A 267,223-nucleotide genomic window follows, 5' to 3' on the forward strand; every position below is an offset into this window, starting at 1 on the left:
AAGCTGTTCCGAGGATAACAAGCAGCAGGCCTGCATTGGCAACTGCGATGGCCACGATAAAATACCACGGCATGCCGCCGATCATAAGAGGCTCCTTCGTCGTCGTCGTATTTCTCGTGAAGACTTGTGTAGTGCGAAGCGTCGACCTCGTTGACCACGCGGTTGTTGAAGGTGCGCGCGTAGAGGAAATCCCTCCCGTGAACCACATTTCGCAAGCTGGGTCACAAAAACGCATCTCAAATCGCTCCTTGGGACACGGCTTGCCATCTAGTGCTGCATGCATGATAATGTGTGTGTAGCGAAGCTGCCTGCAATTCACGCACGCTGACCACACGCTTTGGTGGGTCTTGCAGTCTCGTCGCTTGGATTTCTTGAGAATATCAGGCGCTATGTAGTGTTCGCCGTTCGGCAGATGGTGGCTTGAATCGCAAAATGGTCGGCCTGACAGTGCAAAAAAAAACGCCGTGGTGACGATGTCAGTAGCGAATCTGGGCAAAAACCAGCCGACTGGCACCACCATCTGTACACACTGAGCAAGTCGTAAATAGTTTACTAGTCCACGCTGTTTGGCGAACCAATTTCTGTCTGTTTGCCTTGTGCCTGCAGAAAGCATATCACTCTAAATCGGAAATCCCCACCTTGAATGCCCGTGTTCCCGTCTTGAAGGTAAAAAAACACCCCGTACAGAATGTATTTGGAAAGTTATCTTTAAACCTGAAATAAGGAGGTAAGCGTTTATATACGAGTTACCTGTGAGTGCTTCATAGGGAAACGAAGTACCAGTCTCAGAATACGTTAGGATGGATTCGAGTCCATTTTGTAGCTGATTTCCGCTTTCCATCCAGGGAACTGATGCTACACGATAAGCTCGTACTGCTGTGCAAGAGAAGTTTCTATTTCGGCCTGTACCACCAACACACGTACCATCACAAGGATTTTTCTCAAACAGCAAACACGGCTTCCCGCCTGCTCTTGGATGCCTCTTTATGTTGAAGAACCTCGTCCTCCTGCATTGGTTGTCACACATCGACCACTCTCCCCACTCTCCCTCACAATCCAACTCGGTCACGGTGTTCGGACGGATTTCGACAATCGGGCAAGAAGAGTCCGCGAAGAAACCATGTGGCGGGCACTTCTGTGGCTTGCCCTTGACTTGAATTTCCTTCAGAGTTGCGGGGAAGTCTCCTTTTGTTTTGTAGCGGATAGAGATCGCCCTCACTCCGCGGATATCCATTTCACTCCACTTGTACACTGCTCCTTGTTCTGCTTCGTATATGCCTTTCTGGTGGGGTGCTGGCAGCGGTACAGGAAGATCACCTCCAATGCCCCCTTTTAGTCTGGCTGCTTCGGCTGTCTCTGTGTGGTGGAAAATGAAGTAGAGGTCATCCCTTTGCTTGCTCACTTTTCTCTCAAAGATTGCCACAAATTCCCAAACATCAGACAGTTCATCAAAAAAGAATGTAGCGCCAGTAGACGCTTTGCCGGGGAACGTAGGTCCAGCGGTGAGAATGTTTCTGTCAACGGCACCTGTCAAGGCCGTCGAGCTGAATATATCTGAACTGGGCTGAGGAAGTTTGAATGGTATGTAAGAGCAGCTTCCTCCAGAACACGGGAAGAGCACTAACTGACCGCTGGGTCCAAAGGGTTCGCAGCCGGGATCTGCGTCAGAGCCGTCCAGCAAGGTGAAAGTCAAGCCCTTGTGACAGGTGTCTACACAGGGGGCGCTCTCGAAAGAAGGATGAAGTCTGAGAAGTCCACAGAAGGGGGATCAAATTTGGGAAAAAAACTTAAGTCGCTAGTTTTGGAGAAAAGGTTAGGGAGGTCACAGAGCTCCAGTCTGGCCATTTGTTGGCGACGCGTTCGGTGCTACCTAGCATATTCACCCTCTACCGTACGGACCCATTCAGCCGGCACACCGACATCGTCGTTTTTCGGATAGTACTCTGTACAATACCAACAATCAGTGCTGTTAACATAGCGCAGCCTACAGTTACCTCTACACTCCCCTCTCAATAGTTGTTGGATATTGGATCTATCACCCGATGGCATCTAATTTGTATCTTGTGGTGCTTGTGACCTCTGCGAGTGGGTCATCGGTGGACTGGCAGTCATTACTGCATGAGCTTCTAAACGAATGACATCGCCCAGTGTACGTATCGTTTGTTTCCTGGGCAGCAGTGGGCTTCCAGTAATTGTCATGTGCTGTGCGGAAGCGGCAGGTGAGGCTTGCATGTGTGCTTTGATCACACCAGTGGTTCGGACGATACCACACTTCCGCCCCCACGTTCAAAACAACAATCAGAGCCAAAGGTAGCTACATACGGTACGATCACCGACATTTCCTGCCGTGGCTTGCATGTACGCCTACTTATTGTTTTGTTACGTTGGCAGTGTGCAACTACAGGATGACGTAGATATTTCCTAGCAAAGCCCGTGGTCGAAGTGACTGCCACAACTTGGAAGGCTTGACAGGCAGTTGGCCTCCGGTACACAGCTAATGTTGGCATCGTCGCCCACAGAGGCCAACCTTTCTCCTAAGTTCTTTTTCTGGTGAAACTACCGTTCTATAGGACCGCATACCAGCAACTGCATTCGTTTCTTTTGTGTGGCCTAAAAACTATGCTCATCCATCGAACTATCCCTGCTCCCACATCGCACAAGAAGTACCACAGCGCAAGACAACGAAGCGGATAGTCGCGCAACGCCAAGAAAACGGCCGGTTTTATTGTGCGTAGTCGGTGAAACAAAAGTGAGTGAACTACGTAGCCGTTTTTTCTACAGTGTTGCATGCGAGAAAAAAGCCGCTTCCTCAAGATAAGCACCTGTCTCTAAATAGAGGAAGAGAGACAGGTGTAAATCCTCGCACCTGCATGTGACTCTGTTTGGAGGTAATCTTACTTGCTGTTTGGGCAGGCTTCGGTGACCTGAGCTGTCATGGCGACTGCGTCACGGAGTAGCTTTGTCTGCTCGTCAGTGAACCTAGGAGTAGCCCAGGTTTCTCCGCCAGTAACTTCGTTGTCGAGAGGGACCATCTGGCCAAGCCGTACTGCGGCTGCTGGACCAGACACTTTGCTTCTCCCGCTGTTAGCATTCACCCACCTATTTCCATACGATCGGCTCCCCGTCGCAAGGGCTCCAATAGGGCCGATCAATGTATCGAATGAAGACGTAATTCCAAGCTTATCTTGACTATAGATGGTGAACGAAGCGTGTTGCTCGATTGCGTTTTCGGAAACGATGACTACGTCAGAAGCCTCCCTGAAGGCCTGGACATTCAAAAATTCCGGAGCCCAGACTCGGCGCAACGTATCGTGGTTCAGGAGGGTGAAGCTGACGTTCATGTCTTCTTGCTTCTGCTGGCATCGTGCCACGCGCAGCTCAGACATGGCCACTGGGCCCCATCGCATGTGCTCTGACGGAGTCACAAAATCGATGACGTAGAAGATGTCGAACATAAGCGAGGTGAAACTATTGCCGCTCGGAGGTTCAACTGGGAACACTTGTGCTACTCTGAGATTTGCGTAGCGATAATTACCGAGCTGTCTTGCGGTGTACCCGGCTAGGTCCCAGGTACTGAGGAACATGGTACCCACTTGACTGAACTTCCCGTTCAGGTATATGCCTGGAGCGTGGGAAGCCCCGTAAGATGAAACGCACCAGGAAGTGAATCCGGTACACCGAGTGTCTGTAACCACTCCCCACGACTCGCAACCCGCACAGGCGCCCTCTCCTGCGAGGAGTTCTTGAGGTATGATGGGACTGGCGTCATTGTATTCCCGTAGATAACAGCTCCGGACAACTCGCGCCGTACTCGGTATGTCCGGATTCTCAAACGTTGCACCTACATCAACCTGAAAAATTCCACGATATGCCTTATCTCCTCCAGAGCATTTGAACATATGAGCGCGGTTGAAGTACGGGTTATCCGGATATAATATGATCGAGCTCTGCCAGCGCTGCTTGACCCCCTGGAACTCGGTGGCAAGATCTCGCGGCTTCTCGGTGGGCTCCAGACGAACAACACCAACTGCCGCACGCCCCCCCAGAGTTCCTGCGAATGCTGGTGCCTCCCAGCATTCAGAGTCCTCTGAACCGCGACTGCAGGACCACGAAGAGCTGTTGGGAACTGCGATATGGTTGCAGTCTTTAACGCAGAGAAAAAGGTCGCATTCGTCATGTTGTCGGTGACAGAAACCAATCCAACTGCTCCAAACATACACGTCGTTCTTTGCCAAGTTATATTGATTTCGATGACAAACTGCAGACCACGGCTTCAAAATACACCCGGCTTTGTCTTTGCACCGACATACCTGACGATCTGCAGAATAGCGGTCCCACGAAAGCATAGTCAAATGGTATTGTTGCAGGTTGTTTGTCCCTTTTGGGTTGTGCAGAGAAAAGCCTATGATACGACTGTCGTGCCCTGGAAGATTGTAGTTATATTTAGAAAGAAGCTTGTGGCCTTTATTGTCGAAGACTCGCAATTCTATAGAACAGGTGTAGTTTCGAGGAAACATAGGGTCAAGAGTCGGTTTGTTCTCCAGGTTATCTTCTTCGAGACGATCTTGCATTGGACAATGATGCGCAATGACACCGGTAAACAAGCCATCTGGCGATACGGCAGTCAGAACTGGCTCATACGCTTGCAGCTGCTGTTGGTGAACTCGGGAGTCGTCGACCTCGTGTTCGTTGACATACCTTCGGTGGAATGACACATTCTCTCCGAAGGGATCGACAATATGTTGTCGACTGAGCCCATTTTGAAAGGTGTACTTTGCCCACTCCACTGTAACATACTGCAGCGCGTGTGCCATCTCAACAGTGAACCATCGAGCAACATTGTTCCGTTCACTTTTCTCCAAGAGCGGTGCTGGCAGTGCTGGCATTCCTGGTTTACTGTTCTTCCGATTCCGGTGCCGGCCAGGCAAGTCACGTGAAAATAGATTGGCAGCTATCCAAACAAGAACAAGAGTACCCGCAATTGCAGTTTTTCGCATGACACTCTTTTGCCTCTTCAGCCGGTCTTTTCTGTTGACGGGCGAGTTCCTAGCCTGTTTCATCATTTCTGTCGTGTGGGCGTGCTGAACTTCTCCATGACCTAGAGTCTTAGCAATAAGTATGCTGCTCCCCCGGCGCCCTGGAAGGGGTAGACAGGCGGGCATTGTGGAATGATCCGAAGTCGTTCTTGACGACATCATGTAGAATTCTGTAAAAACCAACTTCTGTCAGCTGGAGCACAGAAGTTTCTACAGACGGTATGGCTCTCTGAGCTGCGGAGCTGCTAAAACACGTGCGGTCGTCATTACCTATTCAAGACATCTCGCCCCTCTGATGGCAGTCCTCTCTGTCCTGCTTCTCCCCAATGCAGCAGATAGAGCTCAACCACGTTTGGCGTGGTTGCTATGCTCAGTCAGCTGTCTTTTACCAAACTATGCGCCATCTCGTGCGCAACAGCTATCTACATGAGAGCGAATAAACGTTTGGGAGAGGAGGGGGACAGGAAGTAAGAAGCACCCGGTATCGGTGACCACCCACAATTTCTGCGGAGAAGACGGACACAGCGATTACTCAGACAGGTGACTTATTCCGACGTCGAGAATCTTGAACAGGTATATGCGCGAATAGCGTGAGCTCCATCGATGACGGTCTTGAATCGTAATGAGTTCAGCACCACATCCTCGGCAGGGCAATACGATTATGGAATTCCGTAAAAAACAGGGGGATGTCCTGAAGCACTTTTCGCCTGTTCGAAAGTCCAGTTATCTGTATGCATTCTAGCTGACGTAGCTGACACAATCCGCGTCTCGGGACAAGGTGTAGCCCCAAGACCAAGCTCGTTATCTGTATCAAGACGGTGAAACTGGCTGGCAGAACCATCCAAGAGAAAGTCCGGCAGTCCCCTAGATTCTTCTGCTTTTCTCGATAAGCGGATTATTGTACCTCAGGATCGTGGCTGTTTCTTTCCAACTGCTTGCTCTTTTGGACGGACTTAAAGTCCGCGACCAGGGTGGCTGAAACTGAGGAGCAGTGACACACAAAGGCAAAAACACTTTGGTGGCAACATCTGCCAATCAATAAAATGGTTGGTCATTCCGAGGAATACAACCCTAGAACCAAAATGCGCCGTCAGACCGCAGTCTTTGTACTTATATTCCTCGTCGAGGTGTTTCAACAAAGCGAAGTTGTAAGCCGCCAAGCGGGTACCACTTCCGGTGCGCTTTATGCGCACCTCGGCTTCGCCAAACAACAAAGCGATTGCACGTTCCCGCCATTACCCCAGTGGAATCGTGACTTAAGTCCTAGAGTCTAGCCCGTAGACAGGAGAATCTTTTAATGAACACATGGTCGTTATAAAGCATGTCATATGGACACACTTCAACTACATATTTACCAGCACTCCACCGTCATGCCTTTAAGGTGCACTTAAGGCCCCACAAGCCCTCAAAACGTCGATGTTGCTCAGTTTCACTTTCTTCTTCTACAGCTATGAACTGACAATAGATGGTCGGTTTTGTATTGCATCGGTGTCTACAACAAAGAGTCTTCACTGCTTCTCGACATGGGCGGTACGAGGAACACAGGAGGCGGGTGGTAAAAGGACCAACGTGAAGTGGATCACGTGATTCGTTGGAGAATACGGATTTGCCCGAGCAGCAAGTCGTCTCCACTCACGAAAATAGAAGTGGCCGTCCGTGCACGTCAAAGCAGCTGTCGAGGCGGAACTTCCACCAAATTGCACCAGTCCCCCGTGTGCGACGGCTTTTAAAAAGCACTCCTCCGTAGCCTTCGGAGATGTAACGTCTTCACAGAAAGAAGCCGCGCAGAGTTGGCTCAAAAACACTTTTTTGGGGTGGCAGCTTTGTTAGACGTAATTGTGTGCAAGGAGAACAGACAGGAGCCAATGCCCTCCTGTGTTCCGATAAGATGGTGGCGGTGGATGCGCGAACTTTCGACCACAAATGCAGGATGCTATGCACGCAAGACCTAAAACATTACACCGTGTAACCAGAAAGTTTTACCTTACCCAAATCTCACGACTAGCCGGTAATTCCGCCTTACGAACCCCTGTTGTATACTATCTCACTCCTGCACAAATTCCCGTGGTTGTTATTTCTGCGGGAGCGTCACGGAACCTGGTATTCAAAATTTCTCAAAACACACCGGTAGAAACTAAAGGAATTACTCTTACGGTATCTGCTCTTGAATGAAAAAGACGTTGCTCCCGTCGCCATTATTCGGCACTGACGTGACTGCGTCTGTTCATTCCTCAGCGGCAGCAACATATATTCTGCTACAAGTGGCAACAAAAGTCACTTCACAAATGCATGCGTGAAACCTTTAAAGCCTCTGGTGAGGCAACACGGCTGAGTAAAGTGGCAGGTGAACATGGTTCGTCAGCCTAGTGAGTATTTAGAGGTAGAATTGATTTTTCATGGAGTTGCGAAAAGGCGTAATGAGTAGTCCTGATGCAGTTTCAGAACTGCAAAGATTGCAGGAGAGTCTCTGAATCTCGCGCAACACCGTTGCCCCGTAGCGGGCCGCAAAATGTTCATGGTACATGGCATGCATTCAGCATGTATCTTACAGAAAAAAAAATCCCGTTTACCAAGCTCTGAACACTGCAGTTACCTGTCGCAAACTTGTGCGAAAGTATAGCTGCTGAAAGCGACGAAAAGGCGCCGCCAAAATCTGGTAGTCACAAGGAACAGCCCGGCATTTTAGTCTAACAGCGATGCAAGAGACGACCTTCACGTCGGCCCCATAAAACGTCCGACGCCTTCCCTGGTTCCTCAGCAGCCACAAGTGAACCCACCGGCAAAATCAATACACCTGGTCGCTAGTAAGAAAGGTGACCACGGACCAACCAGTTCGCCGTGGTCACGTCATCAGTCGCCTCTGCTCACGTAGTCGTAAACAGGTGGTATGCATGTATGTGCATACATATATGTATGTAAATGTATTCTGCACCAGCACAAAATGAAAGCTACATGCACCCAGCCGTATGCGTATGTGTGCATATTACGCAGACATAGAGACGGATATGCAGAGAGATCGATACGGGCGCAAATACCTACACAATCCCATGCGTATGAAAACAGATATATACATATATATGAATTCCTACATAAATGTAGCTTTAATAAATCAAAGTATGGGCGCTGCGATTTTAGGCGTGCTCACATCTTTTAGGGCGCTCTGCACCAGAATAGAAGATCGTGAAGAGGCAGATAAGCTACACGCGGGATGATTGGCGCTGACAGCTCTCCTATTTGGCCCAAGAATACGACCACGCACCACATGCCATAAAAAAATCCACCACAGCCGTGCTGCTTCGCCCTTTACAAAATAGCTCTTCTCTCACGAGGAACCGGCCACAGTGGCAGGCTTCGACGAACTCCTAGAACACCCCATTATACGCAAAATTCCCCGACAAGCTCACTCGCAACCCCCCCTCCGCACAAGAAGCAGCAAAACACTCGAAAACTCCGTTTGATACTTCTACACATGATCCGTCTTTTTCATTTTATCCTTGGTCTCCCCCGTCAAGACCCACCTAAATCCTAGAAAGCCTCTCCATCCCAGGGCGAACTGCCCATGTCCTGCATTCGGAGTCGAGGATCTCGGTATTGCCATACTGTCAGAAGGGGGGTTTCTTTCGGTTACGGAAAACCTGTTTTCGCGACACACATGCGCAGTGTCATTCGTTTGTGTCACGCCCCACCAACTACTGGGCAGGTGCAGCGGATGCGGCTTGCTCCTGCTCGCCTGCACTTCTATCCATAGTGGAAGATCCAGACACTTGGGTTGTCTTCTGCTTCTTTTGGTAGTCCAAAATAGCGTGGCGGACTGCGTCTTCCGCCAATAGACTGCAGTGGACCTTAACAGGAGGCAAGTTGAGATACTCTGCACGCACGCAGAGGCACAGAAACGCAGGATGTTATGGACAACCGCCCTTGCGAACTGGCATCTAAGACTTCAGCACTGTTTAGGACGAAACAGCTCATACGCGCTTCGACACTGCACACGGTAAAACGTGTAAACGCGCAGGGTCGTGTGCCTCTTTCCATGAGAAGGTGTCGATACCCATTTCGACATGCACTTACACAAACAGATAGGCGTAGAAGAATACGGAGAGTGGAACTAACTGATCCACCACACATACATCCCCAGCGGCATAAAAACACGAACCAACAGCCTAAGAAAGAATCCGGAACGGACACCCATCCCCACGCGAACTCGAAAACGAAGAATGCTACGCCTTCTCTCCAACCAAAATGTCCCATGGCGAGTTTGTTTAACGATAGCTGATACTCTGCTTTTCAAGTGCTTAAAGATCGATTCGCGTCCTCAAACCAGACATGCACTTTCAACATACCGGCAATGTCCGTGTTTTTCAGCTTAAGGGCGTCATCGCATGTCTTGCCCTTGATGAGTTCCGTGGCGTAGGATGAAGAGGCAATCGCACTCCCGCAACCGAATGTCTTGAAACGCGCATCTCTGATCTTGCCATCTTCGACTAGCACCTAATGCAGGACAAAACCCAGAGCATGTCACTATAGGCTTTTCTGTTTGTCCCGTCCGCGAATTTTTATCTGCACCTTTTGACAAAGCAGTCATACTACGATTCTCAACTCGGTGCATCCAAACTTACCTGTCTGTTCATCCCTACATGTACGTTTGTAGGCACACGCATACTTTCCAACATTATATATATATATATATATATTATACACACGTATATGAGCAAACATGAAACAACACAGCACACCCTACGCAGATGATGTGTAATTAGCTTCATTGTGGTAGAGTTTCGGGACCACTCCAGTTGAGGACCTCAAAAGCTAGAGGTACACGACGGATAGACAATCGAAACAATCTGCCTGATCTACGGTAACAACCACATCGCTGCATCTTTCCGCCACCCGCGCCCTTAACGCCATCGAAAGAAAACGCAGACAGCCGAAGCGTCAATTATAGACAAGGAGTTCTCTTATTTAGACGACGAAGAGGCGCACGGTAAGGCGCACCTGAAGCTTGATAACGTCGCCGCAAGCCGCCTTGCCAACAACCGCCGTCCCGACCTTGGACCTAGTCTCAGGGTCGGAAAGGTCAAAAGCGCCTGGTGAAAACAATAGACACCACAAAACCAACGAATCTAGTTCTAAGAACAAACCCGAAAATGATTCAGCCTCCAGATTCTCATGGTGCTAACTGCAGCTGGACATTTCTTCGAACCCCGTCGGACGTGGGGAGGGAAAGCAGTCAGCCTCACAGTCAGACTCCCAGGGATGAAGTCACAGGCATGACGAGGTGAATATACAGAACTACGCAGATGTACCAAAACATGTAAAACGTGCGTTGTCTCGGAAACTTCTTTACAGGTAGACACGAACCCATGGCGGCAAAATTCGTTTCGGCGCGTCTTCAGGGAGTCGTGCTGCCCACCGGTGTCGCCGCTATCATTGCGGCACTGAATGCACAAAAGATGCTTGCATACCTATACATTTCGTAATATTGGTGTACTTTCCATAAATACACGAACAACAGGCAAACGTAACACGAGCATGCATATCTGGGATTTTCCATACCTGCATTTTTGGGGTTGAAGAAATGCTCGTGGACTTTTTTGCTGTACCGTCGCAGTTGCTGCTGGCCACCCAATCGAGGAAAGCCTTGCAACTGCGATGTTTTTGCGAATGCGCTCACACCTGCGCCATAAGCGGTAGAGAGGAAGCAGGGGCTGGCAAGAGCAACGAAGCGCCTCTGACTCTGATGAAAAGTCCATTTTTCTGCTGTGCAAAAGAGCGGTCGAACGCGTGCCAGCGCCATGGGTGATTGATTGCCCGCAGTTCTGAGACAAGTGGATCTAGAGACGACAGACGCCAAAAGAATGCCGAAAACGGAAGTTTCGCACGGGAAATTTGCGAGAGAAACGATTGAAGATTGAGGTTAGAAAATGTTTGCACTGGGTAAAGAAGAAAAACACATGCTCGACGTACGAAAAGGGTCCCTCAAAGCGACACTGCCGGTGCGACGACAAGGAATCAAAGTGAGTTGAGAAACTCCTCTTTTTGCCTGAACAACATATAATGGAGTGAAGCGTGTCAACGTTAGTTAAACTCTTTCAACAGCTGATAGGCTTCCCTGTTGGAATTCGGAAAAGAACTTTACGCATCCATTTGCGCTACGGTGCGCTGACACGGACCGCGGTGTGAGAGTCAGGTCTCCCACAAGGTATTGCCCTTGTTATTTTTTGTTGAGAAGACATCGGGTTTTGATTACTTTTTTGTCAACTCGTATCAATCTTTGGTTAAGAATAACTTTCGCCTCGGTAAGTATCTAAAAGTGGGGTTAACCCCATTTGCTTTCGAAAGGAGCTACTTCGTCAGCCTCCGACAGCTCCGCAGAAAATCTGCCAACTATAAACGCATTTACGCTTGCTTGACTGAGCAGAACAGATAGGATACGGACATCTAAACTGCTTTAGTCTATTTACAGTGTCACGTACTAGGAGACGTATCCAGTTCCGCTGTTTACAAACGCACTTTTCACAGACATTGCAGCCAGGGGCAGGACAGTGCGGGGGGCACTTGTTTTACAGAATGGAAATTTCCAAGAGACTTACCAACAGACTATGAAGGCAGACAAAGACATTTCAGACTCGCGTTTCTCACGAGTGCTTGCACTTCTGGATCCTCCCCACATGTTCGAAAACATCTCAAGAATCCAAGCTTGTAAGAGAGTACGCAGTTGTCTGCTAGTGCCAGAGATAGGCTTCCACGTCACGAATGAGGGCTTTCTGGGGAGCTCGTTGTGAACGAATTTTTGCGCAGACATTTTTTGGCCAATGCTGTATCAAGAAGAAAGCCCTAGATGTCATTTCTGTGTTTCACGCAGATTCCCAGACTTTTAGCACAGGCAATACCCGAAATACCGGAGCACATGTTTCTTTATGGCTGGATGCTAGACATTTGTTAATTTTGTTTGCTAACGTCGAACACTCGGGCTGAAAGCTCGAGTGAGGCTTATTCGAATCAGTGACTGCAGCTTATCCTGGGTTTTGCAACATGCCAGTGAAAGAGCATAGACATGCGCTATTGCTTCTTACAACTTTTTACCATATACATCTATATGTATGTAGACAGACGTGTGTGTATAAACAGGAGGATACAACATATCTAAGTGTATGGGAACCCTCCTAGGTGTCTCGTTGGCACTTCCTTTATGGTTTTGAAATGTACTAGGAAGTCGCAAATTTTGAGCGTGTGCTGTTGGTGTGTGGCTGGTCACTTCGGAATCGAATTGATTTCTGAATAACACCGAAAAGACCCAGGGACTCTGAATCTCCAGAAGGACGCAAACGTCCCGCTAGTAGGCTCGCACTGCTGCTAGGGACCACATAACGTATTCTAAGGTGTTGTGGCCTTCTGTGCGACGTGGCGCACCAACGCGCGGTTGACACAAAAGCGCGGCTTCCAAGGAGTCGGAGGAAAGAATCTCAATTCACAGAAACAGAGGACTCCAATCAGTTAGCCGTGGCCATCTGCAGTCAGTAGCTCGAAAACCCCTCCGTACACACTTGGCATCTCATGAACGAGACAGAATATAAGACATCACACCAAATGAAATGCACTCTTCCCTTCATCTGGCCCATGAGGTGCCACGAGGACAAACAATTTGAGTGTGGAACCAAGTGGACTTCTTAATTCATGCCTTCGTAGATCTGCTTCAGGCGCGGCAGGGTCATCTTCTCGTTGCCATTTCGTCCATGTTCACACTGCACGCAGAAACAAAGAGACGAAAGTTATTTCATCGTTGCCACATCCCTGTCTTCAGCAAACCTACAGGCGTCACCAGGCCAAGGCGAGCTCGGTCTGTCTCCATTGCACGTTTTCTTTCGTTGGCTTCTTCTCTCCAGAACGCCTTTCAGCAAAATCTCAAGACCAGTAAAGTCTGAACTCGACGAACTCTTCACAACTGTCGATTCTTCCTCTATTCCCGTACCATTCTGCCTGCCCCGGCCTTCTGCCTCCGACGCAGCCATCGCCGGTCAAACGCCCAAAACTGCCTTCCTGCTGCAGAACACCAGGTCTGACATGCATGCAAAAAACGCTAACGTTGTGCCGTCTCGACAGCACAAAGATGCCCTTCTAACACTTACACGGTAAACACTCCCCCTTTGAGAACTCTGCCCCACTGCGTTCTTCGCCTACCTGCACAGGGTCACTGACAGCGACCGCAATCGAGTAGTGAGCCTGAATCAGTCGCCATTCCTCCAGTTCATCAAACAGTTCCAGCCGCTGAAAGGATGGAGCACACGCGGTGGAAAAATCCAAAACGGGAGAAGAGAAATACGAGGAAAAGCCAAAACGAGGGACATGAAACGAGCAAAATTTCTCCACGCATCGGTTCACACAAGCAGTTGTTTCTTCTAAGCAAGCGCCGCAGCGATCCTTGTGCAAGTACGACTCAACATCTTTAGCCTGTGACTATGAAATTCCACTTTCGCGACGAAGAACTTTTGACTTAAACGCCTCGTATTCTTTGTTAGATAAATGGGGCTCCCATAATCACGAAAATAGTCACCGCTTTTTGTGGTTCTGCGCGAAAGGAGAAACAAAAGTTCTCCCGGCTGAAACCGATGATCGATTGCATCTCGTAGCTGTCTCCACCCGAGGAAGTGCTAAGGCAATTATATACCGAGGTAAAGTCAAGAAGCCCTCAAGCTGCGTCTGAAGTACTTTCGAAACGATAAGAAAAACTGGACGAACGCATGCATGAGGCCTTTGCTCCCCACTTGTCTGAACCTACCTGGACGCGTTGCGTCTCCTCCCGGGGCAAAAACTTGTCGTACACCGTGTTCATATCAGCCACGGACGAGGCGGACCAGCCGAGGTTGATATATCTGAAAGACAGCGATGGACAGCAAGCGACCATAAGACTGAAAGAGAAAATAAATGCAACTGCTCAATCGTTCACACGAAGACGGCAACGAAAAAATCGACTTCTGTCTCTTCTACTCGCCTGCGCCTTCCCGTCGGCATCTAGCTGCTGAGACAGTCTCAACACCGACACATATTGTTCGAGTTATAGAAACGTTTACGTCTCCGAGCACACAAGCACGCCCTAGCAACGCTGAGTCGATATCTTCAAGAGGAAGATAACCACGGTATGCAAAGACCCTACAAGTTGCCGTCTTTATCCCCGCGAACAGCCGAAACCCGACATTGTGTGATCGGAACCCCGGATCCTACCTCTGCTTCTGTGCCTGGAGAGTTGGGTAGTCGAAGATGGTCATGAGGGGACAACCGCGCGTCTGTAGGCCCACCAATACCGTTGACAAGGTTCCTCTTACGAAAACATCCAAGTGAACACTCACGTCGAAACGGATTCATCTGCATGGCTGTACAGTGACCAGTGACAACTTAAACCCAATGCTCACAATGGCATCCACAGGTGTCTACGCGAATATACACGAAATTCCCCTACACACGTATTTCACCACACAGACGGACACCTGGAATGTAAAATGCCAGTCACACTCCGCACTCGACATCGGCAGCAGGTGGGGATGTGGGTGTCTCCTACTATACACTTGTGTGTTTCTACACACAAAAGAATAGACTGACACCATGCTCTTTCTGCCCCGTTCTATCGAGACTAACCTGCAGGTTTTTCACCATGGTTCGGCCAAACGCGTCATCCGGGTTCAACTGAAAAACACACGAGTCGCAGAGAGTGTGACGGTATTGCATGCCTGTTGTCTGCTCATTCAAACACCCCATGGTTGCATGAACACGGATCCGCGGAAGCAAACTCAGTTCCGTCCTCCAAACACGCTTGTGGCAGCTAGCGCACAGACCTAGGAGCTACCTATCTCTCTCGCATATCTATGAAAGCTGCGACAATGAAAATGATGTGTAGTCCCTAGAATTTCACTGGTGTGAGTGGAAAGAAGGATTGCCAAGTTCTCTGTACATCCTTCCCCTTCTCCCCCCCTCCCCCCACCGACGGACAGGCTAGGCGGGGCTTAGCATCCCAGAGTCACGCGGAACACCCCTGCTTTGTACAGTAGTTAAAAACTAGTATTGGACAAAGAGACACGATTCCTTCCGACAAAAAGAATATGCTTTCTGGAGGAAATCCATATTCAGTGTGCCTCCGCAGGGGCATTTTCCACAGAGACACACAGCCATTCGCGCCCCTGTCCACTGTTTTCTCTGTTACCTGTTCGTACACCGCCACGACACTGGGAGCGGATTTCACGGCTTTGGCAGCCCAGCGGAGGACCTGTCAGCAGAGAAGAAAAACGCAACAATGTAAATGCGAGGAAACGCGCCACGGGCGAACCCCGCCACCGACTCGTACGACAGTGCAGTTTTCTACATAATTTCCAGGGTTCCTCCGAAGGCCCAGAAACGCTCTCTACATTGTTGATACCGGCTTTGTACGCAGGATACGGAACGCTACAAACCTTGACAGGTACTTTTTTCACACTGTATTGACGGGTACATTTCATCGGTGGCTGAGAGGTTTAGAGCACCCATCTGCTAGTTTGACAAGCCCGTGAGAAATAGATCCACGATCGCAACCCCAGGTGTTGCAAGTGTAGAGAAAGAGGTTCACTTCTCGAAGCCAGTGACAGAGATGCTCCCACGAAGCCTTACCGCGTCGGCTTCAGGAGTGTTCATGTAGACGAGAACGCATTCGCTGAGGAAGAACGTTGGCAGGCTGCAAGCCAGAAAACCAAGCAGGACGGTCAGCGAGAAAGCGGCACTCGAGCAACGCAGAATTCAACCAGACACAGGCTGCGTTAGAATTTCTCCCTGATTGAAAACTGTCTGGCCACAACACGCACGGAATCGGTGGCGAGCTGCCGGCTAGCACGGAAAGAACTCGGTGAAATCCAAAACCTCCCCTTCCCCATCCCGCCCTCCCCTCTTGTTTCTTAAAAAAACAACCCGTGCACCGCGTGTCTTACTCGTCGCGAAATCCCTTCTTCTTCAGGGCTGACTCGACACTCTGTACATCTCGCAGGTCAGCTCCGATCTGAACAAAGAAGATGAAAAACAGTTTCTCGTTCGTGTTCCACATGTGTCTGACCCTCTGCAGTGTCCCCTTGGTCCACTGGGATCCACGGCGAAACCATAAATGCGCGTGCTCGTCCACGTTTTTGAGGGTTTGTCTGAAAACCAGCGTGCGGACGCACCACGCTAAATAAGCTTGGACAGAAGACAAGGACGCAACGGGAAGTCCACCCAACTCACACCAACAGGTCTCTTGAACTGTGTCATGATACGCAGCTGCGCAAAGGTAAGTCCACCGCGTGTCTGGCCCTCCAAAAAACAACAGCACGCCACCTCTGGATATCTCTGTGTCGGAAGGCTCGTCGGGCTTTCCTGACCGCCGCACGGGGAAAGAAGCGGATGCTTCCCCGAAGCTCGACCTTCCTCCTCGACAGATTGGCACAGATGTCCAGGGCCACAGTGCGACACAGACAACAATGGGGGGACGGAGCAGCGCTTCCGTCTCTGGCTTCCACAGTGTCTCGACACAGGAAAAACAGTCTCCGGAGTGCATCTTCTAGTTGCACATTTTCTTCTGTGACTCGTTCGCCCCTCAGAGAGAACAGACACGTCGCGACCGGCGGGTTCTCACCAAAGCATATTTTCCCGTGTTGAGGCCGACACCCTCTCCCGCATGGCTCTCTGCAGCGACACCTGCAGAGAGAGAAGCAGGGAAACGAACGCAGAGGAAGCGAAACCTTAGGAGCTCTTGAGTGATGGTTATCCCCCAGAACAGGCGTGTCTCGACTTCGTTGCCTCGGTGTACATACACCGAGCCACGAATGAACGGTGGAGACGTTACATCTTACGAAGACGTTGCACATCTCGGGAACTGGTGCATACGCGAGGTAGTAGGAAGTCGGCATGCATACGAGGTCAAAACAGGACGTACGGACGAGGTCTGGTCAGTGGACAGTCCACAGTTTTCAGGACCGCTAAACACGCACGCGCTCCTTGCCATAACAATTCTCCTAAGCATTCACAAGTCGAGTGCTGAGACACACTTCAGTCTTTGTTGCTGTTTCCAACCACACAACACGCAGTGTCTCGCTTTCTGTGTCTCGACGAAATCAGTGTCGCGACATGCCTGTGTTCGTCCAGGAGCACGTCAGCACACCCTCGGGCGCCAGGTGACGCCTCGACGCAAGAAGCACTACACAGACAGCAACTTTTCTACGGCGCTGGGAAATAGAGAATAAATTGCAGTGGGTTCTCTGCCAGAGACGCTGCTGAGGCAACGGGTCTTACTATGAAAGTCGGCGGGCGAGGAAGGCGCGATCTTCTTCCAGAGATCGGGGTTGCTGAACGAGACACAAAGAGACAGAAGCGACAGCACAGAGTGCAGCTGCCTCTCTGCGATCTGAGTGTCCTCTTGAGACCGCTGGAGACGAAGGTAGGTCTCGGCACTTTAGACACATCGGCAAACGTTTCAACTAGAAAGACCGGATCCCCTACGAAAAAAAGCACGTTCTTCTGTCTCCTGTGTGCGGCAAAGCGACTACGAAGACTGAAACAAGCCACTCCACGCCTCGCACGCCAGGCGAGGTGTCTAGACTCTGCTCCTGCTTTCTGCGTTTCTCTTACTGGCGCAGGATGCATTCTTTGACTGCAGCCACCTCGCTGAAGTCCACTTCGAACACCTTTATGTTTTTATACCGTTCCTACAGAACAGATTCAGCCCCGCACATGTCCACCAATAAAGTCAACGTCCTTCAGCTCTATCCAACACTCTCGCTCGCGGATGAACTCGACACGACAGACCGTCCAAAAGGCCCGCGCTACAGACACACGCATCTCCACGGTTTTCTGTCTGGAGACACAAAGCCGATTGCCTTCGCCTGTGCTCTTCGGCCCTATACCCAAAGCGATGCACAGATCTGTAGCCGACGGCGGCCAGGTGGACTTACAGCCAGCCAGAAGTACAAGGTGTCCATGCCGGCGCCGAAATTTACGAATTGAACGGGTGGATTGTCAATGGGCCACTCAGTCGGAAGAGGACCTTTTTCGTATCCAGCAGCGCGTCTTTCTATCTCCACAGCAGACAAAAAGACTGAAGAACTCGGCGGCTGGCTTTGACTGCGGTAGAGACTGGACATATCTCTGTACTGGGAGCACACATCGTCGACGAAAATGGCGAGGAGCTGGCGAATCGCCGCGACGCGGGAAAAGTAGCCTAAATAGGGAAACGGAGAAGGCGGCAACTAAACGCGACCACTACAAGAGTCATGAAAAGCCGATAATGTGACACCGCTTTCTGTGCACTTGCCTCAATGCCCGTAACATTGCGAGGATTGCCGCACGACCCTCTGGCATCCTTTCCTGAGACCTATGGAGGAACAGCCTCTCTTCTTTGACTGGCACTGGAACTCGTGACCCCAAAAACGTTGCAGATTCCGTTAAGCACACAAGTGCGTGACCTCCTCACCGGATACAGGCAGCTGAGACAGCAACTCCCGTTCGTTTGGGATTTGCAGGTCGGGAATAGAGGAATTTTTCTCTTTAGTGTGGACCCCTTCCTCTTGGGGCAGAAAGACTGCCTGGTTCCCCTTCGTCCTGATACGTGTATATATATATATATATAGATATGATACGGATATATATATATATATTCATATATATGTATAGTTATATATGTATAATGATGTATTCCTATATCTACATAAATACGCTAACAGATGAAAGTGTAAGCGGTTTCAAAGGGCGTTTTCTGAACACGAACAGGGAGGTTATCGTAAAGGCGTTTGAACGATGAGCTCTCGAGGCATGCAGGCATCTGGCATTTTAAAAGCAGATCGCTGAAGATGTGTGTTTGGTGTCTTAGTAAGCCTACGAAGGCTGACCTCGATTGATGAGTGGTGCGCGTCGCGTTCGCTTTTTGACGAAGAAGGGGAGCGAATCGTCCCGGTAATAGTTCAGAAGAACAGCACTCAGCTTGCTGCTTGCAGCGTCATCTGTAGTGGCCTGAAGTGCTGAGTCTTCGCTGCTGTACAGACACAAGGGAGGGAGTTGCCTTTCAGGCTGTTGGTTGCCCTGGACAGGCGTAGCATACGGGTCAGGGCCTCTGGCTGGTGAGTTTTCCTGCTGAAGGAAGAAGGCCGCATTGAAGGGACGAGCAGATGGCGGTTGTCTTGGTCTCCCCTGCGAAGGGGGAGACGATAAATAAGACGACATAATTATCTCGTGTGCTCGGGCGTGACTGATCACTGAGACACGCGACTCATTCACGCCCACGATAAAGACACTGCAGGCCTTCTTCCAAAATAACGTGCACCACCCGAAGGAGAGGGAGGACGAATTGACGAAGAAGCAGACCGCAGCTCTCGGGGAAATGAACACGGCCGCGAAACGGTATGCAGCTGAAGCAGAGTGGAGGCCGGACAGAGCAGTTCATCAGCGAGAGTCTCGCTCGACACACCGGTGTTGTCCAGCAGAAACGCCTTCAAACCGTCCAGAATGTCTGCAGAGAACTCCGCACATAGGAAGATGACAAGAATGACAACTTTGTAGGGAGAGAAAAAGGGCCGCCACCTACGAGCGATGTGAGACGGGACAAGGGAGACAGGGCATATTACAGTGCAGCTATGGGAAATGGACGAAAAGTCCCCACCCAAAACGTGAGGTAATTGCTACCTGCAGACGCTATTCTGGAGTTAGGATGTTAACGGGGGTATATTCTGTTCAATCCGGGAATTCGACGCGCTTCCGTGGGTCAGAAGCCGGATCAGCTGGAGGCCACTCGTGCCGGGACCGCAGACACACGGTGGAGTGTACCCTCCGGGAGATGTGTGTTCCCGAGGCTACATTGAGGATGATTCTCTGATCTCTCGGGATGGACGAGGGAGTGGAGGGTAAGTGAAACGCCACAACGAAATCCTGAGCAGAACATTACCCTGCTAGGAGGTTCGGAGCACGAAGGAAAAGGGCACTTGACTTGGCGTTACCACCCTTTCAGAATCTCTCAGTGCTCCGTAAAAACAGCAGACTAAGGTACCATCCGAAAGCTTGTTGGGAAACACAAAACAACGCGCGAATCTCAGCAGAACGCGTTAAACCAAGAACGGAAAAACGGAGCATCGAACTCCCAGCAGAGTCAGCGAACATGCATGCTCCCGTTGCATGCCGCCACTGGCAGGCACTCGCAAGGACGGCTCAACACGCGTCGCAGGACGGCAGCACAGAGCATTTTGTTTTCGCTAACAGACAGGGGGAAACCAGTGCATTCTCTGGTGGTCTCCGCTAGTGCGAGGAAAAGATTCGGTGATGAATGCGAAGTGCGGTCTCGACAGGCCAGATGGCGCTGTTTTGAGTTGTCGAAGACAGGCGTTGCTCGGTCGCTGTGCCCGCACAACCAATGCAGTTCCAACTGGTAGCAGGTGCCACCCTCGACTGGGCAAGAGCAGTACGCGAATCAAGCAGTATCCAAGAGGCGAAAAAGATGCATACAAAGTTCATTGCTGGCCATGAAGTCCATCAACACGGAGTTCAGTGAATAGTCAAGATCTGATGGCCGCTAGATAACGCGTGCGGCTTTACCCTGTTACGACGGTCGACAGGCCGCAAGTTGTCGCAGCTGGTCTCTTGAGAGCAGCTGCAGAAAACATGCGAAAGCCGAATTTACCTGCAGACTCGTATATCTGCAGACCTACCCATGGATAACTGCAAGCTCTTGATCGCGATGCACCGAAGTACAATACCAGGTTGAAGCCAGCATATCGTCTAGACGGGTACCGCAGGAAGGTGCCATTCTCGCTACATACAGGGTTTTAGAGTCTGGAGGCGAACTCTAGTGAAACAGCCGTACTCATGACAGGAAAACAAACGAAGTAGTACCCAGGCGAAAGCGTCACAACGAAATCATGGTTGCTTCAGTGCTCGAGCATGGCGATGCCTGGCCGCCCTTCAATCCTTCAGTCCTGAAAATCCCCTCCCTCTTATTCGTGGCCAGAGCAGAACCAGGAGAACAATGTTCATTCTCATGCAGCTAATAGAGCAGAAACACCGCTTTGGTGGTGCCACAAACCAGAGCCACTGCGCGTATTCGTGTCATTTCGAAAATCGGCACTACACACATCTTCGTTCCTTCGCACGGCAGACTCTTCACACATATTGAACGTATTACTACCAGGCTTACTTTCATTAACAAAGGACAACCTCGAGAAATGGACAGAAACGCTTTCTCAAAAAAGCTCAGAGACCTGGAGAGTGTATCCGCAGCTGTTCGGAGCGTTCGGAGTCCTCGCACTGTGCATGGTGTCCCGCCACACAAGGTGAGAAGACTCACAGTTCAGCCATTCTTCCTCTCCTCGTTTCATCGATCCGCATCTATCCGAAACAAGGCTGTATGTGCTGAAACACTCTTAACTCACTCCGCGGACACGCACTTCACGCACATGTTCCTGGTTGTTTACAGGTTGTTTTTGAGAGACCTGTTTACTTCGGCTTTTTTGTATAGCTGACCACACGTCCCAGTTTCACCGTTTGTCATACATGGGATGGAAATATGTTGCGATCTGAAATATTACACCGACGCTGTCACGCATTAATTCCCTCACACTGGCTTGTCATGACCAGGAACTCCCAAGGTCAGGGGTATTTAGGTCTTCCAAAGTCAGGCCTAACGAGTACTTTCTACTGCCGCGGGTGGCTGCCCTAGCACTGGATCTGTTTCGTATTCGCCAGTGTCTAGGTCTGATTTCGGAAAGAGTGTTCTTCTACCTCGAGGACAAGACAGCTGGTCAGCTTTCTTTGTTTTTCTCTCCGCCACGGTAATGCCGGGACGTTTCATCTCCTGTGGCAAAGGCTCCTCTTTCGCTGGCAAAGACTTCTCTTCTTCTGGCAGAGGGTTCCCTTTGAGTGGAAGGCCGTGGGTCTCTTTGCTGTGGGATGCCGTTGCTTCTGCGGCCGCGATAAGAGCAGCAGACGTTTTCGCATGGTAGATGTCCTTCTTTAGCTGAATCATGTTACGGCGTGCTTCGAGGCTTCTCTGAAATCTTCTCGACTTCCGCACGAGGCAGCAGACACCGGCTCCGAGCACGAGGACAAAGAACAAGGCGTTAGCTGCCATGATGCCCGTCGCAATGTACTCACTGAGGCTCTCGGTGTTTGACGACGTGGTTCCCGTCACTGTCTTCGGTTGGGTATGGCGGGTCGACGTCACGGATGAAGAAGAGCTTGAAGTGGTGCTTGTGCTGGTGCTACTGGACGTCGATGAACTGGAACCCTCTGCGAACAGTTTTTCGCACTGTGAATTGCAAAAGCGTGTCTCTATTAGCTCCGCTGGACACGGATCGCCTCGCCGTGCTGCCTGGGTGAGAATGTGCGTGTATCTCAGCTCGCGACAGTTCACGCAGTCCGACCACTCGCCTACTTCGTACTCGCAACTTCGGTCTTTGAAATTATCCAGGACGGAGGCGAACTTCTCATCGTTCACGTTACAGTAACGCCCTTCTGGGGTTCGGCAAAACCACATGCACAACCCTCAACACGAATGACGTCACAGGATGCTTCTGTGCAGCAGCTGGTGTAAGAACGAACGTATTTTGCGGCGTCTTCGTTTGGTTCTTGGCTGAATAACACCAACAAGAGGGGCTTCGGTCTCACAGGTGTGTATGGCAAGGGTTGTAGCGGAGGATACAATAAGCGCGTGAACAGTGTAAGAAGCGATGGGGCTCTGCTGCACACGCCCTACACTTGTGATACGTGTAAAAGGGACATGCATTCCTCATGTCCATCAGCAACGTAACTATGCTGGGACCGGATCGGTCCCCGTATAGAGCTAAGGATTGTAGCAAAAGTGAGGCATAGTTGTTAGCGCTGATTTTATGAGGCTGAAGAGAATCTTTCTTGGGAGAAAGTGTGTGCCAGTTAAGGACAGACACCTGACTCATCTGTACTCAGGCCTTTCCCAGTACTAAAATGTGTCAAGTCAAGAAGGGGAGGTTGGGCTTCACTGCATTTGCTCTCCTCTGCCCGAATTGTCATAGCGCACACTGGTAGACTGCTATAAACCTAGTGGAATAGTAGCCGCCCACCAAAGTGTCTCCTCTCGAATTACGTGTATATAAGAAACAGGGAACAGGATGACTCGAGTCTAATGTCTCCCGGAAAAAGTTATTTTCTCATTAAAGACTAGGCGACCTCTCTAGAACGCGGGTGATCTAGTTGACTGAAGAAATGCACTTGGGAACCAACAACTGGATTTGCGCCAACTCTCGCATATTCACTTCTCCTCCACAACCACTGGTTCTCCCTTTAGGAGTGTGCCTCTTCAACGTGCATGGAGTTCTTCCGATGGCGTGCAGCGTGTTGTTCCTCACCATTGCATGCCATGTGCTCAACAAAAGGGCAGGGCTTGCCTCCTGGTAATGGATCTCGAGAGCGGGAGAAGAACCTCAATTTTCGACAGAAGTGGTCGCATGTAGTCCATTCTGTCCAAAATCCTTGGCAGTCTAAATCCTCCAGCTCAGCAGGAATCAGGATATTCGATGGGGGTGGACATCTGCCCTGGTTGGAAAAGAAGCCGTGGCCAGGGCATTCAAGCAACTCTTGACGACCCTTCACACTTATTTCTAGCAATTCCACCTGATGGTCACCCCCGTGGTAAACAATGCCAATGCCTTGTACCCCATACACCTGCATGTTCGAAGCCTTTACAACACTTCCGGTGTTCGTGTGCCGGAACTTCTGCGCGCAGGGTTCGTTCCAGGAGCAATTCCTAACGTATGTTCGGTCGAACGGGAAGTCAACAGGAAACTGGTTGCCACCAGTTGCAATCCGTGTCACGCTGAACTCCTGCCCAAGGCCATTCAAAAAGGAGATCTCAACGTCAAACTGAGGGCCGATTATTGTTTCATTGAAGACAAGGAGCACCTCTGTGATGTCAGAAATCCGTTTAAGATCGAATGTAACAGGGGAGAGGCTACCCGGGAAGAACGTAGCTCCTGCCGTTCGGACATTCCGGTCGACTGAAGCTTCCAGACCTGGATCCGTTACAGCAAATTCGGCCCAGCTGCAACCAGAGGAGGAACACGGAACTGCACGAAGAGTGCCGTCTTTCCAAGGACAGTTTGCGTTAACGGAAGTTTCGATTTTGGTCCGGAAAGTCTGGAATTTGTAACAGGCAGGTGTACATGACGCATCCCGAAGAGGAGGAAGCCAACTGAGAAAAAACAAACGCAAACAGAAACCAATACTGGTCTCCAGGCACCTGCTGCTGCTCCTTTTGTCTGGTTCGGTGGGTTGTCTGCGATGCGCTGAGCAGGCACGCCTCGTTATCTTTCTCATCGTTCGATCTCAAAATCATGATGCACACCATTTCCCCAATCATCTCGAGTGCAAACACCCAGATACTGAGTAGGGCAATTCTATGCGGTTCTTGCATTCTAGTGAATGGATCGCTTTCTGAGGGAGACCCGTACACGGGGTTGCAGATAACCATCAGACTGGAACGAGGGATGCCTGGTGTGCCTGTAATTTACCCATCCTTTTGTTTATCTACTGTGGTGGGGTTCCTTTAACATTCGCGTCCCCACTGCTAGAAAGCGAAGGATGCCAATGACGGACACTTGTGGTACTATATACATCCACCCTGAAAAGACTAAACCTCTTCTGCGTCTGTTGTTCCTCGTCCGATGGTGTCGCGCTCACCTCCCGTCACAGGCAGCCTCAAATATTGACGCCCGGATCCTATGGAAATGGGAAAACGACTTCGCCGATGCATCTGGCAGCGGGGGAGCCTTGAGTGTTCGTGCGTGAAAACTGCCAGCGCTCTCGGGGGAAAGCTGGATTTTGTATGCAACATTATCGAAACTGGATTCGAAACGAGTTCCGTAAGCCGCGCTGTCGTACGCTTGCGGCGCGCTGTCAGGCAGCAGTAGGTCAGCACCTTCGAGAATTTCTCCACCGTTTTTGGCGGTAAAGAGAATTCCGTTGAAAACCTGGTCAATCGCGTTTTCAAAGAGAAGCATGAACAACTCTTCGGCTGGGTCAACAAGGACGACAGATAGGCTGTTCAGCTCCGGCGAAAAGACTTCGCTGATAATGGGACGTCCCCGTGCTGGCGTCTGGTTCACGGACGTTGCGGTGTTCTTGAACGTGCCCCACAAAATAGAAGAGCTCGCAACAGGCCCAAACCGGAAATCCTCAAGATTCGGGTACATGTCGCAGATGTAGAAAGCATAGATAGTATCTGATCCGGGCCGGGAAATCACGTTTACGTCGCGGTACCAATTATACAAGCTGTTGGTTTTGTAGGGCTGGGAAGCAGGCAACTTCGCATCGTGATGCAGAAGAAACGTGACAGAACGCTTGTCAACAGTTATTTCGTTGAGTACAAGGCCAGGACCGAGATCCGCCGACGAAGTGAGAGAGTCAATGCACCAGAAAACGAGTAAACCGGAAGAGCGATTAGTGTAGCTGTATCCGAAATCTTCGCATCTGGCGCATGAAAGGGGATGATGGGCGATCCGCAATGGCCGAATCATAACCTCACTAACGGCGCAAGATTTCCAAGGATAGTTAGTTTTCTCGTCAGCCACCATATGGTAATAAGCCATGAAGTAGTTGTAGCCGTCAACGACATGCTCCTTACGAATCACCTTGGAACGGAATCTGCTCCTCGGCAGCACAACGCGCGTGCCTCGATATATAGCTTTGGCATTCACGTTGAACGTCGACCAATCGCGGCTCGGCTGGTACAAATTTGGGTTTGTCGTGTCGAAAGGTAAGCTTGTGAGAATGATTCGTCCCAGGGGAACAGCGGGATCAAACGGCACTTCTTCGCAGGAGACAGACATCAAAGGGAGCATCGCTGTATTAGCCAGCGCAATGCAGTCTGAGGAAATGAACTCAAGGTCCATTGCTCGAACATTCCTTTCTGGGTCGGGACGAGTACCCCAGTCTTTTTCTTTCGTTTTCTGCCTGCACAGCTTAACACCTTGAGGAAGGTGGTAAGCAGTTGTGAGGTGTGCATTTCGCCGCACTTCATCGTCGGTCCCACCGAATGCGAGACGGTAGCTCCGTCCATCAATCAGGTCTTCTTCTGCGCCACTAGGGCCGTTTGTACGAAAATACGACTTCTCTTGAGCTGTGCATATTGACATGCTCTTTGAAACCCACTGACCCCAATACCACAGCAAAACCGTGTTGCTGGCTTCGGGACAGTGTTCATTTTTGGGCTCATTGACGTAGAAGCCCATCACAGTTCCCCTGCCTCCCCCGTCAAAGACAGACCTAAATGTAGCAACATGGTTCCCTGTGCGTGCGTCATACTTGTAAAGGAAAATTTCACAGTGCAGAGCCAAAGGCTTTGCCCCAACGCCCCTGTCGTCTCCAAACTTCGCAGTGGATTCATCAATATCCTGGCGGTTGTGTAGTTCAAGCTGTGTCAGAGCTGGACAAGACTGAATTCCCACTACCAATTCCTTCGAAGCCTCCATATACTGCGTTCCTATCGGCAAAATTACCGGCAGGGAGGTACCAGAGTGCTTAGGAATAAAGTATTGCTGGCCACGGAGGACCCCCTTTCCCCATCCAACTGTATGGTTGCCCACAGGGAGCTTGTAGAAATCCCAGGACAAGCGGGGCATATACGTTCTACCTCCTACACGAGCGGTCTGTACGCCCACTCCGTGTTTGACTAAAATTGCGCCAAAGACTCCAATAATAAAGAATTGTTGGAGGGAAAAAACGGATTTACATCGCTGTTTTCCTGACGGTAGCCGGAGCTGCCCCATTGTTCTGTGGTTGATACTCTACACCAGTCTGTACCGTCGGTATTTGCTAACTATCTAAATTATAACTGCTACTCTCACCACGTTCTACCATTGTTATTACCTGGGAAGACATGGTATGCACAAAATAATCTGTACAGGCAGGCGTTTGTGCCGTTCGCAAACTGCGGAAAGGCTTCACGCAACACGTCTAACGGAAGTTTCACCGCCAATACAGGCTTAACGGATGCGGCACTGCATTCGAGCTGAAACTCTCAGCCGATCTTGAAATTCTCCCGCTACATCGAAAAACGTGGGTGTCAAAAGACCCAAACATAAGCGGCCCACTGAGGAAGAGGAAGCAGAATTGGAGCCATTCAGATGAGCAGTGTTGACGCGGCCAGTCTAACATCGCGATGGACTCAACAGAAACGCTATTCCAGTGCCCGTGGAACAACCATTCAGAGACATGTGTACATTCCCGGATAATCATACGCTGTTTCACGTTCGCTCGTGGCGGTCTTCTCGGTTTCATCTCGAGTGCTTCTGTGCGCCTGGTTGCGCTTTCGTAGCGTCGTCGACAGAAGTGCGTTCCCGAGAAAAGACGGCCCACGTGCTAGTTCGCACGAAACGGGGAGAAAATGTGCCTCACCCTCTCTGCGACAGACAATAGGCACCCAGATAACAGTGATATGCTTTCGATGAGCACATTTTCCAAAAAGGAGGCAACCCGCAGAGGCAGAGCCCTGCAACCCAGAACACCCCAATTTTAGTTGTGCCAAGCGCAGCTACGCCACTCAGTGGCACCTAGACACGCGCCTAGTTCGTTACGCAAACGCCGCACCTTGGCTTCGCGGATTTGTTTGCTCCAGAGCATTGGGCAAGTGTGAACATGCCACAAAAGACTTGCAGTAGAAGAAACTACTACGGAAAACACTATGCACTCGTATGACCACGCATTGCTCATTGTGGCAGGGGCAAGCGGGACCAGTGCTGAACCTAACAACGTGGAAATAAGAAAAACTAAAAACAGAAACACGCAGTGTTCTGGATTAAAAGGCCATTCATTTGTGCATCAACAGCGTTTTGCTTTTCCGGCATACGTTGGAAATCCCTCCGGCGGGGGATGACACCATCCAGGAAAGGGCGGTTTCGGTTTCCGGGAGTTGATTCCCTAAAAACACCACTACTTCAGGACTGGCGCCTTTGTCATCCTGCTATTACCCTTCGTAGATTGGAGCGCAAAACTCCCAAACAATTCGGTGTCAGGACGGCACTCTTCAGGATACTTGATCTAACTGGTAGCGTAACAGTCGCGCCACGACACCTCGTTGTCCCGTGTGCGAACTCGACGTAAATACACGAGAAATCCCCAAGATTCTGCAGATACCTATACTCTCCTTATAGACAGGTCAAGAAGATGTCAACATGAATCGACGCCGCAGTTCATTTAGATAGTCAGCCCTACAGGTCTTTGAGTTCCACAATGTGACAAGAGAGCACCATTTTGTAGAAGACCCCGTCCCACTGGTAGCCGAGTAGGGCTACCATCCGCCTGGTTAGTGCCACATCTGGATCCGGCAGGAAGGCTGAGTCAGCGAATTCGGGAATGCGCTTTGATGTGCTCACCGAATGTGAGGCTGTATAATAACTTCTCCCTTTGGTATGCAGAAGCGACGTACTTGAAGAGTTGTTTTGCACGTGATAGGAGACTCACTAAGCAGCTGAAAGGCAACGTAGGAACACTCCGCAATAAACAAATATGAGTCGAAGTGATAGCCGCTAGAAATCCTACACTGATGCGAACCACGGCACTCCATAATCCCAGTATCCACCATGTCCTCTTGCATCCGCCGTTCTCACCCCTAGCCTCGTCCCCAGATGGGCACGGAGGCTCGATTCCGAATGCATGCAGCAGCGACACCGGTTCGACAGAATTGTGTCGCGGCGCGTATTTGCTTTTCCTGTTTTACCCTCATTTTCCTTGCTCTTCTTCCAACGCCCTAGCTGTAAGCAGTTACACATTAAAGCGGAAACTCAACAGGTTTCCCAACTGACCCAGGCTCCTAAGAGGCACTTAACATGCCACACACAGTTCTAGAGGTCGCGGGCTATCTTGTCGGCCCCGTGTACCACCTGTGGTGTGCATGTCTTACCAAACTGTGCCGAGCGCCATCGTCGCTGCTGTACTCCAAACTTACATTAAACCGACTTTCCTTGTCTATATGCGACGAATTGGTCACGTTTTACCTGGCTTGATTAGAGGGGGATCCTTTAAACTCCAGGCTTGGACTTTCTGCGGTGAAGCGGCCGCTCCTTCCCCGGTGCCTCGGTCCGTCCCTGGGCGGCGCCGGTACCGAGAGAAACCCATGTCAATCGTCCACGGTGATGTGAACCCCTACCATTTAACAACAATGCAGGAACATTCATATCTCAATGCTTACCCTTTTGTCTCTTTTCATACGCCAGCTGCACCGGATGTCCATCTATTGTAACACCCCAGCGCTGCACTTCAACTCCCTGATCCGATCCGTCCGTCGCCCGTATGCGCTAGTTCCCGTCAGATCCTCTCATGCAGGAAAGATAAACCAAGAGTTCCAACGGATTTCGCCTCCAGAGCCGTTCCGACAACTGCTTGAACACCAGGTGGGCGGTGATTGACCGTTTCGTGTATGATACTCTCTTGAGTTCTTGGCAATGAGCGAGAGAAACAGGGATCTCCTGACACGTGGTAGCGGTGGCCTTCGACCCTTCAAGTGAAGGTCGAGCTATCACCCGCCGAAGCCGCGAATGGAGATATAAGGCGTGTAACTTTCGCGTGCATGTTTTGCTGGCTTCTCCGAGAAATGTCATCCTCTTTGCTCAGCACCTTGTTCCCGAGAAATACCCAGTAGGCTCCGGAGACAGGGTACACATTTTACCGCCGCGGCAGACCGGACTGGCAGAGCCACTCCGGACGGCGGAATCCATCTGTTTCTCTCGGTGCACCTTCGAGTTTTTTTCCAGAACCATGGAGTCGAATCAGGCTCCTTGGGAGCCGTCCACAGGATTCTGCCACATGCAGAAACGCCGCAGCGTCTTTTGTGGGGCCAATCGCTCAACCGACGCGGTCGTCGAGGAAGAGCTCCAGGAGCTCACTCGTTTCTTCCGTCAGAAGCTCGCAATCGACTGCCCTGCTTCATGCCCTTCAAGTTCGCTGTCTACAGACGCTTCAGCATCAGACCTCCCGGCAGCGTTAGCATCTCCCGAAGACTGGGGCCGCCTGCTCCACTTCATGCAATCTCTACTGAGTCGTTCTTTGAATTCTCCCAGTCCACTGTTTCTGCCTGTCCCCATTCGAAATCAGAACTCTGACCAGTGTAGCGCTACCTGTGACGAGATACCGTCATCGCTTCATGTGATCGACGCCCACGAATCTTCTGGGGGTGCAACCCCACATCAGTGGCCTTGCATTGAGAGGGAAAACGAAGAGCTCCTTCTTCAGTGCACAAGGTCCATTCGTGTCGTCCTCTCTGCGGCAGGGAAAATACCTGTTCAACTGTGTGTTCAGCAAGGCGCCTTGCCTTTGCTCGTGCAGGCTCTCTGCTGCCGCAACAGAGAAATAGTGGTGAGGACAACTTCCATCCTATCGCCTCAGGGGACACAGTAGATTAGCACTGCACACTGTGGTGTCCACATCGCAATGTTGCCCATCTCTTTCGGAAGAACCATACTTCGTTCCCACCAACCGTGAAAAACATCGCTACCATGTAAGCCACCTCGAGTTTTTCATTCACTTTCCGGACCAGTAGAGCCTACTGTTTTTTATGTGTTTCTGCAGTTTGAGGCAGCCTGGTGCGTGACTAACATCGCGAGCGGGTCCTCGGAAGACGTCGCTGCCCTTGTGGCGAATGGCTGCCTTGTTCTCCTCTTCGCCCTCGTCTTTTCCTTCCATCCTTTTCATTTGTCTTCTGGTGGTTCACATCCTTCGGGAGTGTCGAGGCCTAGCGCTCCGGAGCGCCAAGAGGAAGAAGTGCTGGAGCAGATTCTGTGGGCGCTCGGGAACATTGCCGGAGACAGCCCGCACTTTCGAGATCTCCTTCTGTGCCCAGAGGCCTTGCTCCAACATGCTCAGCAACTCCAGTGTTACCCGTCGCTGCAGCAACACTCCCAGCTGCTTCGCCTTCTCCAGCACTACACAGAAAGTCTCATGCATCTGCAGGAACTCCGCCGCACACAATTCAGCTGCGGAAGAGAGGAGGAGAGACCTCAGTTCCCTGCTCTCCAGGGGCAACTTCTTGCCCTCATTTCCCAGTGCCGAAACGTTCAGACCTGGCGCACGTGCGTCTGGCTTCTCTCCAATCTCTGCAGAGGACAACCCAGGCCTCAGGTGAGAGAGAGGGAGAGACACAAGGAGACGGGATGGTGGATTCTTAAGAGGCAGTCCCTCCGAATATAGGCACGTGGAGGACTTGGCTGCTGCACGCAGCGAAGCCGCGACACCGGCACCAACGCTGACACGGATGGCGTCGTCCAGTCGCATTTTGCCATCTTCCGACTAACCGACAAACACCGCGGACCACGATACTGTAAACCCGCGCCATAGCTGACGTACCTTCACCGAATCCACCTTTTACAAATGAGAATTCAAATGCGCATGCTGCTGTACACTGTGTCAGACTTCAGAGCGCCGGTAGGCGCATAATTCCTCTGCTTCGAAACTTTCAGCCCTCCCCCCCCTCCCCCCACTCAAGGTGACATGCCGTTCCATAGTGAACGTCCGCGTCGGAACGGGTGAAGTCGAGTTGTAGAGATGCTCTTGTCGACTCGTTCGATCCCTTCTGTGTCGATGCGTTTCTTTCTGTCGCGCTTTGCAGTTCCAATACGTCCTGCCAGTCATGCCCCTGCTGCAGCACGTGCTACTGAACTTCCAGGACGATGAGGCGCTTTCAGATGCCCTTTGGGCACTAGATGGTGTCGCTGGACACCCCCGGGGCGCCACGCTGTTTGCGGAGCGACGCGAACTTCTAACAGCTGTGATTCACGTTCTGGCTCACTGCAGCAGCGTGTGTTGTTGCGGCTGTCCGAAACTCGCGACCTCTGTTTCGGCTGACGATACCAAGTCTTTCGCGGGCCTTCGCGGCTCGGCACCTGAGCGAGAGGGGCCGCACGCAAGGAATTTGTGTTGTCGGGTTTGCTCAGGTGTCTCTGAAAAGGTTTCACCGGAAGCGGATGCAGAACAACTTCAGATGTGCGTGCGACCGGCACTACGCATTGTTGGTCAAGTGGCAACGGGCAGCGTTCGCCAGACGCAGGTTCTTTTGGACTGCTGTGTCACTGATCAAAAGGGTCTGTACGGAAACTCGGACGCTTCCCACGCTTCCTCAGCTCCCAACACAGGCGTGAGTGGCCAGCCTTCCATCTTGCTGTTGCACATTTTGCGGATTTTGCTCCACCACGAGCGGAAAACAGTTAGAAAGGACTGTGGCTGGTGCATCAGCAACATCGCCGTTGGGTCGCTTCACCAGCTGCAGCAACTTTTAGGCCTGGGCGTTCTGGAGGCAGTGCTGATGCAGCTCTCCCCTCGCGGAGAGGAAGAAGAGGAAGTCCGCCGCGAACTTCTCTGGGTGGTCGTAAACGCATGCACCACAGCCGACCGAGCGGTCTTGAGTCGTCTCCTCGAGCTCGGTGCCATTCGCCCCGTATGTGAAATGCTGCGCGTCGCGGCTCGCACTGCTGATCCGAAGGCCGCGGCCGCTGCAGCTGATGCCGTCATGTCCATTCTTGAGAAGTCTGCGCCTGTGGCGGAGCCGCGCACGCTCGACAGAGATTGCTCAGAGCGCTCTGAGGCTGGCTGGCTGGCAAAAGGCGCCGGCTTCCAGAAGTTCACGGGAAACCTCGTTTGCTGGGATGGAAAGGGCGGGAAAACTTTAGATTCTACCGGCCTCACCACCGCCAGCTGCGGCTGCTGCAGTGGAGAGAACAGCGGCATTAGACACGTGTGTGTGTGCACGTGCCACCACCTTTTGCTCCTGTCTAGTGCACTGCTTCTCGAAGAGGACTGTCCTCTGCTGCTGCAGCTGCTGGTCCAGCAACTCCAGCAGCAGCCGGCGGATTTGTGTCCAGACTTGGTTGCTCGCATCGGGCGAACTGGCGAGGCGCTTGTTGAGGTCGCCTCCGTCGTCTCTCGACACCAGGTAATTGTTCGGCAGTTGATCCAACACTACCAGCAGAGCCATGAACAGGCTGCTATGAACTACTTGGTTAGGAAAAGCCTGGCGAAGGAAAGTCGCTGCGGATCTCGTCTGATCCCGCGAGAAAACGGACTTGACGGGGACCTGCCATGGCAAGGGGGCGCCGCATTTCCGCCTCAGTCTTTGCCTGCCACTCTTGAGTGCTCGATGGAAAGTCACCATTCCGTGCAGGTGTCGACTGAAGAAAAACGGCTTTTCAGACGGTAGCCACCAGCAGTTTCTTTCTCCATGTGAATCTGCCTCAACCCCCTTAGAATTTGTGTATCATCTTGGCAAGTGGAGAGTGTTTTCCGCTGACCCGAGGGAAGTGTCAAACCCAGGTGCTTTCTTGTCTTTCCGCTCTTCGATATCTTGGGACAAAACGTTCAGCGGAGCAACACAGTGAACGGCACCTCGACTGACAAGCCACGTGGACACGATAACAGGCGGAAAACGGCTGCGTTGCATTTTAGCCAAAGATCGGGAACCACTTCAGGAGTCAACGTCTATATATGGATTCAGAAAAGACGTTTTATACCAAAACAAAATGGTCGTATAAGTGTTTATATGCAGCTTTTATAGCTGCGGTCTGTCCGTGCACCACGAGGGAACAGGAGGAACAGGAGCGCAAGGAGCCGATCTCAGTATGTTCCTGCCTCCACTCTGGAGTGCGTCCTTGCTTCATTTCTGTGAAATGGTAACAAAGAAGTCAGAGTGCCCTTGTAAATGAGAGAAATCTCACTTTTTTGCCACTACTGGGACGCAATTCCCCCTGAGACGGCACATCCACCTGACGTGTGCGGGCGACATCAGGCTGTGCTCTATGGATATGAGATAACATGCGGGAGCGACAGATGACCTAGGATACAGGATTGTTTCCAGAAGTGGAGCAACATAAAAAATCTTCCTTGCAGTTTGCACAACCTCCCCCTCACTGCAGACCTGCCATTTAAGGAAAGCATCGCAGCTGCCCGCTCTATTTAGACCCACAATATGCAGCACCTCCAGATAAGCTGCCGCCATCCACAGTTTCAAAAACGAAAAATGGATAAAAAGGGGACCATCTTATTCAAACTGACACTTTTCAGTCTTCGTCGCAGCCCAGGAGACGTCAGAAAAAATCGTGGCCCAAGGAACCAGCTTTCCTGCACGATGCTGAAAAGAAGCTGTGAAGACGAGTTGCCGCACCTAAAACGTCGATACAATCACGCCTCTCAACTTTTCTGAATGTGTTTTGACTCCGAGGAGGCTCATGGATCGAGGCAAAAAGAGAGCGAAGAAAGTGTAAAAAACACGGTATCTCTGGGAGATTGGGGATTCGTCAAATGCCAGTTTGTGGGTTGTCTATTCATCCCACGGGGTCCCGCCATAGTTTTGGTGCCATTACATCCGGAAACAATATTGTTAGGCTCAAATTTCGTTAGGCAGTGCCTATGGAATTATTTCTCGGAAAAAAATATGAGAACCAAAAACAAACCTGTCTCCAATACCATTTTTTGTATCTTAGCTACTTACAGGGTACTTCGTACAAGGCTTGAATATGTCTCTGCGTCCATCTAGTCTGGTGCTCGGTTACACATATGTTAGAAGCGAACTCTCCGCCTCAATTTTTCTTTTCTTTGGACTTCGGTGGTCGGCACTGACGCTTTGCTAGCCCTCGCCTTTGGCGACATTCAGCACCCTTGTCTGGACCAAGCCCTTTCCCCACGAGCACAGCCGACTGGCACCAGACGAGTGTATGGTATCTCTACGAAACACAGCACGCCGTTACTCCTCGAGGAAAGAGACACTTTTAAAGAACAGAGAAAACGTCTCGAGAAGATTCTGCGGGCGGCTTCACCGCTGCTGCCTTTCTGCGCCATTTAGAACAAGGTGTTCGCCACCTCGTTTATGGCTTATCCGGCCTTCTGCTTCAAAAGGAAAGGCGACCCCTGCTAGCGACCAGTCTTGTTTCTTTGCCAAGAGGCACCTGCACGTCAAAACCCAAACATCATTTGCTCGGGGTAAAATCTGTCGCGGACTGTCTACAGCAAATACGCTGCTTTCTCTGAAACACCAGCGACCTTGACAAGCCACACGCGGGTCGCCCTAGACCGGCTGTCTGCGAGTCTGCAAACGGCAGTTAGCCGAAGCGAAAAACCAATCAGGCACAGCGCTGGACTCGGGGCACCGGTTTCGGTCAGGGCCCCGAAAGAACCCGTTTCGTGGCCTGTGTCTTTTCTCTGCTCGAAGACGCTAGCTGTGCTTGTGTCTTGCGCTACCTGCGGCCCCTCTAAATGTCTGCCCGCAACTGCTAGCTGCTGGTCTCGTTGACCGTTGCCGACAAGATCCACGAGAGCGGCGACAACGAGCATACCAGACCCGAAGGCAGGAGCGGAATCCGAGCAAAGACACCTGTCAAAAAATAATCCTTTTTTATCTTGGACTCGGCCGGATCTGTGTGTCTTGCAACCACTGCTTCGCATAGCGCTGTCCCGACATCCCGCAGCGCCAACCGTACCACAGTGTTACTTCTGCCAGCTAGTTATTGCGCAGTCTCGGCCAGGAGCCGCAAACAGCGCGCTGGCGGATTCGCATTTCTATTTCCGGGAATTCCAAGTCAAGACGCATGTCAAGTGACCAAGGCGTCGACGCGTCGAACTCTGTGAAAGCCTTCCACTTGTAACCGGTCAACATGGCGCAATACAAGTCACGCCCTTTGGCAGCTGTTCTGCTGCTCATTACCGTCGGATCGCTGCTGACCGCTTCCGAATCGGTCCAGCTTTCTGAAGGCATGAAGAGGCTCAGCATGAGAGGAAGAAGTCCCAGCCCGAAAACGGGAAGATTTGAGAGTGGAGACGAAGGGACATCTACAATGTCGCCCTCCGTCGCAGCACGCCAACAGGAACTAGGGCTGCTCCGTCCGGAAGAGAGGCTCATTGCGGGTCAAGCCAAAGCAGCGGCGCTACAGACTGTCCATCAATTAGGAGCAGTTGTTCTTACCCCAGAGCAAGCTAAAGCCGCATTGCTAGACGAAATTCTCAGAGCCACGCAAAATTTGGACCTCAAGAAGTACGAGAATCTCAACACGGAGCAACAAAAGGCCTATGAACAAGTCCAGAAGGATCTTTCGCTACTGAGTCCGGAAACGAAGGCTTTGCTCATTGAAAATCATAGGAAGGAGAAATCCCTACTTGAACAGGCGAAAAGGCTGTTCCGAAAACGCCACTACCACGTTACCAGGCAGGCGGCTTTGGCTGGACAAATCCTCAACGAGCAGAGGGATGCGAGTGGAGCATTACAATCAGGTGCTGTGAAGGCTGCGATCCGAAAAGCCAACGAGCAGTACAACGTCGCTGAAGAAGACAAGAACTTTAACGAGGAACAGCATGCAGCACAACTGAAAAAGGTAGGCGCTATGCCCTAGTCGTAAAAACGACGACGAACCCGCGTCGGAAATCCCGAATCTGTTTGGGATGGCTTTGACCGGTATGAAGAGGTCAAACACAGCTTCTTGTCAGACCAACATTGGTCAATTCTGATTTTTTCCGTTTATTCGTTTTCCATGATGAACAATCACTTTGAATATGGTCTGCCGCTCAGCACGAAAACGGCACAGACGCATTCCCTCAAACTAGTTACTCTGCTTGAACTAAAACTAATGCTGTTTGCTGGTGAGCTGAAACACCAGAGGTTCAAACATGTCCGATATACGCATCGCAGGGGTACGCCAGCAACATTACGTTGATTCTGTTCGATTCTTTGATATGTTTCGTGCTCGAATCTGCCGGCCAAAGTGTGGCCACGGGACGTTCTCCATTGCGAGGGGCCCGATGACCTAATAGGGATTGAGACAACACCCGCTGATCTAACCGATTTCAGAAGTACGCCACACGTAGAAGCAGTGGACATCGTCCAACCCATAGAACTATTAGACAGGATCACTCAGAGGCGTGGGTGCGCTTGTAGATTCAGCCCGAAAATGACGGCAAGCCATCGACCTGAGTTTGGCGTGTCTTGTGTAGATAGTCTGTAGCGGCAACACTGTAGTTTTCGAGAAGATTCAGAAATCTAAGTACTTCGGCTTGACTTCCATTTTCGCTTTGGTTTAGATCCATGAGACACGTACGGATTAAGAGCTTCTTCGACAGACAGTCGGATGCGCTGTCGAACACCCTATGCCAGAGATATTGGTTGGTCGATGCGGGTTTTGGGAGTGGCGCTGGCGGGTCCTTTTTGATAAACGACTGAGATGCTAAATGAATCTAAGAAGGATGTTGAACCAGAACTCAGGAAGATGTTGGGCTTGTCGACTGACGTCGCAAGGAGCGTCGTGATCCACGTTATAGGTTTCACTGGAGAGGTGGCCGTATGGCTTTCCTCGATGGACTGAGGAGAATTGTTGGGGGTAGTGCTCTCATTCGTGGTCCCGAGGGAAAGGAAAAACCGTGTGTGTCAAACCGCAGGACAGTGGAACCCTACAACGGGATGCGCCTGAAAGGGGAACAGGCAGTGGACCGTATATGAACAATGGTGGGGGCGGTTAGAGACGCTTACACGTTTACCTCGTCTCAAGTACTTGAATCGCCGCTTGTGTAACGAGTGGCTGCAGATGTAAGCCACAAGGGGGTTGGCATGCAGTATTTCCCCTACTGTGTGGGGGCACAGTGTAGGAAGGGGTTTTCTTTCGACGCGGGCCACCAGTTCCGTGCACTCCATTGTTCAGTTAAGACGAAGGAAACAAATAATGGTACCAGCAGACGATACTGCGCTGGGGAGACGCTGTGCGCCGTTCGACTTTCTTCTCCTACATCGCAATCGGTACGGAGGAACGCGGAATGCAAGCCTCAACGGTGCGTGACCATCGCTTCTTTGCTCCCTTTCTCCGAACGCAGTAATTAAGGGGGTTTCTGTTTCAGGGGAGTTGTGCATGCCTGAGATCGGGTGAGAATAACATGACACGATTTTCCGGGAAACCTACACAGTTTTCTCGTCTCAGGAATTAAGGGAGCACGTTGGTAGAGTGTTGGTCATGCGAGTCCCTGCAGCACTTGCTCTGCGGTATGCACAACCGCGCGAAGTCTGTCTTACGAAACAGGCACTTGCATTTCTCAGCAGTGAAGGGATTGGATGATGACCCTTGCCAGCAGCATTCTAGACTGAGACACACATCTAACGGTGGACATGCGAAGACTCGGTGATCACTTAGTGCGCATGCGCGACTAATCTTCCAGCCTTTCTACAGAAACTGCCTCCCTTTCTTAATCGTCTCAAACCGCCAAAGAACACAGTTTCTTCTGAGCAGCACGGCCCCCACCTGACAGCGTGGACTCGCGAGTTGCTGGCTAGACGGAAATTGACTACGCTCAAAGCGCGTGGTATCACCGTGGATCCAATGACAAACACGTTCGCTTTGTCCATTGCCCGGAAATGAAGCCGTTGCCGACATTCGTTGTTCCTCGAACAGAATCAGCTACACACCTCTACGCAACTCACAATATGTGTATACGGGAACGGAGGCGGGCGTGTGCATAGTTCCACATCCACGAAATGTAGTGCGGAAGCCTGAACCCACTTCGTGTCTGGAGAGGACGATGCGTGGGTTTTGCGGACAATGCTGCGGGTAATGCACGGGCGAAAGCTTCGTCTCTCCTCTTTCTTTGTTGTTTCCCTGGAAGAGAGCTGCGTCGTTGCCCTCTCTCCAGTTTTCAGATCACTGGCTCAGACAGCTCTTTGGCGGAACGGCTAGCGACGCCACCTTCCCGTGATCGGGTTCAAAACGAGGTGTTTTCCCGCACGAATGTGCAAAAAACAACAAGCACGAATCTAGCAACCCTAATAGGTCGCCTTCCCGTCGTCTAACGTTTACCACCGTGTTTCTGCCTGGTGGCGACCAGCAATTTCGTGTTTTTTTATCTCAGTTTTTCAGTCACCGTAGGTTGCAGACCGCATGTGCTATCAGCGTTCCTGACTGCGTCACCGTTCCGGTTCCGGGGAGGCAACAATCTCCGACGGCGTGTGAGTCACTCCTGCGCTATTCTGAGCTCAGTCCCTCCTCTAGTGTTTGCGGGGACTGGAAATTTCCCTTACGAATCCCCGTTGCTTTTCCCGCGCCTGTTTCTTAAGAGGCTGACGTGTCTGTGCAAGTTTTCCTTGCTGCAAACAGTCTCCGCGGCAGCTTTCGTCACGTCACTCACACGCGTGTCTGTCGGGATTGAAACGGCAGAATCGCTGTTCCGCTCCTCCGTCTCTTTTTGTTGCGGGTTTTCCCCACTTTGTTTTCGGAACGCCGTGTGAGACGGGAAAAGGCACGGAGCACTTCGTTTCTCGCCCGAAAGGCGACCTTGCTGCGCCGGCAACTGCTCGTCTCGTCAACCTGCGTTTTACCACTGTGTGCGTGGCAATCGTTGTCCGTTCCGCTTCTTTTGTGTCTGCCTAGAAGCGTGTCCGGCGTTTTGTTCGTGCTGGTCTCCGCGTGGACTTGGGATTATCGCCCTTACCCCTTCTCCGTATCTTTTTCGGCTCGTTTTCTTCGCGACTCCTCGCGCGCAGTTCCTGACTGCTTTTGGGACGTGCACCCCCCTGGCTCTACGTACACCTCGTCACGTATTTATGCCGGTTCTGTCTGCTGCGCTGCGTTCTGGTGGAGCGCTGCATTCGCTGCGCCCGTGCGTCCGCCGTTCCCTGCGTTTCTTCTTGTCTGCTGCGCGAGAATGGCACCGACGAAGCAGCGCGTAGGCGCACTGGACGTCCGGGCTCTCGTGGCTTCTGTCCGTCCGTCAATTGTCGGCTTGCGTGTCACGAACGTATACGATTTTTCTGCGGGTGGCAGCCGGGGCGGCACAAGCAGCAGCTACATCTTGAAGTTCGCGGGAAAAGAGTCGAAGGTCTTTCTCTTCATCCACGCCGGCTTTCGCTTGTACACCACCGAGTGGAAAAAAGACAAGGGCGCGCTGCCGTCGCCCTTTTGCGTGCGACTTCGCAAAGGTCTCCGAGGCAAGAAACTCGAAGACATTCACCAACATGGAGCGGACCGCGTCGTCATCCTCACCTTCGGCAAGAGCGAAAACGCGCTCCACCTGGTCGTCGAGTTGTACGTGTCGGGGAACATTATCTTGACAGACCACACAAACCTGATTCAGGCCGTCCTCAGACGCCACACCCTCTCCGCTCCGGCTGGCGCAGCTCCGGCAGAAGGAGGCCGCGAAGCGCGTCAAGAGACAGAGCAGCGCATCGCCGTCAACGAATACTATCGCCTGGACCCACCGGAAATGTCGCTGCTCCGAGACGCCATTCGCCCGATTGACTTCTCTGCGGACGTCGTCAAACGCCAGCTGACAGCCATACAAGAGGCTGCCTGCGGCAAGGACACAAAGTCCAAAACTCAAGTCACCTGGGCACAGGCTCTTGGCCGCCTCGCCCCCTTCGTCAGCCCCGCGCTTGCCGTCCACGCGCTCCTGGCGACCACCGGGGATGAGAGTGCGAAGAAAAGAGTCGTGACGCAGGATGGACTCGACGAAGCTGTCGAGAGTTTGCGGCGCGCTGTCATGGAGTGCCTCAGAATGGTGAGCGGAACAACTTTTACAGACAGACAGACCCGTGGTAACCACAATCGCATGCAACGCCCGAAAAAGGACGACCGGACACCCATGCACACACCGGCTCCAACTCGAGACGAGTGGTGCCATGATCTCGGCCAGGGGGGACTCACCGAAGGGAGAGAGACAGGGAGGGGAATGAGACAAGCCGGTGGAGAGGAGAGAAGACAATGCAGACGGAGAGCACGAGAGACACGCAGGGGAAAAGGGTGACAAAGAGGGAGGAAAGGAGGAACAAAGGCGACAAGGATGGCGTGATGGGGGCAAGGGAGACAGCGAGAAGTGGAGCAGGATGACACGAAGCGAAGAGAGAGAAGGGACAAACAACCGAGAAATTTAGGTGACGAATAGAGAGTGAGAAAGGATGGAGGGGGCGAACGAACGGGTCAAGAGAAGGATATGTCACGCAGGTCGAAACCAAGAATGGCAAGGAGGGCGAAGAAGAAAATCATGAAGCAAACCATTACGAGTAGGGAGAGAAACAAGGGGAATTATTGCCGCCGGTGTCAATTTTTCTTCTCCCATTTTCCGTGATCTTCCTGTCGTGTCTTTTTCTGTAGCATTCCCTCGTCCAGCGTTGTCCTGTCCGTTTCTCGTCACGGTGTTTGCGCGTCTCGTGCGTTTATTGTTTCCCTCTTCCTTTTCGCGCGTTCTTTGTTTTCAGCTTCGCGCCGTGAGCTCCGCGGAGGATTTCCTTGGCGCCGGACCTTTGCCGGCCGAGTTGGAGTCCCAGGCTTCGGCGACGCCGCCCGTGGAAGGCTATATTGTGGCTACGCGCCGCTCCGCCTCGTCTGCAGAGGAGAAGAGTCTTTCCTTCTCTCTGCTTTACGACTACGAAGAGTTCTCTCCAGTCGTTCTCCGCCAGTTCGCGGACTTGCAGGTGCTGCCCTCCCCTCAGGACATCCAGCGCGAGAGAGAAGAACGCGCAGCCGTCGCTGTCCAACGCCTCCAAGTAGACAGAAACACAAACTCCCAAAAGGAAGCGGACGAGAAGGAAGAGGAAGAAGAGCAGGGAGAGAAAGGAGAGAAGGAAAAAAAGGGAGAGAAGGATAACGATGAGGGAGGAGACGATGAGGTAGGGAACGCAGAGACGAGAGCTACCGGGGATGTGGAATCGGCGGTGGCTGCAGTGCATGCAAACGTGGCGCCGGGGACGCGTGTGTTGCTTCACTTCCGGGATATCAACATGTGCGTGGACGAGTATTTCAGTAGCGTCGATGTGCAAAAGAGTGAGCGGGCAGAGGCGCAGGCGCGACAGGAGGCGCTGAGTCGCGTAGAAAAGATCAAAAGCGACCAGGAGCAACGCATGCAGCTCCTCGAGGAGGAGGCCGCGAATCTGCTCCAGCAAGCCCAGGCCGTGGAGGCGAACGTGGTGCTGGTCGAGCAGATCATCCAGCTGCTGCGAGCGGCGCTGGCGACAGGCGTGGACTGGGACGAGCTCGGGCGTCAGATGAAGCTGCAGGCGAAGGAGGGGCACCCTCTCGCAGTCCACGTACACGAACTGAAGCTCGAGAAGCAGCGTGCGATGCTTCTACTGGAGGCGCCTCGCCGCGAGGAGGCGGAAGAGCCTGGCGAGGCCTCCGAGACGATTCTGGTCCCGGTCGATGTGGCGCTCTCTGCCCATGGGAATGCGCAACTCCTTCACTCGCAGGTGAAGCAGCTGAAGGCGAAGACCCAGAAGACTTCTGCGGCGACTGCGGCGGCCCTGGCGGCTGCAGATCGAAAGGCACAGCGCACACTGAAACAGAAGGACCAGCAGGTGCTGCAGGCTCAGCAGCAGCTCCAGAAAGTCCGCAAGGCCTTCTGGTTTGAAAAGTTTCACTGGTTCATCTCCAGCGACCACTACCTCGTGCTCGCCGGCAGAGACGCGCAACAGAACGAAATCCTCTTCCGCCGCTATCTGCGCTCAAACGACGTGTACGTACACGCCGACGTCCACGGTGCAGCCACCTGCATCATCAAGAATTCGAGAGAAACGGAGCCAGGAAAGTGTGACGATCCACCCGTCCCCCTCACCACTCTCCAACAGTGTGGAGAATTCGCTGTCTGCAGAAGCAGCGCGTGGACCACCAAGAGCCCCTCTGCAGCCTGGTGGGTGTATGGACGCCAGGTCTCGAAGTCCGCCCCCAGCGGCCTGTACCTCAGGTGAGAATGCGACTTCTGCTTGACCCTAGACACAAGACAGCCGACTCCTGAGGGTGTGAAGGCGTCAGGGGACGCTGGACGAAGTGCAGTGCACAGTTCTGTTGTAGAGAGGTCGACGGTTGTCTCACGAACAGATCGAGGGGAGAAGATGTGGAGACGTTCTGCGTTGTTAACGCGAGACGAAGGCCCCCGCGTCCCCCCAGAGGATCGAGGTTGTCTTACACTTTTTTCTCGCAGTCTTTCGCTCTTCTTCATTTATCCCCTTCTCGTAGTCCTTCCTTTCGTTCTTCTCTTGCTTTGCTCACCCTGTCTGTCGTCCTTCTTTTCTGTCTTTCACCGCGTCGGAGACTGGGTCGCGGGCGATTTTCAGCGTTTGGATTCCTGCAGGTCTCCCGGCTTCCTCTGTGACGCCGTTCTTGTGTCGTTCATTTATTCGTGGCACACCTCCGCGGCGTCTCCGCCCCTGCTCGTTCTTTTCTCTCCTGTTTCGCTCTTCCCGTGTCTCCACGGTGCCCGTCTTGTGCCAGACTCTTCATATGTTTGTCGTCTGTCTCCGCACAGACGAGTAAGCGTTTCTCGCGTTTTTCTTCTGTCCTGTCGTTGCTATCTCTGATCGTATTTTCTGTGTCCCTCGTCTTCACTGCCTTCCTCTCCGTTTCTTCGCTGCTCCGACCTTCGTAGGTTGCTTGATCATGCGTCTCTCTGTCTCTCTCCTCAGCACCGGTTCCTTCATGATTCGCGGCCGACGCAACTTCATTCAAGTCCACCGCCTTGAGATGGGATTTGGGCTCCTCTTTCGCTTGGCTGACGAGGCATCCGTTGCCCGCCATGTCGCTGCGCGAACGCGACTGGCACTCGAAGAAGCTGGAAGCGAAGGTCCCCAAGGCTCCCCTCCCTCTTCCTCTTCGTCGTCGTCTGCTGTGCTTGCTGAGGGAGAGAGTGGAGCAGAGGGGAGTCGGAGAGGAGTGAAGGCGTCCGTGGGTGGCGAGGACGAGTCGGAAGAGGAGAAATCTGTGAAATTTGGGTTTTTGGAGGCCGCACAGTCTGCGTGCAGCTCAACGCAAGTAGAACTCTCCGAGAGAAGACGGCAAACGCACACGGAGTTCCTCAGAGACACAGCCATCGAGCATCGCGCGGTGAGAAGAGATGCTTCTACGAATGCATATCTGTATATATATATATATCTGTATATCTGTATATATATATATATATATATATATATATGTTCTCATGCGTGCCCGTAAATATATATATATATCTTTGTATATATATGTATATATATATATGTATGTATGTATATGTATATGTGTATTTACAGACACATATGTACATATGCATGCATGTATGTACGTATGCTAATATGGATGCAAATACATGTAGACATGCGTATGCACGCACATGGAGCCTGTGGCGAATCCGTCAAGCGGACCGTGGCGCTCGCTGCAGATCTGAAAGTTGCTGAACGAGATCCGGTAAACGGCGGTTTGGACAAGTACGGGTGTCGGGATCAATGGCACGTCCGGCGAGAGATCCCTTTATTTTCGTAAACTCTCGAATTGCTGTTCAGTTGGTTATACTCCTACAATCCTTTTCGTGTCTACGTGACGCCTCTTGCTGGGATGTAGAGGCCAGGGTGGCGTCCAAGATGTACACCGGAGACGAACGGAGGTCGATCACTTGGATCAGAGTGGAGGCGCGGCGCCGTCGTCTTCGGAGTGCTCCTCGGAGAAAAGACGCGTTTTCGGAAAGTATCGACTACGCGTTGGACGCTTGATTTTGACCTCGAAAATGCCTTTGTTTACTAGATCCAAGGTCGCCTGTGCTCACTCTCGGCAGCGACTTAGATCGCGTTGGAGCCTAGCAGTGCATTCGCTCGACCCTGCTCAATCGTGCCACACAGATTCGTGTTGTGGTCCGAGGCCTGTCGATTCTCGGGATCTCCGTTTCTGGCTGGACTTTTTCAGGCGACGGAGGCTCCGCAGGAAGTTGTTGAATCTCGTCGCGCGTCGGGTGCCGAGGCTACAGGGGCCTCAGATGACGGAGACCCAGTTCTCGCCCAACTGGAGAAGCAGGAAGAGCGACAGAGACAGCTGCAGGAGCAGCTGAATCAAGTGAAAAGCCAGCTGGAGGAACAACTGAGAATGGCGACCAGAAGCCCGTCGGTTGGAGTAAGTTGGTGCACCGGAAAAGGCTGGGAGAAAGAGACGACAAAGCAACGGACGGCAAAGAAACAGAACAGAAGAGAACTTGTCAATAGAAATTCGTGTCGACGAAGCCGCGGGCAAGGAGGGACATGATTTTTTCGACGGCAAGGTTCTCTATCACAGAGATGTCGGCTGTACACACATACACACAGCCTCCGTGAGGGTGTGTGTGTCCAGAACAGGTTCGTGGTCTCTGTCTCGAATGAGTTCCACCGAATCCAGGGTGTCTCGCCTACGCGTTTCTAGATTCTTTTATTTGCACTGCATATCGAGTGGCGCAGAGCTGTGTGTGCTCGCCCATCATGGAGGGATGGCTGAGGAGGTCGGATTTCGTCTAACGTCTTCTGGGGCGTGTAGACACGGTGGAGGCTTGGTATCAACCTGGGATGTCGGTGGGAGACAAAAATGAGGGTGACATGCTTCACGAGCTTCCTTCTCCATTGCACGAGCGTGTGAGAAAGCAGAGGAGAGCATCGGGCTGTCAACTTCGAGTGAATGAAGCCGCACAGTGTGCATCCTCCGACTTTTCCTAGACCCAGCATGCGCTTCGCGGTGGCCGACTTTCGAGGTGCAGCGTCGAGTTCTCCCCGGCAACGCTGCAGGACGAGGCGAATCAAGCTGGCAGAGACAGTTCTGTGGGGCAACGCATTCGCCGGAGACATCCGACAGGACACCTGAGTGTGCAGGACATTGCGGAACTGCGAGGTAGTGACAGACAGGGGGCCAAGCGTGAAAGACCCTCTCTGGGGAACGGGAGAGGTCCAGAGATAGAGAGGAATTCGAGCAACCGCTTGTCGACTTCTCTCAAATTCCTCGTCGAGTTCGTGCGTTGCGTTAAGATACGCGCCTGTTTTGTGCTTGTGGACTAGGCGAGAATACGGAACTCCTCAGTTAAGGATCTGAGTGCTCGAAGGAGTGTGGATCGGAGTCGTCATGCCGAAAAAATGCTCAGGGGGATCAAGTTCGTGACGCAGCGTTGCGACACGAGAAACGCGCAGAAATTAAGCTATTTCATCCAGGAATTTACTTCTCTCTTGTTTGTTCTCCATTCTTCTCTCCTCGCTCTTCTTCTTCGCCGTTTCCCTCATGCCGTTCTTTCCTGTCGTCTCCCGCTCCTTCTTCTTCTGCCTCTTTTCTTCGCTTCTTCGCGCGCTCTGCTTCTTCACATATTCTCTCTCTTCTTTTTTAATCCTCTTTCTTCTTCTCCGTCTTCTTTTCCTCCGTTCCTCCTCCGTTTTCTTCATTCTTACCTTTCGTCGTGTTCTTCTTCCCTCTCTTTTTTTCCTGCCCTCTCTTTTTTTCCTTCCCTCTTTTCTTTGTATTCTGTCTTCGTGTCAGTCTTTCTCGTCTTCGCTCCCGTTCCTCAGTCCTGGGGTCCACCTCGTATGTTACAGAGTGGCGGCGCTGAGTGTGTGTGTGGATTCTCAGGCGCAGCTGCGGCGGCAGAGGTCGTCGAGGTGCAGGAGTTCGTTCGTGGGGAGCAGAGCCGGTTGGAGGAAGAGGCGAGGAGCCGCCGTGCTGCCGCTTCCGACAGAGTGAGTCGAGCGCCTTCGGATTGCCCTTCTTCTTCCTGCTTTGGAGGGGACATGGCGGAGGAGTTGCGGCCGCTGCAGCAGGAGTTGCTTCAGCGGCAGTACAGCGCAGAGACGCACCAGCTGTTGATGGCGGAGAAGCTGCGGGAGGTCGCGCTGCAGCGGGGGACGGAGGAGATGATGGCCCGCGCTGAGAGCGCGCGCAGCCGGCGCCCCTCGAAGCTGGGGAAGAGCGAGGGTGACGACTGTCATGTCACCTTCTCTCCAGATCCACCCAAGGTGGCGGAGAAAACGATCAGTGCGCTGCATGTGGACTTCGACGGCTTGCCTCCAGAAGTCATTCCGCGACGCGCGGAACCTGCGAGTCTCCTGCTGGTGCAGATAGAGGAGGAACTGCGCGAAGCTCGTGGAGAAGAAGACGCAACTGGAGACGAAGACCGAGTGCCGTGGGCGCTCCGCAGGAGAGCTACGGGGTGGGCGGCCTGGCAACCACCCGAAGCGGAGGAAGAGGGAACGCAGGCTGAGTCCGACGGAGACACCCGCTCTCGATTCCGCGCAGATGAAGAAATAGGCGGTGAGCGCTCGCGAAAAGGTGAAGAAGGGTGCCGAGGGAGAAAAAGCCAAAAAAAGGTGGAGACGCAACAGCAGCAGCAGCGCGGACCGAAACGAAGCTCGGGCGACGGCTCGAGATGTGGAGACAGAAAAAAAGGCCGTCGTGGAGCTACGACGGTTGATTCACCTGCGTTTCTCTGGAGCGCTTCTGTCTTCCTCGCCCGACCTCTCTTCTCCTTTTCATCTTTCGCCGTCTTCCATTCGACGGCTCTCTCTCTCTGTGTGTCTCCTGTCTGTGTTCTCCCGGACGCTCTCGTTCTCTCTTCCCCTCTCCTTATCTCTCTGTCCTCCTCTGTCTCTTTCTCATTCTCTTTCTGGTGATTCGTTCTCTGTCTGTGTGTCATTCTCTGTCGCGTTTCCATGGACAGCTTTATTTGTCGTTGAGTGTTTTTCCCTCCAGGTGGTACGCGCGGTGCGTCAAGGCGCCTATCCCCGCAAGCGCATGGGGGAGACCGGGCGCCGTCTGTGCTTGTGGGGGGCGAGGAAGCAAAGACAGAGCTTGCTTCTTCGAGCTCTTCAGGGTCTGCAGAGAAAGGGCAGACGCAGTCGCCGTCTGGTGGCGCACCCGGCGGGGAGAGGGACTTTCTTGCTGTCGAAAACTTGAGCAGAACGGGTGCAGACAAGGCAGCAGGTGGAAAGCGAGGCGCGGGGAAGCTCGAGAACGCGAGACGCAGTCCTTCGGTGTGCAGCGAAAGGTCGGCGACCTCAACTCATAGCCTCACGCCTGCAGGCAGTCGGATCAGCAGACGGATGAGCGTTGATGAAGGCCCACCGCCAGACGGTGAGAGCGAGAGGAGAGACAGCAGAGGGGGAGATGCAGGCTGAAAGGAAGAGAGAGATACGAGGGGGGAAGGAGAGGAGGGAGTGACAAGCAGAAGAAAGACGCGACCGATAGAGCAGGTGCGAGAAGAGAGGGAGAGGAACAGAAAAGAAAGAGAGAAGTGAGACGAAGTGAAGAAGAGGAAAGGGAAACGCGTGGGCGACCCGATAGGAGAGCGGGAGAAGAGATGAGGGAGGACGAGACGAAAAAGAACGGAGCTGGGCTTGGTGAGGTCGATCACCAGTTTTTTCGCAGTGAACTGTGTCTTGGAGGTGACCGAGCAGACGCTGGAGGGAGAGGAAGAGACATATGTCACTTCGCTCCTTGTTACGCTTTCCTCTCCAGGCTTCACCGAAGAGACTCTCCCCACCCCACGGGAACTTCTGTCGCACAGCAGCATCGACTTTCAACACAGTGGAGGCGACGAGGCAGAAGAGTCAGTTGACGACCAGGAAATCCACATCATTGTAAGTTCGGAGTTCACAAAAAGGAGAACAAGCTGTGTGCTCTGTAGGTCCACAAGCCGACAGGCATATGCATGCGTCTTCAACGCCGACCACGGACCGCAGATCACTTCAAAAGTTTCTCGTATGATGCATGTCAATGCATACATACATATACATATGTATGCATATGCATACATTCATACGTATACATATATGTCTATATGTGTGAATATGTATATATATATATATGCATGTCTCCATATGTGTGTGTGCGTTTCCGTTCACGGATTCATGTACAGTTGAGTATGTTTGTATTAGAGAGGCGCATTTTTGTGTCCAAGCAGTTGTGAAGGTGGGTGGAGAAGCGCATCTGTATCTGTGGAGTCGCGCGCTGTGTGGAGGTTTCGTCTCGTTGCGCACATGAGAGGAAGCGCCGCATCTCGGTTTCTCTGGTGAACGAACAAGTGATTTCAAGAGACATTTTCCCTGGTTGTTGCATGCAAGCAGGTGCGAAGGTTGTCGATAAAAGAGGAGAAGGAACTGTTTCGGTGCCGGAGCGCAGATCACGGCCCGACCCCAAAAGGATTCTGTTCTGGGGATGTGCCATCTGCCAAGGATCTCCTCACTCTGCAACAGTACCTGTCCGATAAACTCGGCTCTCCAGGTATAAACGTTTTCTCGCTCTTTCCACCCATACCCATCTACATGCATGCATATATATATATATATATATATATATTATATATGTATATATATATATATATACATATAATATATATGTATATATATATATATACATAAAATATATATATATATATATATACATATAATATATATATATATATACATATATAATATATATATACATATATATATATATATTTATATACATGCAGAGGGTAGTATGTTCGCATGTAAACATATGTTTTTTGGTGTGTTTCTGGGCATGCGTTTGTGCATGTTAGTGCAAGTAAGGAAGCGGGCGTGTGTGGAGACGCAGTTTCCTCAGGTTCGACAAAAGCTGTGCGGGGGCCAGAGAGAGAGAGAGATGGTCCTCTTGCGTCTCGGACATCAGCTGTTTTTCGCTTGCGGGAGTCTTTGGAGAGTTCTCGGTTGACCGAGTTAGCCAGGAACAGTTTAGAGGGCCGTCCCCCGCAGGCCGACGCGTGGAAGCTGTGCAGCGAGGCTCGCGCGTTGAGTCACGATGTCGACGAACTGTCTGTTGCGCGCGCCTGGATGTATGTGCACAGCGCGTTCGGAGGAAGACGACGGAACGACGTCGGCGGGGACGAGAAGAAGCCGGCGAGCCGTCAGCGAGGGCAGCGCCTCTGCGTGCTTCGAGAGAGGCCTTTCGGGCAGGGTGGGGAGATCAAAGGAAGACTTTTTCCTGGATGTATGCGCGAGGGAACTTGCGAGCGCTGGAGAAGGGGGCGAGACGGAAAGGAACAGGAAAAAGGAGCCGGAGGAAGAAGAGGGAGAGGAAGAGGAGACGGAGAAGAGCGCGGAGGAGCTGCAGAAAGCAGCGTCTTCTGGCGAAGAGGAGGACACCACGGAAGACGAGGAAGACACGGACGATGCAGTGAAAGAAGAAACGATCAACGCTGAGATCCCTTCAAGGAAGCGGATGTCTGCGGCGGAGAGACGGCGGCAGAAGAAGGGGAACAGAGAGGCGAAGGACGACCCAGCAGGCACGGCAGAAGAAAAGGAAGACATGGGAGGAAAGGAGAAAGCGAAAGGCCCTCGCCTGCAGCCTGTCCCCAGGGGCAAGCGGGGGAAACTTGCCAAGATGAAGAAAAAGTACGGAGACCAGGACGAGGAAGAAAAGCAATTCAAGATGTCGCTCATCGGTGCCGAAGAGGTAATTTCCCCTCCCCCTCCCCCTGGTTGCTCCTCAGTTCCAGAAAAAGCCAGCATTTCCTCGTCGTCCGCACCCACATTTTCCTGGGTTGCACGTCTCCCACAGAGTCCTCAGATTCGTGGATATCTGGAAACAGTCTGTGAATGCGAATGAGCAGGAGTCGTCGCACATTTGCAGGAAGGAAGGTCGCCCGCGCGTTGTTGGTTCCATGCGTGCATCTGTACACTTGCATGCATTCATACACATACGCATGAATGCTTGTGTCTGTGTGTATGCGAAACGTATTCGTCGTGGTGTCTGCGTGTATGACCTCTTTCTTCTCTAAGCTCGGATGCATGCGCCGACTGCAGCCTCGTTTTCTTGCTTCTTTGCTCCGTTTTCCGTGTGAGCGTGGAAGCCGGTGTTTCTCCAATGCACGTTTCGCCTTCCTTCAGATCAAACGGGGCGGACCGACAGCGACAGCAAACGCGGCAGCACCTGCATGCGCGGCGAAGAAACTCCCGGGTCGCAAGGCTGCTCAGCAGCGGGAGGAAAGGCGGGAGTTGAAGGAGGTTCTTGAGGAAGAAGGAGATGAGAGACTCACGGTGAGACTCAGCTCTCGACACCATTTTGGTCTGCAGAGATGGACTCCGCAACGATCAGTATGTACAGTGCGTCCACTGACTGGAGACCCGCAAACTCACGCACTGCCTGCCTCTGCGCAGATTGGTCGCCGCGCTGTCCCTGGATTGGCACCCGCTTCCGTCATCACAGCCTCCAGGCACAGTGCAGCTCGGCTACAAGCCCGTTCACCCTGTCCTCTCTCTCTCGGTCGCTGGCAAGGCGCAGGAGAAGCCAGTCCTGTTTCTCAAATAGGACAGCGAAGAATCACGAGAAACACTCGGGACTGAACGGCTGAGAAGTCTTCCAGGCCCCACACACCGCTGTCAGCTTTCATCCGTCTTCTGCAGAACTGCGCTTCCATGGACCCCTCTCCTTGCAGTCTCTACATATCTACAAATGTGTGTATACGCGGAGTTGTCGGGAGAATGTATTTGCGTAGACAGTTATGACGTAGAGAAGCCTGCAGATGCCGCATGCACGCATGAAGGGAGAACAGCGATGTGTCATGTTTTCGAGTTTTGCCTGCGTTCTGGGTTTCAGGAACAATGCAGCCAAATCGACCTTTTGACAGCTTCCCCGCTTCCCGAAGATGCTCTGCTCTGCGTTGTGCCTGTCACAGCGCCCTACTCGGCTATGAGCGTGAGTTTTTTGAGACTTTACCTCGACTTTGAAGCGTCGCAGCAAACGGTCGGTGGCGTAGCTGCAGTGGTGATCCCATGCGTCAACCGTGGCATCCGCATGACACAAAAAGTCGATTTCTACCGTGAATGTGGAGAGGCTTGCAAGGTGGACGCACCCCTGCTTGTTTCGTCTCTAGTCTTTTACAGTGCATGTCGCTACGCATGCACACTCGCAGATATGCTTTCGCAGCGCTGAACCTACACACCCGCGGATATGTACCGTGCTAGAGAGAGATGCACGCATGTATTTTAAGCCAGAGCAGGTGAGAAACAGTTCGTCTCTTGGCGTTTCTTCTTTCCGCAGAAATACAAATTCAAGGCGAAACTGGTGCCAGGTTCAATGAAGAAGGGGAACGCAGGCCAGGCAGCCCTCAGGCACTTTCTTCAACAGGCTGACGACGACCGCCAGAAGCAACTGATCAAATCCATCACGGTAGGCGCTCTTTCATTGAGAAAAAGAGAGGAGGAAACCGTTAACTGTTGACTTTGGGAGACAGAGGATCTCGCTTTTTCTCCCAAGTACTTCTTCCTTCTTTCATCCACAACACAGGTATACTCTTTGGATGCGGGGGAGAGTGTGGAGTATCGTATTTGCATGCATTTTTATTCGAGAACGCGCAAGTCTGCAGGACACCCTTGGTTCCAGGCCGGCTCGAAGCATGCAGGTACGAGTGAGTGTGAAAGTAGTTCTCGCTAATTCTCCCTGACTCACTTCGTTTTCCTCCTCTTCAGCTCGCAGAAGTCGCTCTCTCCATGATCAGCGACGTGAGACTCAGTGTGCCGGGCATCCAGAACCAGCTGACGGCGGCGAGACGCCAGAAGAAGGAGCAGAAGAAAAAGACCGTCACAGCTGAGGAGTAAACATGCAGCAAAGTGTCTCAGCCCCTGCGCCCGGATGTACAGACAGCGGGTGACGAGAGGCGCGAAGTCACGCATCGCTTGTGTAGGCGATGGCCTGTCTCCACGAAGGCTGGACGCGACGCATTTGTGTCCGAGTCCAGAGTTGGCATGCAAATCTAGAGAAACTGACGCGGAGAGAAGCCAAGAGAGACAGGGAGACAGAGACAAAAAGTAGAGGGGGCACCGGAGCATGGGGCTGAAAGAGGGAATCATATCTCTTCCTCTATATATATATATGTAAATATGTGTGAATGTATATATATATATATATGTATATATGTATGTATATACATATGTATATTTGTGTATACCTGTATATATTTACGTGGTTGATTCGAGTGTAGGGGTAGGGATGAGTGCAGCGAGGCGAAGACGTCCAGAGTCAATCTCTTCCCGCAGAGGAAACGGTGGAGAGGAAGGCGTCGACGCCTGGTTTCCGACGCCTGGTTTGTCGCATCGAAAACGCAGGTCGTGACCAGACGGGGCTTTCAGAGGATCTGAGTGTCGATTTGGAAAGAAGAACGAGTGGGCATCTTCTGACAGTTCGTCGGCGGCTGTCGGCCCTCTGCAGCAGGGCAAGCACAAACTGGAGCAACTGTGTTGCGTCGGAATGTTCTGCGTGTCTATGCTGTTCTTCTTTGCGAGTGAAGTTCGCGCGCTTCCGTGGACATTTGAATTGCACCGAGAAGGCAAGGCGTTTCTTGCGTGTGTCGAGACGGGGGGGGGGTCGCACTTCTGCCTTTCAGAAGCGGGGCGGTGTGCCTTTCAGTTCACTCGCATTTGCGTTTTCAAAAGACTGCATGCGTGGGCAAACTCCATTTTCCACTGCACCCTTCCACAGCCTTTGACTGCGGCAACGAGGTCGCTGTGTCCCGGTGCGTCGCCGCGGCTGATTCCGGCGTTTGCGCGTTTTTTTTCGCGCTCTCTTTGTCTCGAATACCGGCGCCTCGTCGCCTTCTTTCCCCGTGTGTCGAGAGGCGTCAACGCCTTCGTTACTCGCAGTGTCTCCGTTCCTGTCGCTCTAAGAAGAGACAGGAAATCGGTGGTGAGTCGTCGGTGCTCTCTGGCTTTCTCCGAGGACAGAAAGTCTGGACTGTGTTGCCGGCGGCGAGTCTTTTGATTCCGGAGCCGCATGTTCTCAGTTTCGCTGTCGTACTGGGTGGCGGCAACTGTCTGCTCTGAGGGGAAGTGCGAGTGTCTGTGCGTTTCAATCGTAAAAGTTGTACCAGACGAATTGCGGAGCCGTCGCATGTTTTTCTGTGGCCAAGTTGCGTTGAAAGTTGAACCAACGCAGTGGAGAACTGCCCGCGCCTGCCCGAAAGAGAGCCGCGAGTGCGAGCCCCGGTGTGAAGAGGCCGCCTTGCATGTGTGGGAGTGTGGCAGCGGCGGGAAGTCACTTTTGTCGCTGCGTTTCTGTCTTTCGTCGAACACAGCTCGATTTCTCGTATTTCGGAGCTCGAGCTCCACGCGCATGCATTCGTGTACATCCGTGTTTAACCGCCTGTGGAGATCCGCGCTACTTCTCATCGGAACGGATGGGGTCGGAAAGAGGGGGGAGCGCCCACAGTCTTCTGGCGTCGAAACAGAACGGGCGAGAGGTGAGGGAACTGGAGTGTGAACAGAGCGAGTGGCGTACGAAACGCACGCGCCGACAGCGTAAGATGTTGGAGAACGAGGGTTCTTTTTCGCGTCTGCTCCGCGGATCTCTCCCCCCGTGTCACTCGCGATACCGGCAAACCAAGTGCCGAGCACCCCGGTGTGAGTCGATGACGAATACCCTTTTGGATCGGTCTTCGCTGAAGTGGCGCTACCAGCTCTGTGCGGGTGTGCGTCTCGTCCGTGTCGTTTTCCCGCAAGCTGAAATGCAAAGATGCAAATGACAAGTGTTTCTTTCATAGGGGCCTTGGGCGGCTGGCGAACAAGACGGTGTGCTGGACATGCAGGGTTTTCCCCAGGTTTTGCGTCACGTTCGATTTTGAGCCTGACTGGCTTTCGGGGTGCGCTTCTGTTTCTGTTTGAGTGGAAAGGCGATCACGCAATGAGGGGGGGAGTGCGCGGGCGTCCATCTGGAGAGAGTCTAAAAGTGCCTCAGTGCAAAGTCCACTGTTTGCCGCCTGGGGAAAAATTTCCTCTTTGGGGTCTTCAAAAGTCCGTTATCGGTGGCGGTTTCGCGTGCGTCGGGGGTCCACAGTCTTGCGCCACGCGAGTCCGTACCTCTGGAAATGTTCGTGTATTTCCCGGGGAAAACTAGACAAAAGACTGCCGATGGAGGGCAACTTTTTTGATAGGCGGATCCCGTCAAAGAAGTTACAAAGGAAAGAACCACGTTTCGAAAAGCACCCTAGTTCCGGCGCAGAAGTCGAATGCCGGCTGATCACTTTCCCATGCTACCCGGAAAGAATTCGATGCCAAGCCACTCAAGGTCCTCGGACTGTATCAGCACCTACATGTCGGCTCACTGATCCCTTGTTACTGTACAAGATTCCGTTTCGAACGGTAGTTCAGCGTCAGATGCAATTTGTGAGAGCATCGGTACGGTCCCGTTTTTACAGACACGCGGTGCACTCGCTCGTGACGACACTTTCCAAACAGCCACAGCAATTTCTGCTGCTTCTTTCAAACGGAAAACAGCCGGGACATGTTCGCAGCTCCGAGGCGGTAAGCGACGCTTCTTCCCATTCCCCCTGCTCTCGTGAGTGAGGCGTCAACTTCACTTCTGGCAAATGAACTAGGAAAGCTGTGTAAGGCTCCGGACTTCAGAACGATTTACCTCGTGCTCGAAAGGAACTTCCACGCTGACCTGTAGCTGCCCCATCAGCAGGAAAGGGGGCGTCATTTGACTTTATAGAGTTCCCAGGCAAAAACCCCCGAGGGCGGTTCACAGCCGAGGTGGACGAAGCAAACTTGAGCACTTTGTTTCTCAGAAACCATGCAATAGGCTTGTGATCTTTGAGGTTCTCCATTTGTTGAGACGAAAAACAGTCTGCATATCCCCCGGGAAGTATTATCGTCTACGGGCACTCTCTTCCTGCCGAGTGAACACAGGTTTTGAGGCAGCAAACCAGAAGAACTTCTCAGTGTCTCCGATTGTGACGCGTTGTTCTAGCTAAAAATGGCGCCACAAAGTTCACCGCCACAACATTGTTGCGCTGAGGGGAACTGTATCCGCCTCGATGGCCACCTTCTGATCCAAATTCATCCGGAGCTGTGGTGTTAGGTTTCGTGTGACTTTTTGGACCAGCGAAGCGCCACAGGCCATTCGCTGGTCCCAGCCTCTCTCCGTTCGCGCCTTCTGCTCTGCGTCTATGCTAGGCTCAGATGGTGCCCATTCTTCTGCCTGCACGGAACGTGGTTGTCTGCCCGTTTTCCCAGAAGTGGTGGCGTGCTTTTTGTGAAGCCGAGAATCAACGTAAATGCACAGTCTCACGCTCCTTATTCGTGTTCGTGTGCCAAGTTCCGACGCCGCCTGGCAAAGTAGGAAAGGGCGCCTAGAAAAAGGCACCGGTGAAACTCTCCGTGCACATTTCCAGTTTGACCCTCACACTCGCTTCTTCGGCATCACCTATCAAAAACATGAAGTTCATCGCCAGGCCATGTCCTGGTGCTGCCATATTACGAGTAGGTGGTGTCTCGGCACCAATGATCGGCGATCCAGAACTGGAAAACTCACGTCCAATAGATTGTTCTCAAATCGTCCACTGCCGACTTTGTACTCCGGGCTCCCGACAGGACTAAAGTCGATCTATTGGAAAGTTCCCTCTTGGGTGTGTCTCGGTGTCTCTGCTGGAAAACTGGACTCTGGAAGTTCGGGAGGGAGAGAGGTAGCTCTTTTGTGAAGGCACCTCTGAGGGACTGAGTAGCAGCAGAGAGGGAGGAGGGTAGTAGGCCAAGAAACTGACATCAGAATGGAGGAAATGTGTCTTTCTGACGACGGGGAGCCGGCACTTTCGCCTGGATAGAACGAAAGAACGAACTCGACCCAATAAACACACCAGAAAGAAGAAAAATGCAAGAAAAAGAGGCGAAGGCAGCCTCTAGGAGTGGGTGCCGAGAGACTGCGCGCTGGCACTAGAGAGATGGGTGGAATTCCGAGTCTCCCTAACGGCACCTACTGCCTTTTTACCTCAGGTTCGCTCTGCAATCTTTTGCATGCTCTCTTCTGCTCGTTTGTCGCGTTTGTTTTCCCCTCCCGAGTTCGTCTTACCTCCGTGTTTCTTCTCCTCTTTGTCGACGAAGAACGGTTGCAAAAGTCGCCCTCCTCCCTCGTTTTCTTGCCGGACTGGACAGGCTCCTCGCACGCGCGAGGTCACTTTTTAGGGGAAACTTTTCCTGTCAACCGGAATCGCGCACGACGGTTCTGAAGAGGGAGATTGCAGTGAAACACAGAGATCTACAGAGCCTTCCTCTTCATGTTTCCGGTCCGTTCTCTGTCTTTCCCGGACATCAAATATCGCCCCCCATGTTGCGGGTCTCCCTTTTGTGTCTTGCAGCGCAAGCGTTTTCTTTTGTTCGCGAGAGCATCTCCACAGTTGCGTCTTTGCTTCCTTTCCATTCTTGCCCGCGTCGGTTTGCATTTCGAGAAGCTTCACTGTTCCCGGTTTCTCTCCAGGTTTCCCCAAGGCGTCTGTCCCTTCTCTCCGCCGCGACGGCACGCGCGGCATGTGAGAAAGCCTTCGCATCCGGTGTCTGTCCGCCTTTTCCCCTGATATTCTTTGTCCGTTTCATTCTCAAAAAAGAGCGCTTTCTCCTTTTCAGCGGCTCTTTATTCCATCTGAACGGGGACGTTGCACCGCGAGACCCAAGCCGCAAACGCTCGAAAACGAACGCGAGCGGGAGCGCGCTCAAGCCTTCTCGTTTTTCCCCGTTTCTGCCGTCTCGTTCCCTCCCTGTCGTCTAAAGAGCCCTCTGCGTTTTCTCCCGTCTGCGTTAAGCCACGTATCTCCTTCTTTTTTTTGCTCATCACACTTCCCCTTGTGCCCGCCATATTTGCCGGGTGTTTCCGCCTTTTCTCCAGACTCTGTTTGCTGCTGTTCTCGCGGCTCGTTGCTTCCACTTCTTGCTTCCACTTCTCGCTTCCTTTCTCTCCTCTCCCGTCATCATGGATCCGCCTGCTGCGTGGAAGAGAACTTCTGGCGATCTCTCGGTCAACGCGTCACTTGCTCGCCAGGGGAACATGCAGCCTTCACACCCTTCTGTCACCCCAGGAAGTTCGGCTGTCTCGACACCGCCGCAAGCGGTGCACAGGAACGGTGTGATTCCTTCCACTCCGGCGAATCCAGGACCGAATCCGTCCTATGTTTCCCCTTTTCAAGGCTCTCAAGATAAAGGCGCGTCCAGCGACCAGCCCTGGACTGCTAGGCCGACAGCAAGCCAGTTTTCCTCCGTGCAACACCCCCCTTCGTCCTATCCTTCTTCTGCTTCTTATCCTCCTTCTGCTTCTTATCCTCCTTCTGCTTCCTATCCTCCTTCTGCTTCCTATCCACCTTCTGCGCCGTATCCTGCTTCGCATCCTTCTACCTCGTCTTACTCGACTGCGTACCCTAGTTCCTCGTATCCTCCGGCCTCTTGCGCTTCTTCGGCGCACAGAGGTCCGCCGGGGCAAGGTCCAGAGGCGACGCTGAGAACAGCAGAGGACGCGCATGCAGAGCGAGGAAAAAGCATGAAGGAGCACCAGGAGTTCCTTCTTCAGAAGCAGCTGGAGAGACAGAGAGAGACAGAGGAGAAAGAGCGAGAGCAGCCCAGCGGGGATCGGGGACTCAGCTTCTACACGCAAGCTGTTCAGGGACAGGTGAGGGAGACAGTATGGAGAGCGAGGGGGCAGAGAGACAGTTGTCTCTAAAATGTGGAGAAAACGGAGGAGACGCCGTGGGGGGAGAGACCACTGAGGAAGAAGGACGGTAAGAAAGGATGGAGAAAGAACGGGGAACTCGGATGAGATCTTCAACTCTTCTGTTCCTCCATGTGTGCAGAAAAGCGTCTCTCGACCTGCGCCTCGATTCAAATCTATCGGAGAGGCGTGGAAAAAAACCTGGTGTGTATACGTGACTCTCTGCATGTGCATGCGCTTTGGAGATCGACGATCAGGGGGAGAGTGGCGTCGGTTCGTAGGTAGAAACATCCAGTGTTTCCCCAGGACGGACAGCTCTCTTCGCTTCTCCAGACGGTCCAAACTGCTTGAACGAATGCTGACTGCATATATGCAGCGCGCAGAGAGAGAAGCCGTTTGTGTCTCTGTACGCTCAGCATGCTACTCAGCAGGCAGGTCGGCACCCAGGTGCGTATACAACCGAGGCGACTGCGGTCGAAGGCCCGGTGTTTGTCTCGTCGCGCGACTCTGCTCCTGCTCTCTCTTCGCTCTCTTCTCTCGGCTTGAGTGGAAGCATGACTGCAGGGGGTCTGGACACCCGAGAGGCGACAGGCAGCGGCTTTCTCGGTCGCCTCTTTTCCTTCGGGACAAACGAGACGAAGGAGCAGAATATTCACGAGTCGCATCTCGGCTTTTCCGCGAGTGTGGACAGAAACGGAGAGGACGAAATCGGCGAGGAACCGCCGCTCTTGGAAGGTGAGTCAACACGAAGGTGCACAACTCCTAGCGGATACGAGAAGAAGGAGAGCGAGAAGAAAAAGAAGAAAAAAAAGAAAAAGTGAAGACCAGGGACGGATGCACTTGGTCTCTGGAGGGTGAAGGATCAGTTGACTCTGGGAGTGCTGGGGTCCTCTTTGTCTCTCGAGGTATCTGACGTCATTCGTTTTTGGTGACGGATTCGCGTCTTGCCTCCCATCGCGATTTCAGCGTCTCTGTCTCTTCGTTTCCCCTTTTGCGTCTCGCTGTGTCTTGCAGAGCTTGGAATCCACCCCGAGGAGGTTGTTCAGCGATTCAAGTCTGTCGTCCTCTTCTACAAGTGAGGACACAAACGTTCTGGCTGCATCTTCTTTGTCTTTCTCCCCCCTCTTCTCTCGGCATCTCCTTCCACTGATCGAGTCCCATCGTTGTCAGGAACAACCGCGCTCTTCGTAGCTGTCCTCTCTGTCTCTTTAGTGGCATCTCTTTGATGGCATCTCTTTGTTGGCATCAGTTGCTCTTTGCTGCCTCTCTTTCGCCTCCGATTCGTTCGCTCTCTTTTCTACTTGCTTTCTTGTTCCCTTGCTTCTTCGTGTCTCCTCCTCGCCTTTCCTTCTCTCTCGTCGTTGTGTCCTCCTAGCGTTGCTGTGGCTCTGTTCTCGTTCCTATCCTCTTTGGCCTGGACTGTCTCGGTGCCGTCAGAGTCGAGCACGACCTTCTCGTTCACTCCGACATGTGCGGTCCTCTGGTCGTCGCCGTCACACTCGCGTTTCTTCTTCTCATGGTGAGGAAGCAAGACGCAACGTTCTTCGAATGAGATCCGCTGCAACCACGGAGGCAAGGCGGCTGCTCTTCTGGGCCGGTCCACTGGCAAGCAGTTCTGCGCTTTTCGTTCTCCTTGAACACACGAAGGGCGTGAGAGAGGAAGAGAGAGAAAAGACAGAGAAAAAGCGAATGAAGAAAAGGCCGCGAACGCAGGAAAATTGTGCGAAAGCAAGGGAGACCAAGTGTGCAAAGGAATGAAAGTGGAAGGGAGAGAGACAGAGACAGAGAGAAGGAACGGAGAGACAGAGCGAGAAGGAAAAAGAGATAGAAGGAGAAAGATCGAGAAAAGACTGAGAAGCAGGTGGATTCGATTCTGACTCCGGAGTGAGGATCATGATGGGAACATGGAGTGTTCACTCTGCATTTTTTTCGAATTTGCTAGTCAGGAAAAGCCTCCTTCAGCCATATTTATGGTCTCTCAATCGTCGGCAGTTTGTGCACATATGTGCTCCTCAACCTCATGAGCCCGGTAAGACAGACACAGGAAACGCGTGGAAAAGGATAAGCGAGAAATGCTTTCTTCCCCGCCTTCCCTCCCCCTCTTTTTTTGTTACTCTCTGGGATCTCTGCTGCCGCTCGCCTGCGTCACCTCTCTGTTTTTCTTTGATTCAAGTCGTACTCATCCCTCGTCGCTTTCTTCGTTCCACTTCCTGCTCCCTCCAGTTCCTCCGTTCTTTCTGTGCATCTCCGTCGCGCGCTTCCTTCTTCCTCTTCTCCGTTTTCAGAAGGAAGGCATCGACCTCTACAGCACGATCAGTATTCTCGGCTACAGCCTTCTGCCTGTTGTCTTGATTGCCTTCGCCTCGATTTTCATTTCCCTCAAAACTTCTCTCGGAGTCATCTTCTCCGTCGCGTGCGTCCTCTGGTGTACAGCCACTGCCTCCAGATTCTTCGAATCCGTAAGGCCCGCAACTTTTTTTTTCTCACAAAACATGCGCCTCTCTGTACATATGAATGCATATGTGTCTCGACCTGCTTCTGTATAAATGCACATGTGTGAGATACATCTAGTTTTATTTAATGAATTTATTTGATACGCAGGTAGACCTGCACATATAGATAGATATAGGGAGACGTAGAGAGATACACGTACTTGCACAGACATGTACAAAGGCCGAACTTCTTGTCTTTGCATATCTCTCATTAAATATATATATATATATCTATGCATATGTAGATCTCCGTGTACATATGGAAATGTGTTTAAATGCAGAAATGGGTCCGAGACCCCGTTTCTTTTGTGCTTTCAGGCTCTTCGCATGCACGACCAAAGATTTTTGGTGGCATATCCTATATCTCTCTTCTACGCTTCCTTTGTTGTCATCACTGTGCTCTGAGTTTCCTTCGGCTTATATGCGAGAGCTTTTGCGTGAGAACGAGACAGAAGAGAGAAGTCAGAAAGTGCCAGGAAGCAGAAGGCCTCCCATTCTGAGACCAGGGAAGCGGGGACTGAAAACGCGAGTGAGAGAGCATGCACACTTGCATGCTCTCTCCAAGATTTCTGTTTGCTTGTGTCTGCTTGAGGGATGCACTAGATTCTGCTTTGCTTTTCTTCCTCTTGTTCTCTGTCTTTTCTCATTTTTTCTCTTTTCTCTCATTCGTTTTTTTGTCGCTTTCGTCTCTCTCTCGTATCTCTTCCGCCTCTCTTGTTAGTTCTGCCCGCTGTGCTTCCCGTCTTCTTCAGCCTCTTTGCGTCTCCACTTCCTTTCCAGTTTCTTGGATTGTCTGAATGTTTCTGTCTCGCTTTCCTCGGGCTCTCCGGCCCTCATCGCTTCAGTCGCGACACAAAGCTTTCGTCGCCTTCTGTGTTTCCGCCGCTGTTCAAATTCGCGGTTCGTCGTGATTTCTGTACACCTCCGTTTTCGCTGGAAACACATTCTCAACTAAGATATCTTCGGGAAGGGGAGGATGTCTGGTGACAGAAGGATGAGTTTTAGCCGCGTCCGATCTGCAGGAGAGGCAGGGCGGCTCTGCCTCGCCTTTGTGGGTGTCAGCGTGAAGTCGACGAAGGAATTGCCGCGCACATTCCTGGCGGTTTGCCTCCGCTTTCGCAGGTCGTCTTCTCTGCGTTCGTTTCTCTCCAACTTTCTTTTCTCTTTATAAACACCGTTTTCGGCACACAGAGGACCGACGCCGCGCCTGCGGACGCGCCCACGCTGTCGCGGTGCACCGGGCGGCTCTTCGGTGGCGTCGTTCTTTGCTTCTGGAGAGCTCCAGTGTCGTCGGAAAATGTCGAACGAAGACAGAGAGCCATGCGTTCCCCAGGAGACCGCCTGCGTCTTCCTCAGAGACTGGAAGTTGCAGGGAAAGAAGGAAGTGAAACACTCACAGAAAGCGTCCAGAGGAGCGTGACTGTAGTCCAAGCAGAAACACACTCATAGAGACACAGATAACGTTCGCATGCGTCTCCAGAGAAAAGCGCGCTTCCGCGGCAAACGAAGAAGAAAGAGCGTCAGAGAGAAAAGGAAAAGGGTGCTGGAGAGAAGAGATAAGTTGCATGTTGCACTGGAGAGAACGGTGCAAAGCCACTCGGGAGAGCAAACACGACTGCTAGCGGGAACGCAGCAGGAGCGCAAGAGAGGAGAGGAGAGGAGAGAGGAGGAGAGAGGAGGAGAAAAGGAAAGTGAATATCATAAGAGAGGAGGCGTGAGTTCGTACGAGGGCGCGAGGATAGCAGAAGAGGGTGGAGAAGAAGAAGCCGACAGGGGGGAAGATGAGAACTGAGATCAGCCAAGATCTGACCTTTGGGTGTCGAGAAGATCTTCAAGGTCTGCGTCTGTTCTCTTGAGTGCAAGCATCACTCCACACTGTTCTTCAGGTCTGCAGACTTACCTGAGAATCGTTTCTCGAGTTCCTTCTTCATTCAAGTACTTGTATAACCTTTCAACTTTGGAGGGGCGTTTCCCCTTTCACGACAGAAGATGCTGATTCTCGCTTTAAGTCTGCAGTTGCAGAGCTTCGCTGAAAATGACTTGCGACCTCTGGCAAAATCCTTCTCCCACAAAGAAAAGAAGAGACTTCGGCGCCTGTGCCGCATGCTGCTTTGTGCTCGTCGTCTGAGAGGAGAATGTAGACGTCGAGGTCTTCTCGCGCCTCTCAGATCTTGAACGTCTCAACGCCAAGGCAACACTCTGTTGTCCTGGCATTCTCAGCCGAAGAGCTCGTGAACGGATGTCGGCTAACCGAACGGAATTCGGAAACAAGAGATAACTTTCTCTTCTCGCTTGTCCGCCAGTGATCCTTCTCCTCCTGTCCTTCCCCCGACTTTCCACTCTCCCTCTGCTTCTCTCTCGAGCAAATCTCATATCAGTGCTCAGCGAAATGTCCATAAAGACGTACAGATATACATCCTCAATAAGACATATGTAGTACATATATACCTATATTATATTATATACATATATATATATATGTATACGTATATCAGCTATCCGGTATCGTCGACATCTGCTCATAGGAAGTCTTTGCGTAGAGGGAATAAAGAACTGTTGTGTGTTTTGAAGTCCTTTTGCCTCCACGATGCGCTCCACTTCATCTCAGGCTTGCCATGACTCCGGCGCGGCCCGGAACATCTGCATGCTGTCCTCTCGCTCCTGGAGGGCACCGTGACAGCGCTTTTCACACGTTGGAGCGAGCCAAGGGAGGCGACTGCAGGCAAAGGGAGAGGTCTAAAACAAAGGAAAAATGAGAAGAAGGCTTCGAGGGCCGGAGGAAGAAGCGTCAAAGAAACAAGAGACCGACGAGGACCGCGAAAAGAGCGTCGCTAGAAGGCAGCCGACAGAGCGTGCAGCTTTTCTCCACCGCGCGTGTCTGGTCTCGCGCTTTTTCTGTTTTGTCTGTTCTCCTCTGGCTTTCTTTTTCTTCCTACGAAAACGCCTCTCGTTTCCTCGTGCTCTCCGGACCTCTGTCGGCCTCGCACTCTGTTTCGCCTTTCCGCCGACGCCTGCACCCTCCCTTTTTTCACCGTTTCGCCCTCCGCGGGTCCCGCTGCTTCTCTTGCGCTCCTTTTTCCTCTTCTTTTTCGGACAAGAAATATGCATGCATCGACTCCACTCTCCGCTCTCCGAAGGCAACAGACACCTCCCTTCTTCGCTACGCAGAGTCCACGCCGACAGCGGCTGGCCTCGCAGGTGAAGAGCCGAGGGAACTCTTCTGTCTCTTTCCGGGAACCCCCAGGTATCTCTCGAACCTTCTCTCTTAATTCGCTGTTCTTCACTTCTTCTCCTACCTCTTCTCTTTCCTCTTTCTCTCTTTTCTCCTCTTCTCCTACATCTCCTTTTCTTTTCTCCTCTTCTCCTCCATCTCCTTTTCCATTCTCCTTTTCTCCTACATCTTCTTCTCTCTTCTCCTCTTCTCTTCTCTCTTCCCCGCTTATCTCTTCTTCTCTTACTTCCCCTCGTTTCTCTCTGCTCTCCTTTTGTTTTCTTCACTTCTCCCTTGCCGTCTTTCTCTTCTGATGTCTCAGCTGCTTTCGACTCTTCGATCTTTCTTCTGCGCGAGGGCGCTGTTTCCGGCTTCTGGTCGTCTCCGTCCCTGCTGCCACAGACCTCGATTCCCTGTCTCCGTCTCTCCTGGTCGGGCGTCTTCTTCGTTCTTCTCTTCACTCTTTGCTTGTTTCGCGTAGTCTCTTCTTTGGGCGGACGCAGCGATGTAGACAGGAGAGACACCTGGTTGCGTGCTCCATCGGGAGCGAGACAAACTCTCTCCTCCAGCTGTCGTCTCGCGCAGGTGTACAGCTGACCCGCTTCTTCCATCAGTTGCATGCGTGGAAATGTTGTTCTGCATGCAGTCAGGAGACGCGTTTCGGTGACTAGCGAGAATGGCGTCTGTTAGCGCGTTTCATTCCGAGGAGGATGGTGCAGACGCATCTGACGACAGCTCTGCCTCCGTGTGGACCGCAGACTTTTCCTCTTCTGTCTCTTCTCTTTCTGTTTCTTCCTCCCTTTCTTCTCTCTCTCCCTCTTCGTCGCCTTCTTCTCTTTCTCCTTCTTCTCCTTCCTCTCCGATATCTTCTCCTCGACAGGCAGCTGAAGAGTCCTGTTCTCCTCGACCCTCTTCCTCTACTGTCCCCGCTCCAGGCCGTCGCCTTCGCTTTGTTCGCTGCCTGTCTCTTCTTCGTCTCCCCCTCGAACCGCCTAGTTCCTCCGATCCCTCGTCTTCATGCTCACCTCATCTGTCCTCTTGTTTCTCTTGTTCTCTTCCCGTGTCTGCCTCTCGCACTTCCTCGTCTTCGGCTCTTTCGCAGCGAGCATGCTCTGGACTGTCGAGTGAGGAAGAGAAGCGTCGGCATCTCTCAGGGAAGCGTCTTCCTTGTTCGTTTTCGAGGACTGCTTGCGTGGAGTCCGAGCGCGGAGAGCCCGGCGGAGCTCCAGCGTTTTTCCTGACGCTGCGTCCGGTGCTGCCGTGGTGGCTGCATGCGCCGAAATGCGTTCGCAGCCCCTGTGCAGGCCGCCGCGAGAAGACAGCTCGCGCGGCAGCAGACGCAGAAACGACGGACGCAAACGCAGGCTTGTCAGAGGGACGCTGCACACCGCAAGGAGACAAGTGTCTCCGCTGTGCGTCGCCTGTCTCCTCTGCTCGAGGGGCATTCCACCCCACGAAGGAGACAGAAAACCTCGAGAGTGACGACGCCGGCCAGCAGCGCGAAGAGACCAAGCCGCGCAGGATCAAGACGCCTTTCTCCACTTCTTCTTCTACTCCATCTAATCCCTCCTCTTCCCCACCGCCTGTCGAACCTGAAAGAAGCTTCGGCTCCTCTGTTTGCGACCCCTTTTTGTCTGAGCATTCTCTTTCTGAGTGCTCTTCTCCAAATTCTCTGGCTCTCTCGTCTCCTGTCTGTTCTGTTCTTCCTTGCGAGGCTGTGGGTGATGCGGGAGAAGGAAAGTCAGAACTGCGTTGCTTGCCGGCGATTCGCAGCGGCTTGTTCTTCACGCAACAGCCCTCCTGGAACCTCTCTGGCGCTGATGATCTCGATGCTCTCTCCGCGCTCTGTCACTCTTTTTGGCTTTCTCTGACGCCTGTCTCTCCACATCCAAAACGACAGTCTCCTGCTTCCTCTTCTTCATCGACCTCCTCCTCTTCTTCGGGCTCTCCTGCCTCTCCTCCGGCGCTTGTTTCTTCTCGTCCTTCACACGTTTGCAGAGGTCGCTTGGAAGCGCTGCAGTTTTCTGGAGATGACGACGCTCAGGGCGCCGAGGTTCCTCTGTGCTGGGTGAATCTGCGGGAGCTCCGGCCTCTCCACCCTGGGGAAACGCTTTGGACTTCCCCATCTGCTCCGCATGCATGCGCAGTGGTCGTGACCCTGGTGGATGGCCAGCGCCTGACGAATCTGTCTCCGTCCTTTCCCTGCACTGTCTCTCCCTGTCCACGTGTGTCTCCGCCTTCGCGTTCGCTCTCCCTCTCGTTTCTTCGGAGATCAAAGACGCTCGACAGCAGGCCTTCGGCGTCCTCTCCTCTTGACTCCTCTGCCCCTTCGCCCCAGTTGCCTTCTCCCCACGCCCATTCAGAGGTGTCTCCGACGCATGCAGAGGTGTCTCCGGCTTATGGGACTGTCTCTGGAGTGCCTAGGCCCCTTCGCGGTTTTGTCCGGCACGACTCGGGAACAGGGCCTCTCGGGGCGGGCGCAGGTGTCTCTTCTTTCGCTTTGACTCGGTCAGCCACCTCGTTTCCTCCAGGGAGGTCCGCGGACGAATATCAGCTTCCCTGCTCTTCTCCGGTTCTCGGAGGCCTTTCTGAAAGGGAAGCTGGGGCCGCCAGCCTCCCCGCGCTATCCGCCCAGACGCTGTGGACGCGCTTGGAGTCTCTGAGGCAACTGGCGACAGAGGTGACCCGTGTGAAGTGCGAGAGAAGAAGGCGGGAGAGACAGCTGTCTGCGCTGCTTGGCGGTGCAGTAGATACACCCCAGCGCGAGAGAGAGAGACGGCGCGGGGATGCCGTGGACGTCTTGGGCTCGGGAGCCGGAAACTGGGAGAACGGAGAGCAGTCAACATGCAAGCCTGCCTTCAGTTCTTCTGCCTGGCAATATAGCGAAGGCAAGGACGAGAAAGAGGAGAAACGAGACAGAGCGCTTCCTCCTGTCTCCCGGACCGTGTCTTCAGCAGGGCCAGGGGAGAAGAGAGAGACAAGGCAACAAGCAGTTTCTCGGTTCATCAAGGTTTCTCCGCCTTCTTGCGACTGCCCCTCGACTTCTTCCTTATCACGTTCCGGTTTGTGTGCCGACTTCAAGTCCTCCGTGTCTCCTGGAGTCTCTCTCGCGAGGTGTCTCGGTAGGTCTGGTCTTCGGGCGCGCGTCGAAGCCCTCAGAGAGGCGGTCGCGAGCGAGCGCCGGAGCCTGGAGACGGCGTCTCCGTGGGGTGAGTCTCGAGGCCAAGCGGTGTGCGGCGACCTCCCGCTTCTCCGACACGCGCTCTACTGCCGCCGCATCCGCATGCTTTGCGAGTTGGTCCAGATTTTTCCGGTGGAGAACTACGGCCGAGACAGAACCATTCGCGGCCTAGAAATTCCTTCCCTGGATGTGCTCGAGCGGTCGCTCTTCGGCGTCGTCTCGCCTCCCGTCTCGAGTCGCCGCCGCGGCAGCGCCCCACAGGCGCTGACGGGACCCGCGGGTCCCGAGTCTTCGGGGACTGGGCCGGCCGCGGGGCTTGAAGGCAGAGACAGTCTCTCTGATGCGCAGGGCGTCGCGACGAGTGTGGGGTCGTTCTCCTTCGCAAACGGCGGCGCGATGGCCCTGCTGAGGGGCGCGAGTGGCAGTGGCTCTTCAGGTTTTGTAGCCTTGGCAGGATCGGGGCCAACTGCCTCGGCGCCCGCGCAGCTGGCACCAGCGGAGGCGGAGACGCTGTCCGCCGCGGTTGGCTTTCTCGTTCACCTCGTCGTCTTCATCCAGAAATACCTCGACCTTCCGGTCGTCTCTCCCATCCTCAGTCCGCTCTTCCAACCGCACGCGCTGCGTCTCCTGTCTCCGACTCTGTGGGGCGCGGGTCCCAGCGACGAGAAAGGCAGACGCATGCACTCGCTGCGTCTGCAGGTCCTGCTGCAGCAGCACGAGCTGTCTCTGAAGCAGCTGGCGTCGGGCGCCTTCGAGCCCAGTGAGGGTAGAGCCCAAGAGGCCGGTGGGTCCCGCGCCTCCTTGCTGGGTGGCGGGGCCCTGGGAAGAGACAGTTTGGCGGCGGGGGCGTTCTTCGGCGGCAGAGGTGCGACTGTGCAGACCACAGGGAGCACTGCAAACGCTGCCTCTCTCCTCGGTTTAGCCGCAAACGGAAGCTCGACAGGAGCATCACTGTCTGCACCCCTGCCCGCCCTCGACTGGCGCATCCAGCTTCCGCTGTATCTACACCCGAGTGCCGGGGGCGGCGGCGGGACTGCCATGCTGCAGAGACAGCAGACTTTCCTCGAGGGCCTCAGAACCGTCGCGGAGTGTCTCTCCGAGGAGTGGGGCGCCGAGCTCGGCGTCCGGCTGTCGCAGAGTCAGGTCCGCGTCCGATTTGTGGGATCGAGACCCTGTGGGGACGGAACAGACGACAGGGAAGAAGACATGGAGGACCCCCTGAATGTCCTCGAAACCGTAGAAACAATTCTCCACCGAGAGATGTGGGGATTCGGCAGCCTCAGTTAACACACAAAACACCAAGCCAATGCATGCATAGACACGTGGACGTGGAGTTGTACATATAGAGAGAGAGTACAACTATACAGAGACGTACATATTTTATAATTATACATATATCGAGTGAATATATATATATATATACATAGATGTGTGTACGTAAGTTTATACTGCAGGGTGGACGCGCGTGGATGATCCAAAGGAGAGAACGGCTGTCGAGTGTTAGAGTGCAAGCGCACGAGAGACGTGAAGGCGAAGAAATTGATGCAGAGTAGAAAGTTGAGAAGCTCATTTGGAGTCATGTCGAGGCAGAGAAGAACAGACAGTTCGGCAGATTGCAAAGGTGGGGAGAAGGTCTGGAAGCCACGAAGGAGATTGCAAGAATCGATGAAGAAAGTTCGGTTTGCTGTCACTCAAGGAGATGCAAGACTCTGCAGGATTCTCCTTCTCTTTCTGTCGCTGCGACTCGCCGTGGTGGCTTGTTCCCTTGTCTGTAGTCGCCTTTACGGTCTTGACGCACGCAGCCAGAAGAGGTAGCTGTTCATAGACATTTATCAATATTTGAAAGTCGCATTCAGCGTCGGTGTTTCACGGCGCCTCCACAGGTTTTTCTTCAAACACGACAAAAAACCGCGCTTCCTCTCTTCAACTTGTTGCGGAGCTCTTCTCTCTGTGCCTGCGTACCTGCTGTCTGTACACTTCTGCTTCGACCCCAGTTCGAGAAGCATCCGCTTGTTGGCTTCTGTCCTTCTTTCGTCACCGAGCCTCCACCTTGCTCCCTCACTGATTAGAGAGGCCTAGGCATCTGTCTCTCTTCTTGCACTGTGCGTTTGCTGAGAAAAGACGCCGAGTCACCCTTCGGCCTAGCCACGATTACAAAGAGTTGCGAAAAATATGCATTTATTCGGAGAACTGTGAATCACATGTATACAGCACGCCGAGTCCCTCTGGAGCGGCCTGTGTGGCAGAGGAAACTCTCGACAGAAACGTTCCCGTACGTCCGCCTTTTGTGGTGCGTTGCGGCTTAAACACCCGGTGAAGTTCAGCTGGGAGCGCTGGTCACATCTGAGTGGAATGTGAGGAGTTCTTCTCGCGCCGCGGTTCCTTCCAGACAGCTGGGAGGTGAATGCGCGTTCCCCCTCGACAGAAAGACGCAGAAACAGTAGACTCGATGACGCGTACGCACACTCGTTGAGGGATGACAGAGTCGTCTTGTGCTCAACTCACACTTATGTTTTCCTCTATGTATAAATAGTTACATATATACTTACGTTATTCACATGCTTATACATGTATATTGGCAAACACCTGCCCTAGCGCACGAGAGGTAGAAGGGAGTTTTCGTTGGCCGGTGCAGAAAGCCGAGAGGCTGGGCAACGCAGATCCACAGGTCCACGAAAACAGAGGGGAGAAAGCGTCGAAGACAGGCGCATTTGAGCGCTACCCAGCCACGCATGTGCGAGAACGCGTGCACAACTCATCAGCTACAATGATCCAATAATTATTTATAAGGAGACATGCAGAGGCCTTATGCTTATTTATTTATACATATATATATATATTATATATATATATATATATATATTCATATAGATAGATAGACGCGGCGGAGAGAAGGAAAGGCGTACATCGTGTTTGAGAGGTCACGGGCGAGACGCGAGTCCCTTCTGCTGAGATGGGGGGATGGCTATTTACCATTTTTCGAAAAAAGCGTCAGCTGTGGAGATCTGATTTGCGCGAAGAACGTGTGCTTGCTTTTGGTGTGACAAGAGAGTTGCATCTTGCCGCCTCGACGAAGGCACGAGAAACAGTACCTTCGCGGCAGGCGCGAAAGCAACACGAAGATCGACGTTTGCGTGGGGTGTATCTCCGAAGTGAATTTGTCTTTTATCGCTGGGGGGGGGGGGGTCGGCAAGTGACCTAGCGTTCTTTTCACGTAGCTGCACTGCAGCGCGAGGAGAGTCAGAGAAGAGGTTTTCGCAAGTTCTAGAGAGAGAAGACGAGAGCTCATGTTTGTCGACGCAAGTTGGTGTGCTTCCGAATCGCCAAGAAAAAAAGAGTTCCTTCGTCACTCCTTGGCTCCACAGAGAGTCACACGCATCTCTCTCTCTTTACCATCGCGTGTCTGCTCTGACCGGAACTAAACTGCCAAACATCGAGCACCTGTCTCTACATCTACTCGTGGGGAACGTGGGCGGTCGCAGTACACCTGCTTCTAGATGTCTACTCCAGACACAGAGAAATAAAGATACGCGCATGCATGTGTATACTTTATTGAGACCGAGATCCCCGGAGCCGAGTGTGCAGCCGAGAAGAAGGCAAGTCCGGAAGCGCGCGAAAAATACCTCTCAAAGGTTTTAGACCACCCCCCACTCTTGGTTCATGTCGAAGTGTTGTGCATCCGGACTTCGTCTCTCCGGAGAGTCGCTTTTTCTTAGAAACTGCGAAGCGACAAGACGGCGTTCGCGGCTCTCCCTCGCTGCCACAAAAAAAGCGGAGGTGTCTGTAGACACTCGACGAAGCCTGCAGTCGCACGCCGTCGTTCATTACGGCACTCTCCTGAACCCAGTGGCGCAGAGTCACGCGCATGAAGACGCCGCGGTTTTCTTCCCCTGTCTTGTATGGAAGCGTCGCGCCAAGTTCCTCGGTCTCTCAAAGTCGCAAGGCGTCAAGTGGGAGAAACTGTGCTCGCTTTGGAGACCTCAACAGGCGTTGTGTCGCGTGGTGGCGCGCCCGGTTCTTTGCATAGGCAATATATGGCCCCTAGCTGCCTGACCTCGCAGCGCGCATGTGTGGTTGCTACGCGCCGGTTGGCGTTCTGCGTCGACTAAGCTTCTTCTTTTTCCTTTTTTTTCCGACTTCTGCGCACTGCAGTCTTAAGCCGGCTGACAATTCTTCGCCTCTCATGCCCGGCTGCGGCGTGGTGCAAGTGGCTTTCCAAGCGGCAGAAAAGTCTTGTGCATCTCATCATTGCTCACCGCCGCCACGGCCGTTGTCTTCTCTCTTTTCCGCTCCGTTCCCTTCCGCTTTCAACTCGAGACGACACACGGCAGCGGGCTCTCACAGATTTCTTGCGTTTCGCGGGGCGTGAGAACTCGCCGACGGTTTGCGGCAACGCGAAGACTCTGCTTTGTCTTCCTATAAAGAGCAAGGAGACAGGGCGCGAGCGACAAGAGCGGAGGAGGAGCAGGACGCAGCAGCCACGAGGTCAGGCTGTCGGTGATCCGGTGGAACGAAACAATGGATCAGCAACCGCGTTTCTGCTCTGCGCTTTTGCCGCCCTCCTTTCGATATCTTCCGAGGCCGCGTTTTAGTGCGTAAGACAGGGGCGAGGAGAAGGACGGATAGACGGTTGAAAAAAAACGTAGCTGCTCTTTTTCTGATGCGAGGCGTCGAACAAGACTGGAGAACCGACACACGCCGGCGTAACTGCTGGCGACGCACATCCTGAAAATGGCGAAAACCAGACGATGTGGCGGCAAGACACCTGAGCACGAGGTGTCTATACACCCGAAACGTCAGACTGAGTCGCTCAACCGAACCAAGAGGACTCGTGACAGTGAAAAGGCCTCACACAGACACAAAAGTGCCTCCTATTGTTCTTCCACTTCGTTTCCTACGTCGCCTTCCTGTTCTTCGTGTACTTCATCTTCCTCTTCTTCCTCTTCGTCGTCTAACTCATCTTCCTCATCTTCGTGTAGCTCGTCTTCCTCTTCGTCGTCTTACTCATTTTCCTCTTCTTCGTCTAGCTTATCTTTCTCTTCGTCTTCTTCTCTTTCGTCTTTGTCTTCTTCCTGTGACTCTCCTGTGACTGCGTCTCTATCGCCGCTCGAACCGCGTCGTTCACCTCGCCTAGCGAGAAGCAGGCCTTCTCCCTCCTCTCCCCTCTGTTCTGCTTCTCCTCTGTCAGCTGCTTGCTCTGCCTCGTGTCTTTCTCCGCGCTCTTCTGTCGCTTCTTCCCCACACTCTTCTGTTTCTGCCTCGCCAGCGAAGGCCTCTGGCGCTTCTTCGGCACCGCGGGCGGCTCCTGCGTCCGCCCGGCGAAGCAGGCGAGAGAGGAAATCGGAAATGGCGGAGAGACAAGAGGAAGAAGTGAAGGAAAAAGACACGAAAGAACCGAAGAAGAACTCACACAAAGACAAAGAGGGGCGCGGAGAGGACAAGAACAAAGGTACGAGGAAGGCAGACAAGAACAAAGGAGAGGAAAGAGAAGACAAGAACGCCGGAGTGGAGAGGGAACATGAAAGGAGGCGACTAGAGGAGGAAGAGGAAGGAGGGACCTTGGAGCAGGCAAGCAAGCGGCTGCGACTCCGCTGTTCTCTTTCTTCTTCGGAAGACAGTGCATGCGTGTCACGTAGGACCGCCACAGATTTGCCGCAGTCCTTTCCTGGGTCTGCAGTGATGGCGAAGAGAGAAGAGACGAAAGAGACACCACGATGTCACCAGGCCGCAGAGGGCTGCGCAGCCACAGCGCCCCCAGCGGGAGACCGAGAACGTCGACGTCGAATGAAGAAAGTGGAGGATGGAGGCGAAGAAGGCGCTCGAGGCAGAGAGAAACAGACAGAAAAGGAAGAGGCAGTTGGCGAGCGAAACTCTCATGCACACAAAGATAGAGAGAAAAACATGAGAGAGGAACCAACAGAAAACGACGCAAAACCCATTGCAGAACGGGCACCGGAGAAACACAGAAAGGATGCGGCAAGCAAGTCAATAGCCGCTGAGAAAGCCATTCATTCTCGCGGACATGCGTCCCTGTTGAAGACAGAGAGACACACAATTGTCGCAAGTAGCGTTCGTCTCTCTCCTCCACCGTCGCATTCTTCCTCTCCTCGATCAGTGTCTTCTCCTTCATCGTCATCTTCGACTTCCTCTTCGTCTCCTTCACCACAGCGTTATGCTTCTCCCTCTCCTTCTTCACCGCGTTCTGCTTCTCCCTCTCCTTCTTTGCGATCTGCTCCCTGTGCCTCTTCTTCGTCGGCGTCTTCCTCTCTTGCGTCTTCTTCTCCTTCCTCGTCGTCTGCTGTTTCGCTTCGGCCGAATGAAACTCCGCCTGTGCGAGAGGGTCGAGGACAAGACAGGGCTGTTTCTTCTTCTCCAGCCTCGACTGTTGTCTCCACTCGTGAACGATATCCCGGCGCTTTGCTGCAGAATCTCCGGGCTCTTCAAAAGAGTCTGCTGGCGACAAAGAATCAGCTTCTTCAGAAGCTGCAAGCGAAAACCAATTCGACTCTCGCTCTCCCGTCTCCTCCCTCGTCTTGTGCCTCTGCGCTTTTGCCGCCTTTCAACGCACATTCCTCCACAGGGCTGAGCCATTCTTTGAGTCCACTCTCTCAGTTTAGTGCCATTAACAGGTCTCGCCTCGCCGCGCGTCGCGTTCGGCTGTCTCCGCCGTCCTCCGTGTCTCCAGTGAAAAGACAGGGTCTAGTCGGAAGTGGAGAAACCGAGGACGCCGCCTCGGTGCGCGGCGCTGCGGGCACCCGGAGTCAGCGACCGGCTTCGACCGCGTTGGGCTACAAAAGGGAGAGCCCCACCGCAGCCGTGTCTCCGGCGTCCGGAGACGCCACCAGCGCGGAGCAGTCTCGGGCCAGCCGCGCGGAGATACCAAGAGACAGACGAAGTGCATCGAGATTGAAGAGAGCGGCCCGTTCAGGCCGTTCAGAGAAGAGAGACAACCACCATCTGGAGAGTTTGTGTCAGAAGCCAGGTGCTGCTGTGATTGATGTCGAAGAACTGGAGAGTGAAGCAGAGCTTCAAAAACATGAGAAAAGACCGAGCGCGACGCATGCGCATGTCGATTTCCCAGGGTCCTCCTCGAGTTCCTGTTCCCCCCGGCTATTCACAACCCCAGCGACGACACCTCTAGCCCCAGGCGGCTTGTTGTCCTCGTCTTCATCGTCGTCGTCTTCATCTTCGTTGTCGTCTCTGGAATCCTCTGCACCCGAACGGAGACTGAAGTCGTTGCCGTCTCCACATTCTTCGAGCGTTCGCCTCGCTTGTTCTCCTTCGCATTCGTCCTCGGTGTCTGCTTCCCGCGCCGCGTCCTCTCAGCCTCCTTCCTCTGCATCTCTTCATGTGGATGCCTCGCTTCTCCACCCCGCTGGCGCTCTTGGCCCTGTGTCTGTCTCCTCGCCCTCCTTGTCCCCTGCGAAGGTCCTCGCTGGCTCTTCGCCCGCGTCGTCGCCGTATCTCTGCATGCAGCAGGAACCTCGCATCCGCTTCAGTCTGAAGAAGCCTGCAGGCAGCCCCCTCAGTGTGTCGGCGGAGCACCACCGACGTCGGGAAGCTCTCGAGCGCGAAGCCGAGGAAGGCGAAATCATTGAGTTGTCTCCGCCGAGTCGAAAGATCTCTGCGGTCTCCTGCACGCCTCTGGGGGCGCGGACCTTGCCCCGAGGGGAGGGTCACGGAGTCCCAGCGAAGTCGAAGCGAGAGAAGAGGGGAGACGCGGCGTCGTCGCAACAGCACGGAGAACGAGACAGAGAGCGAAACGGCCAGTGCAAGCCAGTTCGGGGCATCCAGCGAGCGCTGGGGGAGACGCAGCTGTTCCATCGTCCAGAAGAAGGAACGCGGTCTGGAGAGCACCCCAGGTCTGAGGGTGAGTGGAGACACAGGGAGCAGAGCCCTCGACATGTTCTTGTGAATCGTGAAGACTTGACTAGAGTTGAGCGAGAACGCACCACGCAAGTCGCTGCACAGAACTCCTCACGCGGTTTGTCTGCAAGGTTGCACGGCGAGATTCAGTCTGCTTTCTCGCCTGGGTCGGGTGCTTCTCCTTCTCACTTGAGAAGGGCGCTGCCGGCCTCTGCAGACGAGGCTTCTGAGGCCGGCATTTCTCCGTTCTCCCCGCCCCCGCAGCGAACCGCGCAAAGCGACAGCTCTCCTTTCCAGGACGTCTCCGTCTCTTTGTCTCCTTCGCGGCTTTCCTCTACCTTCGCGTCTGCCTCGCCGCTGATTCCTCAGTCTCTCTCGACTGCGTCTGTGCCTGGCTACACAAGGGCGTTCAAACCTCACAGGAGCCCGTCGAGGAGAGAAGAAAGGGGCGAAGGCGCGGCGGCGCGCAGACAGCCGAGTCAAGAAGCAGAAGGGAACAACCTCGAGAGCGGAGAGAACGGAGAGAGAGGAGACAGGTCTTCTTTCGTGGAGACGGCACCATTTCCCGGAGACGGCAGAGCACACCACTCGGGAGCTTTGGAGGCAGAGAGGTTCAGAAAGGAGGTCGGACGCATGCCCTGTAGCGACGGGGATGTGCGGAAGAACGCAGAAAGTGGAGAGGTGTCTTCGCTGTGCGCATTTTCTGGGGAAGCCGAGTCTACGTTGACGATGATTCTGACTTCTCTCTACGCCGCTTTCGTGTCTGCGGCGACCAGAGCGAGAATCGATCTCTCTGTCCTCTTCACTGCTTTCGATGAAGCCTTCATGCGGCCTCGACGCCGAGAGAGAAGGCGAGAAAAGGTTCGCGCGTCGTCGACTTTGTCTCCTCGCTCCTCTTCTTCGAGTGTGTCTCCAGAGAGGCGTTCGAGAAGCAAGCGAAAAAGCAGGGAATATAGGAGCAGCTTCTTACGCGACAGGACAACGTTTAAGACGAAGCGGAGCTCTCAAGAAAAAGGCAATTCAGCAAGGCGCTCTTCAGGGAGAGAAAGGGGAACAAGGGTGCCACGGCGCGGAGAAAGTGGAGACCAAGGGAGGCGAGAAAGACAAGCGGGAAAAGAGAGAGGGCAAGGCTTGAATGACTCGTCAACTTCGGAGGAGCAGGACGAAGGGGAAAACGTATCGTATTCCTGTCACATCGCAAGCGTGGGCTGCGGAACAAAGGCGCGGGAGAGGGGAGAGAACGCGAAGAGAGGGAGAGGGGAACGAAGGACAGTCGAGAGAAACGGAGACGTGAACAGCGAGGAGAAAGAAAGGAGGGAGAAGTTAGATTCGTTGCCGCGAAACGCAGGAGACGTCGAGGGAAGCAGCAGCGAACATCAGGAGACAGACAATGAACTCCGCATCAGCAACCGAGAGAGGGGGCGCAAACGAGGGAGAGAAGGAAGCCCACCCAGAAGAGGAGACCGAGGAGAGGAGACACGAAAAGAAACCACAGACAGGAAAACGAGCCTGGAGGAGCAGGAGAACGAGAGAGCACAGGAGAGGGTAGGAGACACCGAAGAGAAGATTGACGCGAAGAACGAGTGTGAGGCAGATGGCTTCCAAGTTCGAAAGGATTGGGAAGAAACGCTGAACAGCGGAGATTTCTACTCGCACCTTGGAGGAGAGGGGTACCTTCTCGGCTTCCAAATGGAAGCCAGTGCCCGGAAGAACGGCATGAGTTTTATAGAAAAGCTGCGAGCTTTGAAACGCTTCAAAGGCAAACCACTGCTTGGCAAATAAACGAAACCGGAGAGGTCACTGCATGGGTGTCCATGGAGACAAGTGTAGAGTTCAAATGCTCATTTGGTGAACAGTCGCTAGCTGGCGGTTTACCATCTGTCCCTGAGCAGCTGTGGCCTTCACGCGCCGACTTTTTTGTCCGTCTTTCGTATCCATGTCGTTGCACTGGTTTCCAGCGTGGACGAAAAGGGGAAGGGGCTTCTCGGTTTTCCTGTCTACCTTGTCGCTCTAAACAAACGCCCATGATAATATCGGAATGTATATCTCCAGGCATCTATAATTACTGTAGGTAAATACTGTATCTACATAATGTATATAAAAAAGAGTAACGGGGTCGGTACGGGATGTCGGATTTTCCGCGTTGTGTCTGTATCTTGGTGCCGCATTCCTCTCTGGAAAAACTGTGACGGGAACTGAAGCTTTCTTCGAGGCAGAGAGCCTTATCTTCACAGTGGAAGTCTTTTGCAACCCTCTCTGTAGCAGCTCAGAAAATTCAGACGTTCGGCAAGCGTCATTGGACACAAGGTAAAGCGGACAATACGACGCATGGAGACTCTTTGCGTAGAACTCCAGAGGCACTGAACGTTGATGTCGAGCTGTCTTCGATGGTCAATCTATGATTTTAGCCATGGGTTGTATTTCGATTCTAGGTTCTCTAGTGTGGGTGCATCACATGATGTCTGCCGGGGGGGTTTTTATTGGTGTGATCGAAATCTCCATTCATCGCATAATTTCGGTTTCTTTGGTGCCATGACCTTTGTAGGAGAGCGTCTGTTGTACATCAACACTAGCTACTGCTAATTCCACTGTAGCGGTATAGTATATAATCCCTTCTCAATAGTATAACGGGACATTAGACCGAGCCTGCGATAGATAAATACATCTTGGATGAAAATGGTACTGGATGCAAACGCCGCGGCGCAAGAAACAATCATTGGTGACAAAAAGTCAGGAAACAGGGGACACAAGAGACTTCCTCGAGATTGGTCTTCTCGGTCTTCCTGTCTCTCTCCTCCTGCGTGTCCTGTCGCTATCTTTCCCTGTCGATCCCGCACTTCTTACGGATTAGCGTCTTCCCTTTTACACCACGTTTCTCTCTCATTTTAGATGTTCACCTGGAGATGCATTCCCACTTAGTTGAGAGGCGCCCTACGCACAGTAGCCTTTGTCTCCCTCGATCTCTCGAGCTTAAACCTCTCGATCTGGACATGCGCAAGCCGTCCTCTGCATCTATGAATTTCAGCCGCGACGGCGAAGTCGACAGGAAACAGGCTGTTTTCTATCGTCGGAAATGCTGTCAATCCTCTTCCATCCGTGTGGGATTCGTCCACGCGGAGAAGCAAGCCCCTCGATTTCAAGGACCTCTTGCCACGCCAAGAGTTTGTCCCCCGTTCCTCGTGGTTGAAGTGCGTGAAACGCGGAAAAAAATCTTCGCCATCAGTGATTTGGTCGCGCGCTACACACGGTTTCCCTCTTGTTCCGGGACGCACACGTTGTCGCGTCTTGCCTTTTCTTCAGAACTATCCTTTCTCTCGATACAGAAGGAAACACACACCCTTCAGATTTTTCCTCGTTTTGGAACACTCGAGAGAGTGACGCAGACGTTCGTGTTTCTTTTCAGCTGCAAGAATATCCAGTCCTCCTGCCGTCGGTGGGTGAAGCGGAAGTGTTCCGGAGCCACGTGCAGCCAGCATAACTTTAGGGAGTGTGCGTCTCTAGGAATGGGGTGAAAAAAAGACTAATGGTGCTGGTGCATCGGTTTGCTTCCGGTGTTGCCGGCGTACCTCGGTGACTGTTCGTCTCAGTGTTTTACCGGTTCTTCCGTGTCAAGCGGCCTTTTTTCGCTTGCGGTGGAAGTTGGAGATCCGTGGCGCCGCGAAGAACGAAGTGACGTCTCCCGAGACGCGAAACCCACTTGTGTGTGAAGTACGCCTAACACAATCGTGTCCTGCTTTCCTTGAACTCGCAAAAATATTTTACCACAGTGTCTCTATTTACTCGACCTGCGGTATACGAATTTGAACCCACGACGCCACGAAATATGACGGAATGTTTTTGAATGTAACGGTACTAGCTGTAAACACAGGACTCTCTCGACAATGGTTCGGCGGCCCGGGAGACGACTGATCTGACTCCCAAGGATATGACTTCCCCACTGCTCTCAGAGATATGGTATCGAGTTGCACAAATTCGGTCAGTCTCAACTCTTTTAGGCAGCTAGTATTGGTCGCCTCATCGATTCCTCTCCCTGAGCTCCTGTCGCTTGAGAAAACGTGTCTCATGCGGTTTAAGCTTTCTCGGGGGCCCGAAGAAAACCACAGAACGGCGTTACCCCCCTCCGGTGCAACGATGATGGGCCATGGATCGGCTACGGTTCACAAGCGTCGTTAGCCTCGGACCTACGGGGTGCCCACTTCTTTCTTTTTGCCAGCAGTTTTGTTATCCAATCTCTCAACGCTCGTGCCTGCTTCACAGATAGATTCGATTTGCGTTGCACACTGAAACACTCTCGCATTCTTGCTGTTTTAGTGGAAGAATACATCGTCTCTCAATCCGAAAACAGGGAACTGTGACTCGTGAAGGAAACCGCGCAGAGACCCGTCCGCCGCTACGGCAACGGCGCGAGAAGCAGCAAGCTTCGCGTTTGTTTCTTTTCCTTTTAGCCTCGGAGAGAGAGGGGACAGCATGTGGAAACACGTGTTTAGCGAGCCTGTTCTAGGCTTTCTTTGGCATGGCTTCTCACGTTCATGGCTTCTTGTGCAAAGCCGTTTCTTTTGGATGCACGGTCTTTGCCTCACCCGAAAGCTCGAATTCTCCGATTTTTAGTGAGGCCACCGAATTCTGCGACACGGTAATATTTGGGATTCCCGCCTTTTCTTGCTTCTTTCCTCTGTTCTTGGGACTCGGGAGAGCCCGCCTTCTCGGTACCCGGGCACTGCGCCAAGCCATAGGCATGGCATGCGCTCCAATCTTTTCTGCCGAGCGTGTCCGTTGCATTTCTCTCCCCACAACCGGCTCGAGGCTGCGAGGCGAAACTTTCGGTTTCCACTCTCTCAAGCTCACCCGAAACTTTATCTGCTCAACTGCCGGGTCGCGTCCGCATTCAGTCGAGGCACCCTTCGGCGGCCCTCATGGTGAGGCCAGCACAGCTCGAGCACAGCCCCGTTGTGCAGAAGCTCTCGTTGCGTTTGCAGCGATGATGAGGCAAAATCTACGCGACTGAAATTGGAATACAGACCCACAGAACCGACTAGCGGATGCCAGTGGGGCAGTTCTTCGATGTTTGGCGCCATCTGTCCGCCAACCCCCCGTTTAGCCCCCCTCCAAAAGGGCTCGAGTTTCGCAGACTGCGCTCAGACGCCTTCACAGGCGTCTTTTGTGTCAAATACAGAATGCGCGTTTCGTTGGAAGGCAATGTGCGCGGGCTGTCGGTTCAGAACTTCAAGAACACGGGGTGCCGAGAGTGCCGGCTCGCTGCCTTTCCCCCGCTTAACGCGCGTTTCGCTCCGAGGCGGTGCATCCTAACTCGATTACTTTGAAGGCGGTTTTTCTGTTTCCTTTCTCAACAGAAGACTCCCAGCCCCCCTTTAACCACAGTTTCCGTGTCTCTGTGCGGCCTCTGCTTTTTGCGCAACTGGATAGGCGAAAGGGCGTGTGCCCACCTGACCTTCGAACGCAGTGTGTTCTCCCCGGGTTCTTTCTGCTACGCGAAGAAACACGAATTCTTCTGGCAAGACGCGCGTCACTCCTTTTAGGCCACGTCTGGAGCGTTCAGCGCCAACTAACACGCTCAACAGCGAAAGTTTTCTCGAAAGCTCGCACAACTGGGACGACTGAGGCAAACACAGAGCTGGCTGATTTACAACAGTGCAAGTGTGCACCTCCCGCCGCGCGATGGCATAATTCCACATAGAGGAATTTCGGAATTTTTCAACGTTCTTCCGCAGGCTTCTCTCCTTGGTCTCTTCCTGTGCACGAACAAGCAGGCGCGTTTCTGCAGAGTCTATCGAAGTGAACCCCCGTCTGGTGTAAGACAGAAAAGACTGGAACCCGGCGGCTGTGAAAGAGTGGACTTGTCGTCTCGACACACGTCTGGTATTTCGTGTGGCGACAGACTACGGGGAATTACCTCGGCGTTTCGCACCAAGCAGGACACCCCTGATTTTCGCAGCTCGGCCTCAGCCACGCGGTGCGTCGAACAAGTTCCTGTTCCCAATTTCAGGTGTTTCTCGGGTGTTCGTACACCTGAAATCCCGCAAATTGCGGACTCGGGAGTGGACGCGGGAGCTTTTAAGAGGGGGGAATCGCACGGGCAGACACGCGTTAGTGGGCGGCATTCCACCTTTCTTCTTTCGGCCGGACACGCTCGTAGCTATCTGCTTATTTCCCCCCATGCGCGCGCAATATCGGAGAGCCGAGCGTCGGGATGTGCTGGCGACTCTTCCATTGAGGCTGCGCGAGGTCAGCTGTTTCCAAAGTTGTGCGTTGCGGCACTCGACGAATTTTGCGCGACTGCGGCGCGAACAGGTCGCAGCCGGTAAAAAGAGTGTTTCCTTTCCCTACTTTTCCTGCTGTCTTGCGTGAGTGGACGCGGATCCCTCGAGTTGTGGCAGGTGTGTCGTCCGGCGTGGCGTTCGTCGGACATCTGCCTCGCCGTTCTCCTCCGTGACAACCCGTTTTTGTTCTCGCGGTCAAACCGCACTTCTTTCCGCAGTTGTCCTCGTTTCTGGCGCCCGCGCCTTTTCCCCTCGCCCTCTCTCTCTGTGTTGGAACGCGAGCACGCGTCTCCGCGGTACCTCGCTCGCAGGACCACCCGGCAGGGAGGGGTCTTTTCTTGCACAGCGTTCGTCTTTTCGTTTTTCGCCGGCTCTTCCCTGGCGGCTCGGACGAGAAACCTGGCCATTTCGCGCGATTCAGGTGAGTCGCATTGCTGCGGCCTTTTGTCCCGAATTCGCTTCCGTCCACTTCTGCAGCTTCCCCTCTCTCCCCGTCCATCTGAACGCACAGGGTTACCAGAGAGAGAACCACGCCGCCTGCGGACGGCCGGCAAGCGTCTGCGTTGTCTACCTACCCAGAAGGGGCGTGGTGGCACAGAGCGAAGGGGGAGAACCCTGCTGCGCGCGCGCGAGCAGGGGACTTTTAGCGAGGAATTCCGTCTTTGGGCGCGCTCGCGTTCTCGACGCCAGATCTTTTCTCTTTTTCGCTCTTTCCCGTCCGTATCTGTGCAAGAAAGATGAGGGCGAAGAGTGAACGCGTCTACAAGCCGGGCGCCAAGGAGGTACGTTTCGAGCGTTGATTCCAGTCCGAGTTTCTGACCAGCGTGCTCCACAAAGACAGGAAACGAGAGAGCGTTGTGGGGTTTCGCGAGAGACCCGTCTCTCTCCACTACCTTTTTCGGAGAAGCGATCGAATCGGTCGCTCTCTGCTGGCGTAGACACCCTTTCTTCACCTCAGCCATGGGGAAAAACCGTGTCTGGAAAAAACAGAGCACCACTGCACGCCTCAGAGTGTGCCGAGCGGGTGCGGCGCTGCGCGTCGGTCGCCCAGGGTCTTCTCTTCGCTTTCTGTTCTTTCTGCCCTCGCTCTGCCGCTAGAAATCATCGAAAAGAACAACGTCTTGCCGAGCTTCCCTCTGATTCCCCTGGAAATCTTATTGGCTAGCTGTTTTTCCCGGCTTTCCCTTTGTGGGGTGTCTGTACACCCGATCGCGGATGTGTTGCCACTGCGCCGCGCTCTTACTTCGGTATTCCGGCTCGCTGTACACATTCAGGACCTCTCGGCCTGGCGCGTGCTTTTGTTTCGTCGAAAAAACCGGCACCTTTCTCGTTCTTTATTAAATGTCGCGCCCGCCACAACTCGAGAAACAGCTGTCAGGCCGCGTGCTTCCCGCACAGGGAGCTTGTTCGCATCCAAGCGACTACACATACCTTCTTCCTCCTTTCCCTTCCTCGTTTTGCTTCTTCTTTTTGCCTTGTTTTCAGTGTCTCTCTTGAATTCCTGTCGTCTCTCCCATGCGGCACCGTCCCTGGTGTGTACATCCACCTGTTTCTTGTCCGTTGCCTTGCCTGTCTTCAGGAATGGCGAGTGGTCTACTGGATATACCCTCAAGAAAAACTCAAAAACAATCGCAAACAGGTTTCTTTCTCTTCCATTGTAAGTCCGGACGCAGCTTATGTTAACAACTTCCACATTTTCCCTCGTGGACCTTTCACTTAGAACGCATGTCTCTCTGTGTGCGCCTCGAGGGACCCGGGACACCCTCGAGGCTTGAAGTTTGCCAAGGGAGAAAGCCCAGAGTCGTTTGCAGTGCTTTTTCAAAGGAACAGGAGCCTAACAGTTGATGTTAGGAGACCCAAGGGACGAACAAAGCACAGTTGTCGTCGTCTGGCGTTCGTACTCACTCCGAACAGCGATACGGATTCTGTGAATGCATGCATTGTGAAAGTCTTCGATGCTGCGATTTGGCGCGTCCTAGAGAAGCGCACAGGCGTGGATACGACTGTGTGAGAGTATCTAACTGTACAGACCCACCCTTGCGCAGAGGTCGACATGCGTTCTCCTCAAGCGTGGCATGTCGACATGCAAGAAGTTCAGACGCGCGGAAACAACCGCATTCATGCGTTTCCGCTCATGTGGGTTTCGAGCGAGGCATGCCGACAGAGAGAACATTTTTATGTCCTGGTATGGTTTCGTCCCTGCATGTGCACCTGTCTGCTGGATGGAGGGCAAGATTGTTCGATAAGGAGCTTTTCCGTGCTGTCTGTCAGGCAGGAACTGCGAATGCGTCTACGCATTTCTGTCCGCTTCCCCCCTCGTTCAGCGAACAGCTTGTGAAGGGTGTTGCGCCTCTTCCTTCGAAGTCCTTTTTCTGTCTGTTCCTTTTCCGGTTCTCCCGCAGAGGCGCTGCGAACCTGTTACGCAATTGTGCGCGTGTCGATGCGTTGCCTTCGCACCGCGAGCGTGGAAACAGATCTCTGCGAGTATGTGCATGTTTCTGGATTTCTTCTCAGAAATATGGAGACCAGGGAGCCCAGAACAAGGCGTGGGCAGTGATTCGGTACATCAACCACTTTGGGCGGGTGCCTGAGGACATCAAGAACCCACCGATGACTCTGGAGGCCTGCTGCAACTTGTGTTATCCTCACTGCATCAAAGAGCACGTAGCTTCCTGTCCGAACTGCGTCGATCCCCCCACAGAGCGCTATCACCACGGCGTTGGCTCGCCAGCGGTCTCTTGCGCGAGTTCTTCTGCGGGACCTTCCCCAGGCTCCTCCAGTGCGGTCTGGCGCAAGAAGAGCGACGACAAGGGCGAGGGCTCGGGCCTTTCGTCCCCGGCGTCTGCACACCCGCGGGCCTTCCCCACGCAGACAGAGAGCGCGGACGAGAAAGACGACGACTGTCTCTCCTCGCTTCCCGACTTGACGCCCCTCGACTCGCTGTCTCCGATGCTCTCGGCCTCGACCTGCGACCTCCGCGCCGGGCGGAAGGAGGGTGACAAGTCCCCACCTCTTGCGGGGGACAGCCGCCGAAACTCCCTCAGCGTCGGCTGCGCGGGCGCCACGGCCTCGCCGGCCTTCGCCGGGCCGAAGCCGGGGCCGCTCCCGGGAGCTTCGCCTCTGAAGCCTGGGAAGCGGAGCGCGAACAGCAGCCGACGGAGCAGCGTTTCGCTGCGCGGTCCGCCGGGGGCGCGCGTCGGAAAGACCCGGAGGGTCGACGATCGCCGCGCCGGCACCGAGGACGGGGACTTGGACGACTTCGCCTCCTCGCCCGACCTCAGCAGCGTCGCCAGCAGCGCCAGCTCGCCGCTTGTCGGCGTCGTGACTCGCGGGTCCTCTTTCCAGAGCAATCCACCGTTCTCGCCGCTGCTGCTTCCCGGCTCCGCCACGGCTGCCACCCGCGCCGGCAAACTCGAGGGCTTGAAGCTCGGAGGTCCGCGCAGTGTCGGGACTCCGAGCGTCGGACCGGCTGGGCCTCCACCTGTTTGTGGGGACTCTGAGGCGAATGCTTCGGGCGAGGGTGCAGGCGGAGGCGGTCCGCGCGAGTTCTCCAAGGTTGGGCGACAAAGTCGAGGCCGCCGGCCGTCTCTCGGATCAGCTGGGGGCGAGTCCCAGGGCCCGATCGTTGAGGAGGAGAGCGCGTGGGGTCGCGAGGACCAGACGGGCGCGCTTTCGCTGCTGCCTCCCCCTGCCTTCTCTCCGGCTGCGGGGCCTGCGCAGTCGCGGGATGAGGCCTTCTCGTCGAACGAAGGCCGTGAGCACGGAGGCCCGCTACATCTGTCTGCGAGGCCGGCGCAGGCCTCGACCCGCTCGCTTCTCGTCGACGCTGTTCAACAGCTTTTGAGTGGGGCGAATCTCCGGAAAAGCTTGCTGTCTGGCGATGACGAGGGGGGCTCTCAAAACAGCTTCGCGGGACGATCGCCCGGGGACCCGCGCCCGACCGCCGACGCCGGAGGCAGATCGGAGGATCGGCAGAGCGTCCTCGCGTCGAGTGCGGAGGCCCTGCTGATGTCTTTGAAGAAAGGAGCACGAAACTTCGACCAAGAGGGAGCCCAGGGCGCGGGGGGTGTCTCCCTGTCGTCGACGGCGGCGCTGCTCGCGGCTGTAGCCCTGCGAGTCAAGGAGCGGGAAGCGGCGAAGGCGAAGTCCGAGGAAGAACCCAACAGCGTCGGCGCGCCCAGCGGCGCAGGAGGTGGAAAAGGGAAGCCCGTGCTTCCTGGCCCCGCGGCCGCACTCGAGGGGCCTCCCGAGAAACTCCCCAACTCGCCGCTGTCCACTGGACTCGGAGGTGGCTATGGGGCGCGCAGCCCACTGCCGGGTGCAGGCTCGGCGGCCGGGCGGGGGTCTTGTCGGCCAGTCTCTGGAGGTCCTTCTGAGGGTGGGCGAGGCGTGGTGGGTCAAGGCGCGGGTGAGAAGAAAGTGAAGGAAGACGAGGTGGACCAAGACGAACAGATTCAGCGACTGCACCGGTTTCTGAACGCCAATGGAATCGTTGTGACCGAGGCCTTGCAGGCAGCAACCGCGGGGAACGGACCCCGCAAAGCTGGGCTCCGAGGCGCGGACGAAAACGACAAGGCCTTGGTGTCTGTGAGGGCGCGCCTGGCATCGGGGCCTGGTCCCGCCAGCGCCTTCCGGTGCGCGCCGCGGACCCGCGGGAACACAGTCCGCGAGGCGCCCTGGAGACCCAACGCGCAAGGCGGACCACCGTTGGGGGCCAGTTTGAGTGCGCAGCGGGGCAGCGGGCAGAGTTTCGATGGCCCCGGAGGGGAGAACGACGAAAAGCTCGGCGAGGAACGAAAAGACGAAGGCATGGTGAACGTCTACCAGGTGTATGCACAACATATTCTCCACGACATGGGGCAGAGTCAGGTGGCTGGGGCTCGGGACGGACCTGACCCACTGAAGGAGCTGCTGCGGGCGTCGAACTTCTTCGCGATCGACGCTCGAAAACGTCTCCTGCTGAGGACTGGCGGATGCAGGGGCCGACGCGGGGACGATGACCTCGACAGAACGGGTGTCCCGGCGCATGCAAGCGGCCGGACCGGCGAGAGCCCGCCGCTGAGCCCAGAACGTCGAGCCGAATCCCGGGCCCCCACTCCGCCGGAGTTTGGCGGCGCGGGCCCCAGTTCTTCTCGAGGGCGCGGGTGTCTCCCGGCTGTGGGTTCGGGGGTGACGACTCGGATGACGACTCGCGCGGCCACCCGGGCGAGCCGCGGTGGGTGCGGCGGCGCGCTCGCCAACGGCGGCGAGGAAGACAAGGAGACTCCCTGGATGTGCAACGGGGTACCCGTGAGCTGCAGAGATCCGTTCCTGAGCGAAGACAAGGACATGCAGCAGTACTACAACTGTGGGCAGTACGCGGGGGACCCTTGGGGCGTGGACCGGACCCGGCTCGCAGGCCTCGGGCTTGGGGCCTCGGGGCTGCAGACCCGGCGACAGGGCCTCCGGAGCGCGGCGACGGAGGAGGAGGACGACGAAAAGGAGGAGGAGACTGAGCCTACGCACGATCCGACGACGTTCAATTGGCAAACGAACTCAGCGATTCGTCAGCAGAAAGCCGCTCTCAAGCTGCTGAAGGAAATCACGCAGTGGGGCTGGAAGTCGATCTACGAACACGAAGACTTCTTCCTCGAAAAGCTCGTGAAGAAGCAACTGAAGACGGCGGAGCTCGTCCTAGAAAACGAGATTGTCAAGTACTCTTTCCCGCAGCTCGTACCTGTCTTGGGCGCCGACACAGACCGAAACGCGCGCCTGCAGAAGGGCCGCAGCCGGAGAAAGGACGGACTCCTCGCGGCTTGGGGCCGCGAAAGCCGGGCGTGGTTGCGGGTCGCAGGCGACGGGGAGACGTCAAACGGGGCGAGACCTGCAGAGGAGGCAGACGAAGAGCGAGAAGAAAACGCGCCGCAGCGCGAGGTCCGCATCGAGCCCCAGGACTTCTTTTCAGGCTGCGACTCGCCGGTCCGCTGGGGCGCAGGCGAAGAGGGCGACCTGGTCCCCGCGTCCGAGGACCGAGAAGAGGGCCTCCGCTCGGCCTCCGAGGAGCGGTGGCGGGGCGAACTGGTTGTCGAGCAGGAATACCACATGATTCACGGACCCATGTGCAGGGCGACGCGCCGAGGCTGCGGACCGGTCTCCGCGCAGGCGGCACCCCACGGCTCTCACTCGAATTCGGGGGGACAAACGGCCTCGGAATGTCCGCCTGGAGGCGAGGACCCTGTGGGGTCTCTATGTGAGGCAACGGCGAAGCAGTTTCTGGAGAATCCCGAGGAGTATTCGCGGCTGATGGCCTGTCAGGCTGGCGCGAAAGGCGAGGCCTTCGTGACGGTTGCGGAGGCTTTGGGGTCGACGCGCGGGGGACTGGCGTCGGGCCGCGAAGGTGGAGACACCACAGAGGGACAACGCAGGGAGAAAACGCCTCTCAGTCTCGAATGCCTCGCGCGGCTCCTCGCCACTGCTGCGGCGCACCGACAGAAAGCTGCAGGGGCCTCGGAGGCCCCGCGACGCTGGCGACCGCGGTCGGAACCGGCCCGCGACGCCCCTGGAGCCCCAGGCCCCGGGGGGGCGCCACCCCAGGAGGGCGCGGCACCGCGGCCTCTCGGAAATCGCGGGACGAGGCCAGGGCCTTACTGTGGGGGAGCGCAGCCGGTGCCTGGGGGTGCGGAGGTCGGGCTTCCAGCTCGTCTCCTAAACGCGCTTCGGGGTCAAAGCAATGCGATGGACGGCGCCCAGGCCGCCCTGTCTCTTGAGGATGACTCGCAGGCCGCGGAGACCGCCCGCGCGACTCCAGGGGGAAAGGGATCTTCCCTCCCGATGAAGGCGTGGCTGGAGCGGCTGCTGTCGGCTGCTCGTCAGACAGGCCTCCCAGCAGGCCCAAATCTCCCGACTTCTGTCTCTGGCTCGGCTGCTGCGGCCAAGGCGGCGACAGGGTCTTCGTGTGCCTCGGCTTTGATCGATCAAGTGACGCGACTCCTCGCGAAGCGACAGGAAGAGCGAAGGCTCATGCAAATGCGCGAGGTCGAGAGGAAGCTGCTGCAGATGCGTGACGAGCAGCGAGTGAGAAGGAACGTCCACATTGGTGGCGAGGACCGGCGCGCCCGTGGGCTTCCTGGCCTCTCTCTGCGTACACAGACCGGCGGACCGCAGAAGAAGAGTGTGCCGGTGCCCCAGACGTCCGACCGTGAGGCGGGACAGGAGCCGCAGGGGGCTCGTGCGTCGCCGGGCCGGCGCTCAGTGGGCTTCTGGACCCGGAGCGCGGGCGGCGAGACCCCACAGGAGACAGGCGAGATGGAGACAGACCGAGGAGAGACTGGTGGGGAGCGAGGAGGGGAAGGACTCCAGGGTGACTCGGAGCTGAGCGAGAAGGAACTGGCGGAACCGCGTGGACGCCAGGAAGGATGCACCGGCGAAGGCTTGGAAGGCGGTGTCTCGAACAGACTGTCTCCGGCGTTTCTGTCGAAGGTGGGCTTTGGGAGGAACTCAGGTCTTGCGGCTTCGAAACCTGACAGTGGCGTAAGCGAGGAAACGCACTCGACTTCGACGGCGTCTGCGGCGAGAGGCCGTTTCTCTTCCTTCGCCGCGACGCTTCGAGCTTCGGGGGCTGTCGCCTCGCCCGCATTCGCCTCTGCAGGTTCGAAGGAGGAGCGCGGCTCGTCCTCGAAGGCGGGAGTTCTGGCCGGGACAGGCGCCTCGACAGAAAACGGTTTCTCAGGAGTGGCGAGTGAGGGAGTGAGCACGGCCCACACGAGCGCCGCGGCCTCGCCGTCCTTCCCCGCGGCCGCTGCCTCGAGCGGAGCCCAGGCGCAGGGCTCTCTGGGGAGGAGGGTGGGGCCAGCGGAGACGGAGAAGAAGCGAGCTCGGGAGAGTTGCTCGGAGAGTCCGGGAGGCGGCTTGCCTCAGAAACAGGCCCGGGCAGAGCGAGAGGGGAAGAGGAGCGATGGATTTCTCTCCGCAGGCGCGAAGAATCCGATTCCGCCCTTCCTCTCCACAGGCGCGGGAGGGAGCAGCGCGGGAGAGGTCAACAGCAGCAGCAGCAGTTCTGGGTACTTTTCCTCTCTGAACGAGGCGCCGGGGCCATGCTGGACCGGCGAGGAGGTTTCCACGAGCGAAGGCAGTCTCGCGCTGTCCTTCTCGGCTTCTTCGGGGACGCTGTCGGGACATCGCGAAGAGACGCCGGAGTACGCAGCTGCAGGCGAAGTCTGTTACGAGAAACACGGCCAGACAGTGCCCAAGGGAGAAGAAGAATCCGCGTGCGAACGCTTCGCCGCGGAGCCGTTTCTCCGCACAGAAGCGGTCGGAACAGACACACACCAAGCCGACTAGGTCGAGAGCACCTCACGCGCGGTCGCAGGGGGGGGGGGGAGACGCCGGAGGGGAAGCGAAAAGAGGGACAGAAAAAGGGGGGGACCGTGTGTGCACTCCTGTGGAGGTGAAGAAACCAGGATTGTGGGTCGTCAAAATCAAAGTCTTCGCGACGGCAAAAACGAACTGGGCAGTCGCAGGACTTGAGGAGAAACAGGGAACCGCCGGTGAACAGGCGACAAGACAGAGAAGTCTTCAAACATGTCTCGATCCTGTGTACACAGAAACGTACACACCCATCTGCATGCATCCCCTTCTTCAGTTTATTGCATGCGCATATTGCGTTTTTTTCTCTTGTAAGGATACGTTTTCAACGGTTGTCTGGAACTGTGGGGTCTCTCGAATGCAGATCTGTGCTTTTTAAATTGACTATTTCAAACTCTTTTTCGCGGTCTCTTCAACTTGTTCCACCACGTATCCCGCGTACCGGGTGCGAGGGGCGATGTCTAAAGAGCTCTTCCTTCTCTGCCAGGTGCTCTCTCACCTTGTCTTTCAGCCAGGGGCTGGAGAGCCGCAGGCGCAGCGTGTCTCTGTGCCGCTCTCTTTTTTTCTCTCGTTTCTTTTCTCTTCTCTGAAGCGAAAAGCCTCGGCGACCTGGAAACGCATGCGCCTTCCAGGGACACCATGCACTCTTGCACTTGACGCGACGACGGCTCTCTGCTGGCCCAAGCTTCTGAACGAACTCCTGACGGATGCATGCATCAAAAGGCCCTCGCACGGCTATTCGCCTGCTCGCAGCCCCACAAATCTACACAGACATCTTCGTTTTCTTTTGGACATTTGCCAACGTCACCTGCGTTTCCCTCACGCGTGTAGGAGGCCCAAGTGGCTGTATACACATTCGTATGTACATCTCCATCTGTCCGTGTACATATATGTGTATATTTATATGTATTCATATATTTATATATATTTATATATTTATATGTATATATATATATATATATTTATATGTATGTGTAGCGTCGTGTGCATTTACTTCTAGCTGTTCCTCGCATGCACGTTGTTTTGAGGAGTCTCGTGGGTGCCTGTCTCGTTCGGAGAAGAAAGGAAAGAGCCTGGGAGGAGAGAGCAGAGGTGTGCGAATTCGTTTCACGGAGGCATGTTTTCTGGAGTCTGCCGAGAGCGTGAGTGGGTGTGCGACGCAGGGGGGCTGACAGGAAAGTCGCCTCGAAGGCTGTGGGGTGTCTCTGTTCAGGAAGACCACTCTGGTGTTACTGCATGCGTTTTTTTTAGTTCCTTGCGAGTTCCAGACTCGATTTTGATACAGGGAGAGGGGAAGCGGAGAACTTGAAGTCGGGGGAAAAGTCTTCTCCCGCCAGGGCGCACGCACAGGCGCGCGTTTCAAGCGAGGCGGTGCCATCATTTTGTACACTCGACAAATGTCAGCGAACTGCTCTGTCGCGTCCAGAGTCGAACGAGCAGAACCATGCTCTTCTCGTTTGTGCGTCTCCGAGACGGCTCGAAGGAGAGGACAGGAGCTGTCACATCCAGCGTGTAGGAAGCGAAAGGCCAGAAGACACAGGAAAAGGAATCTACACATCGGTTTCTCGCAGAGGTCTTCGATGAAAGGAGGGCGCTTGAAAGCAGCTGCGGACGCAGAGGCTTGTCGCTCTCTCACACGGGTGCGTCGGTGTCGCGGGGCGTCTCGCTAAGCGTGAGTGAGAGAAGAGCGACTGAAAATCGCAAGCAAAGAAACTTGACCTCTTGTTTCTGCATAGGCCAAGAAAGTTGGCGAACAAAGGAGAGTCCGCGGAGAAGGGGAGGGGTGAAGCTTCAGAAGCAACAGCGAACAAGCACAAAGAAAAGCAGGCAAACCACATCCGAACTGAAACTCGGCTTTTTTTGCGTTTAGCGCGTACACCCGTCTGAAGTGCATGGCGAGCAGTGACTCTGCAGCCTCGCAGAAAGAGTGGAAAAACGCCCTTTCTGGCATTTGCGTCTGAGGCAAAGTGTATGCACACACACAAACGCCCACATCGACCTGCTTCGAAACGAACTCAGCAGAAAGCGACAGACAACCTCTCCGGAGATACGCGACTGTGAGACCCCCTTCCACAACAGGTGAAAGTGCATCTGCCTCTATCTGTGTCTACAAAGCAGATAAAAGGTCTCTGTATGAAGAGCCTCTGAGAGAGGCTGAGGTTTGTATGTATGTGTGTGAATTCGCCGTGTCTTCGTCGCTCTGTGCTGGGGACTCGCGTTTCGCGCACAAGCCGACGGGGGGAACGGGGACAGAACAGCGGAGACAAAGTTCTCTCTCTCTGACCGCCTGCATGGCCTTTTGTTGCAGAAGGGTCTGGAGAGAGGCTGAGAAGACTTCTCAGACCTCGCTGAAGAAGAAACGGGGCGCGCATGCACGCGGTGGAAAAACCTAATCTTTGTTTCAGAGTCACCACGAGAGAACGTCTACACGCGCTACTGACGCGAGGGGTCCGAGTTAAACATCTCGTGACACAAGCAAAAAGAACAGTGTCTCTCCACAAAAACAGTCCTTCCCTTGCCGAAGCACAGATGTCCTACACATGCAAACTCGCTTCTCAACAGTCCCAGTCACATCTACACAAACAGCTAGCTACACATGTGTAAAGTTATGCCCATCTATCCCTGCAAGCACATATGTATATACATACATGTATATCCGGCGATCTATAGTTCTGCCTGTATAGGTATCTATATATCTATATGTATATATATATATATATATATTTATATGCATGGGTACGTCTGTATGTATGTGTCTATTCATCCATTTGCACATGCACGGATCTATTTGAAGATCTATTTGCATGCATACACATCTGTCCATCTACGAATGCGTACCCCCTGTACGTATGTACGTCAAGAAATCTGTTGATACGCCGATCGTCGCAGACTAGCACAGTGTGGAGTTCGTCGGCGCCGGTCACTTTTTCCTCCCAAACGGAGGAAAGACGAGGAGAAAGGAAGGCCGGGCAGAGAAGAAAAGCTGTTTTTTCACTGGTCTGTTGAACATCCGAGACGGTCGGGAACAACGGCAGAGAGCAAAAACGGCAGAGAGCAGCAACGGAGAGCCGCGAAAATGAAAAAAACGCGAAAAGGGAGTTGCTTTTAGGGAAGAAACAGAAGCAGCGAGGAGCAGGAAGGAAACGAGGAAGCAGCAAACGGAGAAGAGAAGAAAGCAAGGGAGCGGAACAGCGAAGAGCGACGACCCAAAGGCAACTCGAAGACAGACAACGCACAAGGCCGCTATACAGGATTCTAGTCCTCCAGAGATATATACGCAAATACTCACATGCTTGAAGCGACGATACACAAACATGCACATCAACGCGAGTGTTTACACGTATGTCTGCAGATGCTTTCAAAACGAGAAGAAGGTTTGAAAGAAGGACATTCATGCATGCATCGGTTTTGGGTTCCTGATTATCCTCCTTCCTCCCTCCTCTTCTTCGTTTTGCGAGACGTCGCAGTTGCCCTCCAGACGCACGAAGCATGCAGAGACAGTTCGTTCCTCGGTCCGTGGCGTCGACAAAGCTTTTTCGACACTCCAGTCGCCGTCTTTCTCTTCTTTCTCTTCTTCTCTTCCTCGCCTGTGCTTCTCCTTCTGCGACTCGCGCTGCGCTACACTCGAGCAGGCTCAGACGTACTTGCGAAGGTACTGGTCGATTCCAGCGAACGCCACTGCAAGATATCAGACAGGGCAAGAGCGAGGACTGGGGACAGAAATCGAAAAGCGCGTGCAGTCACGGAGACGTTCGACCGAAGACGCGAGAAGAGCGACGGAGCGGACATGAAACTCCGGTCGGCTTCCCTGTCTTGGCCGCGCCTTCTCCGTTTTCCACTTCCTTCCTCTCCTTTCCGGTTCTCCTCCGCAGTCCCTCACACTCGCGTTTCCGCCGGCTGCTCCCAGATCGCCAAACAGGCCGCGAGCGGCGAAGAAGAACCTCATGCAGAAGGAAGACAAGACAACATCTCGCCGAACAAGACGAGAAGGAGATGACACCTTGCACCGACGACCCAAATACGAAAACGGTTTCGAAAGAAGCAGTGCTGGACGTCGTGAAGAACGACGGAGGACGAACTTCTTCTCCACGAAGACAGACTTACGGGAAGCTGTGAGAGAGTAGGCACCCAAGACCTTCCAGGACGCCATGGACTTGTACAGCGCTCCCGCAGCTGCTCCTGCGATCGGCGCATTCGTCGGTTCGTCTTCGCGAAACAGGCCGAGGAGGTTGTTGAAGCAGCAGTAGAAGAGAGCTGCAGAAAAAGAGAAATGTCACAGCGCAACCTCGCGGACATGCGCATGTGACGCGAGATTTCTCTGAAAAGACGTACGCGTGCTTCCTGCATGTGCATAAGAGTATTTGGGTTCGGCAGAAGAGAACTCGATTTCACAGAGCCCACAGTTCGACTGGGGGGATTCTGCAGACAGAATTAGGTGAACTTTCTGCTCTCGAGAGCCTTCGGCTTTTTCTTCTCTCTCCTTTGCGAGCGTGGAGGAGCTTCGAGAAGAGAGCGCAGAGTTTCTTGTCCCCGACAAACAGCGTTGCCGTCTGCATGCTCTGCGCGTCCTCTCTCCCCTTTTCTGTCTCCGCCTCTCACTCCTCTCCTTTGGTCACCTTTCCACCTCGAGCACCCTCTCGTTTCCTGTTCCTTCCCTTCCTTATCTTTGAGCGCGTCTGCCTCCGCCTCCGTTCTCTCCGCTGTTTCTTCTTCCTCTTCTTCCTCTTCTTCCTCTTCCTCCTTTTCCTCCTTTTCCTCGTTCTTCTTTCTGCTTCCCCCTTCTCCTGACTTCTTCGTGTCTTCACTGGCTGCGTACTGATGGTGCCAAGCTGAGCGCCTGCCTTGGGTGCGTAGTCGCTGCAGCCGTTGAGGATCGCGTTGAGGCGCAGGCGAGCTGTGCTGCCTCCTCGCTTGAGACCGGCTCCGAATCCGTACAGTCCACCGAGAGTCAGACCTGAAAGCGAGAAGAGAAAAACTTGCGCAGACAGTGAAGACCTGCCCAGCGGAGGGTGAAGGAAGACGCTGCATGGTAGAGAAGAACATGAAGGCCCAGAGGCGAGAGCGAGGAAGCAATTGCGGGAAGAAGAGAGAGAGGCTCGAGTCTGCACAAAAGAGGGGAGGAAAAACCGAGGAGAAGAAGAGACAGAAGGCAGGAGACAAAAAAAGAGACAGAAGGCAGGAGACACAGAAGAGGAGAGACGAAACGCACGTATAGGAGAGAGAGAGAAGAAAAGGACAGAGAGGAGAAGAGCGCATACGAAACGAAGAGGGACTGCAAGGAGACAGAAGATCCAACGGAAGAAAGACAAGTTGAAGAGAGGTGAAACGAGCGGACAGCTCACAACGCTGCTGTCTCCGGCCGGCCGTCACGGCCGACGCGCGTCGATCCTCGAGGAGAGATGGTGGCGAGATCTCTAGCGCGTATAGGGCGCAGGAAAAGTCGCGGAGGAAGGCTGCGTTTTCGCTCTCTTCTCTTCTTCCGTCCTCTCTGCAGACTTTGGGACTTACCGGCTGCGTACGAAATGCCTGCAGAGTAGGTGACTTTGTCTCCGAATTGCTTGCCGTAGCCGTTGAGGTACAAGTCGCCGGCGATCTTCGCAGGCTGAGACGAGAGCGCGAAAGAAGACTGAGAAGGATAGAGAGGAGCAGAGAGAGAAGTTGGAGAGACGGGAGAGGAGAGAAGCGAAAGATTCGAATGGACTCCGCCCGTTCGCAAGTAGTCATCATCGAGTGCAGACGCCATCTTGGAGCGGAGAGATAGAGTGAGACAGAGAGAGACGGGGAGAGCGGCAAACGACGAAGAAAGCGAAGGAAATCGGGGAGGAGCAAGCTATTTCTCCTTCCGGCCGCCTCAGCGCTTCGAGGAAAGGACGCGAAGCTCAACCGAGCAGATCGGCTGGGGCCGCGAGAGAGAGAGACGAGACGGGATGCCGTCGCGAAGGCCAAGTGAAGAGAAGTTGCGAGGAGACGCGAGCACAAGAGTCTTCTGCGGCAGAGCTCGTGGATTTTTCACAAGGCCGCGCCAGGTTGCCGAGATGGACGCGAGACAACGACGGAGCGACAAAGAGAGAATTGGAGTCGAGACCGGACGCAGAAGCACTGGACCGAGCCGCCTGCGCCTGCGTCGGCTGACGACGCGAGGCCGCGGAGAAACTCGCTGCGAAAAGGACGTTGGACCGCACAGATGCAACGAGGGGAGAAGCGAGCAGAGAGAAGAATCACTCAGAGCAAAGAGGAGAAAGCGCGGAGACAGGGAACGCGGTGTTCGGAGAAAACGTTGCAAGAAAAAGAGAGACTGCTTCTTCTCCAGGTTCCGCGAGGCCGAAGACACAGAGAAGAGACGGCGCATGCGAGACGACCGCACAGAGTTAAAGGGAGAAGCCGCGAGAGAGGAAAACGCGCAGAAAAAAGAGAAACCGCGAAACGCGTCTCGGAAGAAGGAGAGAGACACTGCGTCTCCTTCCGGAGGGGAAGAAAGGCGCGAGCAGCCACGACGATTCCGAAAACGGAGGAGGCCCGCGCCTGCGGGGAGAGAGAAACGTCTCAGCTTCTCGCTGCATGCAAACAAAGAAAGATGCATGTGCATGATAGGCGGCGGCTGGGTCGCTGTCTCTTTCTAGGCGTCTTCTCCGTTTGTTGTCGCTGGCACCTCCTCCTCTCCGCTGCGTGCTCTCGCATTCGCGTTTGCATGCGCTCGTTTTTCCAACAGAAACGGTGTTCTTCTCTCCTCGCCTTCTCCTTCTCCGCATGCAAATCTGGACCCCCTCGTCGCCGCCCTCAGACCCTCTCTCAACATACCGCGCGTCTGCGCGCTCTGCGGTGTGTACACACACCCGACCGGAGCTGCTCCTGCCTTGTCGGAACCGCAGACTTTCGTTTTCCACTTCCTTTTCGCTTCTCTCCACGCGTCAACGGGTCTCGCTGCAAGTCCCCGAGACGAATCTGTTCGTCCTCAACTGCTCGGCCAAACACAGCAGCCGCTTCCTCGCCCGGTGGTGTCTGTCTGTTTGTCTGTCTGTTTGTCTGTTTGTCTGTCTGTCTGTCTGTCTGTCTGTCTGTTTGTTTGTCTTTGCGAGAATCTTTTTCGAGGATCTCTTCGACACAGCGCGTCCGAGCGTCCAAGCTCCCAGAGGCTTCGACACACTAAACCAGGGAGAGAAGGGAGAGCGAACGAAAGCGAGACGGAAGGAAGGAAGGAGGACAGGAGCTACAGGAGAGGAAGCAACGAGATGCACTAGAAATACAGGAGACAGAGAAGGAGACGCGCGGTCGAGGGAAGACAGACATGAACATGGAGAGAGAGAGAGCGCGAAAGGAGAAATGAAGAGTTGGGCCACAGAGAGCGAAGGAGAAAGACCAAGAGAGAGAGAGAGACAGAGCAAGAGGCTCAGAGAGACAGCAGGGGAGACTGTAGGTCTATAGGTCACCGTTTTCAAGGGAAGCGAGACGATGAGAGAGGAGTCAAACGCAGGGAGGAGAAGAAGGGAGACTGACGAGCAAAAAAAGGAGAAAAGAGGAGACTGTCGAGGGGAGACAAGATAAGAGAGGCGGCGAAGCGGAAGAGCGGTCGACCGAGTGGAAGCCACTTTGCCCAAACAACTGTTTACAAGATGCACGGTCGCCTGAAGAAAGCGGAGCTTGCTGTCGGGGCAGAGCAGCGAGCAGAACAACGCGAACGAGTGAAGAAGGGAGTCTTTCTTTTCCAACATCTGCTCGACCAGAAACAGAGAAAATGCTTCACTCCAGAGAACTTTGCTTCCACTGGGAAGCTCCTCGAAGTGTCTCCTGAGATCGCTGTACTCTGGGCATTTCGACGAGACATGCTCACTCACTTCATCCATCTCCTGAAATCTCGAACTCCTTCGACTTTGTTAACTTCGACCGCTTTCTCTTCTTCCCCGTATTCTTCCTCGGCTTCTTCTCCTGGTCCTTCTTCCCAGGCTGCGTCTTCCTCTCCTCACTCTTCTTCCTCGGCTTCTTCTCCTGGTCCTTCTTCCCAGGCTGCGTCTTCCGCGTCTTCTCTCTCCTCAGCAAGAGTCTCTGACGAACGACGCGAGCAAGTCTGTTCGGAAAACTCTGACCCTCTGCCGCGAGCAGCGAGTTCGTTTCCTTCCGCGGATGGCGAGGAGAAGTTGTCTCTTTTTGGCAGGGACTTCGCCTGCGGGGACGACCAGGCAGAGCGCAGGCTGTTGCGAGAGGAGTTGTCCGTGACTCTTCATGCCATTGGAAAGAAGAGTGCAAAGTCGTACTGCGTCTGGAGTCACCGGACATGGACCCTCGGGCAACTCTTAGCCTCTCTCCTGGATGCAAAGGATGTCTCCCTTCTCTCTTCTTCTCCCGCGCCTTCTTCGTCATCCTCATCACCTTCCTCTCTGCAAGACGGGAGAGAGAGGCAAGAGGACGAGCGCCAGGTCACGCAGCTTGACAGTGCGCGAGAGAAAGGAAGAGAAGAAGAACGAAGGGAAGAAGAAAGAGAAGAAGAAAACAGAGATTTTCAAGAAGCTGTCACCCTCCTCGACGAGGAAATCCAGCACTGCAACGCACTGCTTCTGCGGCGCGGCGAAGACGGCAGAAACTTTCACTGCTGGCAGCATCGGTCGCAGGTCATCGCTTGGCGGGTCGCCGTGCATGCGATGCGCGGGAGGAGAGAAGAAGGGAGACGAGAGCGAGGAGATGCAGAGGAAAGGGGAGAGAAGGAAGGAAGTCACAGTGCGCAGGAGAGAGCAGAAGACAGCGCTGAAGAGGGGAGCGAGGAGCAGACGGTGGCAGATACACTCGAACTGACAAAGACGTTGATCGACAAGGACTTCAGCAACTACTCGGCTTGGGGGCAGAGAGCACAGGGCCTCGCGACAGGCCTCCTGAACTGGGATGCTGAACTCGACTGGATCTGGCAGGTAGGACGCAGTGAAAAAGAGAAAGCAGAGGGAAAGTGAAACAGAAAGAGAACAAGAACAGAAACGGTCGGACAGCGAGAGAAACAGAGGCCCCTTTGTGCGCTGAGGCATCCAAGTGGTTGCCTCGAGCCTTTGTTCTGTTTTTTTTTTCGTTTCTTTGTCTGGCCGAGGTTCTCCGCGCATGTCCCCGCACTCGTCGGTTTTCGCATGTGCGCCTTCTCACTGTTTGCTTTTTGGCGTCGATGCCTCAAAGAGCGGAAACTCCTGGACTTTGAGTTTCTTCTCGTTGGGACGTGAGCAGCGCTGCACACTGCGGGAGGGCTCTTTCCCTTTCCCTGTTTCCTTTTGTTTCCGACTTTCTCCTCTTCTCCAAGGTTCTCAGGCCTTTTGCGGTCTCTCTCTGAACGGTGGCCTCGTTCTCCATCCTCTCTAGCTTTGCGTCCTCTCTCCTCTTCTTCCTGCAGGGTCTGTACACCGAGCCTGGTGACCAGACGCTCTGGAAGGTGTACCTCTCGCTGCTTGAACGCACCGTGTCGCGGCTTCCCTCTCCTTCTGTGATCGCGTTCTTCCCTCTGCCTCCGGCGGTTCGCGGGGACCTCGACGCGGCCGGCCTCGCTTTCTGCGTCTGTTTCTCGGTTCCTGCTTCAGTTGACGCCTCGCAGTCTCGCTGCTTTCTCCACTGCCCTGGGGAGAGAAACTGCCCGAACTTCAAAGGCGCTGGTGAGTGTCACCACCCCACGGGGACGCTACCAACGCGAGGCGGAGGAAAAGACAAGGCGAAACGAAGCTTTCGGACGGCTCCTCTCTCATATTTACCGAAAGACGAACAACTTGCAACAGTACATACATATATATATATATATATAGCTAGATAGATAGATATTCACAGTGACATATCTATATGTAGAGTGCACATATAGATATGTAGGGTATATCTATATCTATATCTATTTTTCTATGTATGCATGTATGTATGTATGTATGTACAAGACTTGACAACGAGTTGTGCTTGGTGATTGGGGTATCGGCATTCACAGAGAGGCTGTAGAAGCGCGAGCTTCACTTTCGGAGCTTTCTCGCGCTGTGTGCGCACGCGCGTTTGCCGAACTCCGTGGGTGGTCCTCGTAGAGCGCAGTCGACAGCCAGTGCCCTCTATGTCGTCGGATGCGGATGTTCGCTGAGACGCAGCGAGTTTGCGCTGACCTCAGACACAACGCGGTGTACACCAGTCGCTGAGTAGTGAGTTGGAGCACACCCGTGAGCAGCTGCATCTGAGGCATTCTAGCGCGCTTAGAGGTTTGCTGGAGAGCTCGGTGAGAAGAGAAGTGAGAAGGGCGCTTCAGGCAGATTGAAAGGCGAAGCCGAATTGGAAGAGGAGTGAACACCGTGGACGAGTGTAGTAGAGCGGAAGAGAACCCGTGAAGAAGCTTTCATTTGCCTTTCAAGGAAATTGGAGGCAGCGAAAGGTTTACTGGTTGCCGTTTGTTGCTTTCTGAGTGGTTTGAATGCATCTGGAGAGAAAGGGATTCACTGCATGAACTATCACTCTGTAAAAGATGCACTGTGCTTTGTCAGTCTTGCTCCCCGCAAGAGACGAAGTGGCGGAGGAGACACCTGGGGCGTTGCATGCGCAGTTTCAAGTTCTTCTTCTCGGCTCCGAGAGCACGCAAGAGATGTGCGTTTCGCGCGTTTTTTTCTACTTGAAACCCCCGATTCATCCGTCGAGAATAGTGCAGAACTTCAGTCAGTGAAGTTCTCCACCAGCTCTGAAATGGAACGCCAGACGCGGTTCTCTCTGCCCTGGAGCGTGTGAACAGGAAAACTCATTCGAGGCAAGTGGAAGCCTTTGAGTCCTCTCGCGACTGCCAGCACAGAGGGTCTGAACCCGACGTAAGTGTGTGGAGAAGAGAAACCATGGACGGTCTTTGTTTTCTTCTTTCTCAGTGTGTCTCTGTCTCCAGAGCTTCTTCCCTGTGGTTGCGAGCTCTTCCTTCTCTCGGCTGGTTCGCCCTCTGGCTTCCTCTTCTTCGCTCTTCCCCTCTTCTGTCTTCTCTCCTTCTCGGCCTCCCGTCCTCGTCTTCTTCCCTGTTTCTCTCTTTTTCTCAGGTGCCTCCTACGCCGCTTGTTTCTTCGCGCCGGTTCTGCCGTTTCCTCTCGTGTGAAGGCGATTTCTCGGAAATGTTCGCCAAAACTTTTTTGCCGCCTGTTCTGCTCTGTGCGAACCTGCAGCATCGGCAGAGGCAACAGGGCATCTTCGACGAGCCCAGTCTGGCTTTTCATCTCCCCCGATCCGTCGGCAGCTGCGGTGTTGGCCGCCGAAGCCGAGGAAGGCCATGGAGAAGGTGGTACAGAAGCTCCGACGAAGAAGCAAAGAACGAACGAGAGAAGAGACTCGCTGACTTTCGAATTCCTCCTCACTTTCTCTCGCTTTGCCGGCGCCTTTCAAGCCGAGGAACAGCGAGCGCGAGATCACCATCTGCTGCGTTTGCCGAAATATGTCGTTGCTCAAATGCAGCTGCGAAACTCTGCTCCTCGAGACTCCGCTTCTGACATCTCTTCTGCTCGCTCTTCTCGCAACAAAGTCTTCACTGACATCCTCGAGTATCCCTGCCGCCGCATTCGCTTCCTTGTCTCTCCTTCGTCCTCTTCCGCTTCTCCCTCTTCTTCTGCTTGTTCTGCTTCATGTTCTTCGTCTGCCTCGCTCGCTGCGAGTGCATGCTCCCGAGGGTCGTCTTCGTGGCGGGTGATCTCTCAGCGCGTCGTCGCGCCTCGGCCGCCTGCGCGAGAGGCAGAGAGTTGCGGAGAAGAAGAAGCGAGTGAAGAAGCGATCCGGCAGACGCGCGTCGAGAAAGAGTTGGCGAAGATCGACGAGCTCCTTGCACTCGAGCCTTCTTGCAAACAGGCGATTGAGACGAAGTAAAAATAGAGAAATGGTGGAAAGAAGCGATTCGGACTTTCTTCGTGGCAGAACTGGAGGTGGAGGAACGAAACGAAGTTCAAGGAGACAACGTCTGAAGTCCAGTTTTGAACTTTTCTTGCGTGCGAAAATCTCTCTTTCTCGGTGTCGCGCGTTGGGGTGCGTTGGGCTGCCTCTCCTCTGTTGCTGCTTTACGTTTTTCGAGCTGGACGTTCAACTTTCGAACAACCTCTCTGCCACTGCATGTCACCTCTCCGTCCCCTTCGTTCGGTGGAGTCTCGCGTCCACATGCAGTCTCGCCGTGGTGCTCGTTCGACGTTCGCGGTTTCTCGAAGTCTCCTTTTTCGCGACCTTCCTGCTTCGTTTGCCTTCGTCGCGCTCGCGTTTCAGTTCAGACGACAAGCCGGGGATCCGTACACCGAGCAGCCTGCAGCCGTTGCCTTCTGCCTTTCTTCGCTTCCTAGGTGGCTTCTCCTGAGAACGTTCAAGCCAAGCAACTCTCTCGACGAACAAACGACCCTCTGTCGCGCCATGGCCCTCGCAGATCCTCGTCACCAACGTCTCCACGACGCTCGGCTTCTTCAGCTAGAAGTCCAGTGAGAAGACAGAACCGTTTCGCCGCCCACATTTCGCTGAATCTGACAACTTGCGCTGCTCTGCATCCGCCCTCCCCACCCTCTAGTCCAATCCACCTGAGCGTGTGTGCACATGCAACCACATCTGCATATATATATATATATATGTATATATGTATATATGTATATATGTATATATATATATGTAATAATATATGTATATATATGTATATATATATATATGTATATATGTATATATATATGTAATAATATATGTATATATATATGTATATCTATATATATATATATATATATATATATGTAAATGTGTGGACGTTCATACTCAAATGCAAATAGATATACATATGTGTTCAGCTACAGATGCGTCTATACATGCTAATTGACAGGGATACATATACGTCCACATATATCCATCAAACGTGTGCATTTGGATATACAGTTTTTTCCCCAAAGGTAAATACAACTTTGAATGAATGTGAGTTCTCCATGGAAAAACATTCTGGAATCTCCAAGCCCTTCGGGTCAATACGGCAGCATGCATCTCTCTTTCTCTCCATAGATACATAGATAAATTTGTATGTATGTATATATATATATATATATATTCATATGCGTATATGTCAATGCATGCACTGGTGAGCGTACCACTGGGTGAAAGAAGAACAGTCTGCGCTACGAAGAGCGCTTTCTTGTCGTACCTCTTTCCTGCTTTACGGCGTGACCTATGTTTCCTTCCCATGCATTTTTCTCTCAGGAAGAAGATCCTTTCTGCTGCTTTCTTCGAAAACCAAGGAGAGCCTCGTGGAAGCGAGAGCGATGTTTCCTCGGTCACGGAAAAAACGAATAAACTTGAAGCTGAGAAAGAGAGAAACGAGCGACAGACGGACGCTCGAGAGAGGCGTTGCTGCGCTCTGGACCTCTCGGCCATGGGACTAGAGCGACTGTCTTATCCTCTTCTCGTGGACGTAGGAGACAAAGTGGAGGAACTGGATCTAAGCGCCAACCTTTTTTCGGATCGGTGAGTCGCCTGCTGTTCCTCTGCGGCTTTCTTTCTCTGAAGCAGCCTTGTTCGTTCTGCTATTTTATTACACGTGGAACTTCCTCTCTCAGTTACGTTTTTCTGGACTTCTTACTCCTTTCTTCGTTTTTCTCCGAGCTTGTCACTCGGGTCCTCGAGTCGGAGGTTCCTCTTTGCGTTTTTCTGTTACGCAGACTTTCTCTTTCACCCAGGCGGATCGAAGCTTGCGACTGCATATCTCCACGTCTATGCATACATACTAAATGCTCGACTTGTACAAAAGCGAAAGTTTTGTGGAGTCCGCACTGGCTTGTCTCTCGGGAATCTCTCCGTTTCCCGGTGTCGGAAGTTTCTTCTCCGGTTTTGTGGGGCCAGCACCCGTTTCAATCCTAATCGATTTCGCTGCACTGCGAACCGTGAATCAACCGTTTCAATCGCTTGACACACTCGAAGTGAGACTTTTTCACTTGCAGTCGCAAAGCGCGTTGAAACTTCCAAGTTGTCCTCGCTCGCTTCCTCATCCGAAGTCTACGTCTCATCAACGCCTTGTCTCGCGTCGCTTTTCGCTTCAACTCTGCAGCTTCTGGGCGAGTAGCCATATTCCTTTTCTGCCGAAACTTCGCGTTCTTCGCCTCAGAGAGAACAAGAGAGTCTCGCTGCTCTCCCCCGCTCTGCTGGCCATTGCCGACCTGCCTTGCGTGGAAATGTAAGCGGCGGAGCTGCAGAGGAGACAAGAAACCTGAGTGTCTGTACACCCCGTCCCCTCGTGATCTCGACGATTTCTCAGTCCTCGCTCTTGTCCGACCTTCCCTGCTCAGCGAAAGCGCCTGCTCTTGACCCTGAAGTTCATTCGCTGTTTTCGGAGGTCCTTCCTTCTCTCTTGCTCTTTGTTCACCTCTCTTCTGCTGGCTGTGTACGCACATCCATTTTACATGTATACATACTATATATATATATATATATATATGCTCAAATCTGTATCCATGCATATATATAAATATGTATGTGTATATATATATATATTTATCTTTATGTAAATGGATGAGTGAACTGAGCATTTGCCTGCGTGTCTTGGTCAGGGTGGATCTCTCTTACACGAGTCTCCGGTCGCGGAGAGAAGAGGAGAACTCTGCAACGTTTCAGCTGTACCTTCAACTTTTAAGCAGGGAACAAGAAGAACGGCCGTTTACCGCGGAGGATGCGCAGCTCTCGGAATCGCACGAGAAAATCAAAGCAGACGAGAAAAGCAAAACAGAAGAGAAAAGCAAAACAGAAGAGAGTGCATCGTTGCCACTTCGTCTGAAGAAGTAGGTCCCCCGTACCTCGAGGAAAGGAGGAAAGTGCAAATGCGGCAGTAGCTCACGTACCTCTTCTTTCTGTCTTCTTGTTGCATCCACCTCTTCCTCTCTCCTTTGTTTTTTCTTTTTCTTTCCGTGTTTCTTCTTCGCTTCCTCTCTTTCTTTCCTTTGTTTTCCCTCTGTTATTGTTCCTGCGCCTTTTTCCACGTTGACGTGCACTTTCTCCGGTCTTGTCTTTTTCAGCGCGGCATGCGTGAACATTTCGGCGACGCCGCTCGCCGCGAGCCTGTGCGCCGGCGGGGTTTTGTGGGGTCTCTTCAGAGTGGAAAAATGGAGAGACAGTGCGGGTGGCAAAGATGCGGAGCGAACTCTCCTTCGTGCTCTCTGAGGCGCGAGACAGCGAGAGGGGAGAGACGTTCTTCCAGAAACTGGAGAGACAGAACGGCCCAGAGGAAGACCCTCTGTTCGAGAACAAGAACCCCCGCTGAAAGGAAGAAGCGAAGGCAACGAATCGAAGAACGAATCGAAGAGCAGAAGGGAACCAAGTGGAGACGCGAGAAAGACTGAGAAGGAAGCACAGAGAGTGGTATTGTGTGCAGCAGGTGGAAAAGTTGAAACCATCATGCGTCCTCAGGTGTTGTTTTTCCTTCTCTTTTTTCCTGGCATCGCCGTGTCATACACATGCGTGGTATTGTTCTGGATATTTTTGGGTTTCTGCATAAGTTCACGCATCGTACACTGGGAAGTATCTTCTTCTTTGCAGAAGTGGAGGCCTTTGGGGACTTCAGAGCACAGCGCTTCTCGCCCTTCGTGTCTGTACATCCCACCGTTTTCGCACGTGAAAAACGACTCAAAGAGGCTGAAAAGATCTTCGTTGGACAGATTTCCTCGTCCGATCTCTTCGGGTGTACACACACCTCTGCAGTAGCGCGCCGCCTCTTTCTCCAGAAGACGCAGCAGGGATCTCCTGGTTATCACTTGAAGAACGAGAGGCGCTGCCCGTGAGGAAACAAAGGCAATGAGGGAACGCGGTGTCGACTTCCTCGATGAAGTCGCTGCTCATTTTCCCCTTCGAGCTCAGATGTCTCCACCCAGTGTGCTGTTACACAAATCCGTACTTCTTGTAAAGAGACACACCAAAGAAATGGATAGAAATGAGTGTACATGGACAACACCAAACATTTGGCTTTGCTGAGTTTACCGATCCTTACAGACCCACATGCACCCGCCTCTGCTGCTCTCTGTGTGGAACTTCGCCTCGAGAGAAAAACGAAGCGAAGCAGCAGACCCGGACGTTTTCTCCTCGTTCGCTCCGGTGTACTTGGCTGACTTCAGTGGAGGGACGAGTCTTGGTTTTTTAACTCGCGAGTCCTTTCTCGTCTAGCGACAAACATCTAGATGGAGGAGTAGCACTAGGGTGGTGGCAACTTAACTTCGGCATGCGACAGATAAATCTCTCTCGCACTGTTGTTCATTTCAACACACATAACCTGAGTGAGGATCGTCTGACGGGAGCTACAGCGATGGACCTACCACGCTCGGATGCCTGTTTAGTTTCGTCTCGCTTTCTCCGGTGCTACGTACAGACGCCTCACCATCTGGAACGAACAAAGAGTACCTAGTAGTACACTAAGACGGCCTGTCTCTGAACATCAACATCTGAAGCTGTCAAGGCCACAGTAGAACCATAGAGAGAGCGGATGCATATAGCGACATACACAGGCTCCTCCTGTATATAATACGTAAGATGAATATACAGCACTGGAATCTTATTCAGTCGAATCTGAAGATCCGCCAGCTGCGCATACACCTGATTTCGAGCAGAATCTCCGTCGACCGGAAGGTTTTTGCCTCGAGGCGCGAAGGTCTTTTCTCGCGAGCTCATTCTTCGTTTCTCATTCCTCCGCTCCAGATTCCCCCTGCTCACTTCTCGTTTGGCATTTCTCGTTTGGCATTTCTGCGTCCCTGTGAGTGAATTCTTCGCATTTCTCTCCCTTGGAGATTCCTCTCAGGCGCCGATTTAGAACAAAACACTGCCTTTCGTCCAGCCTCTAGTTCCTGCGCACATCCATCTTCTTTGCTTGCACGGCGAATCCTCCTCGCGGTCGTATCGGTCTTCGTTGCTCGCCGCGCCGCCTCTGGGCATGGTCTGCTGTGGTTTCTGATTCCTCCGCGACGTTCTTTTCGACTTTTCCGTGATTCAGAGAACTCTCCCTTTTCGTTTCCTCGCTTCGCGGCGCGCAGAACCGGCAAGTTCAGGGAGGAGGCGGTGGCGAGTGCTCGGGAGACGGCCGAGAGAAGGGAAAAAGCTGCGAGTTGTGCTCACCGCGCGGGTGGTGTGTATGTACACCGCGCTGTTTCGAGATCGGCGACCGCGTTTCGCGTTCTCCCGTCTTTTCGGATTTTTCCTCGCCCTCGCTCGGCCGAAGGAGTGCGTTTTCCGTTTCTCAGCGCCTCGTTTTGTCCCTTTTTCTTGTTCGTCGTCCAGCTTCTCTCCTGGCACTTCTCCTCGCCGGCATCTCTCGGTCTCGCTGGGCGCTGGGGGCGTCACTTCTGCCTTCTCGAGATTCAGGTGTACCTACACTCTCCTCCGCGGCGACAGGGTGACTCGCGTAATACTTCGCACGCGCTCCTGTCGCGTTGTCTGTCGACCTGACTCGCTCTGCTTTCCTTTCGGTGCGGGCCAAACTGGTTTTTGCGCCTTTTCTCAAGTCAGTCGACCCCGAGAGCGCCTCTCCTTTTCCTGCGAAAAAGAGTCGCGAGGAACGGCTCCCGAGCTCCCTCGTTTCCTCCAGACCTCGTGCGCAGGCAGTCAGAGTTGGTTTTCCGTTTGATGACGTTCCTCGGCCTCTCCTCTCCACTGCGACACAGTCTGAAACTCCTTTCTTCCCGACAGTCACCGCTTCCGTGTGCTCTCTCCCTTTTCTGAGGACGTCTGCTCACCCGTTCCGCCGTTCGTCGAGTGTACGTACACCTCTCTCACCGAGTGATACCGGGTGATCCAGCCACCGTCTCCCTGTTTGTGTACAGACGCGTTCTTTTACTGCCCTGCCTGCAGCTTTTCGTTCGTTCTTCCCAATCGTATCGCGGGGTGCCGCGTCGCTGGCGACCCTGCTTCGTCTGCGTTGTCGATCCGTCCTCTTTCGACTACTTTCTGTTTCGACACCTTGCCGCTCTTCCAAAGAAAGACCCTCTCTCTGTGTCGCACCCGGACTCTGCGTCTTGCCGCGCAGCACCGAGAAACACAGTTTCCTCTGTCGCCGTCCGCGGCCTCCGCTCCAGGCAAAGAGGTCTTCTCCGCAAGTCCTGTGTGAGCGTGCGGTGGATGTACACCCGAGTGTTTGCCGCGGTCGACACGGCGCGGGGTCCGGATTAATCCTCTTCGTCTTCCACTCTCTTTCACCAAAATGTCGTCACTTTTCTCCCAAGAAAAAATCGACAAGCTCGCAGACAAGCTGGGCGTCTTCGTCTCCGTCGCCAGCGAGAAGGTCAAGGAAGTCACTGAGAAAACGTAAGTCTGAGGAGAAAAGTCTCTCGAGCCGTCTTCTTTTGTCGGAGAATAACACCGAAACAATGTTCCTCTGTTCTCTGCAAATGACAACTCGTCTACCTTCCAGTCGCACATCTATGAGCAACGAGAGACATACAGACAGAACTCGACTTCTCATCTATATCTATCTATCTACGTATATTTCGATAGCTATGTATCTAAATCTATCTATTAGTATATCTATCTATCTGTCTCTCTATCTATCTGTCTCTGTATATAGCGGTCTATTCTGTGGCCGGTTTGATGAAGGAAACTCGTTCTACACATGCCTCCTAACCGCACAATCGTGTGTTTATTTATTTATTTATCTATACATATACATATATATATATATATATATATATATCTGGTGCAGCTACTGTCGTTTGTGTTGCGATGCTGGATATGAGGCTCTTTTTCACTTGTTTGTGTTGGACCTTCGGCATTCATTTTTTTCGGCGTTCGTCTTTTCACAGGCTGAGCAAAGACAGCCCCCTGGAGAAGAATCTGAAGGAGGCGACGAGTGACAAAAACTGGGGATGTCCGACCACGATTTTGAGCGAAATTGCGAGATGTTCCTTCAACTGGTAGGCGCGGGAACGCGCTCGTCCTCTGTTGTCCTCTGTGCTTTTCAGCTGTCTAACGAGTCTTGCCAGTTCGAAGGCGAAGGCTGTTTTGAATCGTTTGAATCAGCTTTGGACGTCGCGACACTCCACACAGAAGTGGAGATCTCTGTTCCACGCGCCCCTCTGCGTTGACCGACTTGGAAGAAGGGTGGAGAGACTCTCTCTGTGCCGACAGAGAACGGTCCTTCTCTCTGATCGCGTCTTGAAATTTCGAAGAACTCTTCTTGTGTCAAGCACTTTCCTCCTTTTCTTCTCTCTTTTTCTGTTTCCCTGTTTCTTCTCTTCTCCTCGCGTCTCTTCTCAGTCTCTTACCTGCGCGTTTCTCTCCTCTTTTCGCGCCCGCTCTTACTCTCGTTCTCGTTGTCCCTCCTCTCTTCCTCTCGCTTGTTCTCTGTCGTACGCTGTGCTCTCTTTCTTTGCGAGCGTCTCTCGCGTTCAGGCTCCTTTTCTCGTTCTCCGTCATCCAGGTTCTGCACCGTCCTCAAGAGTTGGCTGTGGAGTTTTCCTTGGGGGCATGAACGGGACGGGGTGTCTGGACACCGCGCGCTTCCTTTCTGAATGCTTTTGCAGCACGGACTACTTGCAGATTATGAAGTTCCTGTGGACAGCGTTGTCGGAGCCTCCGAAGAAGTGGAGAAGAATCTACAAGGTGCGGATCTGGAGAATTTCGCAGAGGAAAGTTGTCTCTCCACAAGAGACGCCCTGTTTCTTCTTCTTCTTTTGCGATCTTCTGTCGTGAAACCGCAGGACCGCAAGGAGGTCTCCCGTCACCGTCTCCAGGTTCTTCTGTGGCTTTCAGTGCTCTCCTGTTGCGTGCGTCGATGATTGATGACTCTTGGAGCTTTACCAAGCCCTGCAGACTTCACGGGCGCGAGCGCTCCGGTGGTGTGGTTCGCGGACATCCAGAAATATTGGTTCTGTGTCTCCTGAATGAGTCTACCTGACACGGAGGCCTCTGTCGACCTCTGTGCTTCTTCTCAGCTCCGTTTCTTTCCTTTCTTGTCTCCTGATAAGCCGAGCAAAGGGTAAAAGAGTGCGTTCACCACAACTGGGCTTCTTTCGAAAAGACACTTGTCGCAAGTGCGTCTGTCTCTTCGCCGTTGAATCGACCTTCTCTCGAATGGCGTGTCTGAAGCCGTTTTTTTCAGTTGCTGTCGCATCCTGTTCTCCGGTTTTTCTCTTGTTTCTTCTCCGAGGAGAGACCTCTTCGGCGTCGTTTTGTCCGGAGTCGCGAGAACCGCTTCGTCATTTCATGTCGAGTAACTTTGCTCTTTTGCAGGCTCTGACGTTGCTCGAGTATCTTCTGAAGAACGGCTGCGAACGAGTTGTCGAGGAAACGAGAGAAAACCAGTTCGCGCTCCGCGTTCTTCAGCAGTTCAGCTTCACGGAGGAAGGTCGAGACAAGGGAGCAGGAAGTGCGTACCCTTGACTTTTCACTTTTTACCTCTTGTCGTTTGACAAACAGAAGAGAGAATGCTGCTGCAGCAGTTAGTTTTCCACGGAAACTACGCGTAGCAGATGGAGAGCCGATACCTCTCGTGTTAAAACGGCGAGAGAGACAGTCTTCAGAGGCTATCGTATGGTCGGTACCGTCGTCCAGGACGAGTCGCATCTGCAGCAGGACCGTTTATAAGGCTCTTCCAGGAATGCGGATTCCTCCTTTGACTCGCGATTTGCAGTCAGGAGATATCTCTGCTTCCCGTCCCGCTCCTGCCGCGCGTCCGTCGCCGCTGGCAGCGAGTCCTTCTCGTCGTCCTTCTCTGCTTTCGTTCTCGCTCACCCGTTCCTCGTTTATCTCCAACTGTGTCGCCTCGTTTCTGTCGGCGGCGGTGCACTGTCGCCTTTCATTTGAGAAGCGCACAGATGCAACAAGAAAAAACTCTCTTCTTTCTTCCACATCGCTACACTCACTGCATGCACAGGAGTCCACGACTCTGCTTCGTATCTGCATTGCAGAGAGTCGGATTTCTTCGCTCTGAACGCAATGTCCTTTTCCTTTGTTCCTGCAGTTCGCGAAAAAGCGAAGCTCGTCTGTCGGCTTGCCTTTGACCCGGAGCTGCTCAAGGAGGAACGAGAGACAGCCCAGAAAAACAGGAACAAGGTAACTTTTCGAGTCTCGCCAGATATTCGTATACATATACATACACATATATATATATATATATATATATGTATATATGTATCTGTATAGGGCACCGTTGCGTGAGCATTTAGGCGGGAGATGTCGTTTTCCTTTTACCATTTTTGTTCACCTGGTGAAATCCACGTTCCGCGTTTTTCCACAGAGCGAACTAACCGCGTAGGTCACGTCTCTCCCATGTACCTCTGGACGGCCCGACTTCACCTTCACCTTCTTTTCCAAAATACACACACCCCTTCATCCTTCCAACCTACAAATATGTATGTATATGTGTGCACTACTCGTATGCATGTATATATATATATATATATATATATATTTGTTTATGTGTATGTGTGAATGAGTTTGTGTGAGAAGGGGAAGTTCGCGAGAGAGAGGTCAGTGCAGAGAGGATCATGCAGAGACACCCCGCCATGGGGTTCGTTGCGCCTGTTTTTTCAGTTTGTGGGGATTGGCGCGCGCGGCGAGCGGACCGGTTCGGGATTTTCTGCGTCAGGGCCGTCCAGTTCTTTCTCGAGTTCCTCTGCCTCCTTCTCCTCCTTCTCGTCGAGCGGCCTGAACTCGCTAGGCACACGTATGCGCGCCGGCGAACTCCACACGGCAGGGCGTCCCTTCGGTGCTGCGCGCCCTGGAGCGCTCAGCCCTGCAGCTTCCAAGAGTCGAGACGAACGCCAGAGGTGAGAACAGAGAGAAAAGAGAGAGGAAGAAAGACAAGGGAGAACAGAGAGAAAAGAGAGGAAGAAAGACAAGGGGGAGGCGCATGGTGTGGAGCAAACGACTTCTTGCACTCGCTCGCGTTCCTTGTTTCTTCTCTCCCGCGGGTCTCTCCTGCGGTCTTCTCGCTGTCAACGCCTTTCCTCTTTCTTCTCTCCTGTCTGTGTTCTCGCCTCTCTCTCCTCTGTCTTCTGTCTCTCCTTTACTCGCCACATGCGTCTGTCTGCTGGTCGCGCAGCCCGGCCAATTTCCACCGAGGCGAGACGGAGGACAGCCGCAGCAGCGACCGTCGCGCGTCGCCGGCCGGGAAGCACGCGCATGCAAGCAAAAGTCGCGAGGAGGAGAAGAAAGAGCGAAAGAAGGGGACCAGCAAGAAGAAAGAAGACAAGGAGGAGACAGAAAAGAATCGACGCAGACACCGAAGCAACGAACAAATCACGTACGCCGCCACCGGGAAAAACGCCTGTACACAGATGTGCAAATACACGCACATGTACAAACATACATCCAGACACACACACACACATATATATATATGTATATATATACATATATATATGTATATATGTATATATGTATACATATTTATGCATGTAGGGTTGCAGGGGTCTTCTTGTGCTTGTTACCTCTTGGATGCTTCTGAGATGACACTTGAAGACACGCTGTATTTCCTTCTCTCCTTGCTTCGCACGCGAATTCGCCTGCGTCGTGGGGTGCATGCGTTTTATCATGTTCAGACCCAGCGACGACTTGCTGGCACTTGATGAGCCTCCGAGCTCGTCGCGTCCCGAAGGCGGAAGCGCCGCGCCTGCCTTCCCCACAGATTCTCTCTTTGGAAATGGTAGGGACTTTTCGAGTGTGCTCTGGAAAGAATAGCGGAATGCCCGTGAGACGTGATGGATCCGAGAAATAGAGGAGAACTCTGTCTTCCCCTTCGATTTCCTGGACGCTTGTGTGACTCGTCGAGAGTAACCTCAAGTGGACAGCTTCTTCGCGTTCTCGCGAGTCCGCCATGTTCCACTCTGTCGCTCTCTCTTCGTCTCTCCATGCATCTCCCGCTTTCTCCCTCTCTGCATGCATTTATAGCTACCTGTATCTGTGTAGCTCTCGCTATACGTCGATGTCTCTCGCTCGATCTGCTTCTTTCTCTTTCTCCAAATCTCTCTTCGTTGGTTGCTGTCGCTCTGCTTCGTTTCGTCTCGACTTGCGCCGGAATCCAGTACGGAGAGGAGACCGTGGGGATTCGAAAGAACTTCCGAGATGAGTGCGTTGTGAAGGAACTGCACACAAAGGCCCTTTTATGCAGTTCGGTCCGGTGTCACTACACTCGAATGACTTGGCTACATTATGTTTGCATGCTCTTCACTGTGGACGTAGTTTCTTTCTTCGTGCTTTTCCTCTGCACGAAGGACACAAGTCGCGTTCTCAGCTGTTTTCTCTGCCTTCAGTGTACCCCCCTTTCTTCTCGGCTGTCAGTGTAGTCATCTTCTTTTCGAACTTTTTTTTGCAGATGACAACTGGGGGAACTTCACGGCAGCGCCTGCGGCTGCATGCCCGCCGTCGGGCAGCAGAGGCAACGCGTTGCCGCCGGAGTTGTTTCCTTCTTCCTTGTCTTCTGCAAATCCGTGGAGCAACCCAACTGTCAACGGCGCCAGCAACGGCGGCACTGCAACCGACTTCTTTGGCAGTTTCCAAGCGGCGCCGCAGCCGGCGACGACTGGGGTACGCGCTGCGATTTCTCTGTGTCGAAGAAAACGCTTCGGGCGTTCTCCTTCGGTGTATGTGCGCCCCAGACGGAGCTTCGTGCCTTCTTCCGTTTCCTTCTTTTCGTGAAGCTTCGCTCTTCTTCTGCGTTTTTTTCGAGGTCTCTCTCTGTGCAGCTCAAGGCAGACTCAGTGCAGAGGAGTCAATTTTTTCGAAAGAAGAGCTCGAGTTCCCGGAGCGAAACGACAGCTGGTTTCTTCGTGAACCTCGTTCTCTCCTTCTCAGACGTTAATTGCTCTCCCCAAAGACTGTGTCCTTGTTCGCCTCCGTTCTGCAGGTTGCATCTGCTGCTTCTGCCAAGTCCGTAGACTTTTTCGCTGAGGCGTCACAGCCGCCGCCAGCTGCGGACAGAAATCCCTTTGCCTCAGCAGCGCCCTCGACTGCCTCCCAGGCTCCGAAGGAAGGTGAGTGAGATCTTGCATGCGGAGAACTGTTAGCAGCGAATAGGTGAACGCAAAGGTGGAGTTATGTGCTCGTGCCTGCATGTGTCCAGCAGGGGCGCGGGAGGTAAGAAGTCCAGTTCAGGCCCAGCAGGAGCAGTTGCGCTCTGGAGGACTCGTTAGGACCGCTTCCACGTCTCGATTGTGCACCTGTTTTCTGTATCCCCTGTCTGTCTAAAGAGACCGGGATCTGCAAACTGTAGGTCCGTCTCTTCGAAAGGTTTTCCGAACCCTGTTAGGAGGCTGGAAGCCGCGGGTGAAAGTGCATGCGCTGCGCGGAAAGATCTCGGATGTTGCGAGTCTTTGGTGTGACTCTCCAGGCTTCTTCGCCGATTCGAGATTCGCCATGGTGAACATAAACCTCACAGACGCCGGGACACAAGCGCGAACGCAGCCGGCAGCCGGCGCGGCCTTCGGGGGTGTCGCGGCTCCAGCCTTCGCTGTCTCTGGCCCCGGTAAGGAAAGGAGCTGCATTTTCTACGAGGAAGAATTCAAAAAAGGAAATTTTATTCTAGGACGAAACTCCCGTTGTGTACAAGGGAAACAATATCCTTTCAAGAAAAAAAATTCCATTCAAGATCGCCCTCACCTCATTCTGCGCGTGGACGCGTCGGTGTTGTCGATTACACGTACATGATACATAGAGCGAAACCGATGATCTGGAGGCTGTGGGAACTGCAGAGGAGACTCAATGAGGCATCGAAGCAACAATTCGAATGAACTGAGTAAATCCTACAGGGCGGAACTGTCTCCGTCGACGACTTGTTGTGCAGTCCTTGACTGCCCGTAAGGCATTCGGCGCCTTGTTCCACTGTGGTCTTCTCTCAGTCTTTCGACCTTCCCTCTGTACTTATATGTATATATATATATATATATATATAAAGGCATCTACAAATATATGTGCCTACCTGTATACCTGTGTATCAGTCCATCTTTCTAGCTGTCTATGCATGTCTGATTGTTTGTGCATCTGTGTCTCTCGACGTCGATGACCTCATAGACGTCTACCTGTTTGTGTTTGTACCTTCGCGCATAAGTGCCTCTCGAGATTTCCGACTTTTCCCTGTCTTTTCTCTCAGGTTTGAATGCAAATCGCGCACCCCCGCCGACGGGGTTCGGCGACGCTGGAGCTTCTCCCGCTGTCGCAGCGCCTGCGTTTTCCACCGCTTCGGCGCCAGGCGCTTTCCCTCCGGCGGCTGCGGGACCGTTTTGCGGCCAGGCCGCTTCTGTTCATATGGGCAATGCCGCGGCGTCGCAGCCGAGTTTTCCGCAGCAGCCGACCCCCCCACAAGGAGGCGGCGTTTCTGCCTTTCCACCAGCCTTCGGGGCCTTCCAGGCGGCGCCCGCGTTTGGAGCCCTAGGCAGCGGTGTGCCGAGTGCGGGTGGCGTCGGCGGCGCGGCACTCTTTTCTCAGTTCCCCGGATCTCCTGCTACGACGGGGTTCTGAAAACACCCGAGACGCGCGACGGTGCGCCTCTGCGGGCGACGACACCCGCTGATCACAGAAGGACCTTTCGAACTCGAACTCTTTGAACTCAAGGAGTACACCAAACTGTCTCCAGGGACCGTAACGACCGTCTACCGTCTGTGCGTCCGAGTGCAGCCTCGGGGGGGGGGGGGAAGCGGCCTCCGAGAAAAAAAAGACAAGGAGTCGCGAAGGAAGCTGGCTTGCTCGCAGTCCGACGCTCGAGTTCCAGTTCGCGTACGCAGTTCGAGGAAAAGACACGGCGCAATCTCGAGGTGTACATACACCGTGGGGGCGGTGCTGGCGCGTGGTTGTTCTTCCATGTTTTGAAAAGGAACGGGACGAGTCCGTGTGGTAGAGGGGGAACGGTGAAGGGCGAGAGCAAGCGGCAGAGGGAGGAGTCGATAAGAGAGACCAGCCTCGCGGTCAAGAGGAAAGAGTGTTTCGTGAATCACAAGCAACGATGGAAAGCTGTGGGGGGAAAGAAGAGCTTTTCTTCGAGGATTTCGTACACAGGGAAGACGTTTTTGCGTGGACGGCACCCCAACAAGGAATATGGGAGGCAAGTCTGTTTCTTAAGAACGGCAGCGACCGGAGGTGTACGTACACCCCAAAAAGAAGTGTTTTTTTATCTTTTCTCGTTTGTTGTTTGTAGCCCTGTCGCGTGAGCGGGGTTCTCCTGAGGAACGGCCTAGCGGGAGAGTCGAGAAATCCTTTGCTCGCTGTCTCTTTCACCACTGTGACAGAAAGCCTGTTGCCTAGACACAAGCCACGGTTCGGGGAAACGGGGCGAGTATTTGCCACTACATAGAATTGGGACAACATCGAGAAAAATGGAGAGCAAAATGTCGCACTGAAACGCAACAGAAGACGCGAAAAGACGAATGCAGCAACAGTGAGTGAACACGGAGCCTCCTCAGGTCCCGTCTGTCGATACACCGGGTCGCTGTAACTAATCATCACACTGGCGTTTCACATGCGCATTTTAACGGCAGAGGCACAGGACTCCACGGCAGAGAACACAAGACAGAAAGGAAGGCAAACCGCTCGCAGACGTTCCCAGAAGCTGCTAGGGGAAAGTTGACCCTGTCTACTGTCGAGAGTCAAGGTTCCTTGGAAGAGTTTCACACCAAAACATGCGGAGGAGCCACACGTGGTTTTGAAGAAATCATCCCGGTAGAAAGTGTGGGAAAGTCGCTTCTGGAATAGCGCTACGAACCACGCTATCTAGTGCCCAAATCCTTCTGAAGTACGTGACGACGCTGGAGGGATACCTGTAGTAGTTCTCTGAAGCACAGGGGCACTCTCTGAGCAAAGCCTGTGGTCAATACTCCAGTTCGCTGCGCCCAGTGTAGTGTGCAGTTCGGTAGAGATTTCAATGAATAGCCAGGAGAGCCCAAATGTCTCTTCGCTGAGACCGATACGTTTTGAGTGGATACAGCGCGAAAAATTGAAACAGCGTGTGCTCTTTCCAAAGTACCGCGGGTGTCTTATCACACACATCAAGAGATCGAAAGTTACAAGAGAGCAATAGTGGTGAAGGTGACTCAGACGGACGAGCCACGAAAAGCATGCGACAGCAGTTTTCCCTGATGAAGTGAACAAAGAAGTCTAAGAACCCGTTGTTTTCGTCGTGGTGGTGGAGTGCTAGACTCCTCCACCGGTGTCGACAGAGGAGGCCGTCATTCCTTTATTCCTAGCATTTGGACCGGCTCAAAAGAGCGGAGAGAGAGAAAAAAAGCGAGAAACTCAGCTGTAGACCTCCACAGATACAGGAAGAGTACGGAACGTCTTCCTGTACGAAAAACAAGAAAGATCCGTAGGCCAGAGCTATCACGTGTGATTCAGGTGCGCACAAGGAGGGAATTGCAGGATAGAGAAACAGCGCGAGGGTCGAATCTCAGGTCTGCCAGAGGCCAGTTGACATTGAAACCGTTGAAAGAGTTTGACCACACCCCAACGAAGCAACGTGAGAATATATCTAGTTCTCGGTGTCCTAGCGGGGACTCTTGAAAGTCGTCCTTTGGATCGTACTTGTGAAAGTGGATTTCGACTGCTCTCCCGTGGTCTCTCAACGAGACAGACATCCCTTTCTTCCAGTGTTGTTCCAGCTGTTTCCTCTTTCACACGCGAAAATCGAAACTTCATAATTGAAAGAGTGCGTCTTGACACTCCCCTCGGAGAGGCGCAATGCGGTATGCGGAGAAAAAAAATTGTGCGGTGGAAAGCGTTTTCCGACACGAAGGAAAAAAGCGCAGCACGAGTGAGTCCGGCAAAGACCGGAAAACGAAAAGGGTTCACGAGCGTCTAGACGTGCAAAAGCAGACACACGCGTCTGCTTTCTGTGCACTTGCTCTCTCTGGCGAAAAACGCATCGAATAAAGCAGCCTCTGTACACTTCTGGATCGTCCGGCTGGTCCTGCAAGAAACGCTCACTCTGTGACCTTCGGACAAGAGTGCAGATCTTCTTTGACAGCCTCTTGACAGCTACGCGAGGGCCTCGCTTGTGCTTCGTTTTTATTGGCCTTGTACGGCGAGCCGCCATTTTTTTAGAAGGCGAGAGACAAGACTGTCGCGAAGATGGTCGCGGCTCCGAGTTTCGCGAGGGACACAGCGAAACTCGAGGCAGCAGACGTGACTGTGACGAGCATTCTGCACTGGGCTTTTGTTTCAGAGGCTTCAGTCGACGAGCAGAGGTAGCAGAAGTGCCTACTTTCGTCGGCCGGAAGGGCACCGGCAGTGAAGGTGAAAATTTCTTGTCCAGAGATGTTCTCTGCAGTGAGTTGGGAGCCAGGCAAAGCTGTGGAGAGCACGACAGGCTCGCCGCCGCACTGTTCGTCGTTTCCTGCCAAGAATACCGTGGTGCGGTCTGCAGGTTCGAGCGCCATCGAGGGTCCGCAGCCGAAAGTCGTTTGTTCCTTGGGCGCAACAGTCACTTTGTGTTGCTTTTCCGAGCAGATCGGCGCCACGGAGACTCGAGGAACGGTCTCTTTCGCCTCCATGGGCGTCGCGTCTTCCCCATCCTTTGGCCTCCTTACCTCCACACCTGGAGCAGAGACCCCCGCGGCGGGCGAGTTCGTCGCCTCAGGTTCCTCAGAAGCGTCCGCCGAGCCGAGTTCCTCGGTCTCTTCTTTCTGCGCAGACGTTCCCGTGGGGTCTGCATTGATTGCGGAGCTCCCAGGCTCGACGGGAGCAGCGGCGACCGCGCCGTGTGCCGTTTTCAGAGTGACGAAAATCACACAGGAGTCCTGGGAGGCCGCCGACCCGGCGGCGGGAGGCTTGGGAGAGGGCTCCGTCGACGGCGCGCAACGGAAACAGATTTTCGTGTCTTTCTCGACAGCGTTCTTTGTGAAACTCACCAGGTAGCCCTTCGGATCATTCGCAGGCTCGCTGGCGGGCAGCGGCCTGAGGGCGACCTGAACGAGGTCTGCGTCGACGAGTGTCGCGCCACACGAGCCGTCGGCATCGACTGCGAACGCCCGTCCGTCAAGTGGAACCAGTTCGGGGAAGTTTTTGCCGCAGCGAAGACGCAGAGGCGCGTTTGTCTCAGAGACCAATTCCACGGGCTTCGCTGGCGAGTTGCAGACTGTCGGTACGTCTGCAGCCTCTGCGAACAGACCGGAGAGCAGCAGCGTCGACCCCGCTGTGGCGAGGAACGAGACCGACGACGAGACTCGCATTTTCGAGGTGTCTCCGTAAAAGAAAACCTACGACGGGAAACGCGTGCAGCGGCTGTTTCGTGGATTTTGGAAACGACGCGCGGTGAGGACGACGAAGTGCGAGTGGTCGAGAGAGACACAAAAACAAGAGGTGGTGTCTTTATGGAAGGGAAGCGCGTGGTTTACAAAGAAAAACGGACAAAAAGAGGGACCTCGAACTAGACGAGACGCACACAAAACTCTCCAAAAAAGAAACAGTCAGCGGGGCAACCACAGCGTAAACAAATGTGCGTGGAGACTGAAGAAGAAATAGTGAGGCTGGAGCTGGCCTCTCGCCTTTGCTGTCTCCGTCTCAGAGAGAGATCGCCGGGGACGACCCGGAGAGAACCGTGAAAGCTAGGAAGCCGAGAAACACTTTGCCCCTTTCCTGGACCGCATCGCCTGCCGCGGCTCCGGACAGGGAAAAAACTCGCCTGACTTTCTCGCCTTCAAGCCGCCGAGCGGCTCCAGTCTATCCGGAGACAGGTCGCAGTGCGAGAGTGCGTTTTCGGATTTTTGAATGGGCTACCAAAAGTGAGAGACGTGGAAACCTCGCGTGGGGTTTGTCTTCTGTGAGGCTTCAGAAAAGAACAGCAACTTCGCGGAAGACGCCCGCCAATTCGACTGATCTGCGGTGCGTCGACGACGCTGCCGATCTGTCGCTGCCACCCGGAAATCGACAGTGCGTAGGCGCTAGCCGAGAGTGAGAGGGGAAACGGAAATGAGGAATTCATTTCGTTCAAGAAAAAACAATGCCAGTCAGACAGAGCAACTGGAATTTCACCACGCGTTCTACCGGTCGGTTCGAACTTCGGCATACAGCCTGATCTAATATGGAACTCTACCTTTGCAACTCTCAGGACAGGAGCTTCACAACTAGAGGACTTTCTTTTCAACATGGGTGCTATCGCACCGGTCCAGGGTATGCATCTGATCTGTTTCTTTCGCTTTATTTGGAAGCACTTGCTTTTGTAGGCTGTGTTTCCGTCGAGAGGTTCGCCTCATTTCCTTTTCTTCTGTTTCTTCTTGACTCGCAGCTCCATCTTACACTTTTGTTTCGTTTTTTGCCAATTCTTCCAGCAAAACTTTCACGTGTGCAGAAAAACATCACCGACTTTCTGGAAAAAAACTGCGGAATCCTCGGTTTCACGTCGGGGACTCCTGCTCCAATTAAAAAGAGATGCAATTCTACTTTTCGCTTTCCCCTTTTCTTCAAAGCGACAAGTGACAAAGACGTCCATCAGTCCGAACGGTTTTTGTCACACACAGCTTGCTTCAAGACGACTTACTGCAAGGACGATCCGATTTTTTCTCCAGAGTTGACAGCACTCGTTCTTTCCGGTGCAGAGTGAAAAGAGCGCCTTGCTGTATTCCGGCGACGAACATGTCCGTTCATTCTAGCATAAAGAACAACTCTGTTTATTCCAGAGTAGAGAACACCCCCTTTAAATTTTTTGGGAACACAGTTCTTTCTTCAATACTTAGAAGACTCCTTTTCGTTTAAAATGTGACAACTCGCTTTTCTGTAGACTGAAGACAGCCTGTTTTTGTAGCCTGGAAACAGTCCTGTTTACTCTAGAGTGATGCATAGAGGTCATAGAAATGCCATGCATTTGCACACCCACAGCGAGGGAGGTCGCTACATGCATGTGCAGAAACTTGCTCTGTTTAGCTTTTTTCTGCTTCGATAAAAATTCCCCAAAATACCAAGGCGGGCATCTAAAGCTTATCTTCTTGCTGCTGTGCCAAGACAAATCGAAGGTTTGCATTTCCACGCAGGAGTCCCAAAGACCGACCTCTCTGTGTCATCAGGGAGAGACGTCTTCACTGCTTCTGGAACTTAGGGCCTTCATATTGCTCCGCTTTCTTCTTAAACGTAGCTTCCACATTCGAAGAGAATTGCTTCTTCATGTCCAGAACGAACAACAGATTTTCTTTGTTTCTAGCTTCCGCCGAAAGAGAACAGAGAGAGCAAAAAGTACAACCACCTGGGTTGCGAGAGAACGAGAGATCTATTACCAGAGCGAGCAACGACGTTGCAGACCGTTCAGAAGCGAGACGAGAGCCTAAAAGTGGAGTCTGAAAAACGCGCTGAGAGAAACACTGTCTGGGATCTGCTACACCCAAGGAACCCCGAGTGACTGGCGAGGAAGGAAAGTTATCTTTTTTCGCCTCCAAAGGTCAAGAAAACCTGCAATCGAAGCACGTGCAAAAGAAGTCTGCCGAGACTGTTCGAAACTGGATATCGGCAAAAGGAAAAAACTGTTGTGTCCGGAGGCGAAATGCCGAGAGAACGGCAGTGGCAAAAAGCCGGCGAGAAAAGAACAGACTTCTGTGGGAGACACCCGAAACGAAAGTCAAGAATTGAACAAGAGGGCACCGCCGAAAACAAAGGTGGAAGGAAAGAAAAGAGAAAACGATCGAGTATGAAGAGATACAGACGCAGCAGCGCCGCACCCGAGAAAGAACAAGACCTGCTTCGAACAGGCCTTATACAGAAAGGACAACTCTCAGAAGAGACAAAGAGAATACGAAAAAGGCAAGAAACACGAGGAAACAAATCAGAAACAGAAGATGCCAGGATGGAGGGACACTCCAAACAAGACTCAGACAAGAAGGGTCTTCGAAATGTTTCCCTCGATCCAATTTAATTCTTTTGTCTTTATGCGTCAGCCTCTTCTTCTTCCTCTGCTTCCTCTTCTTCCTCTTCCTCTTCTTCTTCCTCTTCTTCTTCTTCCTCTTCTTCTTCTCCCTCTCCTTCTTCTTCTTCCTCTTCTTCTTGCGTTGATCGCTCGTCAGAGTCACGTTTGGGTTCGTTTTTCGTTTTCTTTCCTTGACTCATTTCTGTTTGTTCGCTTTCGTCTCCGTAGAGGCAGAGTCTTGTGAAGGTCGTTGCGTCTCGGGGGTCCAAGGTTTTCTCTCTGTGTGGTTCTCGTCGCGTCTCTCCACTCCACCGGTCTCCGAGGTCCCGGGTGTCTCCGGATTCACAGCCTTGCAGGAGATCCAGGAGAAATGTTTTTTCGATGAGAGCCGTCAGACGTCGATCGTGTCTCGCGGTGTAAGCGCAGAAGCTGCTGATCACGTTCTCGACATCCGAGACGTTTCTTCCGGCCTTCTCTGCACCTTCGAAAATGTCTTCGCCTCGCGCTTCCAGAAGGAGGCGCACCAAGCCTTGCGCAAGCCACGAGGTGTGACTGTTGGTGTTCCACGCAGCGGCGAATTCAAGAAGAGTCGCTACGTCCTTCTTCTTCATTTTCCTCAGCAACTGAGGAAGCGACAGGTCGCCGTTCAAATCTCGCAGCCACGCACTCCGCAAAGGCGCGTCTGGACGTCCTCGCACTCCAGCCTCTGTCTCCTCACCCTTGACTTTCTTCTCCCCCTTTCGCTTCTTTGAGGCTCCCAACTCTGCCTTGCTCTCTTGCCCTCCCCGTCGGTCGTCTTCGTCCTCTCGAGCGGCTACGCGCTCTTCCTCAAGAGACTCAAGAAAGGCGGAGAGACGCCCAAAAGTCGACGCCGACGCGTCTTGGTCAGAGCCCGAGCGAGCGAGCGGCTGCCCCGAATATAAGGCGATGCGTCGCTGGAGCTCCAGGCCTCTCTGGAACGCCTGGAGAAGAATCTTCCCGCACTGGTTCTCCAGGAACTCGCGCATCCCTGCTCTCCTCCGCAGACGCAGAAGCAGCGAAAACACTTCGTCGCCTCGACCCTCCGCAGCCAACAACTTCAACGCTGCCAGCTGCTGCGTCTCGCGCTGTTGCGCCAGCTGAACAGATACACCAATTAAAGTACACAAACATGCAAAAAAAACGAATGTTCAGTTTTGCCACACACTCATATATATACATATATATATACATATAAATATATATATATATATGTATATATGTATATATACATACGTATGTGGCCTTGCACAGTTATAGCTGAGTGCATGCATGCATGCATGTCTATGCATGTGTGTATGCATGCGCTTCCTCGTAGGTAAATGTAAATACGCGTACAGAGATGCATAGGCATTTGTGTACGTGTATCTGCGTATGCATGACTGGAGAGACGCATTGCTGTCTTCAGAAACAAGAACCTCGTTCTCACTCTCCGTTAAGAAAACAAGAGTTCGCTTTACCTCGGCTTTGTGGCGCACAAGATTTGTGACGTCCTCCCAGAGGCAAAGTTGTCCGCCGGAGCCGCCCGTGACCATTGCGGGGCCACAGACGTCGAGACACCAGATCTGAAGAGAATGGAAGAAAGAAAAATTACTGAAAAAGAATTAACGAGGAAACCGGCCACCGTTGTCCCCCTCAAACAAATGCGGAAAGCAGCGGAAAAGGAAAAAGCAAGCACAAACCGGCAAAGAAGACAAGACTCGGGCGTTTTTAAGTTGCGACGATGCTTGACGAAGTTGACAACGCACTCCTCTCACTCCAGAAAACGCGACGTGAGAGATGCATGCGTCTCCATCAGTCCAGTGTGTCTATACACACGCCCACAGTAACTGCTGGTATCAACATGTAACTGTCCACGAATTTATCTACACAGATATGTTAATACATATCTCTCTAGCTGTCTGTTTACCTGTCTCTTTATCTACCTATGAATCCTTATATTTACTTATATGCATATATATTCGTATCTGTTCGTATGTTCCCAAATGGAAATTAGTCCCCGTTTCCGCCAGGTGCTATGAGCCGAGAGAGGGTCTGCTTGATTCTTGAAAGACCGTGATGTTCGCCGCCTTCCTTCGACGATTTGCGCTCCTCTTCCGCCTGCAGACACACTTGCCTTGTTTTCCTCGTGAACGGAGGGAAGCGAGCCGACGCACTCCGCAGTTCTGCAATTCCATAGCTGCAGAAGACCCTCGCTGGTTCCGGTGACCAGCTGCGTGTCTCTCGACAGGAAACCAAGCGCGAGGACGCCGCCTCCCACAGTGCTCTGCAGCGCAAACAACGCATGCTGCAGTTCCACCTCAACGCCCCAGGACTCCTTGAAACTAAATAGCGCTCGTCTGCGCCGAGACAGGCCACAAAAAAACCTTGCCTGCTGGAGACAGCTGACCGAGAGAGTAGACTTGTCTCCCGCGCTACTTTGTTGCCCCACAGTGGGTTCCGCTGGCAAGTCATACGTCCCCCTCGTCGACTCCATCTGTGTCCAGCAGCAGCTATATCGGTGAACACCCGCGTCGAGCGCCTCGACACAGTTGCACTGGCTTCTTCTCAAGACAAAAAACTGTCTCTGCAGTACATGTACGAGCACAGCCTGTGTACTGAAGGCACCAGGATCAATGCAGGAACATCCCTACAGATGCATTTGTACAGTTATATCTGCATATGCACAGATGCATGTCGATTCATGCAGAAACATGGATGCGAAGACATGTTGAGATTCTGCTTCCTACCTGAAAGGTTTTGATGCATGCACAAGTGTCAACGTTCCAGAGCTTCACTGTCGAGTCTGCGCTTGCTGTGGCCACGATTTTCTCGCGCTTGGGGAACGCACAGGCAAAAATGCTGCGCGAATGCCCTCGAAGTTCGCCCACGTACACGAGAGAAGGAAAGGAAAACAACTTCCCCGTTTTATCCTGACTAACTGTGCAGAGAAGCTGAAAAACACAGAAAAAGAGGAACACAAAGACCTAAAGAGACCTGAGGAGACAGGACGGAACAGACGGAGACACAGACAGGCGGAGACAGGAGGAGACAGGTGGAGACAGAGAAGAAAGGCATTGAATGACCGCGATAACAGTGACTTCGCTTGCACGCATGGAGACGCCAAAACAAGATCTCCCCACGTACACCTCTCTAGCCACCTGACGACGCATCTCTACTACACAAGAAGACAAACATATATACATATATACATATATATATATATATACATATATATACATATATATATATATATTTACTTAGAGAACTTGAATTAGCCAACCTTTTCGGATGTAAGTGTTCGTATGCCCATATAGCGTGTACCACATTTTTTCTGGAAAATCTGTCTGCTGGAATGCGATAATCGAGCTAGAGGGTAAGGACTGGAGTGCCTCACCGCGTCATTGGGAGAAATTTTGACGTCGTTGATTTCCTTGCGATGAGCGACGACGGAGGCGAGAGAAGTGACGAGGATTTGTGAATGTCCTGTATCCGTTGTTTTCTTTTTCTTTCCAGACGCCCCAGGTTCGTCGTCTCCTCGCACCTTCCCCGAGAGAAACGAAGGAGAGATCTCTGCCTTCCAGACTTTCACAGCATGGTCCCCAGAAGACGCAGCGGCGAAGAGCAGCGCGTGAGGCGTCGAGGCATTGATGCCGCGACAGTCGCAGGCGCACAGCGGAACAGAGAGGTCAGAACTTTCCTTCTTTTCTTTTCGTCCAGAGGCTGCTAAAACGCCCTCACGCATACTCTTCTTGAAGAGCGGCGACGGCCGCAGCCTGACAGAAGCAGAGAAAGAAAGAAAAGGCGTCAACAGAAAAAGAGACACACTCGAGGAGGCCAGCCAAGAAGAGAAGTGAGGGAACGGAAGCAGAGGAAGAAAGACAAGAGGAGTGATGTAGAGAAGGAGCAAGAGAAGTCGAAGGCGAAAAAGAGAAGAAGGCGAAGAAAGATGAAGAGGAGAAGAAGACATCGAGGAAGAACCACCGACGATGGACACGAACAGAGAAAAGAAGCCAAAGACGGAGAAGCGGAAGAAGAAGAAGGACGAGCAAAGAACGCACTTTAAAGAAGGAGAAATCCAGCACAACGACAGAGGGCGCGCACCTGTCGCAGAAAGCATGCCTTGTCCTGCGCTGGGATATTGCACAAGGACCGCATGCTCTCGCGCAAACAGTTCCGGACTCTTTCTCACCATTCTTTCTGCTGGAAAGCCACAGCGTTGATTGCGCCGCCATGGTGGCCTGGAGGGACTTGCGCCAGGCATCTGCCAGTCGCCGCATGCCAAACAGCCAGCGAGCCGTCCGAGGCACCGCTGAGCACCCAGCAACCTAGAAAACGAGACAGCGGAAAGAACCACAGGACAGCGAACGGCGAAATGACAAACGCGTTGAAAAAGAATCAAAAATGGAAACGGACAGGACAAACAACGGACAAGGAGGTGAAAAGATAGACAGGCAAGCGCGAAGACAGGAAGTTCATAGAAACACACACTTAAAAATGGGGAACAACCGGAAACAAGGAGAAGAAAACGGGAGAAATTAACACAAAGGAAGACAGCGGAAAACAGCAATAAGAAAGGAATAAAAAAAGATTGCACTCGGCAAAAATCGAAACAACAGGGGAAACGAGGGAAAAGAAAACCGATATACAGTGGAGACAGAAAAAGGCTGGGAAGCAAAGAGAGGAAAAAAGACACAAAGTAAAAACAGACGAGGACGCATGCAGAGACGATGGGAGAAAAGCCCCAGGGCACAAGCACTGCCTCAGCGCGCTCCACATGCACGCCGAACGCGCTACACAAATTTGAGCGAAAATAAAATTTGAGCTACGAGCGTTAAAGCGAAAAGAAAGAAATGCAGAACCTGTCGCCTGCCACTGTCCTTTTACAAAGTAGACGATATTTCTGCATTCTCAGAAACCCAGAAAAGACAGAGACGAAACAAGAAACGGAGAGAAAGACGATGCGAAGGTGAAGAGACAAACCAGATTTCGGAAGCTCACCAGCCACTTGCGTATGAGCCGCCGTCGAGTGACTTCGCAGAACACGTGGACATTCATATATACATGCATATACATATACATATATATATATATATATATACATATACATATATACATATACATATATACATATACATATATACATATATATATATATATATGCATGTATATCTGTAGATATCTAGGCTGATAACGCACTTATACGTTTCGTCGTATATAAACATATACACACACATATATATGGCACATGTATACCTATATACCCATACACCTATATATACCTATACTTATATATATATATATATATACATATACATATATATATATATATATATATATGAGTGAGGCCACTTGTAAAACAACGCGTTCTGGTGTGTTTTGGGGTTCGAAAAAAAGGTCTGCTTTCGCTCACCCTTTCGCGATACATCGCAGCATACGGCGGGCGCCGCATGCGCCTCTGAAAACCGCGAAGGTTCACCTTGATGTCCCTCTGAAAGTTCTGCTGCGCATGCAGCTGCCTGGTATCCCACAGGATGTCCCTCCCCAGCAGGGCCGTCCAGCCGTAACACCCACGGCTGGCGTTCTCCGACGAGAGCGACGAGCGAACGAGGAAACGCAGGGGCCGCCCGCGACGCAGAGTCTTCCTCTGCAAAGCGATACACAAATAAAAAGAAAAACGCGACCACGGCGAGTTACACACACATCCACAGGAAGACACCGACAACATGCGCGAGAGCAAGACACAGCAAGACAGAACTGCAGGCACTCACTGACGCCAAGTAGAGGGAAATTCACATGCGTTCACAGACAGTTATATAAATATATATATAAATATATATATATAAATATATATATATATATAAATATATATATATATATATATATCGATGTAGATGTATGTGAATGCGTGGAAAGACGATCACATGCAAGGAGAAATGTAGAGACCTGAACTCTCACGCGCGTCCACACGAAGAAATGTGAGAAAGTGTGTCTGAACGCGTTGGACTGTGGCCTCGACAGTTTGATGGACCCGTTTCAGTTGTTTTACACGCGACCATTGTCCGTCTCCCTTTCATCTTGATTTGGATGCGCAGTAGAGTTCCTCGGGAGTGCGTTTTCGTCTCGAAAAGGAATCGGAAACTTTCGAATCGCCCTGAAAGAAACATCTCCTCAGAAGCTGACGCCCTTCACCAGGTCTTCAACTCAGGGCCGCCTTCTGTGTCCGTAAATAGGACATATCGTTAAACATAAAAGTACATATATATATATATATAAATATGTATAAATATGCACAATTTTATATAAATATGAATAAATATATATGCCTGCGAAGAAACGTCTGAAAGTAGATGTATGTGTCTTCGTGTATGCACATAATGTTTGTGGTGTTTTCAGATGTGGACAGAAATTGCATCGCGCCTTTTTGACTTCACCTTGGACGTCTCCGCGTTTTCTTTTTCCCCGTCCAGAGAGTTGCGCCTCGCCGAGTGCAGAGGCCCGCCGGGCAGAGCAGCAGGGACAGGCGCATGCAGGCGGTTCCGGAAGGAACTTGATGCCGAGAATGCCGTCCATTCTGCCGATAAAGAAGGTGGGCTTGAGAGCGAGCTCCGGTTTCCCTTTCGCGGACGAGAAGAAGAGCGCGAGAGGAAGGCAGGCCGCGGCGCCAGACTCCTGCACCGCGAGCAGATGCGGCGACCCGCGGCGCGGAAGCAGCACAAGGCTGCGGACGACGGCGTTAAAGTCCTCCAGTTGCTTCTGCGGTGACTGGGAAGGAGACGCGAGAGAGGCGGCGACGGAGGCAGCGCTCCGAGTGGGGAGGTCAATGCTCTGCAGAGAGGGAGAGGGAGAGGGAGAGGGAGAGGGAGAGGAATAAGGAGACCAGAGGAAGATCACGAGGTCGCGCGCGCGAGAGGGAGAAACGGAGAAAGACGACCTCGCCAAAGTCCAGAGACAGGCACAAGAGAGAGGAAAAATGAAAGGGGAGGGAAGTGCCTGTCGATGACAAACGCACCTTCACACACTTTTTGTCAAAAGGAAGAGGCCACTGGGAGCTGCGGCTACATTGCGTCCGGTATCACTTCGCAGATTGACCTATCCATTTTCAAATACTCTTTTCTGTGCATGCACCTATAAATACATATATATATATATATATATATGTATATGTATGCATGAGGGATAGCCTCAGTATATTTGCCCAGAACGCACGTGTGGGGTTCTACACTTTCTTGGCTTTCTCTTTCGATTCCGACTCTGTCGTATCTCCGATACTTCGGGAAGCAGCAGACCCGTCTGCATGTGACCTGTCTGACGAGAAGAGGGAGCGAAGCACAAGACTTGCGCTCCTAGATTTCTCTCGTCACGCGTACCCGAATGAGCTTGCGTTGCTGAAGAGAGAAGACGAAGAGCGTTCCTTGTTCTCCTCCGACAACGAGCACACCCGCAGGTTCCTGTTTGTCTCCGGCCCTAGGCTCTCGCGCGACCCCCGGCGCGCTGGGGTGTACGTACACCATGGCGGTGACGAGTTCGGAGGTGGGGAGCTGGAAGGCAGGCGCCAGGTCTGTCTCTGCCTTGCTCCGTTCCTTCTTCTGCTTGTCTCTTCGCTGGCTGAGTTCCGCGGCGGTCGCCTCCAGATCGCCGGCGTTCTCCGACAAGCTGTGCAAGTTCCAGAAGTTGAGGAGGCGGTCTCCTCCCGCAGACACAAGCATGCCCGCCGCTCGCGACTGTCGCGCGTCCTCTCCAGCTGCGAAGCACAGACTGTTGATCGCAGACATGTGATCGGCGAGTGGATGCACAGTCGCGCGAGGAGTCGAGGGCGCCGGGCGCCCGGCAGCGACGCAGAGAGACGACAAGACGAAGGCGCACAGGTCGACGAGTCTGAGGCTTCCGCGCTCGCCGCCGAAAGCCAGGAGGAGACGCGAGGGATGAAATCTGCGAAGCAAGGCAATGTGGTAACATGCAGAAGGTGTGAGAGATCAGGAAGTCCCCGACAAGACACACTGCGAAAGAGAGAACGGAGACACACGAAGCACGAGCAGATCTGGGAGACACGGCCGTGTATTCTCCTCTTCGTTCTTGGCATTCGACTCTTCGTTTCTCAAAGTCCACGAAAGCAGCGAACAGACGGAATCAACAGGCAACGCGGCGTCCTCGTAAAACGTTTCATCTTCAGAGCCCTCAAAGCAGTCAACGCGCTTGTTCTCGTTTTCTTCTCTACGCACGCAGACATGTCTCCCCTTCCTCTCGCAGAAAGGTCAAGCTGTGAGGTTTCTGAACCCCACACCTCGCCTCTCTCCACCGTCTCTTGCGCTGTTCCTCCTCGCCGTTTCGCTCTCTATGGAAAGCAGTTCGTGTGTTGTCTCACTTCAGTGCGCTGACAGCCTCTCCACTGAGTCTGTCGACGAAGCAGCGCTGGACGACCTGCAGCTGCGTAAGGCGTCCGTCCTGTTCGCTTTCGGACTTCTTTCTTCCCTCGAAGAAGATGAGCAAGTGACATTCGACGGCGCCGTCTGCGCAGCCGATCGCCAAGCAGCGACAGAGGGCCTTCCGTCCTTTAGACAGAAGAAACGGCGCCTCAAAGGGAGGGGACAAGGCGATCAAGCGCGCGACTGCGCTGGAGCTCTGAGAGGCAACAGCAGACACAGGAGAGAACGCATGCAAAAACGGAGAGAAAAGAGACACCGAGAGCTCGACAAACAGGCGAAGTTTCAAAGAGCGCGACACGGGCAGGGTCTCGGATGAAGAAACAGGGGAGAAAGGAGCAGGGCTGCAGAGAAGAAAACGAAAAGAGAGCGAGAGAAGATAAAACCAGACAGACGAAGGGGAAGCGCCAAAACAGGGAAGATGCGAAAGATAGAGAAGACAGAACAAGGGAGATGAGAGCGAGAAGAGAGACAGAAACAAAGAGAGGCAGCTAAGCGGTACGCCAATGCTTGTCAAGACTCCGAGAAAGAGAGAACAAGAATTCCTCTCTCAGTTTTTATAACGCGAGCACGTAGGTGGGCAGCGAGCTGCAATCAGAGACGAAACAGCCCCATCAAAAGAAGAGGTGGACAGGAATCAACGAAACGAAATCAGGGGACAGTTCAGGAAGAGACAGAGATCTCCAGACAAACTCGAAAACACGCACCTTCCACTTTACGAGTTCCTCCATCCTTAACCACGCCCCCGATCCGTTTTCTCCGTTCAAGACAAAAGGCGAGGAAGGCTCGTCTTCCTTCCCTTTTCCTTTTCTCTGCTGCATCGCGCGGAGAAGCTGCAGGCCTCGCGACGCCTCCGCCGCGTCGTCGTCTTCTTCGGGGGTCGCTTCCTGGCGCTTCGGCTGTACGTACACCCGGAAGCAGCGCACAAGGCCTGTGCTCGCTCCCGCAGTAACGAGAAAGCCGTCTTTGTGCGTCGCAGAGGAGGGAGAAGAAGCAGAAGGCAAAGAGAGGTCGCACGCAGCAAAGGCTGCGAGGCCCTCCTCCACTTCTTCGTCGACGAGCTGCTGGGGTGCGGCGAATGGACTCCGCAAGAAGGCCGGCGCAGTCACCTGCCCCTCTTCGTCAGGTGTAGGTACAACGCCCGAAGCTTCCGTCGAGGCCTCCGCCTCATTTGTCTCGTCGGCTGAACGGGCGGCGGCGTCCAACGCGACAGCGAAGAGAGAGCCGCCAGAGAGAGAGAAGAGAACTTGTGTTTCTTCTCTCTCTGGAGAAGAGACAGCGTTTGGGGTGGAAAGCGACACTGAGGAGACAGTTGCGGAGTTGCCGCAGAAGGACTGGAGCAGCAGCCGCGGCTGCCACGTTGTCGACAACTCAGCCATCAGGACAACACACAGAAGAGAAAAAGAGAAGAGAAAAAGAGAAGAGAAAAAGAGAAGCGAAAAAGAGAAGCGAAAAAGAGAAAAGGGGAAGAAGAAGAGAGAAGACGAGAAGAAGAGAAGCAGGAGGTGCACAGGAAGGACAGCGATTCGTTAAAGAGATTACGATAGGAGGGAGGAAAGGGAGAGGAGAGAGAAGAACAGACGAGGAAGGCAAGCAGCGAGACGAAGGAGACGAGGAATTCAGAACGAATGCTGAAGGCGACAGGCAGAGCACCTTGAAAACGCATGGGCGTCTCTTCACCAGACTGTACGTACACCAGGGGCCTCCATTGTGTTGTTTCGTTTTCCGACTCCTTTTGCCTCATCCGTGAATTCAGGAACGTGGAAAAACTCTCTCGAAAAAACTCCGGCCGTCCTGCGCTGCGTGTCTCTCTGGCGCTGAAGCATCTTTTGCAATCCCCACAAGGAGGAAAGAGAGGGGAGACTCTGTTGTCTTCCTACGCGCAGAGAGAGAAGAGAAAAAGATATTGAGCAACTGTTGACGTAACGCGAAAAGTCAACACGACGAGTCGGTCGCTCGCGGTCTCCTCAAACAAAGAACGACTTCTTCTCCAGTGAGTCGCACAGCCTGAACGAGGAGGAAATCGCAGAGAGGAGAAACGCTTCTGCGACGAGACCGAGCCGGAAAGAAGCGTACGACGGCGAGAGACTTTCTCCAGGGAAGAATAGGTTGTAACTGGTAAAAAACTCGAGAAAACCGGCAGAGCAGAATGTGGGGCGAGGAAGAAAGTCGTCGAGCGCATGCGCATGCACTTTGAGGTCGCGATCTTCGCAGTCTCTTTGATTTTTCCTCCGGCCTCTTTGCTGCGAGTGGAAGAACTCGCGCGTTCACACTTCGAATTGCCTTTCTCTGCGTCTCCGTCTTCGTCTTTTTCCTGCTTTCCATTTATCTTGTCGGCCGAACTGCTTCTTCTGCGCGGCCTCGAGCTTCGGCGGAAACTTCCGAACGCCACAAGGCCTGAACGCCGAGTCGTCAAGAAGCGAAGACGCTCGCCTCTGCCTCTGGGCAGTCAGGAACAGCCGCAGCCGCAACGCAGGTAGGAAGAAGAAGAAAGGAGGAAGAAAGAAGAAAAGGAAAGAAGGAAGAAAAGGAAAGGAGGAAGAAAAGGAAGGGAGGAAGAAAAGGAAAGGAGGAAGAAAAGGAAGGGAGGAAGAAAAGGAACGAAGGAAGAAAAGGAAAGGAGGAAGAAAAGGAAGGGAGAAAGAAAAGGAAAGGAGGAAGAAAAGGAAGGGAGGAAGAAAAGGAAAGAAGGAAGAAAAGGAAAGGAGGAAGAAAAGGAAGGGAGGCGAGGCCGAAGACTCAGACGACGGTGTCGAGGTCTTCTGCTAATCTGAAAACTTCTGTGAGAAGCCTCGAATGTACAGGCAGCGCATGAGTAAGAGAAGGCTGGAGAGGGGATTACCGTTCGCGACTTTTTCCACCAACATGTGCAGGGAACGCGCTCCAGATAAAGAGCACTCCTGGAAAAGTTTGAGGGAACTCGCTAGAAATCCGAACAGCGACGGAATTCACGGCTTGCTCAGAAACCTCTCGTTTCTCGAGTCAAGCGATGCCACAGGAAAAAAGCCATTGCCAGAGATGCGTTCCTCTTAAAAAACCGGTCTCAAGTGTGAAATCTGCCAGCACACGGGCTACAGGGAGACAGAAACAACTACAAATAAATACAAACAAATCTGCACGGTGTTGTCACACATCGTTGTGGAGACATGCAAATCTACCTGATGCATGTACACACCTATGAATATAGACACAAATGTAGAGTTGCCGATATCCACTGATCGACGTGGATATACATGCATCTATCTACATCTATCAACATATATATATATATATATATATATATATATACATAGAGAGAGATATGTTTAGATAGATGCATAGATGTGTACAGATAGAGATTTAGATAGACAGATTCAGTGCTACAGGGATAGCTGTGGCTCGACGTGGATAGAGACAGCAGCATGTCGACTGTCTCTGTGCTCGGCCTGGATACCGTGAAGTTTCTCTTTGAAGGACTGCCTTGCTTTTTGAGTCGGAGTCTCCTCACCTGTCTTTTTTTCCAGTCTCACGAAGAGATATGCCGTAGCGTTTCGACTTGGAAATGTCAGTTCACCCTTCAGGCGTCGAGCGAAGCTGCAAACTGTTTCTTCTTTCGCTCTCAGGTGTACCTACGGTGTCGAGTTCAGGTCGTCAGAGAGAAATCGAAGAGACACCCTTGGTTTCCGCGCATTTTTTCTGACTGTTGGTGTGGCCTCGAGTGAGAGCACTCCACGAAATTGTTTCCAGGCAACTTCTGCGCGTCGAGCAAATGCAAGTGTGCCGCAGACAAAGGAGCAGTTTGCCCTACTGCGACGACTACGTTACAGCTGCCCCCTGTCTACGGACATGAGCGCATCACTCTGTTTGGGAGTTCTTCAAAGCTGCCAGTAGGCGGTTTCCTGGAAAAAGTTGTACCACTTCCATATGAAGAACCTAGACGCGCCCTCTGTTCCGCCTCGCATACTCGAGCACTGCTTGTTGAACTCCGTGTGTCTGCAGTTCGTTGCGACACAGCGGGGCGCAGAAGACGCAGTCTTCACAGTGGAGAGTCCTGAAAACGAGCTGAAATTTCGTGATGGTTTGGAGACTTTTTAGCAGAGAATCAAGACTCCAGATTTTTTCTGCTCCAGCAAAGAGTTTGAAATTTCAGAGTTCCTGTGTTGACAACTCTAAAGAGTTAGACGGGGCATTCTGTCTCCTCAAACCTAACTGCGGTCGGCAGCTCTCATCGAATACCGTAAAAACTGTTCGAATTGCTTCTCCGGAGCACCGGCAACTGCTGCTCGCTTCCGTGTCTTCCGCGCTGCTTTTTGTCTACTTCAGTGAAACTTAAGCTTGTTTTCCACTACTGGTAACGATGTCGAAGCTCTGCGCTCGCTCCTGAGTTCCGGTTCTCCAGATCCCTGGGCAGCAGAGGGTGGGCTGAACAAGAGGCTCTCTGAAAGCGAGACGCGTCTCGGGGATCCGTCGAAGAAAATACTTGAAGACTTTTGCAGGCAACGACACGGCATGCACGTCAAGATGTTTTTCACGGCAAAAAACGAACCGGCGACCAGAGACTTGCGACCACGAAGTCGCTCTCCCTCAGCTCCCTCTTCACTCTTCTTCAGCGCTCGAACTCTTCTTCTTTTTCTTCTTCTCACGAACTTCCTCCTCAGCGTCTCCGTTCTCAGAGCCCTGCGACAGCCGGCGCTTCCTCTCGCTCTCTTCCTCCTCTGCTTCTCGAGCTTTCTTCTGCAACGCATGCAATTCACACAAAATAACACCATGACTCATGCAAATCTACACGCGTGTATAACATATATATATATAAGTATAAATATTTACATATATTTATATATACATACACATATAAGTGTGATATATATAAATATATATTCATATATATATATATATATATATGTACACAAATGCATATGGGGAATGCTCCATGCAACAAACATGCGGGGGAAAAGGGATAAACATGGGCGTCTTCTGCACTAGGTAGCAGATACGTCAGCGACTGGATGCTTTGGAAAAACGGCTTTCCTCCCTTCTCGCTTGTTGTTTATGCTGGGGAACGCAAGTTTCGCCGCTGGAGTCCACGCTTATGTATGTGCAGAGAGACGCCGTCGTACCTTGAGTTTCTTTTCCTTCTTCCTTCGGCGTCGTTCTTCTTCGTCTTCGTCGACAGGTTCCTCTTTCACTCGAGGCTGCTCTTCCTCCTTCACTGCAGCTTCCGTCGCCTCTCCGTTTTCTGTCTCCTCAGAGCCACACAACTTGGGGAGATATCTGAAGACTCACACGCGAGACAAGACGCGAGCAGTGGAGACAGCAGAGCTCGCCGGAGACCGCAAGAAAGACGCAGTCCTTGTGCGAAACTCAGTGTTCTTTCATCGCTTTAGGCCAGCGACGAGAGAAGCAAAACGAAAAACAACGGCGAATAGAAACGTCACACTCCAGTCTTCTACAAAGGAAATCTCGCACCACAGACGTCCCTAGTAGTAACAACTCACACCAACTCGGCTCTCTCGCAAACGTATATTCATATCTCTCTATCTATATCTGTATCTATCTATATACATTGATAGATATTGTATGTATTCGATCTGTAAATGTATAGGGAAATGTATATGAATATGAATATGGGTATGTGTGCAAGTGTGTCAATGAGCACTGAGGAGAAAAAACCATTCTTTCTTTCGCACATAGCCTGGATCTCTGAGTTCCTCTCTGTCTCGGCACGCAGGAGAAAGAAACCGACATGCATAAACATGTAGTCCCTTGTTTATATGCGAAAGGGGTGTTCCGGCGCGTTTCGTTCATTTCTCGAGTGACGTTTGCACCTCTACTAGCACCATCTCGCGCTTTCCTCAACGTCTTTGAGTCAGCGCTTCGCATGCGCGGCGCTGGCCCTCAACGCCTCACCCTTCGCTCTTGAGCCACGAGGCGGGAGTCTTCTCGTTCGGTTTCCCCTTCTTGTCCAGAAGACCTGCGAGAATCATCTTCTTCTTCTCACTCGCCCGCGGACCGTAGCCCCAGCGCATGTCGTACGTATCTCGGTCCATCAGGACGCGCTTGACGGTAGACACGACGCCGTGGTCCACAGTTGCGATGACGCTGGAAGTCATCTGCGCGACCCCTGAGAAAGGCGACCGAGAGGAGTCACGAAACAGCCACACATAAATTCATACATTCATACATACATCCATACATACATACATACATTCATACATACATTCATACATACATACATTCATACATACATTCATACATACATACATACATTCATTCATACATACATACATTCATACATACATACATTCATACATACATACATTCATACATACATTCATACATACATACATTCATACATACATTCATACACTCATACACAAGGGCGTCCACGGCGGCAGAGTCGCGCCGACGAAAGACCTCGCGAGTCTCCTCGCCTCCGGAACCCCCGGGGGACGAGCAAACTGTGCAGATTCACGAGACTCGCGGTACGTCGCCTGGTGCCAATGAAAGAGTCGCGTTGTTGGAAGAAGGAAACAGACACAAAAAGGAAAAACCGCAAGACCACTGCGACCTCTCTTCAGTCGCACACACCACGCGGACCTGGCCGCCGACACAGCCACGAAGCTCTCTCCACAAAAACGAAAGAAGCGCAAAGTCACCCCCACCGGTTTCCACCTCAAAGACACACAAGACGCAAAAACATCTCGACATCCACATATATATATATATATACATACAACTATATATATTTATATGTATTTATGGATGTATATACATATACGTATATATATATATATATGTACGTAAAGTGTGAATGCACGCATGTCTTACCGAGAGCAATGGCCTCGCCCTTGGTGGTCATGAGGACGACTTCTTGGTGGACTTCGATGCCGCTTTCGAATCGGAGGACTCCAGGAATCATGAGCTTGGCTCCGTAGCAGATGGCGTTGACGCAGCTGTCTTTGACGACGATTCGGGGGAAGCCAGTGAGGAGGAGTTCGAGCGGGAAGATCGTCCGGCGCAGGTACGTCTCATCGCGCGTACTGTCGTAGACATGCATCGCGTCCAACACATCATGCATGGTCACCAGATGGTCGCGCTCGCCCAAGTTTCCACTCCTCACTCGACGCAGTTCTTGCATGTGAGCTCCACACCCAAGCACCAGGCCCAGGTGGACGCAGAGCGTCCGAATGTACGTCCCGGCTTCGCACTTCGCCCAGAACACAGCCATGTGGCGCTGTTCGTCGTAGTCCAGCAGCCGCGACGCGTAAATCGTTCTGGAAACGAAGCAGAGCCGTCGCCAGTCGACAATGGACAAACTCGCAACCGTCGTACACGAAACGTCCGAGACACGAACGTCTCGTGACATGTAAACCATGTGTGGCCATGCGCCTTACACGAGGTCACAAAGACATGCTCTACCAATACAGAGTTTAACCATTTAAATTTATAAATATATCTATATATATGTCTGTGTAGGTATATGTAGGTATATGTCTATGTAGGTATATGTAGGTCTATGTCTATGTAGAGGTCGATTGATATGATAAACAGTGGGGCCATCAATGCAGATGAGTGACATCTGTTCATCTACTGTGTATGCATTTATTTATTGATGCACATGGTTACAACCGCTGCAGTTCGACGGTGAATGGACAGGAGGTACGAGAGATGATGAGGAAAGAGTACAGACAGCGCGAAAGGTGAAGAGACGCAAGTCCTTCCGCTTCTGCTCTTTCTTCGCTGCGTCTCCACATGGTGCAGATGAAGTTCTCTTTTGCCACCCTTCGTTTAGCACCGGGAATGACGGTGGGAGTTCGAGTTGCATGCGACTTCAAGCAAAAGACGAAAGCGAACACTCACCGAATGCGCAGCTGTCTCTTGACGGCGGCGACAACTGGGGGTCTCTGAAACAACGCTCCCGTGAGCGTTTCGAGCGCCTGAGAAAGTGCGAAAAAAGGAAAAACGATCCTCGCAAAGATGAGCAGGACGCATGCGAAAGATCCAGCTCCTTTCGCCACTTGAAAACTTGAGTGACAGCGCCTTCCAGCGACGTCTAAAATTCGTATTTAGCGTTTAGACCCTCTGAAGCGACACGGACTACAGTAACATCGACAATTCCAAATTAGAGAAGACTTTATCGCATCAAAGCAAAGCTTCACGCAGGACCGGCGGCCCTGAAACTGCTGGCGTTCTCCAGTGCTAGAGATGTAACGGCTACGGTCGAAACGCCTCGTCTTACGCGAGCAACCTTCGCCTTGCTCTCCGGCTTCGCATGAAATCGAATAATGCAGACGTATTCCTTTCCTGCAGACTGCTGAGACTTGACCAGGCGCGTGGCTCTGAAAAAAAATTGAAGAAAAACAACTCCACCGTTCCGACACTTTGAAACGCTGTTCACAGCTAGGGAGTCTGCGAGCCTCAAAAGCGACAGGAGCGCCTACCTGCAGAGAAAATCGGGACTACCTTCCCACCGCGTCCAAACACAGATCCGCCGCTTCCATACATACATACATACATACATATATATATATATATTTATATGTACATACATATATATATATATATATATTTATATATACATGCATATATATATATATATATTTATATATACATGCATATATATTTATATATATATTTATATATATATATATATATATGAGCCAAATAAATGGCCACATCTCATACGCAAGTTTCGATAGCTATGCCCGACACAGACATCCACTTCTACATTTATTTATACATGTATAAACACATATAACTACACATATACTATACATATATTTATATATATATATATATGGCTGTACATAGAGATGTGCATGGTCGATATAAATCCTATTTCAAAGTGTAGATGTTTGCACAGATACAGATATGTGTGTCTGGGGAGCTCGACCTGTTGATGCAGACGAGAAGACAGCCGGTGACTTTGGGATCGAGTGTGCCGCTGTGACCCGTTTTCTCGACGCGGAGAATCTTTTTTAGCCAAGCAACAACTTCATGGCTCGACGGATTCGCAGGCTTGTCCAGATTCATCGCCCCGTAGTTGATGTATTGCTGCAGAGGGCGGCAGAGCGGCGAGCATCCGTGAGGCAGCGGCGTATAGTGGCCGGTCCTCACGTTCAGGCGGTCGTAGTGCTGCGGGGACAGCAACAGCAACCGAGAAGACAATGGAGAAGAAAAACCAGCAGAAGGACGCGGAGGGGGAAATAAGAAATTGGGGAAAAGGTAAGAAAGCGAAGTAGAGAAAGAGAAAAAGAGACGAGAGACCGCGACGACAAAGCAGAGAGAGACCGGCGAAGGAGAAGAACAGAGAGCGGTGAACAGAGGGAGGGGGGAGCGAAAAGCAAGACAAACTGAGAGGAAATGGAAGAGAGAAATCGAGGTCGAATTTGCAACAAACTCGACAAGTAACAGTCCATAAGAAAAAGGCTCGGGAAAGAGGAGAAAGAGAGAACGGAGAGGAGAAAAGAAAAAAGAAAAGATGGAGAGAGACAAGGAGATTTCAAGATAAAGGGAGACATGGAGAAAAGAATGAAGACCGTGCATGCAATGGCTTTGACAAGAGTGGAGGAAGACCGGGAGGAGAGGGAGGAAGAGGACAACAGAGAACAACAGAGAAGCTCAGCAGTTGCGAGCTGCAGAGACAGAAAGAGGACAGGAGGGAGACCGCGCATCTTCAGGCGACAGAAACGTGGTTGAGAAGGGGAAAGAAGGAAGAAGGAGAAAAGAGAAAAGACAGCGGAACGAATACCCAAGACAATCGCCAAGAAAGGAAGGAAAGGCTGCTTTTCCCCCATGCTAGAAATGGCGTCTTTAACATAGATTTCTCGACGCTGAAACTGTGTTCAGCGTGCCACCGGATGCATCTGTGGTGACAGAGTTGACGAAGAAAGGAGAGGCCGAGGAAGACGACAGAAAAACTGACACGGCGGAGAGAGGACGAGATTCACTCCGATATTTCTTTCCACCGAAGGTTTACAGTTTGAGTTCTTACTTTAAGGAGCAGAGGCCATTTACTCGTATCAATGGGGGGAGAGGAGCTGTTGGGCTCAATGGCGTAGTTGTCTGTTTTCTTCTTTTTCTTCCCTCCCTCGGTGCCTGCTGAGGCCACCAGACCGGGGTCGCTGGTCGCCTCCTTCATGGCGGATACACGAGACGAGCGAGCGGAAGACGGAGAGGCAGACGCAGAGGGTGCCGGCTTGTGCTTTCGACTTTGGAGAGAAAGTCGAGAACTTTGTGTAAAAACGCAGAGAAAGAGGCAAGCGAAACAAGACCTTCAGGGAGAAAGAACTGTGCGACAGCGGAAAGGAACAGCGCGGGGAGTTCCCCGAGAGATGGTCGCGGGGTCAAACGGATTTCTTCACGTGTCTGTACACCGCGCCTTCGTCACTTTCAGACGAAGCGGAAAAAACGGGGACTTTGGGGAATTTGCGCGACAGACAAGGTTTCCGAAGAAGTCGACGAAAAGCCCCGAGAAAAAGGACGCATCAAAAGAGTAGGAGGGCGGGGACAATCGACGGAGGCGGAGACGCTTTTCATGAGGAGACACGGGGAGAACGAGAGAAATTCACGACAGCAAAAAAGCGGAGACAACGCGGAAGAAGCGGCAACAAAGCAATTTCGTCGCAGCGAAAACGATGACAAAAGAGCGTCGCGAAAAGCACGATTCTCGAGAGGACGGAACCCCCGCAAAAGGCGTCCAGGTTGTCTGCCGAACTCTGTTCCTGGCCTGAAAGGAAGGCTAGATCGCGAGGCCCAACGCGCAGGCAAATACATTAGAAAAGTTCTCGGTAGAAAGCCCCGAGAGAAAACCTGCGACTGATGATGACAAGGACGGCAGAGCACGGAAAAGCCAGCGCTGTGTGGGGCTTGTCTCTCCTCTCTGCGAAGCCTGGGCACACCACCGGCTGGAACGCGAATGCGCGAAAAATAGCGGTTTTTGCGGGAAGTTGCCCAGTCGGAACTTCCGGTTGCTTGCGGGATCGACCGAGTCTGAGTTTTACAGCTCCTTTCCTGGACTTCTTCGGCGTCTCCTCGACAGAAAACTACTCCTTCTCTGTCGACGAAGGCCGTAAACACGCTCTTGGCGCGCAACTGACCTCACCGCTGCTCTCCCCGGTCGCTCCGAAAACCTTGCGAATCTGTTCCTTCCGGACTGCGGGGATTTTCGCTCAGTCGTTTGTTCAGTGCGAGTCGCGAAGTTACTTGCACAGTTCACGCGTTTCCCAGGAACTCTTCCCGGGAGCTTGCGACCACTCGAAAATCCCGGAAGCCCGGTGGACTGCTCTCGCCGCTCATCGTGACACACTTCAACAAGGCATGCGAGTTGCTGAAAAAGAGTTTAACGGGTTTTCCCGTTGTTCTTTCGCGGGTCGTGTGGAGGAAAGAAAGGGAGCGGAACGCAGAACTCGTCTCCAGGGCGAACAAGTTTGGCCGTGCAGAGGGGTAAACCAGAGGTACGAAGAAGCTGTGGCATGTTTGGGGGATATCCGTTCCAGTGCTGTGTGGTGCGTTTCTCGAGGAAACGATGCGCAGTGATAAGTTCAAATGAACACGAGCCAGCTGTTGTAGAGTTCCTTGTCTTGAAAGAAATCACATTTTCTAGGCGAGTCGTAGGTAACCAGCGAGACGCGCTCGAGGTGCACTGTTCGCACCACGATCTTCGTGTAGTTCGATGCCTTGTCCCTCTATATCAGTATAGAGAAAGCGGCACAAAGAAGTTAGTTGCAACTCCGTACAAGGCAGACAGGAAGGACACGCCGATCCGATCTCGACCGTGTATTTTAACTGCGTCAGTTTGGGGAGACAGTGCCTTTCTTGCTTTCGCGGTTCGTGTGTCGGCCGCCGAGCAGGTGAGCGCGAGTGTGACAAAGCAAACCGAGAACGTCAACCTGTTGGAAAGGGAGATGTTTTGCTTCGGTCCTGACTTCGCACAAACACAGTTAATCCGACGAATGGCTTTCTCACGCGTCGTTCCTCAGTGCCCTTTTTCACCCCCCTTTGCGAACCTAGACTCCCGTAACTTTGGCCTGTCGTGGTAAGGGATGCAGTTGCAAAAGAGAGAGATATTCTGCAGAGATCACGATGATTACAGTCCGCATGACCGGGCGACTGAACCGAGCCCCAGAATCGTAGAATGTCTTGCAAGGACCAAGTCCTGTAGTTGAACACCGGTTTCATTGAACGGTTTCTTCTGCCACCTTCACCCAGTTCTCGAGAAGGAGCAACGCTGGCACTCAGGTAACTAGGTCCGACATTTCTCTGGTGCGCCTGTCTCCGAGAGAGTCAGGACTTTTGTGTGGCGGAAAGTCGCTTCGCCAAGAGACCGCGCGCCTCCCTTTTGCGACGAAGTTCCCCCCGCAACTGTGTGCAGAGAACCCAGAAAACTGACTTGAGATCGTGGTGTTTTTGCCCTTAATGGGATGTAGAGATGCAGCGATGCCTGTGTTACACAGTAGCCCGTTCCGAGGACCTCGCCGCCTTTTTTTTGCCGAGGGTCTGCCGAACTCCATCGCGCTCAGTGACAACGCAAGGCTAGGGGACTGCCATCAAATCGTAACCTCTGCTTTTCTTTGACGAGATAACGTCCCGGCAGCCCTTCCGAACCCCTCAACACGAAAATCGCACCTCAGCGTAGGCAACTGCTCGCGTCGAATGCGTCAATCTGGCGTTCAACCTTCAGTGAGTGACGTATCAGAGAAATGGGCATGGATTTCGCGCCTCTAGGATACTGAGGCGATTGCACACCGTTTTCGCGCCCTCTGGGGGAAGCGCTCAAAACGGAAGAGCTCCTCTCCACAAGTCGCCGAGTCTGAATGGACCGTCTCGTCGCGAGTCTGAAGGCGGGTGTTTCCGCTAGCTGGCCGCGGGAAATGGGCCGAGCATAGCACGGCGCAGTTCCCGGCTTGGCAGGCTTTCTCGCTCTGCGCGTTGTTTGCGGATGGTTCATTCGGGAACCCCCTCGGCGCCTCAGTAGAGATTTTCCCTCCTTTCGGGTACTCGTTCATCTCCAGGTTGCCTCCCTTTCAAAGGTTCCACGTTGCTTCACTCCCCACGCGCAGAGAAGTTACTTCCCCGCGAGGCGCGACAGCCAGGTAGTCACCCGCGAGCATCGAACCGTTTCCTGCAAGACCTCTCGACCAACATGGCGAGTCTCCTCCAGAGTCTTCACCGCCTCACCTTCTGGCTCGTCGGTAGGCTTTTGCCGGGGAAAACGGGGCTTTTGTGGCGGGGAAGGAGTGGAAAATCCCGGGCGCCGCCGCCGTCGCTTCGAGTGCCGCTCTTTTTTTCTCGACAGCACACCGGAACACACACGCAAGGGGCGTCGCCGTCTGGTGGCGGTTCTTCTGACCCTGGAAAAAACCGCGCCTCGCCTCAGTCTTTTACTTCTTCCTCACTCCGACAGAGGGAGGAATTCCGGAGGAGAAAAGAATGACGGTCGCGCGTGCTTAACCAGTTGTTGTTTGCGGTCAGCCTGCGTGGTCCCGCGAGTTGCCGGGAGTGGCCGCGAGTCAAGAAAAAGCTGGAAAAAGGCGCTGCGTCTGTGTGCGCGGGGGGAAGTACTTTTTTCGCGATGTTTAAAGTAGACTTTGCGCCGGATCGGAAGCTCATCACACTTCACTGCGTGCCCTTTTTGTCACTTTGCTCTTTTCAGGAGGAACGGACACGACACCACCCCCGGTTCCTGTGCCTGCCAAGTTCCAACCTCTCCTGGGAGAGGTTCTCGTGTTCCTGAACTTGCGTAAGTGAATCTGCCGTTGAGCTCGGACAACAACAGAGACGGATTAAGAACCCAGCTGAGTTGAAAAACGGAGTGTCGCTGTTGGCCCCATACAGCTGTCGCAAGGCGCTCAAACACTGGCGTCAAAGGAAAGCGCGTATTTGTTTAGGTTTCCCGTTCTTCGCAGAGACTGTGGCGTGGGTCACCGGGGACTCGTGTATCCTCGGGAAGGCGGAATTTTCTTTGTCCGGCTCGTGCGTATCTGCGCGTTCGTCACTGCTGAAACCTCTACACCGTGAAAGTGAAAGTATTCCTCCCCAGCTCGTGCGTATTTTGTATTTTCGCGCAGGCGGCACTGTGCCAAGCGACTGGACCCGCGAGCAGATCATGAGCTACGTGGACAGTTCAGTTACAGACAAGGAACTCCAGGCGCATGCAATCAAGTTTCTGAAGGAAACTGGCAGACTCCGTGCGGATGCGAAGTTCACGACGACGAAGACGGTGTCAACGGATGTCGGGGCAGCTACGGGAGACTTCGAGAGCGGCATGTAGGTTGCACTCAACCTGAGCGCCAGACTGTGCAGGTTAGGTACGCCTCGTTTCCTCCAAAGGAATTTCGACGGAGTTCGGACACGAGAGTGCAGGCGCCTTTCCTCCTCCCCAACTCCCGATCGATGCTGGAGTTGAGGTTAGTTTGAGTCCCCGTTCACGGCGGGCGGGGGAACCGTTGGGGAGCATTGGTCTGAAGCACGGTCATGTCGCGAAGGAAGAAGGTTTTCGTTAGTAGCCTCACTTTCGTTTTAGAGGAGAGATTCTCAGCGCGTGCTGTCGCGAATAGGGAAAGGTGTAACATGTGAACACAGGTATTTTCCGTTGGCTGGTGCTTGCTCAGCTCCGGCTGGCAGGACAGGCCTCATGGTATGAAAACTCGAGAACGAATTGACTTCTCAGTTTAAAACAGGTTTTATTCAACAAGGAGAAGTCTGTCGAACTGCAGGCAGATCGCTTCCACGAAAGCAACGGTGTGAACGGTTGTAGCTTCTACGAAAACACGGTCACCGGGTGTCTGCAGGCAGACACCAACGTCTGTCGCGACATCGCCCCAAAAAACGCGGGGAGTTCAAGTCCTGTAGAGGTCACAATTACACATAAACGCGGCGCCTCTGCACCAGCATCGGTTAGACTTCTTTTTAACCTCCTTAGGGTTACAAAGACTGTACCTAGTTTACACAACACAGGCTGCAGGAAAGATTTCACTGGAACGTGAGATACTCACCCATTTAGGCTCGTTAGTGTGGAATAGCACAGCTTATAGTAATCGAGAAGAGGGTATCAGGTGCCATTGGATGAATCCTCATGCATGTGGCTTTTGCTCCGAGGTTAGAAGGAAACTGCAAGCACGATTTCAATCCCTGCAAGGTCAGAAAACCACGAAGTTTTTTATGACTGCTAAACACAGCATCCCGCTGGGCGGCTTAAGACAGTGATCCTTAGAACTTGCTGAGTTCTTGTACGATAAGTATATCAGAGCGTTACCAGCTACGGTGTGTAGCATTTCGTGAGCTCCTTGACTTGCAGTGTCTATCTGTATCGGTCCTGATTTTCACTTGCTGCCTATCTAGAAGATCCAGATTGAAGAAAAGTCGAGAGTCTCTTGTTCTGCGCAACTGGTGCAAACCTGCAGTATTCAACAGCAGCAGGGCCGCCACAAGAAATCCAGTTTTTGATGGTCGTCCCGGATAGAGTTCTCTCTATCGAGTAACACAACTGGGATCGCTGCAAAAAGAATTCGTGGAGAACACCCGTAACTCGGTCCTTTTCGTCGAAAAAACGAACTGTGTTTTCTGACTCTACACACCAAGGGACATGCACTGTTCGGACCCTGCAAACTGGACGCGTGTGTCACCGACTAAGAAGAAGCTACATGCAGCGAGTTGTTGAGTGCGTTCACGTCTCCATAGAGTCCTGCAGAGCAGCAGGGAAGAGAGGAAAACACAGCACAGGTCTGCTGAAAGCCATCGACCTGGCAAGCGCTTGAGCAGTTTAGATATTTTCGGACGCTTCGAGCGGTTTCGAGCAAGACGTGGTGATAAAACATGCGATCCCTCTAATTACGAAAAGGCTTCTCGCCCTCTGTGCTGCGTAATCCGCTGAGATGCAGAAAACAACTAGAAGGGCGCCTGGTTCCTCCTTGAAACTCCAGTGAAATATGAAGAAAGCCGCAAACACCACGGATGTCCTGTTAGGTCGTCCGGGAGACGCCAGAAGTCTCGCCCGAACACACGCACAGAAGCTGCGTGCGATGCCGTGGAAAAATCTCACTTGCGTTTCCCCCTTGTGTTTTCATCTGCGCCGTTAGGAAAAAGTGCGTTTTCTTGACTGCGAATACTTGCTGTGTGTGGCATCACCTCGCTGCGAACATACTGCGAACATACAAGCGGCTACTCCGTTCCTCAGTCGACGTCGAGAACGACAGGATTCGCACAGAGTTGTTCGCGGTCTCCTTTTGAGCGCGAAAGGGCGGTACGTCAATCGGTTCAAACTCGGATGCATTCATAATCATAATACATATGTCTATACATCGCAAAAAAGTGTACACCATTTTCCCGGTTCTCTAAAAGGTGGTGTTTTCTACTACGTGTGCGTTGTATGGTCCACTACAAATATGCCTCTATGAAGTGCAATAAATTGGCTTCGATCCCCCCTTCGAAGATCTGCAGCAAATCCGCATTTCGCGTTCAGGGAATGCTGCCAACCTGGGCTCGGCGCGGCTCTTGGATTCCCTGTCGCTGTCGGGACGCCCTGCCTTCCAGAGGACTTTCGCCACTCCAGGACTTCCTGAACAGCGCCTCTCTGAGTGCTGCTTCATCGACCCTTAGTTGCGAAGAGAGCTCTTCGTGGAGACCGAACTCCTGTCGGCGACGCCGTACTCACGTTTCTAGTCTTTGCAGGACACTCGAAGAATGGAGGGCTCTGCATGCTGTTTGCCTGTTTCCACTTTGAATCAAGCAGACCTTTGTCTGCAGCTGGCACCATTGCATTCAGGAGCACACTGGTCAATTCGCAGACTTTGTCGTTCACAGCAGTGGAACTCACAAGGACAAACCGCCGACCGCGAAGACACAGTCGAGAAAAGGTCGTGTGAGTCGGCGCGGAGACTTGTCGCATGCACGGCGGCGGGCTGGCGGTTCCGAGAGAGCGCCGGCAGACACAGTGACACGGTGACTTGCAGAGCTGTGCCTTTGGCTTGTCACTGAAGAACGAGAGTCCTTTAGAAGTTGGGGAAAACACAGGAAATCTAACGACTGGCCTCGCGAACTGTGCAGATAGCGACACAGGCCTCAGCGTTCCCTGCCCGCATGCACATGACACGGAGGGCGGCGCGCGTCACTCCTGTGTTAAAATAGGTCTTTTGCGGCCTGAAAATCATCGTGACCTACCCGCTCTGAACACATTTGAGGCATTTTTTGACACTTTACATCTTGGGATATTTGCAACTGTGCGAAGCAGAGAGGTAGCCGCTGTGTCATCAAGACACCTGTGAGTCGGTTTCACGATGCCTTGCGGACAGTCGAACGCGTTTTTATGTCGTGCTGAGGAGCCAGTCTTGCCGCCCCGACGTTTTCCTTCCGGTTTTCTGTAGCGCCTCGGCGTCTCTCACTTTTCCGCGAGGGTCTCAGCCGACACTGACGCCGTTCCTGTCGGCTTCGTTGTGACGGCCGCAGGGACCCGCCGCTCGCAGGGCGATAAGCCATCCACAGATTTTCTGTTTTCGTCCCCTTCTCTGCCTTTCCCTCCCGCCCTCGCTCTTTCTTGTCCGACGTCTTCTGCGATTTTCCAGAAGCCCGTTTTCGACTTTCGACGCGGTGCTCCACAAAGCCGCCGTCTCTCCGACCAGCCACTTGCCGAGCTGCTGCGGTGTACATACACCCGGTGAGCTGGAGCCAGGAGTCTCTTGGCGACGGGTCCCTTCCACTTTGTGCAGAATTTTGGACTGGAGCGTTCCGCCTTTTGCTCTGTTTCCTGGAGACGCACGAGGCGGCTCTGCTTTCCCTGCCTCATGTCGCCGAGACTGCTGGCTGTTCGCGTTCCGACAGAGGTTCCTCGCTCCCCCCCAACTTCAAGATGAGTTCCCTGTCGAGCACTTCGCCGCCAGGAGAGCTGGAGAACAGCGAGGCGGTGTCTCCGGCGCATGCGCTGTCGGCACGGAGAGACCAGGCCTCTGCCTCGAAACCAGGACGAGGGGGAGAGACGCCGACGCTCGGCTCTCAAGCGAACAAGAGAGCCAGCCGGTCCGCGTCGTCGCACGAAGTTCAGAGGGAGAGAGCGGTGGTCTGGAACGGTCCCGAGGCTCGGCGCTACGAAGCCGAAGTGCTCGCCGTTCTCCACAGCTTCGACAAAGCGAAGGAATGGGCAGACTTGAACAATTGCCTCCAGAAGCTTCTGCGCGTCTTCTCCCCACCAACTGTCTCCTCCTTTGCCTTCTCTTCCGCCCCAACTGCCCCCTTCTTCCCCTTCATCCCTCACAAAGCAGTCGTCGCCAAGCGCCTCGCCCAGTGCCTCAATCCGCTGCTGCCTTCAGGCGTCCATACACGGGCTCTCGAGACGTACGCGGCCATCTTCGAGCGCATCGGCCCCGACGGCTTGTCGCGCGACCTCGCCACATACAGTGCTGGCCTTCTGCCCTTCTTCCAAGGCAGCGCGACTCACGTCAAACCGTTCTTCCTCGACCTCATCAACGCGTACTACTTGCCTCTCGGTGAGAAACGGGAACCCGCGAGCGGCCACGGGCTGTCTGTACACCGGGGGCATGTCCTCCTTTCTCCCGAGACATGTCTCCTCCTCGCTCCACCTGCCTCAGTCCCTGCTCTCTCTGTTTCGTCGTCCCTCTGCGTCCTTCTCTGTCGATGCGGCTCGTCTTCGCAAACCGTGCGTCCTTCTCGACGAACGCGAAGGCAGTTGCCCCGCCTCCCAGTTGCCCTGGCAGTGAGACGAAGCTCGCTGGCGTTCTCAACGCGTTCTCAACGCGTTCTCAACGTATTGTCAACTTTCCCTCAGTCTGCAGTGAACTTAGCAGCGTCGAGGCTGCCTGCAGTATTGATAGACGCCTCGAGGTCTCAGGTCGCCATTCTGTTCCACAGCCATCGAGGCGGACAGACCGCCGAACATCCCTGCCAGTAACTAGTTAGTAACTGGTTTGAATCGAATCAACTTCTTGATGGAGCTCCTTGTGTACTCGACATGCTGCATCTCTCTACGTATAAGGTCTGTACCTGTAAATCATATTCTGTATACGGTAAAAAAGTACACACATAAAGTAACGACTGCTCTCGCTCACCGCTGCTTTCGCGCCCTCCTGCCAAGCGGGCCTGTGCTCTCTCTCTTTCTCTATCTGTCTCCTCGCGTCCGCCTTCACCATTCGCTAAACAGGAACAGGGCGCCTGGCCTCCCCTGGAGCCTTGATGCGTGCTGACGCTCATCTCTGATAAGGACGTATCAGAATACAGTCCTGTGTTCGGAGAAGATTCGGAAGACTCCTCGCGTTTTCTTTTCCCGCTTAGAGGGTCTCTCCTTTGCAGGTTCTTGCCTCTTCTTTTCGTCTCGGCTTGTCTTCGCCGTTGTTTTTCGTTCTCTGTCTCCTCCTCTTCGCGCACGCTCTCTCTGCTTTCTTTCCTTTTATGCATTTTCGCCTTCTCCCTTTTCCCTGCTCTCTGTCCCTCTCCCTCTCCTCTTTCCTCCACTTCTTCTCGTCTCTCCGCGCCTCGTTGTATGCTTTCTTCATCGCATGCGTCGTCTGCTCTTCTCTGCAGGAACGCACTTGACGCCTTGTCTCTCGGGCTTGCTGGTCTCGATGTTGCCGGGTCTGGACGACGACAAGGCCCCCGCGTTCGGCTACGTCTCCTCCACGCTCTGGAGACTCCGGGACTGCGTCGGAGAGCGCACATTCGTCGCAGCTCTGTGGCTCGCGCTGCGCCGCGCCAGTCGCGTTCGGCTCGCCGCTCTCTCGCTTCTCGGCCAACTCCTGACGCCTGCGCTCCCTGCGCTCCACGACTCGGTGAGAGGGAAGAAAAAGAGAAGCGAGGAAAGAAAAGAAAATGATGAAGAAGACAAGAGATGAGGGGGAGGCACTATGGAGAAGAGAGACGACGACATCGGAGATGAGCCTGAGAGCGTAAGGGCGATCGTGTGTCGAGACGCATTTTCTTGACAATTTTCTTGACACCGGTATCTCCTTTGGATTTCCGCGCGTCTTGGCTGAAGAGTCGCCTGCATACACGCACGGACTGGCCACAAGACGCTGTGCAACTGTGAGGAATGTGTAGCCTCCCCCCCTTGGAGACCGCTTTTTCTGACTCTGTGGTTTCTTTCTCGCCCTCCGCGTTGTTTCAGACATACCTGTCTCGTTTTGTCAAGCTTTCCGACTCCTTCTCACCTCTGTGCTCCACGTCTCGGTTCGTCAGCTCTGTTCTTCGCCGGTGTTTTCACGGTTGTTGCATGCTCTGCAGTTCTTTCGTCTCTCTTCAGGAACGCATTGCCACCCTGTTGCCGGACCGCGAAGAACTCGTCGTCGGGGCTCTGGAGGCAACGTTCGAAGATCAAAGCGCCCTGGTCAAGCGACAGCTGCTCGACCTTCTCATCGCGAACTTCCCGTTCGACCAGTCGCTGCTCTCGAGGAAAGAAATGGTCAGACAAAAAATCCTTCTTCCCGTCTCCTCCACGATCCCGAAAAAAGCGCCCGTCCACCCACTCAGTCACTCCGTAGAAACGAACACACTCTGCAACTGGGCAAAAAAACTACATATATATAAAGATATGTCTGTTAGCTACATATATATATACATATATATATATACATATGTATGTATATATGTATGTATATATGTATATATATATATATATATATATGTATAAATGTGTGTATGGGCAAGGGCACACCTCTCCACTGATGTACGCGCACGGAGATCTATTTTTGCATGCGTCTGTTGATGCATTGAGGCGCAGCCATCTGTTTTTCTAGAGACCTGTCCGTGTGAAGTCGCTCTTTTTGCGCAGCTTTTGATGTTTTTCTGTGGCAGCTGTGTGTGTCGTCTGTGTATCGAGCGAGAGACAGAGGAGTGTGAGATCTTCAGTCGTTTGCATGCGTTGTGTTCTCGCCATTCTTCTCAGGTTCGCCTTCTTCGAGCAGCTCTCCGCGTCCTGCCCCTACGCGAGTGGTCGCTCACGCGCCGGTTCATCCAGTGGATCACTCGGCACCCCGATGGCATTCTGGACGTTGTCGACCTCTCCTTTCTCTCCGAGCGCGTGAGTATTCAGCAGACGAAAAGAACCCAAAACGCGTCACTCTGGGCTTGCAAATGCTCTTCGCAGATCGCCTATATATACATATATACACATATATACATATATATATATATATATATATACATAAATACATAAATACATATATCGGTATCCATATTTATATATATATATATACATAAATACATAAATACATATATCGGTATCCATATTTATATATATATATATATACATAAATACATAAATACATATATCGGTATCTATATATATATATATACATATATATATATGCTTTGCATGTATAGGGCCAGCTTGATGGTGGCACACATTTGTCTGCATTTGCATCTCTGTATGTGTATCTAATTAAGGTTATAATCTACGCGTTTTTTCGCATGCAAGTGGACGCGCGCGAATTTGTAGACCGAGTTGCTTTTGTGAGTGCTTTTCCGCATGCACGAGAGCGGTTGGAATCGGCGAGAGGGAGTTTTGCACCGGAAGAGAGAGACGCGACTCGGCTCTTCGAGAGAGCAGACGACTCTCCAAGGTGGTGTGTTTGGGGCGTTGTGTTCGCCTCGCTTCATGTGAAGACACAGAGGTCTGCAAACATGCAAACAAGCAAACACAAGCAAACATGCAAACAAGCAAACATGCAAACATGAAAAACAAGCAAACATGCAAACATGCGTGGACTGCGTATGGTCGCGTCCGCATGTCGGCAGGTGAAGGGACTTTTGATTGAAACCGTGAAGCTGGAGTTGGAGAGTCAGCCCACGACGACGAAAGAAGCGACGCATCTGCTGAAGAGTCTGTCGATTCTCATCGTCGATAATGAAGACTTAGAAGGCCTCGCGCAGGAGTTGATGCCGTCACTCACAGTCCCGCTTCTTCGCTATTTGCTGAGGTCGGTGGAGAAACAGAGAACTGTTTGCACAGTGCAGAAAGGAGGAGGAAGCACACGCTCTGAAGCTGGTGCACTCCACGCCGGCGTTCATGCATGCACTTGCGCTGTCAGTGGACCGTTTCTCTTCGCTCTGCCTCTTCCTGTGTGAACTGCGCCTGGCGTTCCTCTTTTCGTTCGAAGAGTGTCTGGTGCATTGAGTGGACTTTTGCGTCCTCTTCCGTGTCGCGTTCCGCCGTTCTCTTTGACGGTGCGAGCGAATCTTTCGGACCTCCACCTCTTCTCTCGAAGACTCTTCCACGGGTCCTCGGTCTACTCCGTTTGGTCTCTTCCTCACCTCGCCGCTCTCTCTTTGCTCTTCGTGGGCGATGCAGGTTTGCGTCTCTCGCCTCTCCACTGGTGCTTTCTGCTCCTCGAGATGCTGTTTTGTTCTGCAGAGAGTCGACCAATCCGGTCTGGGGCTCTCGAGTCAGTCAAGAAGCTCAGCAGCTCTTCCACGCGAAACTCACGCAGCCTGATTGGGTCTGGGGAGCTCTGGGCGTCGAAATGCAACGCGTCCTCTCCTCAGTGCCTCCCCTCTCTTCTGCTTCTTCTGCTTCTGCTGCTTCGTCTGCTTCTTCTGCTTCGTCTGCTTCTTCTGCTTCTTTTGCTTCGTCTGCTTCGTCTGCTTCGCTCTGTCGGGAGGCGGCGGCGGACGGCTGCGTGGAGGTCCTGCTGCTCGCGTCTCTGTACCTGAGTCGAGCCGAGGGCTCCGGCCTGTTGTCCGAGGCAGCCTGCATGTTTCCAGGCCAGGACGCGGCGCGAGAGGAAGCAGAGGAGAAGGAGCCGGACGAGCGAGGGCGTCGGGGACGCGAGCGAGACGACGGGAGAGAGGGAGAAAAGGGAGCACACACCACGCGCGAGGACAGACCCTGCAGCGAAGCAGAAGAAGAAGGCGAAGAGACAAAGGCGACGAGACCGATGGTGGGGGTCGCCGGACTGTGCGGCATGCTGTCGCTGTTTAGCGACATCTTAGGTACGGCGACACCCGCTGTGCGCCTGAGAGATCCGTTGCAGAACAGAGACCCCAACGCGGAAGAAGGAGAGACGGGAGAGAGGGAGAGAAGGAGAGAGGGAGAGAGGGAGAGAGACGGCCAGGGGAGAGTGTGCGTTTAAGAAGGAGAGGAGCATAGGAGTGGATCGAGTGGATACGCAGGAAAAGATGGAACCATCTCACAAAGGATGCTTCTGCAGAACTTCAGTCCTACCTCGCTACTTCCGAAAACCGTTTTGTGCGTCTCCTCCTCCTCCTCGCTTCTCGAGTCTTCCATCTGGCCCGAGTCCTCTCATGCTTTGCCCGGCTCCCCATGGCCACCGTCCTTTCTTCCGTTCTGACTCGTTTCGTTTCCTTCTTCCTGTCGCGCGCGTTTTGCCTTGGTTTCTTCGCGGTGTCTGGCTCCTCGGTGGCTTGTTTTCACTTTTGCGCCGATGTCCTGTTTGCTTTGTCCGACATCAGAGGGCCTCCACGTGCTCGCACCGACTTTTGATTCGACGCCCGCCATCGACTCTCTCCTCCAGCTCTGTCGCGAGTGTCTCCTTCGAGTAGAGGAGGCCCTGCACTTTCACAGCCAGTGCGAGGACGTTGCTTCCTCTTCTCTGCTTTCTTCACCCTCTGCATGCTCAGAAGCTGCTGAGGACATCTCGCAACAAGACCCTCTACAAGTCACCTCGAACACTGCTGCTCTCCTCAGTCCACGATGTTCGACTCCTTCTTCCTCTTCCTCCTCGTCTTCTTCCTCTTGTTCGTCTTCCTCTTCTTCTTCCTCAACTCCTTTCGGTGGAGAACGGACGGCGACGCGCGAGGAAGCAGGTGAAAGAGACAGAAAGGTGATGTCGCTCGCGGTGTCTCCTCCTCCCTCGTCTTCCGCTCCCAGCACAGACAACTTGCTCACGACGAAGGTGACCCTGATACGCCAGACCCATCTCGCAAGAAAGAGAAAACGATTCCTCTGCGCCGTCGACCGCTTCTTCTCCTACACTGAGGCTCTGTGGCTGGGCGTTCGCGCAAACGCTGACAGCGTGGAGGCGAGAGTCTTGGCAACGCTCGATCTCCTGAGCGAACTGCAAGTGAGAGAAGAAGAAAGTTGCAACGACTGCCGCTGTCTTCGTTCTGTGTTCTTCGCTTGTGGGAGTCACAAGTCGCCTATATTTGTACGCGCGTTTTCCTTCTATTCTCAATGAGCATCTGCTTTTTCCCCTCTTGTCCTCCCTCTGGTTCTCCTTGTTCTTCTTCCTCTTGTTCTTCCTCTTGTGCTCGCTCGTATTCTCGCTCTTGCTCTCCCTCGGAGGCTTCTGTTTCCTCTAATCCGCTTCTTCCTCGTTGACTTCGCCAGCCTGTCCGTGCTGCGTTTGAGGCTCTGCTGAACGCTGCTTCTTCGTTTTCTCTCCCGTCCCTGCGACTGCTTCACCTGGCTTGTCTCGCGCATCTTGCTTTTCTAGGAGCTTTGCCCCCTTTCCCCTCTGTTTTCAGGTTATCCTTTACCGCATGCACATCGAACTCCTCGCGGCAGAGCGACAGGCAGGGGGGGCGAAGAGAACCGAAGAAGAGCGAACAGGAAAGGACGCTCACGGACCAGAAGAAAGAGAGCAAGAGAGAGAAGAAAGAGAACATGCGGAAGAAGAAGGAGAACAAGAGAGAGAAGAAGGGGAACAAGAGAGAGAAGAGTCGCCATGGACTGGCGGGTGTCTGCCCACATGGTTATGCGCGCTCCTCGACTGCGGCCAAGTCCAGCAGCTTCCTGTAGCATGTCGAGCTCTTCAGGCCTTCCTCAATCTCTTCAACTCTTTTTCACCCGAACGAAGGAGATTCATCATCCTGGGAACCTCTCACTGCGATGTACGGCTTCCACGAAAACACACACGGAGAAGTAGACAGTTCACTTTTCTCTCAACGGAGCCTCTCGCTTCGCTCGACTCCGACCTTGCATTCCGTCTCTCTCCCTCTTTTGTCGCCTGGCTCTCTTTCTTCTACTCTTCCTTCTCCGGTTGTTCTCTTTCTTCTTCTCCTTGCTCTCTGTCTCTTTTCCCTCCGAGTATGGCTTCCGCCTCGGATCACGACCGCTCTCTCTATTTTCTCTGTGCGCCTTTCTTTCCTTCCGTCCGTGCTCGTCATTCTCGCAAACTGTTCTCTCCAGGAAGCGATTTGTCTCCTCATTCGCAGAAATCTGGCGCGTTCCCTCTGCTTGTTTTTCGCTTTTTGAATCCAACTCCGCCCAGGTGACGCGCGCGCTTCATGCGCTCTGCCCCTGTCTCTTTCGACTTCTTATTTCCACTGTTCTCCCCGCTTGGCGGCCCTCTCCTGCCGCGCGCATTGTACAGCGGAGTCACCTTCTTTATGCTGCCATTCCTTTCTTCCTCATCGGACCTCCCTACCTTTGACGTCTGTGTACCTCCTGCTTCCTCCTGCTTCTTGCTGGTGCTCCTCACTTTCTCCGCCCTGTCATTTCTTTCTCTTTTGCACGTTCTTCGTCTTTTGTTCTCCCCACCATCGTTTCCTTGTTTTTTCACGGTGCGAGCTCCCTCTGCGTCTCTGTTTCTTCTCGCCATTCTCCTCGCTTTGCAAGGAATGCTTTGTTTTTCCAGCAAGCCGCAGTCAGGCTCTGGGAGGCGTTGGCGCGCACCGACAGCGACGGCCGCCCCCGGATCGTGGGCGCTCCGAGCGCCGTCGCCGATTTGCTCCTCCAACTCGAAGCGAGCTGTCGCCCAGAAAAGGAGGTCAGCCTGGGGAGGAAGGAAGAGTGGACGAGGGAGGGAGAAGGTCTAGGGAGAGCAGCAGAGGCAAGAGAAGGTCAAAACGGGGAAGAAAACGGAGAAAAAACCAAGGCGCGAAAGTCTACAGGGAAGAGAGAAGAACAGAAGAAAAGGTTTACCCAACGCCTCATCTTTGTCTCTTTTCTAGACCTCGTTTTTCGCTCCTCTGGCGCGGCGTTTCCATTTGGTCTTTCAGGACGTCGTGCAGGCGATCATTCTGCAGGCGCTGCAGTCGCCGGATCCGAAGAGGAGACTCGAGGCGATCGAGAGGTTTTCTCTTCTCTGGAGATGCGCGCATTTGCAGAAGCGAGAACTCGGTCGTCCTCTCTACTCGCTGCCGGTGCTGGTAGTCCTGCAGGCCCTCGAGGAGACCGAGCCTCGCATTCGGTGAGCAGGAAGAAGACGCCGGCCACAGCGAGAGGAGACGAAACGCGAGCGAGAGGAGACGAAACGCGAGCGAGAGGAGACAGCGCATGCAGACTCTTCCGGTCGCCCTCACTCTCTCGATTTCCTGGCTGTGTGTGGGTGCATGCAGGCACGCAGCGCGCGCATTCGTGCGACAGGCCGTCTGCCACTTGCCTCATCTGCTGGATCCGATTTTCGAGTTGCTGCTCTTCGTCGATCCTGTCTCGTCTCTTGAAACTCCAGAGGTTTCCGATGCTCGCAGACCTCTTCCCCAGACTCTCCTCCCCCCACCCTCTCTTCTCGCGTCCGCGCGCCGGCGCTCAAATCTACGCTCCGCTTTTTTCTCTTCCAGTCCATCTTCTTTTCCCTCTGCAAGCTCGCTGGACCCAAGTCTCGGGTATCTTTCTCTCGCCTCGTCTTCCTCTTCTGCGTCTTATGGTCCTTCTCTTCCACGTCCTTCCTCTTCTCTTCCTCTCTCTTCCTCGGCTTCGTCTCCGTCTCCTTCTCCTGCGCCGCCGATGGGGCCTCTGCTTTCGCTGGCGCCTTTTCTCTCCGCAGCCGAGAGGATTCTGGAGGCGGTGCGGCTGCTCAACAACCTCCTGCAGTGCGAAGGTCAGCTGCTGGCGGAGAGCATGCAGCGGTTCCTCGTTTCAGAGACTCTGCTCTTCCGCAACCTTCTGCATGCGGAGTCTCTGCTTGATTCGCTCCGCAAAAGGGAGGCGAAACTCGAGAGCGCTCACCCTTCGAAACCGAGAACAAGCGACGGAGAAGAGTTCCCAGAGACTGCGGAAGCAAGCGAGGAAGACGCGGCCAGCCCCGCGGAGAGACACAGAGGTGAGTCTGAAAAGAGACAAGAGGAACAGAAGGAGACGGACGAGAGATCAAGGAGCTCAAGAGGCAGGGACAGAGTCTGGAGAAGGGAGAGACAGATGGGAGATGAAGCAAAGGGAGAGAAAGAGTTTGTAGGAAGGAGAGAAGAATGCAGGTGAAAAGGGAGAAGAAGGAAGGAAACTGAGTTAATTTCTTTACGAAAGGAAGGAGAGACAAAGAGTAAGTGAAGCAGGAGACCCGCTGGGATCGCGCGTCTGATGGACGGAATAAAGCTTCTGCTTGTCTAGGGAACTTGGAGCTTGAGGAGGGGAAACGCTCAGATGGCGTGACTGAGGAAGAAGGAAATCGCGCGACAAGTCTTTGCAGTCGCGAAAGCTTTGATGCGAGATTGTTTGCGTGCAGGTTCGCCCTCCGCGTCTGGCTCCTACGAGGAGCTCGCTGCGGTGGACTACATCGATCTGTTTTGCATTGTCATTCTTCGTTTTATTCGACTAGACCACCCTGCAACCTGCACAGCCGGTCTCCTTCCTGCCTCGTCTTCTTCTTGTTCTCCTTCGGATTCGTCGTCGTTGTCTCTCTCCTCCTCGTCTCCCGCGTCGCTCACGACGCCAAAGCTTCTTCCGTCGAGCGTCTGCACTTTGGAGGAACCGGATGGACTTCCGAGAGGTCTTCCTCTCCCTGGGTGCTCTTCGTCTCTGACTTCTCCCTCTCCCTCGCCGATCCGCTCGCTCTCTTCTAGTGCCTGCTCGGCTGCGTCTGCGTCGTCCTCTGCCTCTTTCGCAGCCGTCAGAGGATCTGCGGCCGAGGTTCTGCATGTTTTTATCTCGTCCATGCATCCCGTCAGTCGAGCGAAAGAAGTCTCCTGTCTCGTTGCCGAACCTCTGATCGCTGCACTCGACGACGCAGTCGACCAGGCTGACCATGCAATGCAGGTGAGATCACAACACTGGACATGAAGAGGAGTGTGGAGCCTCTGACCCAGGGACTCTTTCGCTTAGAGTCCACTCGCGATTTGTTCCGAGTCGCCGTCGGTTGCAGTTTCTCGTCTGGCCTTCTTCTACTTCCTTCTCTTTGCCCTCCTTCCCCCATCCGCGTCTGATTCTCTCCTCTCTCGCCTTGACTTCCAGCTTCGTCCTTCACCTGCTCGCCGCTTCTTCCAGCTGTTCTGTTTTTTTCCACCACTGTCGTCCGTCCGTTTTTTCATTTCTGTTTTCCAGTCTCAGCTACTTCGCCTCCTCCGAGTTGTCATTCTCCAGTCGAGCGCTCCAGGTCCGTCCTGTTCGCCTTCCACGCGATTTCTCCTCGCACAGTCTGAGGTGCAGCTCCAGCAGAAATTGTTTCTCCAGCAGCAGGCGCAACAACTCGACTTCTTCTCGCCGTTCTACGGGGAAACTTCGCAGGCCAATCTCCCTTCATTCGCGAAAAAAGCGGTTCGTTCAAAATGACAACCAAAGCCTTCGATGACTCTCCCCTCCATCAAAATCGCCCCGCCACAACCTACACACATCGCGGCATTTCCATACGCATAATCCAATACACATACAGAGATGCATGTATCTATCTATCTCTCTTTATCTTTATCTTACCATCTCTCTGTATCTATCTATCTATCTCTGTATCTATCTCTCTGTGTCTGTCTCTCTATGTATCTTTGTATCTACCTATCTGTCTTTCTATAAGTCTATGTATCTATCTATATGTATCTATATCTATCCAGCCGTCCATCTGTATCTATGTATTTATACATATATGTATAAACATCTAGAAATATATACTACATGGACAGTCAGTCACCGGTACATATACATATATATATACATATATAGATATATATATGCGGATGACCACCTGCATATATCTGTTTCTGTGTTGTGTAGGTGTATGGTGTAGGTGAGTGAGAGGAGAAGGCTCACGAAATAGTGTTCGTGGACGCGAGCTAGTCTCAGTTTCGTCGCAAGAGGCGGAGAACTGTCTGTCGTTTTCCCTTTCTTCCACAGGGCCTCGAAGGCGTCACGGCGCCCTTTCCTCTCTTCGCAGTTGCGGTTGAGTCAAAAAAAGTCAAGGTGAGAAAAGGATTTCTACGGATGTCTCTGATCGAATTCGGGCCGTATGTCTCTTGCCCCGAATGTGTGTCGTTGATCTCGTTCTGTCTCTTAAACAGCTACTCATTCTATCTATAACTCTCCCCGGTGCTATATACATATACATATACATACATATATATATATATATATATATATATACATATACATATATATATATATATATATTTGTATCTGTTTGTATAGGTGCTTACATGGATATTGATGGTAATGTGTGTAGGTTTCGGTGTGTCTCTGTCTCTGTGTTTTTTTTCATCTTGTGTGAAGAGAATGTTATCGATCCCCGACCTCCGCGGCTTTTGAATAGACCCTCGCATGCACATAGAGAGGTGCATGCAAAGATGCCTGTTTGTTGATGTCTTCCTTCATTCTCCTCAGCGCTGTTCCTCCACGTACACCTCATGCGTCTCAAACATGTTGCAGTTTCTCTCTCTCTTTCTCTCCAAGGTGCTCGTCGATGCTTCGAGGATACAGTCTGATGTCGAGTTCTATTTTCTCTGTCTCTTGCGTCTGCATGCGACGCTTTCTGGGCTGCTTTTTTGAAGAAGGTGCGCCCTCTCGCTGTTGAGTTGAGTTCCTCTGTTCTCTATCCGACGAAGAGTTTTGACCTCTCTGCATGCGCTTTCTGCCGCCTCTCCTCAGTTGCCAAACCTGCGTTCCCTTCCGGACCAGGCTGCAGCGTTTCTACCGGTGCTGCTGAGAAGTATGGATCTCTGCAACGCTGGCCCAGTTTCTCCTCTTCCTTCTGCGCCTTCTGTGGGGAAGCAGCGCCTGAGAGAAGGGAGCTCAGTCTCCGAGAAGAGACAGACAGAGCCTGTCGTCCTCGCCTGCCAAGGTGACAACAACGTTGAACAGGCAGTCGACCTGGCGACGCTGTATCTCAAGTAAGAGAAAACAGGGGAACGGACCGCGGCAGTGAGCGAGGAGAGAGAACACGATCGCATACAGAGGCAGCCTGCGCGCAAAGAGAAAAAAAAGGCAGGACAGAAAGAAATGATTGCAGCGAAAACGCGTCTGCGACAGAGTCGTGGAAGGCGAGGGGCGAGTCTTTCGATCGGAAGCGGGCAAGAACGGAGAGAGATGCAAACAACTTGCCAAACGTTTCTAGCCTTTGTCTATACACCAGACATCACGAACTTCGATCGGGGGAGGTAGAGAAGAAGATTCACTCCATTGATCCAACATTTTCAGAACTCCACACCCGTCTGTTTACACCAGTCTTTCGTAGAGGAGACGCCTGCTGGGTCGTCTTCATGCGTCTTCTCTTCTCTTCCACCCTCTCTGCTCCCTTCTTTCGTCCATGCGCTTCTTGCTTCTCTCTCAGATACGTCGATTCGAACCGGGTCTCTGAGGCGTCCTACACTCTCATTCACTTCTTCTGCTCTCAAGTGATGTTCGCCGTTCGCCCTCCTCCTTCTCGACCGCGGTCTTCTTCTGCCTCCTTTTCTTCTCCCTCTTCTTCCTCTTCCTCTTCTTCTTCTTTCTCTTCTTCCTCCTCTTCCTCTTCTTCCTCTTCTTCTTCTTCCTCTTCTTCTTCTTCCTCTTCTTCTTCCTCCTCTTGTTCTTCTTCTGCTTGCTCTTCGTTTCCAGCTCTGTCTCCTTTCAGAGTGTCGCAGGGTGCGCCTGCTCCTCAGGGGATGTTTTCTTCTTTGGCGGTTGCGCGTCCGAGGCCAGGCCCCGTTTTGTCGCATGCATGCAGTCGCTCTGCGAGGGCAGAAGACGCGTTCCTCCCACCGTCTCGTCTCGCCTTCTCCGCGGCTCTCCCGTTTATCAACGGCCTCGCCCAAGTTCTTCAGTTCCTAGTCGATACGGCGACCTCGACGCTTGACGCCGGCGTCGACGGAGAGGAGCAAAGCAGAGGAGGTAAACTCGAGAACATCCCACAGTCGCAGCGCGGTCGCACGGCGAAACGCTTTGTGGGTCGCATGTGCAGAGGAGAAGGACAGGGAACTTTTGTCTCAGCTCAGGTTTTACGCATTTTTGGCATTTTTGGCATAAACCAAAAAACGTCTGGCGAGGGATGCTTTGTCGCTCTCGTTGCCAGCGCGTCTGTCGAAAAGAGCGAGCGAGCGAAAGACAAAGTACCACAGCGGCAGACTCGGACTTTCGAACGTCCGCGGTTAGTGCCCCAGGCGGAGTGCGGCTGCGGGGAGAGCAAGTCGAGTCGCTACAATTCAGTTTTCCCTCGTTTCTCCGCGCGAATGCATCAAATAGTTCACGCAAAAAAAAACGCGAAAACAAAAGCATTTTTTTTCGCGACTTCTTGTCTCTTTCCTTCACTCGCACAACGCTCGGTGCCCAGGCGATGCAGAAATAGATGTAGACGTCTCAGTCTCAAGCCTGTCGACTCAGACTCTTTCCTTGACTCTCGAAATCACATGCATTCGCATGCATGCACAGACTTGTGCATTTATATGCGAGGTGTCAATGCATGCGCGTCTATGCAATATATGCAGCATCTTCATTCCTCAACATGCGTTCGAGTGAATGCCGATACACGAATATGCACTGGTGAAGCTGTAAATGTATGCATTTACATACACACATCTTTGATTCGGAGTAACGGCAGAAGCACCCATCCAGAGAGACCGTTAAAGATATAAACAGATAAGTTTGCCGCTGTTTTCACTCGTTACGAATCGCCACTCCGAAGTATATATATATATATATATATACACTTGTCTACGGATAGAGCGATATATATATGTATATATATATATATATATACACTTGTCTACGGATAGAGCGATATATATATATATATATACACTTGTCTACGGATAGAACGATATATATATATATATATATACATTTGTGTGTGTGAAATATTTGTATATATGTGTATGTGTACACAGATGTAGGATGCATGTGCATGTGAGAGGATGTGTGTCTGATGGTTAGGCGCGCTGCTACCTTTCTTCGATTTGTTTGCGTGGAGCGCTGCGCCGGACTCTGGCGGCAGCGGCTGTCGCCAGGTGGAGGCGAAGCTGGCGCATGTAACTGCGTTGCTCCCGACAATCGTCGTTGCCTGCGTCACGGCTGTTTCGGCGACGCTTCCGCGGTCTTCGTGGAGAGCTGCGAGAAGCAGACTACGAGCGAAGGCCGCGCGCGACAGAGGACGCAGGCCGAGGCGGGAGGAGCGAACGAGCAGAGAAGACAGAGAAGAAAGACGCGACAGAAGCGAACGAGACCCCAACGCCCAAGTCGCCGACCTGGACGCGAAACGAAACGAAGAAACCGTCCGGATGAGAGTCACAGCCATCGTCGACACTCTCTTCAAGGCGTGAGCCTCTCTTTGCATCGTCTTTCGGCATGACGCACCCCAAGCGAAATTAATGGCTCTGTATACAGAACAAAAGAAGAAACATATATATATCTATATATATATAGATATATATAGATATACATGTACATTCATATTCATGTATATATATATATATATCTATAGAGATGGATAGATGGATAGAGAGTGTGGTGCCGCGCATGTATACGATATATCTATTGATATGTGCATGCCTGTGCATGTTTCGCGCTCTGGATTCTGCATTTGTTTCTCCAGGTTTCCGCGGCATTTCGTCCAGAGTTGCCTGGCTGTCTGGGCGTTGGGTCTGAACGAGGAGGGGGACAAGTTGTCGGCGCTCCTCTTCATTCTCAAGCAGTGCTCTGCCACAATGCTGACGTGAGCAAAAGAAGTCGTCGCGACAGAGAGCGACACCAAGTTCACTCTCCCGTCGAACGCGGAAAGAACCTCATTGTCGTCGGCGTTTGCTTGATTTCTCTTGTGTCTTTCACAGGGATTCCTTCATTTCTTTTCCTCCTTGTCATGCATTTCCTGTACGAATGCGTTACTATGCGCCCATCGCATGTCTCTCCCCTCTCCCCTTCACCACTTGTCCTGCTTCTGTCTCTTTTGTTGTGCACGACGTCGTTGCATTGTTTTTTGGCTACTTCTTCAACGCGTTCTCTCTCTCGTCTTCCGCTTCGATGTTACCTGCTTCTTCGTCGTCTGCCGCCCTCGTGCTCCTCTGATCTCCTCTGATCTGTCGGAGAGAAACTTGTACACGCGCCTCCTTTCTTCCCCTTCCTCTCCCTCTCTTTCTTCTTCTCTTCCTGTCTCGTTTTTTCTCCCTTTTGTCGCTGCTTCTGTTTCTTCTCTTTCCTTCGCCCGCGTCTCTCTCATCACTTCCGGTCTCTCCCCGTCTCCGAAGTGCTTTTGTCGCCTATCTCTCGCTCTCTCTCTCTTTTCGGTGTGTCAGGGCGCTGCTCCCTCCACTGATTTCCGTCTTCAAGGAATCTCTGCGCGGCGCTTCTCTCGGCTCCTCGCCTGCGCTCCCGGCGCCCCACCGACCGTCGGGGTCTCCTGTCTCCGCATTGGGCTCTTCGGGCGCGCTGGGCGCTTCGGGTGCGTTGGGAGGCGCGGGCATCCCGCGTTTGCTCTACGTGTCTCCGGCGTTTTCTTCCGCGTCCTTTGCGTCGTCTTTTGCGTCTTCCTTTCTGGCGCCGCCGTTCGCAAATGTGCATCTGACAAGGCAGCGCGAGGCCGTCTTTCTCCACTTTCTGTACACCCTCGTCGTCGCGCGGCACCCACCCCCGTACGTCCAAAGTTCGCTCACGGCGATCGTCTCCTTCTCAGATGCCAGACGGAGCAGTCTCCTGTCGTCCGACGCGTTCGCCGCCTCCGCCTCGAAGGTTCTAAGTCTCAAAACACTCTCGGCGGGGAACTCGGCTGTACATACACCCCGACGCTGGGGCGCCCAGGCCAGCGGGGGGCCTTCCTCCACTCGCGGCGGGAAGCACCGCGAAGTGCAAGGCGAGGAGCGACGCGAGGAGCGACGCGACGCGAGTTCGGCTTTTGCGTTGTCGACTGGATCTGCCGTCTCTGGAGTGTCTCTGCCGATCTTCGAGGCGAAGGACTTCCATGTTCTCCCGCATGCAGACGACGTCGAGGTGACATGGCAACACCTTCTTCAGCTCGTCTCCGTCTTCGTTGCTCAGCCCCGACAGCCGGTCTCTGTCTTGTGGTTCATTGCGCTGCTCCTGGCTTTCGACCGCGTGAAGGCCGCGAAAGAAGCATCCATTGCCTCAAAGAAAACACGGAAAGATCTGCAGGACCTTTTCAAACTCTGCATTTTCATCGCCGCAAGACAGTTCGGTTCTCGCGTCGCTTCGGCTGCCAGTGGAAGCGCCTTCGACGTCCTCGCCCCTCTGCCTCCGCCAGCGGACCTCATCAATCAAGCTCTCTCCCTCACGTCGTCTTCTGTGTCCTCTGCGTCGCGTTTCGCTGGAGGGTCTGGGAGTGCCGGCGATGGCGAGAAAGACGGCGGAGACAGGGAAGTGGAGCGTCTGCAGCGTGAGCAGCTGAAGAGTTTGCGAGCGCGGCCTTCTCTCGCCTCTCCGCCCTGCCTCATGGCCATCAACAAAGTCCTCATTGAGAGACAACTCGCGTCCGCTCTCGTCCCCACAGACGCCGTCGAAATCGCGGCGCACTACGCTCTCGCCGTCATCGTCATGTTTTGCGTCGAGGTGAGAGAAAAGAAGAGCGGGGAGAAGGAGAAGAAGAGAAAGAAGAAACCGACCGAAAAAAAGGAGACGAGAAAGAAGGAGACCAGGGAGAACGAAGGAAAAGTGGGGAGAAGACCTAGAAGGGGAAGAACGTTTTTAGAGAATTGAACCGCTGGAGACAGAGAGATTCCGGAGATCCAGAGAGAAAGAGGAACTAGATGATGGTTCGCTGTCGCTTGCAGGGCCGTACGCTTTGAATGTCTTCGAGCGGAGTGATATGTTTTTTCTGCTTCCTGGACCCTTGAAAAAAGTCTCTTCGGAAACGGAGATCGTTTTTGAGTTTACTGGAAAGACGACGTGATTGCATCTTTCCAGGTTTGATTTCTTGTCTTGCATCTTTCCAGGTTTGATTTCTTGTCTTTCCAGATGCCAGTGTGTCTTTTTTCAGATTGGGGAGATAAATCGACGAAGTCCGTTGACGGCGCTTTTCCTCCAAGTTCTCTGCGACGACTTCCCAACCTACGTCCTCCCGGCGCTGCACAATCAGTCTCCGCAAGTGAGGAGCAAACGCGCCACCGAAACAGCGCTCAGCCTGCAAGGGGAGTGCAGAGAAGAAGGCCAGTGACGCAGAAAGAGATGCGCGCAGGGGACTGAGAGGTCGGGAGAAGAGCAGGCTGTGTGGTGACTGCGTCACAGAGCGTCTGAGCCGTTTGTCTTCCTCGGAGAGAATGCGACATGTTTTGCGTGTCTGTTTCTCAGGCCTTTTCGTACCGGTATCTGATTCTCTGCGTCCTGCGTTACTTTCCGACGCGTCTCTTTCCCTCCGCGATTCCGATGATGAAGAAGGCGCTCGTGGAGAACCTCCCGCTTGCCTCATTCTTCTCAATGGACAGAAGAACTCTCCGATGCTGGGCTCAAGTCGGCGCGAGAGTGCTAAGTGGCGACGCGCAAAAGATCGAGGTTCTTCTTCCCTCGCCGCATGCAGGCGTAAGCCGAATTTACAGAAAGGAAATCTGCGAGGAAGGGAGACCTCTCCTCACGTTCACAGATACCCCCAAGGTCCTGTCTTCTCAACCACGCCTCCTACGTCGACTCACATAGAAAATAACATATATATATATGTATATATATATATATATGTATGTATATATATATATATGCATGTATTCGTCTCTTGCATGTATTAATGCATATTATCTGTCTGTGGACACACCCACCCCTGAACATGTAACTCCATCTAGAGTGAATGGACAGCGTCTGCAGAGGTCGACGGCTTCTACGCCTCGAAGCGGCGTTCCGGCGTTTTCGGTCTTCTGCCGTTTTCTTGAAGAGGCGTGTGTAGAGTGGTTTACCTGCGTTGCGTGCAGTTTGCGCGTTTCCTTGTTTCCATTTGCAGGTCTTTTCCTCCAGGGAGAGCGACTTGTGTCAGCGTATGCGCTACCTGAAGAGACTTGCCTTTCTGCTTCTCTGCAGTGGAAAGGATACTTTTCATCCGCAGCTGGCCTTCATCCTCGAAAAGCTCACAGAAACTCTGAAACTCAGTGCCAGCAACCAGGCCCCAGCCCTCACAGAGCAGGTACCGCGCGTTCTCCAAAAGCGACATTTCTTCAATGCATGTGCCTGGTTTTCCTTTCCTTTTCTGGTTCCGCTGCGCTCCAGAGTGGCAGCACCCGACCGAGCGCAGGGGCGTTGTTCTGTGCGAAATCGACTTCGCCTTCTTTTCTCGCTTTCGGCGATCTCTTCTTGTTCTCGACCACAAAGGCGTTCTCTAGCGCGAGGCAGTCGCATACCTTGCCTCACTCGATGGGCCGCGACCGCCCTCACACATTCCTTCGCGGATTCCACGCTCGCTCAACAAGACTTTGTGCTGAAGTTTCGAATCGTCGGCGCTGGCTGACGGTGTTTCTTTCTCACGAGCTCAGGGCCTCCACGGCCGAGCAGGAGACATGTTGTACCGTTTGTCTCCGCTGCTTCCGCGTTTGGGGATTCCTCGTGCTTGGCTTGTGCATTTGTGGCGATAATAACCGGCCAAATTTTCAGAGATGTTTCACACAGGGTCCTTCCAACAGAACGCTGACAAAGTTGTCAATGTTGCCCCGCGCCTCTCGCCTCGGGTTCCCTAGGTCTGTTGAGTCGATCGTGAATGATTAGGTTTCTGGAGTTCACTCGTTCGCGTTTCCTCGTCTTCTCGTCGGAGGACTCTCGTAGCTGATCGTTGCCTCGTCCGGACGAACCGGATAGCCCACTCGTTGTGTCAGGTTTTTTCCAGGCACTTGCCATGGAACATATCGCGTCCTTCTTTTGATCTCCCCGTTTCCCCGTGACACAACTGCGCTCTTATATCTTGCGAGACAGCTGCTCACTCCTTTCTCTACGCCTCTCCTCTCCGTTCTCTCTTTCTCCGCGGCCGTTTCGGTTTCTCAGTCTCGCGCGAGGGGCGTCGTTTCCTGTCGCCTTGGTTCACTTTCTCGACGTCTCGGACTGTTCTCGCTTCCTTCCTCTTTTCAGGTCTTTCTCTGCATTCGAGTCCTTCTTCTCCGTCTCTCTGCGTCGGCGCTGACGCCTGTGTGGCCAATCCTGCTGACAGAACTCATCAAAGTCTTCTCTTCTGCCTCTGTCCCCGCTGTCTCCGCTGGCGCTCCATCGTCTCCGCTGGCCTCCGCTTCGCCATCTTCTCCACCCTCTGGCGGTACGTCACAGCCGACGCAGGCGGCGGCTGCAACGCCTGCGGGAGGAGCTTCGGTCTCTTTGTCTCTGCTGCTCGCGGCTCTGAAAGTCGTCGACGTCGCTGCTCTCCTCGACCTGCCGGAGTTCCATCTTTATCAGTGGATGTTTGTCGAGGAAGCGTTGATTGTCCACGCCGCCGGGTCGCCGAAAAAGGACAGGACAGCGGCGGAACGCGCTGAGAGCCGCTCGACTCAGTTCGCGCCTGTCTCTTCCTCAGAAGGAAGTAACCGACACACAGAGGCCGCGGCAGAGAGAGTGCAAGACGGAACGAGCGAAAAAGAAGGAACAAACGTCGAGGACGAAGGAAAGGAAGTCGAGCGAGAGAGAGGAGAGAGAGAAGAGAGAGGAGAGAGAGAAGAGGAAGATAGTGCGCCGAACGGAGACCGAGGCGGAGAGAGAGAGGAGGCGGGAGGAAACGCGGCGGGAGCAGAGAAGAAGGAACGCGGCTTTCGCGAGGAAGGAGACGGAGAGCGACCCTCTTTGGCTGTTGCATCAGAAGAGAAGCAAGGCGTTTCTGCAGTTCCGAAGCCGGAGAAAAACGCGACAGGCATGGATTGCCCCGAACTTTCGCCGACGCCGACAGAAGACGACGGTGAACAGTCGATGATGTTCATTCCGTTCGGCGCTCTCCTTGCTCAGTGGAGTGACGGCGAGTCTGGACTCTCTGCGAAACGTCCTTCCTCCTTGAGTTCTCGTCGGACGCGACAGACGCCCGCAGCAGAGTCGGGAGACGCGAGCACCCCACAAGTTCCAAGAGGCGCGCCGGAGTCGCCCCGCGAGCCGCGGATACAGGAGACAGCGGAGACCGGGCCTGAGGAGCATGGGCGAGGAGGAGACAGGTTGTGGGGTTCACACGCGAGACGAGCAACGGCACGCCGGTCTCCGAGTCTAAGTCGCGAAAGAGAGAACGCGGGGGAACAAGCGACAGCGGGAACGGAGAGAAGAGAGAACGAGCGAGAGCAGGAGAAACAGAGAGCGCACCGCATGCACACAGGAGGGCCTTTGGTGAACCTCAGACGAGTGGAGACTCCTCAGCAACTGGCACAAGCAGCAGGAGCTGTAAATGCAGCCTCTGTTGCCGGCGCGTTGCTTCGCACCAAGTTCGACGAAGGACTCGTTGAAAGGTGAGAGACGGGAGAAATGTTGAAGAGGAGAGAACGCGTTTCTGTCCATGTGAAGATGGATTGAGCTTTGCATCAGAATCGTGCTGAGTGCAAGGCTTTGAGGGAGTTTTGAATCGCCCATATTTCGTTTTAATTGAGCAAATATCTTGCGGAGTTTGGCGTCTGTGATGTGCGTCTGAAACGACGCGGTTTCAACCGAGGTGGACTCTCGAAGTCAAGTCCGAGAAACGGTAGGTCTTTCCTGTGGCCAACGTTCAGAGCTCGACCCAGGCTCTTGTTCATGTCGGAAGCAACAAGACAAATTATTCGCCGTTTCTCCAGGAGGCGAAGCGATTGCACTCTTCTTCACACCGAGCCTCGGGGACTGAGGCAGGTGTCTCGGCAGTTGTGTGTACACCGCGACTTCAAGGCTTCTTTGGAGTTCTGGCGCGCACTGTCTTTCTCTCCCTATTCATCACCGGGAAGCGCGCAGGGGCGCCGACTCGCGCCTTATCCTCGGAGGTTGTCTGATCTTGTAAAACAGTGAAACGCGAGCCTTTTTTCTGTCGTTTCTCCGCTGCAAGCCGCGAAATGAAGCAAGCGAGGCCTTTGTGTTTGTGTGTGTCTCAGATCGATTGAAAACGATCTGCTGGAAGTTCCGGACGGCATGCTCGACCTCTGGGCGGACATCGGCTGCCCGAAACTTCTCGCGCATTTGTGGGACCTTTACACGTGTGGTTTCGACATTTTTGTGCCTTCGCAGTTTCCGCCGCATGCAGGCCCTGGAGGCGGAGCTTGAATGCGCATGCAGTTTGTGGTTTTTGTGGTTTTTCCTCGACTGCTCTGTGTTCGGCTGACGAACGTGAAGCGCTCTGCGTCCCTGTGTCTGGCTGTGTGGTGCTAGCAACGCATGAAGCCGGCCTCCGACGAGCTCTCCGGTTCGGTTTTTTCCAGACTCCCTTCAACAGTGAACAGCCAGAGTGAAGGGATCTGTGTTCGAGTGTTTCCACGAGAGTGCATGCACAAGAGGTGACTGTCTCACCCGAGAAAAAAGAGTTCGCTTGCGTCTTCTTCGCAAGCAAAGAGTCCGTTCTCTACGCAGTTGCCTGTGCACCTCGTCCACTGGCGCGAGTCTCAAGGCGCTCGTTTGTGTATGACGAAGGAAGCAGAAACGCTCACAAAAACAATTGTTCAACGCGCCGACTGCGGTCCTTGCCGGGGTCTGTCACTCAGCGCGATATGTCGCGTCGATCTCTGGCGTCTTTTTTTCGAGCTCAAACGTCGACCCACTGAGTAGAGCGCGGGGGAGACGCGGATTTTCGCAGTGGTGGGCCGCGCGAAGAGCCGCGAGCAGGACCATAAAGACTTGCGAAATTCCAACCTGTCACAGCCTCGATGTTTCGCTTCTCTTTTTTCCGAGTCGCTCGCTGGAGCTGCGGGGTCTCGTTCGTTGGTGTTGCGAAGAACTCGGAAGGTGCGCGCCTGAGACATGGGACTCGGTCGAGAACGTATGAACTTCAACGAAACAGAAGCTGGAGAGAGAAAAGTGGAAAGAGAGACATTCCGTAACCGGTCTCTCTGGGTGTCTAACGGGTAGCGTCTTGACGAGGAAACTACGTTCGTTTGTCCGCTCGGGAGACTCTTCGTCTGTACAGAAAGGCGCCTTCGCGCGCCTCCTATGCTGCGAGCTCACAGACCCCAATCACGGTCCGACCGGAGAGGAAACAGAGCATCTCGGGAAGAAAAGCATTCGAAATACGCAGAGTCTTAGAGAATGTTCCTTCTCGCTCTGAATGGGGCGCTCACACTCGCGAAAACGCATGGAAACGTTCGAGAGAACGGACGTCGATTGACAGACTCCGATTGTTTCCTGCTCCCTATACACGTAAAGCAAAGGCCTGCGAAAAGTAGAAAATTTTTTTCATGTCGCAGCGACGCGGAACGCGCTCACTCGCGTCGAGTCATTGGTTCCACTAGGCATCTCCGAATTAGCAAGAAAGGCTCGTTTTCAGCAAGACGTTTCGCGGCATCTAGAATGCAGAGAGCGTCCTGAGAGAGTGAATGAGAGTGTTCGGGCGTCTTGCCGCGGTCGAAAAGCAGCAGCGGTAGCGTGGAGTTTAAGGACGTCTTTTGTGCAGATACAGGTAAACGTTTTTCAGGTTTTCTTCGAGATTCTAGGCAAACGTTTTGAATTCCAGGACAGAGACAAAAAAACTCGAGGAGACAAGCACGATTCGACGACGCCCGGGAAGGCGCTGCGTCAGGCGACACCTTCGAGCGTCTTTGCTTGGAATTCTCGTTTTTTCAATGTTGCTTGATCACAAATAACGACGTGGAAGCCTCGGGTGTGAGTTTTCTACTTAATGAGTGGAACCGCATGCGCTGACGTCGTCGGAGAAGGAAAGGTTGTTCCTTCGCTTTTTTGGAGAAGACAACACAGAAGAGGGGTTGGAACCCCGCGCCTTTCGAGCTGACTCAGGTCGCTTCTATGGTTGACATGTTTTCCTCCTCAAATCTTCGACATGCCTTTCTGTTCCATCGGTCATCTGTCTCCTTTCGTTAAACGGCAGAGAAAGAGAAGAAGAGAGGGCCTCCGCCGGTGTCCCTAAGCGCGATTCCTCTCACCAGTTGTACTGTTCCTCTCGAGGCTATGGAGTATGAATCCGCCTGAGACTGCTGAGGCTCTTCTCTGAAGCCTAAACGCCTCTGCAAAAAGAACAAATGCGTCGCAAAAAAGGTGATGGAAGCAGAGCGAGTCGAGAATTGACAGAACAGGAGACTGGTGAAGAAACTCGCTGTCTTCTGCCCTGAAACTGCAGATGTTCCTAGACATATATACACACCTGGATCTGAGGGATTTACAGGCATACATACATGCACATATCTGGGAAGATACATAGAAATATGAATTTATGGAGTACAGATGCAGGCAAATGGTGAAATGCAGATTTCAATCCAGAGAAGTGAATTCGTGACGAGAGTGGAGAAGTTGTGAGAAGTCCGAGACTGAGGACCAGCAGTTTCTCTAGCCAGGAGTTTAGTTGCTTGTCTTTCGCCACCCGAGATCCGAAAGGCCTCTGTTGAAATGCATTTTAAATCTTCTAGGGGACGAAGAAGATGTGCAAGTTGAAGACATGTCGAGATACGCAGACCAGCGAGAAAAAGAGGGCAGGGTGTGCATGCGTTGTTGTCTCGTTTTTCTCCCCCTCTTTCCTCTTCGAGACAGCTTCTGTATTTCTTGCAGACGGTATTTTTCTTTTTCTTTCTTGCTCCTCTCATGACTTTTCTTCTCCGCTTCGCGTCTCTCTTAGCTGCTGCGTCTGGCGCACATGCTGCTGACGGAGATTTTCTGCAGCGAAAGCATGCGTCGACAGAAACGCTTTTTTCCACTCTTCTTTCCGCTGAAGTTTTCTTTCTCGGTCTCGTCGCTTCTTCGAGAGTTCAGTCTCTTTCTCTCTTTCTCTCTTCCTCACGCTGGAGACTCTTCCCCTCTTTCCTGTTCCCGCCTCTTCAGCGCCCGATCAAAAAAGATGCGCGCGGCACATGCAGAGAGAGAGAGAGGCGATCGGAAACTCGGACTTCTTTAAGGAGGAGACAAGAAGCCTAAGACTCCTTCCTCTCCTTCGTGTTCTCGCTCTCCCCTGCACAAAACCGCGTCATATCGTCTGCATGCTGTCGTCGCGCTGAGAGTTGCCTTCTGCAAAAAATACCTTGAAGTTTCTACGAAACGCGGGAGAGCCTGACGCCCGCGAGTCGTTCGATCTGAGAAGAACAAGTCTCGGCGTTTTGGGGCTCTCCTCGTCTGTTTGCTGCGTCTCAAAATGGTGGAAATGGAACTTTTCCAAATCGAAGCCTCTGGTGTCGGATTGCGGTGAAGACGCTGTCCTCCCTACACTTCTCGCCTCTCCTTCCGAGCTTACTCGCCCTGCGGTGTTGCGTTTCGTTCTTTCTCTTCGTCTTTCGGAAGACAGACAAGATGGGGGAGGAGCTGAAGCTGCGCGAGCAACGGCTGGATATCTGCGTGGAAGATTTCCGCGAGAAAACGGTTTACGGATCCTCCACTCTCGTAATTGAAGTGGGGTCCTCTGTCTCTGCGGCTATTGCGTCTGCTCTTGCGACTTCTGAAGGAGACGAAGGAGCGAGAGACCTCACTCAGAAAGATGCTCTTTCTTCTCCGCCTGTCGTCCTGCCTCTCCAGGTATGCGCATGAACAGTCGAGACAGAGCGGGCACCATCTGTGCCTCTGCATGCGGCGGAGGAGACGAACGGAGACAACTTGTTGTGCGGAGGAGCTGACATGCGCTTCGATCCGCGAGAGGGAAGACATGCAGCAAGAAAGAAAGGAATCTTGTTCCAGGTCGCGCCCTTGGACTCTCTTCTCCTCTGCGTCTCCTTGCCTTTTTTCCTTCTAAAGTCGTCGTTGTCTCCTTCTTGAGTCGTTGTTGTCTCCTTCTTGAGTCGTTGTTGTCTCCATCTCTCTCTCGGCTTTTTTGTGCAAAGCTCTTTCCTCTCTTCCTCTCCCATGCCGCTGGCCCGTCTCCGTGGCGGTTCCCCGTCTCCTCCCTTTCGCAGGTCTCCCTCTCCTTCTCTCGTCCTCTCCTCTCGTTCGTTTTTTTCGGTTTTTCGCCAGCTCCTTTTCTCCTCTCCATCGCGTCCTTCTCTTCGTGCGTATGTGCCTTTGCTGTTTGTTTGTTCCGCCGTCTGCGCGATGGAACAGCTGAAAGCGATTCTTTCCCTCTTTTTCTTCTCAGGTTCCGGCCGCATGTGTCGTGAAGCGCGTCTGGGTCGACGAACAGGAAACAGAGTTCTCTTTGCCTTCAGAAGAAACGCGCAATGGACGCTCTTCTCTTTCTCTCCTTGGAGACGACCAAGGCGGCATCCACTTCGACCTTCTCTCGCTGCGCCTACGAACAGCTGTAAGGCTTTCCTCTCTCTCCTCTTTTCCTCCTTGTCTCTTCGTTGTGTCTTGTTTTTCCTCGTTTTTGCTTGTCTCTTTTCCGTCGCATGCCCATGTGTATTCCGGCGTTCTCTTCTCTTATCTCTCGTTTTTCGCGCGCTTCTTTCGTCTCTCTTTGGACGTCTCTTGTCTCGAGTTCCTGTGCGTTTGCTTCGCTTCTCTGCCTTCGCCCTGTGTCTCACTTCTCTGTACAGTGGAACTGCTGTTGTCTCTTTTTCAGTCCTCCACGTCGTCGGTTTCTCCTCATCTCCCTCGAGTTTTTCTCTTCTCACGTCCTCGCGTTCTCTGCTTCTTCTTCTCAGTTTCTGTCTCTCCACACTCGGCCTCCTGTCAGGACTCTGCTGCTTCTCTCAGTGATACGCTCCGCATGTCGTACCTTGGCTCTTGGAGCGTCCAGCGTCTTCGACACAGCATTGAAAGGACTCTCTAAATCGCATTTTACATTGCCGCTCATCGATTCGTTTGTGCCTGCTCGTCTCTCTGCCGTCAGCTCTGTCGTTTCTCTCTCATCTGCGCCTGGCCGTTCTCTTTCTCGAGCATCTTCCAACGTTGTGTTTCTCTTCTATCTTCTCCATCCTAAGTCTCTCTTGGTGTTTCTTATTCTGTCTGCTATCCTGGTTTCCTTTTTCATGTCTCCTCTTCTTCTATCTGCTTCCTGTCGTTCGTCTTGCGCCCTTCGTTCATCTTTGATGAATCCTCCATTTTCGTCGCTTCTTTCTCATCTCTCTACGATCCTTCGTCTTCTTTTGCGCCTTTTTCTTCCTTCGCCCCCTCGGCTTCTTGGCTCTTCACGCAGTCTCCCTTCCACCGCGCCTTTCTCGTCTTCCTCGCCTTTCTTCTCTTCTGTCTCTCTCTTTTTAGGTTTCTCTCTCGCTGTGTTCTCTTTCTGTCTCTCTTCGTTCTCTTTCTCTCACTGGTTGCTCTCGTCTTCTCTCTCGTTCTTTCCCTCGTTCTTTCTTCTGTTTCTCTCGTTCTGTCTGCGTGCGTTTCCTTTTCTTTTCTCTGCCTATGAGCCGCCCACCTCTTCCTCGGTTCCCCTTGCGAGGTCTCTGCCAGGACGCAGTCGAACGCAGATCCGCTAAACAAAGACTCTCTGAGCAAGCAGGGAGGATGACGGCTCACGTTGCTTCTGTCGCGCAGTTCTGTGATCCGCGGTCGTAGGACCCTCGGGGCGACGGCGCCGCGCGTTTTGATACACGCGATGCGTTTTTGAGTCTGCGCGATTCGGACTCTGCTCTCTCTCGTCGCTTCACGAGCCAAGTGCAGCTCTTTTCGTTGTCTTGTCCGAACAGAGGGAAGCGGCGAGGCGCGACGGAGAGCGACAGATGCTTGTCCAGCTTCCAGAGAAAACGGTCGACAAATTCCAGGCTCGCGTTAGACAGGTGAGAAGAGAACGGTCTTGGAAGCGCGGCCCACTGGCTCGAGGGAAAGGGTACTGTGTTGGAAGCAAGGACGTCTGCTTCGAAAGCGAAGGCGACTTGTGCTGGTCAGAGTTGATCTTTGTACAAACGAAAAAGGTCGAGTTTCAGCCAGAGGCAACAGGAACAGGAAAGGATCATCTGTCGATGCGGAGCAAGTTGTCAACGTCCTGCTCGTTGAAGGAAGTGGAAAGAAGAGACAGCGAGTTTGCACGAACGAGACGGAAGAAGACAACTCTGTGGGAGACTCTCTCCCGTGTCTCTCCGTTGACTCTCGGATCTCTGGTCGCGTTCCTGTCTTTGTCGAAGATCCCCCTCCTCCTTTGTTGCTTTTGTTGTTTGCTTGACCTAGACTTCCTGCCGGCTCTGCAACGCGCGATCGCTTCCCCTTGTCTCTGTTCCTTTCTTGCTTGTGTCCACGCGTCTTCTTAAACAGAGACTCCGCGTATCAATCGACTTCAAGCTGGTGAATCCGAGTTTCCGAACCTCGTCGCTGTACTTCGCTGACCACTGGCTGTCTCCGCCGCAAGGCCCCCATCGTTTGTATCGGCTGCTGCTCTCCTCGCACTCGGCGTCTTCTCTTCCTTGGTTCCCCACACTCCCCGTCTCCGCGTACGCGTCTCCGTGGTCGCCGCCGTCTCCCGACTCGCAGAAGTCTCGGTCCTTAAACAAGTCGAAGGAGGCGCCGAGTGCATGCGCGCGCTGCCGGTGGGTCCTCTCCGTCGACGTCCCTGAAGGGAACGTCGCCGTTGGGCCAGGACTGCTCGTGCGACGCGCGCGCGTCTGTCGCCAGCGAAGGTTTGGAGCAGCCGACGACGAGGACGAGACGAAGACTGCGGTGGAGAAGGGTGCCGACCTGCTCGGGGAAGTCGCGGGACGAGATGGCGCCGCGACAGAAGCGAACGACCGGGAGCAGGGTGCGAGAGCCTTCGCTTCACACCCCAAGTCGACGCGCATGCGCTTCGAGAGATTCCTCTTCGTCGTCGAACCGCCTCCCAAACGCGGCGCACAGAAGGAACGCCTTCCGCTCGCGGCGGTGGCGAATCTGCCGCTCCTGCCACCGCAGGTATCGCTCTTTGCAGGGCCGCTGACGGCGGTCGACGGGAACGATCCCGCCGCCGTTGCCTATCCGGTCACCGCCTCCTCCATCGGACTGGGGACGCAGGCGGCCGAGACGCGCGCCAAAGACGGCGGCGCAGAAGACTCACGAGACGGCGACGAAGACGAAGGTGCAGACGAGAAGCATGAGGACGACGACGGAGACGAAGAACTCAAAGCTGAAGGCGGCGACCTCTCGGGTGGCGAAGACAACGACAGTCTCGTCAGCGGTTCGTGCAGAAAAACGCAGGGAGAACAACGGTGGAGGGCAAGCGAGGAAAGGGGGGAGACACGGGGGAAGAGAAAAAGAGAAAAAGAGAAAAAGAGGGAGAGGAAAGAAAAGCGCGAAGGAAGAAGACAGACAAGAGAGAAAAGACACAAATGCGTGTGTGTTTGAGAGAAAACTCGGTTTAGTTTGTTGCCTCGCGACAGTGGCAGAACGCGCGGATTGGCGGCAAACCTGAGTTTCGTTTCCTGTGTTCCGTTTCTCGCGTTGTACGCGTCGCCTCTGTCTCGCCATTCCCCCGACTTCGGACTGCTTGTCATCTTCATATCAGGTGCGTCGTCCTTCTCGTCTTCCACGTTTCTCCTTCTTCCCCGCCTCTCCCCCTTCTCCTCCTCTCTTTCTCTCGCCTCTCTCGTCTGGCCTCCAGGCGCTTAGTTGCTCCGTCTGTCTTTTCTCCTCCCTGTTTCTTGTTTGTGGCGCTCCCTTGCAGGACTGCAGAGCGACATGCTTGACGTCTCTCGGCGGGCCTCCGCCAACGCCTGCGCGCCTCCGCTTGGCGGCCCAGACGGCGAAGAAGGCCCGAAGGCCCTGTCTCCTTTGGACCCCACAGAGGAGACCCCTGCCTCCGGGGAACCCCTCAGAGGCGGACAGACTCCAGGAGACGCAGAAGAGCGACAGGGAGAGGACGGAGAAAGACGAGAGGAAGAAGGACGAGAGGAAGGAAGTCGAGACGCGACCTTTGCATGCTCACGCGTCCCAGTGGTGACTTACATGACCTTGAAGGGATTCGAGAGTCTCATCAGTCCTACCACGGTAAATATCTCTAGACGGCTGGATGGCGTTTCAGCAACTCCGGATTTCCTTTTCTTTTGGATCTTCCTTTTTCCACATACATTTGTGTTCTTCTCCCTCGGAATCGTTCGTTGCCTCTTGACTCCCCGAGAGGATGCTGGCCGTTCCCCAGAATGTCCTTTCGAGAGGTTTCTCTCCTCGCTTCTCACGCTGTTTCCTTTTCTCTCTTCTCTCCCGTTTTGCTTCGCTCTCTTCTTCTTCTCTCCGCATCTCTCTGTTTCCTTGGTCTCGCGCTCCTCTTCTGTTGTTTCCAGGCGGCTGTTCCTCTGTGTTTCAGCGTCTTCTCTCGCGCCTTGTCTTCGCCATCTCCCTTTTCGTCTCTGCTTCTTCTCTTCTTGCCCATCGCCGTCGAGGGCGGCGTGAGTTGGGCGTTGCCTTCCTCGTCTGCTCTCGACGCAGCTGGTGCCGCAGAGGTCAGAAACGCTTTCAGAACGGCTGGCGACAGTAGCCTCCAAGACTCTCATGGCCTCTTCTCAGTGTTTCCTTCTTTTCGTAGAGTCTCCTGGTTCTTGCTTCAATAAGGCTGAGCGCGTCTTCCAGCCTTTCTCCTTTGCCTTACCGAGTGACTGCGCTGGGCTCTCCTGCGTCTCCTGGCAGCGCGCGGGACTCTCGTTCCTTCAGACGAGACTCTGTCTACAGAACAGGGGATTTCCTCTGGAGAGGAAAACTCTTGCAGGGATGTCCGGCTCTTGAAAACATGCAACGGACGACCTGTCTGGAGGAAGGCTCTCTTCCAGAGGTTGTCGTTGAATCCGAAAAGCCGTCACCTGTCGCTGCGAAGCAACTGGACTTGCGCCGCCTAGAGAAGTTTCGGTTTCGTTTTCCCCAGACTTCGCGGTGGTGGGGCGCTGCTGTGGTCGTCTCCTCAGTTTTCGCGTCAGACTAAACACGGTGCTGTGTCCGCGCGTTACACTGCATGCAAAAGACAGAGAAAAGCAACCCTTCACGCACGCGCCGACGCGCTTTCAGCTCCAGAAGAAGCGCGACAGCGGGAGGCGTTTGTACGCGCTGTTTGCCTTGGACGCAGACGAACGAAACGCGCGCTCGATTCTGTGGCGCTTTCTGCTTTTTTTGCCTGACATCAGAGCACAGACGAAGCCTCGCGAGGCTTCTCCGAAGTCGCGGATACTTCCGCAGCGGACGTCGCTGCGGGGGCCGATCTGAACAGAGGGTACGAACTGGCACAGTTCCCCAAAAGAAAAGACAAGAAAAACGTCGCAGCGCATTTGAAACAAATGGCAGAATGGGTCAAAAAGGCCGCACGTTCACTCGCACACCAAAGATGGAAAGCGAACCGAGCTCGGAAGCTGGCTGCAAAAACTGGACGCAGAGACCGGCGTCGAACGCGCTCCCCTGAATGACAAGAGGCCGACTCGACGCTTTGCTTTCTAGGTCGAGGACGCTCTCTTCGCGACTCCGACGACAACACGAGGCCTGTGTGACAAACAGAGAGGGTGAAGCGAGACGCGCAGCGACAGCGGTGTTGCTTTTGCTTTTTCTGTGCTTTTTCTGTGCTTTTTTTGGGACTTAAAAGGAGACGCTAAGAAGCATCTGAGAGGGCGGCGACTGAAGAACGGACGCAGTGGTGGAGACGTCCTTACGTGGAGATTCCTTTTGTTTGCAGGCAACTGCCGCAGTTTCATCTTTCGCGAAACCTTCTCGTCTATCCTCTGGACCTTCTGCATGCTGAGGAACAAGTGGGGACGGACACCAGCTGCTACACTGCTCGCATTTTAATCGCTGAGGGCCTCGCGACTGCCTGGCTCGACGCCTTCACTTTCTTCTGGTCTTGCGGAGACCAAAAAAAACAAATCGACGGAAGTGCTCTCTTCCTGGGGACTGTTAAAATTCTTGTCGACCTCTTCATTCAAGTAAGAACCTCTCCAGTATTCCGCATAGAGATACATTTGCGTGCATGCATATATATATATATATATGAATACATATACACGCATATACGTACATATGTATATGTGTTTGTATTGTGCGTCTGTGGATTATCAATTTCTAGAGATGTTTAGGTGTATATATCTCATCATCATGTGGATCTCCAATGTAGTATGGATCTGCCTGCATATATATATATATGTATATATATGTATATATATATATATTTGTATATATGGAAGTGGGTATGCATGTGTGTGTATATGAGAGCATCTGCACATCGTCGTGTGTGGGCGCAGCTCGATGTGTGTGTAGTTGCATAAAACAGTGCAGATGCATGTCGCGCGCGTCGGTGGTATCCGAGTTTTTGACTTGTGGAGATCTGCGTCTCTTTGTCTTTGCTTAATAATATATATAGGTCTATTTAATTTCATTTATTTGTTCACGTGTGTGTGCGTGCATGTCTGGTTCCTCAGTTCTTTGTCAGTTTTTATGATTTTATGGTGATTTTGTGTGGGCTTGGTAGGCCAATTTTGGATTGGTGGAGCTGAAGATTCGTCGCTGGGAGCGTCTCCTCCGCTACGTAGCTCTCGTCGAGGCAGGCGGCGAGGAGTTTCCTCTGGATTCGACGTCTGCGTTTTCTTCTCTTTTGCCTTCTGTCTCCGTCGTGTCTTCTTCCGAGCCCAAGACTCCACTGGTCCCTACTCTGGAGCACCTGTACTTTTCGGAAATCTATCACTTGAAAAGCAGCATAGCCCTCCAAGCGTTGGACCGCCTGCTGGCCTCCCAGTCAATTCTCCCGCACCAGTTCTTCTTCGACTTTCTCATGCGACAGTACATCCCGATGCTCGCGAAGAAACGCGAGCCGCCCAACACTGAGCGCTTCTGGAAGAAAGTGAGGAGCAGCGAAACGAAGGAAACAAGCGCGCATGTCTCCTTTTTGCACGAACCGCATGCAGAGGAACACCGAGAGAGTAGCGGACAGAGACGCTCAGAGCGAAAGGGAGAGAACGGTGGAGAGAGGAGACTGGAGATACAGCCAGAGAGAGAGGGAACGAGTGAGCGATAGAGATAGACAGATAGCTACACACAGAGAGGGAGAGGAAGAGGGAGAGATTAAGGAACTGAACGCAGATGGAGATCGAGGTAGAGACGACGAACCGGTGTTGGGCGATTCGCGTTCTCTCCTTGAAGAAGGGATGAGTCGTGCTCACGTCCCTATCTACGTTTAGCAAGTCCACTTGCCGGGTTGCTTTTGAGGCACTGGTTGCCCGCATGAGCTTCAGCTTGGTGCAGAGGTGGAGGCACTTGAGAGAAGGAGCAAGCAGAAGAAGAACGCCTTTCGCGTGTGCCATCTGTGTGACGCTGCAAATGTTTTTTATTTTTTTTGTGTTTTCAATGCCTTTTCGAATGAAGCTCTTCAGGGACTTCTCTAACGCGTGCCTGAGTGTTCCTCGTGGGGACGTCCTGCGAAGCTTCACTTGTTTTTCAGCGACATTTTCGAGTGGAAGAGTTGCTCTGCTTGTTTCAGCTTCTCTTTCAAGTCACCCTGCGCTACATCAGTCACTGGAACAGGCGTCCTGCGAACACTGCCGGCGGACGCCAGAGACTGCGGCTGAAGGAGAAGAAGAAGAAAGTGTGGGGAGTTGCTGCTTTGGGCCTCTGCGTCGAGGGTGAAGACAACGTTGTCCAAGTCAATCCGCAGGTGAGACGGCATGCATGAGGCGGACGGATCTTCGCGTATGCAGCTCTCTGAACCTGCGCGAAGTAGCTTTTTTTCCTGCATGCGCCTGCGTCTCTGGCGGTGTGGGGTTGCCGTGTCTCCTCCTCAACCGGCTTCGCATGCGGCGCCCACTGACGTCACTGGACTATCTTGTTTGTCTCTCTCTCGCGACGCCGCGACGCAGTTTCCAGGTTTCGAAGGTCCTCGTTTCGCGCGTTTTCGTTCCTAGCGAGACCGTTCACTGTCCTTTACTCGAAGGTCCCCTCCAGTACTTCGCACGGCGTCGACTGGCTCGACACTGGCGCGCTCAACAAAGAGCAGGAGAGCGCGCGCCTTCTGGCGTCTGTCTTGTTGTTCTGTAGGACCACGATGCACTCACTCAGGTCGAAGAGACTCTCTTGTCTTTTCGGAGTGCGTTTCTTAGCGGGACCGGCTGTCCCCAGCTGACGCTGGCCTTCGTGGTGCAGCTTCAGAGGAAAGGCTCCTCGATGGACTTCTTCAACTTCCACTTAGATCTGCTGTCGCTTCAGCCGCCCGCGTCGCTCGCGTCCTCACTGTCTCTGCCGCGCGCAGTCGCGTTTCAGAAGATGAAGAGCAACTTTTCTTTCTTCTTCAGAGCGAAGACTTCGCACGAAGAGCGGGAAGAAGGCGCCAGAGGCCGCGACAAGGATGGCCGCAGAAAGGCTCTCGCAGCGGGCGTCTTCTCCAAACGCAAAGAAACCGCAGACAGAAACGGCGGAGAAGATCGACACCCTTCTTTCTTTCAAGCGGGTAACACAGAAACGGATGGAGAAAGAGACAGGGGGAGAGCGAGACACAGAGAGAGGAGGGGAGAGAGACAGAGGGAGAAATACAGACAGAGAGAACGAGATTGACAGAAAGGAGACAGGCAGACGGAGCGATAGAGACAGACGAGAGAAGAGAGAGACAGAAGGAGAAGCAGAAGAGCTGCTGCACAGGTCGAGAGGGATGAACAGAGAAGTAGGGAGAGACAGAGGAGAAGGAAAGAAGAAGAAAGGTGAAGTTCGAGATGTAGAGAGATGAAATGAGAGCACGGCAGATAGCGAGACGAGCTCTTTCTACGAAGAAGCATTCCATCAGATGCTGATGGCGAGGAGATCCCTCATTTCGATGGCACTGTCTCGTGTGCAACCTGATGCCAAGCACCTCATGCCCCTCTCTCTCTCTCTCTTTCTCTTTCTTGACTGCTCTCGCTGTTTCGTCCTCGTGGCGTTCCGATCTCTGCGTTTCCTCCTTGTTTTCGCGCGGATGTCTACAGGCTTCCTGGGACGCCTCTCATTCCTTTTCCACTTTGTCTCTTCCCTGTTTTTCCAGATCTGGCAGGTTTAGCAGCCGTGAATCTCTGGGAGGCGTACGAAATTTGCCGTCTCCGGCAGCAGTCCGGCGCAGATCTTCTTTCAGCTGCGCAGGAGTCGAGGCCTCTCTCGAGTTGGGAGGCCGTTGTCCATCGAACTTTCTTCTCCACGCTGAAGCGACCTGCGTCCTCGTCGGTCGGTGCCTCCTTGGCTGTGTCGAATATAAGCCGAAGCTTCCCCTGGGACGTCACGCAGTTGTGCGAGTTCTTCTCGAGACTCGTTTTCGCGTTCTGTGGAGTCTCTGCGTCGCCCAGCAGGCGGGAAGATGTCAAGGGAGAAGGCGAGAAGAAGAGCGACAGCTGGAAGACGGGAGGACAGTTGGGCATGAATCGAGGCGAGGAACATCAAGCGAACAGTGAGGAAGACGCTCCTCAAGAAGACCAGTCTATGAATCCTCTGTTGAAAACGCGTCACGTGAAGCAAGAAGACGAGCTCCAACATGGACTCCAAAAACCTTGTTCTTCTTCTCTTTCTTCTCTCTCTTCTTCGCTGTCTCCTCCCCTGCTGTCGTCCTCTCTCTCGCTGGCTAGCTCACTTTTGGTGTCCTGGCTTTCCGGCGTTCCCGGGGCGTCTCCTTCGCAGCTGTCGCCTTCTCCGGCTCTTCTGTCGAGCGCGTTTTCGCTACTGTTGCCCGAGGCGCGAGACGCGGCGTCTCTCCTGCTGCTGGCGCCGTCTGTCTCTGCGCTGCTCTATCTGCCGCAGCGCGTCTTCGATCCCGTCGATGTTGTTGGCCGCGACGGTAACTTCATCCTCGGCTTCGGCTACTCCGGCGAGACACCCGCGGTTTTCAACGCAGGCCGAGGCGGTCTGTGGGCCGCAACTCGCGCAGCCTTCAAGCTCCTGCAGCGGAAGGCCGAGCGCGAACGCGCAGCGCTCACGCCGAGTCGAGAAGGAGACTCTGCGCTCACCCAGACGGTCGGAGGCGACGCGGAGGGAGAAGACGAGAGACCCCTCGCGGGTGCGGTGGGGAAGCGCCGTAGATGTGGAGATGGCGGGGACGAGCTCAAGCTACTGACCAACGCAGAGACGGCTGCCGGTGACGCGAGGCTCGACGCGTCACCCTCAGAGGCCTCAGGCTGGGCAGAGGAAATGACTGAAGAAAAATTCGCTCTTGCATGCGTTGACAGCGAAGCAGGTACAGAGGAACAAACAACCGCGTCTCCACGAGAAGTTGCAGTCGGAACACCCGAAAAGTCGCGTTTCTGAACGTGCAACAGGGAGAACGAAGGATTCATGTTCCCGAGCGCTATGCTCCGTTCAGTCCGGTCAGAAGACGTAACCTACCTCGGTGGTCGTGTGCCTCTTTTCCGGAGAGATACGAGAGGGAGGTCGACCCTGATGAATCGACGGCGTTTCGATACATTCAAACAGAGTTTAATTAGACGAATTCGATACGTGACAGCAGACAGGCTCACTTTTTGATCCAGGTCTTCAAATACGTTTATAGAGAGAGAAACAAATCGAGTCCGGCAGAGGTGCATGTCGATACTCCCAGGTAGATGGCTTCCGACAGCTACAGTGGCGGCTTTTTCATATTCATTCTACGACGTCAAGGGTCGTCCACATGGGCTGTTTGTTAGAGTATTTTTTTTTGTGAATTGCCATTGTCACTCGCAGTAACGGCGAGAAAAACAACTGGGAGTTGAATTTCGATAGATTTAGAGAGACCACCAATGATAGAGAATAGACTGCAGCAGGCATCTGCCAAGAGCGACGTTCAAGAAAAGATATGGACATGTGGATTGCCGTCTCGATATCTCTTTGACTCGAGTCTACAAGCTCGCATAGACATGTCGAGCGCCTCTGTCATTTTTCTGACTTGCCTTCCGTTTCACCTTTCACTGGTTTTCTTTTCAGTTCCTCCGACGTTGCCAGTTGTGACGACCGGCGGTCTGCCTTACTGGGCGCTGTTGCTGCACCAACGCGAAGTCTTGTCTCAGCTTCGCTTCCGCCTGCTCTCTCACGCATCTCACTCGCCAGCGCCGGGAGACGGCGCCGCCGCCTCTGTTTTCTCGCCTGCGTTCTTCGCTGCGTCGCGCGCTTCCGACCGTTCTCTTCTCTGCCCCGCAAACTTGGGCTCGCTTCTCTGCGCCTCAGTCGGCTACGAAAAGTACTGGTTGCCTGCAGTCTGCATCCAAATAGTCGAAGACGACGGAGTCCGGACTTCCATCGTGCGTCTCCGGGAAGGCGTCCTCCCTCTTCGGTTCGCTCTCGACCCCAGAGCTGAAAGAGGAAGGTAACTCCATCGAGTTTTCGTGCATGCATGTAGATATACTCTTCTACAGACGCATGCATCGATCGACGCGCATCTGTAGAGATTTAGATGCATGTCGGTGTACACACGCTGTTCTGGAGCCTTGCCTCCCGCTGGATGTTGACAGCTTCGCTTTCCCCCCTCCACTCCTCGGTCTCGGCGACAGCCGATTCTTCGTCTCTTTCCGACTCTCCACTCCTCTGGGGGCTTGTCTCTGTATATCTACGTATGTGTCACCATGCCCATCTCTCCTTCTCTCTCTCTCTATATATATATATATATATAAATATATATAAATATATATAAATATACATGAATATAGGAATATATGCGTGACTGTTTCTCTGTCTGCGTCCTTGTATATTTGTGCAAATCGACTCTCCACCTGTGCGTCTGTGTCTCTCTGTGTATGTATTGGCCGATGTCGCTGTCGAGTTCGTTGAGCATGTCCAGCGATTTCCGTGGAAATGCTTGTCTACATCCCTCTGTGTCCACGGCCGGTCATGCATGCAGGAAGAAGGTGGCTTTGCGCGGAGACCGAGTCGTCCATGGAACCTCGAGCAACAAATTGATGATGAAGGCGGCGGACGCAGCAGCGGCTGCAACCGACGCGCCTGCCGCCGCGGCTGCTGCGGCGTCTGGTCTGAGCGCCGTCGAGGGAGTCGCTCCAGGAGGCGCAGGCGCCTGTGCGGCCGGACCTGCTGGCCCTGGTGCCCCCCCAGCAGCCGGCGGAGGAGGCGGAGGCTTCACGAGCTCAGACCAAGTTCGGGTATGAAGCGGCTTTCAAGAGAAGAAGAAAAAGAAGAAGATGGTGAAGAGGAGGAGAAAGGACGCAACGGCGAGGGGTCGGTGTCTCCTTGGGAGAACGCAGAAGAGTCAGGAATGACGTGATGGCCTTCCGTGAGAGAGAAGAGAAGACCGGGGGGCGAAGAGAGAGAGGGATGTGACGTTGAACTGTGACGCCGACAGCGCAAGAGGAAGGCTTTCTCTCGCGGAAGCGAATTGGGGGAAAAAGGCAAAGGTGTAGGGCCGTGTCTCTCTGTATGTCTGTAGACAAGGAAGGAGGCCGTTCGTTTTCTATTCCTATACGGGCAATTCATCTCTTCCATCGGCTTCGTCCCTGTTCGTTTTCCACTGTGTTCTTCTTGTCTTCTTTCTGCCTCCTTTCGCATTCTTCTGTCGTGTATCTCTGCGTCTTCCGGTTGACTCTCTTCTTGCGAGGCGTCGTCTCGAGACACCACTGTCGTTGTGTCGTCGTTCTGAATGTCTTCCAGCTTGGGTCTGAACGTTTTGTGGGTCGCCTTGCTCTGTGTCGGTCTTCGCGCCTTGCTGCGTTCTTCGCTGTCTCCCTGGAGTGCTCTTCGATGCGTCTGGGAGCCATATCCTCCCTGCCGTCCACGCCCGTCGATCGAAAAGGACGCTTGGCTCTTTGCGCGCTTGCCGTATTCAGTTTACAGGGGAACTGAGCGCGAGCGACAGAGGTCTGATCGAGGCGCTGAAACGCTGCGTGGTGGCCAAGCATCCTTCGCTGCTGTCTCTGGACAACAGGTCGCTGGTCGCGAAAGTGAACAGCAAGACGAAGCTCCCCGTCCTCTGGTTGAGAACAGACCCGATGCAAGTCTGGATAGGCAGGTAAGGACGGCGGAGACGCGACCAACGAAGGACGCAACGGTGCGGGAGGGGGAGAGAAGCGAGGAGAAGCGAGGAGAAGCAAGAAGACGCGGGAAGGAAGACCGTAAAAAACGCGGAAGCACGAGCGAGCAGCGCGAGACGAGAAGGCGAGAGACAGTGGTGGAGGGAGAGAGGACATGGGGAGACCAATCCGGCTGAGCGCGAAAGGGGGAAAGCGCACCCGGAGGCAGCAGACGTTGACCGGGAACGAGAAGCGTGAAGGCGGCCAGAAGAATGGAGTGCAGAGACTCGAAACAAGGACTCAAGTGGAACAGAAGCGAATGAAGGAAGTAGAATGGAAAGCGGAGTTGAGGGCAGACGTGGAAATGAGAAACCACGGAGTCGAACTGGATGGAGAGGAGGCAAAACCTCCACCCACTTGAACTCACGAACGCGAGTAGACAAGAAAGGAAAGAGGCGGGAGAAACATGTCGAAGCAAGAACGCAGAACGCCGTTTCGAAAAAAAAAAGTTGTCTTTAGCACCTCAACAGAAGCGGATTTCAACTCTCACGAGTCGCGCGTGGTGGACGCCAGAAACGGTCGTCCGGCTCTCCTCTCGCCTGCCACTGTCTCTCGCATTCGATCTCATTCTCATTCTCATTCGATGTTTGTTTCTGCGGAGCCGTCTTCAGAATTCGTCGCTGCCAGAGCGGGAGTATGTGGGAACAGCAGCTGTTCAACGACGTGAGCATTTCCTCGCAGCTGGAAGCGGCCTCGGCGCTCGGACGTCTGCGGCCAGGCGAAGACGTTCTCGGCACTCTCTCCGACTCGGGGACGCGTGTGGGCGCGGGGAGTGCGTCACCCGAAGACTCGGCGCATGCAGCGTTCCTCGCCGCCGGAGACTGTCTCGCGCGGGATGCAGTGCACGCGCTCGGCCGCGCTCTCGCGTTCCACAGATGGCACCCTCTGCTGCGGTGAGTCGAAAGTCTCGCGTTCGCGAGAGCAGCAGAAGAGCTCGGGGAAGAACGGACGACTGAGCAGCAGACGCCGGAGACGCGGGAGAAGACAGGTGTGTGGAGAGGAGGACGCGAAGATGCGAGAGAGAGAGAGAAAGAGAGAAAGAAAGAGAGAGAGAAAGAGAGAAAGAAAGAGAGAGAGAAAGAGAGAGAGAAAGAGAGAGAGAAAGAGAGAGAGAGGGGAGGAAACCTCAAGACGGTGGAGAGCGAGCGAAGCAGAGAGCGAACCTTTTTTCCGGAACGAACAGGGAACAGCCACGAAGCAATGAGTTACAAAGAGAGAAGGTTTGAAGTTTTCTGTTGAGCTCCGGATGCAACGCTCGCGCATCACCACGCACGCGACTGTAGAGAAGAGCTTTCTTCTCTCGCTTGCACTGCCTGTGCTCTCTCCTCGCCTTTATCTCGCAAATGTCGCCATCCCGTCTCTGTCTCTTCTCTGTCTCTCCAGTCTCTGCCTCTCCAGTCTCTGTCTCTCCAGTCTCTCTCCAGTCTCTCTCCGGCCGTTGCGCATAGCGAGAGCTCTGTGCGCTCTCGTTCGTTGCTCGTTCTTCCCTAGTTGTCTTTTGCTTCCGAACAAGACGCGGTCGTTTGCATTGCGTTGCCTTCGCCTTTCTCAGGTCGCGGGTGGTCTACGCGCTCTGCTTCCTCCACAACCGAGTCCGGTCAGAGCAGCTGTCTGTCTGGACGTCTCTTGTGTCCTACATGCACACCTTCCACTACGACAACCTGGGAGACGTGAGTGTTTGCTCGCCATCGCTCTCTGCACAAAACGCCAATTGGCTCGCTTTCTCCATTCCGTTGCATCTCCTCCTTGCCGCCACTGCGAGAAGGTGCATGCGGATCCTGGGGGCAAACGACACCGACGCGTACACATCCATGTTTCTGTGGATGTCTTTTAAAAGTCACGAAAAGATTTCTTTCATGTGACAGTGCTGTTAATCCCGGGTCCGAGGTGGACTGCTGTCTCGCGCCCAGGTATCCGCTGTTGGAGGGCGTTTTCTCTCCAGACCTCAAAGTGAACATGTAACAGAAATAGCCGCATTTGCCTCATTTCCACTCACGCACAAACGGATAGGCTCACCTCTCTACATACATGTATTTATATGTGTGTGCAGCTACACGTGCAGTCATCTCGGTTCCAGATCTACATAAATCCTGTTTAGTTATCTATCTATCTTTATATGTATCTTTATATATGTATGTATATATATCTATATATATATGTATATGTATATATACAGTTCGATTCACCGATTTCCCCGCATCCACAAAGACCTCTCGGTATACCTGCGTAGCGATCTGCATCTGTCTCTGCAGAGATCTAGGCCTGTGCAGTTTTTCAAGTGTCGAATAACGCTGTCCACATGAGAAGCACCCGAAGCCTTTTGGTGTGCAGGATGACCGCGTTCAGCATGCAGCGGCGCGCGCCTCTCTGCTGGGGAGTGAAGCTTCGGTTCTCCATCGTTCAGTGTCGCCGCTAGCGTCTCCGAGTGGAGACGAGAGCCGCGTTTGTGGAGACGCGTCGGGTGTACACGCGACTGCTTCTGGCCCAGCGACTCAGGAGTCAGGAGGCGGATTCTTTCGCATTGCAGAAGTCGCCGCCTCCACTCCAGAAATGCGGTTCCTGAGGCACTTCTATGCTGCTGTTTCTCTTCTCCGGGACCCCGAAGGCTTGTAAGAGAACACCGAGGCCAAATCGAAAGTGCGGGGACGATGCGTTTGAGCAGACGCGTTGTCTTCTCGTTCTCTTCTCAACACCTGGTTAGAGTGGCGCTTGATGTTTCGTGGAGATTCTGACAAACTCAACCTGTCACTCATGTTCACACGATAAACCTTTGCTCTTTTCTGCGTCGAGGCTCTGTTGGAGGTGTGAGGGGCTCCACCCCACGGATGCAGACGCGATTTCCTCTCCGTCGAAAAGGACATCTTGCGACTCTCCTTCCAAATCCACGTTGTTCCCAGAGAAAACGGATCACTCAAAGCCTTTGCTAACAACGTCCGGCATCACTCATCTCGCCGTACGCGCTGTAATATATATATATATGTATATATATATATATATATATATGTATATATATATATATATAATCGCATATACGGGAGCGCTATACGAAACGATGTATATGTTGCTGCATTTTGTGCCTTGCGTTCTTTCGGCTTGGTTTTTCTTTGTCAGAACGCGTCCCGAAGCGATTGAAATGCTTCTTCAGCCTCTCGTGTCGGCGAACATTGGTGGTTCTTCTCCGGATCAGGTGTCTGTCCACCAGACGTCTCGAGGCGCAGATAAAGAGATGAAGGAGGAAGAAACGGACGCTGCCTTCTCTTCCGGGAAGGAGGAGAAGCCTGATGGACACGGTAAAAGCAAGACGCGGAAAGAGGAAGGAACAGTTGCCGGCAAAACCGCGGCTGTCGATCTCCTCTGCTTCATCGCTTCTGTCGTCGACTGCTTTGGAAACATCAAGTGCCCGTACACCCCTTACCCGGCGTACGCGGAAACGCGACATCCGTACTTCGGCTTTCTTTCCGAGGGGGAGAGCCGCTCGCTTTCTCTGCAGACTCCCGCGACTTTTGCGCCGGTGCACCGCCATGAAACAGCGAGCGGAGGCAAAGACGAAAGTCAAGAAAGCTCTCGGACGGGTACGTACAGCCTAGAGAGAAGTTCGTTTCTTTTTTCCTCAATTGACGTTTCGCACTTCTCTTTGTAGCTCTCTCGTGGCCTGTAGATCTCTTCCTGCTCTCTCTGTCTGAGAACAACAATGTTTGCTTCTTCTTTCTTTCCGTCTCCTTTCTCGTCTCACTCACCCCACGTACGAAGATGTTTTCTTCATGTTTTGCTTCTTTCTGTCTCGTTCTGCACTTGTGTTCCTGCGCCTTCCGTACCTCCCGTCGCCACTTTCGTCTTTTTCTCGGTTGACGCGTCAGCCACCCACGGTGGCCCTGTGTCTGCATATCTTTCTCTCCTTTTCACTTTTCTCTGACACCAGTCCGTTGTCTCTCTCATCTGTCTCTCTCTCTTCTGCACTTTCGCTGCATCTTGCTTTCTCGCATTATCCCTCACTCGAACGTTCCCCGGGGTCTCCAGCTTGTTCGTTCAAACAGCTCTCGGGCCCCGGGTGTCTCTGCCCTTCTCGCCCAACTCTGCTCCGTCGTCTCTCCAAAAGCGAATCTGAACGGTTCATTTTTCTCGCGGAGTTTCGTTCCTTTTCCTTCTCCCCACAGACCCCCCTGCACATGCGTCTCCCGCGTCTGCGCCGGGATGTAAGTGCAGCGACTTGACGTTCGGTGCCCTTTTCTCCGCGTTTGCGTCGTCGAGGACTTGCGAGAACCATGCCTTCTCTTCCGATGCTCAGTGGGAGGCTTTCGTGACTCGCAACGCAAGAGGCGTCGAAGCAGCTTGGTTGAATTTGTGGCGGCTCTTCCGCCTCGACAGCGTCCCCGCTCTCGCCTCTCCAAGATATGTAAGGAACCGCGTGCAAAGCAAACGCAGACAACACTCGACACGAGGAATACCACTTCACACGGATCGCGTTTTAGGCCTCGAAGGTGCGCTGCTGTCGGCGCATCCTCAGTCGAACAGCGACGGAAAAAGACGACTCCTCAGATGCTCGTAGCATCGGCGCCGCCGTCATGGGAGTCCTCGTCTCAGAAAAAGAACGGAGTTCAAGAATATTAGAGGAGCTGCGCCCGGTGGTCTGTAGTCCTTCTTCAAGATCAAAGCAAACCCAGTGTTTTTAGTTTAAGTATACCCCCCGCTGTAGCTCACGAAAATGGCTTCCAAATTCGGAATCAAATGGCTCTTCGGCGTCTCCAACGGAGGCGGCGGGCGTCGAGGAGATCTCTGCGGCAAAGGCGTCGCTCCACCTCCCCACAAAGTGGACGTTCTTGGTCCCAGGCTGGTGTAAAACGTCAACGTTTGGCCAGGAAGTTTGGGTTCAAAAGACGAACGGAGGAGCAACCGAGATGGACAGATTGACGTTATTCGAGTCTACGGAGTGAATGGCCCGACAGCGGTGTGAAACAAGAGGACCTGCAGAGGGGGGTGGTGGAGAGTTCTACGAGTCTTCGGAAGTTGAAAGGCAAAAACAAGAGTGGGATACGTCAGTCAGAAACAAGGCGAAAAGGAGGGTCTGAACGGCTGATAAGACGCGTGGCTGTCCGGCAGGCTTCTCGGGTGTCTCCTGACCTTCACGTGTATCGTGTCAGGTCGCGCCTCGTTCTGCCTTCCATGCCTGATATGTCTGCCTTTTTTTGTCTCCCTTTCCTTCTTCTTCAGGCGATCAGCTGCGCCTTTCTGCGAGTCCTCAGCCGGCAACCGACTCTGAGAGATCTGGCGAGAAGACGTTTCCTCCGCGTCGCGTCCCCTTCTTCGTGCAAGACGAACTTTGTGTCGCACTTGCTCTCGCTGCTGGGTGCGAAGAGCCGACCGGAATCGTCGGAGGCGACGAACGAGAGAGACTGCGTGCGAGGAGAAGAGGACGCAGACGACGAGGAAGGCGCGGAGGAACAGACGCCCTTCGACTTCCTCATCTTTGTCCCTCTGCGTACCCACGACCAGTACCTGCGAGAGAACGCGTACAGCGCCTACGAGCTGCACTACGCCTACCACGATGTCGCGGTAAGAGCTCGGCAACGCAAAGAGGCGCTGCAGCGAAACGGACTTCGTATCTGCTTTCTGGAAAGCGAAGTCGGTCTGTCCTCGTGGCCGCAGGCTCTCTCGGTGGGCGCCACCTCAGTGTCTCTGACTCTTTCTGAAATCTCTGTTTGCTGGCCTCCGTCATTCCTTGTCCGTTCCCTGCTTGAGTTTCTGTACCTGTCATTTCTCAGGTTGAGGATGTCTTCGTGTGAGCGTATTTGAAACGCCTTCTTGTCCCCTGTCTCCACCTTGCTCTGTTTTCTCGGCTTGACCTCACGTCTCCAGTTTCCTTTCGCTAAAGTTCCTCCCCGTCTGTCTTGTTCGTTTGCGTCCTCGGTGTGTCTGCACGTTGCCTGGTGTCTTGTGTCTCCCATTTTCTCTTTTTCTTTCTCATTCTCGCGTAAAAGGGGAAAAGAGAAAAGAATCCGTGAGTTTTGCGTCGCCTCAGGTTGTTCAGCTGCCCACGGACGCCACCTTTCTTCTCTCCCTTTCGACGTTATAGCAGCAGCTTTCTTCAGTTTTCCTCAACTCGCTTCTATAACTGGAGGGTCACACAGTCTGCCTGTCTTCGGGGACTCGCATTTGGAGGCATTCGAGTCTTTCTTGACTTCTTTTCTCTCTGCAGGTTCACCGAGAGGCCATCCGTGCACAGCTCCTGGTCTGCTGCGAGGGCGCCCTCCGCGTGTATCGCGTTCCTCTTTCTTCGCGGCGAGGAAGCAATCCTTTTTCGACTTCTGGAGAGGCGCTTGGGCACAGCGAACACAGGAGACAAGACGACGCGGCAGGTGTCATTGACAGGGACGGCTCGGAGGAGCGCTGGCTGCAGATGGACAGAGAAATACGAAAGCAAAGACGCAATTTGGGAGGCCTCACCGAACCGTATACCCTCGTCTCTAAGTTTGTTTCACCGGAGGAACAGGCGAAACGCGCGCAAGTACGAGATTTGAATGCGAGAGAGGAACGGAGACTCGAAATGAAAGGAGACAGGAAATGAAAGGAAAAGCAAGAGGAAGGCCGACACTACAGGACAGAAACACGAGCAAAAATCAACAAGAAACGAGAGGTCTAGGGTCTGAGACTTACCGTTTGTCTGACTATATTCTCAAGACCTAAACCACTGTCGAGAGAGAGCTTGCCGCAAACACTCAGCACACAGCAACTCCGGGTCTGCCTGCGTCACATGACAGACCCAGCGGGGGCTATTCTATAATAACAGCGATAGAAAACGACTATGGATAACACTCGAGTCTTCTGTAGTTTAACTGCTGCCTGCACGGGCTCGTCCGCCTTTGGAGAACGTTTGAAAACTTCTCTCGACTGCTAAATCGTTCCTCATCGAAGCACATGAAAGATATTGCAGTTTCCGTGGGATACGTTTTCTCGTGTATCGATTGTGTGTGCACTTCAGCTCGGCTTGGGCATTTACACGGCGATGCAGTGCGCCGTCGAAATGGAGCGACTTCTCCGCCCCGATGAAGCTCGCCTCCCCATCACCATATGGGAGGTATTCCTCGATGTTCTGGAAGGTCAGAGCAGTCTCGCGGAATGTGACGCAATCCACACTCGCGTTCCCTTTTCTTTTCATCCCGCTCGCAAAGGTGCCCCTCTCGCCCTGTCCATCCCACGCATTCCAGACATATGTACACATTTACACACATACACAGATATATATATATATATATATATATGTAGATATACAGATATAGAAAGATAGGTATATGTGTGCTTCACATATGTATAATGTGTGCAGATACACGTGTGTGTGTATCGGCGAGGTTTTCGAGGTTGCCTCCTTTCTCTCGGGGGAAACCATATATGTTCGACGTTCTTTACGTACAACGTGTGCAGAGCGAGAGATACGAATAGATGAACCGGTAGATCGGAACGGGGTGTTCATTTCTGTAGCTGCGCTGTTTTGGACATACGCATGGGGTCACTTGCGCGCTTCTGGAGTTTGACGGGACAAATTGTTTTGGTTTCTGTTTGCTTTTTCGCAGAGCTTCGCATCCGGAATCCGGTGCTTTTCCTTCCGTTTGCCACCCACATTGTGGAGCTGCATTCGGGTACCGGTCTTGGACAGAACCCAAGCGAAAGTAGCCCCTCTGCGAGTGGCCTCTCTGGATCAAGCGCTTCTGCAACTTCTGCTTCTTTCTGTAGCGGCTCCTCTGGAATGCGTCCGGCCTTTTGTCGGCTTCTGGGGTGTCTAGGGCCTTGCTGTTCGCCGCTTATTCCCGCCCTACCGCTGCCGGCGCCTCTGCTCTTTTCGCCTTCAGACGCTGCTGCAGCTGCGTCTACTTCTGTGCGCCACCAGCAACAAGTGCATCTGCAGGATCACGCGATTAGTGTAGCACTCACTGTTAGCCAAGCAGCAAGCGCATATTTGACTTGTTACCTCACGAGCGAGGCCCAGGCCGCGGCGACCGGGAACCGCGCAGCCTTCTCTCAGAAGCTGTGTTACGCTCAAAACGTGTACGCCTTTCTGTTTGGTGTAGATATTCCGTTCTGCTGCCATCCGGGTGCAGTGCTCCTCGCCAGACAGGCTGTTTCGCCGGTAGCGCAACACGGGTGTTCTGCCGAGAGCCGCTGCGGGCATAAATCAGACAGCGCTGCACGCACTCATAGCTTTTCTGTAGAAGGCACTTCACCGCTTTGGAGCGACGCACTTCGGCCGGGAGCCGCCGCCGGCGCGGCAGCCTTTTGCTTGACACCTCCTCCCGACGACGGCGTCCGTGGCGCGATGCCTCCTGAAATACTGATTCGTTTGGCCGGCGCTGGCGAGTTGCGGAGCGTCGAAGAAGAGGCCGCGGCAGAGTACGATCTTTGCCTGAAGGCTGGATCTCGACAACGGAAAATGTGGACTTTTAAGAGAAAGTACATGGATAACGCACAGCACACTGCGCACTGGGTAGATGTGGCCATCGAGGCTGTCGGCGCCCTCATGGAAATGCCCGAGGCCGTCTGGTTCATTCCGGACCCGGAGACGACCGTGAACGAGTATCGGGCGGTCATTCAGGAGCCGATGTGGCTGAAGAAAGTCCAGGCAAAATTGAAGGCCGGGCTGTACAAACTGCCTTATCACTTCAAGCAAGACGTCGCGCTCATTTTCCGGAACGCGCGGACCTTCAATCGACCGGAAGACAGACCCTACCGCGACTGCTGTGTCGTCGAACAAAAGTTCAACCGGCTTTGGGGGTGCATTAACCAGGCTTTTCAACGGGCTGCCGCCAAGTCGCGCAGAACTGCGACAGACGGGGCACATGCCAGGCAGTCTCCGCCGGTATCTTCGAGCGCACCTGGAGAATCTTCCTCGACGGTCAGTGCTGCAAGCTACTTGCAAAGTCAAGTGTACGTACAGCCCCAGATGAGCTATGAACAGCAACTTTTGTCAACACTGCCAGCTGCGGGAATTTCGGTCGGTGGAATGGGGGCGCAGCCGACGGCGGAGCGTCTCGAGCAAGCGGCCAGAGGAAATGCCACGCTTGGTGCGCCGGCTGCCTTCTACGAGTCCCCAATCGATTCTCAGGGAACGGGACCGTATAACGGACATCACGAGTGGAAGGCAGGGGAGGGGATACAGGCTGGGTTCATGCCTGCGATGCAGCAAGCACATCAACCAGGAAACAGAGGGCACATGGAGTAAAATGTTGAGTGTGTATCGAGAGTGCCTCTCATGTTGTGGCCCATGTCAGAGTCGCCGTGCCTCTTGTGCATCCACTTATGCATAGTTTCTTCGATTTCCTCTTGTCCGTTGTGTATGGTTGCGTCGCAACTTGACTTCTTCCGGACTAAAGAGCAGGAAGGCAGTGAAATTATTAAACTCCCGTTGTAGCGAAGGGGCGCTGCGGCTCGCCTTTTAGAAACAACAGATTTCTGGCTCCTCGCAGCACGTTCGGTGGGATTGTACTCGTGCCAGTTTGACTTGGCGTCTGCCGTCTCCCGTCGCTTTTGCAGTGGTACGAGGACTTCCTCTGCTCACACTGCCTCTTTTGAGATACCAGGTCACGCAATGCGTGGCTTGAGCCGGTTGCCGGACAGTGAAGTAGTTTCTTCAACTGCACTGCTACCACCAGAAAACGCAGTCCGTAGTGACTTACCCACTCTAGCATCCCAGAGGGACCTGTCAGCTCACATACGACATGGAACACTGTCGACGTCTTCTAGGCTTCACAGAAGCACAGCCTCTCGGAGCCACCGATGGGATATCATCAAGCACCTAACATCTGGACGGGCTCCCATACGCGATTCGGCAGAGCTCACCAGAACAGGAATGACGAACTAAAGTAGCCCTTCCCTCCAGTGGAGAAATACAACCGACAGCTGCAGGCCCGGAGCTCGCATATCTGTCGGGGGTACAAATGAGAACTCAAAGAAGACACGAAGGCGATGGTGGAGCGAAATGGAATAGCCGACATTAATTGAAGCAAGAACTCACCAGGTAAAGCCTCAACACAGAAAAAATATCTACGTGGAGGTGCCCAGTGGTCTCTCACCACCACATCAGTCACGAAGGAAAATCATTGCAACGACAGAAGTATGGACACCGAGGAACGACGAGAGGGAAATCTCGAGATACGCCCCTTCTTCGTATTGGCCAGCGCATTATTCATTTTCTGTGTCGCTATTGTGCGCTCTTTTTTTTACGCAACCACCGTGAGTTGTATGACGGCAAAGGGATGAAGACAAAGTCACCGACATGGAACAAATGTGAAAACTCTGCTCAAGGTTAGATACCGGTGGCGCTGCGGCATTCGTTTGTGCTCGTGTTCATCCTCACTGCTATATTTCTGTTTGGAAGCGAGCCTCGGCAGTCAAGAACTCCTCTGTTTACACTGTATCTCCCACTTCCTCTCACCTCTGACAGAGAAAAGCCCCCCCCCCCTACGCCAACTGGAGGATGTGAAGTTCACAGACGCAATCGGCTACTATGGTCGGAAAATGAGGATTTTCACCGCGACTGGGTTGGCGCCTATTTGTGTTGTAGTTCAGAGAAGCGATTTTTGAGGAAATATGTTCAGGCGCTTGCAAAACGAGCAACAGCTCTCGCGCTGTCTGCTGTGACCTTGCCGCGGACCAGGACCAACTGCAATTGATAAAGCCATTCGAATAGACACTGTCCAACTTTATACACCTACTGTCGGGTCTTTCAGTTTCAAAGAAACTTCTTTTCCGGTCTAGTTTCTATCTTGTACCCAACAAATGGTTCCTGACCCTTTTCTTCGTCCCAAAGTATAAAGACAGTGGAGTGCTTTACGTTACATTGTTTGGAACTTTCACTTGCACAGATGCCCGAATTCAGAAAAGCTTTTTGCAAAGATCCATTTTTCCGCAAGTGCCTTAGATTAAGTAATCGAGCTACTAGAACACTGTTGAGGGTCCCTGAATGTCTGTGGCCAATAAACAAAGCCCCTATACGAGGGGAAAGGCCTCACAGAGAGTGGTTGCTCACCTCCGGATGGAAGTGACAATTGCCTGTTTGGCTTGACATGATCTGTTCTATGAATTGCAACCGGACACCGGTCTCATAGTGGGAACATTGGCGATGCGATGTCAACAGGGGGGCCGGGAGTTTGAGGCTCCGTTCACGCAGGCATAGTTCCTAGTGTCCATCACCAGCCACATCCGGAGTCCATATACAACTACTAACTTCCTTTCTCTCAGACACTGGAGTCTCACAAAAACGCGTTTTCCACCAGTCATTTTGTCGATACTGCATGGCCCCGTCCTACCTCACGCCTTGCCACAAAGGAGGCTTCGACGGTCGTACATTTCTTCAGTCTGCTGCGACGTGTTTAGTACCTCAACCATGTAGTAAATTCACCCTCTTAAACAGTTGAGGTATCCGTGAAAGGTCCCTTGAGAAAACAGAGGGTAGATGGTTGTTGTACTAAAGATCGAATACTGATTTTGTCCAATCAGCCGCAGTGTCTCTTTTCCATGCCAGTCACGTCAGCGGTCTAGCAGAGAGGGGAGGCCGGGTTTGCATGCTTCGGTTTATAGACGGGGCCGCTATTTTCTAAGCTGCATACTGCGGCCAGACGCGGACGCGTCGTTTCCGTTCCTCAGTCACTTTCCTTGATTGAACTGCTTTTCCTGCGGGCATCCCATGTCCTGATGGCATCCCGTTTTTATCTATTCTGGGCCTGCAAGTAGCGTATTCCGTCGCGTGCACCGTTCCCTCGTTCCGTCTGCGCCCTGCGGCGAAAGTGTCCTGGCCGTTCTGGCCCGTTCTGGCCTCGGCCACCGAGTTTTTTTCTGCCGAACAGGCGGTTATTCTCAAGGTAATTTCTCCCAGGAGCACAGCTCCAGAATCTCAGGCAATTTCTTCCTCTGCCGGAGCCAGAATGTCCCGCGCGGTCTACGCGAAGCTCTGGGCCAGCACGGCTCAATACACACAACGCAGACATTATGCGTGGTACCAGATCTGGTAAGTCGCAACCATAGTTTCATTTCCTATCAGGTAAATTCAGTTCTCGAAACGTCTTGATTGGGGCCCGCGCAGGTACCCACTTGCCGCTCTTCACCGCCACTGGCGCCTGCATGCTGGCATGACGACTGAGAGTGCAAGCAAAATTTTGCTCACACGATTTCGTCCAGTGCGGAAGTAACAGTAAAGATGCCATAAATGCACCCTTTCTGCCCACCTTACCGTTTGCGATTCCGGAAAAAAGGATGCTACTGCGGTTCTTTGGCGACATGCCCCCCTCCAAAGGTGTGTTCCGGCATGCCCCGTCTACGAGATTGATTGAAGTCGTGATACCTTGAGTCTGAGTAGCGAGTGATAGGAGGGGGCGGATCCTGTGCAGAAGGCAGAAACGTTGAGGATCAATTGAGTGAAGTAGAAGCAGTTGTGGACTGCCCGATCTAGTAAATCGGACGTGGTAGAAGACGTGACAGCATTTGCCTATCAGACGCTATGATGCGTATACCACCTCACAATTTACGTCGCATGCGTGTACACTATGTGAGTGTGCCGGGTGCAAGGATTTCTTGTGGTTTCTGTTGCAATTTTCTCGTTGACGGTTTCGCGCTGCAAATGGGGGTCTGTGTTGGTTCCGTTGCTCTGTTGTTTTCGCAGGTCGCGCGTGATTCCCTGGTCCGTGCCTTGGGGCATCTTCGCGATGTGGATGGTGTTCCCCGCCATGCCAGTTGAGTATCGTCAGGCGCTGACTTTCGGCATTTGGCAAAAACCGAACATTGGCACTCACGGACCGGATCCTGCCGACGCTAAGAAATAGACAGTGACCGAGAGCATTTCATTGGGAAGTACGGCTCAACAACACGGTCGCCAAACTCGCAGTTCCGAGAGGTACTGTGGCTGTCTCGCCGACCGATAGCGGAACGCGCATTTGATTTGTCCGGCGCGCCGCTGGCCCTCTTCTGGACACCTGCAGGGTATAACCCCGGTGGACGCTAAACGCCGGATACAGAAACCAGTGAGGTATGGGAGTCAGGATAGAAACTTCTCGGGGGCTTGGTCTCGCCAACTGCCCTGGAAGTCCTACCCCCGCAAACACCTCAGCCTACTGACGGTGGGTTGCTGATGTATCTTTGGGTTTCTCGTATACACGTGCTTTTTCGGAGCTCGCGAGACGCACAGATCTGTGCACACATTACATTCTGTGGAACAGCTCCGGGTTCCATCACCGAGATGGCCTACACATCTCGCGTGGATGTGCGCTTGCATGATCTAAATTCCTGTTGCGCTTCGCTTCTCTGTTCCGTAATCAAGGCTCAAAGCTGATTCACTCCTCTAACCAGGAAGCAAAGGACCTCTACGTTCATGCGTGATAAGTCCTGCCTGTCTCTTTCCCCTTCGGTGAGGGTGCACCGGCGCCTTCACCACATTCCGACACTTGAGACGCAGAAACGTTTTCCTCCACTTAGTTTGTGGGGACATTTAACGCGTCTGCATGAAGCCAGAGTCTGTTATCAGAAGTCCTTAAGAGAACACAGACGCACCAGTCTTTCACAGATTGAGAAATTTCGTTTAGCTTCAGCGGAAACAGTCGCACTGTATTCCAGACGCCACCCACCAGCTGAAGCCATGGGTCTGCTGCGACTCTACAACCCCGTTTTTGTGGCAGATATGTAGCGGTCCACAAAATAGTACTGTCTTACTGTGCTTGCCATGACCATCTTGAGTGCACTGAGTATAGTGGTATCCAATGTATATTTGAAAAACTAACCTGTGTATACACGCTATACAAATATCCTGAGGTCACTTGGGGTGGTTGTTCCACGCAGACGTTACTGTGAGCGGAACGGGGGAGCTCAGGACGGCTGCACGCCCAACAAGCTTGTGAGATCATTCTGGTAGTCTCATTTCTTCACTGCTGGCAGGCTTGGCCACGTGGTTGGAGCACGGAACAGCTACGGAGGTAGCGGATTATCGTGCTTGACCATTTTTCAGTCTGCAGAGGTGGAAGAGTGTGGATTATCTGAAACGTCTGTTCGAAGACACCCGAGGTCGGTTCCATGAGAATACAGTTTCTTCACGATATGTACTGTTTGATTGGTTGTATTCATAGCTACAATTACGTCGATCTTCTAAAGCCACGACCTCCTCTCGTGGGACACTGAAGAATTCCCCACTGGGCCGTTCGACGTCTGTGCCATGAAAGAGGCAATGACACCTTCATCATTGAGGTGCACGAAACGCCACGGCAGCATACCTCGAGGGCACCACGGAACGCCCCCGTGTTGATGAGTCGTTCTTGTGCATGATAACCTGAATTCTGGATGTGTAGGGCATCTCCGCAACGCCAGCTGAGAATAGGGATGCACGCCACGCTTCCTAATCGCGTCGTACATAAACAAATTTCAATTTATGTGTCACTGAATCGTTGAATTCGCACCTTGCAGCTGCTCATTGGGCTGCTGCACTATGAACCTTCGAGATCCGGGAGCTTTTCGGCGCCTGTTCCTTTGTCAGGGCCGTATGCCAACCTTCTGACTCTCTCTGTTTTTTGTTTTGACGGCTTCACTTTCCCTCGCGAGGTAGGAGCAGGCGTTGCCGACTTAACACGACGGACGGGGCTTCCAGGCTCTCGGGGGAGCTGGCTGAACGCCGCTGTCAGCACCTCTTGCGCATATTTCCGCGCCGGAAACCGAGCGCGAAAAACGACGTTAGACCCAATGTCAGCGAAGCGGCTTTGTGTGAATCAGAGCAAGGGAGTGGCCACAGCTACGCTTGTGGAGCCTTACCGTGTGACTCAACGTCGGAAAGGCATGCAAGTTGAATCTTCCGTTCAGCACCGCGTTACACGGACCTGCGTCAGCCTCGCGGGCTTAAGACAGCTTTGCCACGCCCGCCAGTGGACTGTACACAAACCCCGTATGTATATCTCAGCAGAGCCGTTCCATTTGAGTTTCAGGTCCATCTAGAAATGGCCGAGTTTGGTGTCAGAGCTGTGGCGCTCGGTCCGTTTCTCCAGTTTTTTCCTGCCCCTTTTCTAGTCGCTTTTTCTCGGATTGTGGCACTCGCCTGCTGTCCAGCGACACCACCCTCGACGCCCGGCTAGTCGTTTTCGCAGCGAACTGGTGAGGTAAACGAGTTGTCATTCACGAACTCTGCTGTCTAGCTGCAAGTTCTTTCGCAGGTGTCTCAGCAGTCAACGGTGCACTGAAGCGGTTTGCTTGCACGGCTGTTTCGCAGGCTCAGCACACGAGCTCGCGGTCTGAGGTCCGAAGAGGTGTGCACGGTTGAAATCCTCGAACAAGAGCTTCGACTTCTTTCTACCCTTCCCTCCGCAGTGCATATTTCTGTGACAGGAAACGGCGGGGAAAAAGTCCCGGGTTTCGCTTCAAGGCTGCAATTTTTCGTCCAGCTGAGCACCTATGCCACGCGCGAGCACGCCCAAGGCCCAGACGCACTGCTCATAGGTGTCAACGGAGAGGCGAGAATTCCCCCTCACTGATTTCTCATTTTCCACAGGTCAATATGGCACAGAAAGGCCACACGGACGCAGAGGCTCCCGACGTCAGGCAAGCCTTCGCGCCTCTTCGCGCACAAGCCGAGGAGACTGCAGTCACGTTCTCCTTGGAAGGCAACCGCCAACTGAAGTGCATTCTCCGGAAAATGCCTCAAAATGCCAACAACCAGAAAACTGTGGAAATCATCTTCGCCTTTCAAGGGCCCGTCTTCGCCCAACACGAACAAAAGCAACTGTTCATGCACTGGTAGGCCGATATATGTTCATATATCTAGATCGATATGCATATCTGTGTATCTCTCTATCTATGCATACGTATATATATGCATTTCTGTGTCTGTATGTATCAGGTAGTAACCATACACACGATGCGTATAGTGGTGAGCTTTTTTTGAGTTCTGCTATAAGCTTGGGTGTGTGGTGAAACTGGGGGGGAGGGGGGCGTAGCTCGTTGGCAGTGTGATTGATTCTGGTTTCCTTCGCCACACGAGAGGCGCGCCCTTGTCGTGAGAGGGGCGTTGCGTTTCTCTCCTACGTTAACACATGCTGCTGTGAAGACTTCATCCGATTGTATGCGTGATACGCGGTGTATGTACAGCTGGTGAATCACTGTGCGCATGTCAGTACGGGTCCGAGTGGCTCGTAGACCCGATTTGTTCGCTGGAGCTAGACTCGTCGTTAAACAATGTAAAATAGTGTCCATAGGGTTGTATAAACTGTCCTTTTCTGGAGAGTTTAGAATCTGAGACTTGGACTCCTTGTTTGGATCTTGAAGCTCTTTGTTTGCCGGATCCAAGTTCTGCTGTGCCTGTCTTGTGCATTTCACGCACCTGGAGGAATGAGCAGCTGCTTTGTGGGTCGATGCCCTGGCGAGGTGCATGCGGATGCGTCGGTTGTTTCAGGGGCGTGGGCAACCACGGTCACGAGTGGAAAGGCTTGTCAGAAGAACTGCAGAAGTCGCTTCACTCTACATCTGAAACGACGTTCCCCTGGGGAGCAGCCGAAACCGCCTTCCCGTCCCCGAGTTCGTCGCCGCCGCCAGTGGTCACACTCTCCTTCCCAGAGGCCCAGGCGCCTGCCTTCATCAGCTTTCTGTTTCGCACGCAATTTCACGAGTGGATCCGGCAACAAGGCGGCGGCAACCTCGTGTTGCCTGTGCACCAACTTCTTCAGGAGAACGAGCAGCAGACGGCCTTCCTCGACACTATCATCGCCGTGAAAACTGACGCCGTACACGAGAAAGATGCCTCCAGGCCCTTGCTCCCAGAAGACATCCAGTAAGTCTGCTCTCATCCCGACAGATACACAGTCATGCCTCTTTCTAAAGAGCTGAACCTAAATGCAAACACGTGTACACTTTTATGTGTGTAAAAAAGTGCTCATGATTTGTCCCGTATGTGCATCCATGGGAACTAAACGAACTTTGCCAATGACTACAGCTTCCAAGGAGACATGACCAGTAGGATAGTGACATCCAGCCGTCGTTTCGACTTTTTGAGGGCAGTGTGGGTCTAGGGGGCTTGTTTCTCATTCATGCCGGCGCAGCATCCCTCTTCACTACGCAGATCGATGCGCATGCATGGAAAGTGTGTCTCTATGGCTTCCTCTATCAGATACTGGAAGGTGCCACTAGGATCCGGGGTGGACATACAGCTGGTGGCCCTGACGTACCACAACGCGATGGCGGCGGCTCTCGAGATTTTCTCGGACTCGCCTGCAGCACTCACGCTCTATTGGAGCGGTGCATGCAGTCCGCATGACTCTTGGCAAGCGCCTTCTCCCAACAGTCTCTTAGGGCAGCCGGGCGTCGGCTGTCAAGAGGAGTCGAGCAACGTTCCGTACGGGGACGCCGGCGCGCCCGCCCCTCCCGCCGCTCGGGACGGCGTAGATCCGGAGCGCGAGAAAGCTCGCAGAGAAAAGGAGAAGCTCGACGCGCAGAGAATTGCATGCACCTTTGGAGGATTCGCCAGCTATCCCCAAGACGACAAAGCGTACTGGACTCAATTCGAGGTACTCCTCAAAGCGTTTCTACATTCAGCGCTCATCAATCTCAACTCTCTAGACACTGTTCACTCCCCACCGTTGATACAACTCCTATATATATATATATACATATGTGTATGTACGTATATATATATACATATATGCTTATATACATGAGTTTATATGTATGTATATATACTCGGTCGAATGGTTCTGTGGGTGTAGGGGTGTGTTTCGTTTTTAGATCCTACAGAAACGGAGGGGTGCAGCGGAGGTCTTGTGCTCCTTTTTTGGCGCTGTTGACTGTCTCGGCATCCCGATCTCCACGGAAGTGCTTGCTATCTGGTCCTCTGTCTGCGCCTTCTTCAGTTTCTCTCGATCCCAGGCTCTCAGGTGTCTTTACAGCGCGTAGCCGTGGTGATTGCCGGACAGGCGGTGCCAAAGGGAATCGTTTTTCTCGTCCGAGAAGTGAAAGCCGATCGCTGGTTCCGGGCCCCTGGGTCTGGGAACTTTTTCGTCTCTTTGCCGACTCACAAATATTGGACAGTTCTAAGAGCTGAAGAAGAGAAACGAAGGAAGGCCGAACAGGAAAGGCAGGAGCGACTTGCGAAGCAGATGGCAGATACATTCCACGAAGCCGTCAAACTCTTCGAGGAAGGAAAACCTGAACGGTGCGACATCTTGTCAGATCGCGTGATCTCGTTCTGGTAGTTCGTTCCGCATATGTGTCTATACAAGCATATTCATACATACATATACATAGGTATACGCGGATACATTTGAATGATTTGCGTGAGGCGTTTTTTGAACTCTGTGTTTCAGCGTTGACGGTCCTTTGGTCTCCTTGTGCTGTTTCGCTCTTCTGTGTTGTAGGGCTTGTTCGCCATTCCTTCGTTTCGCTGCTTTCCGTGCTCGCCTGCGATGACGTGACCATGCGTTTTCGGACTTTTCTGTTCTTCTCAGTCGCGGCCCTTGTGTTCCAGTTCAGCTTGCATGTTTGCGTGCGTGTCTCGCTATGGTGTTGCGCATGGACCTTTCGAGAAGATGGTCTCTGTGTCTTCAGAGAGCAGCGAGGGACGCTGTCGTACCGCTGCGTGACTCTGCCTGAGGGCGTCGGCTTTCTGGATGCGTATGTCTACCCGAACGACGCGATAACTGAGGTGTACGTACACTTCACAGTCTGCACGCGAGTGCCCTGTGTGCTGCACTGGGGGCTGCTGGACATCATGGGGACGGCGCAGACGCAGACGGAGAGCAGGTGGGAGACGTGGAAGAAGGAAGGCCTGAGTCAGGAGGAGTTGGAGAAAAAGAGAGAAGAAGAAATCCGGAAACGGATGGCGTTTCGCGGAGCTCCTTCGCAGTGGATTTGTCCGCCGCCAGAGATGCGCCCGCCAGGAACAGTTCTTGTAGACCCTGTCAGGTAACCCCCGCATGCACTGGAAACGGCCGCTACAGTGACCAAGAAGCCCACACATTTCGCGCTCCACTTCTCCTCTCTTTCTTCCTGTCTGTCGATCTCTCCTTCCTTCACATACCAGCTTCTCCCTCTTCTCTCTCTCTCTGGACAAATCAATACACACACACATGTATATCCATTTGCATTCGCATATATATATATATATATATATATATGTGTGTATGTTTTGTATTCGTTTTAGAAGGACCTGCCTCCTGGTCGATATACGTCTAGCCGCTTCTGGGGGACGGTGTGTGTTTATGGATTTTCGATTTGTCGAGCGCCTGCGTATTGGGTGAGTTTTCCTGTCTCTTGTTCTCCACCTGCACCGTGCGCAGGCGATTGAAAGAGACACCATCAGTCGAAATGAGGCAGTGTGCAGAGCGTCCTGTCGTCGTTTCGTTTGTGTGTCGAGAGCCGCGCCTGGATACCGCGCCTTGGCTTCTCTGTGGCCACCCTGTTTTCGCCGTTTTCAGAGCTGTCCAGACGCCGTTCGAAGAGGCGAAGGCGCAGCGTGCAGGCCTGGCGGCGGGGAACGCAGGCCTTCAACTGCTGCAGCAACTCACCATTCGAGTGCCTGCGCACAAATGTCCTCGCATCAACGAAGAAGACCCTGGAGTCGACACTCTGTTCGACGGAATTGCGTGCTGCCTCAAGGAGGTGAATGGACATCGCTGGTTCCGGAGCAACGACGGCAGAGACATTCAGGTGCGAAACGGATGGGGGGAACGGAGAAGCCGAGAGACGCAGAGACAGGCGGGCAAGCCGCAGAGAAGAGGGAGAAAGAGTTCGAGAGAAAGAGGAACTGCTGTGAAAGGGGGGAGCTTCTGAAGAGTGCAGAGGGGCATCGAGGGCTGTATGAGGAGAAAGAAGAGGCGGCGGCAATGCGAGAGGCCGACCGGGAAGGCGCGACATTTAGACGGGACACCCAAGAGCAAATCGTGACTGCTTCACAGCTTGTATACAAAGGGTGGCGTTTCAGTTGGTCGTGAAAATAGAACTTGGCTTGGCAACCAGAGTCCGCAAATGGAAGTTGGAAATAGCATGACTCGCAAGAGAGACACCACTGGTCCAGACGAATCAGAGTTGAGGAATGGGAATCGACGGTGTGTGCGCGCAAGAAAGCCGCAACAGAACGGAACCGATTGGGGAGAGGGGACCGGAAGCACCAGACAGGAGCTACCGAAGAGGGTCGAGGTGGAAGACACCGAGAAAAGGCGAGGGAGAAGAGATCATAGGCAGAAGAAGAGTCAAACAACAGAAACGAAACATAAGAGAAGAGCTACGAGAATCGAACGCGAGTAGAACGAAGCGCAGTTGAGGCAGAAGATCTCCGTGACATCACTCTCTCCCCAAGAGATACTTTTCCTCATTTCCCCTTTACATCTTTTTTTCGTCTCTCTGTCACTCTTCTTCTCTTCCGTCTCTCTCTTTTCTTCTCTCTCTTTTCTTCTCTCTCTTTTCTTCTCTCTCTTTTCTTCTCTGTCTCTCTCTTCTGCTGTCGCTACTCTTCTTGTCACCTCTCTCTGTCTCTTTCGCTCACTTCTTTTGTTCCCTCCTCGTCCCTCATCTCGCTCTCTCGGTTCGCATCTCTCGTTCTCTCTCTTCCTCTCTCTGTGCCTGGGGCAGATCCGTTTGGTCGAGTTCGGGGCATCCGTGTACAAGGGACTGAATGCGGAGATGGTCGAGAAGATCGTGGAGGCCGAAGTGGAGTGGCAACACATGACGTTGATGCATCGCTACAACTTGATGCATTCCTTCCTCGACGGCTTCGCCAGCAAACACGGGGCGTCTGTGCAGGGGAACGCGAGCTTCCAACGGCGGGAGGCGCTGCTCGCTGACCTGGCGCGCGACTGGACGGATTGTCACTTCCATTCGCCTGAGCTGCTGCTCCCGATGACCTTCTCGCCTCCACCACTGCCCGAGTTCTCTCCCCGTCTCGAGGACTTTCTTTCTCTCGGCGCCGCCGTCGTCGAGGAGGAGCGGGACTTCTGGGCATGGTTCTACGTCTGGGGGAGATTCGCCTTTCTCGGACTCCTGGACTGGCAAAGAAACTACAACACAAAACCGAGAGAACTCGCCTCTGCGAGCGAACAGCTTACCTTCGCCACTGCGCGCGCCTGGCGGAAGTACACCGAGTACAGGCCGTTGATTCGGGATTGTCTGAGCACGATGGGACGCGGCGGCGCGCAGGGGCAGGCGATCCGAGACCGGATTCTCGACATCATGCACAAACACAAGATCCCTGAAAGTACGGGGAACTTCTACGAACAGTGGCATCAGAAGCTGCACAACAATACCACCCCAGACGACGTCGGCATATGCGAGGTAAGGAAATACTGAGAGAGAAAACGCACAGCGAAGGTGCGTCGCGACGCGAAGAGAGTGAGAAAACGGGAGGATCGAGTGAATATGTCCAAACACTGGGGAGGAGGACTTCCATAGCTGCGGCAGGGTACGCTTCTAGCTTTCTCGGAAAATATTCCAAGGGCGAATACAGGACCTGCATATACATCTGTTTATATATATATATATATAGATATATATAGGTAGATAGATACAGATATATATATTGTCTATTCTCTGCTTGGTGCGTGCATAGAACATTACGTGAAATTGTATAGTGTTTTCGAGCTTGAACTATCTGTATGGATTTACAGCTGCGTGTATGTTTCCCTGTAGTGCTTCTGCATCTTTGTGGAGTGTCGGTTTTCGCTTCTGGGTGAGATGCTTTGAGCTTTTTTTTTCGTTTTTCGTCGCACATTTCGCAGGCCGTCATCGGCTTTCTGGAGAGCAACGGGGACCTGAAGACGTACTGGCGCATCCTGGGGGAGCACAACATATCTCGAGAGCGCCTGGCGAGCTACGAAAGAAAAATCACTTGCGAACCGTACATGGTGCACACCAACATTGGAGATTTAGTGAACGACTTCCGCTCCTACCTTTCTATCCTCAAAGACGTCCACGACGCCCTCGACATCAAGGTGAAGAGGCAGTCGAAATCGGGAAGCTGGATCCCGCAGGAACCTCTGCATGCATACACGCTTTGTTGAGAGATTTCCGCTCATGCCAGCAATCCGAGACTGCGAAAACCATCCTGCGCTTGAAACCTCTCGTCGACCGCTTTGTCTCTATAGCTCTGTCTTCGCCTGTGTCTTTCTCTAAATCCCTCTTTCTCTTCAGGTCTATGTGTCATCATACATGCGTCTACGTGTATCTCTCTACTTATTTTTTCCTCTCTGTCCGTTTTTACCTGCTTCTGCGACTCGCTTTCCCTACAGCAGTCTGTCTATAGATCCTTGCTTAGCAATGTCTTTATCAGTATCCATCTCTATCTCTCTCTGTCTCTATCTCTCTCTGTAAAGAGAGGAAGCCTGCTTAAGACTACCCGACGGTTCGCTACGCACGAAGGGGACAGTTCGAAGTCACAGTTAGACGTACATGCATTCACGAACAGTAAACGCGCCTGTGCATGTATTTCGAATCCAAGGTGAGGGACTGAGAGGCGCAGCTTTTTTGGAATGCATGGAAGGACCTCTCTCCCGTCTGTGTCCCTGCCGCTCTACAATTGATTTGTAGAGGAATTCCGTCTCCTTTTTCCATCTCCTTCGTTCTTCTGTTTGATGTCCTGCTTCTCCCCGCTTTTCCTGTTTTTCTCTCTCGTTCATCCACGGATTTCCACTCCTTCCTGGCGCTTCTCTTCGTTCGTTCTTCCCATTGCGTATGTGTTTCTCCTTCCATGTGCTCTGTCGTCTCCCTTTTTTCCTCCTTTTTCAGAAGGCGTTCGACTACGCCCGGCAGTACTTGCCTCACGACGCAGTTGGTCTCATCGAGCAGCTGGTCCAGGAGCTGGGGACCCAGCGCCTGCAGCAGAAACCGATGAATGCGGAGGACGCCATGAGACGTTTCCAGACGCTCTCGGAGGCCAGAAAGAAAATCGTCTTCACGCTCAACCAAGATGGCGGTAAGACACGAGGTGCAAGACGGGACCTGCCTGTCCTGTCAATCCAACCAGGCGCCGCCAAGAAGTCCAGTGACTTGCATGAGGAGCCGCTCTGAGCACGCACACATGCCTCGAAAATCCGCGAAAGCCTCAGACTCAAACAGCTTGATACAGTGTCTATCTTTGCCACCCACTGCGTCTGAAGACATACACAGGCACATACATATATATACATATATATACATATATATACATATATATATATACATATATATATATATATATACATATATATATACATATATATACATATATATATACATATATATATATATATATATCTGTACAGACAGACATATAGGTGTGCTTGTAACAGCATGTCTCTACCGATGCATCTTCCAGTATGTGCGTAAGCATGCAGACAGATAGACATGTAGATGCGTTTTTGTGCAACAATGCGCAGTGCTTACGCTCGCCATATATATATATATATATATATTATGTATATATCTGTATAGGTGCGGGTGAGCTTGTTTGTAACAGTATTTATTACGTACATAGGCAGACGTAGGTGAGTTTCTATCGATTCGTGTGTATCTCTAGTTAATGTTTTATGTTGTATGTACTCTACAGAGTCAGAGACAGTCTTGTGGAGACCCTATCGCTTTCTTGTTGACTTTTTCCTCTGTCTCTTTTGTCTCCCCTCGCCAGGGTACGATTGAGTGATTCGCAATGAACATGCGTTTCTCGTGAACCTCGGCGGCCGCAGTGCATGCGGACTCGTGTTTCACTTTCGCCCCTCTGCACATGCAACGGCTTCCACTTTTTCGCCTTCCTTGGTGGAGACTGGTCGAGCGGCGCTTGCCGTTCTGCATGTCCAAAAGCCTCTCGCTTTCGACTTTTCCTTCCGCGCACCGCCATTCTCGCTTTTACTTTTGAATGCGCCTTTTGTAGGTCTGGGAGAAGACGGGAACCTGGCGGCGATGACGCGCGAACTGCTTTTCCTCGACTACGCCTTGGAGCAACAACAAGGCGTCCTCATTCAAGGAAACGCCGCCAAGTTTTCTCTCAAGCAACTGGTAGTTGCCCTGAGAGAACTGCTTCTCACTCTCAGCGCCCACCAGCCTGTCAACCTGGAACTGCGGTAAGCGGGGAAAGACATGGAGAGGCAAGAGAAGCGAGGAAGGAAGGAAGACAACTCGAGACTTCTGCTTCGTTTCACAAGTGCTGTCTCGCTTTCGCCCCTCCGTCTCTCTCTCTCTTCGTTTCTCTTGCCTTCCTCTCTGGTCTTCTCTCGTTCCCCTCTCTTTTTCGTTTTTTTTCTGCCTGCCTTTTCCTCCTCTCTGCGCCTCAAGCCTTCTCGGCGGTCAACTCGACAGCGCCCCCTTTCCTCAGAGCCTTTGACCAGTTCCAGCCGCGTCTGGTTCGTTGTTCGGCATCCTCGCCTTTCTTTTCCAGGTCGATGTACGCCGACTGGGCGCATCTGGGGGATGCGCTGGCTGCATGCAGCGAAGGAGCGATTTCCTGTTCTTGCGTCTTCGACGCCCGCGAGGCGGCGCTGTTGATGAAGGCGCTGACAGACAGAGTCGTGCGCTTTGTCGGCGGCACCGTCGACAGCGTCCAGGAGGAACTGGGGAGAAAAGCAGTGTATCTGGGGAATCAGGTAGGGACTGAGAAGAAGGTTCTGGACGTCTTCGTCGACGAAGTCTTGCGCGGCAGCGCTCTCTTCGCTCTCTCCCTCCTCGTCAAACGGCTGGAGCCTCTTCTGCGAAACGCCGCGATGCTTCCCCCCTGGCAGCTCATCTCCATCGTCGAGCGAGTGCAGGGCGAGCTCGTCTCCATCGATCACTTAAAGAACATTCAGGTAAGTCCCGAGTTGGCCGGCCGCTGAGTCGAGAGAGAACACAAGAAGCGTTTCAGCGGTGTGGGGAGAGGCGAACTTATCGAGACGGTCTCGACTCTCACCGGCTCTGTTTCTTCTCTTACGGTTGGGTGCTGGTCTGCCTTTCATGGTACTTTCTTGCTGCCGTCTTTCAGTCGCATGCACGCGTTTGAGGTGGCTTGCTTTCTCGTTCCTTCTGCCGCTCTTCGTCAGTCGTCTCGCGTTCCTCTCCTCTGTCTTGTCTCCCCTCGGTCTTCTTCCTTGCCGTGCCAGTTCCTCCTGCTTCTTCCTCTTTTCTGTGCTCGCCTTCCCCCTTCTCTGTGCTCTCTTTCTTGCTACTCACGTCAGTAAATTTCCTCCTTGTGCCACTGGGATTCGCTCCTTTCCTGCCTCCATGCCTCGTATCTTCGCCACTGCAGGACAAGGTCTTCGAGACTCCAACGGTGCTGCTCTGCGGAGCAGTGAGTGGAGAAGAGGAGATTCCTATCGGAGTTCAAGCTGTCCTGGTCAGGTCGGCCGCGGTCTCGCCGGACATTCTTTCTCATGTCGCCGTCAGAGCGCGAAACGCCCATGTCCTCGTCGCTGTCTGCTTCGAGGCGAAAGTCGCCGACCAGCTCGTGAGAAACACCAGGCGATGCGAGGCGTCAGAGAGAAGCGAAAAATGGCTGAGAAGAAAACTTTGAGAGAGACGAGATGCCGAAGCATGAGACAGAGTTCCGCCCTGTCAAAGCAACCGTCAATAGACGATTCGCGTGACGTCTTCATCTTTAAAATCGTTCTCGGTCCGAGACGCCTTCGCCTCACACATTGCGCTCTCACTTTCGTCTCTGACATCCCGCTCCTTTTGTCCTCGCTCTCTCCTCCTCGTCTCGCTCTCTCCTCCTCGTCTCGCTCTCTCCTCCTTCCTGTCTTTCGCCTCTTCCTCGGTACTCTCTTCGCTCTTGTGTCTCTCCGGCCAAAAAAACTGTGTGGGGCCGCAAACCTTCTCCCTGTGTCGCTTCCGTCTCTCTTGCAGGAGTCCTTCAGTCAGTCGTGGGTGGAAGTTTTGTCTGCGAAGGACGGCAGCGGTTTGGAGGTGCATCCGGCGACGCGGCCGAATGCAATGCTGGCTCGGCGCGCAAGCAAACTCTTCAATCGACGCACATCTCAGGAACTCTTCAGTGAAGCGAGTCTCCTTGGCAGAGGCGCGTCGTTCGTCGAGGAGGCGCGCAGACTCCGCAAGCGGACAGCAAGTGTCTCCTCGGCCAGCGACGGGGACGAGGAACGGCTTGGCGACCTCTCGGAGGACTCGGATCCCGACGACGTCATGCAGCTCAAGAAAACCAGCTCGCAGTGGTGCATCCCCATGAGCAAGTTCAACAAGTAAGTGACTGACGACCGGAGAGAAAGGAGAAGAAAGGGGAGAAAGGAGAAGAAAGGGGGAGAAACGAGGAGATGACGGGGAGAAACCGTCGACTGTGAGAGGTTGCGAGACGCGAAGCGGGGCTGTTCTGAGACAGATCACGTGGAGAAAGTCGCATTTCGGAGTCGACTACGGGAGCAACGTTTTTCTGGAGCGTTTCCGCAAGACTGTGCGTCGTTTGGTGTTCGAGGCCATCCTTTTGGTGAAAAGAAAACGCAGAACAGAAGCGTCGAGCGTCTGTATGTCAGGTTTGGCGTTGCGTCGAGATCCCAGTTTAGATTTTGAAATCTTTGTGGAGGTCTCCTCTGATGCGCACAACTCTTGGGTTTGGTTTTTTTTTGTCTGGTAATGCATGCTTCGTTTTTCATTGGTCGCTGCGTCACTTCTGTATTTCTTGGGTTTGGTTTTTCACCGGTCGTGCTTCATCCCTCGTTGTCCTTTTTTTCAGTGTTTCTTGTCGTGTTTCCCTTGCGTTCCTCTGCCGTAACCGCCATGCGTTTTTCGGCGTCCTCTCGCTTCGCTGTTACTCCGTTTGTCTTCGATTTCCACCGTCTCTCCGGCTGCCTTTTCTCTGACGTTCCTGCGTCCCCGCGCGCTTCTCTCGCTGTGTCAGAAAGCTTGTAGGCAGCAAGTCCAGCAACATCAAGAAGCTGGCTGACGCGCTGGATCCCTCGGTGCTGACGCCGCGGTCGGTCGCGCTGCCTTTCGGCTGCATGCAGAAAACGCTGTCTGCGAGCCCAAATCAGCCGCTTCTGTCCGAGTTGCGGCAGACACTCCTCGACCTTTCTCCGAGCTCGGGGACGTCCGAAGCCAGCCAGATCTTCGAGAAAACGCGGGAGATTCTGGCGAAACTGTCTGTGCCACCCGCCCTCCTCGAGGCCCTGCAAGAGTGCATGCGAACCGCAGACGAAGAGGCGCGGCAGCGACAGGGGATGGACGGCGAGACTCTCGACAAGACTCTCGGCGACCGGCCGTCGCTCTTCGACTTGTGGCAGACAAGTGGAGAGACGCGGTGCGCGGAAGCCGTCAAGGCGGTCTGGGAGAGTCTCTTTGGACTGCGACCGTGGATCAGCTTGACAAAAGCCGGAAGAAAATACTCGGAACTCAACATGGCCGTCCTCGTGCAGGTAAGCTGCGAACAGGCGAAAACAGCTTCACGAAGGCCGAGTCAACCTTGTCTGCGGGATGTTCAAAAAAGAGGAAAGACGCGCTTCTCTCCTCAAATGGAGTCTCGGCAGCCAGGCTGCTCAGCGAGACAGAGACTCGTCGAGGACTAGGTGTACATCTTCCTCAGGGAACGCAGAACAGGAGTGACGCGCAACGTCGATACAGGCGTACACCAAGACAAACTTCACATATTTAGAGATCTACAGACTTCAGTCTATCCAGACATGCAGACGCGTAGACGCATATAAATCTCTATTTGCGCGTGGATGCATATTTATGGGTGTAGAGGGCGAATGGAGGGGAAACTGAAGGAAGTGAAAAGAGAAGAGAAAAGTGACAAAAACATTTCCGAGAGCCACTTTAGAGAAATGACCAGGCGTTGGGTAAAGAGAAGAACGCCACAAGGCTTCGATTATCGCGAGTGCATGCGGTATTGCTTGAAGACCTCCAGCTCGTCTCGTAGTCGAATTTTTCGCATGCACAAACAACTCGAAAAGGACCTTTCTCATACCCCTCTCGAACGCGCATTGGCTCGAGCAGAGAAGAAGCGCAAACACAGTTTGCTTTCTTCCAATTTTTCGTCCTGTTTCTATCAACTTCTTTGGCGCATGCGTGCATACACACACGCCTGTACATATATACATATATATATATATATATATATATATATATGTAGTCATATATGCTTATGTATATATATATATATATATGTATATGCGTTTATATAGAGAAGGAGAGAAAGCTTGCGATCTATGTAGGGCAGTGGGTCTTGAGACTGAAGCATCAATACATTTAGGGGGATTGGGTGCATTTGAGAGCGAATTCCGGATTCCTAGAGAGGATGTATTTCCTCTTTGTCCATCAGGAACTGATGCCCGCGCACTGCGCCTTCGTCCTCCACTCCAGAAATCCATTCTCCGATGAAAAGGACGAGATGTACGGCGAGCTTGCACTCGGTACGGAAGACCTCAGAAGTCCAAGCATCCACATCCGTCTCCCCTTTGTAATCTCTGTTGACGTCCGTCTCTCTGTCTCTCGAAATGTCCTTACTCGATTTTGCGTGGAATCTGTGTCTCTGTCTCGTCTTGTCTGCATTCGGATATGAGTATATATATATATATATATATATATATGTAGTTGTGTGTATGTCTTCAGTTGGGTTTGCGTGCAAAGATTTATGCATGCTTGAGTGTATTTACGTATGTGTGTACATTTTTTTTTGAGTACACAGTGTTACTTGCGTGAAGGCGTTCTCCCAGAGCTGCTTGCAGGCAGGTCGGGGGGCTTGGTGGCGTCTGTGTTTTTTCGTACAGAGGCAGCATCGCAGGTTGCTTTGTCTTTTTGTGCGTGTGTGAAAGCAGTGAGTTGTTTGCGGAGACTTGATTCTGTCTTTCTTCAGGACTGGGAGAAGCGATCGTGGGCAACTACGCAGGACGCTCTCTCGGGTGGCGCATGAAGCGCGGAGGCGAGCCGGTGGTTGTCGCGTTTCCTAGCAAAAGCGAATGTCTCATCTGCCCCCCATGTCTCATCTTCAGGTCCGCCTCTCTTTCGTCATCTCCTTTTCTTTGTGTTCTCTCTCCTGTTTCTTCTTCTCTCCCTCTGCCGTCTTCTCTCCTTGCTGAGAGTCGCACTTGCTTTCGTTTAACCTCTCACGGTCAGTCGTTCGCGTTCTCCCGATCTTCCCGCGGTATCTCGCTTCTTTCGCTCGAGTTTGTTGTCTGTCGTCCTGAGTCTTTCGAGAGTCTTCTCGACTTGCCTTCTTCTCTCTCCGTCCATTTGTCTCTCTGGGGCATGCGATGTGTGGGTGTGTTTTCTTCTCGGCGTCTGTCTTCTCGCGTAGGTCGGACTCGAACGGCGAGGATCTGGAGAATTTCGCAGGGGCAGGGCTCTTCGAGTCTGTGCCTGCTTTCCAGAACCGTGTGCAAAGAGTCACTTACTGGAATGCTCGCATCATCACAGATCGCGACTACCGGATGCGTCTTCTCAAGCGCATTGGCGAGGTACAGCTATCAAAGAAAACGGTCCAATGCAGCCGTTTTCTCTCTCTCTCTCTGTCTCTCTGCCGGTCGCGCATCTCCAGCTCTGCCATCTCCTAGATCGACATCGTTGTCTGCGAATCTCTCGGCATTTCTGCCTACCTTGTTTCCATGTCTCTGCGCGCGAGATTCCTCTGGCGATCCATCCTCTCTACGTCTGTCGTCTGTTTCTAGCTGACTCTGTCTAGATGCATGCAGGGCGTTCGTTCACCAGTGAGTGCTCCACACCTGTGTATCGCGCGTCGGTTCCTCTCTGTCGGTCGACATCTCTGCACTTGCCTCTGCTCTGTAGATGTCCAGAGGGAAACGCATACCTGAGTAGGTAGCCGCATAGACTCACGGGCATTCACCAGGTCAGTGTGCGTTACCTCAGTTCAAAAACGTGAGCTCTTTCTGCAGACTCGCCCAGTGAGATACCCTCGCGTCCATGGATGTACTTGCTTGCGAGTGGACGTTCGATGCGTCCCCCGGGCCGTCTGCATCATGGCGCGCTCTCAGGTGGGCAGTGGCGTCGGTTTCTTCTCTCTTCATTCTCTTGTCGCCTGCGAAGTCGCGCTGCGTGTCTGCAGCTCGCGTTTCTTGTCGAGGATAAATACGCGGTGCCCCAAGACATCGAAGGAGTCGTCGTCGGGGCAGAAACAGTTGCCCTTGTTCAAACGCGAACGCAAGTCTGAGCACACAGGATCGTCTTGATGCGTCTCGACCTCGCTCTCGCGACTCACTTCTCCGGAGAGACGGAAAAACGGTGCGAGTCAAGAACTCAGGAAACCCCCAATCCGCAGCTTCTACACATCACGGTTCAGGCCGGTCAAAGAGAGAGCTACATACACATATACATATATACATATATACATATATACATATATATATATATATATATCATTATACATGTATAATGTTGTGTATGCATGTATATTTTTTTCAGTGCATGCGTTTTTTACGCTGAGGGAGACAGCTGAAACTGCGCTGGTCTGCGTCTCTGGCGAACGTGCAGAGACGCCGACGGCGCACACGAGTGGGAAGAAGCATTTGATTTTCAGTGCATGCAGAGGTTTATTTTTTTCAGTCTTTCTCTCAGGGAAAGCGTGGGTACACAGAGAATCCTTTGGCCGTCGAGGGGTCTGCGCGAATTGCGTATGTTTTGTAGACCGACGTTCGACTTTGTTATCACATCTTTCTTGCACTTTCCAGATCGTGTCATCGTGTGAATTCGAGAGGAATCTGTGCAGAGCGATTCACAGGCCAGACGGCTGGTGCAAATCCTTTGTGAAGCGTCGTTCTTTTCGCTTCTCAGCCCCTGCAAAACGTCGTGTCTTCGAATCGTCGCTTGTGAGCTCCGAAGCACGCATGCGTTTTTCTCGGATGCCGCAGCGCATGCAGTTTCAGAAGTGCCGTTGCACTTCGGGTCTCTCTTCTCGGGGGGGGCCGGGACTCAGGTCAACACAAACTGTGTCGTCTTTCTTGGAAGGCGAGGGACAGATGCTGAGTGTGGGGAAAAACTGTGAGGCTTCCTGTGCACAAACGTTTCAGTGTCCCCCGAGACTCGAGGCAGATATCAGCCGAAAGGCGGAGGCAGGTGAGAGGGAGTTTGAGGCCGGCGCGCAACGCGTTCGACTCTCTCGGGACTGTCGGCTGGCCATGGCCAGCTAAAAACGCGATGACAATCTACGCGTGCAGGAAGCGAGCGTCTGGGGACTTCCCTACACAAACGCTTTTGCTGGCGACTGTCGCCTTCATGTGCTACCCTGATGGAGGAAGGTTTTCCCCTCGATTTAACGTCCCCGCGTGCATTTCCGGCCTTCATGTACACATGCAAGACCGCCATCTGCCGCTGAGGTCGGGAGCTCTGCATCGACTCGGAATTCTGCGCATGCAGAAGAGACACGAATCTGCGAAACTGCTTCCTGCTTCCGAGGCGACGAAAGCACTGCCAGAATGTCGCGGAAAAGTCTCAAAAATCGCATTTCTTGAAAAGGAACCCGTTTCCTCTCAACACAATGCGGCAGCGTCGGAGCATGCCGTCCCCCGCAAAAACGTTTCGCCGATCTCTCGCAACCACCTGGCACATCACCACAAGCGGTTCTTCTGAAGATTCGAACGTCCCCGCCTCTCGTGAAAGAAAGCCGCTGCTCTTCTACCTCGAAAAAACCGTTATTCTTATGTATATCTATATATGGTTACAGCATCTATTTATATAAGTCGACACAGACGCATGCACGCAGGATTGAAGCGCAAGGTTCGACGCACAGGGGCCAGGAAAAGGCGGCCTTCAAAAGTCACTTTGTCAGAAGAGCAGAAGACTTTGGAGAGAAATACGCGTTGCATGCAAACGTACTTTCTTCTTCCCGGAGCAATGCATTTACGAAACTCACAAAATGCCCAGATCACTCCCCGCAAAACAGTTCCCGCGGCGCACGAGAAACGCGCAGTTCACGTTTTTTCTGAAAGTCTCTACTGGATGCCAAGAATCTTCTTCAAATGGATAACCGTCTTCCAGTCGTCCTGCATGCACATACACACAAAAGTTCAGTAGAACCGGGATGAGCCTTGGTGGCGCCCGTGCACATCCACGAATGCTTTTGTCGCGTTCCTTTTCTTGATCCCTCAACCCTCTGGCACAGCGCTCTTCAAAGGGCCTTAACTGGAGAGAAAAGAGACAGAAAACAGCTCGGACCTTGAACGATCTTCCTGCTTGTCGAGGTCTCGTCACCGCGACTCTGACGACAACCACACAACTCCTCTTAGGTAAAAAATGTGAGTAAACCTCACAGGAGACCGGGAAGCCCGCGGTAAATGTGCAGGCACATTCATCACTTTCGCCGAGCATTCCGATGGGTTCCGCGAAGTTCAGAAACGGTGGGCGTTCTCGCGAAAATACCTTTAAAGATGCATGCAACTGGAGGAGGTACCGGAGCGGCTTATATACGGTAGCGGAACCAAGCGCGCCCCCTGGAACGTTTCCGTCGTGTGGCGCGTGGAATCTGCATTTTTCGTGATATCCGCGTCCTTCATCCCCGACAGAATCTCGCAGAGCCTCTCGGCATCACTTCGAAGGCAAAGAACCGCAACAACTAACAACTCACCTTTGACATTTCGTCGCGGAAATGCTCCTTCAAACAGTCGATGGAGTCTCTCGTCAAGCGACTAACAAGCTTGTTTTTCGCGTCGAAGTGTCGACCAATCATCACCGTCGGTTCTCCAGCAATCTTTACACACACCTCCTGGCCCTTCGTTGCCTTGTCGCAAGGCTTCTTGTTCACCTCCAGAGACACCACGCGACCGATACGCAGATCCTGAAGAAATCGGAGGAAAACAATGCGCAAAAACTTATGCAGAGACACACATGCACACAACTGTATACATATATATATATATATATATATGCATTTAAATGTATTCGATGTAGCGGACTACATGTGTGTTTTTGTCAGCGTGTTTACGGGGGTGTGAGAAACGAATTGGGATTTCTAGGAGTGTTCGGTTGGGTTTCTGAGGAACGCAAGTGTAGAACGTCTCGCGCTTCTCCGAACAACAACCGAGGCACTGAGGCTTTTCTCTCCGCATCTGGGCATGCATTGTGCTTCATAGAAAAACGAAGCAAATGCGTTTCAAGAGCGGCATTCACAGGCATACGTATACGCATACCAGGACGCACGTACACAAGACACACACACACACAGACATCCATACCTGTGTAGACAGATATACACATTGTATCTATTAATATTATATATCCTTCAATGTGGCTGTCGCTGGAGCAAGACTCCTGTTTGTCTTGCATGAAACTCGAGAGGCTCAAATGTCGTGAACGGAGGTAGAAAGACTCAAATCCCCTTCTAAATAGACGCCATGAATTCCTTTGCATCTGCCTGACGTATCAAAAGACTTATGTCGCTTCAGAACTGCGAAGGCGCTCAACGCGGCTGCAACCGAGCACTTGCATCCATGCACACACATGCATACACACTCAAAAAGACGGATACACATTCACATAGATAACGGGATTGATTTAAATCTATGCATACACACATAGATAGACATAGCTAGACATACACACAGAGATCTACACACAGAGATACAGACATGTGCACATGCGAATGTGTATTTGTGTGGAACGCGTTTGTAGAAAATACCCGAGAGAGAAGTGGACGAAGAAACCTTACCCCTTTATCAGGAACGCAGAGGGGTGTCCCGACTTTGAGGATTCCTTCTTCGACAACGACGCCGAGAATTAACGGGTCTTTCTTGTTAAAAATGTACTGCGGCAAGACTCCCAAGATGCACGGGAAGATCGCCTCCTGTGCAACGGCCTTCCTGAAAGGAAAACGCAAGGAAGAGGAGAAACGTCGGTTCATGTCCGTCGACATGCGTCACTAGCGCGGGAGCCGAACCGCCAAGAAGACGCTGCGCAAACCATGCCGTTTGACGCGGCACTCGCCTTCGGCCTCTCTACGCAGTTCTACGCGTCACGCGACTGTGGCGACCTGGAGGGGTCTCGAGACAAGAAGCGATCCCTTCAGGTGCCTTCGCTTTTGACAGAAAGAAATCGGCGTCTTCACAACACAGCGTTGTCGCAGTGGTAGAAAGGACTTCTGAACGAAGGAGGTGGACGCATGACTGTCGCACGCGTCGAGCCCAGAAATCCAAAGTCGCCCACAGCCTTCAAGGGAAACCGAGAAATCATTTTTGCGCTTGACTCTTCAACTCCAACCACGAACGAGGCCGGAGTTGTACACACACCAGCGCACGGAACGCGAAAATGAATTCGGCATGAAGCAAGCCACAAGCCGCCACCGCACAGTTGTTCTCCAGCCGACGTCCGCCGCATGTCTCCCCAGAGACATCAAGGGAGACAGCGATCTTGTCAAACGACCCGTCCGCGTCGTCCGTGAACACGAGCATGTGATGAACGAACAGATCCATATAGGCATGCAAATACTTTCACACAGGCCAGTCCGCGTGAGTCGGAAACTCCTTGCACTGGGAAGGTCGACCTCAGTTTCTGGGAGAAAGTGTACGCTGTTCTACTAGGGGACAAACAGGTGGACGCTACGCAGCAGTCCTTGCATTTGTCTCCTAACAACCAACGTGGAGAACCTCCCTTCTACGCCCTTTCTGCAGATGCGAGACCGCGAAAACCTCAAAGGTCGACAGTCACACATATATCTGTACCTGGGCGACATGAACTTCGAAGTGAGGCCTTGCGTTCGGGCCTTGCCAGGCGCGCGGAGGCCAAGCAGCGCCGACAGACGAACATACACATACCGTTCACAGCGCTACTCGATAGAGGAAACCGACGCGAACAAGGCGAGGTGAAAAGCAGAGCGTAGGGATGGAGAGAGACGCGCTTCAAGGCCCCAACTCCGGCAGAGACACGTACTTTTTCTCTTCTTTCATGCTCTGGAAATACGCAGTGAACTCGTCGAACAGGTGATAAATGATCTCAGCTGTCATGATCTTGACGCCGAGGGTCTTCGCTTCCTTCTCCGCTTCGGGGTCAACCTAAAGAAACAAACGCACAGCGGAAACGATGCCTCTCAGACACCACCACTGTCCATTCCTTTTTCACGCTGACACCGACTCGAGAAACGCGAACGCGCGACAAACTGTGAGGCGTCGTCTGCGGCACCTCCTGCCTGTTGACGCCAAGCAGAAGAAAGGAGGGCAGCGCAACGCACGAGGAGAGGAAGGTGCAAAACCGACAGGGAGATCCAAGAAGCAGCGTTCTCCGCAGGCGACTCGGACAAGGAAGAAGAAGACCAGACACCGAAGAACCGCAAAGGGTGAGGGGAGAGCGACAAGCAGCAAGGAAAGAACAGCGGTTCTCAGATACACACCATGCAAGGCGTGTGTCGGACTTCGCAGCGAAGTTCAAATACAAACAAACCATATGTGGTTTTTCTTCTGCAGGTCCCCCTCGAATTCGTTCGCGACGAGGAAAGACGAGAACGACTTTTGTTTCCTTACTTTGACGTTGAACGCAAGGATAACGGACAGATCCGGTCGACCTTTCTCCCTCATGATACTCGCCTTCTTCACATCCTTCTTCTGGACTGTGCCTGAAACATCAACACACAAAGAGCGCACAAAAAAGAACTGGGCGCTCGGCCTTTCGAAGCAACGAAGGTCACACCCTTGGACTCCGCGGGAAACACTAAAAAGCCTCACCCTTCGCTCAAGCGAGCGACTGCATGCTGTCGCTCCCCTCGCTCTATCATCTGCTTCGCCTTCGCTCGGACTGTTCCTCCGGAACTGCAACGAAGCGACTGAACCTGTCAAACCTCACCGACACAAACAGAGCCGTGAATTCGAAGACGCGGACCACGACCCCGCTTCGCTGAGAGACGTCAACGAAACGAAGCTCCTCACGTCGGCGACCAACGCGTACCTATGTTGACTCCGAAGACAGGGATCTTGCTCTCCTGCAAAAAGACGAGAAGCGCTTCCAGACTCCCGAGAGTGCTTGCCATGACGTACACGCCGCTTCCGGTCCGATCGACAGACTTGAAAATGGATCCCATGTCGCTCATGACTTCTTCCTTCAAATCCTCGATGTCGTCGTCTTCTTCCACGACAAACACACTCGTGCCTGCCACCGCCTCTTCCAGGTTCTGCGCAGACAATGCAGTTCGGAAGTCCCCAGACACTCCAGCCATCCAGGCGCCTGGTGGAAACAAAGCTGCCGCCACACATGCACTCCCGTCGCCTCGCGCCAGGAGGGATAGACGGTAACAACTCAGTTGTACCTCCTCTACAGCAGACACATCCACCATCCCCCACACTCGCCTCCTGGAACGCGCCTAAACAGATCTCTCTGCGTACATCGACAACTCTACATCCGCATGTGTACGTCGCCTTCTACGCATCTGTGAGCATCTGCGCATCTCGGTGGAGCCCACGCTGTCGACATGTTTGCTTCGTAAAGGAAACGGAAGCGCGCCGTCGAGTTGAAGGGATGCGCGAGTCATCCAGCTGCCTGGCTGCAGGCGCGTCCGGAGAGACTCTGTTTCCTGACGTCCTCTTTCCTACCGGCGCAGAGATCTTCACTCCCATGGCCGCTTGGATGAAAGCATGCTGGATGTACTCCCCCTTGACGCGAAGCTCCTTCAGCGGTTGAGGCGTCAGCAGCGCGCGGATCGTCGTGACGATCGGCCCGCTCATCCCACACACCACAATCTTGTCTCCTTCGTACAGCGTCCCGTGAACGAGAATCACATCGATCGTCGTACCCAAGCCCTAACAGAGGGACATGCAAAAGGACGCGAAAGCAAACAAAAGAATGCAGATCATCCTCACGAAAAAGCCAGCACTCATCATCTTCAGAGTCTGCATCACATGCTACATACAAATATATATATATATATATATATATATGTAGATATAGATATATGTAGATATGTATAAATATATATACAGATGTTGATGTGGAAAGTGGTGACCGACAGGTACCTCCCGAGACGACGCGAGGACGGCTGAAGATTGGATCTGAACTTACATCGATCGCTTTCACCTCCAGAATGGTGCACTGGAGTTGTCGATCACCTCTCGCGAGTCGGCTGTCGACAGCTTCCTTGGCAATGGTTCTCTGCATCAAGGTCTGGTTAACCTGAACGACTAAGTTCAGCAGATCGGGAACGCCTTCGCCCGTGACGGCCGACGTTGGTACGACAGAGACGTTCTTCCTCACGTCTTCGTTCTCCCAGTACAGCCGGCAGTTGAAGCCTTCCTCTTGCAGCTGAAAAAAGACAGAAAGACTCGAGACTTCTTAACGGACGACCCACTCGAGCTGCGCGAGACGAACGTACACAGCAAAGCGCATACAGACGACGGAGACAGGGAACAGCGGCACACTGCGATTGCGTTTTTGCCTTGTTGAGTTCGTGGATCTTCCTCTCCCTGGAGGTTGAAAGGAAACAAGAGTTGTCACAGAGAGCACCAAGACGAGAGGAAGGAGGAGAAATGAACGAGAAAGGAAGTGATTCCTTTGAGAGATCAAGACAGCGAAAACACAAAGAAGAACAAAATGCGAAGACGTGGAGAGAGAACTGTCGAACACACAACACAAGGAAACAAGAGCGCGAATGCCCTTCCGCCCTTGCAACAGCTTCCACGGAGACCCGCTCCTGAATAACTTTGGAGGAAGCGAGCGCTCTTTTTATTCTCCTTTGTCTCTGAAAGGAAGTGCTCTGACGAGCAAATCGGACGCGAAAGACGGTTTTGTCCGACCCAAGAAGGAACATGCGGTACGAGACCCCTCTCTCTTCCAGTCGCGCGTATTGCCGCAGAGCGCCCCTACGCAAAAGAGAGCAACTGAGGCTTTGATTTGTACCTGAGTGATGGCCTCCATGGCGCGCCTGTCAAATTCGTCTCTCGTCGAAGGCCCTTGCGACGCGAGATGCTTCGGAATGTCGTGCTGCCATGGAATGCTGTTCCACCCGTACAGGCGATCGATTTTGTTCAGCGCGATGATGAACGGACATTTTTTCTGCTTCAGCAACTCAAGAGACTCGCGAGTCTGCTGCTCCATTCCATGCATGATGTCTACGACGACGATGGCCAGGTCGCAGAGAGATGACCCCCGCGCGCGCAGATTTGTGAAGGACGAGTGCCCCGGTGTGTCGATGATCAACAGGCCTGGCAAACGAAGCTCGGCCTTGCTGAACTGAAAAAAAAACATTCGCAAACAAACCACGAGAGACGCGGTTAAGCGCGAGGACGGGCCAGGTGCTACACGTTCGCCGAGAAAACAAACGCGAAAAACGGCTTCCGAAGCAGTGCTCTCTGCTGCCGACGTGACGCCGTCGAGCCTCTCCAACACCGACTCTCACTCGTGCGTCCACGCGCGAAACTAGAGAGCCATTGCACATACAAACGGATACGCGTAGACGCAGTTGTGAAGGTAGTAGGCGACAGAGGAAACACAAGAGACAATCCGACAAGGCTGGAAATGCAGATACATACATCTAAACATGTACATATATATATATATATATGAGAATTGCGTGAGAACGAGAGAAGCGCATCTTCTTCCTGCTCGTACCTTTCTGCACTGTTCCACAAGAGCCTCGGGAGGGAAATACGTCGCACCGATCTGTTGAGTGATTCCTCCCGCCTCGTTGTCTTGGACGTTCGTGTGTCGTATCTTGTCCAGAAGTTTCGTCTTTCCTGGAAAGAGAAAGAACATCACTCGCAGTCGAAAACGCACATTCTTTTCCGTGAGACATGCATGCAAAGCAGAAGAACGGTCTCCGCTAGCCAGCCGGCGCTCACGCGATCGTACGAGGAGAACCTCCGTCGCACTGCGAGCACCCGACTCTGATCAGGACTCCTCGAGACCTTCTCCGCAAGCCTTCCCCTCCAGCTGGTAAGAAACCGCCCAAGACCGAACGCGTTCAGGAACGTCGGAAGTTCGTACATGTCTCCCTGCGCTCTCGCCGCCGTTGCGACTCCACCAGTTTCTTTTTTTTTCTCTCTCGAGACTCCTGTGCGGAGCGGCTGAACTGTGAACGAACCTGTATCGACATGGCCCAGAATGCAGACGATGGGAGACCTGAGCTCGACTTCCTTCTTTTTTTTCTCCGCAGCCTCTTCTTGGGCCTTCTTCTCAGCAGCCGCAGCGGCCTCGACCGCTGCAGCTGCTTCCATGGCGGCTCTCTGCCGCGCGTTCGCCCCTCCCTTCTTCACTTTCTGTGATTGCTGCTCCTTCTCGGTGTTCGTCTTCGCGTCCGGAGAGTCGCCGTCGTCGTCTAATTCGTCCAACAACTCCTCCCAGTTTTCATGAGCTGCGACCAGACCAGGGCAACATGTCAGGCACGACGAAGCGACTGAGCCTGGGGAACTGCAGGTCAAGCGTTTATCCGGATTGCGACGTACAGACGCAACTCCCAACACCATAAAAAAAGATTCAATTCACAATCGCTGCGAAAACTCGGAAACCGAGTCCACGTGAACGCTGGTTCTCGGCACAGACTGAGCTGATTTCTACAGAACACAGGGGCAAACCAAGATGAAACGGAAACGATGAGACAGCACCAAGGACAAAGGGATACTGGCGTCGACAGGAACATGCAATCGACGTTTTACCAGAGTGCCTCAGCGACCCACCTGGCTCTTCCTCTTTGCGTTTTTTCTCTTCTTCTCTCGGTTCTTCTTCGCGTCTTCGGGAGGACTCCGCTTCCTCGGCATCCTCCGGTGTCTCTGTCTTCTCTTTCTTCTTCTTCTTCTTTCCGTCCACGGCGCGCGAGCTCTTCTTCTTGTGGCTTGTCTCGCTTTGATCCTCGCCAAGTACGACGCCCTTTTCTTGGAGCTGTCGCAGAAAGGCTTGCTGTCGCTCCCTCTCTTTCTTCTCCTTGGAACTCAGCAGCTTCCCTTCTTCCTTCAAACGCTGCTTCCTCTCAGCTCGTCTCTGCTCTCTCAGTGCGCGCTCCTCTTGCCGTCTCTTCTCCTCCTCCTCTTCTCTGCATAAACGAAATAAAACAACGGACGGCACACCCAGTTCATACATACACACATAACTACGTATATACATCTGTGTGTATATGTATATATATATATATGAATATGTTTGCAATGTCTATATGGATATGCAGGTCCTGAGAGAACACACAAGTAGCGCCCGAGCCACAGAATCACAGCTCCACAAAGGCGAAACAAAGAGATTGCGGACTTCAAACGGAGCGCCACACACGGCAACTAGAGATCTCCAGATTATAACGCATGTCTGCCATGCATGTGAACCTACGGAGACGGAAACAGAACTCCAAAGGAGAGACACCGAGTAGGTACAGGAGGATCCCCCTACAGGCGGACCGGAGTAGAAGCGAGAGGGAAGTCTAGACCCACACCGGGCGTCGCACATCGAGGCCAGAAACAAGCAGCCTTCTTAACTCCTGGTCTAAAGAGTCAAAAAGAACTGCTGCGCACAGCGACAAGAACTGCAGGGAACTCACCGCTTCCTCTGTTCTTCCTCCTGGCGCTTCCGCTCCTCTTCCTCCTTCTTTTGACGTTCTTCCTCTTCCTTGAGAAGTCGAAGACGCTCCTGCGCCGCTCGCGCGGCAGCACTCAGAGGGCCTTTTTTCGCGGGGGGTGCCGGTTTGGTTTCGTCGTCGCTGTCGTCCTTCTTCTGAGCGACTTTCTTCTGAGCTGCCTGCTTCTTCTTCTGCTTTTTCAACTGATTCTTCGTCAAACCGCCAGGAGCAGCTCCACGGCCTTCTGCCTCTTCATCGGAAACAGCCGGCTTCTCGACTGTAACAGGAGCCGCAGCGGCGGCAGCCACCGGAGACGCTCCCTTTTTCGCTGGACTTTCCAACTCTGCAAGGAGATCATCGAGGTCGTCAGCTTCCTTTTTGTCCTTCTTGCCCTTCTTGCCCTTCTCTGCTACCGCAGGCGACTCCGCCTTCCCAGGCACACTTGCTCCGACTTCCTCAAGAACAGCATCCAAGTCGTCATCATCTACCTGTTCGTTCGCACGCAGAAAGGCATTCGTGGATCTTTTTTGGCATATCCATAAAGTGCAGACTGCGTTGATACAACGGAAAGAACCGGTATCCACGGAGTGTAGATGTGGTGAAGACAAGCGTATATATATATATATATATATATGCATATATTCTCTCGGGGTAACGTGTAAATACCCTGGAGACGCACATGAAGAGATGCACAGTCAGCTAAAGGCTGGCGTTTAAGGTCGAACTCAGGAACGGTCGAATGATGCTTGTAAGTCTTCTGAGTGAAAAAAGTCCTGGAAACAAATCGTCTACGAAGCTTGGAATACAGATGCATAGTACTTGAAGCGCTGAGAGTGAATCGTGTCTCTAGACTGTTGTGTGGAGGCAACCGCTTCACTTTCGGTCCACCAGTGACCCATGCATAACGGCGCAAGGTATAAAATTAAAACAAGACGTCTACGTTTGGCGCGACCCTCTCTTCGACAGGTGAGGCCTCCCCTGAATGTCCGGCAAAACGCCTTACCTGCTTCCCCTTTTTCCCCTTTCCTTGGGCCTTTTTGGGCGAAGCCTTCGCCTTCCCTTGGGGTCGAGACGGCTGCGCCTTTGTCTTTAGCTCCTCGTCTGAATTATCGGACTCGCGTTCGGACTTCCTTTTGCCTCCTCCCTTCGCGTTCTTCGATTCCTCGTCACTCGACTCGGCTTCCTTTTCGTCTGCAGAGGACGAAGACTCGACCTTCCTCCCCGCCTGCTTCGGAGCGGCCTTGCCATCACGCGCCTTCGACTTGTCCTCGCGCTCGCTTCCACTCTCGCTGCCGCCTCCACTCTCACTTTCACTCTCACTTCCGCTGGCGCTTTCGCTCTCACTGTCACTGTCAGACTCGCTGCTGGAAACGGCGAGGGCGAATCTGCTGGCACCGCGCCGGGGACGCTCGTCCTCGCTGGAGTCCTCGCTCGACGACTCCGAGTCGGTGGACTGAAAAATAAAATGCATGGTGAAAGGCGCGAAAAGAAGGCAATGTCCATGTCTCCCGATGCCCCCCTGTTTCCTTCGCCGCGACAGTGAAATCTACTCTGGAGGCGACGCACGCGACAGAACTGAAGAACGCCTTGGTGATCAGAACTGGAACCGGGCATGAATGAACCGTGGATTCGCAAGAGGTGTGTATCTGAAGTCAATAGGTCCCGACAGGGGCAAGAGGGAAATGAAAACTGGAGAAAAGGGAGTGCCGACGCTGAAGTAGGACTGAGCCGTTTATCGAGGTGGGGAAGAAAAACTGTTGGCCGCTAAAGTGGAGAGCGGCAAACACAAAGCAAAAGCGGCACACTCACATCCGCAGCTGGAACGGGCGTCGGCTTCTTTGCTTCGAACTCCTCGTCACTGGACAGGCCACCGCGCCGTCCACCTCGACCGCCTTTCTTCTTCGGCGCCATCCTGGAAGACGCACTGCCATTGAAAACAAAAATAATGGCACAGACAAGTACGACAGATGATTGTCTCACCCGGTTGGATGCGAAACAGAGCAAGCGAGGAAAGCTTGGGCGCCATGCGGCGAACACGGACAGGAGTAGCCAGAGGAAACAGGAGGAGAAACCAAGAAAAATACGGAAGTGACAGTGACTGCAGCAACAGCGGAACCATCCCAGACAGGCCCACAGTTTCGCGAGGTGTGTAGTGTCGGCCGAACAATAGAGAGCGAACGTTTGCTTACCTGAAGCAGCTTTGTGCGGGAAAGGAACTTTTGCGCAAGTCGGGGACCGTGCACGACGACGGCGGGGGGTGAATGGAAGATCAAAGGAGTAAATTCATACTATGGCAATGGATTCGGTGGCATTCCCTCGAATTCGCTGGCTGAGATTCCTTTGGCGGTGCTTGGAAAATGTAACCAAGAGACAGCAAGAAAACTCAGGGACCGCGCTGTGGCGGCGGGGGTTGGGGGAAGACAAATCCGTTCGTTTCTCCCTCAGAGAAGCACGGACAGACAGGATCAACGAAGTTCGAACTCCCAATGCAAGGACGAAACTGGTAAGGAGTCTAAGAATGCTTAAAACGCAGCAAAGAGGCACGAAACCGGCGAACGTTCTGGTCCGCGGTGTGGGGAGTGACTGAGCACGACGAAAAGGCGTCCGGTGCGCTACTTCGCGTCTACTGCAGTGGGAAACCGCGGGAAACGGCGCCGAGAGAGGCACCTCCCGTGGCGTACAGACGAATTCTAGTTTTTAAAACGGGCGCTGGAGAGACCCCGGCGCCCTCAACAGGAGCAAGGAATGAAAACAAAAAAACAAAGGTGGACCGCCCCCAGGCGCAGTTGCAGGTGCGCAAGCTTCGCTCGCGAAGCCCCGGGGAGTGTGCAAGTAGAGGCGGTCACACCGTCCAGCTCTTGGTGTTTTCACAAAGAAGCGGACCATCCCCCTCTGCTGTCTCCGAAAAACGCCGACACAAAGCGCTTTCAGCAGGAATCTGCTGCTGTTCAACAACCAACACAGAGTCCGTTCCGGTGGTTGTCAATATTGCATGTTCAATTGAAACTGGACAGCCAAGGACTCGCGGTAATGGCTGCAAAACAAAACATAACTTCCCGTTGGAGTCGGAAGCCTCGTAACAGTCGCTGCATGTCACTTTTCGGCTGGGAACGTTGTTCCACCGCTTTTGCCCAGGAAGCATTTCGCACTTCTCCGTTTTCAGCTGCGCCATAAGCTTAGACACAAGCCGTACATCTACTGTGATATTGCCAGTATACAGTGTTGATTTTTTACAACAGCTGCACTCCGTGTTCCGCCGCTTAATCACAGTCTGCTTGTCAAGTTCTGTGTACCTTTCTAGGAGAACACTCCGTACTTCAGATGACACGTAAATAGTTCGCTTATGGTACTAGGAATTGGGAGATCGCGTAGAAACGACCTTAAAACTTTACCAGTCAATCGGTACAGGAAAGTTACCCTATGTTCCGTAAGAAGTCAGCTGAGTGGGAGGCGATTCACTCGCAGTAGCAGCCGTCCCTGAACGCGTTCTGCATCTGACATACTTTCCTGCACTTTGCCCAATATTTGCCATGATTCTTCATTCTTTAAAGTCCGTACACGTGCTAACGGCGAAAGCTTGTGTCTGTTCCAGTGGCGATGAGCAAAAGAGCCGACCGACGGGTGCGCTACTTCAGAGCATCTAAGTGCTTGTTCCGCCTTCCGTGAGGGTGTCTACCTTGCAGAATTCAGACAGAAGATCAAGTTCTTTGCCTGGGTATTTTTGCGTTCCGTACATGTGTAGGCAAAAGATATGTTATACAGGTTCTTGACCTGCGCAGTCTGCGAGGCACACACAGGTAGAACGACCTCAGCGCCTATGAGCGTAGGATACGCGGAATACAGCTCTCTGCAGCCCACCAACTTCGTGAGCACCCTTGTTGTTAGTGTAGACGTACAAAGACAGTGTCATTAGTTGGATGTTTCAGGTCACAAATGAAACAGCTCTCTGGAACCCTCCTGCTTCGAAAGAGGGGACAAAGCCTAGCAACAAACAACTCCGTAGAAGGAACGAGGCAAAATGCGGATTCGTATGGACGCAATCCACAGTTCCCCAGGATTTAGTTTTAGTCACATGACCTCGTTTACCTTGTATAGGCAACATGTCAAATGAGTAGCACTACTTTAACTTAGGTTGGAGTTTTTGCCTCAGCAGTACACGCGTCCGCGAGGGGGATGCGTGTATCTGTTTCACAGGTACTACTGTTTATGGCTTGGCAAGACTCTTTCTCATTGCCAACGAGCACAAGAAAGCGCTGCGTTCTATAAACTCGTGCGAAGGCGTCTGCCAGCAGTCAAATATTTCTAAACTGAACGGTCCTCACCGTGCTTCACTACCAGACAGCAGGCGGCGCTCGTTCCAAGTACCATACCATGCAGAACGGATAAGCTTTCCAGAAAGGAGTACTTGTTTGCCAGAGGTTTCCGCTATCTGGGGGTCCCCTTTAAGGTTGTCGGCGAATTTCCACTCTTCGCGCTTGAATATTTCTGGAGATGGCAAACTTCTGGGACGTTGTGTGAGCGCGACCCGTTTCGTTTCCTGCAGCTGCTCTGAGGGAAGTGTGCTGGGTTTGCGAATCCTCCCTCAACTTTTGACTTTCTTTCCACTCCAGATTCTTACTCTCTTGCTACCTCTCTCTGTGCTTGCATTCGTGGGTCTTCATCCGTGAAACGTACCGTCTTGGCGGAGCCGGAATTCCGTGTTTTTGCACCACCGACGGCAGATCGTCGTTTTACTCTTGAATGTACCATGTCAGGAACGGAGCTGAATGAGGAGTCTGGGTGTTCTTTGCCCTTCTCTTCTCGACTGCAGCCGGTAGTGGGTCTCTTTTTGCCTCTTAAGGAGCATTTCCTTGATCTATGATCGGGTTTTAAATGTAGTATTTCCTACCTCCACTCTGTTCCACTTTTTGATACATGCGCAGAAACGTTGCATTAGCTGTCGCTGCCGAGCCGACACGCGCAAGCTACGAGGTCAGAGCGGTTTCCAGTGGCAAAAAGCTTTTTGTCTCTCGCATTTGACTCGGAACGTCTCCTCGGTTTGTTTCTTGTTTTTGACGATCCTGGCTTCCTCGCCGGATTGGTTTCGTGCTTGTCGTGACGCAAAAGACAACTGCAAAACCCCGGCGTGTCGAGCGCTTTCGTCCGGCAAGTCGGTCGCTGACGTTTCCCCGTGACTCTTCGTATGCTCTTCATTTTGTGTTTTCTGCTTTTCTAATCTTTTCGCCCTCAGTCTGTCTCAATTTCTCCGTCTTGCGAGGTCGGCACAGATCCCCCCTCTTCTTCGTTGAAGCGCTTGCACGAGCGCTGCGCAAAAGACCCGCCGAGATTCCTGTGTCGCTCACAGGCTCTTCTGCTTCTACTTCTCCCTTTTTTGCTGGACCCTTTCTTCCTTGCCTTTTTCTTCTTTAATCCCCTGTTTTCTCTTGCCCACTTTCCTTCTCGTCTCCCTGTATCCCCTGCTCTCCGCTGCAAGCAGCTAGGTTCGCTGTGTCTCTGTTTGGCCGTCTCTCGCTTTCCTCTCGCTCCCTTCCTTCTCTTTTGTCTCTCTTCATTCGTGGCTCCTTCCCTTCTTAACCCTTTTCGATTTTCCACGTTTTCTTTTTCCACCCTGTCTGCGATCCTCTATTCTTGTGGCTGTCCTCTTTCGCTGGATTAGCGCCTCTTTGCGACTCCAGCCCGGCCGTCTCCCACTGCGTCTTCCAGTCTCGAGCTCACAATTCAATTCCTTGTCCCCTCTATGTCCCGACTCGTTCTTCTCTTTCCTGTGTCTCCAGCGTCGCCCTTTCCAATTCCCTTTCCTTTCGTCTCTCGATGCGCATGTGTATCTCTTCTGTCATCATCTCGTCGTTGAACCGTTCTTCCCTCTGTTGTTTCCACTGCTTCCTTGCGTCTACTTTGCGTACACGACTTCAATGCGATTGCGTTTCACGACTCGAGGCGACGGCGCTACCTTTGGCCTCGCCCATCCTCTCTGTGCCGCCTCGACTTCGGCTCCACCTGCCGTCACTATGGCGCTAGTTGCAGCAGCTGCTGCCTCTGGAGTCCACTCTCCTCCCTCTTCTCCTCTCGTTGCGCCTCTCGCTTACCCTCTCACTTGCCCTCTTTCTTCTCCTCGTTCGTCCTCCTCGTCTCCCTCTGTGTCGCCAGTGTCTGTGTTCCCTGTGGAGTCTTCTTCCGCTGGTTCTGCGTCCTCGACGCCCGTTGCATGCACTTGCTCGTACGCGAACTCTGTCACTCCTTTGTGTTATCAAAATTCACATCTCCCGCATCCTGGCCCATCCTCGACTTTGACCTCCACCTCTGTGTCTTCTGTATCTTCTTCTGAGCGTCCGTCGCCACCTGGCTCTGCAGGCGCTTGTCTGTCCTCAGTCTCTAAGTCTCTCTCTGCTTATGAATCTCTAGTTGTTTCTGAATCTCCTGCTGCTCCTGAATCTCCCCCCGCTGCTGAAGCTCGCTCTGCTTCGTGTGGGGTCGCTGGCTGTCTCCACGGAGACGCAGGGTCTGTGAGAAGCTCAGCAGGGTGGACTCGGCGGAAGGAATCAGTTAGCGCGGCGCCAGAGAGACAGGGCGATGGACGAGACAGAGCCGCCTGCGCTCGAGAGAGGAGCGAAGGAGTCATTCGCGAGGACAACGTGAAGTCAACTGTCTCCTCGGAGGCCAGCGAAAACGGGCGTTTCGTCCAGTCTCAGGGCCGCGTCCAGATGGAGCGACGGAGAGCATGCAGAAGCTCAAAAGGGGAGACGAACGGCGCTGACAGCGGCCTTCCGGAAAACGCGAACAACAGGGGTGAGGCTCTTTGGAGTTTTGCTGCCTTCAAAGAAAGTGTGGCGTTGCTTCGGCGAATCGAAGCAGCCATCGAGGAGGGAACGCACGGAGGGCTGGAACCTCAGAGGCTGCGTCACGCAAGTGCGGAGAAAGAACTGTTGACAGAGGGGGACAAGGAGACAGAGCAGGGACGGAACAGAGCGACATGCTCGCATGGGAGATGTGCTACAGAGGAAGAGAGAGAGGAAGAGAATTTGACCAGACAGGAACAAGACGAGATGACGCCGGCGGTCATGGCAGGCTTGCTCAGGAACGGCCTCGAACTCCTCGTCGACGCATTCAGGTGAGTCTCGAGCTTTTGGTATAAACTTGGCGTCTTCTTCACCCAGGCTCTGTCGTTCTAAGGCGTTCGTCAGAGTCCCCCAGGTTCTCGTGGGGAACGCTTTCTTGTCAGGCCTTCGTCTCCTTGTATTTGGGTCCCCGCGTCCTTTAACGATGCCCGGACTCTCTCTCTCTCTGTGTGCCCAAATATGTGTGTCTCCTTCTCTTGTGAGTTTAGGTTCCCAGCTCCTTTTCGTCCTTCTCTCTCCCTCTTCTCCTTATATCTCTCCTCTCCCCTGTCTTCTGTCATCGTTCCTCGTCGCTTCTCCCAAAAGCTACGTAGCTGTCGCCGCGGGCTTTTCCCTGTGGCGTTTCTCATTTATAATGTGGTTTCTTTACGCTACGTAGTCCAGCTGTGAGCTTCATGTGTTTAATGCCGACCTTGTACGGAAGCTATGCTGACTGTTTCTTGCCTTTCTCTTCTGCCTCTCTTTCGGGGTCCGTTTCTCGCAGACTGTTTGGTCCTGAGTCGGTGATTCTTTCGTTCAACGGGGGCAAGGATGCAGTGGTTGCTCTGCATCTGTATCGCGCCGCTCTCGCGAAATTCTTACTGTCGCAAGACAACGTTGGCCGCAAGGAGGGAAAAGCGGTTTTCAAGTCCTCAGCGCTTCTCGCTGGTGCCGAGACGCACAGCAGTTTCGAAGCAGGCGACCGAGAAAGAGACACCCAGAGCATTGAGACGCATTCATCAGGAAGGGCGACATCGTCGGCGAGGAGTTCGCGGAACGTAAATCGATCTGAAGAAGGATGGGAAGAAGAGAAGAAAGTCCAAGACGAGGAACAAGACTCTAACCGCTTGGCGAGTCTTTTCACCGGACTGCCGAGACCCAAGGCAATCTACTTCCACGGCAACGAAGAGGAGTTCGAAGAAGTCGCCGATTTTGTGGAGCACACTGCAAACGAGTTCGAACTCGATGTCAGGTGCGAGATTTCACTAAATGAGACACAGGGCCTCGCAGTGTCGGAAAGGAGCGCATCTGTGTCCATGAAAGGCCAACCACTCAAGGATCAAAGAGACTTTGAAGAACATGAATCTAAAAAAAACCATTTATCCACGTTTACATCTGTGCGTGTGTGAATTATTTCGATACCGTTATCCATGCTTTCTCCTACAATGACCGTATCACGTGCTGTTACTTATCTCTGTATAGCGACAAACAGCTTTGCATATGTGAGTTCGAACGTCGCCGTTCTTGAATGCAGTAGCTGAAGCAGAAAGACGAAAACGAGTTGTCGGCTTTCCATGGCAACTCATTCCACTTCAAAGACGGTGAAGCGCCGTCATCAAAGGGACCTCGAGCCTTTGAGGCCCGCTGGTATTTCTTACTACAGAATAGTCGATATTCATGTTTGTCAGTTTCGATTTGTGTTGTTGTTCTATCCTCGCAGTATTTATCACTGCGGTCTGGCAGAAGGCGTTCAAGATTTCTCTTCCCGCTTTTCTCACTTGCGCCCGTTGGCGTTCGTTCTCGGTGAGTCGCACTCTCGATCTTCGCTTCTGAAACACCCGAGTGGGGGTGGCCGAGGACTCACATCGCCGATTCACAGAAAAGACTCAGCTGCATGCAGCCAGACAAAGATCTCCGGGATACTTCTAGCCTCGCTACATTCTTGGGTGGAGACACTTGTCCAAATATATATATATATATATATATATACATCTTTCTCGTTCTTGTTTTCCGCACAACTGAAAGCACCTCTGCATATATATATATATATATATATATATGCATAGTTTTGTGTGAGGATGTAGGTGTGCCTGTATGTGGTCTATTTGTGAGCCTTAGTTTTTGAGGTCCGTTCGGGTCTCTGTATGTGTCACCATTTTATGGGGTAGAGGAGCTCGGTTGGAAGCTGTAGTCATTAACGGTGTTGCTTTGGTATACAAAGGGACGTTCATTTTCGCATTTCTTTGTATGTGCTCGCTGCGTTTTCAGGCACTCGGGAGGGTGACCCGAACACCGCGCATCTTCTGCCTATGCAAGCGTCCAGTTCGTGGCTGCCTGCCTTTCTGCGGGTGCATCCTCTCGTGGGATTCCGGTACGGCCACATATGGCATTTCATTCGTCACTTCGCGCTGCCCTACTGTGTCCTCTACGACAGAGGCTACACCAGCATCGGAACGTGAGTGCAGCAACGGGGCGGCGAATCAGAAGAAAGTCAGTATTGTGGAGGCGTTAAAAACGCGCGCTTTCGCGCGTGTTGACAAGACTGAAGAGCGGAAGAAATGCTCGCACGTGCCAAGGGACAGCGGTCGGCGAGGAGAGAGGAGCTGTTGAGCTCTGGACAGACTCCTCGGTCTGTGCAGCTAGGCGCAAGATCGAGGGTCAGCATGCGCTTGAGTCGAAAACGACAAGACACCGTGACGATCGAAACGTGGCATCGTGCGGCTTGGCTTCTCGGTGTTTCGGGGGGGATGGGCAACTGCAGAATGCTGAATCAGAGAGGCACTATAAAACTGTTTTTTGCGTCTGGTGCTGCGTGGCTGAAGCCGAGTGCGGGCGCAGGACGGGTCTCGTTTTGGCTCTAACGCTAAGGCAGCGAAAAGAGAAAACCTAAGCATGGTTCTTTGCTTCGGAGAGAATATCCTTTCCGGGCGGCGTGCCGCGAACGACAAGCGCGAAGAACTGAGTGTCGTTTCTGACTGTGTTTTTCTTTGTTCGTCCAGGAAAAAGAACACGAAACCAAATCCCCATCTTTTCTGTTCGGAGACCGGGTTGTACGCGCCTGCGTATCTCCTCGCAAACTGGGCAGATGAAAGATCTGGAAGAAACTGAAAGATCCGACGGAGAGTGTCGGAGATATCCTGACTGGCAGATCGCGTCTTGTGCGCAGTCGCGCCTCTTTCTGTTCGTTGTCCCTCGGCCGCTGCGTTGTACAGACAAATTGCTGGCGTTCTTGCTCGACCGTTATCACTCTCTGTGATCGCTTTCTTCCTTCCTTTCTCTATCCGCGCTCTACTTCGTAGAGGCGTGGTGTGGCGTCTTTTCTTTGACTTCTCTTTGATGCTGTGTTGTATTTCAAGCTCGTCCGCAGATGTCTCTACCCCGACTTTCCTTCCTGCCTTGATCAGTCGCGTCTCACCTTTGAACATAAGCTCTTGTCGAGCTGTGTGTTAGTCTCTGCCCCGTCCCCTGTGCCTCTTTTTGGTTGTTAACTTCGTCGCCACGCATGTTCATGTTCTGCTTTTCCACACTTCAAAGTGCTTTGGCTGTATGTAATACGTGTCGGGAGTATGCTTCCACTTTCTCTTTCTGGTCAGTCGCTTGTTTCGTAATAAGCGTCTCCTGTCCAATATTCCTCTCCCTCGGCCACATTATTCCACCTCGCGGGCGGCAAGACTCTGCTAATCTCGCAGCAACATGGATAGAACGTTCGATACATAGTCTCGTGACACTGTTGCGGGCACTTTTACTCTGTTTTGTCGCTCTGTAGGCTTCTCCCCGCAATCGCAGAGTAGCAACCGTCTGAATTTTCAGACCAGATTGGTGCACAGAGCGGCATACTGTACTGAGCTTATCTGCCTATCTACAAACGTAGATGCTAACCAGGGGCCGCCGTTGTGCACGGGTGAATTAAGCCCGAATCGGTGGTCTCTGCTTCTCTAATTTTTTTTGTTTCCACGCTGAGATGGCAAACACCGGGCTTACCCTGTTCTGTCGGGGAATCATCTGTATTCCTTTGTCTTCTGGATGAATCGCATTCTGGCTGCATCCCATGTTCGGGTGCTTTTTCGGGGTTCAGTCTAGAGGGGGTAGCGAGACGAACTCGAAAGATGTAGGTTTGGTTTCTCGTTTGTTCATCCGTCCGGCTAGCAGACCTGTTTTACGAACATAACCGAGTGTTTTGTTGTTGTAAACAATGTCCGTCGATAACTTTGTTTGGGCGGGTCCCACCTTCTGCAGAGATCGCATTGGCACGTCAGTTTCGCAGTTTCTCCGAGCGTCGAGAGCCGAGGTGTTTGTACAGCCCACGTGTGGTCAGAACTTTCGCCATGGGTGCTTTTTTTATACACGGATTCTGCACAAATAAATATGTTTTACAACGCTTTACCGCATACGCAATGTCCATCTGCCATCTAGATAGTATCACCCCTCTCAGTTTTTCAGTGTCTGGCGGATTTGCAGCCAACCTGCTGCAGGACGGTCACGTTACGTCCCCGTTCTCGCAGGATTCTTTCGACAACGGGATTCCGGCTCCCCCCAATCACACCCGTCTGTTCGCCCCGGGAAACGCTGCGCCTTGCTGCGAACTCGTCCGCTTTTCGCGAAACCGAAACGCCTCGTGAACTGTGTATTTTTTGCGTTGAACTCACGGAATATGGCTCTCCTGCTGGCCGTCACCAGTGTTTTGACGGTGTCAGTGCGATAACAGTCATTCAATGTTCTGAATTGAGATGCTGGCCTCGTGGCTTGTAGTACTTCGAGAACGTTGAGTCGTAACTTGGGTGTGCATACCACAACTTGAGTTCCCATGTCATGTCTCTCGAGCGCCCACACTTCTCCAAAGAACTGAATATCCCTTGCCCGTTGTTCTATGCCCTGAGCGTGTGGCCTGGAGTGGCGAAGGACGAGAAAAGCGTTTGTGTGTGGATATAGATACCGAATCGATAGGTAGATCTGTATAGAGAACAAACACAGAATAAGGGTTTACCTCTTTGCAGTCCTACGAGTGCTTGAAGTAAAGAGGAGAACCGCGTCTTAGCATACCTACACAGGGGCATAAAGTGCGTCAGCCAAATGAGAAAAGAAAATTCAAGAGAAGTTCCTGTTCTAAGGGTGATCGTTGTTCTTGTTTCATGACGTACCCGACACAGCACATCATCAACGAACAAAATTTTCTTGGTTCACAGGCCACCGTCACAAGCCTTCGGACATCTCGTGTTTAGTAGTTTGTTCGTTTTTTATGCCAGGTGACATTTGTGAGCTCTTGCCTGAGAGAAATCGTGTACGAAAAAAAGTATGAACGCGAATATCCAGATCACGTGTTGCTTGTTAATGCAATACGTGCAACGGTCGGTGTCCTCGTTGTGCAGATGAATGGGAAAAAGTGGAGTTGTCTGGTTGTGGACCCCGGCTCGAGAACCTCAGCGAGTGATTCTGCTTGCAAGTCGGTCTATGTTTTATTATATTTAAGCTATTACTAGTTTAAATCGATTGAATGCTAGCAGTGTCATATCTGAAGCACGCCGAATCGGCAACCACCACGGTCCACCAGCTTGCGGTCAGAAGAGACGGGACGCAGAGAGAGTTCGAGATCGCCGGCCCATACTCGAACAGGAGATCTGGAGCACCCGTGTCTCCGCAAGCGTAGCGTAAGGAAAGCCGTTCTCTTTCTCTCAGCCAGAGCTAAGAAAAGCCGCCAATTTTCTTTCTTGTGTGCACACCAGCCAGTGGAGTGGATGCGAGCCTGTGATTTCTGCCCCTACCGCAGCCCGTCGCAACACGCTTGGATTTTCCTTTCATGTCTCCGCTAGGCTTCGGAGCGTTTCTTTCCCCTCTGCTTCTCTTTTGTGTGTCTCCTCACTTGCGGACGGGAGTTTCCCGATCTTTCTCTTCTTTCTTGAAGCCACAAAAGCTCCAGCGTTTTGTTTCTCGCGAGTATCCCCGTCGCCGTTGTCTGCCGTCTCTCCATTTCACGTCTCGGTGTTTTTCCACGCGTCTTTCCTCGAGAAAAATGGCAGTCAAAGTGCTTGTTCCCGTCGTAAGTCTGTTTTTGCATCTCAAAGGAGTCTTGCAAACTGAGGACGCAGTCACTGCCTCCGTAGGGATCCTCGACAACTCTTGACCGCGTGACCGACGCACACGAAACGCAGTAGTGGGTCCCTCGATACCAGTCTGGTTGTTGGGAAAATGGGTAGCATTGTCCAATAGAAAAACAATCCCATTTGTCAATGATCCCTTAACAGTGCCGCTCACATTCCTTACGAATAATTTGTATTGGGACATTAACACTGCAAGCGAACAAACACGCTCCATACACGCAGGCCTTGTCTGTGGTCTCTGTGTTGGAGCCCTGTAATGAGGAGGAGAAAGCGAAAACGTATTTCCGAGACCACTTGCTGAGAAGAGTATCCCGCTGCATCTCTTGATGTTCGGTTCACACTTGTTTTCTGTCCTCATTCTAGGCTCACGATAGCGAGGAAATTGAGGCAGTCTCCATCATTGATACCCTTCGACGAGCCGGTAAGGAATGTGAGGTTCTTGTACTTTCTGCTCGCTTTTTCCACTTCGCTTTGCTAGGGGTGTTTTCGGCTAGTGTTTTTGTTGACTTCCCTTCCTGTTTCTTTTCGTCTCTCTTACCAGGCGCCGAGGTGGTGGTTGCGAGTGTAGAGGACACCGAAATCGTTCGCATGTCACGCGGCGTTTGCGTGAAAGCCGACAAGCTCATCTCAGCGGTGGAAAATGAAACGTATGACTGCATCGCGATTCCGGGTGGCATGCCAGGGGCCGAAAGGTGCCGAGACTCTGCAGCTCTGACGGCCATGCTCAAGACTCACAAGGCACAGGGCAAGCTCATTGCCGCGATCTGCGCCAGCCCCGCTGTCGTGCTCCAGACTCACGGTCTTCTTCAAGGAGAAAAGGCGGTTGCGTATCCCTGCTTCATGGACCAATTCCCCGCCGATATGCGTGGCGAAGGCCGAGTCTGCGTCAGCAACAAAATCGGTACGTTACGGAGAAAAAGACACTTCATTCGCCACTCGAAACCGTGTGCTCCCAGTAAAAGTCACGTGAGGCGGGGCATGAAACGCAGATGCACGTGCATAGGTAATCACAGTCAACGAATGGAGGAATGAACGATTATTTGGTATGCATTGTCACTGCAGTAGACTTGTCGGTAAACTGAATGTCCTCGAAACCCATGGATTTCAGCATCCCACGGCATTAACGATATTCCCCGCGATGCTTCTTGATGTTTGTCTAAGCGTGGGAGAGCGATCGAACCGGTTGGCCGTCATGGAGCTTTTTGGGTGAACTATTTGTGACTTACCTTCTCTAACAAGATATGTTGGGTGACACTTACATGTCAGTATCTGCGACACGGCGGCGATTTTGAGTGAAGACGCGTATATTTCGCGTTTGGTGTAAGCTGCTGGAAATTGTGGAAATCAAACACGTTTCCACGGTGATATTTCAAGCAGTTGATGTAAATGTGGTGGTGTGGCTTCTGTCGTTCAGTGACTTCCGTTGGACCCTCGAGCGCTATCGAATTCGCACTGAAACTCATCGAAGTTCTGTACAACAAAGAGCAGGCGAAGAAGATCGCGGCACAGCTCCTTTACGCGTACTAAGAGTCGTTACAGCCTAATGAAGCGAACCAGGGAAAACTGGCATTTTTCACCCGTGACGAAGGCTCGCCTTTTCCCGTTTCCTCAAATGCCCTCCGTGCTTTCTTCAGCTGCATTGGCTAGCCCGGGTTCTGTTTTCAGGTGTGCGTCTCTCTTGCGTTTCGCTCCGGATTCTTCATGCAGTCCAAAAATTTGTTCTGGACAAACACTCGGACGCAGCTTAGAAGCACAGATCAGAGGAAGACGGAAAAAGAGATACATGCTCACACAAATCACAGAGACTCAGAAAGTATCCAGCTCGCGAAGAACGGGGAAGACCCAAAGAGAGAATGGCATTTTTCGCTGCCCGACATTCCCCGGCAGTTCATCGTAGAAACGGAGAACGATAGACATAGATATACAGAACAGAGAAGAGCAAGGAGAGGGTGACGGCAGGAGACTGGATAGCAACTCAGGAAAGCGGTACACGTTTAAGCGATGACCTTAAACGTGCACCTTAGTGGAAATATGCGATGCGATTTGGGTTCCACTCTGTCTCGTTGGAGCCTTAGTGAAATTTACCCAGTGGAGACTGTTGCGAGACACTCGGACACCTGGAAGAAACAAATTGCCCACAAAGGAGATGACACACCTTAGGAGAATGTGATACAGCACTACTTGCGACAGATGCACCCCGGTGGTTGGTATCTTTTAATTATCATGGAACGCGCCCAAAAGTGCTTCCAACAGAAGCAAGACACCAGTTCTTTCGAGTGAACAACAGGGGAGGAGTCTACCTCAGTTTTCCGTGGTTGATAGCTGCGATGCGGGGTGCACAACGAATAGCAAAGAAACTGATGCCCTACAACACGATTTGAGTGTAAGACAGACAGTATCTCCGAACTAAAGAACGCTGTGGTTATCCCCAGGGCCGTCGGTCTCGCATTGAGTGAATGGGGTTGGCTTATTTCTACGTTTTGCACTCAAGAACTAAGAGCAGGCGGCATCGCCTTTCGCGGCCTTTCACTTTCGTTTCGTAAAACGAGTTCAGCCCTCGACACGCAGACGGTCTGTGCTCCCCGCCTTCGTTTGTTTCTATCAAAAGCTCTCTCCTCGTACGGTGTGTCTCCTGAACTCTCTGTGTCTGGCACATGAACTGAGAACCGTGGTCACCTCCGCACAAAACGACTTTGTTTATTCGCTACACGCACCTCTCTGCTGCTGTTCATTGGAGAGAGAGCCGCCTCCAGGGGCGGCCCAAGCCTGCAATTCGGAAGACAGAAGTATCTGACGGCATCTCAGGAGCAAAAAGCACATGTAGATGGCAAATACGATACCACGCTTAGAGGTTCGTTTCTTCGGAAATCTGCAAATGACGACCTCTTGGATGGGTGCTTGCAGAGACTCTGAATTCTGCAAAATGGGTTTCCAGGTGACCGTGGCCGACATGCCGTCGCGGCTGGCTACGTTTTGTGCCCCTTTTCCCTCTTGATTCTTTTTCGCAGACCTTTACGGTCAAAAGTCAAGAGAGCTCGCATCGCAATTCTGTGTGCACGCATTGCCTTCTAACCACAGAGCTTTGGAAACCTGCCACAAGAGTGTCGTTCCTTTGTCTGGCTTGCAGGCGCCCTTAGCAGAGAGCCTCCTCCGGTGTCTCGTGCGACACACCCAAGGGGCGAGGAGGGTCGGCAAAAGGATAGCCTCTTCAGTCAAAATTTAACAAAAAGTGTGAATCTCTGTCCACCGGAGACTGACTCTTCCCAGAGAGACCAGTTTCATGATGTAACACAGGAATTTTCGGACCTGACCACAACGCGAGAAAAAACATGCCAGGAGTCACGCTCGAAACGCTGGCTATCGCCAGGGGGGTACACCGTCGATCGCTGAAGTGTGTCCCTGGCGAGTTAGTCGGCTTTTCCTGTGTTTAAATAGATCTCTGGTTGAAGTTGGAAACTAGTAGTTCACAGGAGTTAGGCGGATTCGGACTTGAGCAGAATTCCTTCGCGTACACCACCATCGACTTTGCTTTCTCGTAGCGGAGAATTCCCAGCGATACATTGCCTCGCGGTCTGGCTTGTTCGCACCGTTTTCTTCCGCTAAGTCACTTGCGTTCTCGTCTACCTTTTTTCCCGTCGACTTCTCGTTCTTCTAAATTCCAGGTACTCCGTGCACGTACCGATCCATGCGGTTCCCTCCCCTCTTCGCGTCGAGCTTCCCTCCACAATCGCGCTTGGCTTCTCTTGGCATTTCTCCTGCTGTCTCGACCTTTCCGTTTTCTTCAGTTGCTTCGCTTCAACAAGGGCTTACTCCAGAGGCACCCATCCCAGAGCAAGACAGGAAGCAAGTTTCTTATGCCGACGGCGACAGAGAGGATTTTCGCTAGGAAGGGAGGAAAGAGAGTGGTCGCGAGAAACAGAGGATGCCTCTGCCAGTCTACCAGAGCAAAAGAATTTAGGTTGTATGGCTCGCAAGAACACATGATCAAAAAAGAGGAATGACGGGAGTTCCGGGGAACTCTCAGGGGGAAAGGAAGGCGGCAAACGAGCACAAGGCGCGAGCAAGGTACCTGGTAGTAGAGAGTGAGGAGAGAGACAAAGGAGGCGGCAAACGCAACTGTGTCTTCGTCAGTTCTCAAACACATGGCTAGGTCTCTCTTTCTCGCTGTGTTCCTCCTTCTCCTACCTCGGGGTCGCTGAGATGTCTAGACACAGCGCCGAGGCGAGGGGAGTTTCCTGCCTCTCCTCTTCTCGGTCTTTTCTTCCTCGAGGCACAGTGTCTCTTCCGTCATGGACACAAAACGAGGAGGCTGGGCAGAGTCCAGCCAAAGACCAAGGAGCTTGCACCCGGGAGACGCAGACAAAGCCACTGAGTCAGCCTCGAAGTCGAGGCAGCACGGCGAACGCGCCTGTCCTCCCTCGGCCTTCGGAAGGCGATCGCGGGACGCTCGGGAACCAAGCAGGCGAAGGAAATTGGACGTTTTGGGTGAACGCGCTTTCTCCTCGGAAACCGCTGTTTTTCCGTCTCACGGGGATTTTCGTGGTGGTCTCGGCCGTCGCGTTTCTCTCTCTGTGCCGGGAGCACTTCTGCCTCTGGCCTTTTCTCGATTCAGAGCATTCACACGAAAACACAAAACTCGCCCCTGGCGCAGTCAAACGCCCTTTCCTCATTGGCGCTTCCCCTTTCTCTCCGCATTCCAGACTCCACCCTCGACGCCTCGCATCTGCTGGCCAGGCGACGTCCACGCACTGCGTCGGAGGCAAATACTGGGATACGGTACGACCAACTCGACTCTTGAACCTCTTCCTCCAGTCATCTCCCCGGCATCAAACGTCTCTGCGTTCTCACGCGCTTCACATATACATCCAAATAAATATACATACACCGATACCCAAACTCCCTCTATATATGCATATATATATATATATATATATGTACTTGAAAGGGCAATGTGCAGCAATTTTGTTTCAGCGTGTAGGGCTATTTCCATACCTACATTGCTCTAGAGAGAGAGATGGGCGGCCATCTGTGTGAAGATATATATGTGTTTTTGTGATTGTATATATATATATTTATTTATTTATATATGGTATCTCCCAACGTGTATATAGTTGCGTGTGTATGTGTCTGTAGGTTTGTGGTTCTGGACGTGCTTGGTATCTGGCTGTTCTCTGCTTGTCTATACAGCGGCTGGACGCATGCGTGGATTGTCCTGCGGGAACATATTCATTTTACGGCTCTGTGGGGATCCAACGATGCATGCTTTGCCCCTTCGGCTTTTACAGTGTCGCGGGGGCTCCTGTCTGTACAGCTTGCGGTGCCAACATGAGTAAGTGTCTTCGGGAGCCTTCTGTGGGTTGCCTTCCAGTTCTACATATCTTCCATTAACTCTCTAGAAATGTTCTAGGAACCCCGCGTCCGGCGGGAAGCATTCGCATCGCAGACATTAGTTTCGGTTTGGTGTACTATTTGTCCTTTCGACTCAACCGCAACTCGCAATGGAGAGAACGAAGCTTCTCGCACCTCTGCACAAGTCTGCGCTCCAGGACTTTTCTTTTTTTGTCTAAGAGAAAGACCTCACGTCGTTTTATTCACTCGCCAGTCCTTCTCCCAGTCAACGTCCTGTTCTCCTCTTCGGTCTGTGTTTAATGACCTTCACCGCTTGGTGTTTCAAGTGCTCCTCTCCCCGCCCGTTGTGGCCATGTGTCTCCTGTCGCTCTGCCCCGCGTTGTCTCTTTCCCTTACTGTCTCTGTCCCCACTTGTTTATGTCCCCACTTGTTTATGTCTCCACTTGTTTATGTCTCCACTTGTTTATGTCTCCACTTGTCTGTGTTGCCATCTTGCTTTCTCATCACCTGTCTTAGTCTCCATCTGTCTCGGTCTTCACTGAATCTCGTGTTTCTGCGTGCTTCTGGCGCCGCAGCGACAGAGACGACGGGGTCGACTTCTGAGGCTGCTTGCTTCTGCCAGTCCGGTGAGTTTCTTTTCTTTTTCGCGCTCCCTGACGCTCTTCTCCAGCTGTCTGCGTCTGTTCGAGATCCTTCTCGCCTCCCTTTCGGGGTGTATGCGTGAAGTTTCTTTCTCTTTTGTCGGGCAATATGTTGCCACGTTCACTACTTACATCACACCCCTCTCTACTCTCCCTTTCTTTCTCTCTCTGTACTTTCTCACTTTGAGAAGATACGTCACGTTCGCTTCTTGTACCAGACCACTCTGTTTTCTCTCATTCCTTCGTCTGCCTGTCTGTCTTTGTTCTGGATCTCGCGTTGTTTCCACGGTTCTCTGAACTCTGGAGAACAGTTGTTTTCCATGCTAGCCTCCCAATCCGTCTTCGGCCCTGCAAGCACGCAGCCCGTTTTCCTCGCTTTTCCCCTCAGTTTCCCCCTCCTTTTCCCGATTTCTCACTTTTTTCCTCTGTGTCGCAAGTGCTCCATCTCAGCTCTTCCTTTTCTTTCAACTGCATCTCAGGGAGAAGGAAGTTTCAACCGTGTTTGCGTGCTTGACAGTCTCCAGTCTCCCGTCGTCCACGGCGGTTTCGCCTACCTCGCGTTCGAAATCTACCTTAAACGTAAACGGTTTAGAGACACATGCTTGCCCAGCGGCTGTCTCTTTGTCTCGTGGTCTCTGCTTGTCTCCTCAGGTTTCAAGCCCGTGGTGAATGCACTGGGCGGCTTTTCATGTATCCCGTGTGAGCCTCTTTTTGAGTACTGCTACCGCACCTCTCCGACAGACGACTCGGGATGGTGGTCGTGGAGCATGGTCTGCTCCGAATCTCGCCCAGAGGCGGGAGACTCCGACTCTGGAGACATAACAACGCGCGCCGCTTTTCGAGCGTTCGGAGATCCGTCGGTATCTGAAGACGCTTCTGGAACTTCAGGGACGTTTGAACCTTCCGAGGACTACTCCACTGTCGGATACCACGCAGCTTCGGCTGCGACTCAGGAGACGCCCGGAACGGCTGCAGGGTCTGGCAGCTTCAAACGGTCTGCGAGTCCGCGAAAAGAAGCTCGAGTGAACCGACCGAAAGGCAGTGGCGCGGGCCGCACGATGTTTAGAGGCTCTGCAAGCCTGTTTCAGAGCTACAAGCAGCAGGTGAAGCAGGGCGACGAAGGCAGTCAAGAGCACCCGTTCTGTGAAATCCTCCGGCAGGCGAACCCCGCAGGCCTTCACTTTCGTCTGAAATGCAGAAAGGAGGGCGTCTGCACTGGCGACGTTTTTGCACCCTGTACAGAGGGCAACGCAGGAGTTCTGTGCAACAGGGTACGAAACCCAATCAAAACCTGACAACAGCGCGCCTCGAAGAGAGGCCAGGGGCAGATCTACGCGTGACCTGACGCAGCGGAAGAGTGAACAAGCAGAAGGGAAGACTGGAACAGAGACGCATGGCTTCTCGATTCATGGAGACAAGGAAAAAGAGAGTCGACGATGCCCATGCCTTCTAGAGAGCAAGCGAGAACTCGGAGAGATGAAACATTCTTGCGCCGAATGAAGGTTTTTTTGTCGTTCCTCGATTTCTTCGTGTCACTCTTTCTGTTCTTTTGTATCCTCAATTATTTCTCTATCGGCGTTTCTTCCTTCGTTGATTTGTTTCTTCCCTCCTTTTCGTTTTTACCTGATTCCTTTCTGTTCCTGACTTGAGTGCTCTTCGCTCCCTGCAGGCTTTGTTTCAAAGAGTCTGCGCCCCGTGGCAGTGCTCGCTGCTGTGTGGGACACAGGCCGCCGTCTCTTGTCCCCGTCTGAGCGTCAGCAAGCTTCCCTCGGTTTCCGCTTTTGTTCAATTTTTCGGTCTTTTTCGGATCCCCGATTTTTCCCCGTATTCGATTTCTTCCATGGGGTGTCTGCAGTGCGCGAACGGCTTCACGATGCCTCTGGTTAAACCCACAGCTGGGAGCTGCACCAAGTGCAGCGCCGGCTTGATCGTCGTCCTCAGCTTGATGTTGCTCGTCCTCTGCTTCGTCGCCGGCCTGGCCGTCTGGATTGCGCGGGGCAACGACGCGAACAGCTACAATCGAAACATCATAGTCATTCGCATCGTCATCGTCCATCTTCAGTTGGTCAATCTCCTCAGGTTCGCCCTCGCTCTGACGGAACGCTCGGGGAACACACAGATGCAAACGCCTCCTCAAGTCGAGTTCTCTTTTTCGGTCTCCCGGGGGCCCATATATATATATATATATATATATATATGTATAAATATATATACATATATGTATATATACAGAGAGAGATACTCAACAAATATTAAGTGTATAAATGCGGATAGTCAAGTGTGTCTGTGTCTATGCCGTGTGTATCTTCGCTTATCTATCAATCCATATATATATATATATATATATATATGTATATATATGTTTGTGTAGGAATACGTTGTCGCGTGTGTTTTGAACTTTTGTGCAGGAGGGGGAAAGATTTCTGCCGTTGGGGGTTCATACTGAGAGAGACGCGACAGTGTCAGGAATTCGAGAGGCGAATGAGGGAACATTCAGCAGCTGGGAGGGATTCGCGTACGCGGTCGGCACATCGCTGCATTTTTTCGTTTCTCAGAAAATTCCCCGTTTCCGCTTGTTGACATGCATGTGTACGGAGGGCACAGATGCTAAGGCGTCAGTTTTTGTTTTATGGAATGGCATTCAGCACTGCCTAAGCTAGAAAACGCCGTTCTGGTGGGATGTACAGAGGGAGCTCTGACGGTGAGGAACAGAGGAAGCGTTTGACACCTCAGTTGATAACGCGCACGGATATGTTTATCGCTACGCATCTACATATAAACGCGTCTCAAACAAACCATGCTTTTCTTTTCCGGAATGTTGTCGTCCTGGGATGAGCTCTTTCTTCTCGCTTCTCGATCCGTGCATGCAGTTTCCAGACAGTCTTTTTTCGTTTTTTTCCAGATTCAGAGCTTCGAGTGAAATGGACGCCGTCTCCAACCTCTGGAGTGTCCTCCTCCTGACTGTTCCCGTCGAAGCCTTCGTCGAGTGTATCGACACGGTGAGCTCGAAAGACAGAAGCACATGCGGATCCTTTCATGCCCAAATTCAGGTGCATGCAAATTCAGGTGCATGCAAATTCAGGTGCATGCAAATTCTGGTGCATGGATCCATACGAAGTGCGTATACATAAAAGCACGTATATGTGTGTCTATATATATATATATATATATATATTTATATACACGACCCCCTTCACCTCCAACCACCTTGAACCATAAAAATACTATACACATGTGTATGCTTATATCTATCTCTTTTTCTATATAGCCGTTTATATGTTGTTCTCTGTATGCGTGAGGGAAGTGTGTGAGAGTGTCAAAATCGATTGTTCCTGGTGTCGGTCTTTGCAGTGGACAGACTGGTCGGGGACGACGTTTACGTTTGTTCTGCTGGGTCTGTTTTTCCCGGTCTTCAATCTCCTTTTTTCGCTGGCCATCGGTGCCATTTTGCGGCGTCTGCACGTCGCGAAGATGAAGCAAGAAATAACGCAGGCTGTGGAGGAAGACGTCTACTTGAATCCAGCATTCCACGGGGGCGTTGCCTTGGCCTGTGAGTCGCAAGAAAATAACGAGAGCGAACGAGAAAAAAGAAGGAAAACAGGACTGAAACTCACGTGGATTTCGAGCGACCAAACGCATCAATGCGTGCTAGGTCGATAGCTGGAAGGGCGCCTCGAAGCAGGCAGAGAAAAGGTGAAGCGACTCGGAGTTGCAGCCGTCTCCGTCGACTTCGAGAGATGGCGTTTTAAGTAGTCTTAGCCTCTCACAGGATGCCAAAGAGGAGGCGCATGCCGAATGTGTACGCAATGACCGATGACACACACACACACATATGGAAGAGTGTGTGCATTGCTTCAAAAGGAGCACATCCTCTCTCTTCCTCTCCGTGGCTGATTCTCTCTCTTTCTCTCTTTCCTTCTTCTCTTTTTCTTTCCATCTCTTTTTCTTTCGATCTCTTTTTCTTTCGATCTCTTTTTCTTTCGATCTCTTTTTCGTTCCATCTCTTTTTTTTTCTTCCTCCCTCATTCTATCCGTGTCTTCTTTCGCATTCTGTATCTATCCTTCCCTCTGCCTTCCTCTTTCTCTCGCTCTCTTTCTCTCTCTTTCTCTCTCTTCTCTCTCTTCTCTTCTTGCCGTCTTCCTTCCTGTGTCTTTCTTTCTCTCCCTCTGTCTCGCTCCCTCGGTGGCTCTCCGCCTCCTGCGAGAGAATGTTTCATCTGCGCGCACATCTGTTCCTCTTTCTCTGTTTTTCTCCGGAGTTGGGGAGTGCAGCCGTCGTTTTTCTCTTCTCCCGTTGTTTCTGTTCTTCCTCCTCTGTGTCACGACTCTCTTGTTCTCTCTCTCTTTCCCTCTCGCGTTTCTCGCCTCTCCGGCTCCGTCTTCCTTTCGTTTCCTTTTGGCATGTTTACACTCTCCTCAACCTTTTCGTTTGTTTCTTCAGCTGAAATCTCGAGGGTAGCGCAGGTTGTCAGCTCGCGGCAAACACTGAGAATTTGGTTTCCAGATCCCGTGCACAGGAAACATTTCCCTGCGACTGTTTCGCCTTCGTCTCCCCTGTCTTTCAGCGTTAGCTCGCGAGGCTGAGGCGCGCAGGGAGAAGATCAAAGCTCGTGTGGCGAAGCGAGCAGAGGAAGCCGCAAGTCGGCGGAAAGGCGGAGCGGAGGGTCCAACTCGACCGGGGGCATTTGCGAAGAAGGCGAGAGGAAAGAACGAGAATCAGGAAGGCTTGCCGCGAGCGGCGATGGCTGCGCAAGACGTACAGCAGCGCCGGGCGGCGCAGCAGCAGGCGAAGCTGCAGAAGAAGGAGAAGAAGAAGAAGAAAGTACGGGGCGACCGGGGATTCGAGCGACGCGTCGCCGTGCAGGAAAAGGAAGAACCTGCAGCAGACGCGTCGAAAGCCACCGACATGTGGACGGCGCAGGCTGCGCGGCGAGCCCTGCAGGCGCCGGAACCGTCGGACTCGTACTACTCCAGCTCTTTTCACTCGTCAGAGCCGGTGCCGAGCAGCGCAGGGAGCAAGAAGTTTCAGGCTGAGGCGCAGCACGCAGCGACGCCCAGCGACCGCGGAGAGCAGGCGTCCCCACAGACAGAGGACGCGCGCGGAAGCGAGAGGGACGTTCATCTCGAGGAGGGAGGCGAGGAGGACGACCTCTCCGACGAGGGAGAAGACGACGAGGACATGCAGATGAAGCGAAAAAAAATCAAATCGGCGATGCCGCCCATGCACACCAGCGACTTGTACGGATACTGGAAGTGGGTCTTCGCCGTCTTCTTCGTTCTCCACTACTGCTGCCTCGTCACCATTGGCAAGTGCGCAGGATCCTGGTCGCGCTGAAGGACTCGAGGCCAAAGTGCAGACGGACGGAACAGACGAATGAGCGAGAAGAAGAGCGAAGAAGAAAAGATGACGACAAGAGACGAGGAAGAGGAAAGAGAGAAGAAGAGGACAAGGGCAGAGGAAGAGGAAAGAGAGAAGAAGAGGACAAGGGCAGAGGAAGAGGAAAGAGAGAAGAAGAGGACAAGGGCAGAGGAAGAAGAAAGAGAGAAGAAGAGGACAAGGGCAAAGGAAGAGGAAAGAGAGAAGAAGAGGACAAGGGAAGAGGAGGAAAGAGAGAAGAAGAGGACAAGGGAAGAGGAGGTAAGCGAAGGAAAGAGAGAAGGGAAAGGAAAGAGAGAAGGGAGAGCAAGAGGAAAGAGGAGGAAAGAGGTGGAAAGAGAGAAGGGAGAGGAAAAGGCGCCCGCAGGTGTGTACGGTTTTCCAGGGTCCTGTTTGTCATTTTCTTCAGTCTCTTGTTCAAAGGCATTTTCTGCGTGACGGATGATGTGATTCCCGATGCGCCGTACAAGTTCCTCGCCGCAGACATCTCCGTCCCCTGCTCTTCAGCAGGGACATTCACGATCTGCGGAGCTGCCGGTCTCTTCCTGTGGCTAGTCCTCCTCCCTGCGGGCCATTTCTTCTTCATGTCCAGACGCCTTGGAGACGACATCTGGCTCACTGACCGGTGCGCAAAAATGCACGTTCTACAGACACATGCAGCCATACTTCCACGTGTGGTCATGTATACATATATATACATATATATATATATATATACATACATATATATATATATACATATATATATATATATATACATATATATATATATATGTACACACTCATACATGAGGGTCTGCATGTGGCTGAATGTGTCCAAATGTTCTATAGATGTGTAAATGTATGTATATGCGCATATGTGTGCATAAACGTGTATATATATACATATATATATACATATATATATATATATATACATATATACATATATACATATATATATATATATATACGAGCAGGTAGATGTGTACGTGTTTGAACTTCGATATGCTTGTGCATTTCGCTGGTGTGTAGAGTCCGTGGGATCTACGGCCGTCCAGAGGTGCATGCACCTGACTTCCCGAGGACGTCTGTGGATGCACAGCTACGTCGGGAGCTGGATGTGCATGCGTCAAGTATGCCCTGATGTATGAGTAGATGCGTGGATTGAGGAAACGCGTGTACCACCTGGGGATCGACTTGCATGCATGTCGTGAGTCCGACAAAGAGGGGAAGAGGCGAGAACGGAGCCGGCGGGCGGCTGGCTTTGGAGACATTCGGTCTTTCCACTTTGCACCACTTTCTGGTGTCGCTCTTTGTTCTCTGATTTGTGGTTTTGTCTGCGTCGTCTTTTCTCGATCTCTTGGTGTGCGTTTTTCCTTCATCTCGGGCCAACTGTTGTTTGCGTCGCTCTGCATGTGGAGCCTGGGTGTTCGCGGATTCCTCAGCGCTGTCTCCGGAGTTTTTTTTTTCGGCGAACTTCCTGGGTGTCGGCGTCTTGAGAGCGGTCCTTACCGCGCACTGCCTCGACGGTGCTTTTGCGTACACGGACTTTGCGATCCGCGGCCTTCTTTGCCTTTTCCTCAGATACTCTCTCTTCTGCTCTTGGCCTGTCTACGGTTTTCGCTCGGGATATCGGCTTACATACGGGTTGCAAATCGTCGCCGTCAATCTGGTCTTGGCCGTGACGTCGCTGCCTCTGAGTCACGGACGCTTGGTGCGCACCTACGAGGCCCCGGGCGGGATCGAGTTCTCCTTCTCCTCCGTGAAGCTTGTCACCTCTTCCCAGATCATCATCGCCATCAACATCATCGGCGTCTACCTCGTCTTCCTCTTCATGTGCGGCAGTCAGAGGACGCAGAGCGCAGCCACAGAAGCAGAAACGGAGAACGAAGGGAAGGAGGAGAGAACAGAACGCGCAAAAGCGAGGAAGGAAAAAAGCCGGCCACGAGAGAGAAGTGAAACCAGACGAAGCCAAGAAGGCACATGGAAAACGCCGTAAAGAAAACGAGACAATGCGAGACACAAGCAAAGAATATATGCTTGAGGGAGCATCTGTCCGGCCGACTGCCTCCTCTCGGGGGGTCCCTCTTGTGTCTGCGCGGGTCGTTGCCTTGCCCGGATCGCCGGCATTTGGATGGTCGAGCGAGGAAACACACTCAAATGCTCTCAAACGTCTGAAACAACGGAAAGACATCACTCAAAAGAAAAGATGTCTCGATCCTCAAAAACTCCGTCTAGACAAGTCTCTCGCGACAGTGGCCGACAAGGTCCTTTTTCGTCTCGGTCAAACTGAGCCTTTTCGCATGCCGCTTGTCTTTCGCAGAGCGCACCCGTTCGAGCCGGCGAAATTTGTCCTCACTTCACACCTCGCTGTGTACGTGTGCGTCGGAGAGGCTGATGCGGGGAAGAAGTTTACCAGTGAAGGTTCCCAAGGCGCATGCAGGCCAGGCAGCTCCCAGAGATTTCCATGTTTTACCGAGATCTGCATGTTTACCTCGAGAGAAGGAAAGTGGACGTGAAAAAGATGTCATCCCACATGTGTGTACTTATCTGGACATTTGCATATATGGAAAAAGACGCTTGTCCATGTTTAGGCAGGAGCGATACATGCGTGTAGAGCGTCTTTCGCGTGTTTCCTCATAAATGTAGAAACATCGACTTGTCCCTCTAGACTGCAAAAACTTCTATTTGCGTATATATATATATATATATATTTATCTGTGTATATATACTTATTTATATATCTATATATGTACATATATATATGTATACGTGTAAAATGCATTTTGCCCGTTTTCGATGTCTACATGTCGTCGACGGATGACGGGGTGGCGAATGGAGTGCGAAGGCGCTGTCTGTTCTCGGCATGGACTGCATGCAGCTGCCTTTCCTTTGAGCAAAAACCTGTGAAGAGTCTACTTTGCGTGCTTCATGTCTGATAAGTGGACGAGCTCTGATGTGGAGAGGAAGAATGTTTTTGATCTCGAAAGTCGAAGTATCTGTTCCTCTCAGAGGTTTCCTTCTGTCTCTTATTCCACTGACTCTCTCCCTCTCTGCCAGGTTCTCCTGCGTTTCGGCCATCTCCCTCTACGTTTACACGTACTACCAAAACATAGCGCCGGGGACAGATATTGCCATCGTAAGTTTCTTTCTCTTTTCCTTTTTCTGCACGTCGACTTCTCCCAACAGCTCAAGTCGGCGAGGGTGCGTTCGCTCTGCCTCTGCGTTTCCGGGGAAGGCGAGGACGAAGGAGGGCATCTCTTGCGGGAGGTCTCAAGCGCTCCTCCTCATCCCTTCGTCCCTGCTCGCCTTCCCTTATCGACCGATCGCACTTGTTCTCGTCGCAGGAAGTCGCTTTCTTACCTCGTTCGCACCACAGCTGTATGCCATGTTTTCTTCATTGGACTGGGTCGAGCACTCCGAATGTCTCCACACTGGAATGCCGCGCACAAGGTTTCCCTTTGTCCCCCTTTTCTGAGCATGCATGTGGGCTGTCGTGCACTGTAGTGGATGCGTCTGTTGACAACGCCCTCTCCGTCTTGTCCTGTCTCGTCTCTGCGTCATCTTCTTACTCTTTGCCAGCGGGTCTGTCATCTCCGCACTGGTCACACTGTCTCCGTACTCCCTTGTTTGTGGCTGTGTCTCTCTTCGGTGTCTTTCGTCTCTTCTCTTCTCTGCCCTGTGCCCTCAAGAGTCTGCCGCTGTGGGGCAGAAAGCTAGTCCCTGGCCTCGATGCACAGAGGGCCTTCGTCGTAGATGCTCGCACAGTTTGTTTGTCTCAAAGTGGATCATCTCGCGACGTCTCTGTTTTTCGTGAGCAGCTTGTAGACAGATGTCGCCCGTGAGAATGACGCTGGAGTGGCTCTCTTTCCTGTTTGCCTCGCTGGCGTCCATGTCTCACCGCCGCCTGTCTCCTGTCTCCTCTCCTTTTGTCACCGCGTCTCCACTACGCACGCGCGAGAGAAGGTGAAAGTGAATGAACTGTGGGACATCAAAGAAGGCAGGTAGGAAACCCAGGCAAATCTTCAGCTGGGATTTCGCAGGTTCAGGTTTCCTTGGTTCTTCTGAATTCTCTCGGATTCGTCGCTTGTCGTTCGCCGTCGTCAGGGCATCGGCATCGTCGCGCTTCTTCTGCAGATCATTTTCTTCGTCTGCGCTGGCGTCTGCGCGTTGGTTGAGAGTGGGTATGTCACCTTAGTAGGCCTTCCTTTTTGTGTTGAGCAGCTCTCCGCCCGCTTGTCGCGCATGCCTCTCTGAGTCTTTTGTCGAGTCGCGAGGTGCCTGCCAAGGTGAAAGAGACAAGCAGAAATTCACTGTGCAAACGCCGCAGTTCTCTAACTGGCTGCACTCGCAGTTCGTACTCCCCAGAAAAAGCCTATAAGGACGCCTGCGACGTGTAGCTTTCATTCGTTCAGCTGCTACCTGAATTCCGCGCCTTTCGCACAAACAGTGTTCTTTGTCTCTTCGTCGCGCTCGCGAATCAATCAAGGAAGCTGCGCCTGCAGGTGTCTAAAGAGAGCAGGGAAACTGAAAAAAGGAATTTCTGGAGGAGCACTTCGGTGCCTTCTCTCAGCCTATGGACGACAGTCCATCTCGCAGGAGAAAACGCGTCTAAAACAATGTCTGAACGGCACGATGAAATAAACGTAAAAGCGGCGTTTCGATGGCACATCAGATACGCAGTGTTCTCTGTGAAACCGGTCTCCCAAATAAAAGCGCTGAGAAAAAGGAGGCTTGCACTGACTGTAACACCCCGAGTGTATTACGCGTAGCTTCAAGCGCACAAGCAAAGTAGATCGCAGCTTAGCCTGTTTCTAGAACCTGTTCGCCCTCCCTCTCCCCCGAATCGGGATCCTTTTTGTCTCAGCCGCCGAGACATTTGCGCAGACGCTCATTTCTTCGTTTGACACAGAAGCTGCTTCCTTCTGCAGGTGGATGCCTCCGAGGAAAGCGAAGACGCGGGGTTGGGCCTCTACAGCGATCGTTTCTCGCGCAAAAAGATTTGAATCGGGAAAAGGAAAACTCAGTTCAGACAATAAGATATCCATCTTTCAGTTTTCAAGCATCGACCTCGTTGGAGCGCAGGCGTCCTTCGTGGGAATCAAGCGTTCACCGTCAAAAAGTTGAAAATCGGAACTGAACGGACACTAGAAAGATCTGCCTCTGTTACGCTCGTCTTCGTTGTTTGCAGGCTCGTCAAGCAAACTAGGAATCGAATCCCCTTCGTCGACAAGCTCCTTGCCGCGGCCTCCAACAAGATCAAAAGCACCGCCAAGTATCGAGCTCTCTATGGCGAGGAAGAAGAACAAGATTTGAAGGAACGCTGGGAGGCTCTCCGGTAGGACAGCAGGGCGTACAAACCTGGTCAGGAAACAAAAGGAAAGAAAGGGGAGGAGGCGCAGAGGAGGCCTTGAGGCTTAGGTTCGAAAGGTCCAAACAGTTCGTCAACAGACGATAATGTCCCTCAGGCCAGGGCAGATACGTACCCTAGCTCAAGACGAGGCTGGATCCCAGGATCCAGTTCAGGTTGTGACAGGCCTCTGTGGTGAAAGGGTCGATGGCAGACAGACAAAGAACGGCTCGTCTTTCCTTGACAGCTTGTTCCCTGACATTCAGGAGTGTGTTGTTACATGGGATGTGCGTCTCTGCGCCCGCGTCACACGTTTGAATAAGCAAGGTTTGCGTAAGCATGAGGGAGACGATTCTGTGCGACGGGATGTTCGTCGGAGAGGAAAAGCGAAGACCTCTTCTCTCTGCTTTCTCCAGGAACTTTTGTGGGGAAGGGTGAGAGGCCTGTTCCGTGGTTGTGCTTTCGTCTGCTCCTTTCCTGTTGTCTTTCGATTTCGTTTCTTTCTCTCTCGTTCTTTGTGTCGCTCCATGCGTTCTGCTTCGTTCCCTGCGAGGCATGCTGTCGTCGTCTGCCATTCGCGCCTTTATCGTTCTTCTCGTTCTCAGCATGGACCGAGCCTCTAAAGAAGCGCAGCAAAACCAGCAGGCTCGACACGCGCGACTGGGGATGGACGGCAAAGTGGACGAAGAGGTAGTCGTCGAGAGAGCAGCGATTCTTCGCCTGAGTTCCAAGACAGACCAAGTGGCTCTCCTGGAGGCTGTGACCTCGTGCAAGAGTGTTCCCCGCGTGAGCGAGAAGACCCGCTGAAGCCCAAAGGGAAGAAGGACGGTGAAGACGAGAAGAGAGCAACAGAGGGAGAGAAACAGACTGGCAGAAAGAGAAGGAAGAGCAGACGAGGGGAAGTTGAAAGGAACAAGGAAGAAGAGCAGTGAGCACTTAAAGAGACAAACGGCGTACAGGAGACCGGTAAAGGGGGCAACCGAAGAGCCGTGGTAGTGCTTAGCCTTTACATTTGCTGTTTTCAGGATTTGCTCCACTCAACGAAAACATGTTGCATGCCTCCGTCTCTCTTCAGGAGCAAGCCCCGTAGACAAAGCGCCTTTCGAGTTCTGGACATCAAGACGCATTTGAATCACCAGACCTCGCGGGAGACTTTGTGCTGTGTCTCCGCCTACAGGTGTTGAGGTTTCCCTGGACGTTGGAGCACCGGCGCATGCATCTCGAGTTTTTCGCGTTTTTCTTTGCAGGCCTTGGCGGCGTTTGAGAGGCTGACGTTTTTCGAGACGTTTCCGACAATGGAGAGATTGGAAGCGCGGGCGGCGTTGGAGAAACTCGCGTTTGATGGCGACGAGGTGAGGCGGCAGCGAGTGGCTGTACGTCGCAGCAAAGCCGTCTGTGCAACTCTGGAAAAAAGTGCATGTGCTCCTCTCAGATCAAGGTTTTTTCTAGGATGCCTTCTACTCGTTTTCAACACCCCTGCGCCTCACAGTCGGCAGTGAACAAAGAGACGACTTTGTTTTTTTCTCGCAACAAATGTAGAAAACGACTCGGGAAAGCATGCTCGTGCCCCCCAGAGGTGAGGCTCGAACGCAGGTGCGCGTCTCCTGTCCTCTCGAGACCAAGTTCAACTTCGAATGTGGAGTTGAAAAGGATTACTCCAAAGCCTTTGCTTCGCCAGTCTTTTCGTCACTGCTGTTCACCCTAAAAGGTCTTTCTTTTCTTGCGTTCCACAAACCAGCAAACGGCGCGCGTTCCATGTCTCAGTTTCACCTCGAGACGTATGGACTTCTGAAAGCTCGTTTCCTCACGAGAGACACGCTCACAGTCGCACTCGTCCCTTTTCCAACTTGCCGTCTTTCGCCTCTGTATCTCAGGGCTTCAGTCGGTGACCTGCATTCATTCCGTTGCTTGCCGGAAGGAAGGCGCCTGCAAAGGGGAATGGATGGGTGGCGTGTGTAGTAGGGATGTGCGTCCTCACCATGTCCCTGAACTGTCAGTGACGATGAAACGGCAGGCAAACACACTTCCAGAGAGGACGCAGACTCTGCGAAAAGGCTCTCTCCGACGTCCTCTTCTCGTACATGTCTCTACCACGTCGTAAAGCCCCATCACCGCGACCCAGAATCGCGATCTCTCTTCTGTTGCTCTAAATCTTGTGCTTTTCGCCGTCTCGCTTGTACGTCCCCGCTTCCGTACTGAGGATTGGACATGGGTGATTGAGAGGTTTCATAGAAGGCAAAACTGCTTCTCGAGCTGTTTGCGTGTGGCGTCAGTTGGACAGCGGCTTGAAGCTCTTTCTGAAGCACCGGAACGCGATGATGAGGATTTTCTCGCGATTCTCTGTTGCCAATTTAAACGAGGGATTTGCGTGTGGATGGGAGCTGGGCCTCCTTCGCTACATCGAGCTGGACGACGCAAAACTCGAGCTGGCAAATACGAAAGAGAAAGCGGACAATCTCCTCAAAAAGGCGCGCCAAGACGACCTCGCACACATGGGTCGCAAAGGCGCTGGCCTCTACCGCGAGGATGTCCATGAGTGGAACGTTCTGAAAGCTGTAAGAGAATGACAGTCGGCTTGCTCTCTGTTGCGTGGGAAACATGAATGCGACGTACTGGTGGTGTCGTCGGCGCTTGAAATCCATCGCTTTGTTGGTCTTCCTCTTTTACTCGCGATTGCATGCGTAGACATGAACGTGCGGTTGTCTGAGTTCGCAGAGCAGTACGATTTCCTCATCTTTCACGAAATGAATCCCCAGTTCAAAATCGTTTTCGCCTGTGAAACGCTTGCGGTGAAAATGCCGACTGTCTGGGTTTTGTGCATTTCTATGGTGAGCACTGTTTTTCTTCAGCAAACTTCACATTTACTTCCAGTCTAGTGATTTTTCTCGAGACAAAAGCACCCGTCGAAGCAGGTGTTTGAAGAACACAGTTGCTTAGTTGACGGCCTCCCGCACAAACTCACGCGTCAGTGCGCCGGCAATTCCAAAACCACAAAAGTGATGCCGCTGCATGCAGTGCTTCTCTCCTGTGTCTTTCCTCCCGCATCCACCACAAAAGATAACGATCCTTCTTTGTTTCAGAGCTCCCCTACGAGAAACAGTCTGCGCGTTTTTCTCCCTGCCGCCAATATATGCATTTGCAAAGATGCGGGAGAGCACTTCAGTACTTTGTCTCTCTGTTTCAGTGGGTCTCCTTTCTTTTCCGAACAGGTGCCGTTTCTCGTATCTGTCTCTTTCTGCAAACCTTGTTCCGCCTGAGACGCAGGAGGCTTGCCGAATCACTCTGCAGTGTCTGCTTCTCGATCTCTCGGACTACCATTTTCACATCCCAAGACAACTCCCGAGGCGTCGCTTCCTGGCAACCGGCACTGCGCAAGACGCTGAGGACATTCAAGCTCGACGCGACGCTGTCGAAGACGAGGCTTACTTGCCGCAAACGGCGGTCGCAGGTAGGCGCGTTGAAGCGTAGCGGCAACACAATGTTCGTGGAGAACGCGTTTGTCGTGTAGCGATGGATGTGGTGGTTCGGGCGTCGTTTTTTTCGAGATTCGGCGCTGTCCGCTTCTTGCGTGTGTTGTCCTGTCATGGCTTCTTTCCTTTAAAAGTAAAATGGACGCACTCTCAGTCAACGGTGGATGTTCTCCTTTTTTCGTGCAATTCCCTGGCCGGCCGCGTCCATCTTCTGTCATTTTCTGGTGGAGCTCTCTCTCCTGTCTCTCTTCGTCGTTCCATCTCACGTCTTTCGCTGTCCTAATCCTATAACTGAAGCACTCCTCTCTTTCCCGCGTGCTCCGTCTATCTCGTATCTGTTTCTTGTGTTCGATGTACCTCGAGTCTCTCTCCCCTCTGTCACCTCCACTTCTTGTGCCTGTCTCTCGCGCATTCCTCTCATTCTACTGTTCTTTCTTCTGCTGGCTTCTCCCCGCCGGATTGCATCTTGATTTCTTCCCACTCGCCTCCTAGCTCTTACATGGCGGACCTTCATCAGTCTGAACCCCCACAGTCGATGGACCTGTTCCCCATGGACTGTCAAGCCGGACTGCAGAATCTCTTGTCTGCGTTCGGTGTGTGAGAGCCGCCCCCAGAGCTTATCTCCGTGGAACATGTAAATTCTCTGAAGGACGGAGAGCTGGAGGTGATCCTGGTTGGCGAAGTCGCCGCGTCCATCGAAGCGGTGACGCTTGCCGTCAGGCTTGTAGAGTTCGCATTCCCCCTTTCTGTCGGGGCGTCCATTTTCGCTCGGATCTTCGCATTTGTCTCCTGTCCCCTCAGAGGCCGATCTGAGGGCCTTGGTGCGTCTGGGGAGTGGCGAGGACGAAGCGGGCGGCTTCGGCGCTGGACTTCAACTTTACGAGTTCGCGGCTGCGGAGCCTAAGAGGCTGCAGAGAAAGCGATTGCTGGAGAGAACTTACGCGTTGTACCAGGACTTCAAGCTCATCTTTCCTAACGCACTTCCGTGCATCGAGCGCGCGCCCGATGCCGGAAAAAAGGGGGAAGTCGCTCGGGGGTCTGTGCGAGAAAAACAAGACCAGACAGACCCCATGCGGCACCTCCGAATCTTCCGTCTCGATGTTCTGGGACACCATATCGCTGCCGAGGACGGCCGAAGCGTCTACTTTCGAGGTCAGGACTGCCGAGCGTCTGTAATCTTTTCAGATCTTGTGTCCGTGAAATATGTAAATTCTTTGGAGCAGAGAGGCCTGGAGGTGATCTTACTTGGTGAAGTCGCCGCGTCCATCGAGCCGGCGACTCTCGCGGGCAGGCCTGTGCAGGCTTCATGGGTGTGTACAACGTATGTACACGTTCTGGAATGTACTTCTGAAACGCAGAGACATTCAGGTGATATACACCTTGGTGAGTGGTGGTGCCCTGCTCTATGCTTGGACCATTCCAAAAACGGCTTTCGAAAGACGTTGAGGGGCTCTAGTTCACTGAGATGGTGAAGAGTGTGCTGAAGTAAATGTGAGTCCGGCTACGAGAGACAGTCCAGTTCTTTTTTCATGGATACACACTGCGCGAAGCGCACTCCAAACCCCAATGAAGTGTACATCCAGTGTTCTGCAACCTATTGAGACATGCGTCATATGAGCATTTGCACAAACACACATAAATTTCTACAGATCCATATGTACGTATGTATGTGTTTTCACAAGATGTAAAAGGGCATGTATGTGGAGACTTTGATATGTGGGTTTCTTGTCTATTTTTCCTTCTTTTTCAAACGAAAAAACCATGACTGTGTACACAGCAGAACACACAATAACGCATATAAACTGAGTTTTTCTATGCAGATGTCTGCCTGGGGATAGCATCCCCTTCACCCTCTGCACGCATTTCTGTGAGGCGAACCACGCGGTGCACTGAGGCAGTGAGGCGCGCTCGTCTTCTCTCATTACTGCAGAGAACCCCCTCCTCTTTCCTGTCGTTCGCAGGCAACTTTCGTTCGGTTGTGGGTCCGTCGGGAGACTTGACCGGTCTGGACTTGTCGCAGAATCCGCGGTCGGCGATTGTGGTGGATCCGCCTGTGGCCCTGCATGCGCGGTATACCATCGAGTGTTGGATACTGTTGCCGCTTTTGCCCTCTGCTTCGTCGGCGTCGAATGTGGGGATTTACCGGGCTCTGTGTGCCGACAGCGACGGAGACATGATTTGCTGCTTCCGTCAAGGTCCGAGCCGCACGAGGACGCGGCGGGAGAGTGATACTCCGGGCGAGTACAGGGACGCGAACTGGGAGAAGAAAGCAGCCTCGGCGAGACGCCAGCTCCACTTTGGTTTGTTTCTCTTTCCGGAGACGGAGGACGACGCGAGTATCTCCAGCGACGCCGTGGCCTCGAACTGCGGATCGGATGTGGAGGCCGGCGATCCAGTCGGGGGACCTTTGGGGTTTTTCGAGGGCAAATTGCATGCGGCGGACTCGGAGAAAAACGGCGCGTTCAAGCCGGAGCAGCTGCAGTCCGGGTGGCATCACCTCTTGGTGTCTCATGGCGAGTCGGGGACGAGCTACTTCTGGGACGGCGAGTGTGTGGGGTTGATTTCTGCACTCAGTCTCCCGTTCGCGGGGTTCTGTGACCTTGAGGCAATCGGCAACACGCGCGACGGCGGACATGTCTTTGGCGCCTTCTCAGACTTCGCCGTCTTCGCCACACAGCTCGACGACGAAGCCGCGAAAGTGCGCTTCGCCTATCTCCAGAGACACCTCGTTAACACCGCCGTGGTCGGACAGGCCGTCCCCGCGCCCATGGAGCCCAAGGAGCCGAGGCGGGGAGCCGCGGGACGGCGCCGCAGTGGCATTGGGACCGACGCCCCGGGGGCCCTGGACCTCGACTTGCTGGTGGAAGTCTCCTTCATCCCTGCGTCTTCGTCCCGGAAGAAGTGGGCGCTTTGTGCGGTGTCTCCAGACCAGATGCGTGCAATTACGTATCGCAGAGAGAGCAGCCAGGAGGCGAAGGCGGCTGGCGCGTCGGACGCCGCCTTCAAGCGCTGCGACGCCTCGGGGAAGGGCGGAGTGGGCCTCGTTGGCACTGGGCCTGAACCGCGCGGGTCGCCAGAGCGTGCGTACGGAGGGTCGACAGCGAACGGGAGCTGCGTCGTGCTCGACCCCGCCGTCGAGGTCGCTCGAGAGCTCGTCCCGATCCGCGCCTGGACTGTCTTCGCGTGGATCTGTGTACCGCTGCCGCAGACGACTCAAGCACACGTTCTCGTCGCCGGGAAAGAGAACTTCCACGTTTGCGTCCTGAGTGACCAGCGCAGCGTCGGCGTCATGTACTTCAGGGGAAGGAGACGGGGCAGAGCGGAGTCGAACGGAGACAGCGAAGAGTCGGACGCCGACTCCGTCGACAGCGACGGGTGTCTCCGCGACGAATACCCCTCTGGCTTCGACATCAGAGACCTGGAGAAAGGCTGGCACCAACTCTGCGTCGTCGCCACGGACGCCGGCCAAGCGTTCTACGCAGACGGCACGATGCGCGGGTACCTTCCCAAGTCCACCTGGGAGCCAATCCGCTTTCTAGGCAACGCGGCAACTGGCAACAAACCCTGGGGTACTTTCGCAGACGTTTCCATCTACGGAAGGTTCTTTGGAGCTGCCGACGTCGAGAGCGAATTCGCTAGTGAGTGTCTGCGAGAGCGACGGTGGAGATGCGCGGTGTCGGGGAGCGGACCTGCGGGCTGCGAGAAAGCGGGTGTAGAGATGGTGGGAGTGTCGAGCGCGAAGCGCGTAGGGAGGTTGGCCACGGACGCCAGACAGGAGGAGTCGGCAGTGCTTCTTCTGTTGAGTTGTTTTCGGCAGTCGAATCTCCAGAGAGTGCTGTTTCTCTCGGTAACGCCCTGCGGCGAGAAACTGTGCGTTTGTTGTGGCGACTCTATGTCCTGTGTTTCCGATGCTGTGGAGCGCGTACCTGAAAAGCTTCTGTGGTTCTGATGACCTGCTGGTGCTGTCACTGGTGTGTTGCGCGGCTTCCAGAGTACAGAGTGGGTTTCCGCGACCCCTTCGACACGCGCGCCTTCAGCAGAGGCGGTGGCAGCGAGGGCCTGTCTCCTGGAAGTTCGTCTCCAGGCGGGGACACAGTGGCTCCTTCACAACCTGACGAGCGCCGGTCTTACGAGGGCCATATGTGTCTCCAAGTGTGCTCTGACGGAGCGAATGTGGTTCTTCGGCCTTCGGCGGCTGCAGAGACACACGAGATTCGCGTGTTCCACATCGATGGGTTCGCGAAGGGCGTCTCTGGGAAGCCCGTCGCGTTCGACTGTGTGAAGAGCCTCGCCGTGCAGAGACAAAGGCGCCAGGCGGAATCCGGGGGAGGCATTCGCGTCCACCCTGCCGTCAGTTGCAAGCGCGCATGGACCATCATAGGGTGGATCCAGACTCCGATTCCAGTCACAGGAATGATGCACGCTCTCGTCGGAGGGAAAGACGGAGAAGTGCCTGTCGTCGTCGATCGGGACTGTGAAACGCTAGGTAGGGACAGCAACAGGCGTCGAACGGAGCCCGTTCACGAGGAACGCGATGACTCTCCTGAGGGAGGCAGAAATGGCGATATCTCTTTGATGCGTGCCTCATACGAATTCGGGATGTATGACAGATCTGAACACCACGCAGAGATGTACGAACGTGAATCTGTACATGACCAAGCACTGTTATATATATATATATATATATATATATAGATTGAATGCACAGCTGTAGACAGGGGTTTACCAGGTACAGTTCGCTTACCTGAGACATTTTTCCACGGCCAAATCGCGTGGTTCCGGAAAGCGTGACACGTGAAATGGAAGGAATGGTTCTGATCACTGTTCGGTTCTGTTCGCGGATCTTCGGCTAACGTGTCCACTGGTGGACCCTCAGTTAGTTTCAACAAAAAAGCCGACAAATCAGTGGCGGGGGTGTCCCCGCGATTGAATTCCTGCAACAATGGCTCGCCGATAAGGGAATGTGGTGGGGGACTCACACGCAAAAAAGCATCGGTCTGCGTTTTTCTGATGCAGGTGTCTGCACGGCGGCGCTGTCTCAGGACGCCCGAGGCGTGGAACTCCCCAGTGCTGCGGGTTACTTGCCTTTCATCAGGTCGACAGCCACGCTGAAAAACCTAAGTGCCGGATGGCACCAGTTAGCAGTTAGCCGCGAGAAGAAGTGTCAGTATTTCTACTTAGATGGCGTCTATGCTGGGTTCGCGCCATCGACGTGCGATAGTTCAGTCACATGCTTTGGCAATGCACGCTCTGCCGACGGCAAATTCGAAATGCCTTTCGGCTGCTTCAACACCGTGTGTGTGTACACTGACGCCATGACACCATCTGTTGTAGCGAGCACTTACTCCGAGCATCTCAGGCTCATCAAATCAAATAAATTCGACCTCGTGGGTAGTGACACTTGAGGTCGCCACAAACACGGTGTGTTTGAGGGGCAGCAGGGAATCTGTAAAAAGCTGAAGAGCGGCGGGAAATCGGGGCAGTGGCAAACACAGTGTTGTAGCACGTCTGGGTGTGGATACCCAGCGCGGCGTACGGAACTGCCAACCCGGACGAGTTTCACGAGGAGCAAACGCTGTGGAAGGAAAGGAGTGCACACACGTAGTTACAATGTGTTGGGAACAGTTTTGTTGGTTCCTTAGAAAACCATTTTAACGGAGGGAAGGCTTGTTTTCTGCCAAGATGGAATTCGGTGGAAGACAGAAAGAAAGCTGAACGTGTTTGGTGCGATAGTCCTGCAGACAGGATGTAACAGTAGATTGTCGGAAGTCGAGATGGAGAAGAAGTGGTAAAGGACATACGTGGGAAGAAGTCACAGAAATAACAATCGGCTGGAAGATGTGCTGTTGTCGATGGAGCAGATTTCTTTTTAGAATTGAATCGAATTTTGATGCCGCTCGCGGTACTGGCAGAATTGCCAAAGCAAAGCAGGTGAAAAGGTAGCATGTATGCGAATGCGATCATTTCGCTTAGGAACAAAGGGTTAAGCCTGCCTGGGTGAGAAAACGGATTTTTTCTTTTGGCAACCTGCGGTATGCAAACGTCTCCGAGTTGTGAGAAATCGGAAGTGACCCGATGGCATAGATTCACTTTGTTTGAAGCGGGTATCATTATATACATGCTTCTCTGGGAAAGTCGTTTTTTATATGTAGTCTGTACATGTCGAGAGTTGTGGATCAACCATCGTGTCCAATGGTTGTTGCTGATTTGCCAGACGACCATGAACTATTCTCCGCCTTATTGAAATCGCTTATGCGACTGATGCGTGGAAGTCAGATCACAACAGCAGTAAAAGGATTTGTTTGTACAGGTTAGTCAGCTCTTTGCCACTCTTCATACGTCCATCTCCGCACTTGTATATCCCCTGCCGTCACCTCCCAACAGGATTAGAGTGAAGTACAAAAGCAATTCGACAAGGCTCCTTGCTCAGTGCACCGAATCCGTGCGTTCATGGTCTAGCTTTGAACCTTTTGTTCTTAATGGCGGCTGGGCAGCCATCATGGAGGTGCTGATACAATCCGATGATTTAAACTCAAAATTTGTGAGCTGCCCACTTTCGAGCCACCAATATATGTTGGTACAAAGGAGTTACCGTATCATCCGTACAAAACCAGCCTCATGATTTAAAGCCCTTAAGCTACTACTTAATGGACAGTACACTGTCCAACCAAGACCACTACCGAATTCTGCACAGATATCAATATTGTAGTTCCTTCGCAACCGTCTATTGGTAGTGCAGCGCCTCAAGAGTATCCGGTAGTCTTCTAGAAAAGTGGGTGACATCGATCTGACTTCTCGTCCAAAACTAGGAAACATCGAAATGTGCTCCAACCCCGACAGTTCACGTGTTTAGATTCTAGAGCATTCTTTCCTGTTATGTCCGCTGTTCATCGAGAGATGGAACCGCGTTACACAGCAACGTCCTTCTTTCTCTCTGAGTGCTACATAGGGAACCATTGTAGGTGTCTCCATGTCGGTTTCCGAAAACAGTCGTTCCATATGTGCAGACAGGAAAACGATTCCCTTACACCGTCAGCGCAAATGAGGAGTTACTAGCGGCGGTCGGTGTATCTCCCTAGAGGACCAGATGAGAACAATGACAAAATATTGGAAGGCACAAAACGCTTCCACCCAGGCCACAGAGTATGTGTACTCCGTGGGCTGCTACTGCCACAGGCGATGTCACTGCCCGCCAGTGATTCTTCTTGAGCATTCACACCACTAACAAATCGGCGGCGCCCTCGACCTAATTCAACAACAGGCTTCTCCCCGCCAAGGTCGAGTTCAACAGCTTCTGTCTTTTGAAGAATGGGTAAGTCGCCAAGCGGGTGTGAGCTAAAACCCCTTCCCACCAGTAGCTGAACTTGCCACATGAGAAGCCAAGCAAGCAACGATGGAAGCACGAAAATCTGGAAAAACAATAACGGCAGCTGTGATACGGGTGCTACAGCCAGCCCCTCGTACGGGTTTTTGTATGTAGAAACAGCCGGAGGCTCCAGATACGAGGTAAATCGTAACGCATGGTTACCGTTGGATGGGCTACGAGAAGTAGCATTTTTTGTGAAATGATTCCTGATAAACGCAGGGTCACCCACGATCCTCTTCACAGCATTCGCCATCCGTTCTGCGAGGACGCTGTCGCAAACAACCACACTGACAACTCGGTGTCTTGCCACTTCTTGCGTGTCCTTGCTGTTGTCGTCAGGATCTTGAATAGGTGCCAGTGAGATCTGGCCTTCCATGGATGCAGAACTGAGGCATTCTGCCAGCCGTCCAGCCATATACCGCACTCGTTCAACGACCAGAGTCTCGTAGCCTTCAGGAAAGCTGAACATGAGCTGATGAGACAGCGCGGACGATTCCTTCAGCATCTGCTCACCACCAAGATATTGCACCCTGCTGTTCTTCTTTAGTGTTCTGCATGCCGATGCATAGTCTAAGTACGCTCGAGAGTATCTGCTATTCTGTAGCAATTGCTGATGTAAACGATTCGTTGTCGCTGCCTTCGGGCGATCCAGAAACCCGACGCTCGCATGAACATGGTCCGCAGCCGCCAGCGGTTCTTGAATATCCGAAAAAGGAAGGAAGCCTGCAAAAGAAGACGCATACATTTTCGAACAGAACCCACTTCAGTTTCCTTGTGATTCATCATTTGCTGGTGTTTCAACTATCGCAGAGTATACTACTGCACTCCGTTAGTGCCTCAGTCGATAGGTGAACAAAAGTATACTCGCTCTGTTAC

General features: G+C 52.9%; 32 protein-coding genes across 32 annotated transcripts in view; 18 read left to right on the plus strand and 14 right to left on the minus strand.

The window, feature by feature from the left end:
• Nucleotides 1-7,447: 7,447 nt before the first annotated feature.
• On the minus strand, nt 7,448-11,174 carry ISCU (iron-sulfur cluster protein ISCU). Its single transcript, XM_002369057.2, has 4 exons — nt 10,590-11,174; nt 10,029-10,120; nt 9,377-9,524; nt 7,448-8,904 (listed from the first exon to the last, which is right to left on the minus strand). The coding sequence occupies exons 1-4, from the start codon at nt 10,828-10,830 to the stop codon at nt 8,726-8,728; spliced, it is 660 nt and encodes a 219-aa protein (XP_002369098.1). The 5' UTR covers nt 10,831-11,174; the 3' UTR covers nt 7,448-8,725.
• Nucleotides 11,175-12,458: 1,284 nt separating this feature from the next.
• TGME49_237570 (leucine carboxyl methyltransferase) lies at nt 12,459-20,110 on the minus strand. Its single transcript, XM_002369058.2, has 13 exons — nt 18,908-20,110; nt 17,975-18,240; nt 17,652-17,728; nt 17,316-17,368; nt 16,660-16,721; nt 15,983-16,050; nt 15,669-15,732; nt 15,229-15,291; nt 14,667-14,714; nt 14,256-14,317; nt 13,813-13,906; nt 13,215-13,301; nt 12,459-12,778 (listed from the first exon to the last, which is right to left on the minus strand). Exons 1-13 carry the CDS (start codon nt 19,236-19,238, stop codon nt 12,704-12,706), a joined length of 1,350 nt encoding a protein of 449 aa, XP_002369099.1. The 5' UTR covers nt 19,239-20,110; the 3' UTR covers nt 12,459-12,703.
• Nucleotides 20,111-20,469: 359 nt separating this feature from the next.
• Nucleotides 20,470-26,800, minus strand: TGME49_237585 (hypothetical protein; the record flags this gene model as incomplete). The annotated part of the gene is made up of 3 exons (XM_018780500.1): nt 20,470-22,514; nt 23,384-24,225; nt 24,714-26,800. The coding sequence occupies 3 exons, from the start codon at nt 26,798-26,800 to the stop codon at nt 21,682-21,684; spliced, it is 3,762 nt and encodes a 1,253-aa protein (XP_018635755.1). The 3' UTR covers nt 20,470-21,681.
• Nucleotide 26,801: 1 nt separating this feature from the next.
• Nucleotides 26,802-29,506, minus strand: TGME49_237595 (hypothetical protein). The gene is made up of 2 exons (XM_018780501.1): nt 28,406-29,506; nt 26,802-27,433 (listed from the first exon to the last, which is right to left on the minus strand). Exons 1-2 carry the CDS (start codon nt 28,624-28,626, stop codon nt 27,238-27,240), a joined length of 417 nt encoding a protein of 138 aa, XP_018635753.1. The 5' UTR covers nt 28,627-29,506; the 3' UTR covers nt 26,802-27,237.
• Nucleotides 28,790-33,838, plus strand: TGME49_237600 (Armadillo/beta-catenin family repeat-containing protein). The gene is made up of 4 exons (XM_018780502.1): nt 28,790-29,422; nt 29,783-30,383; nt 30,597-31,145; nt 31,633-33,838. The coding sequence occupies exons 2-4, from the start codon at nt 29,787-29,789 to the stop codon at nt 33,214-33,216; spliced, it is 2,730 nt and encodes a 909-aa protein (XP_018635754.1). The 5' UTR covers nt 28,790-29,422; nt 29,783-29,786; the 3' UTR covers nt 33,217-33,838.
• Nucleotides 33,839-34,046: 208 nt separating this feature from the next.
• TGME49_214070 (hypothetical protein) lies at nt 34,047-35,453 on the minus strand (the record flags this gene model as incomplete). Its single annotated transcript, XM_018779631.1, has 1 exon — nt 34,047-35,453. One exon carries the CDS (start codon nt 35,451-35,453, stop codon nt 35,013-35,015), a length of 441 nt encoding a protein of 146 aa, XP_018635752.1. The 3' UTR covers nt 34,047-35,012.
• Nucleotides 34,962-36,732, plus strand: TGME49_214080 (toxofilin). Its single transcript, XM_002370700.2, has one exon. The coding sequence runs from the start codon at nt 35,663-35,665 to the stop codon at nt 36,392-36,394; it is 732 nt and encodes a 243-aa protein (XP_002370741.1). The 5' UTR covers nt 34,962-35,662; the 3' UTR covers nt 36,395-36,732.
• A 2,948-nt stretch (nt 36,733-39,680) lies between these two features.
• On the plus strand, nt 39,681-52,326 carry TGME49_214090 (signal peptidase; the record flags this gene model as incomplete). Its single annotated transcript, XM_002370701.1, has 14 exons — nt 39,681-40,532; nt 41,230-42,710; nt 43,429-43,846; nt 44,675-44,878; nt 45,448-45,619; nt 46,343-47,020; nt 47,459-47,839; nt 48,224-48,345; nt 48,832-48,988; nt 49,575-50,182; nt 50,617-50,766; nt 51,326-51,424; nt 51,770-51,898; nt 52,198-52,326. The coding sequence occupies 14 exons, from the start codon at nt 39,681-39,683 to the stop codon at nt 52,324-52,326; spliced, it is 5,580 nt and encodes a 1,859-aa protein (XP_002370742.1).
• A 307-nt stretch (nt 52,327-52,633) lies between these two features.
• On the plus strand, nt 52,634-54,999 carry TGME49_214100 (hypothetical protein). Its single transcript, XM_002370702.2, has one exon. It carries the CDS (start codon nt 53,730-53,732, stop codon nt 54,243-54,245), a length of 516 nt encoding a protein of 171 aa, XP_002370743.1. The 5' UTR covers nt 52,634-53,729; the 3' UTR covers nt 54,246-54,999.
• Nucleotides 55,000-56,581: 1,582 nt separating this feature from the next.
• On the plus strand, nt 56,582-62,553 carry TGME49_214110 (protein yipf5, putative). The gene is made up of 7 exons (XM_002370703.2): nt 56,582-58,153; nt 58,609-58,927; nt 59,207-59,267; nt 59,630-59,711; nt 60,135-60,221; nt 60,478-60,651; nt 61,003-62,553. The coding sequence occupies exons 1-7, from the start codon at nt 57,464-57,466 to the stop codon at nt 61,087-61,089; spliced, it is 1,500 nt and encodes a 499-aa protein (XP_002370744.1). The 5' UTR covers nt 56,582-57,463; the 3' UTR covers nt 61,090-62,553.
• An 817-nt stretch (nt 62,554-63,370) lies between these two features.
• TGME49_214115 (hypothetical protein) lies at nt 63,371-64,515 on the minus strand (the record flags this gene model as incomplete). Its single annotated transcript, XM_018779632.1, has 2 exons — nt 63,371-63,400; nt 64,300-64,515. The coding sequence occupies 2 exons, from the start codon at nt 64,513-64,515 to the stop codon at nt 63,371-63,373; spliced, it is 246 nt and encodes an 81-aa protein (XP_018635750.1).
• Nucleotides 63,438-69,264, plus strand: TGME49_214120 (hypothetical protein). The gene has a single exon (XM_018779633.1). The coding sequence runs from the start codon at nt 64,572-64,574 to the stop codon at nt 68,361-68,363; it is 3,792 nt and encodes a 1,263-aa protein (XP_018635751.1). The 5' UTR covers nt 63,438-64,571; the 3' UTR covers nt 68,364-69,264.
• A 1,952-nt stretch (nt 69,265-71,216) lies between these two features.
• TGME49_214130 (hypothetical protein) lies at nt 71,217-78,451 on the plus strand. The gene has a single exon (XM_002370705.2). The coding sequence runs from the start codon at nt 71,808-71,810 to the stop codon at nt 76,722-76,724; it is 4,917 nt and encodes a 1,638-aa protein (XP_002370746.1). The 5' UTR covers nt 71,217-71,807; the 3' UTR covers nt 76,725-78,451.
• TGME49_214140 (hypothetical protein) lies at nt 77,615-92,592 on the plus strand. The gene is made up of 3 exons (XM_002370706.2): nt 77,615-82,002; nt 82,800-82,877; nt 83,735-92,592. Exons 1-3 carry the CDS (start codon nt 81,958-81,960, stop codon nt 89,537-89,539), a joined length of 5,928 nt encoding a protein of 1,975 aa, XP_002370747.1. The 5' UTR covers nt 77,615-81,957; the 3' UTR covers nt 89,540-92,592.
• A 122-nt stretch (nt 92,593-92,714) lies between these two features.
• On the minus strand, nt 92,715-95,954 carry TGME49_214150 (mitochondrial inner membrane translocase subunit TIM17, putative). The gene is made up of 4 exons (XM_002370707.2): nt 95,072-95,954; nt 94,380-94,517; nt 93,668-93,817; nt 92,715-93,241 (listed from the first exon to the last, which is right to left on the minus strand). Exons 1-4 carry the CDS (start codon nt 95,304-95,306, stop codon nt 93,198-93,200), a joined length of 567 nt encoding a protein of 188 aa, XP_002370748.1. The 5' UTR covers nt 95,307-95,954; the 3' UTR covers nt 92,715-93,197.
• A 292-nt stretch (nt 95,955-96,246) lies between these two features.
• TGME49_214170 (hypothetical protein) lies at nt 96,247-106,503 on the plus strand. Its single transcript, XM_002370709.2, has 9 exons — nt 96,247-98,460; nt 98,925-99,180; nt 100,278-100,350; nt 100,690-101,376; nt 101,842-101,973; nt 102,728-102,991; nt 103,572-103,697; nt 104,071-104,298; nt 104,533-106,503. Exons 1-9 carry the CDS (start codon nt 97,174-97,176, stop codon nt 104,675-104,677), a joined length of 3,198 nt encoding a protein of 1,065 aa, XP_002370750.2. The 5' UTR covers nt 96,247-97,173; the 3' UTR covers nt 104,678-106,503.
• Nucleotides 96,472-97,272, minus strand: TGME49_214160 (hypothetical protein; the record flags this gene model as incomplete). Its single annotated transcript, XM_002370708.1, has 1 exon — nt 96,472-97,272. The coding sequence occupies one exon, from the start codon at nt 97,270-97,272 to the stop codon at nt 96,472-96,474; it is 801 nt and encodes a 266-aa protein (XP_002370749.1).
• Nucleotides 106,504-106,599: 96 nt separating the features above from the next.
• TGME49_214180 (ENTH domain-containing protein) lies at nt 106,600-116,116 on the plus strand. Its single transcript, XM_002370710.2, has 12 exons — nt 106,600-107,800; nt 108,295-108,405; nt 109,015-109,093; nt 109,724-109,859; nt 110,454-110,545; nt 111,026-111,261; nt 111,537-111,737; nt 112,036-112,139; nt 112,809-113,020; nt 113,340-113,466; nt 113,823-113,957; nt 114,582-116,116. Exons 1-12 carry the CDS (start codon nt 107,697-107,699, stop codon nt 114,947-114,949), a joined length of 1,905 nt encoding a protein of 634 aa, XP_002370751.1. The 5' UTR covers nt 106,600-107,696; the 3' UTR covers nt 114,950-116,116.
• A 424-nt stretch (nt 116,117-116,540) lies between these two features.
• Nucleotides 116,541-119,746, minus strand: SRS46 (SAG-related sequence SRS46). Its single transcript, XM_002370711.2, has one exon. It carries the CDS (start codon nt 118,645-118,647, stop codon nt 117,517-117,519), a length of 1,131 nt encoding a protein of 376 aa, XP_002370752.1. The 5' UTR covers nt 118,648-119,746; the 3' UTR covers nt 116,541-117,516.
• A 1,151-nt stretch (nt 119,747-120,897) lies between these two features.
• On the minus strand, nt 120,898-131,833 carry TGME49_214200 (WD domain, G-beta repeat-containing protein). Its single transcript, XM_018779634.1, has 11 exons — nt 130,435-131,833; nt 129,670-129,926; nt 128,675-129,236; nt 127,739-128,132; nt 126,718-126,951; nt 125,497-125,632; nt 124,702-125,080; nt 124,055-124,258; nt 123,442-123,591; nt 122,786-122,890; nt 120,898-122,425 (listed from the first exon to the last, which is right to left on the minus strand). The coding sequence occupies exons 1-11, from the start codon at nt 131,104-131,106 to the stop codon at nt 121,328-121,330; spliced, it is 4,191 nt and encodes a 1,396-aa protein (XP_018635749.1). The 5' UTR covers nt 131,107-131,833; the 3' UTR covers nt 120,898-121,327.
• Nucleotides 131,834-133,851: 2,018 nt separating this feature from the next.
• TGME49_214210 (rRNA pseudouridine synthase) lies at nt 133,852-141,222 on the minus strand. Its single transcript, XM_002370713.2, has 8 exons — nt 139,701-141,222; nt 138,600-138,841; nt 137,946-138,045; nt 137,567-137,643; nt 136,535-136,980; nt 135,614-135,827; nt 134,824-134,977; nt 133,852-134,440 (listed from the first exon to the last, which is right to left on the minus strand). Exons 1-8 carry the CDS (start codon nt 139,845-139,847, stop codon nt 134,303-134,305), a joined length of 1,518 nt encoding a protein of 505 aa, XP_002370754.1. The 5' UTR covers nt 139,848-141,222; the 3' UTR covers nt 133,852-134,302.
• A 438-nt stretch (nt 141,223-141,660) lies between these two features.
• Nucleotides 141,661-143,978, plus strand: TGME49_214220 (hypothetical protein; the record flags this gene model as incomplete). Its single annotated transcript, XM_018779635.1, has 5 exons — nt 141,661-141,743; nt 142,302-142,387; nt 142,720-142,899; nt 143,361-143,447; nt 143,776-143,978. 5 exons carry the CDS (start codon nt 141,661-141,663, stop codon nt 143,976-143,978), a joined length of 639 nt encoding a protein of 212 aa, XP_018635748.1.
• Nucleotides 143,979-146,890: 2,912 nt separating this feature from the next.
• Nucleotides 146,891-169,640, plus strand: TGME49_214230 (Dopey, N-terminal domain-containing protein). Its single transcript, XM_018779636.1, has 24 exons — nt 146,891-148,185; nt 149,237-149,481; nt 149,952-150,110; nt 150,594-150,728; nt 151,445-151,626; nt 152,061-152,638; nt 153,119-153,729; nt 154,133-154,498; nt 155,245-155,376; nt 155,609-155,799; nt 155,948-156,651; nt 157,051-157,580; nt 157,866-158,078; nt 158,646-158,711; nt 159,393-159,634; nt 160,075-160,613; nt 161,652-162,033; nt 162,310-162,429; nt 163,007-164,273; nt 164,701-164,808; nt 165,012-165,239; nt 165,649-165,828; nt 166,761-168,103; nt 168,713-169,640. Exons 1-24 carry the CDS (start codon nt 147,552-147,554, stop codon nt 168,879-168,881), a joined length of 9,324 nt encoding a protein of 3,107 aa, XP_018635747.1. The 5' UTR covers nt 146,891-147,551; the 3' UTR covers nt 168,882-169,640.
• A 1,848-nt stretch (nt 169,641-171,488) lies between these two features.
• Nucleotides 171,489-194,955, plus strand: TGME49_214240 (bromodomain-containing protein). The gene is made up of 24 exons (XM_018779637.1): nt 171,489-172,280; nt 172,834-172,998; nt 174,332-174,421; nt 174,894-175,785; nt 176,272-176,594; nt 176,888-177,046; nt 177,719-177,804; nt 178,258-178,504; nt 179,047-179,415; nt 180,052-180,225; nt 180,606-181,014; nt 181,579-182,754; nt 183,477-183,855; nt 184,387-184,642; nt 185,324-185,505; nt 186,178-186,459; nt 187,119-187,236; nt 187,898-188,175; nt 188,678-189,138; nt 189,721-189,959; nt 190,775-191,116; nt 191,760-192,068; nt 192,543-192,660; nt 193,132-194,955. Exons 1-24 carry the CDS (start codon nt 172,059-172,061, stop codon nt 194,772-194,774), a joined length of 8,919 nt encoding a protein of 2,972 aa, XP_018635746.1. The 5' UTR covers nt 171,489-172,058; the 3' UTR covers nt 194,775-194,955.
• Nucleotides 194,956-197,199: 2,244 nt separating this feature from the next.
• On the plus strand, nt 197,200-198,992 carry TGME49_214250 (hypothetical protein). Its single transcript, XM_002370717.2, has 2 exons — nt 197,200-197,558; nt 198,210-198,992. Exons 1-2 carry the CDS (start codon nt 197,476-197,478, stop codon nt 198,367-198,369), a joined length of 243 nt encoding a protein of 80 aa, XP_002370758.1. The 5' UTR covers nt 197,200-197,475; the 3' UTR covers nt 198,370-198,992.
• A 1,498-nt stretch (nt 198,993-200,490) lies between these two features.
• TGME49_214260 (alpha-glucan water dikinase 1, putative) lies at nt 200,491-215,766 on the plus strand. The gene is made up of 18 exons (XM_018779638.1): nt 200,491-201,313; nt 201,969-202,343; nt 202,680-203,076; nt 203,419-203,720; nt 204,113-204,469; nt 204,982-205,213; nt 206,135-206,833; nt 207,277-207,489; nt 208,283-208,469; nt 209,403-209,592; nt 209,907-210,312; nt 210,750-210,947; nt 211,346-211,692; nt 212,346-212,859; nt 213,765-213,855; nt 214,299-214,434; nt 214,740-214,899; nt 215,505-215,766. The coding sequence occupies exons 1-18, from the start codon at nt 201,075-201,077 to the stop codon at nt 215,607-215,609; spliced, it is 5,148 nt and encodes a 1,715-aa protein (XP_018635745.1). The 5' UTR covers nt 200,491-201,074; the 3' UTR covers nt 215,610-215,766.
• A 99-nt stretch (nt 215,767-215,865) lies between these two features.
• TGME49_214270 (translation initiation factor IF-2, putative) lies at nt 215,866-228,646 on the minus strand. Its single transcript, XM_018779639.1, has 16 exons — nt 228,092-228,646; nt 227,712-227,826; nt 226,906-227,355; nt 225,885-226,390; nt 225,040-225,392; nt 224,448-224,717; nt 223,976-224,100; nt 223,265-223,597; nt 222,431-222,670; nt 221,965-222,171; nt 221,324-221,546; nt 220,903-220,994; nt 220,316-220,437; nt 219,099-219,249; nt 218,019-218,228; nt 215,866-217,437 (listed from the first exon to the last, which is right to left on the minus strand). The coding sequence occupies exons 2-16, from the start codon at nt 227,811-227,813 to the stop codon at nt 217,387-217,389; spliced, it is 3,435 nt and encodes a 1,144-aa protein (XP_018635744.1). The 5' UTR covers nt 227,814-227,826; nt 228,092-228,646; the 3' UTR covers nt 215,866-217,386.
• A 2,327-nt stretch (nt 228,647-230,973) lies between these two features.
• TGME49_214280 (phosphoadenosine phosphosulfate reductase family protein) lies at nt 230,974-237,508 on the plus strand. Its single transcript, XM_018779640.1, has 5 exons — nt 230,974-233,010; nt 233,502-233,969; nt 234,438-234,520; nt 234,986-235,172; nt 235,717-237,508. Exons 1-5 carry the CDS (start codon nt 231,815-231,817, stop codon nt 235,823-235,825), a joined length of 2,043 nt encoding a protein of 680 aa, XP_018635743.1. The 5' UTR covers nt 230,974-231,814; the 3' UTR covers nt 235,826-237,508.
• A 631-nt stretch (nt 237,509-238,139) lies between these two features.
• On the plus strand, nt 238,140-240,802 carry TGME49_214290 (DJ-1 family protein). Its single transcript, XM_002370721.2, has 4 exons — nt 238,140-238,751; nt 239,176-239,233; nt 239,354-239,713; nt 240,227-240,802. The coding sequence occupies exons 1-4, from the start codon at nt 238,512-238,514 to the stop codon at nt 240,337-240,339; spliced, it is 771 nt and encodes a 256-aa protein (XP_002370762.1). The 5' UTR covers nt 238,140-238,511; the 3' UTR covers nt 240,340-240,802.
• Nucleotides 240,803-240,819: 17 nt separating this feature from the next.
• Nucleotides 240,820-241,764, minus strand: TGME49_214295 (hypothetical protein; the record flags this gene model as incomplete). Its single annotated transcript, XM_018779641.1, has 2 exons — nt 240,820-240,929; nt 241,527-241,764. 2 exons carry the CDS (start codon nt 241,762-241,764, stop codon nt 240,820-240,822), a joined length of 348 nt encoding a protein of 115 aa, XP_018635742.1.
• Nucleotides 241,765-242,153: 389 nt separating this feature from the next.
• Nucleotides 242,154-265,217, plus strand: TGME49_214300 (hypothetical protein). Its single transcript, XM_018779642.1, has 22 exons — nt 242,154-243,588; nt 244,000-244,141; nt 244,737-244,787; nt 245,454-246,073; nt 246,658-246,881; nt 247,705-247,801; nt 248,154-248,352; nt 249,368-250,112; nt 250,589-250,804; nt 251,746-251,997; nt 252,485-252,535; nt 253,222-253,300; nt 254,269-254,345; nt 255,353-255,499; nt 256,117-256,297; nt 256,759-256,863; nt 257,785-258,066; nt 258,776-258,959; nt 259,783-260,133; nt 260,943-262,619; nt 262,973-263,467; nt 263,998-265,217. The coding sequence occupies exons 1-22, from the start codon at nt 243,013-243,015 to the stop codon at nt 264,384-264,386; spliced, it is 7,140 nt and encodes a 2,379-aa protein (XP_018635741.1). The 5' UTR covers nt 242,154-243,012; the 3' UTR covers nt 264,387-265,217.
• A 473-nt stretch (nt 265,218-265,690) lies between these two features.
• Nucleotides 265,691-267,223, minus strand: part of TGME49_214310 (hypothetical protein) — a 3,782-nt gene continuing 2,249 nt past the window's right edge. Inside the window, exon 2 of the mRNA XM_002370723.2 lies at nt 265,691-267,070. Within this exon, the coding sequence (XP_002370764.1) occupies nt 266,034-267,070 (1,037 nt within the window). The 3' untranslated portion in view covers nt 265,691-266,033. The remainder of the gene's footprint in view (nt 267,071-267,223) is intronic.

This window comes from Toxoplasma gondii, chromosome X (genome assembly GCF_000006565.2).
Source record: "Toxoplasma gondii ME49 chromosome X, whole genome shotgun sequence".
Taxonomy (NCBI): domain Eukaryota; phylum Apicomplexa; class Conoidasida; order Eucoccidiorida; family Sarcocystidae; genus Toxoplasma; species Toxoplasma gondii.

Coding starts and splice junctions, on each gene's coding strand:
- ISCU (XM_002369057.2), bottom strand. CDS start 10,830: ATGGCGCTGGCACGCGTTCGACCGCTCTTTTGCACAGCAGAAAAATGG. Junction 10,121..10,589: donor CTTCAACCCCAAAAATGCAG/GTATGGAAAATC, acceptor TGTTTTCACCAG/GCGCTTTTGACCTTTCCGAC. Junction 9,525..10,028: donor GCGACGTTATCAAGCTTCAG/GTGCGCCTTACC, acceptor GTCCTGCATTAG/GTGCTAGTCGAAGATGGCAA.
- TGME49_237570 (XM_002369058.2), bottom strand. CDS start 19,238: ATGTCGTCTTATTTATCGTCTCCCCCTTCGCAGGGGAGACCAAGACAA. Junction 17,369..17,651: donor AAAGAATGCATCCTGCGCCA/GTAAGAGAAACG, acceptor TGTCTCGTTCAG/CAACCCCGATCTCTGGAAGA. Junction 15,292..15,668: donor ACACTCCTGAAGCCGACGCG/GTAAGGCTTCGT, acceptor CTCTGCTGACAG/GTCCTCCGCTGGGCTGCCAA.
- TGME49_237595 (XM_018780501.1), bottom strand. CDS start 28,626: ATGCAAGAGGACATGGTGGATACTGGGATTATGGAGTGCCGTGGTTCG. Junction 27,434..28,405: donor ATTATACAGCCTCACATTCG/GTGAGCACATCA, acceptor TGTCTGTCGCAG/AGAGGGTGAGGCACATTTTC.
- TGME49_237600 (XM_018780502.1), top strand. CDS start 29,787: ATGGAGTCGAATCAGGCTCCTTGGGAGCCGTCCACAGGATTCTGCCAC. Junction 30,384..30,596: donor GCCGCAACAGAGAAATAGTG/GTGAGGACAACT, acceptor GTGTTTCTGCAG/TTTGAGGCAGCCTGGTGCGT. Junction 31,146..31,632: donor GAGGACAACCCAGGCCTCAG/GTGAGAGAGAGG, acceptor CGCGCTTTGCAG/TTCCAATACGTCCTGCCAGT.
- TGME49_214080 (XM_002370700.2), top strand. CDS start 35,663: ATGGCGCAATACAAGTCACGCCCTTTGGCAGCTGTTCTGCTGCTCATT.
- TGME49_214100 (XM_002370702.2), top strand. CDS start 53,730: ATGTGTGGGAGTGTGGCAGCGGCGGGAAGTCACTTTTGTCGCTGCGTT.
- TGME49_214110 (XM_002370703.2), top strand. CDS start 57,464: ATGGATCCGCCTGCTGCGTGGAAGAGAACTTCTGGCGATCTCTCGGTC. Junction 59,268..59,629: donor TCTGTCGTCCTCTTCTACAA/GTGAGGACACAA, acceptor CGGTGCCGTCAG/AGTCGAGCACGACCTTCTCG. Junction 60,652..61,002: donor CCTCCAGATTCTTCGAATCC/GTAAGGCCCGCA, acceptor TTGTGCTTTCAG/GCTCTTCGCATGCACGACCA.
- TGME49_214120 (XM_018779633.1), top strand. CDS start 64,572: ATGGCGTCTGTTAGCGCGTTTCATTCCGAGGAGGATGGTGCAGACGCA.
- TGME49_214130 (XM_002370705.2), top strand. CDS start 71,808: ATGGCGAAAACCAGACGATGTGGCGGCAAGACACCTGAGCACGAGGTG.
- TGME49_214140 (XM_002370706.2), top strand. CDS start 81,958: ATGAGGGCGAAGAGTGAACGCGTCTACAAGCCGGGCGCCAAGGAG. Junction 82,003..82,799: donor ACAAGCCGGGCGCCAAGGAG/GTACGTTTCGAG, acceptor GCCTGTCTTCAG/GAATGGCGAGTGGTCTACTG. Junction 82,878..83,734: donor AGGTTTCTTTCTCTTCCATT/GTAAGTCCGGAC, acceptor ATTTCTTCTCAG/AAATATGGAGACCAGGGAGC.
- TGME49_214150 (XM_002370707.2), bottom strand. CDS start 95,306: ATGGCGTCTGCACTCGATGATGACTACTTGCGAACGGGCGGAGTCCAT. Junction 93,818..94,379: donor CGCTCAGCTTGGCACCATCA/GTACGCAGCCAG, acceptor CTTTTTCTGCAG/CTCTCTTCTACTGCTGCTTC. Junction 93,242..93,667: donor CTACTCTCTCACAGCTTCCC/GTAAGTCTGTCT, acceptor GATATCTTGCAG/TGGCGTTCGCTGGAATCGAC.
- TGME49_214170 (XM_002370709.2), top strand. CDS start 97,174: ATGCACGGTCGCCTGAAGAAAGCGGAGCTTGCTGTCGGGGCAGAGCAG. Junction 99,181..100,277: donor CCCGAACTTCAAAGGCGCTG/GTGAGTGTCACC, acceptor GCGTGTGAACAG/GAAAACTCATTCGAGGCAAG. Junction 103,698..104,070: donor GACCTGCCTTGCGTGGAAAT/GTAAGCGGCGGA, acceptor TGTCTTGGTCAG/GGTGGATCTCTCTTACACGA.
- TGME49_214180 (XM_002370710.2), top strand. CDS start 107,697: ATGTCGTCACTTTTCTCCCAAGAAAAAATCGACAAGCTCGCAGACAAG. Junction 108,406..109,014: donor GCGAGATGTTCCTTCAACTG/GTAGGCGCGGGA, acceptor ATGCTTTTGCAG/CACGGACTACTTGCAGATTA. Junction 112,140..112,808: donor AGATTCTCTCTTTGGAAATG/GTAGGGACTTTT, acceptor TTTTTTTTGCAG/ATGACAACTGGGGGAACTTC.
- SRS46 (XM_002370711.2), bottom strand. CDS start 118,647: ATGCGAGTCTCGTCGTCGGTCTCGTTCCTCGCCACAGCGGGGTCGACG.
- TGME49_214200 (XM_018779634.1), bottom strand. CDS start 131,106: ATGGCTGAGTTGTCGACAACGTGGCAGCCGCGGCTGCTGCTCCAGTCC. Junction 125,081..125,496: donor GCTTTCCAGCAGAAAGAATG/GTGAGAAAGAGT, acceptor TGCTTCTGTCAG/GCTGCGGCCGTCGCCGCTCT. Junction 122,891..123,441: donor CCGTTCACGAGGAAAACAAG/GCAAGTGTGTCT, acceptor CATTCTCTTCAG/ATCTGGTGTCTCGACGTCTG.
- TGME49_214210 (XM_002370713.2), bottom strand. CDS start 139,847: ATGAAGGAGGCGACCAGCGACCCCGGTCTGGTGGCCTCAGCAGGCACC. Junction 137,644..137,945: donor GCAAGGCGAAGGTTGCTCGC/GTAAGACGAGGC, acceptor GCACTTTCTCAG/GCGCTCGAAACGCTCACGGG. Junction 135,828..136,534: donor GGGCGAGGCCATTGCTCTCG/GTAAGACATGCG, acceptor CGCCTTTCTCAG/GGGTCGCGCAGATGACTTCC.
- TGME49_214230 (XM_018779636.1), top strand. CDS start 147,552: ATGAGTTCCCTGTCGAGCACTTCGCCGCCAGGAGAGCTGGAGAACAGC. Junction 148,186..149,236: donor CGCGTACTACTTGCCTCTCG/GTGAGAAACGGG, acceptor TCTTCTCTGCAG/GAACGCACTTGACGCCTTGT. Junction 168,104..168,712: donor GACGAAGGACTCGTTGAAAG/GTGAGAGACGGG, acceptor TGTGTGTCTCAG/ATCGATTGAAAACGATCTGC.
- TGME49_214240 (XM_018779637.1), top strand. CDS start 172,059: ATGGGGGAGGAGCTGAAGCTGCGCGAGCAACGGCTGGATATCTGCGTG. Junction 177,805..178,257: donor GGGGCCGATCTGAACAGAGG/GTACGAACTGGC, acceptor TTTTGTTTGCAG/GCAACTGCCGCAGTTTCATC. Junction 179,416..180,051: donor CTGAGCGCTTCTGGAAGAAA/GTGAGGAGCAGC, acceptor TGCTTGTTTCAG/CTTCTCTTTCAAGTCACCCT.
- TGME49_214250 (XM_002370717.2), top strand. CDS start 197,476: ATGTCCCGCGCGGTCTACGCGAAGCTCTGGGCCAGCACGGCTCAATAC. Junction 197,559..198,209: donor TATGCGTGGTACCAGATCTG/GTAAGTCGCAAC, acceptor TTGTTTTCGCAG/GTCGCGCGTGATTCCCTGGT.
- TGME49_214260 (XM_018779638.1), top strand. CDS start 201,075: ATGGCACAGAAAGGCCACACGGACGCAGAGGCTCCCGACGTCAGGCAA. Junction 208,470..209,402: donor CACGCTCAACCAAGATGGCG/GTAAGACACGAG, acceptor CGCCTTTTGTAG/GTCTGGGAGAAGACGGGAAC. Junction 211,693..212,345: donor CCCATGAGCAAGTTCAACAA/GTAAGTGACTGA, acceptor TCGCTGTGTCAG/AAAGCTTGTAGGCAGCAAGT.
- TGME49_214270 (XM_018779639.1), bottom strand. CDS start 227,813: ATGGCGCCGAAGAAGAAAGGCGGTCGAGGTGGACGGCGCGGTGGCCTG. Junction 222,172..222,430: donor TGGAGGTGAAAGCGATCGAT/GTAAGTTCAGAT, acceptor TCCCTCTGTTAG/GGCTTGGGTACGACGATCGA. Junction 221,547..221,964: donor GAGTGAAGATCTCTGCGCCG/GTAGGAAAGAGG, acceptor TTGTCTGCGCAG/AACCTGGAAGAGGCGGTGGC.
- TGME49_214280 (XM_018779640.1), top strand. CDS start 231,815: ATGCGATTGCGTTTCACGACTCGAGGCGACGGCGCTACCTTTGGCCTC. Junction 234,521..234,985: donor CCCGTTGGCGTTCGTTCTCG/GTGAGTCGCACT, acceptor CTGCGTTTTCAG/GCACTCGGGAGGGTGACCCG. Junction 235,173..235,716: donor GGCTACACCAGCATCGGAAC/GTGAGTGCAGCA, acceptor TTGTTCGTCCAG/GAAAAAGAACACGAAACCAA.
- TGME49_214290 (XM_002370721.2), top strand. CDS start 238,512: ATGTCTCCGCTAGGCTTCGGAGCGTTTCTTTCCCCTCTGCTTCTCTTT. Junction 239,234..239,353: donor TGATACCCTTCGACGAGCCG/GTAAGGAATGTG, acceptor CTCTCTTACCAG/GCGCCGAGGTGGTGGTTGCG. Junction 239,714..240,226: donor CTGCGTCAGCAACAAAATCG/GTACGTTACGGA, acceptor TCTGTCGTTCAG/TGACTTCCGTTGGACCCTCG.
- TGME49_214300 (XM_018779642.1), top strand. CDS start 243,013: ATGTCTAGACACAGCGCCGAGGCGAGGGGAGTTTCCTGCCTCTCCTCT. Junction 256,298..256,758: donor CGTGCAAGAGTGTTCCCCGC/GTGAGCGAGAAG, acceptor TTTTCTTTGCAG/GCCTTGGCGGCGTTTGAGAG. Junction 258,067..258,775: donor AGTGGAACGTTCTGAAAGCT/GTAAGAGAATGA, acceptor CCTGAGACGCAG/GAGGCTTGCCGAATCACTCT.